Source organism: Pseudorca crassidens, chromosome 20 (genome assembly GCF_039906515.1).
Source record: "Pseudorca crassidens isolate mPseCra1 chromosome 20, mPseCra1.hap1, whole genome shotgun sequence".
NCBI classification, from domain to species: domain Eukaryota; kingdom Metazoa; phylum Chordata; class Mammalia; order Artiodactyla; family Delphinidae; genus Pseudorca; species Pseudorca crassidens.
This window is the reverse complement of record NC_090315.1, coordinates 61,739,977-61,956,807: the sequence shown is the minus strand read 5'-3', so window position 1 is coordinate 61,956,807 and position 216,831 is coordinate 61,739,977. Positions and strand designations below refer to the sequence as shown.

At 63.5% G+C, this 216,831-nt stretch overlaps 10 protein-coding genes and 1 long non-coding RNA gene across 32 annotated transcripts; 8 read left to right on the top strand and 3 right to left on the bottom strand.

Moving 5' to 3' along the window:
• The first annotated feature begins 14,034 nt into the window (after positions 1 to 14,034).
• Positions 14,035 to 74,852, top strand: CBFA2T3 (CBFA2/RUNX1 partner transcriptional co-repressor 3). Of its 3 annotated transcripts, XM_067718786.1 has the most exons (12): positions 14,035 to 14,224; positions 47,698 to 47,844; positions 50,804 to 50,881; positions 54,946 to 55,187; positions 55,306 to 55,395; positions 59,611 to 59,792; positions 60,437 to 60,660; positions 63,390 to 63,475; positions 64,049 to 64,247; positions 64,673 to 64,741; positions 65,037 to 65,227; positions 66,456 to 72,240. In XM_067718786.1, the coding sequence occupies exons 2-12, from the start codon at positions 47,724 to 47,726 to the stop codon at positions 66,753 to 66,755; spliced, it is 1,782 nt and encodes a 593-aa protein (XP_067574887.1). In that variant the 5' UTR covers positions 14,035 to 14,224; positions 47,698 to 47,723; the 3' UTR covers positions 66,756 to 72,240. The 3 variants fall into 3 exon arrangements, with proteins under 3 accessions (XP_067574887.1, XP_067574886.1, XP_067574885.1); XM_067718785.1 differs by lacking the exons at positions 14,035 to 14,224; positions 47,698 to 47,844; positions 50,804 to 50,881; positions 66,456 to 72,240 and adding exons at positions 74,139 to 74,251; positions 74,714 to 74,852 and having other exon boundaries at positions 51,796 to 55,187; XM_067718784.1 differs by lacking the exons at positions 14,035 to 14,224; positions 47,698 to 47,844; positions 50,804 to 50,881 and having other exon boundaries at positions 51,796 to 55,187.
• Positions 74,245 to 77,584, top strand: PABPN1L (PABPN1 like, cytoplasmic). Its single transcript, XM_067718791.1, has 6 exons — positions 74,245 to 74,917; positions 75,333 to 75,471; positions 75,792 to 75,844; positions 76,345 to 76,451; positions 76,548 to 76,635; positions 77,127 to 77,584. The coding sequence occupies exons 1-6, from the start codon at positions 74,669 to 74,671 to the stop codon at positions 77,436 to 77,438; spliced, it is 948 nt and encodes a 315-aa protein (XP_067574892.1). The 5' UTR covers positions 74,245 to 74,668; the 3' UTR covers positions 77,439 to 77,584.
• Positions 77,585 to 81,815: 4,231 nt separating this feature from the next.
• On the bottom strand, positions 81,816 to 86,331 carry TRAPPC2L (trafficking protein particle complex subunit 2L). Of its 6 annotated transcripts, none has more exons than XM_067718795.1 (5): positions 86,188 to 86,331; positions 84,253 to 84,479; positions 83,073 to 83,238; positions 82,856 to 82,935; positions 81,816 to 82,023 (listed from the first exon to the last, which is right to left on the bottom strand). In XM_067718795.1, exons 1-5 carry the CDS (start codon positions 86,218 to 86,220, stop codon positions 81,978 to 81,980), a joined length of 552 nt encoding a protein of 183 aa, XP_067574896.1. In that variant the 5' UTR covers positions 86,221 to 86,331; the 3' UTR covers positions 81,816 to 81,977. The 6 variants fall into 6 exon arrangements, with proteins under 6 accessions (XP_067574896.1, XP_067574900.1, XP_067574898.1 ...); XM_067718799.1 differs by having other exon boundaries at positions 83,073 to 83,160; positions 84,307 to 84,479; XM_067718797.1 differs by having other exon boundaries at positions 84,253 to 84,456; positions 86,188 to 86,286.
• Positions 86,332 to 86,382: 51 nt separating this feature from the next.
• On the top strand, positions 86,383 to 107,708 carry GALNS (galactosamine (N-acetyl)-6-sulfatase). Of its 3 annotated transcripts, XM_067718788.1 has the most exons (15): positions 86,383 to 86,599; positions 92,142 to 92,177; positions 92,358 to 92,481; positions 93,207 to 93,281; positions 93,782 to 93,884; positions 96,327 to 96,470; positions 97,237 to 97,303; positions 97,384 to 97,511; positions 97,760 to 97,899; positions 99,446 to 99,549; positions 99,831 to 99,967; positions 100,549 to 100,651; positions 103,606 to 103,727; positions 104,302 to 104,419; positions 106,781 to 107,708. In XM_067718788.1, the coding sequence occupies exons 1-15, from the start codon at positions 86,483 to 86,485 to the stop codon at positions 106,865 to 106,867; spliced, it is 1,605 nt and encodes a 534-aa protein (XP_067574889.1). In that variant the 5' UTR covers positions 86,383 to 86,482; the 3' UTR covers positions 106,868 to 107,708. The 3 variants fall into 3 exon arrangements, with proteins under 3 accessions (XP_067574889.1, XP_067574888.1, XP_067574890.1); XM_067718787.1 differs by lacking the exons at positions 92,142 to 92,177; positions 106,781 to 107,708 and adding an exon at positions 106,338 to 106,773; XM_067718789.1 differs by lacking the exon at positions 92,142 to 92,177 and having other exon boundaries at positions 86,384 to 86,599.
• Positions 86,626 to 92,123, top strand: LOC137214699 (uncharacterized). The gene is made up of 4 exons (XR_010939005.1): positions 86,626 to 87,010; positions 89,407 to 90,992; positions 91,339 to 91,451; positions 91,984 to 92,123. It is a non-coding gene; the product is annotated as an uncharacterized lncRNA (long non-coding RNA).
• Positions 107,709 to 108,252: 544 nt separating the features above from the next.
• APRT (adenine phosphoribosyltransferase) lies at positions 108,253 to 110,766 on the top strand. Of its 3 annotated transcripts, none has more exons than XR_010939004.1 (5): positions 108,254 to 108,610; positions 108,738 to 108,844; positions 109,862 to 110,140; positions 110,249 to 110,327; positions 110,439 to 110,498. XR_010939004.1 is itself a non-coding variant. In XM_067718793.1 (5 exons), the coding sequence occupies exons 1-5, from the start codon at positions 108,375 to 108,377 to the stop codon at positions 110,579 to 110,581; spliced, it is 699 nt and encodes a 232-aa protein (XP_067574894.1). In that variant the 5' UTR covers positions 108,258 to 108,374; the 3' UTR covers positions 110,582 to 110,766. The 3 variants fall into 3 exon arrangements, 2 of the variants coding, with proteins under 2 accessions (XP_067574893.1, XP_067574894.1); XM_067718793.1 differs by having other exon boundaries at positions 108,258 to 108,610; positions 109,862 to 109,995; positions 110,439 to 110,766; XM_067718792.1 differs by lacking the exon at positions 110,249 to 110,327 and having other exon boundaries at positions 108,253 to 108,610; positions 110,439 to 110,766.
• A 170-nt stretch (positions 110,767 to 110,936) lies between these two features.
• Positions 110,937 to 115,519, bottom strand: CDT1 (chromatin licensing and DNA replication factor 1). Its single transcript, XM_067718790.1, has 10 exons — positions 115,194 to 115,519; positions 114,643 to 114,774; positions 114,415 to 114,566; positions 113,707 to 113,904; positions 113,464 to 113,609; positions 113,207 to 113,307; positions 112,609 to 112,797; positions 112,183 to 112,323; positions 111,905 to 112,106; positions 110,937 to 111,543 (listed from the first exon to the last, which is right to left on the bottom strand). The coding sequence occupies exons 1-10, from the start codon at positions 115,422 to 115,424 to the stop codon at positions 111,380 to 111,382; spliced, it is 1,656 nt and encodes a 551-aa protein (XP_067574891.1). The 5' UTR covers positions 115,425 to 115,519; the 3' UTR covers positions 110,937 to 111,379.
• A 15,228-nt stretch (positions 115,520 to 130,747) lies between these two features.
• Positions 130,748 to 184,978, top strand: PIEZO1 (piezo type mechanosensitive ion channel component 1 (Er blood group)). 4 transcript variants are annotated; one of them, XM_067718646.1, is made up of 51 exons: positions 130,750 to 131,143; positions 156,526 to 156,621; positions 161,154 to 161,276; positions 162,181 to 162,223; positions 162,334 to 162,472; positions 165,175 to 165,343; positions 165,490 to 165,703; positions 165,793 to 165,964; positions 166,048 to 166,161; positions 166,241 to 166,325; positions 167,018 to 167,118; positions 167,465 to 167,725; positions 168,353 to 168,464; positions 168,575 to 168,753; positions 168,956 to 169,104; positions 169,175 to 169,357; positions 169,727 to 169,839; positions 169,941 to 170,095; positions 170,208 to 170,384; positions 170,859 to 170,984; positions 171,062 to 171,262; positions 171,712 to 171,916; positions 174,727 to 174,831; positions 175,434 to 175,587; positions 175,806 to 176,049; positions 176,118 to 176,214; positions 176,306 to 176,477; positions 176,870 to 176,959; positions 177,036 to 177,130; positions 177,375 to 177,443; positions 178,036 to 178,136; positions 178,438 to 178,519; positions 178,590 to 178,646; positions 178,735 to 178,907; positions 179,018 to 179,103; positions 179,291 to 179,482; positions 179,571 to 179,829; positions 179,899 to 180,087; positions 180,371 to 180,632; positions 180,860 to 180,983; positions 181,062 to 181,209; positions 181,290 to 181,504; positions 181,611 to 181,769; positions 181,850 to 181,997; positions 183,266 to 183,454; positions 183,557 to 183,649; positions 183,727 to 183,899; positions 183,976 to 184,098; positions 184,173 to 184,252; positions 184,345 to 184,534; positions 184,616 to 184,978. In XM_067718646.1, exons 1-51 carry the CDS (start codon positions 131,080 to 131,082, stop codon positions 184,863 to 184,865), a joined length of 7,500 nt encoding a protein of 2,499 aa, XP_067574747.1. In that variant the 5' UTR covers positions 130,750 to 131,079; the 3' UTR covers positions 184,866 to 184,978. The 4 variants fall into 4 exon arrangements, with proteins under 4 accessions (XP_067574748.1, XP_067574744.1, XP_067574746.1 ...); XM_067718643.1 differs by having other exon boundaries at positions 130,749 to 131,143; positions 183,266 to 183,649; XM_067718647.1 differs by lacking the exon at positions 184,616 to 184,978 and having other exon boundaries at positions 130,748 to 131,143; positions 183,266 to 183,649; positions 183,976 to 184,096; positions 184,345 to 184,484.
• CTU2 (cytosolic thiouridylase subunit 2) lies at positions 182,278 to 206,209 on the bottom strand. Of its 6 annotated transcripts, none has more exons than XM_067718653.1 (15): positions 206,036 to 206,209; positions 192,095 to 192,169; positions 188,814 to 188,892; positions 188,611 to 188,670; positions 187,798 to 187,858; positions 187,298 to 187,407; positions 186,916 to 187,172; positions 186,648 to 186,783; positions 186,328 to 186,459; positions 185,969 to 186,060; positions 185,783 to 185,886; positions 185,553 to 185,685; positions 185,373 to 185,445; positions 185,216 to 185,274; positions 182,278 to 185,133 (listed from the first exon to the last, which is right to left on the bottom strand). In XM_067718653.1, exons 4-15 carry the CDS (start codon positions 188,629 to 188,631, stop codon positions 184,986 to 184,988), a joined length of 1,326 nt encoding a protein of 441 aa, XP_067574754.1. In that variant the 5' UTR covers positions 188,632 to 188,670; positions 188,814 to 188,892; positions 192,095 to 192,169; positions 206,036 to 206,209; the 3' UTR covers positions 182,278 to 184,985. The 6 variants fall into 6 exon arrangements, with proteins under 6 accessions (XP_067574754.1, XP_067574749.1, XP_067574750.1 ...); XM_067718648.1 differs by lacking the exon at positions 206,036 to 206,209 and adding an exon at positions 192,815 to 192,927; XM_067718649.1 differs by lacking the exon at positions 206,036 to 206,209 and adding an exon at positions 192,815 to 192,927 and having other exon boundaries at positions 186,738 to 186,783.
• Positions 193,107 to 201,105, top strand: RNF166 (ring finger protein 166). Of its 2 annotated transcripts, none has more exons than XM_067717835.1 (6): positions 193,107 to 193,336; positions 197,239 to 197,395; positions 198,531 to 198,643; positions 199,046 to 199,160; positions 199,252 to 199,359; positions 199,723 to 201,105. In XM_067717835.1, the coding sequence occupies exons 1-6, from the start codon at positions 193,182 to 193,184 to the stop codon at positions 200,050 to 200,052; spliced, it is 978 nt and encodes a 325-aa protein (XP_067573936.1). In that variant the 5' UTR covers positions 193,107 to 193,181; the 3' UTR covers positions 200,053 to 201,105. The 2 variants fall into 2 exon arrangements, with proteins under 2 accessions (XP_067573936.1, XP_067573937.1); XM_067717836.1 differs by having other exon boundaries at positions 193,112 to 193,336; positions 200,126 to 201,105.
• Positions 206,210 to 208,164: 1,955 nt separating the features above from the next.
• Positions 208,165 to 216,545, top strand: SNAI3 (snail family transcriptional repressor 3). Of its 2 annotated transcripts, XM_067718655.1 has the most exons (3): positions 208,165 to 208,360; positions 211,212 to 211,811; positions 213,625 to 216,545. In XM_067718655.1, the coding sequence occupies exons 1-3, from the start codon at positions 208,285 to 208,287 to the stop codon at positions 213,801 to 213,803; spliced, it is 855 nt and encodes a 284-aa protein (XP_067574756.1). In that variant the 5' UTR covers positions 208,165 to 208,284; the 3' UTR covers positions 213,804 to 216,545. The 2 variants fall into 2 exon arrangements, with proteins under 2 accessions (XP_067574756.1, XP_067574755.1); XM_067718654.1 differs by lacking the exon at positions 208,165 to 208,360 and having other exon boundaries at positions 210,201 to 211,811.
• The last annotated feature ends 286 nt before the right edge of the window (positions 216,546 to 216,831 follow it).

The following is a 216,831-nucleotide window of genomic DNA, read 5'->3' as shown; positions in this document are numbered from 1 at the left end:
TGAAATTGAAATTTAAGCGAGCATCTGTATTTTTGTTTCCTAAGTCTGGCAACCCCATCCATGAAGGATTCGAACCCTGTCTCCAAAAGGATTGTGTTCACCTGCGAATAGCAGGAAACCTAACAGCAGTAGGACAGCGTTTGTGTGTCTTTGTCCTCGTAACGGAAACGCAGAGGCAGGCCGTGGAGGCTGGTCAGCCGTCCGGGACACAGGCTGGTTTACTCTTTCTATCCTACCTCCTCTTACTTGTGGCTTCCTAGCTGCAAAGTGGCTGTGGCACTTCCAGGCATCACATCTGCCTCCCGAGCAGGAAGAAAGAGGAAAAGAGAAGGTGCAGAGGACAAAAACTGGACCAGCCCCTTCTTATAAAGAGAGCAAGGCTTCTGTAGAAGCCCCCGTCGGCAGACTTCTGGTTACGCCCAGGATGGGGGGTCCGGTCCCCACCTCTGAAGCTCCTTCCCAAACCAGGACTTTCTGGCTTCTAATTTCACAACTTCTCTGCTGTTTTCAAAAGACCTCAGCACCCAAGGTCCATCCACCCGGCCACGGCCCCATGGGGCCATTTCACAAGTGACCATCCCCGCTGAACTTGGAGGGGGAGGGGGAGACCGCACTGTCCAAAACCCGGGCTGGGAAATCACTGCTCTCCTGCCTTGTCTGCAGGGCCTCCTGAGCTCAGGCGGTGTGAGCTGGGACGGGGACCCGAAGGGTCTGCTCTCATGTCTGCAGGCATCTATCCCTCCGAGGGGCCAACGAGCTCATCTTCGCAGGAAATTGACTGGTCTTTTTATTTTATTTTAATTTTTTTAAGTCTTTATTGAATTTACAATATTGCTTCTGTTTTATGTTTTTTGGTTTTTTGGCCATAAAACATGTGGGATCCTAGCTCCCTGACCAGGGATCAAACCTGTACCCCCTGCAGTGGAAGGCGAAGTCTTAACCATTGAACCACCAGGGAAGTCCCTTGACTGGTCTTTTTAAACAAAGATCCAGCCTTTCCCCACCAGGGTCCTGGACGCCAGCGTTTCCCTCTCCCCATTTTCTCTCCATCACTTTTCCAAGCAGCTGGGAGGAAAGAGGAGACTCCGAACATCCCTAGGACCCTTCTCCCCTAGTCCCCTCTCCTGCTCTCAGTTTCCCTCCGTCTTGCTCCCCGTCCTGGCCTCTGCCGGTCACAGCCTCGTGTCCACCGACTTCCAGAGCATCTCTCCTGCGCCTGAGCTAGACAGGGGCAGCATGTCCATGCTCCTCCTGCCTCTGTCCTCACCTTCCCTTCGAGACCTCCGGGCCCCTGGAGCTGGGGGCTGCCGTGCCATGACGACCCCCCCCAGGGGACTGCCCCAGCCCACGAGCCTCCCCTCAGGCCCCTCTGCACAAACCCACGTCAACTGCCAGGGTGGCTCTGAGCCCGCTGCCCCGAAGGGGAGGCGGCCGTACCCCTCAGAGCCCGTCAGTGGTCACAGCACCTGCTGTGTGCCCTTGACGCCCTGCACAGAGCCTCTCCCCACCCCCTTTATCAATGGGGAAGGGTGGACCCCCCTCGTGCTCTGGTCCTCCAGGGCCTGCTGGAACTCAGACGCCGGGAGGACCTCGTGTCCCCAGCCCTGGGTGCTGCCGGGAGCAGCTCTCAGCTCACAAATGAGCACCTGGCGGGGCCGGGGGTGGTGGGGCTCAGAGAGGAGCCCAGTGGGCCCGGGGGTCTGCAGGGCCCCTCCAAGGGCAGCAGCGGGCGGTGGGACCCCCCGCACTGGGCTCTCCGCCTGCCCCAGGCCTTGGTCTCTGATCTGGGGACGGAACTTCTCCCTCTCCTCGCGCGGGCTCCTTCCACCAAAGTGCGTGATGCCTAAGGGCACTGGAAACATGAGCGGCTCCACGTCAGAATCCTTTCTTTGCCGCCTCCGCCGCCTCACCCTGACGTCCCCCAAATAAAACTTCTCCTTTCCCTCCGCGAGCAGATCAGTTCCCCATTCGCCGTGACCACACCTCCCTCAACTTCTGCCCGGAGTTTCAGGTTCTGAGTTATTTTAGGTCTTCCTCCTACGTGCCTGCCTCTCCGGACAGCCCGGCCGCACTGACCTGCCTTCCCCGAGCCTCCAGACCCACGGCGGCCTGGCCGAGGGGGCTCGGCCCCCGCCCTCCGCCCTCCGCCGGCCCCTTGTCCCTAGGAGCCGGGGCGGTGCGTGCTGTTCAGAAGGTGCCTCAGTTCTGGGTCTGCTTTGATTTTAAAACAGCTTTCTTGAGAGACCTCACAGAGCATACAATTCACTCATGTAACATGTCCAATTTCAGTGGTTTTTAGTCTGTTCACAGAGCTGTGCAACCGTCATCACTGCCTAATTTTAGAACACGTTCATCTCTCCTAAAAGAAACCCTGTGCCCCTTAGCAGTCCCACCCCACCCTGCCCTGGTCTCTTCCTGTCTCCTGGACCTGCCAGCTCCGGCTGGTTCACATAAGTGGGATCGTGTGAAACGCAGCCTTTGTGTCTGGCCTCTTACTCAGCGTGATGTTTTCAAGGCGCATCCACGTTGTGGCACGAATTAAGACCTCATTTCTCTTTCTGGCGAATCATATTGCATCGTTTGGACTGTGAGGCAGCCTGGGGGAAACCCAGCCCCACCACCTACACGCTGTGGGTCTCAGCGAGTGACTGCCCCTCCCTGGGCCTCGGCCTGGATGAGGACAGCCGCCTGGGCCTGGCGTGAGGCTTCCATAGGGGACCTGGGTGCAGTGCCCTGCGCGGGTGGGAGGTGACTGTCACCTTCTCCATCGTCCTCCCCACCGCAAGCGTCCGTGTTCCTCGCACAGCACCGCGTTCAGATCCTGCCCATGTCCTCAGCACCCTCCCTGTCACCCTACCGTGTCCAGACACGAGGGTGTGGGTGGGAGGGCGGCCGTTTCTGGCGCTCTGCCAACCCTGAACAGGGGTGTCAAGATCGGGCTGTGGGTGGCGCGTCTGGGAAGGACTGGGGGGCACCGGTCAGCGCCCCGCATGCTTGCTCGGGCGGCTCATCAGCCCCCAGTTGGCGTGGCCCCGCACAGAAGTGCGGCTGCAGTGGTACATCCTCTGGCGTGGGTTTGTCTTCTGTGCAAGCCGGGGTTGCATCTCTTACACAAGAGGAGGGGGCGGGGCTGACTTTGGGGGACCAGGCGTGGCCACCTTTGTCTTACGGCTGCCCAGGCAGGGCAGGGAGGAGGGGACGAGGCACCAGGGCAGACCTGGCTCTTTCTCCGTCCAGCCTCAGAGCTGCTCCTGGACCAGCCCCGAGCGGCCACACCCCTGCTGGGCGGGCACCCTGCCCCCGAACAAGCCGGGCCTCTTGGCAGGAAAAGGTCCCTGGGGGTCACGTCCCACTTTGGACCCCCGCAGTCCCAGAACTGAGAAGGGCCCCCTCCCTGAGGCTCCGTCCATTTCCCTGTCTGTGAACTTATTGGGCGGCCTGGTGAGCTCCGAGGCCTGTTCACCTGTATGTCCCGCCTCCCAGCCTCCCCTCCCAGGCAGCGAGGGCTTTCTCTGTGCCCTCTGTTGAGGGTCATGGGCTGAGGATGCGGAGGGTGCCCCCGGCCACACTGTGGACACATTGAGGGACAGGGAGGACAAAAGGGAATCCAGGGAGCCTGGTGGGGGGACCCTAGGACCCACCTTCCCCGCCTGCTGCCTCATCCTCTTTTAGTGCCCCCGGGCGCGGGGTGGGAGTGGGAAGGACGGTGTTCGAGGAATATTTGAGGCACAAACGAGGAGCAGGTGGGGTTTTCTTTGTGGGTGAGGATGGCCCTCCATCAGCCACTCCTTCTCAAGCAGACACAGTAAAGCAGTCCTGCAGAGCCTGTGTGTGGGTCCTGGACACTTGTACCCCAGGACAGGTGGGGGCAGGAAGCCATGGCCACGCGTCAAGGGGTCCCCTACCTCCTGGGACACGTGAGCAGCTGTGATGGGGCCATGATGCGGGTGCAGGAGGGCATCTCCCCCAGATTCGGGGAGGGCAGTACGGGAAGGCCTCTTGACAGGTTCCTGAGGTGGAGAGGGCTTAGGGCAGGAGTTTCCAGGTAGGAGGAGTGGCATGAACCTGAGGGGCAGACTTTTTCTCAGGCGGGAGTGACAGCACCAGATCTGTCTTGCCGGGTGCTCTGCAGGTCCCCTGCAGAAGGCCTGGGGGTGGCCCTGCTCCAGGGATAATAAACGGCCCGTCAGAGTGGGAGATGCATGTGGGCTTGGGATGGTCCATCTGGGCCTGCCCTGGTTGTGGCGCCGCAGCAGGCAGGCTGTTCTCATCATTCTCACGCACAGAGCTCGGCTGCCCACAGCTGCTCCAGGCCGAGTTCCCCATGTGCACGGTGGAGTTGCCGGTGCATGTAGTCAGGGTACTGTGCTTGCAGGTGATAGAAACCCTGCCCTGGAGCTCAGGAAGGACCCTGATGTGTTGGTTCAAGTAACAGGCTCCAGGAAGGATAGGGTGGGACTGGCTTCAGGGACCCTGGTCCAGCCAGCACATGCTCAGGGCAGGCCCTCTCCACCTCTCAGAGCAGACGGCCCCAAGCAGCTCTGGGGGCGCCTCCTGAGCAGAGCAAAAAGAAAGCTCCCCTTCTCTGGTCCAGTTCAAAAAATTCCAGGGAAGGATTGTGATTGGTCCAGCCGGGTCACATGCCCTCCTCGTGGCCCAATCAGTGCTGCCCCCAGGCTTCCGAGCCGGATGCCGCCCTGGTGCCAGGGAGCAGCCTGTGACTGGAGCCGGGACTGAGAAGCCACAGGCCTGGCACCAGAGCAGCTACCCTGATCGTGCACTGCAAGTGCACTTTAAAAACTAACTGCTATCTTCCCTTACTTAAGAAAGCAAAAATAAAATGATAAATCCAAACATGCAGATAAGAGAAAGGAAGGTGAAGATAAAATAAAATGAGGATAATGAAACCTCTCAGAGAGTTGCATGAAGCTTAAATGAGGTCATGCAGCCACTCAACAAATACTCCTTGAGAGTGTAGGCCACCTGAGGCCCTGGGGACTCGGTGGTGAACAGACAGACATGCCCTGCCCCGGGGGGGGGAGACTAGGGAACAGGTAAACCACAGGTAAACACGCTGTATGTGCAATGACGGAAAGACAGGCGCCTCGTGAGCTCACAGGAGGGCCGGAGTGTTCCCTATGGAGGGTGGGCCTGGGTACAGGCGCTGAGAGGGGGCAGCAGGTGGGCTGTGACACCAGCGGCGCCCCAGCGCAGGGCGGATGCCCCACTACAGTGACCGCCACTATCGTTTTATTATCACCAGAACCTAGGAAATGGATCTAGTGCTCAGGGGAAGTTTTGCAGGAAAACCCTGAAAGTGTAGGCAATTATTACGTGCGCACATCCTTTGCCCATTTTTACTCTGTATGTCTGTATTCTCTACTCCTTTGTGGCAATTTTCGCATATGGCGCTACAGTCCTTTGTTACACCCCCTGCTCCCACCTCCACACCCCCGTTCTCTACTCTCCACCTGCCAACAGAGCATGAGGTACCCCACGGTCCCTTCCTTAGGTATTTAGTGTTCACCCAGCTACGTCTTTGGGGTCGGCTTTGTACCACTTCTGACGTTCACTGTTGCACTGTGTTGTTTAAGAAGGAAACATGTAAGGATGTAAGAAGCATCCTCTGGTAGATGAACCTGAGCCTAGGAATTGCTGGGTCTGTTTGCAGCTCTCGGCAACTACTGCTGAAATGCCCCACGGGGAAACGTCACTCGGCCTGTGTACCAGCACCCTCACCCACACTGGACATCTTCGCTTTTAAGTGTGGCCATTTCTCCAGGTGGGGAGCATATGTGGCTTTTTAGCCCACGGTCCTGTGATCACCAGTGAGGGTCCGTGTTTCCCACAGCCTTGGAGTCTAGGGCACTTACGTGAGTGAAAGTCTGTGGAAACCTTCCTTTCCTGACTTCACCGAGAATCCCTCAGAGAACTGGGTGCAGGGAGCAAACTGCTGCTGTGACCATGTCCGGTCCCCACGGGCACTGTGCCTCCACTGCCGCAGCTCTGCCACCCCGGGCCCTGAGCCACATCTGAGTCTTCCTGGGCCTCCCAGCAGCGCCCAGCCCTCGAGAGCCGCCGCCTTGGTTCCTCCCTGCAATCTGGAAGGCAGATGGGCCGCCCTTCCGCGGCCTCCTTTCCTGTGACCATCACCCAAGGCGTGGACAGGCTGGTAGATGGGTGGGCCAGGAGGTGGCAGGGTGTGACCGGCCAGATTGCAGGGCGGAAGCGAGCAGCGTAGGGCTGGCAGCGCCGTGCAGCGAAGAGGCGCCCGGGCTGGGGTGCTGGGAGAACCTCTGGGACCCCCGGCGCCACCACCCTCTGTGGGTTCTTGGTCTCTCTGGGCCTGGGTTTCCTCATCTGCAGGAAGGTGGATCATTACCTGCCCCGGGGTTGTTCCGGGGTTTGGATGAGAGCGTGTCTGAAGCACCTAGCACCGCCCCTGCGCAGGTGGGACGCCAGGTGGCTGCTCCCCCGCCACAGGAGAGCTCCTCTGAGAACACCTGGCCGGGGCTGCATTTGGCCCAGCCTGGAACTGGGATTTTAGCTGCCTGGCCTTGCACACAGGATATTTAACGGCTTTGCCCAGAGAACTTGACTTCACAATTCTCACAACGTGACCGTCATCCCGATTCCTGACAAAGCTTCGGTGCGGGTAAAAACAAATGACCTGGAGTCAAGGCTTGGGAGCCCCCAGAGGCATGTCCCAGGACTCCAGGATTCTGAGGAGCCCTGGGCCAGGTGGAGGGAGCCCCACGGAGGGATAGGGAGTCCAGCCTGGCGGCGTCTGTCCAGGCTCTGCCTAGCTGGCCGCTGTCCTGGCGCTCCGCCCAGATCTTCAGTCCCTACTCGGGCCGCGCCCACACCCCGCCCACTCCCAGCCCCGCCCATATTCTTAATCCCCACCCACGCCCCTAGTCCCCTCCCACTCCCATGCCGCGCCCACATGCCGTTGCCCCCACTTCCGGGCGCACCTGCTGGCTTGCGACCGCCAGCCCCCCGCTACTCTCACCTGTGTTCCCCCGGCACCACCGCCACCGCAGGGGAGGACACAGGCGGGGAGCGAGGGTCCCTGGAGCAGCCCCACCGGAAGGGACAGGAGCTGCTGCATGAATCCGTGTCCTCCCGCCTCTCCAGCCCTGGGTGGACGGTGGCTTTTGCTGGTTCCCTCCCTCCGGGTCTCACTTCCACTCCACTGCCCCGCCTTCTGGCCTTGACCGAACTCTGGGAGGACCAGATAAGACAGTGCCGGCCACTTGTTCACATCCTGCCCCAGAACAAAGCATTTCCCAGAGGCTGTTTCCCATTCCCAGAATCCAGGTAGGAAGTTCAGCCTGCCCACCTGCCGGGCTGACTCCACCTGAAGGGCTGGCCTGAGCACCAGGGGGAGCCTGCCTGTGAGTGACCTGAGTCATGATTTGGGGTCCTGTTTCCCACAAAGCGGCCTTACCCTCCCCAGAGTCACGTGGAGGAAAGGGCAGAGTGATGACTGTGTAATGCAGGCTCCTGGGCCTCCCAGCCCTTCTAATCCCATCTCAGGGGAAGGAGCCAGGCAGTGCCCGGCTGTGGAGCCCGACCCCAAAGGAGAAATCAGTAATGGCAATCCCGTCTTTATTTAAAGTTTTGATACTTTGCTCGTATGGATTTCTGTCATTTATTCTAATATTTTAAAATATTGGGTTAAAATGGGATTTATCTTGTATACTGAGGGTTTCTGTACCTCAGTACTTGCCAGGTCCCCATCCCAGGAGCCTTCGTTTTCACAATCGCTCCAGGTGATTCTGATGTATATTAAATTTGAGCTCCTCTGCATCAAGAGTGATAATTAATAACCTGCAGCCGCCCTCAGACGGCTGAGATCAAGAGCCTCTGGAAAGGAAGGCATATAGTTAGAATGCTTCGGGTTGCAAGAAACAGACTCAGCTGAAACCAGCTCGAACAATAGGAAATGTACTATTGAACCAGCAGTTCCATAAGCATGGTGGGTTTCATGGTGGGTTTCAGGAAGCATGGTGGGATTCAGCAGCTCAACAATGCTCTGAGGGGCCCCCATCCTTTCCGTCCATCTCCCCCCGCCCCGCCCCGCATCAGCGTCATCCTCAGGGTGCTGGCCATGGGGTAGCAACAGGAGCAAGGACACAGGAGCTTCCTCTAGGCACGTGGGAGCCAGAAAATTCTCCAGAACCCCCTCTCTGCACATCCCACTGGCTGGAGTGGGATCACATGCCCACTTCTGAGCCAAGAACGAGCCACTTTCTGAACCTGCAGATGGACTGTGGCTGGCTGGGCAGGGTCCAGGGCTGAGCGGTACCCTGGAGCAGCTCTCGCGGGGATGTTTAGAATGGAGACCTACACCAAGTGGTGGCTGAGCCGGTGAGGAGGAAGAGGGGCGAGTGAGGGGTGGGTGGGGGGCCAGCGGCCCAGGAAGGCAGGCTTCCCCGTAGACACACCAAGAAGGTATTTCAGAGCTGGTTGACAGGGCCCCTTGGTGACAGGCAGAGCTGCCTTTGTGAGGACAAAGGAAGGCACTTCTGCCCCCAATGCAGCCGCACCTGCCTTCCCTGCCTGCCCTCTGGGGCAGTGTACTCCCTGCACAATCTTACTCTGCAGCCCTGAAGCCAGGTGGACAGGGTGACCTCACGGACCTCCCGCTCAGCCCTGCTAGAGTGTCTCTGCCTGGGGCTCTGGGTGGGCCTCCCCTTCTGCAGGAGGAGCCATCCCTGGATCGGGGTGGGAGGACCAGTCTTGTGTGAGGGGCCGGGGGGGAACAAAGAGATGCCCCCAGGGCTGGGGGGGCTTCACACTGGAGCCCAGGACTCTCTCTGCTCAGGCTTCTTTCCCTGCCTTCGTGGTTGACTCAAAGCCCCAGACTCTGATGCCCACAGGTGGCTGATGGCCAGGGCAGGATGCCGCCCACCTGGGCCCGGGTGCAGCCCCTTCTCCCAGCTTCCTCTGCGTAGTCATCCCTCTCTCACTTACCACAAAAAGGCCGGTGTCTCCCTGCTGGGCCCCCCACGATGCCTCCTCTCCGCCTCCCCACTTGCAGCAAACACAGTTTCTTGCAGTTCAGGCCATTTCCAGTCTTTGCCACAAAACTGAAGGAGGCCTATGGACTTGGCAACTGACAGTCCTTAAAAATCGCTCTTGTGACTGGTCACCCCGGGGTTCGGGGCACAAAACTGATGGAAGGAGGCCACGGTGGTACCACTAGGGCACATCAGCCTCTGATCCTGATCTATTTACTTGTGTGATTGGGGTTTCTCACAGTTTCACATTAAAAACCCACGACAGGAATGGGATTAATGTGGAACTTTGTCTTTTCCTGGCAATAAGTAATATGGATGGAAGGATACACAAACTACTCCACAAAATCTGTCCATCCCTCTTTTTAGGAGAGATATTTCTAATAAAAATTTACCTTTTATGTTTAATAATTCTCAGCATGTGTAATAAATTTGCACGGTTTGTATCAGCTGCATATTACCAGTAATTATAATGATAACCCAATCCAGATGGCAAACTGGAACACGCGAGAATGTTTAAAATCTTGTCATTCCAACGTTTTTACATAGTTCTGTGTGATAGCGGAATCTAAATTCCGCTATCTATTGGGTGGAATGGAAATATACGGTGAGGGGGGAAGGAGCTGTGTGAAAATTCAGGTGTCAGAGAGGAGGCTTTATAGACATATATTTTTTTAAAGATTTATTTTTCGCTGTGTTGGGTCTTAGTTGCAGCACGCGGGATCTTTGTTGAGGCACGTGGGCTCTTTCGCTGCAGTGCGTGGGCTTCTCCGCGTGGGCTCTAGTCGAGGCACGCGAGCTCAGTAGTTGTGGTGTGCGGGCTCAGTTGCTCCACGGCATGTGGGATCTTCCCTGACCACGGATCGAACCCGCGCCCCCTGCATTGGAAGGCAGATTCTTTACCACTAGACCCCCAGGGAAGTCCCTATATATTTTAGATAACAGTTCTTTATCAGGTATGTGTCTTGCAAACATCTTCTCCCATTCTGTGGCTTGTCTTTTCATTCTCTTAATAGTGTCTTTCACAGAGCAGAAGTTTTTAAATTTTAATGAAGTCCACTTATCCAATATTTCTTTCAAGGATCAGGCTTTTGGTGTTGTACCTAAAAGCTCATTGTGTCAGCTAGGGAGCTGGTGAAAATTCAGATGTTAAGAGTTCGTGCGCGTATTTTTAAGTGGACAGTGATGCCTACCGAAACGCTATCACTTCTAGCCCATCAGCCACCCTTTTATTTCGAAATATTCATATTTAACACTATGTCAGATTTTATAGTCTCGGAAGCTAATTTAAACTTCTGCTGAAGATTTTTACATATAACAGATACGTGTTTGAGGAAGTCCACCATCACTCAGAATTATTGTTTTTTAATATTTATTTAGGCTGTGCCAGCTCTTAGTTGCAGCACGCAGACTCTTAGTTGCGATATGCATACAGGATCTAGTTCCCTAACCAGAGATCGAACCCAGGCCCCCTGCATTGGGAGTGCGGGGTCTTACCCACTGGACAGGGAAGTCCCTCAGCATTATTTTTAAAGACAAGTGGTCTGCAGTGGCTGGTGGTCTGCACGCCCAGGCCAAGTTGGCCTGGTGGGACTCCAGCTCCGCCAAAGACCCAGGGGTTGTTCCTGGGCCATCTCCAGAGTGAGAAACCAGCCCACGGGAGGCAAAAGGGAGCCCAAAGTGTAGCGGCAGCGTGGGCATTCAGCCTCCACCCGTGTGGGTCTGTGTGGCCATGCAGCCAGTCGGAGCCTCAGTCCCTCCACCCGTAAAATGGGGGTTCCAGTAGCCTCTGCCTGGCAGATAGGTGAGAACTAAGTGGGAAAATGCAGAGCTTGTGCTCAGCTCAGTGCCTGCCCCCAGCAAGCCCTCCTCAATGTGGCAGCTCCTGCAGTGACTCACCATGACTGTGATGTGGCCAGACTGGCCTGGCTGTCCGTCTGACCCAGTCACCACAGGCCTCAGTCCTCCCAGGTGGGGACACGGGAGTCTTTGGACTGGCTCGGGACCTGAGCGTGGTCTCTAATGATTGCAGTTTTATTCTTGGTATCTGGGGATCTGTCACGTCTCCAGTGGTGTTCAGCACCCTGTTTAAATCAGTGACAATGCAACTGATAATTTTTAAATATTTATCTATCTATCTATTTATTTGGCTGCACTGGGTCTTAGCTGTGGCATGCGTGCAGGATCCAGTTCCCCGACCAGGGATCGAACCCTGGTCCCCTGCATTGGGAGCGCGGAGTCTTACCCACTGGACCACCAGGGAAGCTCCTGCAATTGCTAATTTAACACAAAGAACTGACAACGATGTGCTGTTTGTAGGGGTCAAGGTGCAGCAGAGCCCAGGCTGGACTCAGCTTCTGCTAATGCTCTGTGAGAATCTGGTGCCTGTCCGTCAGTCCACCTGTCCGTCGGCCTGGCCGAAAGCCCCTGAGGCTGGCTTCAGGCTGTCTGTTCGATGCTCAATGCTCCACCTGGCCCACTGGTGGCATGTTAACATATCTGAAACCTAGAGGCATCTTAGGCTTACAACGGCGAGAGTGTTCTCTTTTCTTAGTGGCGCTTAAAATGATGGTGCGTCTTAAAATGATGGTGCGTCTTAAAATGTGTGGCGCCTCAGAGCCCATGAAGTAAGGGAGCCGGTGTGAATAAACGCCGATGTATGAAGTCTGGTCATGAAGTAAGGGAGCCGGTGAATAAACGCCGATGTATGAAGTCTGGTCATGAAGTAAGGGAGCCGGTGAATAAACGCCGATGTATGAAGTCTGGTCATGAAGTAAGGGAGCCGGTGTGAATAAACGCCGATGTATGAAGTCTGGTCATGAAGTAAGGGAGCCGGTGTGAATAAACGCCGATGTATGAAGTCTGGTCATGAAGTAAGGGAGCCGGTGTGAATAAACGCCGATGTATGAAGTCTGGTCATGAAGTAAGGGAGCCGGTGTGAATAAACGCCGATGTATGAAGTCTGGTCATGAAGTAAGGGAGCCGGTGTGAATAAACGCCGATGTATGAAGTCTGGAACACTTGCTTTTAAATCCACGTTCTTCTGTGACACGGGTTCAGGACCCTTTGCTCTTGCCCCAGGACAGGAGGGGTCCACACCTGATCACATTCTGAAAGCCAGGGGATGGGAGATGTCAGACATTTGTGTTCCAAGTAATCCTTCACCACACCCCTCATTTCCACAAGGACAGAGGCCCAGGAGGTCAAGGGACTGGTGAGGGCCACATGGCTAGTTGGTGACCCAGCTGACAGACCCCGGAGCAGTGCCTCTGGGGGTGGCAACCAGGATGGGACGGTGGTGCCCCGCCCCGAGGCTTGCACTGTGTTCCCACCAGCTTCCTCTGCCTAGCTCGCCCCGGTGGGCAGGGCTCAGTCAAGAAGAAGGATATTTTTTGGCACATTGCTGTATTTTTGTACTTGGGAATTGGGGACCTTGGAACTTCGCATGCAGATTTATGCCAAATGAGATGCAAACCAGGGCTGTAGTGTTCTGAAGTTCTGGCCCCTCTGTCTCCTAAGACCGCGACCTTGGGACCCCAGCTTGTCTCTAAGAAACAGTCTGTGTCTGTTGGAGGAAGAAGAAAGGGAAAAGGCACCAATTTTGCTAAAATGTACTAACCGGGCAAATGCACCAGATATGCCGCAAAGCACTTTAGGGAAAGAGGCAAAGTGGGCGCGGGTAGGGAGGTAGGGCGAGGGCTGCAGGCAAGGAGAAGCGGGGCGCACAGAGGCCAGGGCAGCGGCTTGGGCGTTCCTGCAGGGTGACATTAAACGAATGGGACCTAGATAAATGCAGAGCACACGCAAACGCCCCAGGCCAGAAGCTGTGAGCGGGAATCCTGCGCCCCCCGCACTCCGCTCCGTAACTCGGTCAGCGTGGGGCAGAGGCCACCAGGGCGCGCGGTGCGGGGCGCGGCGGGAGGGCGCCCCCTGCCGGCTGAGCGCGGAGGCGGCCCTGGCCCGGCCCGGCCCACGCGGCAGGCGGCGGGCGGCGGGCGGCAGGCGGCGGGCGGCGGGCGGCGGGCGGCGGGCGGGGGGGCGCGGCGGCCGGAGGAGGGACGCCTGCCGCTCGCCTCCCGCCGGGACGCCAGACGCTGCGGCTGTAAAACTGCGAGGCGGGCGCCCGCCGACTGCTCCGAGGTGGGTGTGCGCGGCGGCGCGCTCAGCTCCAGGCCCCCACCCGCCCGCCCAGGGCGCGGCCTGCGGAGGCGGAGGCGGCGGCGGGGGTGGGCGCGGGCGAGGGGCCCGCCGAGCGCGCCACTCGAGCTCCCTGCACGGCACCCTCACGGCTATCCCCACGTTAGCCCGCGCTCCCGGCCCACGGCACCCACACTGCCACCCCCGCGGCACCCCCACCACGACATCCCGCGCTCCCACACTCCCCGCGCTCCTCGCTTCGCGGCACCCTGCGCTCCCCTCACGGACATCCCTCCCTACTGAGCGGCGCGCGTCTCTCTCTCCACAGCAGCCGCTCTCCCACCCCGGCACCCCGCGCACCCGCATTCCGCCCGCGCAGCCCCCACACTCGCACCCGCGCTCCCGGCCGCCGGCTGCGCCCTAGAGCTTGCGGCCCCCAAGGCTGGCCCGCGCCCTCGGCCGAGTTCTCAGGACGCGCCCCGGGGTCCGCGGCTGCCCGAGTGGCTGGGACGACGGGGGCGGCCCTCGGCGTTGGGCGGCGGCGGGCGGAGCCACTCTCCCGCGCCGACCCCGCACGGAGCCCGGCGCCCCGGGGCGGAGCTGAGCGCGATGGGCGCCGAGCGGGAGGCAGGTGGCGCAGCGGCGGCGGCGGCGACGAGGGGCAGGAGGCGGAGGCGGGGCGCGCGGGGCGGGGGCCGCGGGGCCCCGTGAGACGCTCGGGCGAGCGCGCGGCAGCCGGAGCCGGCGCCCGCGAGCCAAAGGCGCGGCGGCTGGACCGGGCGCGGGCCGCGGAGGCCGGAGACCGCCCGGGGTGGCGTGCGCGCTTTGTTCCCGCGCGGGCGGCCGGCGGGCGGAGTGAGCGGCCCGGAACGCGACTGGGCATGGGCCGGGCAGCCGCCCTGCGCGCCCCGGCCCCGTCTCGCGCCTGAGCGCGGCCGGCGCGAGAAGACAGCGCGCGGTTTGCCCCCAAGTTACGGAGGCAGGGACCGAGTTCGAAAGAAAAGCCGCTTCAGGAGCCGGGTCGCGAGAGTGCAATCGCCTCCCGTCCGCCGGACCCCCGGACCGTAAGTGTCCCGTCCGTCCGCGCGCTGCCGCGCTGTCACCCGACTCCGCCCGCGGCTGCTGTCCTAGGGTCTCCCTTCAGCCAGGCAGAGTGCGTGGGCCTCCCGAGGCCCCCCTCCCCACTTTGCAAAGTTGGAGCCCACAGCGGGGTGGGGCCAGCCCAGTCAGCGCCCGCCCACTGACCACCCCCAAGGTGAGCGGGAGCTTGACCTGCTGGGGGTGTGGTCAGACCTAAGGTGGGACCTGCGTGCGGAAGGTGGGGAGTCCTGTGGCTTCCCCTGTGGTGCCCGCGCTTCCCGACAAAGAGGCCTCGGGCCATGTGACAGGGGACTGGTTGGGGGGCACAGAGGGTGACCCTAGGACAGATGGAGGTGCCTGTGGCCAGGCTGGGGAGGGCCAGAGCTCCTTCTAGCCCCTCCCCCTCTTGTTTTGGTTCCTGGATATGCCTCCCAGCGCAGGAGCCGTTAAACATTTTTAGGCGTGAAGTCCTGGGGGTTGGGTCCTGCCCCACTCCCCGTGGCTGGGGAGAAGGTCTTGAACAGCAGCCGCTGGATCCTGACAGCTCCGGGGCCTCGGGCGCAGCCCCGTGGCAGCGATTCTGCTCACACGCTTTGGGAACCGTCCATCTGCATGTTGGGCAGGCTGGGAGCCAGGCTGTGGGAACGGCGGGGAGGGAGGTGTGAGCCGACGTGGAGGGACAGATGGCTGGAAATTCAGCCCTAGACGGGCTTACGTGGAGCAGAAGGCGGCGGGGCTGGTGGCAAGCCACACTCTGAGGCACCGGGCTCTGAACACACAGCCCCAGGCTGTTCCGCCTTCCGGCCCCTGGGAACTGCGTGTGTGCTCAGACCCCTGTGGGAGTGGAGACCCCTGCCAGTCCCCGCCCCCAGAATAACTGTATTCCCCACGATTTGGGCTGAGGCTGGCCGATCTCTGGCCTGTTACAGAGACCAGGGAGAAACGTATTTCCTTTGAGAATAGAGATCTTGTGCTCCTGTGGGAGATGATCTGAGCAACCATCAGGCCCTGACTTTGACCAGCGGCCAGGACACCAAATCATTATGTCTAACTGGGCGTGTGTTTCCTCCCCTGGACCCAGAAACAGGAGGTTCCCAGGGCGGCTGCCTTCAGAGGACAGGGGCTGGCCGGGGACAGAGGGAGGGCAGCTATTCTGTGTCCCTCGTCGCTCTCCCAAGTTGCTGCAAGTTTTGAGAAACTTCTTGAGGTTGGGCCCCTGGGGCGGTTAGCTCTTGCCTGCCCTGGATGCCAGGAAGCCCCCCGCATCTTTTCAGGGGCAGGGGCAGGGCACACTCATAGAGGGCTGGCACTGTGATGGGCACTGGGGTCTCGCTGTGTCACCCCACCTCCCACCTTCTGTCCTCTGCATGGGGGTCCCAGGGAGGCAGGGGGTTCTGTTCTCTGTTCTGTGCAGCTGACAGCCGGGTCCCTAAAGAGCCCGGCTGCGTGGGGCTCTGTTGCCGGGCCACCCTCATACGATGCGAGGGAAGAGGAGGGTAGGGGCGCTGAGCAGAGGAACAGATGTGGCGCCTGGGGCTCCCGAGAGCTAGGCGGACGCTGGGTGGGAGGGGATATCACATTAGGACCAATTTTCTGTCGGAATCCGGCTCTCTCTGGAGTTGCCTTGATCTGTGTGTGATGGGGGGGAAGGGACGTGGTACCCGGTTGCTCACAAGCCCACCCAGGGTCCCCGGGCTGGCGAGCTGGAGGATGTGGGGCGGACATCTTCCTCCAGGACCCTCTGGGGCTGCTCTGGGCCACCCACCAGCCCTTCCTCTGTCACCAGGTGATCCGCATAATGAGTTACCACCTCCAGGAAATCTCTCTGATTTGGGTCCCCATATTTTCATTTCTGCGTAACTGGAAGAAATTAATTTTCCTTCCTACGTAAGGATCTGGAGACGCCGGCAGGCTGGGTCACTAATCCACAAGGTCCAAGCCCACGAGGCTGCTGTAGGGGGCGGCTTTGCGCACCGGTCTCCCGGCAGCAGGGGAGGGTGGTGTCGGGAGGCATCTCCCTGCCACCTGGAAGTGCCCTGGAGCTCTCGGCGCCCTCCCCCTTCCAGCCACTTGTCTGCCTCCTGCAGGACCTGCAGGGTGGTGGTTGAATTCAGTTCTTCTGAATTCCCTTGCCAGTCAGTGTGTGCATGTGTGTGCACACGTGTGTGCTCAGAATCCGGAACGTGGGCGAGGTGAAGGGCTAGCACACAGTAGGTGCTTAATGAGCGGTGCTCTGGGGGGGCGGGAACTGGCGTTTCCGTGGCCCAGCTCTCACTGCGTGTGGTCTGTCCTGCCGCCAGCACGAGTCAGCCTGGGGACCAGGCATGCGTTGCCCAGCCAGGCTCAGCGCTCACACTCACCGCCTGAGTCTGCGGGACAGCCTGCGGGGCGGTGGGACTTTCCCCGTTTCACAGACGCCGCCCGGGGAGGTGTGGGCTGTCGATTCCATGAGGGGAGCCTGGGTGCCCCACCCCCACCCAGACAGCAGCCACCTTGGCCTCCCTGTGTCTGTAGCCCTGGTCCCCGGCCCGCCTGTCAGGGTTCCTTCCACACCTGGGGAGGCTGGTGGTGACTGCTGGGTGCTAAGGGGGGGTTAACGCCCCAGATGTCGGAACCCTCACCTGGACACAGTCTCAGGCTCGTGGGGCACAGTTGTAACTGACATCCAGGGCACCACCTGGGGCTTGGGGCCACCTGGGATCAGGGCCGGGGAAGGTAAGCACCTCTGCCGTGTCTGGGTCACAGAGGCCCAAGGCCAGCCCCCTCCCCCGTGCCACCACCCTGGACAGGGGAGGGGTGGTCATTGTCACTCGAGGCCCTCTGGAAGCCACTGGACATTGTCTGTTAGAACGCTCGCATCGCTGTTGGGCAGCTGGTGTCACCTCCCAGACCCGGGTGGGGCGGCCTGAACTCTGTAACTTGTAAACGTGGGAATGTGGCCACTGTTGCATTTCCTGGACCAAACTGGCTCTGGAAGGTGCCTGTCACCCATCGCTGCATTGCTGGACAGGTAGTCGTCCAGGCAGGGGGTAGAGTGAGCGTAACGCAGCACCAACAGCAGCTCACACCCCGATGGCAGGCTGTTTCCTCTCATGTGACCTCAGGACAACCCTGAAGTGGGCACCCTTGCTGTCCCATTCTCCAGACGGGGACACTGAGGCCGGGAGAGGTCCACCAGAGGGTGGACAGGCCCCTTGAGCTTTCCGCCAAGTTCCGGAGGGCCAGTGTGGGGCCTGCAGGCATGCTTCCTTAGAGCCCCCCACAGATTCCCATGTCCCCCCACCTGGAGCCTCTGCGTCCGTCTGCGTCCGAGGGAGGGGCAGGAGGAGGCTGGTAGCTCGCGATTGGTGGGTGTCCGTCTGGGGTGTGGCCTTTGAGGGCCCAGGCTCGCGGGGAGGGGGGAGCTCAGAGGGGTGGGTTGGTAGAGGCTCCTTTTTTGCACGAGGTCACAGCTCCTAGAGGCGTGGGTCTCCGGGTCCAGGCCAGGCTGCGCGGGCACCACGCTGCGTATTCTGAGGGTCAGGCTCCAGGACGGTTGGACACACCTCCACATCCTTTCTGGGCCTCATGCCCTCAGACTTCTGGGCACGAAAGGAGCGGGCGTGCTTCTGCTGCCACGGTTCTGAGGCCGGAACCCTGCTCCGTGGGGGCCCAGCTGAGGCAGTGCGGAGGGCGGGGCCCCTACGCCAAGCACACAGATGCCAGCGCGGGCTTGGCATCTGTAAACAGGCTCCCGGGCAGGACGTCACCCTCGTAACCTCCGTGGAAAGAGCCAGGCAGAGGCCTGGCGCTGGGGATGGAAACTCAGGATAAGGAAAGTGAGGAACAGTGGGTTCCCGGTTCCCGCGTCTGAGTTCACGGCATACCCGGGGCACTCGGTGCGTGGCTGAGCGGAGCCTCTGACGGACGCACCGTGTGCAGCGGTTTTCTGCGGCAATAAAACAAGTCAGGACTTCGGCTCTTTGTACCCCGGCGACTGCACCGGCAGCCACGTGTCGGTGGGAAGGAAAGCAGAGATGCTTTTGGCCGCAACGAGGAAAGCTTCTCTTGGGGCCAGGGTGCCCGCAGTCCCACTCGGCTGACCACCCGCGCGCTCTTGGCGTCCGGTGTCCATCCTGCTTACTGTCCACACCCGCTTCCAGCCTCCCCGAGCCTGGGTGCTTGGACCTCCCACTGCCCCTGAGGCCAGAGCGTGGTGGACGTGGCAGGAGGAGGTTTGGGAGGACGTCCGGCACTGGGCGCCTTCTGTTTACTTGGGCAGAGAAAAGTCCACAGTGGGGGCAGGGCAGGAGCCGCAGCTTCCGGGGCAGGTCCGGAGGTCTCCTTGTGTACCTGACAGCCGTGGGCCACGTGCGGGACCCACGGGGAAGTACTCACCCTGTGGTCCCGACCCGGGAGCACCCGAGAAAGCCAGGGTGAAGCCACTGCAGGAAAGGAAAGCCCTCCAGCTGCTGTGGCCCCCCTTACAGGCAGGCGGGGGACGTGTTGAGAGGCAGGAGGATCGTTAGGACCAGAGGAGGCCACAGCCCCCCCCAGCTTGTTCACCCAGGCTGTGTGGAGGGGAAGGGGCACCACCCTGGCCTCTCTGAGCCCCACTGCTGAGATTTGAATCCCAATTCCCCTCCTGGTCACTGTGTGACCGGCAGCACATCGCTCACCCTCTCTGAGTCTATTTCAATGCAAAATGCTGTCGCACTGGCTCCTCCCTCTTTGGGTTGCAATGAGGGGTGAAAGGTCGGGTGTATCTGGCTGATTGGTGGCTCTAGACCTGGCTGTCACAGCCCCTCTCTGGGGGCCACTCAGTGCCAGTGCTGCCACAGCTCTGCAGTCACGCCCTGTTTCTCTGATTCCCAGCCTGCGCCTGCGTCCTCCTGCCCAAACTGGGGTGATCCAGCGCAGCTCAGGCCCCCACACCTGCTGACCCGCCTCCCCACGCTGGGGACGCAGCTAGCTCAGAGCCAGGGTCCGGGGCTGTGTGCCCTGCACCCCCATGCTCTGCTCCCCTCCCAGTTCACAGAGGGAAACTGGGGCTGGCATCATCACATCCAGTAGCGTCATCACATCCCACCTCGGTGGCAGAGGTGGGATTCCAGCTCAGGAGCCCAGGTCATCTGAGTCCAGAGCCTCTGTGTTTCCGCCACACCTGGTTCCCCCAACAGCTAGTGCAACTTCTCCCTGGGCCTTGGGCTTCCCGAGCCCACCCAGCCCAGCCTGGACTCGTGAGCGCAGTAAACACAGGAGCCCTTTCCTCCGACCTCCCTGCCCCTGAGAAGTCAGAGTGGGGCACCGGCCACCCCTGCCCCGGGCAGAGCACAGACGGCAGCATTCCGTGTCTGAGCTGGCTGTGCACAGGGCGGAGGGAAGGGCAGGTGTTTGTGTGCTGACACTTTCACACCAGGCTGTGCTGGCAGCGCGGATGTGGACGGCGGGGGTGGCTATGGTCCTGGCAGAGAGGTCCTTCTGCTGTCGTAGAGGACATCTGGGCAGGAGAGTACAGGGTACGCGGTCCTATCCACTCCCTTGACGAGCAGCCGTGTCGCCCCACCAGGTGCCTGTCCACAGGCAGGGGCCAGGACGCCGCCGCCTTGCTGTGACCCCGTCTGCCACGCGCCTTGGAGTACAGACTGGACAGCACTACAGGCGTTGCTTTTACCTGGGGCAGATCCCGCTTGTGAAGGCTCAGGGTCGGGGGTCTGGCTGAGACCCTCTCCACGTGGCCCGCCAGCCGTTGATCTTGTCGCCTCACGAGCTCTTTGCGTAGCTGACTCGCCGGGGTCCGATCGTGTGTGGACGGAGCCCTGGGACGGCCTCTCTACATGCCGGCGTCTCTGGACTATTCAGGGACCTCACGGAAGTTTGGAGTTTGCTCGGTTTGTGATCCGAGTAGCTGTTAGGGGGTGGGACATGCCATGTGCCCTCTGGGACACCCGAAGCCGTGTCCCACAGGAGATGCTCTGAATGACGGCTTCTCCCGGGACGCGTCGGCCCCCACGGCCTGGTGAGCCCAGCCTGCGCCCAGCACCCACAAGCAGAGCAGACTGTGTCAGTTAGGATTGTGGCCGCAATGAGAAAAGGGGAAAAGGAAAAGGAAACCCACATAATTTTAATGATATCTGTTATTTAACCCAATATATCCAAAATATTGTCATTTCAACAGGCAATTGTTCTTTTTCAATTATTGAGATCTTTTTTAAAAAAGACTTTGAGGGACTTCCCTGGTGGTGCAGTGGATAAAAATCTGCCTGCCTGTGCAGGGGACATGGGTTCTATCCCTGGTCCGGGAAGATCCGACATGCCATGGAGCAACTAAGCCCGTGCGCCACAACTACTGAGCCTGCGCTCTAGAGCCCGCGAGCCACGACTACTGAAGCCCACGTGCCACAACTACTGAAGCCCACGCGCCACAACTACTGAAGCCCACGTGCCAAGAGCCTGTGCTCCACAACAAGAGAAGCCACCACAATGAGAAGCCCGCACACCGCAACGAAGAGTGCCCCTGCTCGCCACAAGTAGAGAAAGCCCGCACACAGCAACGAAGACCTGACATAGCCAAAGATAAATAAGATTTTTTAAAAAAGCAAAAAGAGTTTGCGATTCCACGTGTGTTTTACACTACTCTGAGTTCTGAGCAACCACGTTGGCTGGCTGGTGGCCGCCATGTCGGACAGAGCAGTGTGCGGGCACAGGGAATTCTCAAGTGGCCACAGCAGTGAGGGCTGCTGTGATGCGATGGTGCTGGGGGTACAGGTGTGTGGCGTTGTGAGGCATGTGTCGGGGACGACCCTGCGGAGGTGACAGACCACACGGAGGCCAGGGGGCCGGGGCCAGGCGGGGGACTGTGGGGCGTGATGGACCCGGAGGGGACTCTGGTCTTTATCCCTGGAGGCTCAGAGGCCCAGGAAAGCCCCTTGAGCTGGGCTGGGTGGGGTGGGGTGCGGGGCTGGTCAGGTTTGCATTTTGAGAAGATGGTCCTGGGGGACAGATGTGGGCAGACACGGGCACCGAAGAGGGTGGGGCTCATCCAGGAGAACCGTGCTCCCTCTGCGCGTCGAGCCCGAGCCCCCAGCACGGGCTGCAGAGGCCCCTTCTGTCCCACAGTCAGCATGTGGGTAGGACGGTCTGAAGCCAGGGCACTTATGCCTGAAAAGGTGTGCTTCCCAGCTCACTGCCCTTCCGTCTACTTGGTGAGGAGGGGCCGGGCTGCAGAGAGGTCCCTGGTGGAGGGGGAGCCGCTCGCTCCGGGGCCCATGGTGGACCTCACCCTGCTTTGGGAGCCCTGTGTGTGAGTGGGCATGTGGGGGGTGCACACGGGGCACGTAAGTGTGTGTGCAAGGCTGTGAAAACCAGGCAGAAGAAGGATGTGTGACCTCCCTCGACTGTCCCGAGGGCAGCAGCCCCGGGGGCACTCATAGGGGAGCTGTGCAGCCAGCCTAGACTGTCCCAGGACACCTGTCACCACCACCTGCATGGACTGTCCCAGGACACCTGTCACCACACATGGACAAGGACTGTCCCAGGACGCCTGTCACTACCATCTACAAGGACCGTCCCAGGACACCTGTCACCACCATCTACAAGGACTGTCCCAGGACACCTGTAACCACCACCTGCATGGACCGTCACAGGACGCCTGTCACCACCATCTACAAGGACCGTCCTAGAATGCCTGTCACTACCATCTATAAGGACTGTCCCAGGACGCCTGTCACTACCATCTACAAGGACTGTCCCAGGACGCCTGTCACTACCATCTACAAGGACTGTCCCAGGACGCCTGTCACTACCATCTACAAGGACCGTCCCAGGACGCCTGTCACTACCATCTATAAGGACTGTCCCAGGACGCCTGTCACTACCATCTACAAGGACTGTCCCAGGACGCCTGTCACCATTCTCAAGGACTGTCACAGGACGCCTGTCACCATTTTCAAGGACTGTCACAGGACACCTGTCACCACCATCTACATGGACTGTCCCAGAATGCCTGTCACTACCATCTACAAGGACTGTCCCAGGACGCCTGTCACTACCATCTACAAGGACTGTCCCAGGACGCCTGTCACTACCATCTACAAGGACTGTCCCAGGACGCCTGTCACCATCTATATGGACCGTCCCAGAATGCCTGTCACTACCATCTACAAGGACTGTCCTAGGACGCCTGTCACCACCATCTACAAGGACTGTCCCAGGACGCCTGTCACTACCATCTACAAGGACTGTCCCAGGACGCCTGTCACTACCATCTACAAGGACTGTCCCAGGACGCCTGTCACTACCATCTACAAGGACTGTCCCAGGACGCCTGTCACTACCATCTACAAGGACTGTCCCAGGACGCCTGTCACTACCATCTACATGGACTGTCCCAGGACGCCTGTCACTACCATCTACAAGGACTGTCCCAGGACGCCTGTCACTACCATCTACAAGGACTGTCCTAGGACGCCTGTCACCACCATCTACAAGGACCGTCCCAGGACGCCTGTCACTTCACGTGTGCCTGGCTTTGTTGTGGGAGAGCCTCGTTCAGGGTGTCAGGCACCCAGCTGGAACCCCGGCCACAGGCTTGCCCTTGGCTGGAACAGGTTATATGGTTTCTTGGGGCCTCGGTTTCCTCTCTGTTCATGCGAAACCTTTTCAGAATCTCTGCAGTCGTGATCCTTAAATCCCTGCTTAGGGACCAGCACAGTTCCTGGCCCGGGGGGGTCGGTGGAGTTGTCGGGGCTTGTACGGCCCTGGGGGCTTCGGGGTGGAGGGGAGGACGGATCAGGGTGGCCACGCGGTCCTGGGCTTGACCTGTGCCGACGCCCCGCATTCCAAAGGCTTTTATCTGATTCTCAAAGCGGCTGAGCTTCCTTCAGTTGCCACCCGAACCCCTTTCCGGCTGCGAATCCTCACATCACAGGGGCCTTTGGTACGGTTAGGCCTCCTGGTTCATGAGGTTATTTAGGCGGACTGTCCTCAGGGTCTCTGCTGACTCCCGAAGGCCATGCCTCCGGATGCGGGGCGTGTGTTGGAAGGTCGTGGGTCACTAGCCAGCGGGGCCAGGCCTCACCATCTTCCTTCCTGGGACCACCAGCCCCAGGGGAGCCGGGGTTGGGGTCAGCAAGGTAGCCACCCTCCTGCCCACTTGTAGGGCTGGGACCCCCAGGTCACCAAGAGCCTTGCGCCTGGGAAGAGGGCCATGACCCTCCCAGTTTGCGCTGCTGTGGGCCAGCCCTGGCCGCCAAGCGGGGAGGGCAGCGTGTCCCCATCACACCTGGACTCCCCAGTCCTGGGCTATTAGCAACACAGACGGGCCACGGGAGGAGGACAAGGTCGCGTCCTGCCTGCCTCCGTCTCCCCACTGGGTTTCTTTTTTATTGTAAAACACACAACATGACCTTTGCCACCGTAACCACTTTTGAGTGTGCGGTTCGGTGGCATTTAACACATTCACGATGTTGTACAACCAGCACCACCGTGAAATTCCCAAACGTTCTCATCACCCCAAAAAGAGGAGACCCGTACCCACCAGTATTCACTCCCCCCGCCCCCGCCGCGCCCCAGCCCCTGGCAACCACTGCTCTGCGTTCCGTCGCCGTGGACCTGCCCGTTCTGGGCGTTTCAGATACACGACCGCCTCCGGCCACTCAGCGAGGTTCGTCCGTGTTGTCACACGTGTCATGCTTCATTCCTTTGTAACAACTGAGATTGGACTGCGCGGATCTGCGCGTCTTGTGTGTGTCCATCACCAGCTGATGGACAGCTGGGCTGCTTCCGCCTTCGGCGAGTGTGACTGATGCGCTGTGAACCTTCGTGTACACGTTTTTGGGTGCGTGTGTGTTTTCAGCTCTCTTGGGCTCACTCCTGGGACAGGAACTGCTGTGCCGAGTGGTCACTCGGTGTAACTCACTGACTTCCAGGTTTCGAGGGATGAATTCACAAGAAGAGCCTCCCACCCTGGTCGCCCGGCTTCCCAGAGTCGCCTTCCACAGGTGACATGCCCTGACCCGGGGGCGGGGCGGAGTGGTGATGCCTGGCTGTCGGGGACGCCCCGCCAGGAGCCTGGAGGGTGGTTGGGCGGCAGGACTTGTCTGCCCGCAAGCTGTCCTTGTATTTGGTTCCGCAAACAGTTACCGCGTCTCCTTGGCACCTGCGTCCGGCGTGCGTGGCACGAGCAAGATTCTGCACCTGGTCTCCGGCTTCACCCTTGCCCTCCCCCCACACACAGGCAGGCAGTTTGGGGCCTCCACGTGGCAGCCGGAGAGGCCCCCGGAAAGCTAGTCAGATGTGGCTCCTCCGGGGACAGAGCCAGATCGCCCGCATTGCTGCGGTGGCTTCAGGGCCACACAGCCCCGCCCCGCCTGCCTTGCCGTCTCCCCGGCATACCGGGGCCTGGCGGGGCCCTCTGCCTGCGTGCTCCCCCCCCCACACGTGGCTGCCAGTGCCCCCCTCCGCCCCGCCCGTCCTCTCTGCCGTGAGCGCCCACGGCCGCCCCTCCCCCTCCCCGCTGGGCCTCTTCTTTGCCCGGCGCCACACCTCCCTCCTGGAAGGTCAGCTCTGTGAGGGCAGGCCTTCTGTCTGTCTGTTCGCCGCTGCCCCAGAGCCCAGGCGGGAGCCTGACACCCAGGAGGCCCAGGGGATCAGGAACGTGTGTCATCTGTGAGCGCCCCCATCTCACGCGCGGCGATGCCAGGGTCGCGGCTGCGGGGATGCCCTCGCCGGGTGCTGGGAGAGGGCTGTTTGAACAGCAGGGCCCGCCTGCCTGCAAGCTGTCGCTGTATTTGGTTCCACAAACAGTTATCTCATCTGCTCGCCAGCCCTGGAGTCGGGCCGTGAGTCCTGCCTGCGTGGGGGCCACGGGGAGAGGCGGCCAGGGTCATGCCGTCCGCCTCAACCTTACCCCGCGGCGTCTCGAGGGCTCACTCCAGGGGCAGCTGAGAGGCAGGAGAGGGCGGCCCCAGAAACAACTCGCTGGGACGGGCGAGCTCGTGGAGAAGTCATCCAGCCCCGCCTGCCGTGGCCAGAACACCCCTCGTTCCATAGCATAGAACCACCAGGTGCCGGCTCTCAGATTCCTGGGTCGGGAGTTTGGACGGGGCCCGGCGGGGACGCCCAGTCTCCACCTCGTGATGTCCTCAGACTCTCCCTCTGGCCACCCAGGATGGGGGACTCCTCGTGGGTAAAGAGCCTGTGTGGCGTGGGGAGGAGGCCCCCTCCTGCAGGAAGAATTACGGAGGGTTTCAGGGTGGGGGGTCAGGACAGGCCCCTGGGGGTTGGGACCCTGCAGAACCTGGGCCTGGGGCAGAGGAGGGGAGGGCGGTGGAGATCGCTCCGGGTCACCTCTGCTTCAGTCTCCCCAGCCAGGACGGCCCCGTCCCGGGAACCACTGAGAGATTAGGCATTTTCCTTCCCAGCTGCCAGGGAGCCCGGGCCTCTGGGGCCACTGCAAAGCCAGGAGCAGCCTGGCACCTCGTGGTATGCCTGTCCGCCATCAGCTGACACAGCTTGTCCCCCTGGGCACCCCGGCTCCCACCCCACGTGGGGCGGTCCCTGGAGAAGGACAGATGGACTCTCCCCTCCCAGAGGCGCCGGCCCCTCCCCTCGCCTGTCTGGACACAGGGCAGAATCTGAATACCCAGGGCCTGGCCAGGGTGCATGAGATGAGGATTTTTCATTTCTCTCCAAACTGGAAGACAGCGGAGCTCTCGAACTGCAGCAGAGCTTCAGTCCCTCACTCCTCCTCTGAGCCCCCTGCATGCTGGGGGTGGGTGGGCCTGGCCAAAGCCACCGTGCCCCCAGCTTCAGGGGGGCTGGGGGTTTGCGTTCTGACTCCAGGCGGTGCTTCCCCGCCCCCCACCTCCGCTCACATCTGCTCATCAGGGCTCCCCCTCCAGCGTGACCCCGCTTTCCAGCCGTTGCTTCCTTCCTGGACGAAGCCCGGGAGGCTGGCCCCAGGGTGGGGGTCGCTGCTGCCCGGCACAGCGCACGCCCAGCGGCTGTGGGACGCCGGCACAGAGCTGGGTGACGTGGAGCTGAGACGAGCCGTCGATTAGAACGCAGTCGGTTCGGCGGTGCTTGCTCGTTCCTTCGACAGGTAGCGCCTGAGGGCCTGTCGTGCGTCGGTGCTGTTCCAGGATCGAGCGGACGGACCGCTGCCCTTGCGGGGCTGCTACTCTGTTTGGGGAGAGACGGACAATAAACGAAGGGGTCGAGGAACATTTTCTCTACCAGGGCCCGCGGGGAGGGCCTGTGGCTGGGGGGAGGTTGCTGTCCTTGCCAGGTCCAGCTTCTCTGATGAGGTGACATTGAGCTGAAGCCTGGAAGGGAGGGAGCCAGGAGGCCACCAGGGCACAGCCCCTCTGGCCTAGGGAACAGCCTGTGTGAAGTCCCTGGGGCACGAGTGTGCCTGGCACATTTGAGGACCAGCGAGGTGGGCTTGTGGCTGGAGAGACACGAGGGAGGAGTGCCGAGAAGGGCGGAGCACGGCCCGGGAACCGCCGGTGGGCACTGAGGACTTTGGCTGGTGGAGGTGCTGGCATCCACACTGAGGCGTGGGGACTTCCCTGGTGGGGGAGTCTAGCGGCCGAGACTCTGTGCCTCCTCAGCAGGGCGCGTGGATTCGACCCCTGGTCAGGGAACTAAGATCCCACGTGCCGCGTGGCCCGGCGAAAAGTAGAGCAAAAACGATACTAAGGCATGCAAAAGCCACGAGCTCCCCGTGCGCCCGGCTTTGCGCTGAAGCACTCGCAGGGCTGATCCGACGGGAGCCCTGGCATCGCCTGGGGTCTGCCTGCCCCCCACCCTCATGACCGCACGGCGGCGGCCAGTTTGTCCCTGAGGGAGATCCCCGCGTGGAGCTGCGCCTTCCCAGGCTCGCGGGCCTTCTGGGTCAGGCTGTGGCCCCACGACTGGCGGCTTCGGCTCGCCCTGTCCTCCTGCTCAAGCTGAGGCAGGTGCTTCTTCTCCATCCGCCCCGAGGCCTGCCGAGAGGGAGGAGGGGGAAGCTCACTTGTGCCCTGAACCCTGCGCTGCTGGGAGAGGGTCGGAAGATGGGCATTCAGAGACCAGGAGGGCCCGCGGGCGTCCTCACGGCGTTGCAGCTGAGTTGTGGAGCCGGAATAGGCCGGAACTGAGCCCGGGCTGCCCCTCGGGTCTGTCCCCGGAAGCTTGCTGTGCTGGACGATTGTGGGTCTGAAGCACGCTGAGCTCAGAGCATCTGCCCTGCTGGGCTGTCCCCGGATCACAGGAAGGGCAAGCGGGCGAGTCCCACACGCCCGCACGGAGCGCCGTCTGCACAGAGGCCGCCCTGCAGGCCGCGGGGGGCGGTCGGGGTGAGGCCTACGGACACAGGTGTTCCCTCCAAGGCGCCAGGGCCTCCTTAGCAGCTCTCTTTTAAAAAGAAGTCACATGGAAACGGTCACACTACCGGGGCGGGAGGGTGTCCCGTGACTGGGAGCGCCCCGCGGCCTTGGCCGCAATCGGGGCCCCCCACTTCTCAGCCTCGGGAAGCCCACCCTGAGGGGAACCCGGGAGATGGGGGCGCAGCCCCAGATAAAGCGCCGCCCGATTCCACACGTGCCCGAGGCTCACGACAGGCCTGGCCTGGCCTCCCAGGGTCAGAGGGGAGACCCCGGGGCCAGTGGTGGCCTCGGCTTTCCCTGCTGTCAGGCGGGGGGATGGCCTCACAGCCCCTGCAGAGCGCTGCTCCTCCCTCCACAGAGAACCCCGGGCTGTTTTGACTCAGCAGGGCCCCACCCCCAGATCTCCTGGCGGTTCTGTGGAATGAGTCAGAACACCCAGAAGCTTCCGCCCAGGAGGGAGGTGTGGAGCAGGCTCCCTGCTCCCTCTCCCAGAGCAGCTGCCACCGCGGCTGCAGCAGCGCCGGCCCATCTGCCCGCCCGGTGCCGTCCAAGGCGGGGAGGCGGGGCTGGAAACAGATCCTCTGCCCTTTGTGGACACAGCCTGTTCTCCAGATCCGGGGACTGAGGGCCGGCGGGTGAGGCTGCCGCTCTGTGACCCCGGGCCGGCTCCTGCCCTCTCCGTGCCCCTCGGAAGCAGCACAGCGATTCCACCTCGGGGCTGATGTAGCATGTGGACACTCTGAACCTTGCACTTGACCAGTGAGCGCCCGCTGGCCGGCGGCATCTCATTTCTGCAGGACCGTCCCTCTGTTATAACTGCCCACCCACGGCCTGTGTCACCTCTGAGGGGGTGGCTTCTAGCCACACACAGAGGAGGTCACTGGGGTTTAAACCCCGGGGTGCGGCCCTCCCGCCGCAGACGTGGCCTCTGGGGTGCGGGGTCCCTGTTCTGACTCGGGTCATCACGAGCCCTTGCCTCAGACCCGGGGCGTGGGGGACCTGAGGGTCCCTGTGGTCCTTTCCCTGTGGCCACTGCCCATCTGAAGTCCTGACCAGCAAGTCTGGGTTCCTCCCCGCAAGCAGGCGGGCCCTCTGGAACACGTGAGGCTGCAGGCTGCCAGCAAGATATCTCTTGGCCTGAAGGACGGGCCTTGGGGACGGCTGTCCTTCCTGGCCGCTCCTCGGGGAGCCCCCCGGGCATGGAGATGTGCTCAGGGTGAGCTAGCACGGGGCTCCCCACGTCAGGCCCAGCTGCCCCAGCGCTCTGTGCAGAGCTGCCGTTAATGCATCTTATTGGCCAAAAAACCCCAGAGAAAGGCCCAGACCCGTGTGAGGTTGATGGCCGGCGGGTGTTGAAGGGACAGCACGCTGCAGAAGTTCTGAAGAGGCCCCCACCCGGCGAGGCTGAGGTGCAGGCGGGCCCGGGCCCGTGCTGGCCTTGGCCTCCAGCAGCTCAAGGAACTGCCCGGCCACGTGCAGGAGTTCAGCCTGGTGGCCTGCCTGGAAGGGGAGGCATTCAGGGAGGCTGGCAGGACAGCCCCAGAATCCTCGCGCCCGTGTCGCGAGGCAGGGTGAGGGTCCCCCACTTCCCGGGGAAGATGCTGAGGCCGAGCGAGCGAAGGGACCCACGCGTAGCTGCGGCCAGAAGGTGAGCGGCTGCCCGACTCAGCCCGAAGGCTGTGGCTCCCCCCAGCAGCCCGCTGCTGGTCTGGGAGAGGAGCGGGTTGGGTCCAGGCAGCTGTGTGCGCTCAGGCTGGGCACACGCGGAGCTGCGTCGTTGGGTGGAGCCCCACCCCTGCGCTCCCCAGCCGTGTGCCCAGCAGTTACTGAACCTCTGTGTGTGAGTTGCATCTGTAAAACGGGGCGGGGGGGTGGGGTGGGAGGGTAACACGTCTTATGTTTCGACCTTATCATTAAATAGCAGGAAAACCTCACGGGGCTGTTGGAAGGATTAAATGAGCTAATATATTGTTGGTTACTTAGCACTGGCTGCTCCCCTCCCCCTCTCCCAGGGTGGGACAGGATTCCAGGTGGGGCCTGTGAGCTGGGACCCGGTGTTAGAAGGGCTTGGCCCCTGGCCTCTGGCCTGTCCATTTGTGGACTGTTCACCGCCTCTCAGAGAAGGCCTGGTGCAGGCAGCCCCTGAGCAGGTGCCCACCGGCAGTTGGAGAGGCAGACTGTTCTAGAACACTGTGGGTGAAAGGTGGACTGCATCCTGGGTTCCTCTCCGTCCACTTGCTATGATGCCCGTGGCAGACATCACCACGCAGTCGGACACATCTTGCCCTTTTCCCTTTTCCTCAGCAGCAGCATTCTCGCTGAGCGGCTCTGGTGCCCACCTGCCTGAAGGGCCTGGAGTGTGAGTGGAAGCCCACTGACCGCTCTGGCTGGGTGGGCTCTGACCATTTCTGCTTCTGTAAGCCCTGGGAACCTGGGGGAGATGTGGGGAGAGTGTCTGTGGGAGGCTGGGATGTGCCCCCCACCCTGGAAGGAGAGACCCGGGTGTGGAAGGAGGGGGCACCCCAGGGGCCCATCAGACGTGAGGGTTGAGATCCCGCCAGCCCAGCCCCCAGGGACAGCGTCGGCTCCGGAGCTTGGCCTCTGTGATGTCCTCGGTGCTGTCAGTACACCCTGGAATCAGGGCTCCCCCGGGTTCAAATCCAGCCCCTCCGGAGGGGGGATGTGACCAGGTGACCCCTTGGAGGGGTTTCCGCCCTCCTGAGCCTCCCGAGTGGGAATGATGACATCGCCTGGGTAAGGCTCGCTCACAGAGCGTGTACTGGGCGCCTCCTGCCCTGGGCCGGGCTTCGGGGAAGCAGGCACAAGACGGTGAGAAATCACAAACCATGGTGAAGGCTGCGGAGGAGGGGCGCAGGCGAGGGGCGGGTGAGGGCACTCCTGAGGCGGCCAGGCCGGTGCTCAGGATGCAGCGATGCGATGCAGCGTCTGACCGAGCTGTCTTCCCCCCCACCCCGCCCCTCCCAGGCAGGCCTTATTGGACCAGGCACAGGCCTCCACTCCCTGGCTGCCTCCTTCCCCCAGCAAAATATGGCCGAGATGTGAGTGGGGCGCCCTTAAGGTCCCTCCTTGCTCTCCAGTGATGAGGGGGGTGGCTGGAGGAGATGAGGGGGGAGGGCAGAACGGGGTGTAGAAGGGGGCTCCACCCCATCCAGGGGCCCCTGGAGGAGGTGCCCACCCGGCAGCCCCAGATCAGGGAATCCCGGCTGGCACCGCGCCACCAGCTCCCTGCCATGCTCATCCTGTAGGAGCCAGACACAGCCCAGATCCTTGCCAGGCTGGGGGGAGGGCACGCACGCGGCTTCGCCGACTCTAGGCATCCTTTCTGCTGCCTGCGTGTAATTAACAGGCTAATTAAAAGCAGGATGAGTTAATTGGTATTCATTTATGTGGCAGATGTTTTTAATTGAGGCAGGAAACAATTTACCTGTTTACATAAACAATGGCAAAGGCAGGCTTGTAAAACACATTTTTTAAAATATTTTCCTCCCCTTCCTAAAAAAAATGGAAATCACTTGGTCTCTCCGGCGCCTCTGTGTGAGAGCGCAGGCCCCGCCCGGGAAGTTCGTGCCAAGAGGAAACATCTGTTTAAAAGGTTTGCTTCCAGAGGACTGTGTTTTCCTTAAATCCAGTGAAAGGAGGTTGTTCCCAGCTTGTGTGGACGCTGGCTCACGGGGTTGCCTCCCCAGAAGGCTTTAGTGTCCCCTTAGTGTCATCCCCAGGGCCCGCTGGGGGCTCTGGCCTCGAGGCTGGGTGGGCCAGGCTGGGGGGAGACCACCCAGCAGGGTGGGGGGCAGGGCTGGGAAGTGGCAGGGGACACCGTCCTGCCAGGCTGGGGGCTTCTCTGGGTGCGGAGGGGGAGGCTTCCTTTCCACCTGCCTTTGTGTGGTGTGGCGCGGCGTCCCTCCGTCTCGCGGCAGGGCTCAGGGGAGCACCTTCGAGAAAGCCAGGGTTCGGGGAGCACGTTCGAGAAAGCCAGGGTTCGGGGAGCACGTTCGAGAAAGCCAGGGCTCGGGGAGCACCTTCGAGAAAGCCAGGGCTCGGGGAGCACCTTCGAGAAAGCCAGGGCTCGGGGAGCACCTTCGAGAAAGCCAGGGCTCGGGGAGCACCTTCGAGAAAGCAAGGGCTCGGGGAGCACGTTCGAGAAAGCCAGGGCTCGGGGAGCACGTTTGAGAAAGCCAGGGCTCGGGGAGCACGTTCGAGAAAGCCAGGGTTCGGGGAGCACCTTCGAGAAAGCCAGGGCTCGGGGAGCACCTTCGAGAAAGCCAGGGCTCGGGGAGCACCTTCGAGAAAGCCAGGGCTCGGGGTGCCTGCTGTTGTAGGTTGGCACTAGTTTGGCACTTGCTGTATACCTGGCTGCTGCCTCTACTAGTTATTACTCTGCGTCTTATTTTTTTAATTTATTTTATTTATTTACTTCTGGCTGCGTTGGGTCTTCGTTGCTGCACACGGGCTTTTCTCTAGTTGCGGCGAGCAGGGGCCACTCCTCGCTGCGGTGCATGGGCTTCTCATTGCAGTGGCTTCTCTTGTGGAGCCCGGGCTCTAGGCTCACGGGCTCAGTAGTTGTGTCACACGGGCTTAGTTGCTCAGCGGCATGTGGGATCTTCTCGGACCAGGGCTCGAACCCGTATCCCCTGCATTGGCAGGCAGACTCTTCCCACCAGGGAAGCCCTCTGCGTCTCCTCTTAACCCTCGAGGGTGGGGCCCATCCTCCCCATTGCACAGGTGAGGAGACTGCAGCGGGAATGAGCATAGCCTCCGGGTCTCGTGTGCGCGCGCGCACACACACACACACACACACACACAGAGTTGTGTTTACATAGAAGTGTCTGGAAGGATCCTGGAGACCCGTCAGCGGTGGTTACTGTGGGTGGGGGCTGGGAGGGGTGGGAGCGGGTTATAGTCACGGGTTTCCTGTGTGACTATGACCCCCACCTGGGGCCAGCTGCCACGCTCACCACGGGCACATTGCTGACTCTCTGAAAGTAGGGAAATAGCGGGGTCCCGGGGACTGCGTGAGGTGACAGTGGGAGTGGCGTGAGACGCATGGCCCATGGCACGCAGCAAACGTGCAGGAAGCTGTCTGCACTGGAAACGGGTTGTGTGTGGCCCCTGAGGCTCCTGGCCCCCCTGCGGGGGAGGGTCTGGGCCGTGACTTTTGGGTGACATGTGATTGGAATTTCTGGAACGTTTCGACGGTTCCTGGGGAAGAAGATGGACTGTTTGGAATCCATCAGGGAGAAGGGTCCTGGGAAGATGGTGCCCGGGATGCAAAGAGGCTGGGGCCCGGTGCCTCCCTCCAAGAGGTGGTGTGAGGCCACTCTGCCCCCAGGCCTCTCCGGCGTGGCTGGCGTTAAATTGTAAAATTAACCACAGGTATCTGAGGAGGTGAGCAGTAGACAGAGCTGCTGGGGCCAGACATGCCTGTTGTGTCCTTAGGAGCGCCCAGCCTGCACCAGTGCTGTGTGACCTCGGGTGCAGACCTGGACCTCTCTGAGCATGTGGGAAGGGAGGCAGTGATGGCCTCCCCGGTGCTATGAGCTTTGACCACGATAGAATGCTGTAGCTGTAAGGCCCCCAGGGTACCTCGCCTCCTGTCTTTACCGAGTTCTCTGCCAGAGGAAGCGTGAGCTTTTCCAGTGGCCCCCAGCCTCCCCCATGAAGGCAGAGACGGGAGGGCCTGGGGCCCAGGGCTGCTGCCCCCGCAGCGGTGGGGTCTCTCGTGGGCCCGGCTTCGTCCCTGGGTGTGTGGGTCAGGGAGGGGCCTGGGCAGGGCCTTCCACGTCCAGGAAGCGAGAGGGCACAGAAGGGGGGTTGGTTGTCTCTGGGTGGGGCGAGAGACCACAGGCCTGCCCGCACCCCAGTCCCGGTCCACAGGGGCTCCCGCAGCAGGCACGGGGGCAGCGCCATGTTGGGCTGCCCCTCACCGCAGAGCAACCAAACCAGCTCTCGGGTCATCCTTACGAAAGTGGGGCGTGAGAGCTGGAGACACCCCGGCCCTCGGAGCAAAGCCAGCCCGGACCACCTCCTCAGCCCCCACCTCTGCGGGCGGTGACGTCTAAACCTGCTTCAGCGGGTGCAGGTCACCACGTGGGATCCCTCAGGCCTCGCGGGCAGCATCCTGGGGCCACACCCCCTCGCCGCATCGGTGGCTCCCGTCACGGGTGACCGGGGTCCTCGCGGGCCACGTGTGCCGAGGGCGGCGTTCTGTGTCTCGGGGCTGGCGGGAGGATCATGTGGCCCTCCGGAGAGACGCCCTCGATGGGCCGTGCGTGCAGGGTAAACCGCCGGTCTCTAATTATTATTTAGCATTCACAGGCGCAGCCTGATTATTTTATATTTTGGCAACATTCCTCTGGGGCCTTCAAGGTGATATGCAGCCAGTCTGCACGTTTTTTAAGCAACGAAAATGCCTTGGGGATCGGGTAAGCCTTCGGGGGCGCCTCGTTGCCAGCAGGGGAATATCCCGACCGCGTGGCCTAGGTTTCCAGACCCTCCGGCCTCCCCGCCCTGCTCTCCACCTTCGTGCACAGACGGAGCTCGTTACTAGATTGTTCCTGGAGTTCCGACCGCACTGCTTTGCCAAGCTGCGCCCTCCACCAGGAAGCCCTCCCAGCTTCAGCTGTGCACACCGCACAGGGGCAATGCACCTCTTCTTCAAGGCTTCCCTGCCTCTCCCAGTGACGCACCCTGTCCGGGTGTGCCTGCGCGGATGCAGGGCTTCCCGCTTCACCCAAGCCTGAGCACCGACCATCCTCAGAGGGTGTTGTGGCCAGAGTTGCTTGCGTTTTGTGAGTTCCTTTTTTAAAATAAGGGATCTGGACTAAGGCTTCTGTTTATTCGCTCAGTGGCACTTTGTCATTGTCTGTCTGTTGCTCACGTTACTGTCACTTTCGTTCAGAGCTGGCGGGGGGCACAACGCTGGTGGGCGGCAGGCAGTTTAAAAATAAATCAGGAGGTGGTTTAAAAGCGGGGCTGGTCCAGGAGGGAGGCAGAGAGGAGGGGGCCTTGCTGCCTTTGCCCAGGGGCAGCTTTTGTTTCCTTCTAGAGGTTCTCCGTGTACATATCAGATCCTCTTTTGTTCCCCGGTGTCCTGCAGTCTTCCTTGGGGTCACAGCCCCTCCCCCCAGGAAACGCACACACGTGCACACTCTGCGCGGCGGCCTCTACCAGGTGCTGCCGCAGCCCTTGGGGGACACGTCTTTTGTTCAGGCCTCAGTGTAGATGTCCTGGGCTCCAGGAGGACTTCCCCCACCAGGCGAGGCAGCTCCTGGGGTGGCGGGTTCCCCCACCCCATCACATCCCCGCCAGGTGTGTGTGTGTGAGCAAAGCAGGGTGTTGGGCTGTACAGGCGCACAGCTAGTCCTCACGGGGACGCGGCCCGAGTGTGCAGTTGGGGAAACCAAGGCTCAGAGGAGGAGGCCCAGCCAGGGCCACCCCAGTGACGAGGCCACGGCTGGAGGCCGGCCTGCCCGCCCCCAAAGCTGGGCCTTTCCCCCCTACCGCGCAACCTTGTGTGGTGGCCTGTGTGTCCATCGCCTCCACCACTGAGAGCTGCAGGAGGGGACTCTGTCCATCGTGCTTGGGTCACAGCGCCATCCCCCCGCCTTCTGCTCACCCACTCGTGTCTGTCCACGTGCCCACACCCCTCGTGCCTGCCCAGGCACCACCACGTTTATCATCCCAGCCTGTTCACACTAACTAGGTGTGCCAGCCTGCAGCTGAGCCACTCCCCCTTGGGGGCAGGTGTGCATGGGTGGACGGGAGGGGACTCCCAGAGTGCCAGGACCGGTGCTGGGAGAGGAGGGCACCCTTCCTCCCACTGCTCCCGGCAACACACACACACACACACACACACGCACACAGTCACACACACACGGCGGGCGGCCCAGATGGCGGGCGCCTCCCCCTCAGCTCTCAGGAGCTGCTCTTGGCCGCGCAGCCCGGACAGCTGGGCGAGGAATGTGCTTCCTCTGTGCGCCAGCCGCGGGGCGAGCCGGGGGACATCTGGATCACGTTTGCGGCCGGCGGAGAGCAGGGAGGGTTTCCATTCCAGCTGCTGTGAGCTCTCCACCCCGGCCGCCTCAGAACTCCGCTCAGCACCGGGGCACCGTGGACTTGGCTCTGTGACCATCCCAGGCTTGGTCCAAGAAGGAAGTCTCGCCCCCCTCCTTGTTTGGGGCATCTGCGCTTGGCGGCAGCTCTGGCCTCCTCGCTCCAGCCAAACCCCCAGACCCCTCTTGAAAACACAGACATGGACAGAATGGCTCTGACCAGCCTTCTACCAGGAACCACGGTCACCTTTTGCTTCTCATCCTTTTTCTGCACGTATGTTTATTTACAAGATGGAGTTTCACGTGTTTCCAGCTCTTTTGATTTTCCCTATTATTAGGTGGTATTCTGGGGCACCATTTTTGCTAGTAATCGGGTATTTGAAGTACAGCACACACACAGAAGAGTGTATGTGGGAGTGTTCACAGAGTGTGCAGATACCAGGCAACGTTCCCCGACCTGCCCCAGGCCCCGAGCCCTTCCCCGTCACTGCCTGTCGCAGGACTACCACCCTGACCCTAATGCCAGCTTCTGAACTTTGTGTAAGTGGAATCACGTGGCCCGTCCCCTTTGGGATCTGGGGTCATTTACTCAGCCTTACGTTGGTGACATTTGTCCATGTTGGTGCCTGGGTTACGTGTGTCCTTTTTCCTTGCTGCATAATATTCTGCCGTGTGGATCTGCCCCTTGACCTATCGATGGGCCTCTGTGACAGTGGCCAGTGAGTGTTCTTGTCCTTTGCTGCCGATGCCCGGCTGTTTGCACTTCCGTTGATTCCCCGCCTCAGAGCAAGCCGCTGTGCCTTGTGTGTGCAGTGCTCCAGGCTTGTGGGCACGGAAAAGCCGTTTCCTGAGTGAAGGTGCCCACCGTGTGACTTCAGGTTCCGTAGGCCCCCTGGCGGAGGATGTGTTTGACCTGTCATCTGGGCTCATCCCCCTCACAAGCAATGCTGTGGTGAGCTTCCTTGCAGGTCGCTGTCTGGGCCGGATGATGTCCTCAGACGTGGTCCGTTGGGTGGCCTGCTCACCTGAGCCCAGACGTCTCCACCAGAGCAGGGAGCAGAGGGGCAGGAACCCTGGTCCAGCTGGAACCTGCCCCTGTAACATCTGATCCTTGGGTCTCTAAGGGCCCTCCCAGCTCCAAAATGTTGTGGTTCTAAGTACCAGTGTGTACCTGGTAGTTATTGCTGGGTGACAAGCTGCCCAAAGCTTAGTGCCTTAAAACAGCCACCTTCATCTGCCTTATAGTCTTTGGGCGACTCATGTGTGAGGTCCTGGTCCTGGCTGGCCTGCTCCTGGCTCTGCTGAGTGTGGCCGGGCCCCTCATGCGCCTGGACCCCCAGCTGGGGCAGCTGGGCCAACCCTGCCCCATGTGAGCCTTCCCCTCCAGCAGGCTCCACAGGACAGCAAGTGGAGCTGACCGCCTGGTGTCCGGCTCAGAGCCGGCTGACATCACTTCTGCCGCATCCTAGTGGCCAGAGCGACTCCCAGGGCCAGCACGGATCCAAGGGCAGGGAAATCGACTCCATCTCTGGGTGGAAAGAGCTGCAGTCACATTGCAAGGGGTGTGAGTGGGCGGGGGGGCGTGAGAATTGAGGCCGTTTTGCAATCCGTCCACCCCCGCAGGTGGCGGGTGTCCTAGGCAGCCATGAGCAAGCTTTACTGCTGTGGGGCAGGCTCAGAACAGCTCCTCGGCGCCCCCCCCCCCACACACACACACAGGGGCACTACCTGCTGGGGCCGCTGGGCGGGGCAGGTCCCAAGCCAAGCTCCGCCCGGGCTCTCCGGCCACAGCCACCATGCTCTCCGACGTGAACACGAACGGTCTGGGCCGGGGGCCAAGGCAGCACTAGGGCAGGCGGGGCCGCTCTGGGTTTCTCACAGGTCAGCCGGCACACCTTTGTGGAGCATCTTACGGACCACCAGGCGTCGGTGCTGGTCTGGGGTTAGCAGTGCACGGAAAGACGAGGCCCGTGTCTTTGAGGCGAGGGGTGGTGAACACAGGGACCTGCACGGACCACCATTGCGGGTGCTGACAGGTGCTCCCCAGGAGATAAAGTGGGTGATGCAGCAGGGAGGGCAGGGGTGGGGGCTAGGAGGGCTCCTTTAAGGGGGGACATTGGGACCCAATCCTGAGTGAGGATGAGGAGACAGCCTCGTGTGGACGTGGGGGGCGTCCCAGCAGGTGCGGAGGCCCTGCGGCCGCACAGGAGCACCTGGGACGGGGTCTCCCAGCCTGGGGGCGTGCAGCCAGACCAAAGGGGAGATTGGACCGCTCCTGAGGCGACCCCTGGGCTGGAGCACAGTGGGGAGATTGTGTCTGGCCCAGTTTCACAGCATCTCGGTGGTAGAAGGGAAACTCCCGTCCAGGCAGACGGCTTCCTCTCCGCACCAGCGGGATTCATGAGCCCCTGCTGATGCGGGGGGCGGCCTGGCCACCGCAGCGCCCCCTCTGAGGCTGTGAGGGGCTGCCCTGAGTAGCAGGACATTCTCTTGTGGCCCCTCCACCCCACCCCCAGACAGAGGCTCACCGCCACCCCTCTGGGCAGGCTCCGAGGGTCCTCAGTGAGGGACTCTTCCTGCGACCAGCAGGGTCGTCAGCCAGAGGGCTGCACGTGTGGGATCTGCTGCCTTATGGCCGTGTGACCCCGGGCACGCGCCCTGTGCCTCGGTTTCCCCATCTGCAACTCGGGTCTTACACATCAGGGCTCTGTCAGGATGAGGGGGTCTTGGCACCCAGGCACATACGCAGCTCCCAGCAAAAGGGAGCCCGTTTAAAATGAGAGCTGTGCCCCGCCTGGTGCCCAGGCCCACGGGCCTCTGGGAGCCTCTGGCTGAGCATGTCCCGTCCCTCCGAGCCTCTACGGGGCGGCTCTGCTCTCATCCCCATCTCACAGGTGAGAAAACCGAGGCCTCAGGTAGAAAATCCACTGACACTCCAGCCGAGAGGCTGAGACGGGTGGAGGGAGGCCACCTGGAGCCTCCCCGACACAGGAGCCACAGTGGCCTTGCTCCTTACGCTTCCTTTTCTAAGACCACCCCCGACCTGAGAAGAGGGAGTCACGGGCCCATTTTACCGATGGGGGTATACCGAGGCTCAGAGCCATGCTGGGGTGGTTTTATGGATTCACAGTTAGTCGGGGATTCCCTGGTGGCGCAGTGGTTGAGAGTCCGCCTGCCAATGCAGGGGACACGGGTTCGTGCCCCGGTCCGGGAAGATCCCACATGCCGCAGAGCGGCTGGGCCCGTGAGCCATGGCCGCGGAGCCTGCGCATCCAGAGCCTGTGCTCCGCAACGGGAGAGGCCACAACAGTGAGAGGCCCGCGTACAGCAAAAAAAAAAAAAAAAAAAGCACAGTTAGTCGGTCACAGAGCAGGATGGGGGACCCAGATTTCCTGGCTCCCGGCCCAGTGTTGTTGCCATGGCAACGGGTGACCTTGTTGTCACCCACAGGCCCGGTGGTCACAGGGTCCCTGGAGGCAGGCCGGCCGGGGTGGCTAAGCGCTCTGCAGCGGGAAGGGCGGCGGCGGCGGCAGCAGCAATGCACAGAGGAACAGCCCTCCCGGTCAGACCCCAGGACCGGGAAGGGCCACGCGGGAGGATCCAAGGGACGTGGCTGGAGCGCCAGCGGGGGCGGGAGGGCCGCCCAGACCAAGGGAGGGAAGATACTAATCCTTGTGTATATTATTACTGGTTCGTCGCTCGGTGGAGACCTTGATTGAAACCAGATGTGGGAAGCGGCCCAAGTTCCAGCTCCTGGGACTCATTAGGGCTGCCCGCCCCCCAGAATTCGCGTTGCTTTGCAGAGCATTGGGGATCAAAGACAAGCCGTCCCCTGACCTTGGCCTTGGAGGGGGTGGGGAGGGGTCAGCCTCCTGGTCAAACCCGCCCATCTTGATGTGACGGGTCACCCCATGTCCTTGGAGCCCCCCGAGTCCCTCCGCCTCTGCCTGAGAGCCCCGTCCGGCGGGGTCACAGGCCCCTCTGAGACGCGGCTGCCTCCTGGGGTGCAGGCCTAGCTTTTCCCTTGTTTGTCCCACATGCGTCCACTGGGAGGCTCTGGGAGGGTCCCTGTGCCCCTCTTCCTGCTCCAGGACGTTAGCCCTCAGGCGGTTGCCCGGCTTGCTCGAGAGCCCCAGGGTCCAGGAGAGAAACCCCCCACCCACCCTCCGGGAAGCCTTGAGGGGAGGGGAGGGCATTCTGGGGGCAGGAGCTACCTAAGCAGAGGTGTCTGCCCCCGCTGTCCCGCCGCCCCCTCTGCGCGCTGGCAGTGGGTCTGTCCCGCCTTGCCCAGGCCCCACAGCAGCCAGTGTGCAGTGGTCAGTGAGCTCGAAGGAGTTGAATCTGTCCCCAGGGCGTGCTCGGGGCCAGCCTTCCGGAAGGACTCGCCTGCACCGCCAGCATCGCCTGCGTCTCTCACGGCTTCCAAGGTCCCGCCTGACGGTCATAAGGCCAGAAACCTGCCTGGGACCGCGTGAGCAGAACAACGTCCACCCCTCGTGTGGACGCAGTGGGACCCCGTGGGCGCCCGGCGCTCAGGAGGGCCGCTCGTGGGCCGAGGCACCTTGCTCTCACCTCCACGAGCTGTCACTGCTGGGGGACGGTGCCGTGCTCGACCACGCTGCACCGGGGTCCGAGGGCCCCCACGGTGTCCGTGTCTGACACACGGGCACGTCTTCGAGCGGGTGCTGCCCACGAGGGACGCCCTGAAGCCGTGGACTTCAGCGTGCGCTGCCTGACTTCCCCACAGACACACCCGCTTCTGTCTCCTCTGTGCTTGTGGGGGGTCGGGGGCTGTTGGTAGTTAGAGGGGGCTTTGGGGCTCATAGCGGTGGTGTGATAGGGGGTGTAAGAAGAAAGGAAGGGAAGGAGGGAGGGGAATCCTGGCCGGGACCCAGTGGTGCCAGAGCCAGGACTCTGCAGCCTCGCTGAGCTGTGGTCTTGCGTGAACCCCGACCTCCAGCCCCTCGATTTCCTCATCGCGTCAGCGGGCAGCGACATCCACCCGGACTAGGGCTCCGCCACGCGGAGGAGGAGCCTGAGAGAGCGTGGGCACTCGGGAGCCGTCGGGGCCTTGGAGGACACGGAGATGAGGCCGTGCGGGCCCCGAATGTCACACACAGAGTTTGGACCTGATGGGAAAGCACCTCGCTTACTGTGACTCTGGGCCCTGCTGTCCCCATCCATAAGCGGGGTGATAGCGGCGTCTTCCTCGAGGGCTGGTGTGGGATGAAGGGTCCCGGGAGCCCAGGCTGGGCCCCGATGGATGGGCTGCCCCGCCCTGGGCAGGATGTCTGTGGGGATGGGACACTGCAATCCTCCCAGGAGAGTCTGGCCTGAGCAGGACAGAGTGTGCCCGGAGGCGCCGGGGACGGGTGGCTGTGTGCCCTCGCTGGGGACACCTTGGGCTCTTCCCGGGACACCTGACACCAGCCAGCTGCTGCCCTGCCCGCAGGCCTTCCGAGGACGGAGGACGGGGCTCCAGAGGACACCTGACTGGGAAGGTTCCCCTCGTCTCTGGCCGAGGCTCTGGGCTGGGGGTTCAGGACTGGCGTCTGCCGAAAGGGAGCCTGTGGGGCTGGCGAGGCTGTGACCGTCCTGCTGTCCGTGGACCATCTCCCCATTCCCTTGGTCCTGAGTCCACAGCATTTGTGGAGCACCTCCTGTGCGCTTGGCCCTACTTTGGGCACTTGGTTTCGCTGAGAAAGATGGTCGCATTCAGGCAAAGGCGTGGAGGAGAGTGTGGGAGGTGAGGGCAGAGGGGACGGCCAGTCACAGAGCGTCCTGGGGCACTCTCAGGATGCCGGCTGAGGGGCAGGGGGCCACCTGGTAATGCTCTTAGGAAACGTGTCTCAGGGGCCAGCTCGCCCCTCTGCCTCCAAGAAAGTCCGGCGTCCGGTCCACCTCGGCAGGAGCTTCAGAACCTCGGCCGGCTGCCCGGCCCAGGGCGGAGGCCAGCACTTCAGAGCCGGGCCCAGTGGGGCTCCCTCCTCGTCCCCTACCTACAGCTGCGGAGGCTGAGGCCGGGCAGTGTGCCCAGGGGCCACCCGCTCGCAGGGGAGGGGCCGAGGCGCAGGGCTTCTCCTCAGGGTGCAGGCCTCCTGCCGAGCCTACCACGGGCCTGGGGAGCCCTGCCTGCCTGCGGGTCAGTGCCAGGGACCGGGTGTGGGTGCGCCACAGGTCACGTCCCGAGACCCCACAGAGAGAGTGGCCTCTGGGCCCTGAGCCTCGGTCTCCTCATCTGCCACCTCCCATGCCGGGGGACCCGTGTGGCCTGCTCAGCTCAGGCCCGGCTCGCAGTCCGGACTCTGTCACCGTAGCTGTGCTACCCGTCGGTACCGGCCCACCTTCCCACCTTCCCAGTTCCTGCGGCTTCTATGAGGGTCAAATGAGGTAACGGCAGAATCAGAGCACAAAAGATGAAAGCGGGGCCCACTGTTTCTGCGGTGCACGGATGGGGAATGGGCTGTGCCGGTGCTCATGGCCCCCCTCCCGTGGAGGGTTCTAGAACCCCAGGGCTGGGAGCGCTGGGCTGTGGCCGGTTCTCAGACGGGCAGGGCGGGCTGGGAACACAGGAGGCAAGGACAGTGATGGATGGGGTGGCTTGTTCCGCACACTCAACGTTCTTTCCCACCGGCTGCGCCCGGCTCAGAGAGCAGCTTCCTCTGTCAACAGATTAGTGACGTGTAGTGGGAACTGGAGCCGCGGTCTGGGAAAGACGCAGGGTCTCCCGGGGCCCTGGGGAGCGCCGCAGGGGTCTGGGAATGTTCTCGAGGGCTGGGAGTGCGGGGCAGTGGGTGGGGCTGCGACAGAGGCCAGGGGAGGAAGTCCAGCCCCGAGGGGGGCCGCTCGCGTCTCACCCTCCAGCTCACTGGGTGTCACCAGCGGGGACCACCCCCCGCCCTACAGGATCGGAATGGGGCGGTGGGGAGCGGGGGACGGACAGTTAGAAGATTGGACGGGGACCACCTCCAGCGGCAGCCCTCGGGGCAGGTGGTAAGACTCTGGGGCCGCCTCCAGCCCTTTCTCAGCTGTGTGAACAGAGCAGGTCGCCTAGCCCCTCTGTGCCTCGGTTTCCCCATCCATAGGATGGAGCAGAGCACCGTCTGCCTCCGAGGGCTGTGAGAGGGTCACGAGTCACTGGCTGGGCGCCTCGCCCCTGTCTGCCTACCTCTGAGCCAGGACCATGGGTGCGGGGTTTGGCACCCCTAGAGATGTCTCCCGCCCGGCAGCACAAGGGCCGCCGTTCTGGTCGAGGCGCTGTGGGGGACTCCAGGAGAGCTGGCGGGGAGCCCCGGTTGGGGATAAGCCCAGACGTGTCTTCAGATTCCGCCTCATCTTCTGCTTCATTTCTGTGTGGGATTCTGGGGCTGCCGTGGCTGCTGGCTTGGCCCCTGGCTGCTGACGGGGCTGGGGAAGTGACAGGGATGCTGTGGCCTGCCCGATTCTTCCTCCCTGGAGCTCTAACGTCTGGAAAGAGCCCGAGGAGTTGGGAAGGTGGTCCTTGTCCTCCCCTGCCCCAGAGTCAGGGCGCCCGGGGCATTACCCACTGACTCAGAGCAATGAACCTGCCCCGGCCTCAAACCCCAGGCAGCTGCCCTTTCCGTGTGCTGGTCGGCCCATGCAGGGAGCCCTGGGTTGGCTTCAGAACTTTCTAATCTCCCAAGTGATTGCAGGGCGCGGGGGCTTGAGGCTCTGATGGAGAGTCCCCAGGCTCGGTCCCTGCTGCCCTCAGGCTCTGAGACCCTGAGCAAGTCACTTGTCCTCCCCGAGCCTCAGTTTCCCCATCTATAAAATGGGCGCGATGGCAGGACCTGCCTCCTGGGGCTGCTATTGAGGTGCAGTGTGTACTCGAGCAGGGGTATGGAATTCTTAGTCAAAGTCGGTCCCTGGGGTCCTGAGGGGTAGGCAAGCTGAGGCATGAGGGGCATGTGCTAAGCCATCATGGGGGAAGCTGTTATTTATATATTAATCTCGTAAGAAACAAGGAACTTAAAACTTGACATACGTTCAGCTGCCTGGGCCCCATAACCAACTTGCTAGATCAGAGCTCCCTAAAAGGGGGCTTGTGTAGGAGGACCCCTGGTGTTGGGTGGAGGGTCTCAGGCTGAGGACCCCCAATGACCCTAGAATCAGGAGTGGGGGAAACGCAGACCCGGGGTGGGTGCAGGGGGACCGTTCGAGCCCGGGGTCCCATGGATGGGGTCAGTGCCTCTCATAGGCGGGGCACAGGATGCCACGGTACAGGGGCTCTGACAGCGCCTTCTGGGGGGGCCATGAGGATCCAATGAGATGCCGTGTGGACGTGCAGCACACGGGGCCTGGCTTCCCCCGGGGCTGAGGACCCCTGGGAGTGGACGCTGGGGGCAGAGGTACCTGAGAATGGGGGAGGGGGGAAGAGCTGCCCCACAAGGCCGGCCCAGGTTTTCTGGGTGGAGTCTGGAACTTGCCGGGACGTCCCCCCTGCCGCAGCCTTGGCGGGGGTGGGAGCTGCCCCCTCACCGGCCCCCAGCAGTCAGCACCCAACAGCGGGCCCCTCCCCAGGCCCCCGCGTCCTGGCCAGCTCCTGCTCGTGCTGGCTTGTGGGTGCAGGGTCCTGCCTACACGGCCCTACCCAGGCTGCCAGATGGGCAGGAAGGTTGTGCCCTAGCCCTCGGGGGTCCGAGCCTCGCAGTGGGTCTTAGGGGGTGAGGGAGCAGCCCTTGGCTGGCGCGGGCCCTTGAAAGGGGCTGGGCAGGAAGCCGGCTCCTGGGAGAGTGAGGCTGCCTGTCTGGCAGCTTGTTAGCCGTGTGCCCTGAGGCCACGCAGGCCAGAGGCGGGCAGGCTTGGCTCCAGCGCGGGCTGACCCGGACTCCCCACTCGGGGGTGCAGAGGCGGCGAGAGGACGGTAATAATAGCTACCGCCGCGGGTGGCGTGACCACGGCGGGCGCTCGGCCCCCCACCAAGAACGCTTCTCCTCCTCCTCTGACCCATGCTGCACCCCGGGGAGGCGGGGAGCCCGGCTCAGAGGCAGCCACTCGTCAGGAGGGTGGGACTCAGCTCCCTCGCACCCTGCTGTCCTCGCTCGGCGAGCCCCAAGGAAGGCAAGGGTGCAGGGTGAGCTGTGGGTGCGCCCACAGCCCCTCAGCAGCCCCCGTGTCGGCCCACCTTGGAGGCAGGGCAGCCAGGACCCCCCGACCTGCCCCCTCTGGCCCCTGAGCAGGGAGACCCCTCTAGGAGGGCTGCCGGTGGTGACCTCATTCTCGTGGCTGGCCTTCCAGAAACCCTGCGACAGGTGAGCCAGGAAACAAGGTCATCTCGGGGGTCACGTTCCAGGGGAGCTAGAGACCCTCATGTCTCACGTGGGGACCCCTCTCCTGAGGACATGAGGTCGGAGCTGGACCCCCAGGAGGGAAGGGGGAGTGGTCCGGGGGGGGTGTGAGGGCTTGGAGCTGGGGCTCTGGGTGTCGTGGGAGTGGGCCGGGGGGTAGGACCCTGGGAAGCCCCACGTGCAGGGGAGGAGGGTTTCAGGCAGGAGAGATGATGTCTACTGGATGCTGTGCAGAACCTTCACTGGCTCCCTACTGCCCACCAGCCCGGCCCAGCCAGCCTCCTGTCGATTCCCTGCACAGCTAGAGGCCCTGCACACTCCCTGCTGCCTTTGTGTTCTCTGTTCCTGGACCACAATTGCTGTCGCTCGCCGTCTCCACACCACCTCTGCTCTTCCCCGAGGGGCTCTGTCACCTTCTGCTTCATGGCTTGGGGTGCATGCCGAGGGCAGCCTCCAGAGCAGGGTCCCGGCGCACAAGTTGCTCCGTAAACCGTGACCGAATTTCACTGAGCGCTTTGCCCTCAGCCTTTACAGAGTCAGCTCAGAGAGGTGAGGTGACTGGCCCTAGGTCACACAGCCAGCCAGGAGGCAATAGAGCCAGACTCAAACAAGATTCAAGACCTGTGGGGTTTCTTGTGGGGTTTCCATGGTGCACAGCCCTTGGGGACCCAGGACCCAGGGCTGGAGGTGGGACCTGGGAGAGCCGCAGGGGTGCCCCCACCCAGCCAGCCCAGAACCTCCATCCACCTGGGTTTGCTGCCTCTCCTGCAAGGAGGAGAGTTCGCGTTGATGTCAACCAGGCCTTGGAACCCTGCAGACCAACCCAAACCATACGTGCTGTGTGCCCTTGGTGGATGGCTGCACCTCTCTGTGCCTGTAAAACAGGGCTGGCAGCAGCGTCCCCCTCACAGGGTTTCCTGGGAACAGGAGCCACGACTGTCATCTTCCAGGAGCGTGTGTGTGTCTCCTTTGTAAGTGGACAGCCTCGGGCCTGCTTTCCGGGCACCAGCAGGGCACTGCCCGCTCCGTCCACAGGCCCGGCAGGCATCAGTGGGGTGGGCGCAAGACTCCTTGCGATGTGGCACCCTCGTCATCGCGGGCACACTCGGTCCACCCTCCCTGATGGCCCCCTCCCGCCGGCTTCTCTCCATCCACTTCTCTGGTCTGCTCCACCCGTGATGCTCCAGTGAAGGCCCGACGTGGAAGGGCTTTGGAAGGTCCGACCAGGCCCTGCATCCCCGCCGTCCCAGTCTGGCACCCTAAGCGCCCTCCCTGGCCTGCTGGCGGGACTGCCTGCCCCAGGGTGGCCTGGTCAGATGAAGGGCTGGCCAGGATGGGGCTGCACCCCACAGAGGTGGCCTGGAGCCCACGGCGCTGGCCACGTTTTCCTTCTTTGGTTGTCACTGGAGACTGGCCGCCAGCCCCGTAGCCAGGCGTGGCGTTGACGGGCCCCCACAGCTGTGGCACACGTGTGCCAAGCCGTCAGCCTCCTGACAGACGGGCTGTTGGGGGGCAGGGCGCCCGGCGGGAGGGAGGCCAGCTGAGTGGACAGCAGGTGCTGCGAGGCCGGGTGGCTGCTGGTGAGCGGCTGCTTCCCCCTTCCGTGGGGCCCGGTGGGGAGGGGGCTTCTCTGCTCTCACCCCCTGGGCCCTGGAGTGCCGAGGGCATCTCCTCTCTGTAAGGAGGATGTGGGAGCGATGAGGGGAGGTCTGCACGGTCTGGGGCACAGGTAGCGGTAAATGCCGTTCATTAGCATCATCGCTGTTCACGGAGGTGGCTGCCCGGGTGCATGTGCGTCTCCACCTCTGCCCAGATCGTGCGGGACCCCGGGGAGGGGAGGATGGGCAGAGGCAGAGGGACAGAGCTGTAGTCCTGGTGGTGGCTGACAGGTGTCAAGCCTGGCCCCATCGGCCCCCGGCCCCCGGGAGACTCCGTCAGTGTCAGCAGGGCGAGCAGTGGCTGGGGCCACGTGGGCTGTGCCTGTTCGTTACAAGCGGGGACGCCCACCCACGATCCCAGCCGCTGCTCCCAGGTCTCTGCGGCCTGACCCTGAGCTAAGATGGAGGGGGGAGGCCCAGAGGCTCACCCCGCTCCCCCTGCAAAGAATACCTGGGCAGCTGCGGCCCCGGGGGCCTCCCCAGAAGCCTGTTACAAGTGCGGAGTCTCAGGCCCGCTCCGGACCTGCTGGGTTCAGGAATGGGGGTGGGGAGGCTGTCTGCACATGCCCTCCAGGAGGGGCTGATGCAAGCAGAGTCGGGGTACCGCAGGCTTGGGGGATGCCGCCCGACTCCCTGGTCTGCAGGAGAGACAATCCAGGCTCCCCCAGGGCCACTTCCACAGTGAGAACTCCAGCCCGGCTCTGGCTGGCCAGAGTTCTGAAAGCTACACCCTCCAGCCCACCTGAAATGGGCCGACCCAAGCCTGCTCTCCGGTCCTAGGTGGGTGGGATGGCAGCCACCTGTGAGCACACCTGGGGCTTATCTAGGGCAGGCTGGGGCCTGGGACGGGCTCTGTAGGCAGAGCCGGAAGCTACCTGGGGGCCATCTGGGAGTCGCCCACCTGGGCCCCCAGCAACATAGGCCCACGTCCAGCTGCTGGGGCCCTTAGCCGGGAACCAGGTGGGGCTGGGCGGCGCCGACCCCTGTGCCCCTCGGCCTGCTTCACCCGTGCTCTCTCTCTCTCTGTCTCTCTCTCCTTTCCCCCACCCCGTTGGCCGTGACGCCCACAGCGGACAGGAAGGAGAAGGCCTCCGCGATGCCTGGCTCCCCAGCCGAGGTGAAGACGCAGCCCCAGGCCACACCCCCCAGCATGCCACCCCCGCCGCCCGCCGCGTCCCAGGGGGCCACGCGACACCCCCCCTTCACACCCCACACAAGTGAGTAACCCCAGGGCCCGGTCCCGAGGGGCGCAGCGGGGAGAGGCACCTCCAGGGGTCCCTCGAGCCCGTTAAGGTCCGAGCTTCCATCCTGGACCTGTAAACGCCCCTGTTGGGCCTTTAAGAGGGAGGATGTCATCACGGGTCAGGGCCCAAGCTTTGAGGTTCTGGTCCCAGCTCTTCTGCTTCGTAGCTGTGAGGCTTTGGGCAAACTTCTTAACCTCTCTGGGCCCGGTGTTCCTCATCTGTAAAGCCGGGCTGGTCATAGCCCCTGCCTCAAGGAGCTGCTGTGAGGGTGAGTGAGTTAGAAGTTCTTAGCACGGTGGGCACACGGTGAGCATTCTGTCAAGGTTAGCTGCTATACTGGAGCTCAGAGAGGAATGAGGGATTCCCCATGGTCACACAGCAGGTCACTTGCATGTGGGTGAATCCTTTTTGGGCCCGCACGCCCTGGAGGGCCCATTGGAGGCAGCTGTGGCCTTGGAGGAGCTCTGCGGCCAGGCCTGAGCCGGGTGTGTGGGTGGGCCAGGAGCTGGGGTCAGGGGGGCCTCGGCTGCCAGCAACGTGGTGGTATCTCGCTGGCCCTGGGCCCTGGGTTGAGCATCTCGGCACACACAGAGGGTCTGGGTGGGCTTCGGAATCCACAGGCACCACCTGAGCCCCGGTCCTTTGAGTCAGAGCAGTTGAGAAGGAGACCCCCGGCTTGGGCTGCTGGGGGGACACTGTTCCCTGTCCCCTCGACCAAGGGCTCAGCAGTGTGTCCTAGGTGTTTCTGGCGGGCAGTCCACGTGCCTCCCCCACCCACATGTTCAGAAGCCAGAAAGCCCCACACCGGGGGACCCTTCCCCAGGCTTTGAAACCCTAATGAAGCCCGTCTCTGGGGCAGGAACCTCAAATGCCTTGGCCTGGTGGCCCCTGGCTCCCACCGGCTTCATCGGGCTCCACTCCACCCACCCGGGGTCCTGGGCTGTGCTCAGAGCCCAGGGTGGGCCCCAGGGCCCGGCCTGCTCCTTTTATATCTGGGCGTGAAGGGTACTGGTTCTGCCCTCCGAGGCCAGGCAGCGGCCCCCACCTGGAGAAGGAGGTCGGGCTGGGCCCCTTGTTGTAGGATGTTGGCTGTGAGCTGGTCTCTGTTGGGAGATGGGACACCACCACCTGCTCCCGGGAGCAGCCACCTGAAAGCAGGGCGACCCCTGCACAGTAGGAGCTTAATGACCAAGCACCCCTCCCCACACATCGCTTGGCACAGAATGTTCCAGCTTCTGCTCCCCCGGGGTCGGTCTGAGTGAGGGTCCCCACATGTGCCGGAGACTGGGGTGGGCCCTGCCCTCCGCCATCCTGGGTGCGCAGCCTGCACTGGCCGCACAGGAGTGGCCAGAGGTGGCCGTGCTTTGTCTCATTCACTCTTCTCGCCCGGGGACTGTCACCCCTCCCTCTTTTCCAGAAGAGTCAGTCCTCACCTCGGGCTGAGCCGCAGGCCGGTCTCCGTCCACGGACCGCTGCCTCCGCGTGCGGCCTCGTGGGTGGAGAGGGGAGGCTGCAGCCTGGCGACACTTCCCCCGCGTACGCTCAGCCCGGGCGGGAAAAGGAGTTCTTCCTGACGGGGCAACAGCAGCTCCCCCTGGGAAGATGACCTGCCCCGCAACTGTTGTCCGGGTTGCAAGCAGGAGAGACCAGCAGAGACCATCTGAGGTCGAGGGCTCCGACCTGGGGACCCCGACCCTCATGGGCGCGACTCCCTGGCCTGCTTTTCTTCCCGGTCCAGGAGCCCGTGTTCCAGACAGTGCTGGTCTGGGAACCAGATGTTCCAGGCTGTGGACTGGGCTGGGGTCAGCTGACACCACCGGCTCGCCTCCGTGAGGCCTGGGAACAGACGTGCGGGTGGCAGCCTGCGTGTGGCTCAGGGTCCGTCCCCTCTCGTTGGGGTCCCGGCTCCGTTCAGGGCATGCAGGTTATGAGAGACAAGAGCGTCTTTCTTTCCTAAGCTGACGCCTAGTGCTCTCTGGCTGCTGGGGGCTTTTGTCTTAAGTGTCAGGCTTCCTCCAAGGTGGCCTCAGATTCGTTCCCTAACCCACGAATTCCCTGAAAGCAGGGGGGTTAACCGCGTCTGTGCACCTGCTGGTGGGAGCCAGAGTAGACGGAGCCCCCGCGTTCTCTGCGGATTCCTGCCAAGAACCTCCCCAGATTCCCCAGGACCGGCCTGCGAGCCAAGCTGACCAGAGACTGACCTTGAGCCATGGCTTGAGGGCTGTGGTTCTCCTTGCCTGGTGACTGCCCTGGGCACGAATTCATTTTAGAGTTGAAGCTGTGGTGTGGCTCGGGACTGGGGCAGAGGGCTGAGAGAACTCTGGGGAGGGATGTAAGGAGCTACTCGGCAGCGGGGAGGACCCTTAAGGGGCTAGCGCTCCATCCTGCTCCCGTGACAGGGGCTCAGTCTCTGTTTACAGTGGTACAGCTTGTCTCCTTGTGGCTTTTGCCCACTAACTCCAGCTCAGACGAATCAAATCTCTCTTCCTCTTCGGTGCTTCTGCCCTTCGCGGCAGCTCAGACCTGGGCTTCGTCTCGGAACCACCATTGGTGTGTCTGTTGACCTCTAGCCCATCACCTGGGCTCCGGGTCCCTGAGGATGGTGCCGAGTGGGGTCACCAGGCGCTTTCCAGAAACGCAGCTGTTAAGAGCCAGGGTGTCCCACCCGTACCCAGGGAGGTGCCAGAACCCTTGTGGAGCCCCAGATGTTCCCGCCAGAAACGGCCCTAAGACATCCCCTGGTCCAGCCCATTTTTCAGAGAAGGAAGCCGAGGCCCAGAGAAGGTTGTGGACTGGCCCAAGGTGGTGACAGAGTCCCAATCCCCAAAACGCTGTCGAGAGGCAGGGGAGGGGCCGACTGTAGACACCCCCCAGGGCAGCGTCCGGTGCCGGCCTCCTTCCTCACAGCGTGCTTTTCTTATTTTGCTTACAGATCGAGAGGACGGACCTGCGATGTCTCTGCCCCACGGCCGTTTTCATGGCTGCTTAAAATGGTCTATGGTCTGTCTTTGTAAGTAAAATAACAAAAACCGCGGCCTCCCGGGAGGTCCTGACCCGGCGCCCACTGCTCTGCCTGCACCCTTGCATCCGCCGGGCTAGGCCTCTCTTAGGGGATGGAGCCCAAGAGACAGACCCAGGAGAGCAGAGCAGCCAGGACCCCCAAGTCACAGACTGAGTTCACACCCAGCCCTGCCGCTCGTACGCTCTGTGGCCTCAGGCAGGCGGATGGCCTCGCTCAGCTTCCTTTTCCCCAACTCAAAACAGGGCGAGTCAGGCAGGTCCCAGAGTTGCAAGAAGGTCAGATGTCAGTGGCCAGTCCACAGCCCATCTCAAGGGCAGACCCCAGCCTGGGGCAGACCCCACGCTTACCCTTCCAGGCACAGTGTCCACAGGCCGGGGCCACCACCTGTAGAAAGAAAGTTATGGCGCCCGCGCCAGGGGTGATCGCACGAAGCCCTGGGCCACGTCAGCACGAAGTCTGGCCCACGCGGGGTGCTCAGCAGATGTTGGTCACTCGTGGACGTTCCCGTCCAAGCGCCCAAGCTGCAGCTGATGCCCTTAGGCGAGGCTCTCATGGGGCGATGCTGGCAGTGTGTGTCAGCCAGCCAGCGCAGCGGGCTCGCCCATCTGGACCGGCCCGATGTAAGCCCAGGTGTGGCATCATCTAGGGCCTGGCGTGTGCACGGAGCTGCGGTGCTGTGATGCCTGTGAGCTTTGTGTGGACAGGAGGATGGCGATTCCCAGGACCAAGGCTGGGAGGGGGGCTGGCGGGAGGGGCTGTTTTTGGTGCCTCGTCCTAGCCCCCCCGGCCCAGCCCCGGGACTGGGGGAGCCGTGGGGTGCTGCGCTGTGCCCCCAAACCTCGGCCGGGACACGTGTGGTCTATCTTAGTAACACACCTGTTGCGGGAATGAAAGCACTTGTGGCCGAGGGTTATTTTCGGCGTCTCTTTAGCAAGCGGCTGAGACTGCCCGGCAGCCTGGGAGGGAGCGCAGCGAGCGAGGGCAGGCCGGCCGCCGGGAGGACCAGGCGCCGAGGGCGAGCGGGTAAGGGCGCCACGGGGAGGCCAGGCCAGGGGCTGGCGGGCGGGGTCCCAGGAGGCATGGATAGCCGCACGTCTGCGAAGCCCCTGAGGATCCAGACCCCGAGCGACGGCCCAGCTCTGCCGTGAGTGACCAGGAGCCCCCGCTGCGGTGAGGTCCCCATGCAGCAGGCCACCTCCTGGCCTGTCTGGGGTGACCGCCAGCGGCTGTCATCAGTCTCGACGAGGGTGTGGGGGGGGGGCATCAGCTCCACAATGACAGAGAAAATTAGCACAACAGCAGAGTCTTCTGGTCCAAGGGTGCTCTGGACACACCTCGGAGAGGGTGAGGGACAGGGCCCTTCGTGTTCTGTGTCTGGAGCTCCTTCCATCCCAGAGCGAGAGGAAGTCCCCAGAGTGACTGTCCTGTAGGATTACCCCTGAGCCGGCGTGTCACCTGTGGGTCCTGGAAGGAGCTTCTAAGGCCGTCCAGAGCAGGGGGGCAAACAGGTTTCAACCTGCACTGTGTCTCCAGGGAGAGAGAAGCGGCACCAAAGGCCGAGTGAAGGGCGCGGGCCCCGGAGCGGAGCGGGTCACCACGCCTGCAGCCCGCCCCCTCTCGGGACACAGAGGCAGCACGTCTGTTTTGGCGCCAACCCTGGCTTTCAACCAGTGCTTCCCAAACGTCTGTTACGTGGGGCCGGTTATCGATGAGCCATCACCCAACACGTAAAAGCAATCAGGTCAGGCGTTTCCGGCGCCTTCCGGTGGGAGAAGGATAACCTGGGTCCTGCGAGGGGGAGCATGCAGCAGACGGAACACCCCGTCCTCCGGGCCCAGAAGCCCCACCTCTGGTTTGGGCCGAGGGCCGTGTGCTGATGAGGAAATGGGGGCCAGGCCCGAATCTCACCCACACGGCATGTCTGGGCTGGTTCAGGACGCCCACTCCCAACCAGGGTGCTTATCTTGCGCCCACAAGGGCTGGGCTGCGTTACTCTGCCTCTGAGGGTCTGCGGAGTGCCGGGGCCCTCGGGGGACGGGAGGCGACCTTGAGCACCGTGGGTGCTGCTCAGGGACTGCGAGGCCCCTTGCCTGGGGCTTAGGTGGCTGTCCCTGGCCCGCAGCTCAGGGCGGGGGGGCCGGGGGGAGCGTTCGCAGGTGTCGCCGGCAGGCGGTCATGGAAGCTGAAGGTGCAGAGCCGCCCAGACAGTGGGCTCGGGGTTAACGGGGGGCGCCAGTTCCAGCTCCGAGGGGGAGGGCACAGGCCTAGGGCTGGAGGGGAGCTACCTCCCACAGGCCTGCAGGGGCGGGTGGAGCCGGCAACCGGGACCTGGAGAGCCAAGCCCTGGGATAGCCGAGGCACAGGGAGGAGAGACGGGCATGCGGTCACCTCACGTGCTCCCGCCCTTGCAGGCTGGGCGAGGCCAAGACGGCGGAGGTCACCCCCCAGAGCCAGGTCAGGATAGCTGGGTTGGCGTGGTCTGGAGGGGCAGGGCGACACACCCTCCGCCCGTGCTGCGGCTGTTCAGAAGGGCCGCTTCCCAGAGCCGAGCCCAGCAGCATCCCCAGCCCGGAGAAGGGGGCTGCTGCTCCCCCGTCTCCACACACACAGGCCCCGGCAGATGCTGGAGCCCTGGAGAAACCCGGCCCTGAGAAAACAGCAGCTCTGAGCTGTCCTGCGTCCCCAGATCCCTAGTCCAGCGAGGCGTGAGCGCGCGGCCTCTGCACAGACCCAGCCAGACAAGGCGGGAGGGCCAGGGCACGGGCCTTGGGGACCACAGCTGAGTGAGTGAGACGTGCGCCTGCACGTGTGCGTGTGCTAGTGTGCTGTGTGGGTGTGCACATGGGTGCGCCGTGGGGCTACATTGCATCGTGCCCGTGTGTGCACATGTGTGCATGTGGGGTATGCTTGTGGGCATGTGTGTGTGCGTGTGTGCATAGGTCTTTGTGGGCTGTGCACTGGGTCCGTGTGCACACACGTGTGTGCATGCGTGCAGTGCGTATAGGCCTGTGTGCGAGCACGCATGAGGTGTGTGCACGTGTGTGCACATTTATGTATCTGCGTGCGCGTGTATGCGAGCATGAGTGCACGTGTGTTTGGCATGTTGCGTGAGGTGCGTGCAGGGCTGCTGAGGGAGGGAAGGTGCGTGGAGTGCAGGGTGTGGGCGAGGGTGGGCTTCGGGACGGTCGTGTAGGGAGCACAGACGTGCGCAGGAGCGGGAGTTGGGTGTGCGAGCAGGAGTGTGAAGGCGCGGGTCCCGTGCAGCCTTCCCGTGTCCAGACCCCCTCCGCCATCACCGAGGGCCCTGGGAGCCCACGACCTCTGATCTCTGTGCAGGCCCTGGTGCAGGGGAGTGGGTGCAGGTGGTCAGGCTCTGCAGGGCTCCCCGGCCCTGGGGCAGACTCAGCTGAGGATCACGGTCCTGCCTCTGGTCCCCTTCACAGCATCCCAGTGTCTGTCACCACAGGCACCCACAGTGCTGCTCCAGGGCCCCCGCACAAGCTCAGCGCAAGCCACTCGGGTCACCTGCTCGTCCTGCGCACGCAGCTGGGGCCCGTGTGTGCACACGTCCACCCGTGCAGCAGCCCCAGACAGCAGCTGTGCGGTGTCCCCCCACCAGCATCCGACCCCGCTTGTCCCGGGGGTCCAGGCTCCCCTGCCCCACCTAGAGCCCCGTCAGCCTGGCACCTGCGTAGGCACTGGGGCGTGGCTTTGGGCTGTCGTGGTGGGGGGGTGGTCACTACCCTTTAGGGGGGATGAGGGACCTCCCCGTGGAAGAGGAGGGTGGGCCCGCAGATCCCGGTTGTGGGAAAGCCCCTCTACCTGTTCGCAGGAGATGCGTGTCTGCCAGGCAGCGTGCGGCCGTGGTGTCCCCGGGTGTGGAGGGCCTGACTGCGCGGCCCAGAGCAAAGCCGAGGGGCCGCTGAGCCCGGGCCACGCCTGGATCACGTCTGTGCTCCCACCCTGCCGGGGCCCCAGTTTGTGCGTCTGTAAAGGGTGTCCGTGGGGCCCGGCCGCCCTGCCGCGTCTTCAGCCCGCCTCTCCCCGCGCAGTGATGAACGGCAGCAGCCCCTCGCCCACGGCCGTCAGCGGCACCCCATCCACGCCCAGCGGCTTCAGCAATGGCCCAGCCACCTCGTGCACAGCCGCGCTGTCCACGCAGCAGCTGCCCCCGGCCTGCGGGGCGCGGCAGCTCAGCAAACTCAAGCGCTTCCTGGCCACCCTGCAGCAGTTCGGCAGTGACATCTCCCCGGAGATCGGGGAGCGCGTGCGCACGCTGGTGCTGGGGCTCGTGGTGAGTCGGGTGGGGACGTGGTGACCCCGGGCCGGGCCAGCCCTCAGTCTCTGCCCTCCTCTCCCCGGGCTGAAGCAAGGTGTTTTCTCCCCCTGCCCCGCCCCGCCCCACCCCCCAGAACTCCACGCTGACCATCGAGGAGTTCCATTCCAAGCTCCAGGAGGCCACCAACTTCCCGCTGCGGCCATTCGTCATCCCCTTCCTGAAGGTAGGGACAAACCCACTTGCCCTGCGCTGGGGCCCAGGAGCCCCGAGTCTTTTCTCTGCCGGCTCAGATCAGCCACTGTTCTCGAGACTCTGACTCCCCTGTCCCCCAGGGGGGATCAGAGCTGACCCGTCGTCACGGCCGACTCCTGCAAGCTCGCTGCCAGGCCAGAGTAGTCAGCCACCCGACCCTGTGCTCGGAGACCAAGCTCCCAGGCCCAATCCTGTTATATTGGTGACCAATACACTCAGCCGCTCGACAAGCTATATTTTGGGCACCTGCTCCATGCCAGCTGACGACGGCCATGGACTCTGGAGCTACAGGGAGGGTGCCTTCTGAGGATAGAGGAGGGCGAGGGAGGAGAGTGGGGGACAGAGCCAGGCAGCGGGGACAGCACGTGCAAAGGCCCTGAGGCAGGGGTGTGCCTGCTGGGTTTGAGGAGCAGCGAGGGTGTACCCGGAACGGAGCGAGGGGAGGGGGACAGTGGACAGACGGTGGTCATGTGGGTGAGCAGACAGATGGCTGAGCGGGTGTCAGTTGGAAGGCAGCCGTGTGGCTGTCACGGAGGGTAAACAGTGGACCAGGGCCTCTCGGTAGTTGGTGTTGGGTTGGCGGCAGCAACACCAGGGTGTGTGAGCAATGCAGGTTCCCGGGCCCCAGCCCAGACCCACTGAGTCAGAACCTGCATTTTAACAAGGTGCTGGGCAGCGTGTGTGCACAAGACGGGGACGAGCGCTAGACCCGTGTCTCCCCTGCCGCGCTCCTCAGGGCCTTCGCTCCCCTTGAGGGTCGCACATCTCCCAGAGCGGGTGGAGGTGAAGTGCTTCCCAAACGTATTTGACCACGGGTGCCCCTGCTGGCGCGCATCTCCTCAGGTCAGGTTCCACAGAGCTCGCTTGGGAGATGCCCGCCCTGGAGCGCCTGGTGGGCTCTCGTTTCCCGGGCCCAGGTGGTGCTCCCGGCCACCTGCACAGCTGCACCCTGGCGGGGCCTGCCTTTCAGAGGGTCGTGAAGACAGGCCATACCAGACGCGCCCAGATGCGAGCCCTGACCCTGCCGCTTAGCCCCCACTGTCCTGGGCCAAGCTAGTTCACCCCTCTGTGCCTCCGTTTCCGCAGCTGTGAAGTGGGAACCGTTCTCAGGCTATTGGGAAGGTTGTGGGGAGACACGCAGGTAAAGACTCTGGGATGCGCTCGACTACCACTGGGCGTCATCACCTGGGGATTTCAGGTGTTCTGCAGACGACGTGTCCTCTGCAGCTGCCCCTGCTGGGCCCCCAGCAGCCCTTGGGGTGCGGGGGGGTGGCCCAGGCACTGCCACTGTTCCCGGTTAACAGGTGGGGAAACTGAGGCCCTGAGGTCCCCGCTGGTGGAGGGGTGGAGCAGAGCCGGAGCCCCGACCCCTCCAGCTCCAAGCCTCCCAGCCTGCCCGGGGTGTGCCCCAGGCCCGCACCTCGTAGCAAGGGGACCCCACATCCGCTCCCTCCTCCCGCCTTCCCGCCCACACCCCTCTGAGCTCACTGTGAGCTGGGCTGAGGGTTTGCCCATCTGGCAGTCATTTGCAATTCATCAGCAGCCCTTCCCTGTTCCTCCCTGCTTTCAATGTACTGCTGACTCCACGCTCCCCATCGTGGGGGACGCAGTGCCTGCTTATCCTGTCAGATTAGACATTTACAGCACAGGTCCCACCTGCCCGTGTCCGCTGCCCTTGTTTATCAGAGGAGCAGGAGCAGGGAAAACACGCCGCATCCCCGCGCGCCCCGGCCAGGCCCGCTCGCCCTGGCATCCCCGCATCCTCCCAGGCACACCCCAGTGAGGCGCCAGGTGGGACGCGCCGGCCTGGCAGTGCCTGCCTCTGTGCCCCCTGCCCGCAGCACAGTCATGGGGCTGTCGGAGCTGTGGCGCCCCGATTGCTCTCCTGGTGATGGGGCAGCTGGGTGAGGGCCCTGGGCCGGCGGGCTGTCAGGGACAGAGTCCATTCGTCTGCCAGACGTGGGGCTCCTGGGCATGGCCAGTCCTGTTCCCAGGGCTTGTGGACAAGTCGTCGCGGCCCTGCCTGGGAAGTGCCCCGCCCCTGCCCCCCCCCCCCCACTCACCGTGGGACCCTGGCCTCTTGAGCACGCAGAGTGCCGCAGGGAGCCTGGGGGCGTGCCGGCCTGCTGGGCGGCCTCGGCTTCCCCACCTGTGACCTGGGAGCAGCGGGGGCACCGCCGTCCTGGGGATTGACAGCCTCCTGGGCCCAACCGTGGCGCACCCACGTGGTGGCCCTTGGCACCGTCTCCTATAGCAGAGGCAGGAGCAGTGGCCAGCCCGCCCGGCTCAAGCCCAGCTCTGCCCTTGGGCAACCGAAACTCCCACTTCCCAGTCCCCTCCCGGGTCCCTGGGGTGTGACAGCCCACCTCCTCAGGTGGGACTGGGAGAGTTAACTCATGAGAAGCTCGTGGGAGCCTCACACCCAGGATGGGAGGAGCCAGAGCTGCTTGCAGCTCCAGCTGCAGGTGAGGCAGAAGTCAGAGAAGTTAAGTGACTTGCCCACGGTCACACAGCACAGCCAGGGTGGGCAGACACAGGGCCTGCAGTGGAGTGTGGGGCAGTGGAGGAGATCCTTGGGAAAGCAGTGGAAACATCATAAACCCTCACCGAATGGGAGACACCTGCTCCAGTAACACTGACTGCGGGTGTTTATGCAAACGCTGATTTCCCTCCGGCCGGAGTTCCCGTCTGTGAAGGGGGCAGCATGGAACCTTCTTTCAGGTGGCAGAGCTGGGATTCACCAGCTCGGTCTGTCCAGCATCTCAGTGGCGAGGCCTCCGAGGCCCTGGAGACAGAATTGGGGCTGCTGCCCAGGAAGGAGAGGCGCACCGCCCCCCATAGTGTCTATGCATTTCTTCTGGGCCCTGGTCCCCATTCCCCCAGCCAAAGGCCCCAGGTCCCCTGCACCCTCTCCTGAGCCTGACGCTGTGCGGGGCTGAGTGGTGGGGCTTTCCGGAAGCTGGGAGATGCTGCCCCGCCCAGCCAGCCCTCCACCCGTGGCCCCGGCTCGCAGCTGGGTCCAGCCGGCCAGGAATCCAGATGTTTCCATGGCTCTAACACAACCAGCCAGGGCCCGTGCTGTCCCCCGCCCTGCTGCACCAGGAGAGGAGGGGCTGGCGAGGGGGAGGGAGGATGTTTGGCGTCCTCAGACCTCCCGGGACCTCCTTTCCCAGCTCACGCTCCTAACGTGTTCGACAGATGGCGGACTGGCCGCTGTTCAGCTATCCAAGTAGGAAAAGAACAGGCCTGGCAGCCGGCGCTGCCTGACAAAAACACATTGGCTGCTTGATCGCGTCCGGGTGGATGCGCTAGTGGGGGCTGGTGGTGCAGAGGCGGGAGAGGCTGCCGAAGTGGCTTTGAAACACCGTGAGAAACTTGGGGAACTGCCTTCGTTACAAATACTCAGAACTCTGGCCCTCCCAAGCGGCCTGCCGCTGCGCCCCCACCCAGCCTGGGGAGACCGCCGAGCCCCCGGGGCCCTGCCGTGCTCGCCGGGAGGCCTAGAGCAGAGCGGAGGCAGGAGGGCACGGCAGTTACGCACGGTGGTCACAGGCGGGATCTGCGTTCGAATCCCGTGCCCACCCCCACGTGCCATTCTGCTCCCTGTGCTGTGGTGTCCTTACCCACAAATGTGGAACCCAGTGGTCGTGTCCAACCCCGGGAGGTGACACGCGTGACGGTCCAGAGCGGCGTGGGTACACTGATACCTTCATTCAAGGCTGGGCTGGGAACCCACAGAAAGTGGGCAGGCAGGACCAGCCAGCGCACGTTGGGGTCTGCGGCAGGTGTGCTGGGGTCCTGCTCATCCACTGCGGTGACTGTGTGCAGGGCTGCCCCGTCCCCTCTGAGCCTCACTCTCCTTCTCCGTGCGGGCGGTCGTCTGGGGCCTGTTTCCTCAGGCGCAGGCAGCGGGTCCTGGTGAGGAGCCCGCCTCGATTTCTCCAGATGCCAATGCAGGAGGGAGCTTGGTGAAGGGGAGAAACCCCAAACCACTGGGTCTCCTGGGGGGCATGGTCCCGCCCTCATCCCCAGGCTGTAGCAGAGGAACTCGAGGCCCAGAGCGGTCGTGCAGCTTGCCCAGAGTCACACAGCAAGGCTGGCCGCTGGCGTCCCCGCCTCACCTCCAAGCACCTGGCGCCCTGACCTCAGTCAGCAGCCAGTCCAAGCCCCTCCCCGCCCCCCACAGGCTAACCTGCCCCTGCTGCAGCGGGAGCTCCTGCACTGCGCCCGCCTGGCAAAGCAGACCCCCGCCCAGTACCTGGCCCAGCACGAGCAGCTCCTGCTGGATGCCAGCGCCTCTTCCCCCACCGACTCCTCGGAGCTCCTACCGGAGGTCAACGAGAACGGCAAGAGGAGGACACCTGACAGGTACCTGGGGGGACGGTGGAGGGGCCGGCTCTCTCCCTACCTGACTCTCGAGAGCTGCGCTGGCGCCGAGGCTTAGCGGGCACCCCAGTTCCGGGGCTGAGAGAACGCAGGCTGATACCACGTTGCGTTCCGTGGCAGCCGCTGCCGGGTTGGTCAGGTTCAGCCTGAGGTGCGAGGCCGCCCTGTCTGGCTGTGGCGGGTTCTCCTGAGGACTCGGATGCCCCGGGAGGACAGGGGCGGAGGCAGGACAGACACTGCCTGGCCGGCATGCCCTGGCTATTTGTTCTGGACGTGCACCCCGAGTGTCCAGCAGCCCGAGGTGCCCAGGTGCCTGGGCTGGCCCGCACTGCTGGGTCATAGCCTGGGTACCTGTCCTGCTGATGGGGGAGGGTGTCTCCCCCACTCTCTCCAAGGAGGCCCAGGCTTCCTGACTACCTCACCCCAGGAGTCCCAGAGGAGGGGGAAGAGGGGCGCACCGGGCTGGGCCCCCAGCAGCTGGGTCTGATCTCTCCCATTGTTCACCTCGGTCTGTCTCCTCCTCGCTCGCTCGCTCGCGCTCTGCCCGCGCCCCGACCTTCCCGTCACCCCTCTGTCCACGGATCGTGGCCCCGTGACCACTGTCCCCTGCCTGCTCTTGGGACCAGGACCAAAGAGAACGGGTCAGACCGTGACCCTCTGCACCCGGACCACCTCAGCAAACGGCCGTGCACCCTGAGCCCCGCCCAGCGCTGCAGCCCCAGCAACGGGCTGCCCCAGCCCACGCCGCCTCCGCACTACCGCCTGGAGGACATGGCCGTGGCCCACCACTTCCGGGACTCCTACCGCCACCTCGACCCCCGGGAGCTGCGGGAGCGCCATCGGCAGCTGGGTGAGCGGCGCGCTGCGGGGGTGCACGCGTGCGCCGAGTGGAGGTGGGGGCGGGCGGAGCATCCGGGGCTGCCGTGTGCTCGTGAACGCTGGCGCTGCCCGGCCGCGTCTGTCTGGGGAGGATGGGCACTGAGGACGTGGGTGCAGAGGAGAGATTTGCGCCCCACCCCGCCTGGGCTGCGCCCAGAAGCCTGAGGGACAGCCATCTTTCCCGGGGGGCAGCTGGACGCCGCCACCTCAGGGCCAGGAGGGCCCCTCCCCATGGCAGGTGGGCGCCGTGGCTGCAGAGGTGCCTGTCCCGGGGACTCTGCAGGGCCAGGTATGGGATCTAGAGCCGCTCAGGATGCACTGGCAGCCGGGAGAGACCGGGCATGTGGGGGGTCCCCAAGTCGCAGGAGTTGCAACGCCCAGGCGCCCCGAGGGAAAGCAGGGCACCACTGAGCACACGCGGCGGGTCCTGCTACACCAAAACACCAAATCCGTAGAGGGTGGTCCGTGCAAGAACGAAGGAGATCAGGGGGGCTGGGCGCCGGGGCGACACGCCCCGGGGGCAGGTGTGCCCTTGGGCAGGTCACGTGCCCTGCAGGCCTGCTTCCTCCCTGCTGGCTGGGTTTAAGAGCAGCCCCGCTTTCAGGGGGTGAGAGTGTGTTAATACAGGGCCTAGCCCAGAGTGGGTGCTGAGACCCAGCTGTCACTGGGGGTGGTGTGGCCGGTCCCGGGGGTCCTCTTGTTGGCATTGTATGTTTCGCTGGGTTCTAGAAGGCAGCACCCTGATGTGTTCTGACACACCCGTGTGATGTGTTAGCGTGCCCACATCACAGATGGGGAGACTGAGGCCCAAGGGGGTAACGGACAGGCCCAGAGTCGTCTAGCTACCACGACTGACCTTCTGACCTTCCTCTGTGCTGGGTCAAAGGGATGAATAGGATTAGCCTCCACCCCAGGGACGCCCCCCCCCCAGCGGGAAACCTGGAAACAGCTGCCCCTGAGGCAGAGGCCCAGGGCGCCGATGGTGGGCCCAGAGGAAGGGTCAGCAGAGGCCTTGCCCCTGCCTCCTCCCCCCGGAAGCTTCCAGGGCCCGGGCCCAGGCCCGGGCAGCAGGTGACAGCGTCTGGCTCCCTGCAGCCGGGTCAGGCAGGTGCTAATTCCCACCCGCTTCTGCTAAAGCAAAAATAAACACCAGCTGTCAGGCAGATCTCAGCCACTATTTTGGTTGGGGCGTCGGTGCAGGCCCCAGCTCCGTGGGCAGCAGGGCAGGGCGGTGCACCGCGGGCCCCAGCTTCGTGGGCAGCAGGGCAGGGCGTCGGTGCAGGCCCCAGCTCCGTGGGCAGCAGGGCAGGGCGTCGGTGCAGGCCCCAGCTCTGTGGGCAGCAGGGCAGGGTGCTGTACCGCGGGCTGTGGCTACTACCTCCCACCTCTGCTGCAGTTTGGGTAGGCATTTCAGGTTTGGGGGGTAAAAAAGGCCTAAGTAGACCCCAGCCCAGGAAGCATGGGCCCTGCTGGGTCACAGTGGGATGAGCATATTCAGTATTTCAAAAAGTGTAGGAGGAGCTGCTGTGAGGAAGCCAGACGCTGCCCTGCTGGTGTGAATTTCTCAGCTCTCAGTTGTTTGTTTTGTTTCTGATTATGGGGTGTGGGCACCCCATTGTTTCAGTCTCTGGAGCTATACCAGCCAGCGGCTAAGGGCGCAGCCCCAGCTCCAGCCGACCTCGCTTTACTTTGGTCCACATGTCCCTGTAACCAGCCTCAGTTTCCTCATCTATAAAATGGAAATAACGGCAGGACCCCTCCCCCCACACACGGTTGGAGGTTGAGGCAGGGATGAACCCGTAAAGCCCTTAGCACAGAGCCCTGCTCCACACCCAGGGCCCTCCCCTCCATCTCGTCTCCCGGGAGTCTTATCACACCTCCGGGAGGCAGGCAGGGTGGGGGAAACTGAGGCCACAAGCAAGACAAAGGGCCCAGGTCCCATGGGGAATGAGTGTCAGGGCTCTGGCTTTTCCCGACCCCACTGTTTCCCAGGAGACCACACTTACACCTGCTCACCTGAGACCCAGCAGATAAGCCGGATCACCCCTCTTCCCAGGCTGGAGCTCGGCCCAGGGGACACAGAGGTGAACAGGCCACACTGGCCCTGCCCTGGGGACTGACACAGTCTGTTGGCAGGACTGAGGATAAGCAAAGTAGCACCTATAGTTACTACACAACCAGAGATACATGGGGCTTAAGGGAGCCTGAGAGCCCAAGGCTGCTGAGGAGGAAGGAGCCTGGGACCCGTGCTTTGAAGGACGCATAGGAGTCCGGGAAGCAGTAAAGTATGGGTGAAGCCAGGCAGCCACAGGAGGCCCTGAGCGGTGGGGAAGCCCCTTGACTGAGGTCTGAGGCCACTATGCCAGCAGCAGGGGGCAGAAAGAGTGAGAGTGGCTGGATTTGGAGGTGGGGGAGGGGTGGCCAAAGCGCGGGATGGGGACAGGGGTCTCTTCCTCCGAAGCATGAGTAGAGGCCAGGCCTGTTCTGAGCCCCCAGGGAAGTGGGCATACGGTCAGTGCCCTGGGCTCTCTTCCTCACCTCTCCACGGGAGGGCACAGCCCGTGGGCGGGGCCTGCGGCAGGGGCGTGCGTGGGGGCGGGGCCTGCGGCAGGGGCGTGAGCAGAGGCGGGGCTTGATGAGCGGGGGCGGGGCTTGGGAGCGGGAGCGGGGGCGGGGCCTGACCTTCGGCCTCCTCCGCAGCCGTGCACGGGTCCCGGCCTGAGGAAGTGATTGACCACAGGCTCACGGAGCGCGAGTGGTCAGAGGAGTGGAAGCACCTCAACAACGTGAGTGTCCAGGCCCGGGCCACGGGGCGTCGCAGCAACTCGCAGGCGCTCTGCCCAACCTGCGGGCGCTGCGGGGGCAGGGCTCGTGTGCGCCCCTTTGGCCCCGCGCCCGCCTGTCTAGGGTCGCCCGTGCGCTCCCGGTCGGCCCCTCAGCACCCTCCCTTCTAGGGCCCCGCGGACCGTCTCCCGGAGAAAGGCCCCCTGGCCGCGGGGGTGGGACCCCTTTAACACCGTTTTCAGGGTCATCCCTACCCCGCGTCCTTTTGGGGAGGGGAGCCCAAGAGAGCGGCGCTGGCCCGTCTGCTTCGCGGGGCAGGCCGCTCCTCGAGGGCTGCAGGGAGAGCCCCAGCCCTGGGTCGGGACAAGCCTCCGCGCCGGTGTGGTGCCCCGGGCGCCCCCCCAGCCCCGCCCAGCTGCTCGGTGTCTTTCCGGGCAGTGGAGGTGGGTTTTCAGGCCGCAGCCTTGAGCCCCCTTGGGAAGGCCTGGCGGGCGGGCTGGCCGGGCCCCGAGTGTGGGGCAGTGTCCCGGCTGTCCTCGTCATCGAGTGGCTCACCCGGCCCCGCGTGCCCGCAGCTCCTGACCTGCATCATGGACATGGCCGAGAAGACGCGGCGCTCGCTCACCGTGCTGCGCCGCTGCCAGGAGGCCGACCGCGAGGAGCTCAACCACTGGATCCGGCGCCACAGTGACGCCGCCCAGGACAGCAAGAAGGGCCCCGCGCCCGCCGCCCGGCCCCTCGGCAGCTCCGCGGGCGCTGAGGGCTCTCAGCTAGGTGTGCTCTGTGGGCGCGCGCGGGGCACCGGAGCCGGGGCCACCACTCGCCACGGCAGCGCCCTCACACGGCCCTGCAGTGAAATAGCACCCAACACCGTGTAACCTGGGAAAGAGGGGCTGCCTGACCCGCTGGGAGGCCCAGCTCTCGGCTCCGATAGGCCAGGGGCCCGGCGCTGGGAGGCCCCTGCATGATGGCCGTGGAGACGCAGAGGGGCCAGGCTCGGCCCAGCTCCCAGCCGAATCCAAAGCCCATCGGCTCCCGAGGGTCTCCCTTCCTGACATCACCCTGCTCCCCCCGCCCAGCAACTGATAACAGGGTTTCCACCATGGGTATCTTGGGGCCCCAAGATCACACACCCTGCCCCCATGGCCCAGTCGGGTGGGCCCCGTCCTGTGTGTGATGCCGGCCTTCCTGTGTTTCAGATGTCCACCGGGAGTCCGTGCCTCGGACCCTGTCCAGCTACGTGCCCGAGGAGATCTGGAGAAAGGCTGGTGAGTGGGGGTGGCCCGGGGCCCCAGACCCCCTCGCCCTCCCCGTCTGCATCTGCGTCTGAGTCTGCGTCTGCGTCTGCGTCTGCGTGGGGGTCCCTGCGGGCGCGCCGGGCCTGTTGATTCAGAATGTGGGCGTGGGCCCGGTCCCCGCCCTCCAGGGGACGGTCCTCTACACTACAGTAGAGGGCTGGCTTTGCAGGTTTCCCCCGCTATCATTCGTGCCCCCAGGGCTGTGGGCAGGGGAGACCCTTCTGGGCCGGTCCAGGTGCCGACCAGCCGGGGGCGTCCTTTGCAGAGGAAGCAGTGAACGAGGTGAAGCGGCAGGCGATGTCGGAGCTGCAGAAAGCCGTGCTGGACGCCGAGCGCAAGGCCCACGAGCTCATCAGCATGGAGCGAGCCAAGATGGAGCGGGCCCTGGCTGAGGCTCGGCGGCAGGCCTCCGAGGACGCCCTCACCGTGGTCAACCAGCAGGAGGACTCCAGCGAGGTAGGGCCGCCCGCCCTCCCTGCCCCCCACACACACCCAGTCCGGGGCCAGAACCCCACTCTACCGCCTCCCGGTCACGTGCTTCCCAGCCACGTGACCTTGGGCAGCCCCGGGGCCCCTTGACCCCACACGGCCTGGTGAGGCAGGTCCTGTGGGTGTCCCCATTGTACAGATGTGGACACTGAGGGCTCCAGAGGGTAGATGGCTTACCCCAGGTCACTCCCTAGGAGGTGGTGGGGCCGTTATTTGAACCCAGGCTGGCAGACACCAAGGTTCCCTCTAAGCTGTGAGAGCAGAGGCGAGCAGTGGGGCGTGAGAGTCACCGTGTTGGTACCTGCGCGTCCACTGCGTTCTCTCCTTGTCTGAGAAGCGCTTGGACGGCAGAGAGGCCAGGAGGAGGGGGAGGCTCTCCAGGGGTCCTGGGACTGTCCAAAGGCCCCTGGAGCCGTCTGTGCTGAGCTGGCCCCGAGGGGGCAAGGGGAGCAGGGACACAGAAGGACATCCTGTGGCGCTTCAGGCCGTGGACGTGCGCAGGGAGGACGGTGGGCGTCAGGGAAGCCCGCTAGCGGTACCGTCCGTCCGAGCAGTCCTTGAGGGAGTGAGCCGGCAGGAATCTGGGGAGCAGCAAGGGTGGGGCGGGGGGCATGCCTGCAGAGTGTGGCCAGCAGGAGGCTTTGGGGGCTAAATGGGCGCTTGGGCCTTTCTCCCAGGGTGGTTTAGCTTCCCCGTCCCACAGCCTGGGCTGCTGCCTCCGGCCTTTCGCTGGAATCCCTGCCCACCTTCTGCTCATGTGGGCAGCTGGGGTCGTCGCTTGTTACAGAAAAAAGGATCAGAGGCCCAGTGGTAGGGGAAGGACGGGACCTCAGCAGCTGTGGCTGCGCAGCCCACCTCTTTACTCTGCCAGGGCTGCCACGTTCTGGTATCGGGGCCCTGGCGAGGCCAGGAGGGCTTCCTGGAAGAGAGGGAGGGGGTTGTGGCCCACCGTGAACCTGTCTGGGGTGGGCTGGAGTTGTGGGAGCCCGTCCCCCCAAACGGCCCAGCTGAGGGGCCGAGTCTGCAGAGGGTCATCGCAAGCTGGGGCTTTTCTCTTGTTGCCCGGTGATGTCATGGCTGGGTCTGAGCAGGTGTGTTTGGAGTGTGTGCTTCCCTGGTCCGCAGCCAGGAAGGGTACTCTGGGGACCTGGGGGGCCGGCCCGGGCCACCTCTGACCGTGCCCCCTCACATTCAGAGCTGCTGGAACTGCGGGCGCAAGGCCAGCGAGACGTGCAGCGGCTGCAACGCGGCCCGCTACTGCGGCTCCTTCTGCCAGCACAAGGACTGGGAGAAGCATCATCACGTGTGCGGCCAGAGCCTGCAGGGCCCCTCGGCCGCAGCGGCCGAGCCAGTGCCCGGACAGCCCGACGCCACCCCAGGCCTGGGCCCCTGCCTGCCCCCGGCCGCCGCCAGCCCCAGCGAGGCGGGCTCCACGGGGCCCTCCCGCCCCGGCTCCCCCGGCCCGCCCGGCCCGCTGGACGCCGCGCCCCGCTGACCCGCCCGGACCCGGTGCCCATCGACCCACCCAGCCCCGCCCGGCCCGCTAGACGCGCGCCCAGACCTGGGAGCCAACCTTGGGAGTCACTGCTGCTACTGCTTCTCTCCAGAAGAAAACAGAACCAACAGGACTGCATCAATGCAACTTCTCAGCTACCTGACGATCACGCCTCAACCTCTCGCGCATCCCGAGAAACCACCCGACGAGCTTTAGGCAGCCGGACGGACGCCGGCCGGAGGTGACCGGCTTGTCCACACCCGCCTCTCCCTCTTTCTCTCTTTCCTCTCATTTTTCTCTCTTTATGACTTTCACACACTTTCTCTTCAATGAAAAAATCTAATTGTTTGGTGGCTTATATTTTCATTGAAGAATTTTGGGGGGCTGTTTGGCAAAAGAGCTCCTCAGAAATGGACAAAGAAAACTGGGGGGTTTGTTTTCCCCCTTCCTGATTCAAAAGGGAAAAAGAAAACTGTTCTTTTGTAGCCGGAGATCTGAGCCGCTGTGTCCCGGAAGCCACCCCCCAGGGTGTGTGGCCGGTGCAGCGAGGACGGTTAGAAAGATGTCAATTTCAGACTCAAGAAGTAATTTTTGCTTTCAGGGTTTTTTTTTTTCCCTTTAATGTCAAACTGTTTGGCTTTAAGTAGAAATCCAAAAAGTTTTTTTAAAAAAAGGTGAAGGAAGCATACCTGTAAACTACCTTGCCAGCTAGCCAGCCAAGGACGCCGGACACACCTCTGCTCCAAAGGAAATCCAAAAAGCAAACACGACAAGTCCAAATCCACAATTTTTTTGTCGCTGCCAAAGTATTTATTTCACTGTCTTACTCTACGCCTGGGCTTGTTCAGATGTCGGTCTTTTGCTTTGATTCTGTTCGGGGGGGGGTTCGGATGTTGGGGTTTGAAGTGTTTTGTCCGACAAGAAGCGACTTCTTTCTTTTCAACTCGACAGCAGCACCTCCGCCGGGGCCGGGTGGGGTGGGCAGCTCGGCCCTCGGCACCCACGCGTGCGTGCCCGTCTGCGTGTGCACCCGGGGCACGCCCAGCGTGCATCTGCACACGCGCAGGGAGGGTACCTCGTCTGTCCTCACTCCATCTGTGAATTTCCGTCACATTTCATTCTTTCCATTGGTGAAAAAGAAGTGCTCACGTGTCCTTCCCAGAGAGAACATAATTCTGAGACGAAACTGTGACAATCTTTTGGGTTGATTCTTGACTGCGTTTCAAAGCGCGAGGAGACAGCAACTGCGCCTTCAACTGTTGCTTCTCGTTGTCATCCTCTACCTCTGCTGCCCGCTCCGAGAAGCCTCCCGCCCACCTCGTCTTTCCGTCCCAGCCCCTGTGTCTCCTGCAGCTCCACACTGCTGCAGAAAAAGGAAAAAAACGACAAAGGAAAGCAATCCACCCTCCCCGCACCTTCTGGAGACTTGATCAGCTGTATATAACCCTGCATTTTTGTCTAGCTGTTCCTCAGGGGATGTTCTCTCAGAAATCCCCCCGCCAAGCCTAGCCCTGTCCCCCCACCACACTCAACTCCCCCAGCGATCTCAAGGAGGAAATAAAAGAATAAGGAAATTCTGATCTGTACCCAGTGGGAGAACAGACAGCAAACACGGTCTCCGATCTGTGTTTTCTTGCATGGCTGTAAGGAGTTCCCTGGACTGGAGTGCAATAGTGACCAGCTACTGAAACCGGGTGCCCAGGGGCCCCACCGAGAGGAAGAGGTCAATAGTCTGCGATAATGTGAATGTATATAGTCCTTGCAGAGGTCCAAATGATGATATTCATGATGATGATAATAAAGAAGAGATGTTTGCCAAATAAAAAAAAAATTAAGAGAAACCATGGAAGTATGTGAAGTTCAGGAACTAGGTTTTCAAAGAAAGCCGAACTGCGGTCCTACGGGGAGCAATGGGTTTGTTGATCGCTGTTACTTTTCAGAGTTGTAAGAATTCACCCTTTGAGTATTGCCAGGAAGGATTCCATCGGTACACAGACCAGGTCCCATCCGAACCCCACCTGGCAGGAGCCCTAACTCTGACCATCGAGCTAGACCTATCTCACCCTCCAGAAAGCTCCCGGGCCGCCTGGGGCTGCAGGGCCACCCGCCTCTCAGAGGCTCGCTTCTGTGGGTTTCAGAAGACCAGGGGCCAGGTGGGATTCGGCTCTCGTGAGGCAGCGGGCGCCCACCCGTCATGTTTCCAGTCTGCTTTCTCTCTCGCGAGACTTGAACCTGTCAGAAGGGCGGTTGTGCACGTGCTGTGACGTAGCCCCGCCTCTCCCCTCGGACTCCGTTCCCACGAGGTTGTGCCGGTGGAGGGTGGCGCCCTGGGCGTGCTGGGGTGTGGGTGTGGAGGTCTGAGGCCCTGATGTCAGGACTGCGGGGTGAGTCCTGGCTGGGAGGAGCCCCTCACCTGCAGCCCCGTGGGTGTGCTTTGCCGGCCTCTGTTCCTCTTCCCCTCGCAGGGTCCCCTTTGATTTCAGGCAGGCGCGCCAGGGCTGGCCAGCTGGTGCCATCGGGCCAGACCAGCCTGCAGGGCCGGACCACAGGCTGAGGGTCCGAGGTGGGGACGGCCCCTTCCACCCCAGCTGTTGGGAAGAGGTAACCTCAAGCCAGCTAGGAAAGGCCACCTTCTCTGTGTGACCCCCATACCCGTATCTCATATACCAAGACCTTCCTCTGGCCAGGGCTACAGAAGCCTGGCACGAGGGGCCGGCCAGAGGCCGACAGACGTAGCCCCGGCCAGCAGAGGGGGTCCGCAGGGTCAGAGGGTGGCAGCCAGGTGGGCGGGGCTGGCAGCGAGGAGGCTGAGGCCCAGAGGGGGCGGGAGGGGGTGTCCCTGGGGGCGACGTGTCAGCGGATGCCGGGTGTGGGCTGGGTCACACCAAGCAGGCGGCTCCTTCCGTCCAGGGCCCCTTCCGTGCTTCGGGAGCCGGCATGTCTGTTGGTCGCTGTGCTCAGGCCCTGTGTGGCCAAAGTGCTCACAGAGAAGGCAAACTGCCAATGAGGAGCTCTGGTCGGGGAGTGGGGGCGGCCGGGGCTGGAGCTGCTGGTGGTCTGTGTTCGCCCTGCCTTCCTTATGCAAAGAGGGCGTCTGGACAGAAGGGGGTCCAGCTCAGAGGCCGGCCTGCCCTGCTGCCTCCCGAGCTTGTGGGCCGTCGGTGTGCGCGTGAGGGTCTCTTCCCCAGGGGCCGAGATCGGACCCGCTGGTGAGCCCAAGCTCGGTGAGATGCGGCTGCTGGCAGACCCTCCCTCCCCCACAAGTCCAACCCAAACGGCAGCATCACCCTGTTCTGAGGCCAAGCGCCGCAGGAGGGCAGAGTGAGGCGGGCGGCGGCCGGAGCTCCCGGCCCACAGGGCCGAGTCAGGGAGATGCACAGGCTGGGACAGCAGATGCTGGCGCCGGGGTCCCCTCACCCCCGGTGGAAAGCGCCCTGACGTGTGACCCTTCGACCTTTCCCACCCCCGCCTCTCTTTCTCTTAGGACGTGTCATTGTCCCCAGGGGGTGGTGTCTGGGGGGTGTTCTCTTGACAAAGACCAGTGCCTACCACTCTCCCTGTGGACAGGCTGGCATACCCCAGACCCCGTCAGCATCACGAGGGTTCCCGTCCCCAGGACCAAAGGAAAGCCTTGGGTGCTACCAGGGAAGAGAGGAGAGCTGGAGAAAGCCTTGGGGCCAGGAGGGTAAGGGCCGTAGTGCAAGAGGAGCCTGCCTCCCGGGAAGGGGCCGCCCTGTGGGGCTGCTCATCAGGGCCCGAGAGGTTCAGTGGCGGAGGGACACAGGTGGGAGGGAGCGCTGCTTCCGGTTTCATCCCAATGACAGCGTGGAGAGGGATCGGGACAGGCCCTAACTTCCTCCTATTTGCCAGTTTCTCCAAATACATCCTCAAAATGACACCAAAGTCCAGTCCCTGGCGCCGCCCACCTTGCCTGCCCCAGCTCACTGCAGCGTGTCTGTCTGGCCATGATCCTGCCCGTCCCTTCAGCCTACCTACAATTACTTATTGATTCTTTTATCAGTTCACCCTTCTGACCAATCCTGTCATCTCTGGCCATTCATCCATACACCCATTCCATCCATTCATCCATCCAGTCACTCATCCATCCATCCACCCATCCATCTGTCCATCTATCCATCCATCCATCCATCCACCCACCCATCTGTCCATCTGCCCATCCATCTGTCCATCCACCCATCCATCCATTACTCTATCGCAGCTATCACTTGGTCCTCCGTTCATCCTTTCACCATCCACCTGTCTGCACACCACACATGTGTCTCCCATCTAATCCACACAACCACGCCTCAGTCCATCCCCAGCCAGAACCCAGTGTAGCGTCACCAACTCCCTCAGTGATCCAAAGCCGTGGGGGTGCTTCGGGTCCCCTGTGGCCTTGGCCACCCCCTCCCAGTGCCCCTCCCATTGGTCCAGGCCTGCTCCCGGGACAGATAAGGTTCTGCTGCAGACGTGGGCAGATTGGACCAATGTCCCAGCAACAGCTCTGGCCAGTCTGGGCCCGCCTAGCAAGTGTGGTGGCCGTGGGCCAGGAGAGGCGCTAGAGGTGGCCCGCACAGCTGCTCAGGGGCCCTGTGACCGGGACCACCAGTCGGGGAGCGCACATTCCCTGGCAAGTCCCAGACATTGCGGTTTGGCGCCACTCACTCCTCTCCTTGTCACCAGGGGTCACTGCCTGGAGGTGTCCCCAGGAAGGGAGGGGCAAGACAGAGCCCCGTGCTGGCCTCCCTAAGACGCCAGTACTCCTGGAGCCCCTGCTCCCGGGGGCTCATGCCCGGCTCTGCCTCACCCCTATGCCCGTCTTCCATCCAGGGGTCGTGGGGTGGGTGTCCCTGTGGCCCTAGAGGCGCAGCACACTCTCCCAGCCCCGGCTCTCCCTGGGCGCCTCAGCCCCACACCTGCCTGCGGGCTCCCGCGACCTACGGGGCTCTTCCTGCGCCCCCCGCAGGATCACCTCCTGCTGGCAGGAGAGGAGGAAGAAGAGGTTGCAGCGAGCCTGGACACGGTGCACAGGTGAGGCCCGGGGAGCCGGCTGTCTGGGCAGCCACCTGCACAGTCCCCGGCGTTCCAGAGAACTCTGGAATCTGCCTGCTTTCCGTTGCTTTTGCTTCAATTCAGCCAGACCCTGGAGTGCCTCCCCAGAGACCCCTTAGAGCAGTAACTCGACGTCGGGACTCAAGGGGAGCCTGGCTTTAAACGTTAGAATGAAGGACAAGGGGGGGCCTAGCCAGGCCAGCCTCCGTGGGCCGAGGGGCTCGGGCAGCCTCGTGGGCAATGGATTGACTGTCCACTTCCTCTTCATGTGATTTTATTTTTTAATTCCCCCAGAGGGGTTGGACCGAGAGTGCTGGGTCACGTTCCTCGGTGCCAGGCAGGGTCCTGGTGGCCGCCCTCCCGTGTCCCCCCATCTCTCTGTTCGCGGCCGCGTGGGTTCTGTGTCATGGAATAAAGCCGCCGTTCACCATCACGGGCTCCGCCTCTCCTTGGGTCCCTGGCGACTCCGCCTAAGCCCGTTTCACACACTGATTCACCAGATTTGTGTTGGGGGGCTTTCTCGGTGACAGGCAGGAGGGACAAGAGGGGGTGCACCACGCCACAGGGGTGGACAAACGTGTAGTGCAGGGTCGGGGCGTGAGCGGGACGTGGCGGATGACCTCTGCCTCCTGAGTTCCGGCCAAGTGGGGTGAACTCTTGAAGGTTGTGTCCTCGAGGTGGTCGGGACGACCTCGGACCCCAGATGACACGCTCGTGGCTTCAAGGGCTCGAGCCCCCCCTGCCTGTGGCCATGTGGGCACCTCCCACAAGACCCTGAGGAGCCAGGGTGTCCCAGACGTGGTGTCCCGGCTCACAGGGCAGGTCCCACCCCTAGTGGGTGTGCAGGGCTAGGGCTCTGGGCTCACGGGTGGCCCCTGGGAGGAAAGAGGTGTTATTAATACTCGGGCCCAGCCTGGAACATGGTGTATTTTGAAAGGCGTCACTGGAAAGGCCAGCATGGGGGCAAGCCTGTCCGCACGCCAGGCAACTGGCCGGCGCCCCAGCCGGGCCTGGTGTGTCAGCAGTCCCGGCACAGAGGGGATGACAGCGATTTTCCATTGCAGAGGTCTGAGCTCAGAGGGAGGCTGGCCGGGCCGGGCCCGAGTCCAGCCGGCCCTTGGCTTGGACGCAGCCTCCCTGGTGTCCCGCCTCCCACCTGGAGGTAGAGGGAAGGGCCTGGGCGAGGGGCCCTCCATGGGGTCTCGGCCCACAGGAGAGGGGGCCTGACTGCCCCGAACCATGGGAGAAAGACCCGCGGCAGCCGCACTTCTGTCCTCATCCAGCCAGCCTTGGGCTGGGGCCCTGTCCTCAGTGCTGCCCTTGAGGCACTCTGGCCATCCGGGAAGGACCTGGGGACGTGTAACTTACACAGGTCAGACAGAGGGTGAGGCCCGGGCACCGTGGCCACAAGAGGGAGATGGAGCAATCGGGAAGGCTTCCTGGAAGCAGCAGCACAGTGAGAATAGTGCCCCCTGGAGCCTCACACATGCAAGTGCATGAAGCCATGTGCAGCCGGGGGTGGGGGGTGGGGGGAAGGGGGTGTTGCAGGCAAGGAGGGCCGGGAGCTGGGAGGCCAGGCCTGCAGGCTTACAGCCAACTCAGGCCGGCTCCTTTCCCTGCAGGGCCCGGGGGGGTTCAGCCTCCACGGAGGTGAGAACAGAGCCGGGAGGAGAAAGGCAGCCACGGCGGCCCCCACTTCCCTCCAGGGCGCACGCCTCGTCCCCCCATCCACGGCCCCCAGGGTTCGTTCACAGGCTGCAACTCTCCCCTCCCCCAACTCCACATTCCCAGGGAAGAGACCCTACCAGCGATGGTCTGGAGGGTGGGATGTGGGCTGGGTGGGCACACGCGCCCAGAAGGGCCCCCCATAAACACGTCAGCAGGATGGAAAAGGCATGGCAGGAGCTCCCCCAAGACGACGCCAGGGGGAGAAGAGGCCAGAGCAGCTGCTAGGGAGGACAGACGGAGGATAGCAGGGCACCCAGGGACACAGGCCTGCAGCTGCCCTGGGGGAGAGAGAGGAATGGGGCGGGACTTGACAGACTGCCTTGAGGCCCCCAGTATCCAGGCCTGACCTGCACAGAATTCATCATCGTGCCCTGCGGCCCGGGCAGGGACCCGGCTTCGTTACATGGTTCCCACCTAAGAGCTGGCCCAGAATTGGGGTGGGGAGGGGAGGGACCGCAGGGAATCCAGGAGAGGTCAGGAGGAGGGATGTCACTCCTTCTGGCCCAGGACCCTGCCCTGGCCCGGCCCGAGAAGCCGCTGACCTCGTGGCACTCCCCTACCCCCCACCCCCAGACCTTTGTTCAAGCTGTTTCCTCCGCCCAGGCCACGCTCACCCGGCTCTGCCTGACCCAACCCTTGAAGGCCGGCTCAAATGCCACCTCCTCCAGGAAGTCTGCTCTGACCCCCTGTGCCCCACCCGTGCTCTGCACACTCAGGTAACTTGCTTCCCTCCCGCGTCATCCTAACCGTGGCCGGCCACTGGAGGCGTGACACAGTGAGGTGGGGGGACCTGCGACCCCTTAGCTTCCTGGCTCCTGCATCGTGGCGGGTGAGGCCGAGCTGTCGCCAGGAGGCCCTCCCGGCTGTGCCGCAGCTGCACCCTCTCCACCTGGAGTGTCCCAGAGGGGCCGGCCAGTGAGGAAGAAGGGCACCGGGGCGGGGGTCCAGCCTCTGACCCCTCAGGGCTCGGAAGCCAGGGTGGAGGCTTGGCGCAGCCGGGAGGCCTCTGAGGCCTCTAGTGGGAACACCTGGCCTGGGGGAGGGCTTAAAGCCCGGGAGGGTGCAGGCAGGTGCCGGCAGGCAGCGTGGAGGCGAGCGCACAGGCTCTGCCGGCCCCTCCTGCCCCATCCGCCATGTGGCCCTTCCTCAGCCGCGCTCTCTTCCCGCCCCCCACTGAGGCCTGGCTGAGGAGGGCTTCTTCAGACCCCGAGGCCCAGGGCTGGGGGGCCTGGAGCCAGGCCGAGAAGAGCCCTCTGGGCCCGGGGGCTGGAGACACGGAGGAGGAGGAGATGGGGGAAGCGGAAGAGCGCGAGGAAGACGCAGGCTTCTTGCTGTCTGTCCTGGAGAGGGGGGACCTGGCCGAGTGCCCGTTAGCTGACCAGGTAACAGCGGCGCCGAGCGCCTGGTGGAGGCCGGCCGGGATCTCGGGAACCTGGGGAACGCTGTGCATGGGGGCAGGGGGACGGACGGCTGCAGCTCTGACCCCAGGGGTGAGAGGGCCAAGAGGGCCACTGTCCCCACGCCTGGAAGAGGGTCTAGGGACGCCCACCTGTGCACGGGCTGGAAGGGGCAGTGTGGCCTCTCCGGCCTGAAGGGGACTTTGTGTGTTGGGGGTGGATTACAGGGGCTTCTCTCCAGGCCCGAGTCCGTGTGGTCTTCCCTTTTCCCCCCGCCCAGGGAGCCCCCAGCATGACCCTGAGAACAGGCAGGGTCAGGCCCCCTTCCCCTCTGCCCTCCCTTCAGCGGAGCCTGGGGGCTGTCCCGCCTCCGGGCTCAGCCTGGGCCGTGTGCTGGCAGGAGCTGGAAGCCATCAGACTGAAGCTGTGGGCCATGGAGCAGGCCCAGCGACCGGAGCCGCCCGGGGAGCAGGGCCCAGAGGGGGAAGAGGAAGACGCCAGGGCCCTGCTGGCCGGGAAGCTGCTGAGCCCCGAGACGGGTAGGAACCAGAGGGCCAGGCTGACCCCTTCCCTGGGCTGTGGCCCGCAAGTCCTCGGGCACGAGGGTAAATGCGGTTGAGCTGTGCGCTGCTGCAGGAAAAGTGTGGGCTCCCGGGGGAAGGCCAGGGTGTCCATGAGGTCCGGCCTGGCAGTGGTCCTTCTACATAGGCCCCAAGGGGTGCTCTTCCCCAAGAACCCGGGTGTCCCTCTTCCCCGAGGAGCGAGGACTGAGCCACCAGCCTGAGGCGCCTGCCCTTAGCAGCTGCCGGAGGCCCCTGCCAGGCCAAGCCTCCTGGTCCTGAAGCCCCTCTCTCCACAGACAGCCCCACGGAGGCGGTGGAGGCCGATCACAGATCCGTCTACGTGGGCAACGTGAGTGGGGGGAGGGGGGCGAGGTGGAGTCGGCCCAGCAGCACTGGCTCTGCAGCCGCCTCCTGGCTGTGAGGATTAAAGGAAGGGACAGTATGGGTAGCAAACTCAGAAGCCACATAGGCCTGGAAGCGAGAAGCAGGAGGGGGGGCTCTGATGAGGGGGCTGTCCCCATGAGGGAGCGTGGACCCTCTGTGGTCAGGCCTGATTTCCCACTGTGGGCTGGGATTTGGAATTTCCACGTGAAATCTCCCAGTGGGCAGATTATTGGCAACGAGTTCCACTTGAAAAAGCCACGCACCCTTTGCATAGGCCAGTAAACTTGGGGAGCATTCATCTGGATATCCAGTCCACTCCCCCGGCAGGGGGGCGCGCAGAGGTCTAGGCGACCACCCTCACCCTGGGGCCCAGTCACCCCCTCTCTACCAAGAAAACGTGCTGCAGGAGACCCTGGGAGGCGGGGGCCCCTGCAGAAGGCCCCCCACCAGGGTCCATGCCTGTAGGTGGACTACGGGGGCACAGCCCAGGAGCTGGAGGCCTATTTCAACCACTGCGGGGAGATCCAGCGGGTCACCATCCTGTGCGACAAGTTCTCCGGACACCCCAAGGGGTCGGTTGGGGCTTCGGGGAGGGGCCGGGCGCCCGGGGGGCGGGGACACCTCTGTGTGGGTGAGCGTGGCCCTCACCTGCCTCTGCCCTGCCCCAGCTATGCATACATAGAGTTTGCCACCGAGAGCTCGGCCCAGGCCGCTGTGGAGCTGGACAAGAGCGTCTTCCGAGGCCGGGTCATCAAGGTGCGTGTCCCCCACCAGTCACTGCGGGGGCGGGGGTGGGGGGTGGGGGGAGCGCTCTGCTCTGAGCTTGTCTACGTTAACCCATTAATCCCCGAGGGGACAGGCAAAGCAGGCAGCCGCACCAGCCTGACCCTTCTCCAGTGCCCGGTGTTTGGGCACATCCTCCGGCTGGTGTGGGGGCACCTCAGACCCCAGTGGGTTTGGCTGGGTGTACGCCCTGGGGAGGCTTCCTTCCTGACGCCCCCTGCAGGGGGAGATGTTGGCTTGACAGGGCCTGGGAACAGGTTAAGATCTGATGCCTCAGGCAGCCCCATGCCCTGGGGCCGCCAGGGCCTGGTGGGTGCTGGGGCCTGTGTTCACCTGCCTGTGAGCCTTCAGCAGGGAAACGCAGGAAGGCTTCCTGGAGGCAGCTTTAGCCCTGGTCTTGGCCCTGGGCTGGGGAGGAGGGTGTGAGAACAGAGGTCTCAGGCGGACTCGGCCTTTGGTTCCAGGTGCTGCCCAAAAGAACCAATTTACCAGGGATCAGCTCCACGGACCGCGGGGGCCTTCGGGGACACCCAGGCGCCAGGGGGGGACCCTTCCCCCACAGCAACTTCCAGGGCGGGGCCCGTTTCAGACCACGGGGGCGGAACCGGTGGGCCGGGCCCTGGGAGGGCGGGATCCTATTGGAGCGGGGCCCGGTGGGCGGGGCTCTGTTGGGCCTGGCTGGGTCCGGTGGGCGGAGCCCTGGAGGCCGCTCGCCCCCCGGCCTCTCTCCGGGCAGGGGGCGCGGAAGATACTCGCCGTGGTATTCACCGTATTGAAGGGAGGGCCCGATTTTGAGAGTGGGGCTGCCGCTGGGTCAGGAGTAGACAGCCGTGCTCCTCGTGCGACCATTTACTCCGCGCAGAATAACTATCCGTCCCCCTTCCCTCGGCGGGAGGACAGCCCAGACCCCACGGCCGAAGCCGCCGGTCGCGAAGCAGGGCACGGGGTGGACCTGGCACGCGGGCTAGTCGGGGCTTTGGGGGTCACCGGGCAAAGCTGCGGGCAGGTGAGGCCCAGGCAGCGTCGGGTCCGCTTCGGGGCGGCATACTCAGGACTGTGCCACTAACGCCTTTTACAGAAAAGTAGAAATGTGTGTCTTACTGGTAAAGCATAAATTATTAAACTTGAATATTTTTTAAAAGCACCTGGCAACAGACCGCCCCGCTTTGTTCGCCTCACCTGGACGCCGTTTCCTCGGTGCACACTGTGCAGAGAAGGCGGGGGATGGGCTGCGGCTGTGGATCCCAGACCCAGCTCTACCCCCTTCACTCCTGGCAGCCAAGCGTTAGCTTCGGGGTTTACAGCGTCACCGCCAGCCCCCGCGCCTCACCCGGGCCTGGTGGCCTCCGGGGCACACACTCCCCCGTGACGAGTGACACAGACGTCGCCTTGTGGGTCCTCACCTGTGAGGCCCCGCAGGAGGGTGCGCCCGGGCACCTGGCGCAAGCCTGGGCTTCTTCACACAGGGACGCAGAGGGGCTTCCATGACGGGCGCCCTGCCTGCGCTCCTCCCTGTGGCAGACGCCCCGCTCTCTCCCTCCCTGATGGTGCAGCGTGCTTTCTGCCCTCCGGCTGCGTTCGGATCGGGAAAGGAAGCTCTGGGGCCCAGCTGCAGACACGCGCGGTCCTGGCCTTAAATAACCACTAACAGATCTCAGCCTGGGCTTTTCTAAAGCAACCCTCTTTGCTGTGTACTATTTATTTATTTATTATTTATTTTTGCGGTACGCAGGCCTCTCACTGTTGTCGGCTCTCCCGTTGCGGAGCACAGGCTCCGGACACGCAGGCTCAGTGGCCATGGCTCACGGGCCCAGCCGCTCCGCGGCATGTGGGATCCTCCCGGACCGGGGCACGAACCCGTGTCCCCTGCATCGGCAGGCGTACTCTCAACCACTGCGCCACCAGGGAAGCCCACCTTGTACTTTTTTGATTATCAGGTCCTTAAGCTATCCACAGGTGGACGGTCCCCAGTCCCCAGTGTCCCCTCTCCAGCACCAGTGTTTTCTCGGGAGGGCGCGCCTGTGCTCTCCATCTGCGTGTCCATCTGGCCAGGTTCACACTCCGCTTGTGATCTGGGGTCAGCACTGGCCCTTGTGGTGGGGTGAACGAAATCCCCCCCAAAATATGTCCACATCCTAATCTCCAGTACCTGTGGATGTGATCTTATTTGGAAAAGGGGTTTTTGCACATGTGATTAAGCTAACGACCTGGAGATCTCCCTGGATCACCTGGGTGGCCCTAAACCCAGTGACACACACTGGGTACGAGACACACCGGCACACGGAGAACGTGACGTGGAGACAGAGGCAGAGGTTGCGGTGATGCGTCCGTAAGCCAAGGAACTCCAGCAGTCGCTGGCAGCCGTCAGAAGCTGGGGAGGCTGAAAAGACCCTCCCTCAGAGCCTGCAGAACGAACCGGCCCTGCCATCACCTTGATTTCTGACTCTGGCCTCCAGAAACGTGAGAGAATAGATTTCTGTTTTCATGTGCACACGTGCACGCGCGCGCGCGCACACACGCACCACCACTGGCCCCTGGAGAATGTGGGTAGGAGGGGCTGAGTGGCAGGGACCTTGCCAAGGCTGCTGGGTGGCTCAGGGCCGAGCCAGGCCTGGATCATGTGCAGGTGGGGGCTGCAGGAGAGGGACGCCTCCCAGACGTAGTTCCTGGAGCTGAACTTTATGAAGCACCAGCTCCTGCCGCGCCGTACCTTGTGCCAGTCTCCTCCTTGGCGAGGCTGTGCATTGGTCTTGATGCATTCATTGTGCATTTTGCTTTTGTGGAAGGACCTGCAGACAGGCTTCTATCCCAAGGAATTGGTCCCTTTTCAGATGTATCTTCTTAATCCCTTCTGCGTGGCCACTGTGAGGAGAGTGGGCCCTTGAGTCCCTCCTTTCCTGTGGATTTCAGGCCCAAGCAGCCCATGTGGGTGTCCAGGGCTCTGACCCACACTTTCTCAGCTATACCCAGAGAAAGCCAAGACACGCAGGATCCTCTTGGCTGTCTGGCCTGGGGAAGAAGGGAGAAGGAATGCTGATGGGGAGGCAGGACAGAACTTCAGCAGAAGCACCTGGAGCAGCAGCCAAGGGCTGAGCAGGGGCTGCATCTGACGGGGCTCAGCCCTGTGGGGAGGATGCGCGTGGGGATGGGCAGGCAGGTGGCCCTCAGTGAGGCGAGCCTCACAGTACAGAGATGCAAACAGTTAGGATGAAACTGCCATCTGACCGTTCTGCTGGCAAAGCAAAGGCCGGCAGGTTACGTCTAAGCCTTGATTTTCTCAGACCTAAAATGGGAACGCTACCTGACGATGCATGTGAAGAACCTCGAGTGTAAAACCATTATGGGTTGCTCTGGCTCCATCTGCAGAAAACCCAAACAGCAGTGGCTTCAACAAGACAGGGGTTTCATTTCCTCATTTAAAAAAATGTTGAACATAAGTAGTCCAGGGCTGGTATGTCAGCAAAGACCCAGCCTCCTTCTAGCTTTCTGCTCTCCATCCTCAGGGGATGAATGTTGCCTGCATGCTCTCAAGATAGCTGCCTGGGCTCCAGCCATCACATCTAAGTTCCAGGAAGGAGGAAGGGTAAAGATGAAGGTACTGCCAGCTGAATCCCCCTTTTAAGTGTCCTTCCTGCAAGTGCCTCCCAACGCCATCCACTTAAACGCCATAACCACCTACCCTTGTGCGGGCAGGAAGCGTACTTTGTCTAGCCAATTGTCCCCAGTAACACTAGGGTTCTGTTAGTACGCAAGCAAGGGAGAATGGATGTTGCCTTGGCAACCTGTAGTCCCTGCCTCAGCCATCACTCAGGCAGGAGAGGTTACTAAGTAAAAGCTCAACCAGAAAGTTGAGGATGGACGGTGGGGAGAAAGCCCGTGTGAGGGTGGCCTGCATCAGACCAACACCTGCTGGTCGCACTTCTCAGCCCTCTTCTAGGCCTTGCAATTCCACCTGTGGCAGGCGAGGCAGGGTGGGGGGAGCCCGGGACGTGTGTCTTTAACACACACTCTGAGCTGTTTTTTGTTTGTTTACTTCTGTGCTCAAAGGAAGGGAAGGAAACCCAAAGACGAGCAGAGTGCATCCCAATTCCAGCCCTGGGCCGACGACGCTCACAGCTCACAGCCTCCTAGTGGGAGGGTCTGAGCCACCCTCCTACCTTCCTCCTGGTCAGAGACCCTCTCCAGAGTGACTGAGGGGGCAGGAGGGGCTCGTGGTGTCTTCGGGTGCCTGATCAAGGAAGCCAGCCACACTGAGACCACACAGAGCAGACTGTGTAGGTGCCTCAGGCCCAGGAGGGCCTCTTCCACTTCAGAGACGCCGTCACCAAATGACAAAGTGCACTAGAACCTGGGTCACCTGATCCCAGAAGGGGCCGTGGCCTCAATCATGGTCAGTTAGAACTGTGATCAACCTTGACTGAGCAGGCTTCTGGGCAGCAGAAGGCGGAAATCTGATGACATCAGCCCCCCCTTCCACAGCCTGCCCAGGGGCCTGGGGTCAGCAGGGAAGGGGGCTGCTCTCCAACACCCACCTGGCCCCCGGGCCCTCAGGAACCTCAGGGCACTAACAGGCAGGAGGGGACTCTTGCACTTTGCTCATTCGATGCCCAGCAGCAGCTGATGAAGACGCTGTAGTTACACGGTCTCGGGAGGGTGGCCTTCCAGGGCCGGGCCAGACCAGAAGGAGGAAGGGCCCTCCCGCCGGGGGAAGGTATGCAGGCCGTCCCACGTGCCCCTCTAATCCGGCTCTGGGCACAGAAGGCCGACCCCTCCAGATTAGCCCACCTGCTGAGCCACTGGAGGGGGCGGCCGGCCCACGGGTCCTCTGCCCCTCCCTTCGCAGCCTCTTCTGGGCTCCAAGCTCTGAGAGCTCCTGCCACCTGGCTCCCCCTGCCCCTTCGTGCCTAGTGGGGACAACAGCTCCTGCTCTGTCTGGTCCCTGATCTGCTCTGTCCCTGGAAAGTCCACATAAACTCCTTCCTTTTGTTTTTTGGCCGTGCCGTACAGCATGCGGGATCTTAGTTCCCTGACCGGGGATTGAACCTGCGGCCCCTACAGTGGAAGCGCAGAGTCCTAACCACTGGACCGCCAGGTAAGTCCCTAAACTGTCTTTAGTTAAACCTTCTGCTGACGCAGAAGGAAAAAGCCAAACCTGATCTCACAAGACCTTTAGTCAACAGGCACCGTGCATGAGGCCCTGCCGCCAGCGGCACATCCATGACACCCAAGAGGAGACAAGTGGAAATAAAGATACATCTGAACAACACAGTTATGCACAGAACGATTCCTTCCAGCCACGGGCTGCAGAGCTCTCCTCAACAGACCTGTATCATCATGGATGTCACCATGCCATCAAAGGCCCTGCAAAGAGAAACAGACAATCAGAGAAGCAGACCCAGGCCCTCCATCCCTGGCTGGCAGAGATGTCAGTCTCTGAGGTCCAGGTGAGTAAAACTGGCTGAGGCCAGGACATGCATGCCGCCACATCAGGCGGTGAGAATCTGAGTGTCCCACCTCATTCCTGTGCGGTTTCCCACGGTGCTGCCCTTGCTGGGTCTCCAGGCGGGGGGGGAGAGGGGGGGCACCCAGGATGACCCAAGACACACTGTCACCACTGAGGGAAGGCACCATAGGAAGGGGTCATCTTCCCTGGCTGGGGTCACCTGCCGGCTACAAGGAACCCCTTGGGAACTGTGTCTGGGATGCAGGGAATTCCCAGAGCAGGTTTGGAGCACGTGCTCGTGAATGCTTCTTTGGGAAGCATCATTGTGACACCCAGATGTTAGGTCTGTGTTTACCTGAAGGCTATTTGGAAGACACCTGCAACCTAATGTCCTAATCGTCTAAGTTCAACGTCAAAGACAAAATCGGGCAGCGACAGGAGGACGTTTTCTCCCGGAGGCTCCTGTCCACATGCCTGGGCCCTCACTGGGATCTGGGGAGGCGCCCCAGGACCTGCTGGGCCGACCTGGGAGACCAGATGGGCAAGCTCTGCAGCCCCCGCGCCCCAACTCCCCTTCTCCTGATCTGGAGATCCAAGGAAGAGTTTGTTTGGAAAAACAGGGTTCTGCCTCTTCAGAATGGCTGCCTTAGACGGACAGTGCCCGTCGCTTATAAAGGCCTTCCCTCCCTGCCTCTCAGAATCGCTGCCTCTCAGCAAGGCGGGGGCTACCCGAGAAGGCGCCACGCCCACCTGGACTGAATGCGGTCCCCCGGGTTATAGAAGGGGTTGCACATCACGTCTGTGTAGGAGTTGTGCAGCTTCCGGAACATCTGGAACAAGAACCAACAACGTGTTTAATTCACACGTGCAAGTACACACAGCTGCTGCCACGCTCGGGCTTCTCAGCATTTCTGAACAAAGACGGAAAACCGAGCGGCCAGGCGCGCCCACCGGCCCCCACACTCACACTGCGAATCTCGTTGTCTCTGAGCGCCGTGTTGGAGGAATCCACCACCATGACAAACTTCACCTTGGAGTTGGTCACGTAGCCGTAACTGCACAGCTGGTTAGGGAACACGCTCTTAACACGGGGACTCTGTGACAGCCCCAACCACGGCATCACCGTGCAGAGCCTGTGAGAAGAAGGCCATCTGTGCATGTCCTCCGGCTGCTAAGCTGCTCTGCAGAAGCATGACACCTGCATCACAGCAAGTGCCCCAGGCTGGGCAACTCCCACAGTGCCAAGAGGACAAAGGACTGCAGCAGGTGTGACTGGACACTTCCTTAGACAGCTCTGGTGTTTACTGGAGAAGCAAAGGGCACGGAGCTAAGCCTATCATGACCCAAGCCCCGGGGCAACCTGCCCAAACCCTGGGGCACCTCGCCTTCTCTCTGCAACAGTTCCCAGCTGGAAAGGGTTAACTGCAAGACCAGAGGTTGCACAAATGAGGCGAATCCTGCCTAAGGTACCCATACCTCTAAAGGCCACTCCATCTTGCGGAACAGTGGCTCCGGGCAGTGACACTGGGCGAGCTCGTTACTGCTTGTGGGAATGTCTTTGAACTCCATAGGTTTCGAGCCATTTGTCCCAAGGACTGGTCAAGATCTTACAGTGACTGGTGGGGCCGGGCCTGGCAAAGAGATGAGTGGGGACTTCCCTGGTGGTCCAGTGGCTAAGACTCCACGCTCCCAATGCAGGGGGCTGGGGTTCGATCCCTGCTCAGGGAACTAGATCCCACATACTGCAACTAAGTCCACATGCCGCAACTAAAGATTCTGCACGCTGCAAGGAATATCCCACATCCTGCAAGTAAGACCCTCTGCGGCCTAAATAAATAAATACTAAAAAAAAAAAAAAAGATGCGTAAACAATGACCCCTTGCTCAGGAGGTGGTGGCCCCACTGAGACGGCATGAAGCCAGAGAGTCCCCAGTTCCTCCACAAACCCAAGGGACAGGTGGGGACTGTCACAAGGCAATTCAAGCCTGGCTGCTCCCACATTATCCTCCTAATTAAAGAAAGAAGGGTGTGAGGTCCTAAGTGTCCTCAAGCTGCTCTAATTCCCCACTGGCCAAAAGCCCGCATCTTTTTTCTTTTCAAGTGATGTTACGAGATGCTTTTCAAGGGGACCTAATGCTACAGCGCACCCTGCGACTGCAGGGAATCCCCAGACTCGAAGCCACTGCCAGGTGCGAGGATACACCTTGTAGTCCTCTGTGGGGTACAGCAGGCCCAGGTAGAGCTCCCTCTGGTCCACCAGGGCCTTCCCCATTGCTGAGATCTTCTCGTCCACCACGTCCAGGGACGTGTGCACCATGTAGTGAAACTTGAGCTCGTTCTCCGTGGGGACACTGCGGATGTAAAGAGGGTAATTCTGCAAGAAAAGGATGACGGCGGCTGAAGTGACAAGGATCCACCCCATGTGCGCTGGCCTGGAAAACAAGGCCACGGGGCACTCAGGAGGGCAGATCGGCCAAGTGCCAATTAGCCATGGAATACGCTCTCATTCCCCAAAACCCACTGCTTAATCCTCCAAACTGGGACTTCCCTGGTGCCGCAGTGCTTAAGAATCCACCTGCCAATGCAGGGGACACGGGTTCGAGCCCTGGTCCGGGAAGATCCCACATGCCACAGAGCAACTAAGCCCGTGCAACACAACTACTGAGCCTGCACTCTAGAGCCCGCGAGCCACAACTACTGAGCCCGTGTGCCACAACTGAAGCCCATGCGCCTAGAGCCCGTGCTCCCCAACAAGAGAAGCAACTCGCTCTCTGCAACTAGAGAAAGCCCGCGTGCAGCAAAAAAGACCCAAGGACGAAAACCCAACGCAGCCGAAAATAAATAATAAATAAATAAATAAATAAATAAATAAATTTTAAAAAATCCTTCAAATTGCCGTGGGCATTGCCTTCAGGGCACCCAATCTAACCTGAGGAGGTTTTCATACTGTCTGCAAAGGGGCATGGGTAGGATGGGCAGAAAAGAGAAGACGCCTCTGAAGTGGGTCTGAGCACAGCCTGTCACTCACGTTCTGAGCAGGGCCCCATCCTAGCACGTGCCCTCCTCCTGGCCCCGTCATACTGGCTGTTTCCCAACACTCCAGCTCCTGCAGTCTCAGAGGCACTGGCAGGCTCCCTCTAAACCCGTCAAGGGTTGTCTCAGACCTCCATCTCTGCAGGGCCATTTCCGAGCAGCCTAACCCTGGAGTTAACAGCGCCTTCCCAGGCTCCCACAGGCCTGGCACTGCACAGATATAGTGTACACAACGCTGTCCCTACCCTGATGGAGATGACAGATGAAGGAGACAGTCCACAAACCCACCAACAAATAACGCAGCAAGTGATAAGACGGAAGTCAGCGTAACAAGAGCTTCACGGGAAAACCGCCGCAGAAGCCTAGTCTTCAAAACGCCGGGGCGGACACCACGGCTCCGTGCAGTAGGAGCGCGTGGATGGCCACGCAGCCCAATCTCAGGATTCAGAAAGAGCTTTCTAGAGAAAGTGAAATCTTCGGTGGCCAGTGGAGGGGACGGGGTGGGGGAGAAGGAGGAAGGGGTTCCAGGTGCAGAGGCCCAGACGTGAGGGAGCAGAGCCTGCCGGGGGAGTCCGTCAGCTGGAGTGGAGCGTGTCTGTGGTACGGGGAGGGGATTATTCGGACATGATCCTACGGCAATGAGAAGCCACTGTTGAGGCTTCCAGGCAGAGGTGTGCAACGGTCTGACTTGTGGCTGCTGAGCGGAGAGGAACAGTCACTCGTCCGGGGGTCGACGGCCTGGCCGTTGGGAGCGCGCGGCCGAGCAGGATGGACAGAAGTGGACGCCTAGACTCGGTAGCAGGAAACCACAAAGCCCGCGGACGGGGGGCTGGGCGGAGCGGCGGCCCGCACGGAAGAGGAAGACCCGGCCCGTGACGCTTCGGCAGCGGCAGGTGCAGGTCTGGGCGGCGCCTCCGCCGGGCCCGCCCCTGGCCACCTACGCTCGGCAAAGCCCCCGGGCCCACCCTCCGGAGCCCTTGGGGCAGGGAAGGAGGGGAACCGGAGAGCTAGGCTGACGCTGCAGCGGGCCTGCCCGGCGGAGTACGCACCTCCTTGGCGATCACCGCTACGCAAACCGCCATCTTGGGAGCCCGACAGGCCGCATCACGTGACGACGACGACGGTAATGCGGCCGGCTAGGCCCCGCCCCACCCGCCTGTCACATCCCTGTCACTCAGCCGGTCTGACCCCGCCCCACCTCTCATTCTGTCGGTCAGGGCCCCGCTTCTCCTGTCACTCAGCCGGCATGGCCCCGCCCCATCGCCCAGCCGGAAGGGTCGCCCGCTTCGCCGGGCCGGGCCGTTCCCGCCGCTCCGGGGCTCGGTGGCGCTCGGCGTGGTTGCCATGGCGGCGGTTGCTGCGGCGACGAGGTGGCGGCTGCTTCTCGTGCTGAGCGCCGCGGGGCTGCGGGTCACAGGCGCCCCGCAGCCCCCCAACATCCTGCTCCTGCTCATGGACGACGTGAGTGCGGGTGTGGGCCGGGCTCCCGGGAGGACTGCGCTCGGGCGGGGTTGGGGGCGGCCGGCGGTGTGGGGGTCGCGCCTGGCCCTGCAGGCCGCAGCCTGGCTCGTGGGTGAGGGTGAAGTGAGGTGTAGTGTCCAGGCCGGGCCAGGAGAAGACCCTCCTGTCCTGTTCCCTCCCCCGCTCCTTCCGCTGCCCCTCAGGCGTGCTGCGATGCTGGCCGCGTGAGGACCACCTCCCCAGGACCCCTGCTCTCGCCTGCCGCCCCCCACTGCTGGGGGTGTGGGTGGCAGGGAAGCGGTGCAGAGCTGGCTAAGACCCCGGCCTGCCTGCCCGCCCTGGAAGTCGTCTTCCCCGCTGCCTTTGGCCTGCTGGACCTGCCCTGGGAACCGGAGGAATGTCCCCGGATGGGTGTGTGTGTAGCCCCAGGCCACCCTGGTCACAGCGGCGGCCAACCCTTCCCACAGAGCCGTGCTGTTCGCGCCTCCTTTGCGACTTGGTCCCTGTGCTCCTTCCCAAGGAAGCGGGACTGTATTTGGGGGGCACTTTTGGGGGAGTGAAATGGAGGCTCTGGAATCAGTCCCTGTGGGGCGTTGGGGTAAAGTGGGGACGCAGGCAAACCTGGGTTCAGGTGCCTGCTGCCCCTGAGCTGTGGGGAGACCGCGGCCCTTTGGGCCTCCCCTCCGCCCCGTCCTGAGGGCTGAGGCAGTGCAGAGGGTCCTGCATACGGCTCCTAAACCCTCGAACCCGGAGTGATACCAGTGTCTGTAGGGGGGGGGCCCTGGATGGCTTCAGGGTGTGGTCGCCAGGAAGGCCAAGGCGTGACTGGAAGGTTAGGGCTCCAGGTCGGTGTACACGTGGAAGGGCTCAGAGAGGGCAGGGAAGTCCCCCCGACACCTCACCCTGTTGTCCCTGAGTTGTATCCTTGATAGTAAACAGGTGATAGTAAACACAGCGCCACCCTGAGTTCTGTGAGCCGTTCTAGCAAATTATCCAACTTTGGGAGCAGTGGGGGTGGGTTGTGGGAGCCTTGACTTACAGGAGCCCCAGGATGTGGGCCTGGCATGTGAAGTGGGGGCAGTCTTGTGGGGCTGAGCCCTTGACCTGTGGGGTCAGATGCCAGGTCCAGGTAGGTAGTCAGACGGAGCTGAATTGTTGCACTCCCAGCCGGTGCCCAGAGGCCAGAGAAGTAGTTGCTGTGGTCACGCACCCACACACACTTGGTGTCAGAAGTGTTGTGAGTAAAAATAGCTCAAAGTTCCCCAAAAGATCAGCAGAGACACTCCCGGGAGCCTTTGGACCAAGGCCACGGGCCTCACGTGGCTGCTGGGCGGTCCTGGCTGGTCGGAATTGCGAGGTGCTGTGTGTAAAAAACACGCTCGGATTTCAAAGACCTAGTACAAGAAAAAGACATAAAATATATCTCATGTAACTTTTTTATTATGAAAATAATTCTTTATTACAAAAAGTTACCAACATTCAAATAAGCCGGAAAAGATCGCAGAAACCCGCCCATGGTGGCTCCGCCCAGAGGTGACGCAGACCGTGCTTCTCTCTACCCGTAGCTGTTCAGACACGAGGGCTTCCGCAGGGACCCGGAAGCTCCTCTCCTCCGGAGCCCGCCCCAATGGCTGGTACGGAAACTTTGCTCGTGACGAACACGTGGGTCTTGGAAATGCTCGCTGTGTCAGCGGGTCAGCCTTCTCAAAGCTGAGGTTCCTGGGCAGGAAGGCTGTTTAAGTACATGAATTACTGGGGCAAGCAAGGCTTTGCTGAGCACTTAGCCTCTCCCATTTCTGCCCCTCCCTTTCTCTCCAAGGTGACAGTTCATTAGTGAAGGTCGATGCTGCAGGCTGGTTGAGATGGTCGTTTTCTGGATTTATGGGGCTACAGAAAGTACAACCTGTGCCCACACCCACCTGTTTCTCTTTGCCCGTTACCGGGGCCGCTGGGCTCTGTCGGAGGCCCTGAGTGGTGGAGGGGGACCGGCACTGGGCACGTCTCACTCGAGGGGGGCTGACCCAGGGGCCCGTCTGCCTGGGTGCCCAGGGTGGGTCCAGGAAACAGGAACAGTGGGCCAGGAGGCCCCAGTGCCCTGACTCTCCTCTGCGGCTTCCTCCTGTGACTTTGGGGTTCTTTGGCAGCTGAAGCCCAGAGAAGTCGGGGAGACCTCTGTCCTGGTCAGCGCATGACAGGAAACACACTCAAAGCGACTTTAGCAGAAGTGGGGGCCGAGGCTCTCCCGACTAGACAGGCTTCAGGCCCCCCAGCTCTGCGTCCTCACCCAGGCGGTCATCAGGCCTGGCAGGAGGCGCAGGCCCTGGTAGGCATCAACTTGTGGAAGAATTTAGAAGAGGCTGAGAAGCTCCATTCTCTAAGGCTGATGGGTGATGGGGCCGGGGCGCAGGGACAGAGCTCCCTCCTGCCCGGCTGGGCCCGAGTGCCGTCTGTGTCTCAGTTCTTTACTTGTAAAACAGGACTAAGGAGGACGCCCTGGGGCTACTGGGAAGGGTAAGGCCAGGCTGCACAGAGGCCAGCCCCTGTGTGCCCACGGTGGGCCCATCCAGCCAGTGCCCCCGCCCTGACCCTCCAGGGCCTCGCACACGTGTCGATGTGGACACACGCACGGGTAATAATCCCTCGTAGCTGTGTGTGGCCCCTGCATTGCCCAGAAGTCTTTTTTTTTTTTTTTAATTTTTATTGGAGCGTAGTTGCTTTACAGTGTTGTGTTAGTTTCTACTGTACAGCAAAGTGAATCAGGTGTACGTATACATATATCCTCATTTTTGGATTTCTTTCCCGTTTAGGTCACCAGGGAGTACTGAGTCGAGTTCCCTGTGCTATGTTCTCATTAGTTACGCCCAGAAGTCTTGAAGTTCCCACCGAGTAATGGCAAGGCCGAGGCCAGGAGGAGGACCATAGGCCCGGGTTCCAGCTGCCTTGGGAGCGCGGGTGGGCGATCACGTGGGAGAGGGGAGACATCCTTCACACTCTGTGGGAGACCCTGCCCAGGGTGCCGTGGAGGACGGTCTCATGGAAGCCGTGATAGCCATGCAAGGTGGATGTTAACATCCCTATTTTTATAGCCAAGAAAGCCTACCGATAAGTGATAATAGAACTTGATTCAGCAGGAAGGAGCTAACACAGCAGGCCAGTGACTGCAGGCCTCAGAGAGGCTCACCTGTAAATAGGTGGGCCCTTGGCCGCCATCTGGGAACTTGGATTTGGGGAGTATCCCAGCATTCCCTGTGCCTAAACTGTTAATGCAGACGTGCTGAGGTGCCGAGCCCCACCTCCCTCCTGGGAGGCTGGGATTTGGGTGGTGCCAGTGGACCCAGCCCCTCTGCCTCTCTCTGCTCCTCCTACCTGGCCTGTGATTGAGGGTCGGCAGCCCGCCTGTGCCCCGTGGGGTGCGGGGAGAGGGGGCAGCAGGGAGAGGCCTGGAGCCTCAGCCTCGTGCCTTCCACTCCACTTCCTGCCCCTGTCGGCCACACTTCCCTCCAGGGGCAACTTTCATTCCAGCTCCTGTTGTGGTGAACGGAAAAGCCTTTTCAGTAATTTCAAGATAAACCATCTCCAAAGGGACTCTATGGCTGGAAGGGTCTTTGAGAACACACTGCACAGTCCAAGGGCAAAAGCCCCCAGGCAGCTCTGGGACCCGAGTGTCAGGATGGGCCGAAGGCCGGGAGACGAGGGGACGTGTCCCCCTCCTGGCTCTCCCTGACGGAGAGGGCGCCGTGTGAGCTCCTGCCCAGTGCAGGGGGCATGAATGATGACAGCCAGACCACACACCTACCTGTGACCATCCCGGGCAAACCTGCGTGCTCGGCCCCCACGTGTGACCCAGGGCTCCCCGACCTTCGTGCGCGCCGGCCCCGCTCTCCCCAGCGTCTCCGTGCAGACCTGCCGAGCCTGCTGTGGGCTGGCAGGCCGTGGCCCGTGAGTCTGGAGAGCTTTAAGGGGCCCCAGAGAGACAGGCACGGCCAGGCCTCTGCAGCACCAGGTGCCTGCGCTTTTCCAGCGGCACTCTACGGAGACGTAGTTTCCACCATGCACAGTTCACCAGTTAAAGGGCACAATTCCGCGGTTTCTAGCACCTTCACAGCGTCGTGCAGCTGTCACCACGGTCAGCTGTAGGTCATCTTCATAACCCCGGGAAGAAGCCCCGTCCCCGCCCTCCCCCGACTCCACCCCTCCAGGAGGAGCGGCTGGTGAAGGAGAGCCAGCTTGGTGGGGGCTGGCGCGTCTAGAGAATCCAGAGGGGAAGCAGGGCTGCGCCCGCCAGCAGCGCCGAGGGGAATCAGTTTGTCGGGGTCACTCCTGCCCCACGCCGCTGGCCGCAGAAGGATGCGTTGGGTCGTAGAGCGAAGTCACGTCCCGTTGCCCTTTTCAGGTATTTCTTTAGCGCTTTATGATGAAAGTTGTCGAACACCCGTGCGGCTGAAAGGGTGTCGCAGTGCACACCTGTCGCCCCGCCTGGACTCTGCCTGCTCTGTCTCGCATCTGTCCGTCCGTCCGTCCGTCCCCCGTGCTAACCCACCTCACCACCTGGCGCGTTTTATTTCGGCACAACGCACATAACAAGAATTCACCCTTTTAACATTTTAAAGCGTGCAGTTCGGTGGTGTTTAGCACGTGCGCCGGCTTGTGCAGCGCCCCCATCCGGTAGCTGAGAACATCCCACCCCCCGAAGAGAAACCCCTTTCCCACTGGCAGTCACTCTCCTCCCCCTCCCCCAGCCCCTGGCAACCACCCCCCTGCCTTGTCCCCGTGGACTTGCCTGTTCTGGACGTCTCACATCCATCGTACACCCTGCGGCCTTTTCTGACCGGCTTCTCAGCAGCCTGTTTTCGTGAGTGTCAGCACCTCGTTCCTCTTTACGGCCGAGTACTGGTCCGTAGTGTGTGTATCAGGTCCCTCGTGCCTAACAGGTGGCCACAGACTTGGTGCCTTGGAATAGGAATCTGTTTCCTCCAGTCCTGGAGGCCAGAGTCTGAAATCAAGGGGCTGCAGGGCCAGTCTCTCCGGAGGCTCCGAGGGAGGGTCCTCCCTCCCCTCCATCTCCCGGGGGCTCCTGTGCTCCTTGGCTTGTGGCTGCGACCCTCCAGTCTCTGCCTCCGTCGTGGAGGCCTGGCCTCTCCTCATGTGTCTGTCTTGTCTCTGTGTCCCATCTTCTCACACGGACCCAGTCACTGGATTTAGGGCTACCCTGGTCCAGTGTGGTCTCATCTTAGCTAATTACGTCCGTATTTCCAAGTATGGTTACGTTCTCCGGTCCTGAGTGGACGTAAACGGGAGGCTGCTGTTCACCCTGGTCCTGGATGGATGGACCACATCTGTCTACTGTTGATCAGTGATGGACACAGGCTGTCTCTTTTGAGCAGTCGGGAGTCCTGCTGCTGTGGACATTCGTGTGGCGCCTGGGTGCCGGCCAGCCCAGTTCTCGGGACAGCGAGCTCGGGAGGACCGCGGGCCTCGGGGCCTCACCGGGTTAGCTTCATGGGGCCTGGCCACCGTCTTTAAGTGTGAATTCACACCGCAGAGTAGGACGGCCTTCTCGTCTGTGCAGAAGGCAGAGGTGTGTGTCTTGGTGCCGGTGCCCCGTGAGCACGTGGGGCCGGTGTCGGGGCCGGGAGGAGGTGGGCGCTGGGCATCTGCACCGGGGAGCGCTGACCGCGCACCTGCCGCACTTGGGGTGCGCTGGGGGCCACGGCTCCGGCTACGTTCTCATCCCACCTGCACACGCTCTTTCCTGCAGATGGGGTGGGGCGACCTCGGGGTGTACGGAGAACCTTCCAGAGAGACCCCGAATTTGGACCGGATGGCTGCGGAAGGGATGCTTTTCCCGAACTTCTACACGGCCAACCCCCTGTGCTCCCCTTGTAAGCCACGGCCTGCTCAGGCCACCAGGGGGTGGGGCCGGGCGTAGGGCATGCTGGGCGGGGGGACACAAGGGGGGCGGGCACGGAGCGCGGAGACTGAGGCGCGGTGGGGAGGCGGGGAATGTGTAGGCCAGGAAGGGGCACGGGGTGCGGGCACGGAGCTCGGGGGTGGCAGCCCTGACTTGGGTGTCGGCTCCACCGGCATTTCCTGCAAGGGGCAGAGGGCTGGCAGGCGGGCTGCGGCCTCTTCTGTCGGATCCTGGTGCTTGGGAGCACCTGAGCTCCATGCTCTGGGGAGCGCGGGGCCACCAGGAGCCACCAGAGGCCGCCAAGTGCTCGGAGCCTCTGCGGGCGTTTGAGGCCCAAGCGGCCGCCTCGGTGCCGGCGGCTGTTCACTCGCGGAGCTGAGTGTCGCGGCTGGTCCGGGGGAGGTGCTCAGCCGGGGAAGGGATCGCCAGCTGGGGGGGTAGTGGCCTCGCAGCGGGGAGAACCTCTGATCTGGAGGACGAGAGGCGACCCCGCAAGGGGCGGCACCTGAGGAGGCCTGTGGGCTGTCCCGGGAGCTGGAGAGCGAGCGAGGGGGAGCTGCGTCCGGCCCCGCTGCTGGTCTTTGCGGAGCTGTGCTCCCACCCGGCTCTCAGGTGGCTGCCGGGGACTCGGGTACCACAGGGCTGGTCTCGGGCGGCACGCGTGACCCGTGTTTCTGTTGTGTCCCCTCCGCGTAGCCAGGGCGGCTCTGCTCACCGGACGCCTGCCCATCCGCAGTGGCTTCTACACCACCAACGGGCACGCGAGGAACGGTAGGCTGTGCCCTGGGGCAGAGGGAGGGGCGTCTGTCACCTGTCCTCTCTGGTGACCTGGCTTCTCCTGGGCGCACTTGTCGCCCAGGGTTGAGGCTTCTGTCTGGGTCGTAACTCATGTTAAAACAGAATGCAGAGCTTCCATCAGAAACAATGTGTTTTGGGCGAGTGGGGAGGACGGTGAGGGTGGGGCTGGCTCCCCCCCTGTCCCGGGGGCGGGGGCGGCCCGGCTCTAGGTGGGCTCCCCGACCAAGTGGGGCTTCAAGGGGCCCTTGGAGAAAGGTGTGGTCTCAGAGCCCGAGTTCTGGAGACGCCAGGGGCAGGCCCTCCCCTGACCCCTGACGTCCAGACCCCCTCGGGGGCACGTTTGCCTGTTCGCTCTGGTAATGGTGCTGGCTGTGATGAGCGCCGGAAGACCTGCAAAGTGCCCGGGCGGTGCTGCCCCGACCAGGGCTCTGCCGCTCGACCCTGCCGGGTCACACAGTGCATTGCTCCACCAGCCTACACGCCACAGGAGATAGTGGGCGGCATCCCGGACTCAGAGCTCCTGCTGCCGGAGCTGCTGAAGGAGGCCGGCTACACCAGCAAGATCGTGGGCAAGTGGTGAGTCCCACACCTGCCTGCTGGGCTCACCCAGCGGGTTCCTTACTCACGTTGCCCAGTGGGAGCCCCTCGGGTGGGAGTAGAGTCCTTGAATTCCAGGTCCGCTAAGATGTCCAAAGCATCCTTTTAAAAGCTGCTGTGGCCGTGCCCGTGGGACCTCCCGTGGTGAGGCTGGGGTGGTGGCTGCCACGGCAGCACCAAAGGAGCCATGTTATTGCACACGCGTGCTGTCACGATGACACGCCAGTGAGCAAAGCGGCTCTGTCTGGTGATGAAACCAAGAAGCAAGCAGGGGATGGGGACGGTCGTGTGGTGTGGAATCATCGGGATCAAGTGATCGTGAAAGATCACGTTGTCACACGCGTGTCGCGCTGTACTCCCCGGGGATGCCTGAGTACGCAGCCCTAGAGGTTGATATGAAGGTCGGATGTCCTCTCTTTCCTCTGCCGCGTGTTGGAGCCCTTGGAGACCAAGCCTGCTTCCTACAGGAAGCCTTCCCTGACTTCCATCCCTGATCGTCTCTGCTCGGCCGCTGCCGTGCTTTGGACCCTCTCGCCTTGACCCCTCTGGCACTCACCACCTCGAGGGCAAGCACCTCATCTGCGCCCCTTGGGGACCACTGCCCCACGCAGTTGATAGTCCTAGTGATGGGGGATCTGCAGAAACCGGGAGAGGAGTCCTCAGGGAACCCGAGGACCTGGAGGCTGCTTCCTCACCCCCGAGAGGGGCTGGCGGCTGTCCTGCTGGCCGAGCGGTCGAGCCTGGAGGCGGGGGGGGGCTGCACAGCAGAGCTGACGAGGGTGCAGGATGTGGGAGCCTGCAAGGCCCAGCAGTGCCGGGAAGGCCCGGGAGACGGCGGTAGGGCGGCTACGAGGCCCGCCGGGGCCGTGCCAGGGCTGCGCCCGCAGAAGGAGGAGCCCCTGCGATGACCGGCGCTCTCTGCCCAGCCTGGCGGCTCTGCCCCGGTCCAGGGGCCTCCCGTTCGTGGTCACTGACGGGGCAGCCAGAGCTGGAGCGGGAGCCTGTCCCCACGAGCTCCGGAGATGGGCGGACTCAGGAACAGGAAGGGACGCGGCAGGGCCTGGAGAAGCAGCTGCATGGACTCAGGGAGGTGGACGCAGAGCTGGTGGACCAGCCGGGGTCAGGGCGGCCATGGCCAATGGGATGACGGGCTCTGGGAGGCCCGGGGCAGGAGGCTCGGTCCCTCCTCTGCCAGGTGGGTGTGCTGGTCTCAGCAGGGTCCCATCAGAGCCGCAGGGGGTGTTGGTGGCCGTGGCCGTGACTGCCTGACAGCCAGCCTCGGGCCCCAGCACCACGGATCCGGATTTTGTCAGCCTAACCAAGGCCTGGGATGGATGGAGCCTGGACTCCCGCGAGAGGCTGCCCTGAGTCCCAGGGGCTCGACGTGCTGTCACTCAGCTCGCTGGCAGGCAGTACTGACCCCGCAGCTGCCCTGGGACCAGCACTTGGAATCGACAACTTCACACGAGCCGGACCTTCGTGGGTGTTTCTGTTTCGTGAAGGCCGTTTGGGCTGAAGGATGCAGGACGAGGAGTGTCACACCCAGCGGTGTCCAGCATGGAGGGGGCGTCATAGCTGCGGGCCCAGAGAGGAAGCACGGGGCACAGCTGGCTCTCCTTTGCGGAGACAGCGCTCGGGGCAGAACCCGTGCGGGTGCCCCCGGCACAGGGGCTCCAGGAGCCGGGCAGCCATCCGGCGGAGGCAGAGTGTTTCGGGACCAGCAGGGGGCACCGAGAGGTTCACTTACCGGCGCCCAGACTCCGCTGCCGGCCAGCTCAGTTCCGGCCGCACCCTGCCCAGCTGCCTCGGGCCGCACCCACCTGACTGAGTGAGCGAGCTGTGCGGCAAGCTCACGGTGACGTGGAGTCGGCCTGGCCTGGTGCAGCCCCCAGCGCTGCGCCGGCGATGCGAGCCGCGGGAGGCTTTCTGCAAACGCGACCCCAAGAAACCTGTCTGCTTCCCCGGGAGGAGGAGCCTCACCCCGAAACGCCTTCTCTAAGCTGCGCCTTCTCAAGAGAGACCCTCCCACTGGCGAGAGGACCCGACGTGACGCACCCACGGGGAAGGGGCTCCCGGGTGGGAGCAGGGGGCGGGTCCGAGCCCGGTAACAGCTGGGCCGTTGCCCTGCAGGCACCTTGCCGTGTTATCCTCTCGTCCCGTCCGGCTCCTGCCCAGGGCGCCGGGGCAGTGAGCCGTGCTCATGGGACCTGGTCACCGTCCCCATGTGCGCCCCTCGGTTGTTGCCTGAGTGGACCGTGCGGGCAGGGGGGCCAGGCCACGGGGCACCCGGGCTCAGCACACCCTGGGGCTGGCTGGAGCCTTGTCTCCTGAGCTGTTCTCTGAAAGCGAGGGTGTTTGCTTCCCGGAGCTCCGGGGCGCCCGTGCGGCGGTCCCTGAAGTGCCCCGGGTTCCTCTCTCTAGGCATCTGGGCCACAGGCCTCAGTTCCACCCCCTGAAGCACGGATTCGATGAGTGGTTTGGATCCCCCAACTGTCACTTTGGACCTTACGACAACAAGGCCAGGCCCAACATCCCTGTGTACCGGGACTGGGAGATGGTTGGCAGGTAACAGGCCCCGCCCACTGCTGCTGCCCACCCGCCAGCTCCTCGTCCTGCCCAGACCTCGTGCTGTGACCTCTGACTTACAAGAGCCCCGCGTCCGGGGGCTTCTGACTGTCTCAGGAAAGGTGCTGGGAGCCCCGGATGCTCCCCAGAGCGAGGCGCGTCACCCGGCTTCCGGGCTTTGGGCCCCGTGCCCTGAGGGGGCTACGCTCTGCACGGTCAGCCTCGCTCCGAGCCGCCGTCTGGGGGGCCGTCGGCTGCAGGACCGACCTGGTCTGGCCATTGGGTGGCTGCAGGCAGGCCTTGGTCTTTCCTGTCTGGCCTAACTTCCCTTTCTTCCTTTTTAAGTTATTTTTGTTCTGGTGGAAGCGCAGTACACGTCACTGGACCACAGAGCTGGGCCAGCATTGCTGAGGTGTAGCTCACCCAGCACCCCCATCCCAGACCGCCTCCGTCACCCTAGAGAGATGCCCACACCCGTTAGCCGTGCCCTCCGTGGCCGTGGACTGGCCGCTTCCTCTCGCACCGTCCTGCCTGTTCATTGGCGGGGCTCCCCTCCTTCTCCCAGATGGTGGGGTCACCGGGGCACCAGACTCCACCCCAGTGGGTCCCCGACGGGCCTGGGCGCTTCCAGGCTCCGGTTTTGTCCCTGATGTGAACGTTTCCGTCTCTCTTGTAAACGAGGCCCCTGACTTGGCCCCGGAAATCGGGGAGGGGGGGCTTTCCTGCCCTGAAGGCTGACTTCTGTCTGGATCTGTACTGTTTTCAGATTTTATGAGGAATTTCCAATTAACCTGAAGACCGGAGAAGCCAACCTCACCCAGATCTACCTGCAGGTGACGACCGCAGGGGCTGGCCCGGCTCTGGGGTGGGAGGTGGGCCTGGGGCGGGGAAGACGGTGTGTGTGTCTCCTCAGGAAGCGCTCGATTTCATTAAGAGGCAGCAGGCAGCTCGCCGCCCCTTCTTTCTACACTGGGCCGTCGACGCGACACACGCGCCTGTTTATGCCTCCAGGCCTTTCCTGGGCACCAGCCAGCGAGGGCGGTGAGTCCTTGGGCATGTAGACCTGGGCCCCGGGGCGGGGGGGCCAGCTGTGCTTGGTTGCCACCAGAGGCTGGGCCCTCGCTACCACTGTCAGCTGTGCACAGAGGGAAGCATCTGTGCCTCTGCCCCGATTCCGTCTGAAACTTGACTGGAACGCCCCCTCCTCGTCCCTCCCTGAGGTTCGGCTTCGGCCGCCCTCTGGTCCCGGAGGCCGCCGGCCCCTGCTGACCGCTCCCTCCTTCCCGCAGTTACGGGGACGCCGTCCGGGAGATTGACGACAGCGTCGGGAAGATCCTGCACCTCCTCCGGGACCTGAGCATCGCAGAGAACACCTTTGTTTTCTTCACATCCGACAACGGCGCTGCCCTCATTTCTGCGCCCAGACAAGGCAGGTGACTTGAGCAGAGGGGGCTCCACCCGGGGCCCCCCAGCAGCCCCCCACCGGGCCGAGTGTGAAGGGCTCAGCCTTGGGGAGGGAGGGACACCGGCAAGCGCCCCCCAGGTCCAATGCCCCTCTTCCCCACCGCCTGGCAGGTGCCTGGTCAGGAGGGAGAGCTCGGTGGGGCAGGCGGAGGCAGAGGCTGCGGCCCTCACCACGTCCTGCCTCTCTACTGGCCAGCCCTCAGCGTTTCCGTTCTGATCTCAGCTGTAACACGGTGGCCGTTGTGACTGGACACGTCTGCCCCTTTTTCTGTGTTTGGGGGCCTCCCTTCCCACGGGGGCGATGACCCTGCAGCAGCCAGGCCCAGGCTTGGCGCCCACCCCGCTCCTCGGAAGTGCCCCCCCAGGCCTCGTGGTGGGTGGTGTCGGGAGGGAAGGGAGCGAGCCCCCTCCCCTGCAGTGCCGGAGCCCCTGGCGCAGCGCGGGGGGCCTGCTCACTCCCCCAGACCCTCCGTCTGTGTCCCTGCCAGCCTGCAGTCCTCCTGAGGACCCTGGCTCTAGGCCTCTCAGGCCTGAGGCTTTTCCACCTTGCGGAGCTGGAGCGACTGGCGTTTCACAGTCCTATGAGGGTTTCACACCCCCGTGGTGATGTCTCTTTTTCCCTTTCTTCTTAAAAAGGCTGGGCCCCAGGAGGGCCCTGAGTCACTCAGACAGCTCTGGAAGGAAGGCTACAGACAGCTGGAAACCCCACAGGGCCGGGCCTGTCTGGGGAGGCACTGGGGGACCTTACAGCCACGTGTCCTGGGGGCAGAGGGGCCCAGGGATCTCCAGGGACAGGAACAGCGCAACTGGCTTCGGGCCGAGAAGGAGCTGCAGAGGCAGAACAAGACAATGAAAATCCATGTACCCACCCCCAGCTGGAGAGACAGGAACAGGAGAGAAGTAGGCCCTCATTGGCCTCTGGCCTGTGACCCTTGCTGTCCCTGTGCTGACCAGCAAGGCCCATGCTCAGGGGTCCCTCCCTCCATCATGGCAGCGAGCCGGGGACGTGCGATTCGCCAGGACCGGGCTGTCTGCTCTCGGCACCGCCCACAGCTGGGTTCAGGGACCACTTGCTCAGAGCAGGGCGTGTCAGAAACACGGGATCTGCACCCCCAAACCCCAGGCACACAGGAGCTGCTTGTGCACAGTGACATTTAGGGAACCTGGCACCTGCCAGGCCCGGGGTCGGGACTGCGTCTTAACGTTTCCACGTCTTTCACTAACATGTCCATGTGCTGTGTGTGTGTGCGTGGTCGCGGTCTGTGGGGGCGTGACCTTATGACCACAGCTCTAGGTCAGAGCCATCTCCAGGCGTTCCGACCTTGAACTTGAGGCCTGAACCCCAGGGCTGGTCCTTTGTCTCCACAACGGCCTCAGTGCCTCAGTAATGTCACCTCCAAAGGGCCAGGCGGGGAGCCAGGTGGACAGACGTGTCCCGAGGGCGAGTGCCCGGCACGGTGTGTATGGCCCTGGGGACTCAGGCACGTGGTCTGATGGGCGACTATCCCCAGGTGGCAGCAACGGCCCCTTTCTGTGCGGGAAGCAGACCACGTTTGAAGGTGGGATGAGGGAGCCTGCGATCGCCTGGTGGCCCGGGCACATCCCTGCCGGCCAGGTGAGTCAGAGCCGGCCTTGTGCCAGGCCTGCAGTCATCCTGGGGCGTGAAGCCTTGGTCCCCTCTCTGGCCTGCTCCCTGCGCTCGTTCTGCCACGCACACGTGTCATCGGGCAGGGAAAGCTGCTATTCTGCGTGTGTGGACATGCTGCGGGATGTGACCGTGCGCGTGTGTGTGTGCACGTGTGCGTCAGTGAGCACGCCTGGGGACCTGGCCCCTGGCCGCCATCTGGGCAGGGCAGGGCGGGCATCCTCAGCGCATCTGGGCCACGTCCATTGCAGGTGAGCCACCAGCTGGGCAGCATCATGGACCTCTTCACCACCAGCCTGTCCCTCGCAGGCCTGGAGCCACCCAGGGACAGGGCCATCGACGGCCTGGACCTCCTTCCCACCATGCTCCAGGGCCGCCTGACAGACAGGTAGGTTCCCGCCAGGCACTCGCCCCGCCCGGCGCCCCGCAGCTGGCGCTGGGGCCGAGCTGGCTGACAAAGCAGGTGTCCTCGCCCAGGGGGAGGTGAGACCCGGGGGTCTTGGCATGAAGCGCTTGGTGGGGTGGAGAGGCCTTGTTCCTCCCTGCGGCGTCCCTCACCCTCTGCCCGGCCCCAGCCTACACCCAGCTCCACGCCGGGACGCTGTCCAGAGGCAGTTGCTCCAGCTCAAGATCTGCTACTGTTTTGCTCAAACGAAATGAGTTTCCCAGGCTGCCGTGAAGGGGCGTGGACTCCGAAGGGTGTACAGTGTAACCAGAGCAGGCTGATGGCCAGGAGTGGACGGCTCACCGTCTCTCTTCTGTCTTGAAACCTGGCATGAGAGCTTGCTACCCCTGGCGGGGGTGGCAGGGGGTGCCAGCCGCCATGCTCGTCCCCACAGGCCTGCCTGCCGTGCCCGCGTGCTACCCCCTTCCTCCGCCGCCAGCCTCCCCAGCACCGAGGATGGGGGGCGGCCGGGGCCTCCACAGCCCGGGGACCCTTTCAATTGGCGCCGCCTGTCCCCCTGGCAGGCCGGTATTCTACTACCGTGGCAACGCGCTGATGGCGGCCACCCGTGGCCAGTACAAGGCCCACTTCTGGACCTGGACCAATTCCTGGGAGGAGTTCAGGCAGGTGAGGCGGCCCCGGCTCTGTGAATGCCTCATCCCTCACGCCCCACCTTGGGGAGGCCTCTGTGCCCCCAGCTCACGCGCTGACCTGCTGGCAGGGACTTGGGGGTGACGAGCTGTGGCCACCAGGACAGCACCCACCCTGGCCCGCGCCACCCAGGCTCCGGAGACGAGCCTCAGGGCCGCTCAGCCCCAAACCCGGGTCAGATGCCTCAGGGGCCCAGGCAGACCCGGCACCTCCCCCGCCTCCCCTCCCGTCCACCCACTGGCCCGGCCAGGTGCTTGGCGGTCCCCCGAGACGCTGTCGCCATGTTTGCTTCCCCGTGTCCACCCCCAGTCCTGACGGTGGAGTGCCCCTGCCAGGCCCGAAGCCCCACTCGGCCCTCCCAGCTCGTGGCCGCCCACCACCTCCTCTCCGCGCGCCTGGGCCGCCCCCGCTCGCCCTCCCCCAGCCAAGCCTGTGCCTCCCCACGTCCCGTCACTGCTGAGCTGTCCTGAGCACCCGGCACCCCGACGGGCAGGGCTGCGGCTGGCTCGCCCTGAAGATGCCAAGGGGCCGAGGGCCTAGGAGCGCCGCCTGAGGGCCCCTGGGGACAGCGCGGCGGCCCTTGCTCCTCCCGGGCCCTCCCCACCCCACCCCGGAGGGTCCCCGTTGCGTCCAGCTGCACGGGTTCGCTGGCATTCTGGAAGCCACCGCTCGCGCACCGTGGGCTGTTGGGCCTCTTGAGGGCAGGTGTGGTCAGCCCAGCCTCCACCCAAGCCGGAGCCCACAGGGGCTGGGGAGCCTCTTCGAGCCCCGCATGTCTGCAGGCAGCGGGCAGCCAGCTGCACGGCCTGTGCTGACTCGAGTGCGTTCACGGTGGGGCCGGAAAGCGTCAGGAGGCCCCCTCGGCGCGGCGGGGACACCTGAGCGCAGGGCTCCGCGGGAGGCGCTGCTTCCCTTTCCCAAGGGTTATCTGTGGGGCTTCTGGTTAACGCGCAAAACTGCCGTCTCTTCTCCAAGGCGCGCAGGCGTGCAGGCACTGGGGGGTGCCCCCTGCGGTGGGTCTGCACGGTCGCAGTTCCATTCAGATGCTGGGGGCGGGGGAGGGGGCCCCACACGCTGCTTTGATGGCCCCTCTCCCTGCAGGGACCAGTAAGGCGGAGGGGGTGTGTGCAGTCGGGAGGGGCCCCAGAAACCACGACAGCGGCCTTGTGGCCGTCGACAGCTCCCTGAGCTCTGTGGAGACTTGCCTTCCAGGCGATCAACACGTGAGGGGCAGCCTTGTCTGCAGGCTGGGGGCGTGGCTTAGCTGAGGAGGTCAGGGGTCCCCAGGTGCAGGGTTCGCCCGAGGGGACCTTGTTAACTTCCCCCTGTACCCTTGTCTGGGGCATCTCCCACCCCCTCGACCCCCCGACCCCCCAGTGCCTGTGGGCCCACCTGCCCGCGTCCTGACCAGGTACCAGAGGCGAAGGAGGAGTGAGCCTTCTCCCTGTGCCAGGTCTGGCGCCGCCATCACCCCCAAGCCCGTGGCCTCCCCTCAGGAGGCGTCTGAGGCCCGGGGGACCGAGGCAGGAGGGAGGGCCCGTGTGTCCATGGGACCTTCTGCATTTCTGGACTAAATCCACGAGCGTTGGCTCAAGGGCACGGCTCGCCCGCCCCCCTCCTCTTTCCCGTCCTCCCAACGCCAGTGCTGTGCTGGGGCAGGGCGCCCCGCGCCCCCTCTGCCTGGCTGGGCTGCGTGGGGCTCAGCTGCGCTGCCCCTGGGGCAGGTCCTCCCTCCCGAGAGCGGCTGTGAGAGGAAACTCCTGCACGAATTAGTGGCGTCTTAATCAAATAGCTGATGATTTGCTTCCAAATGGTAATTCGTGTTTTCTGTCTAGACTTGGATTCTTCTCCATTAACTGCTCGGCGTTTTTATGCTAAACGTGGTTGTTTCTCCCACCGTTAAATCCACTTTTGTTCTCCAGCTGGTCTGCTCCCAGAAGGTCAGAGGTCACTTACTTGGGACCCACCTGGGTGTCCGTTCTCCACAGCTTAGATTGCAGCCGCTGACTCAGGGGTCTACAGCTCAGGGCAGACGACTGGGACTTATCTCGCTCCTCACTTCCCTGCTCTACTGAGAAGCAGGGTATTCACTGCTCCACTGCCGGGCTGTCCAGGACAGACCCGCGGGTGCTGGGAGGGTTGCCGTCAGGCTGCACCGCTGCCCGCAGGAGAGGCAGGAGGCACGTCTCTGTCCCCGGCCCCGTTTTAAGGTTAACGGGCCCCGCCACGGCCCCGCTCCAGACCCTGTAAACAGTGTTCCATGATGCCTGGAGACCAGTGCCCAGCTGCTTATGGGGCCCTGAGGTCCCCAGTGCTTCTGGGGTGGCAACCCTTGGCCTCGCCCCACTCTGCCCAGATGGCAGCAGGCCTTTCCCTAAACCAAGTCAGGGAGCCCCGGGGGGGGCAGCCTTCAAGCCTGGGGGACACGCTGGCGCGGGAACCCCATCTCACGCACGCGTCAAAGGCTGAACCCCGAGGGCAGAGGCCTCCTGGAGGGCGCGGAGCGGGGCTGCACACCTGAGCCTTGGTGGAGAAGACGCTCCGTCTCCTGTTAAGGGTGGGGGCCGTGCGTCCGGGTCCCCTGTGTCTCCTCTGGCTTTCAGGCCTGCGGTCCCTCCTCAGCTGGCCAAGGAGTCTTGGAGGAGTGCCGACCGCTGCGCACCTCGTCTGCTACGAGGCAGATAGGGTGGACGTGAAAAGCTCTGCTCTAGAAATTAGATAGAAGATGGACTGAAATATTTTAGAGACTCACCACCCCCTCCCCCAGGAAAGTACTGAAGCCCTAGGGGACGGCGCACGGGGCCGATGGCACGCAGCCCGGGGCTGGGTGGCAAGCAGGCTCCGCCCCACAGCACGGCATCCGCGGTCTTGCTGTGCTCGCCCGCTGCGAGCCCCGCACACGTCACCTGCGCTCCGGCCTGTCGTTTCAGGGCGTGGATTTCTGCCCTGGGCAGAACGTGTCAGGGGTCACCACCCACTCGCAGGAGGAGCACACTAAGCTGCCGCTGGTCTTCCACCTGGGACGAGACCCCGGGGAGAGGTTCCCCCTCAGGTGAGCCGGGGGTTACGGGGCCCCAAGTCCCCTTGTGGGGCGAGTGCAGCCGACTGAGCAGGGCGCCGAGGGCCCGGGAGCCACACGGTCTCAGGGCGTTTGGGGCAGGACCAGCCTCTCCGAGAGAGATGAACGGGGGCCGGAGGATTAAAAGGGACCCTGAGAGAGGAGAGATCGGGCGCGGCCAAGCCTGTGCAGCTCAGGGCGCCTGCGATGCCGGGCGGTGCCCCGGGGGTTCCTGCAGGCAGCAGGCTGAAGGGTCACAGCTGCTGTCCTGGGCGTGACGTGGCTCTGCCTGAGCCCTCATTTGCTGGGTGGTTCCCAGGGTGCACGCCTCTCGGGGAGGGCGGGCGGGACAAGGTGGGGGCCCCAGCTGCTCTTCCCGCCTCTCAGAGAGGGCGGGCGGGACAAGGTGGGGGCCCCAGCTGCTCTTCCCAGGAGGCTGCTGGATGGTGACCCCGGGGTGGGGGGCTTGTTCCTCAGTCTCCCCCCCAACCCTGGCCTACCTGGGTGGGCTGCCCTACTTGCTCTGTCCCTCCCTCCACCTCGGTGACCTGGTGCCCCTCGCCTGCAGCATTGCCAGCACCGAGTACCTGGATGCCCTTCGCCAGATCACCCCGGTTGTCCGGCAGCACCAGGAGGCCTTGGTCCCCGGACAGCCCCAGCTCAATGTGTGCAACCGGGCGGTCATGGTAAGTGGTTCGTACGTGGGGGGCATCCCAGGACCATGTGAGTGCTGACTGGTCTGCTGCAGGCACGAACCCCACTTCCCTCCTGCTTCTCTGTCTCCGAACTCACAGGAGTGGCAAGGGGTCGCTTGGTACCTCTGCAGGTGCAGGACGAGCCAACCCCATGTGGGATGTGGGTGTTGAAAGGCTGGGCAGATGGCCTGGGGTGCAGCAAGCCCATGGGCCACCTCCGAGCACAGCCTCCTCCAACTCCATGGGGGCTCACCCACAAGTCTGTCCCATAACTGGGGAGTCTGTGTGGCTCCCTGTTCCACAAAGATGGGCAGTCTCCCGTCCCCGCGGCAGAAGCTCCGGCAGCACCCCAAAACCCGCAGAGCAAAGCCAGTAGCTTAGCCTGGCTTCCAGCCCGTGAGTGCCCCTGCCCCGCACACCCCATTCCCCAGACCCACCTGGCGGTTGTGAGGATGGCTAAGCCCCTTGAAGCTGCGGGCGCGGCCGGGCCTGCGGAGCCGCTGCCTCGAGCCAGGAGGTGACTGAGCGTTGCCGGGTGGCTGTGATGGGTGCGCGTCATGATGACGCACGGGTGTTGGGAGCATTCCCTAGCGGTGAGGTGTAGCAGGGGGCCGGTGGCCTTGGGGGCGGCCGAGGGTCGTTGGCCAGGGCCAGTGGGGCAGCCTGGTCGCTGTTGTCCACATCTGGGGCTCACAGGGGAAGACATTTGGGGCGGGGGCCAGCAGGGCCTCCCCCTTCCCTTGGAAGGACGCCAGGCTGGCATTCCGGCCTCTGGACTCAGCACTGGAGCAGAAGGGCCTCCCTGGCTCAGGACCACTGCGGCCCCTCGTGTCCGAGGAGCCCCTGGTGCCCCCTGCAAACCTGTCTTGTCCTCTGTGACACGGTGCTGTCCGCACGCCAGCACGCCATCTCCTGTCACGCCTGCCCTGTGGGCCGAGTCTGCAGGTAGCAGCCGTTGCCTGGTGGCTCAGAGACCAAAGGGGTCTTAGTGACGGTAGGGGAGATGGGGAGGGACTGACTTGGCCGGGGTGCTGCCGCCACCTGCTGGGCGCGGCAGGAATTGCCGAGGCTCGGCTGACCCCGTAACAGGAGAAAGCAGGGACCCCCGCCCCAAGTGAGCTGAGGACCCCGGAAGAGCGTGGCTTGGCCTCAGACTCTGAAGCGAGCACTGCCACCAGAGAGGTGCATGGACTTAACAGTGTGTGGACGCGTGTGGACGCGTGTGGGCGTGTGTGTGTGTGTGAGGACTCTGGGTAGCGACCCCTGCTCTTGGGACAAGAGCAGCCCGGGCAGCCCGCCTCCCTGAACCCCCAGGCTCACAGGTTGGGTGCAGAATCTGTTTTCTGCAGGCACCTGGCCCCTTCCTCTGCTCTGCCTCAGAGGTTGGGAGCTGCTTCCTCATCTAACCCTGGCCCTGCCGGGCGGCCACTTGATGCTGTTCAGGGCAGGGGAGGGCTTTACCTGCGGTTCTCACTGGCGCTGATGTTCTGATTCAGACTCAGGCCCTGGCAGGGGCGGTAGTAGGGGGAGTGCCCCCCACAGGGTGATTAGGGGGATGGGTACACCTCCTGGGTGAGGCGACACGACAGCGCCACAAAGGCTCCCTCTCAGGGGCATGAGTGTCCTGTTTTTTTTTTTTCTTGTCTTGTTTTTTAAAGGAACATTTATTTATTTATTTATTGGCTGTGTTGGGTCTTCGTTGCTGCGCGTGGGCTTTCTCTAGTTGCGGCGAGCAGGGGCCACTCTTTGTTGCAGTGCACGGGCTTCTCATTGCGGTGTCTTCTCTTGTTGCAGAGCACAGGCTCTAGGCGCGTGGGCTTCAGTAGTTGTGGCACACGGGCTCAGTTGCTCCGCGGCATGTGGGATCCTCCCAGACCCGGGCTTGAACCCATGTCCCCTGCATTGGCAGGCGGATTCCCAACAATTGCACCACCGGGGAAGCCCGAGTGTCCTGTTCTGCTGCCGGGAAATCATGGCCACACAAAGGACGTCAGCCCATGAAGGTGCAGCCAGGAGAGCCTGTGCTGAAGCAGGCCAGCTCTCCCTGGGGCACCAAGGCCTCCACCTGTAGAGCTTACCGGGAGGCCAAGGTTGTGTGGGCAGTTAGCGGACTGTCCCCTTCAGTGACAGGCAGGCCCTGTTAATACCAGGCTGCTGTGGGGCAGTGTCTCCTGTGCCGGCCTCAGGCCTTGAGTTGCCTCCGAGCCAGGTGGAGACAGGTGATTCCACACTGCAGCCACCCATTGCGGTGGGGCAGGTCACAGGCCTGGGCAGGGCAGGAGTCTGGAAAGTGCTGAGTCCACAAGTGCTTGGAATAACTGCATGTCCCCTTTCTGAACTCTCATTACCCAGAACTGGGCGCCCCCGGGCTGCGAGAAGTTAGGGAAGTGCCTGATGCCCCCGCAGTCTGTCCCAGAGAAGTGTTCCTGGCCCCACTAGCACCGGCTTGGGCTCAGGACAGGAGCCTCCGGGCTCCTGTGCTGCAAGAGCCCCCACTCCCTCTGCCCTGACTGCTGCCAGACGGACGGCACCTGTAGCCAGCAGCAGGACCTGCAAGACTACGCAGCCCGGCCCTGGAGTCAGCTCCCAGCCCACCGGGCCTGTCTGACGCTACAGCCGCACGCTCACATCAGCCCCTGAACCGGAGGCTGCCTGCCTCACGTCCTCCGCTCTGCTGCAGCTACCTCCCAGCTGCCTCTTCCAGGGCCTGAGCTCTGCCCAGGACCCAGGGGCCTGACTCGCCGTGGCTGCCCCTGCAGGCCCCTCAGGACTTCAGCCCTGGTGTCAAGGGCGGCCGTGCCAATCCTGTGTTGCCCCTTGGCGCTGTGCACAGGGGATACCCCAGCGCCCCTCCCCCGCGAACTCCCCCCACCATGGTCGAGGGGTGTGAACATGAAGGGGGAGGAGGCCAAGGGCCTCCCTGTCCCGGAGGAGCCTCGACAGCCGAGGCTTCCCCAGTCCAGCGCGGACAGCTGAAGCCACCAGCGTCCCTGGAGATCAGGACTCCCAACCCCAGCACACTGTGGGGCCCGCCTGTGCTTCAGCACTCCCGTCCTCGGGCCCAGGGTGGCAGCGCTTGAGGACGAGCCCATTCACCAGCGAAATCAGGAGCGCCTGAGCAGGACTGTGAACGGCCTCCAGGGACTTCCCCTTAAGGCTCGTGGGTCGTTTCCATTGTGTGGAGTTTCCACTCTGCAGACTGTCACACCAATTCTGTACTGTTGTAAGACTTGGGAAATTATGAAGAGAACAGGTTTAGAATAAAGTAACAGGCATTTTAGCCTTTTGTTTTTAAATGAAATTCTATTTGGGGGAATTTGTCCCCCCTGGGTACCACGGTGGGGGCTGGAGTGGGCCAGGCCAAGCATTCCATCACTCCCTCTGCTGCCCTCCCCCAGCAGGTCCCGGGGGAGCCAGGCAACAAACGCCTGGGCTTCCGCCTCTGGCTCGCCCCGCCCCCGGCCGTTGGTTCTCTGAACTGCTCCCTTCCGGGCCTCTGCACCGCACTCCTGCTCGGAGTCCCTCCTTGCTCCGGTCCTCAGGCACTGGCGCGCTCCTGGGGAAAGGGCCAGGCTGTGTGTGTGCGCCGTGCGCCCCGTGCGCGCGCTGGCCCCCTCGCACCGCGCTGCAAGAGCACGGCCGAGACCCGCCGGGGAGGGAAGAAGAGCGGGCGAGGCAGTGCGCGCCGCCCGAGGCCTGGGGTCCCGGCCACAGCTGCGCCGAAGACCTGCGGGCGCTCTCGGCTCGGCCGAACCGGGCGAGGATTTCCCCGACAGTCCGGCCGGGGCTGCGTAGACGCCGTACTCCATCAACCCTGACTCGCACCTGGGCCCCGCGCGAACGTCCTTGAGGCGGGGACGCTAGTGTTCGGGGCACAAGAAATAAGCACGTATGTTAAGACCGACCGCACTTCAGATTCGATGAAATACGGTACCTCCTACGGGAGATGGTGGGCCCCGCCCACCCGAACCCTGACCCTTTCCACGCTGGCGCGGAGCCGCCTAGGGCTCCCGGCCCCGCCCCCTGGGGGGCTCCTCCCCCACCCCGCGCAGGCGCGGAGCCTACTAACCGGCTCTTGCCCTCGAGACGCGCGGATGCTGAGATGGCGGATTCCGAGCTGCAGCTGGTGGCGCGGCGGATCCGCAGCTTCCCCGACTTCCCCGTCCCCGGCGTGCTGTTCAGGTACGGGCAGCCGGGCCACGTGGGGCGCGCGGGCGGAGGGACGGACCGGGCCGCGCGGCCCCGGATGTCGGGGCGCGGTGGGCTCTGCGTGGGCCCGAGAGTCACCAGGCTTGTCCTTGCGTGCCAGGGACATTTCACCCGTCCTGAAGGACCCCGACTCCTTCCGCGCCTCCATCAGCCTCCTGGCTAATCACCTGAAAAAGGCCCACGGCGGCAGGATCGACTACATCGCGGGCAAGTGGCGCGTCAGGGCTCCGCCGGGTCCCCGGACTCTCCCTGGTGCTGCTCGAGTCTGCCATGAGGGCGCAGCGTCGGGAGTCCTTTACCCCGGGCAGGGTGGCTTTGGGGGTCTTTTAGGGGACCCGCCGGACGCCCCAACGGTGCTTGGGTTGTAAGCACAGACCCGCTGCCCCATCCCGACTTTGCAGCCGTGAGAGGGGCGACAGGCCCCTCCAGCGGCCGGGGAACGCCTCCGATGGGTGGGTGCCGGCGGCGGGGCCGAGGGCAGGCGCGACAGGTGGGGTGTCTGACCAGAACCCACTGGGCCAAGCCTGCTTTCTTGTCTTACCGGCGGGTATTGAGCGCCTGCCGTGCGCCAGGTCCTGTACCCAGTGGTGGGTTTTAGGAAAACCCAGGAGATCGTGGAGGACCCTGGCGCAGGTCCTGTTTCCCCTTGAGAGCCCCCCCCATACTCCCTGGTTCTTGGATACCCTGAGGGGCCACAGCACTGCCCTGGAGGCTGGAGGGCTCCAACTGGTTGAGCCCTGCAGAGGATTCTTCCGTTCAGAAGCTCTTCCTCCCTAACCAGACTCGCACGTGGGGAAGAGGCCCTTGAGTTCCCCCACCACAGCTCAGTCCGCCCCCGGAGGTGGACTGCCTCTCCTGCTGGACTAGAAGCTCCTGGGGCAGACGCTGCACCGTCTGCTAAGGGCGTTTCAGGTACCACCAGCCACTGGTGAGCAGCTGAGCTTTGGAGAGAGGTCAGGTGACTTGCCCGAGCCCACACAGCTATTTACACCGCCGTGTACGGAGTGGCTCCTGACCTCTCTAGCACCTAGCAGTCCCTGTGTGGTAGGTGATCTGTCAACATTCCCAGAGTGGTTGGATGTCAGTGGTCTTTCATCTGGAGGCAGCAACGCTGTGTGTCCTGTGTCGTGATGGCTACTTGTCATGGTTCAGCCCTGACCCATGGGGACCCCAATGCTACTGTACCACGCGGCTGCCCCCCAACACCCCAGGTCTCGCCGACAGGCCTAGACTCCCGTGGCTTCCTGTTTGGTCCCTCCCTGGCCCAGGAGCTGGGCTTGGGCTGCGTTCTCATCCGGAAGCGAGGGAAGCTGCCAGGCCCCACTGTGTGTGCCTCATACGCACTGGAATACGGGAAGGTGAGAAGCCTGGGGGCTGCCTCTGTGGACCCTCCATTCCCAAAAGGAGAGTCGTGGACTCCAGTGGAGCTGCCGTGGTCGGTTGGAGTGGACATGGGAACTCAGACTGAGAAGCTGGGCCAGGCTGACAGAGCCAGGAGACAGGGTGGGTTGGAACTGGGGCCCAGGGGGTGGCCCCTTGTCAGTTCCCCAGCTCTGCACACTAAGGCCTTTTGGGGAAGCTGGTAGGTCACATGCCCGCTTGCTTCTGCAGGCTGAGCTGGAGATCCAGACGGATGCCCTGGAGCCAGGGCAGAAGGTGGTGGTGGTGGATGACCTGCTGGCCACTGGTGGTGAGGGCCTGGCCTCAGGGTCTGGGGGGGTGGGCAATGGGTCTCAGCACTCTAGCTTCCCAGGGCCTGTCTCCACACCACCCCTCCGTCCCTTCCTCCCTCCCTCCCCAGGAACCATGCGTGCAGCCTGTGAGCTGCTGGGCCAGCTGCAGGCCCAGGTGCTGGAGTGCGTGAGCCTGGTGGAGCTGACCTCTCTGAAGGGCAGGGAGAAGCTGGGGACTGTGCCCTTCTTCTCTCTCCTGCAGTACGAGTGACCCCGGCCCCAGCCCCCCACCAACTGGGAGAGAAGAGGATCGGCCGTTGGGGCAGGGCGGGGCGGGACTTGGGCGCGGGGCTGCTGCCTGGGGGGCCTGCGGGGGCTTCTGGAAGCCCCGAGGCCTGGAGCTGCAGGCTCATTGACAGTGGAATGAGAATGAGAATAAACAACTGACTTTCTAGAGCGAGTCTCCTCCCCAGCGTCAGTGTGGGAAGGTGCAGGGGCCCACCCGGCAGGCTGGGCGCTTTCTGACATTAGCGTTTGGTGGTTCTCGAGCCCTGTGAGCCGCCGTATGCACGCACAGGGGCAGCCCACCCTGGCTTCCTCTGCTGCTGTAACTCCACGCACGCGTGTGGATTTGAAACAACTTTATCTCACAGTTCTGGAGGCCAAGTACAAACACCAGGGAGTGGGGAGGCAGGGCTGGTTCCTTCTGTGGGCTCCAGGGGGAGCCTGTTCCCGGCTCTCGGCTCCGGGCACCCAATCTCAGATCCAGTATGTGCCTGCCTGCCTCTCACGAGGGCCCTGTGTGACACCCAGCCCACCCAGATACTCCAGGACCACCTTGGGATCCCACGTGGACACCTGGGAGGGTTAGCTGCCAGCCACACTACCCTCCCTGCACCCTGTGTACGAGGGGGGCCTCCACCACACTGGCCAGAAGCCCTCGAGCCCAGCAGCCACAGCCCTGACCCTCACGGGGACTCGGGACAGGGAAAGCAAAGTGCGTCGTGTTCCTAGTGTAAAACAGACACAGGTCCGGTGGCCCGGCGGTGTTGGCACCTGTCTGCCGGGCTCACAGCGCCTCCTCAGCACGGGCAAGGCGGGCCAGCTGTGCCGTGACACCTGCCAGGTCAGCGGCCTTGTCCAGCTTGACGTAGGTGTCAGTGCGGATGCGGTGGAGGCTGAGCCAGTTGGGCAGCAGCTCAGAGAGGAGCTGCACGTGCTTCTCCATCTCCCCTGCGGAGAGAGGGGGCACGTGAGGCTGGGGGTTGGGGCCCTATGAGGCCTCCCAGGACAAGATTGGGAAGGACTCCAGTAGTGACCTCACAGCCTTGCCAAGGAGCTGACCCTCCCGTGGAAACCCCACAATGGGAGGCGCCCCGCAGCTGAGGGACCAGAGACCTTGGAGGCAACAGGCAAGTCCTATGGGGCCTGGGGGCCGATGGAGGGACCGCAGGGGAAACAAGGCTGGGTTGGGTCGATAGGGTGGGAACAGCCCCTCAAGGCTGCAGGAGGCAAGGGGGCCAGACAACCTCAGGTGAGCCCAAGGGTACGGTGCCCACCCTCACCTGGGACCTGGGGAGGGCCCTGCACGTACCGGGGCTCATGGCTGCGCGGTAGCTGCCCACCATCCTGGCGCAGGCCACCTCCATGGTAAGCGCTGGCTTGCGCTCTGACACGAAGACGCTGCGCAGCACGCGGGCCAGCTCGGGCAGCCGCTCGAGCCGCTGCAGCCGCAGCTCCTGCTCCGGGCGCCGCGTCATCTGCGCCAGCTGCTTCTGCGCCTCCTTGGCCCGGACCTGCCGCGGGCATGGACAGTCAGGGGACGTCTGCCTCACCCCTCACCACCCCCCCGCGGGGACGCCGAACACTCACCCGCTCCAGCAGGGCCTGGGACACCCCCTTCAGAGCGGCAGGCGAGGCGGCCGGCGGGGTGGCTGGCGGTGCCGGGCTGGGGGGCTGGGGGCTGCTAGGCTGCGCCGTGCGCTGCGCCAGGTCACTCAGAGCCTTCTGCATCTGAAGCAGGTCAGAGGGGAGAGGTCAGGAGACGCCTCCCCCCAGTTCAGCCACAGGGGAGGCTCCTCACACCCCGCCTGTGTGGACCCCCCCAGGAGTCCTTTGTCTGGCCCAGGGTCACCCCGGCACATCGAGGGCCTGTGCTCACCGCCCCAGGGCAGAGCCTGCTGGTGGGCGGTGCTCCGCTTGTGGGGAGAGCAGGTCCAGCTACCCTGAGGCCCACGGCCAAGGGTGGAGCCTGTCAGGCACCAACATGGGGGTCAGGCCGCCCCGCACCAGCCTTACCCTGGGTGACATCAGGCTGTGGGCACGGGCCAGCACCTCCTGGGCGGAGGCCAGCTTCTCCACGGTGGGCGGCTGGGGCAGCTCGGCTGGCTCGACGTCAGGCACTTCGTCCACATTGAAGCGGGGGTGCCAGCGTGTCAGCTGGTCCTCGGGCACCTCCATGGGGGGGTTCAGGGAGGCCAGGAAGGCCTGTGTGAGAAGGGGGGGCACCAGCTGACCCTGGGCACATCTGCCTGTGGGTGTAGAGAGCTGTCCGGGTTCCTGTCCCAGCTGGGCAACCTCGGGCAAGTTACTTCACTTCTCTGAGCCCCAGGTGCTCAGCTGGGCTGAGGATACAGCATAGAGCACCCAGCAGCACACACTGGACTCTCCCCAAGCTTCCCGGGACCAGAGGCTACCAGCCTCGAGCTCCCTGCTTGTCTGCTCAGGGCCAGGGTCCCCGCCCAGCCCCGCGCCTGCCCACGTGTAGAAGACAGCCGTGGACAGTGGTTAAGAGAACTCTAGAATTCAGCCTCGGGAGGAGCCCATTTCCTGTGGCAGCAGATGGGGCCGCGACAGCAGGGACAACATGAGGACCTGAGCCGGGGGACCCGCTCACCCTGTGATGCTCCCGGACTCGGGCTACCAGCTTCTGGGTGAAGACCTGGCGCCGCTGCAACAGGTGCGACGCCGTGAGCCGGGGGGCCGCACTGCCAGCCTCTGTGGGGAGAGTCCAGGCCTGAGCCCCAGGGCCGAGCCTACCCAGTCACCCAGCCCACCCCACGGGTGTCAGACAAGGTTCAGTGCCTGAGGCCTTACACCCACGCTGAAACCGTGCAGCGTCCTGGGCAAGAACCCGAGGCCCAGCACACTCACGCTGGTCCAGCAGCGGCTCGATGGTGAGCTGGTAATCAGACCTCCTGACGCCATCCTTGAAGGTGGGGACGTGGTGCTCCTGGCGGAAGCGGTAGGAGCCAGGGTACACGGTTTTGATCTGGCCCACGTTGCGCTCCTCAAAGCGCCTACAGGACGAGGGTGTGGGGGGTCAGAGAGCTGGGGTCGGAGGGCGCACAGACTCCAAGGGCAGGACGAGGCCCTGACCCCCCAACCCCCGCTCACTTGTGCATCATGTCCTGGACGCCCTGCTTGACCTTGGTGAAGGTCACAGTCTCAGAACGGTTGTAGAGCATGCTCACGATGGTGTCCATGCTGCGGAACATCTCGGCCAGCACCTGGTACTTGTAGGGCAGCACAAGGCCCGGGGGCCCCGGCTGGGCCAGGGCGTGGAAGCGCTGGTAGGCAGGCATCTGCTCACCACTGCCAGGGAGGGAGCGGGGACGTGAGAGAAGCACCACACCCACCCCCTCCAAGCACCCAACGGCAGGCAAAGCGGTGGGGGAAGACCCCAGAGCCTGGGGTTCCACCCCCAGGGCTCACTGCGCACCAGTTTACAAAGCCCCTACGCACCCACTGTCTCCCAGTCAGGAGCACTACCAGGGCCAAAGACCAAAGCCTGGCCTCAAAGCCAGCTGTCCCCCAGGGCGGTCCCCGACCGTCGCCAGCCCTGGCTTCCTTGTAAGAGGCATATGATAACTACGTGACCTGCTAGGACAGACACGGCGCCAGGTCCCGGTAACCGCTGGCTGTCCAGGTGGTCTGCAATTCGCAGGAGCTGGCCCTCCCACAGACGGAGGCTGACACAATTGCACTGCACTGACCCCTTGGAGGACGCGGCCCTCCCCGACCCGAACCACCACAGCCCAGCCCCGCCAGGCCTCCCACCAGGCCACCCCTTCCTGGGTGCCTAGCCGCCCTCCCTAGACTCACCACAGCCCGGCTGGGTGCCCCTCGTCCTCCGGCGCGCTGGGTTCCCCGGCATTCTTCTGTGCACTTGCCTTCAGCTCCTGGACCCGTGCCCCCAGCTCCTGTGCCCGCTGCAGGCACGACGTGAGCTCAGAGAGAGTGACTTTGGAAGGGACCTGCGGACACAGAGTGCTGTCAGCCCGCCTGTCACCCCGGGCCAGTCCACCTCCCCTGCCCTCAGTCCAGCCTCACCTTGTCCTCGTCCTCCTGGGCTGCCAGGCAAGGTCGCTGGCTGGCCGAGAGGGGGGCCTTCTTTGTCTTCTTGCTTTGGGGAGAAGAGTGCTCTGGGGAGCCAGCGGCAGCTGGAGAACTAGGGCCAGAGACCTGGTGGGAAGGACCCCAGAGATGATGAAACCATAAGACTCCGGGGTGCACCATCTCGCAGAAGGCCTGACCCCTCGCCCACTCTTGCAGACGAACCTGGCGTTTACCAGTCCGCTGGGCTCTGGCCCTCCCCCAGCGTGTGTCAGATCAGGCACCCCCCCGCTCCCTGTCAGTGGAAGTCCTCTGGAAGGGAGGCCCCGCGAGATTACGGGACCCCGCCTGCCAGGTGCGCGTGAGCTGGCCCTAGCCCCTCCTCCCGCGGGGGGCCTGGGTTCCACCTGGGTCGGTGCCCTCCTCCAAGGCAGGTCTCTCCAGCAGCCCCGCCCCCGCCCCACCCGGGCCGGCTCACGGCTCCACCGGTTCCCTCCCATCTGTCTCCCTCCCAGGCCTCAGTTTCCTCCTCCCCTCCGCGCCCTCACCGCGTTGGCCGGCAGCCGCAGCCTCCTGCGCGCGGGCGGTGCAGGCTCGGCGCGCGTGGGCTCGGCGGGCGAGCGGGCGCGCTTGCGGCTGTTGCCGGGGCCGGGGGCCGGGGCGCGGGGCGCGGGCTTGGAGGGACTCGGGGTGCGCCAGGCCGGCTTGGTGCGCGTCGGCTTGGCCCGGAGCCCAGGACGGCGGCGCGCGAAGAAGTCGGTGAGGCGGCACTGCGCCATGGCGGGAGCGGCGGGAGCGGCGGGACCGGGGCTGCGGGACCGCGGCTGCAGGACCACGACTGCAGGACCACAGGCGGAAGTGGAGCCGCTTTTCCCGCTGATTTTCGCGCCGCGCCCTGGCCCCGCCCCGGCCGTAGGCGGAACCATCGGCGCCTTGGCCAAGGGGGTTGGCGCAATATGGACGGGCCCGGGCGCGTGCGCGCTGGCCCTCTCGGGCTGCGCCTACCGCGCATGCGCCGCGGCGGGGGGTCTCGGTTGTTTGGTGGTCCGTGTGCCGTTTCCCGAGTGCCGGATGGGTCTGCACCGGGCGGCACGGTGCCGGGTGGCCGTCGAGCCAGTGCTGTCCTGGCAAAGAGGAACATGCTACGCTGCTTCCACCTGAAATTTAAACTAATACGGTGCAATGAAGCTGGCGCCCAGCTGCGCGGACTAGGAGGGCGCTGCGCACGTGGCCGCGGGGGCGGGGGTCTCGGCGTGTCCTGGGCCTGGCCTGGCGCCCAGTGTGCGGCCCAGGACCCTGAGGCTGGTGGATGCGCCTCGAAAGAAGGTGTTCGGCAGTTTTGCGAACGGACCGAGACCACTGAATTGCACACTTCTTTAAGGGTGAAGGTTATGTTTCAATCAAGCTGTTATGTTGCTCTCAAATGGCCAAATTGGAAAGAAAGTTCTTAAAGCCTGAAGCTGGGTTATCTGGCAGGCTCAATGTCTGTGGAATTCCCATCACAGAAAAATGCAGTCAGCCCGGTTCTGAAGTCTGACCACAGGTCTGGGAGGAAACTAAATCACAAGGGTTGTCTGTGGGAGGGGGTGAGGGCTGAGACGGGAGTTTTACTTTGCCATCTTCTCCAAGTTTTCTGTGAGGAGCATGAATCGTGCCTTTACAAAAGTAAAATTTAAAGGAACAGAAACGTCAGTTGGGGTGGCGCTTGCAAAATGACAAGAGTGAGAAAGTTGGCGGCTGACGAGACGGTTTGGTAGAGAAGCATCGTTGCCCACATGTTATAAAGGGCACAGCAACTAGATCCATATTTTGTTAGCAGCCAGTAGCAAGTTATTAGTGGGCCGAGGCCAGCATTTTTAAGGCTACATTTTGTTACAGTTTTCTTTTGGTGTGTGTACTCTGAGCCACCAAGTAAAGCATGTTTTTTGTTTTTTGTTTTAAGTGTGTTTTTTAAAATTTATTCAAGTATAGTTGGTTTACAATGTTGTGTTAATGTCTGTGGTACAGCAAAGTGATTCAGTTATACATACACATGCGTATTCTTTTTTTATATGTTCTTTTCCATTATGGTTTATCTCAGGAGATTGGATATAGTTCCCTGTGCTATACAGTAGGCCCTTGCTGTTTCTCCATTCTATATATAATAGTTTGCATCTGCTAACTCCAAACTCCCAAGCCAACCCTCTCTGGCTCCCACTCCCCCTTGGCAACCACACGTTTGTTCTGTGTCTGTGAGTCTGTTTCTGTTTTGTAGATAAATTCATTTGTATCATTTTTGTTTTAGATTCTGCCAATCAGTGATATCATCCAATATTTGTCTTTCTCTTTATGACTTACTTCACTTAGTATGTCATCTCTAAGTCCATCCATGTTGCTGCAAATGGCATTATTTCACTTTTATGGCTAATATTCCACTGTCTGTATACACCACATTTTCTTTATCTGTTCATATGTTGATGGACATGTAGGTTGTTTCCATGTGTTGGCTGTTGCGAATAGCGCTGCTGTGAACATAGGGGTGCGTGTATCTTTATCTGTTCATATGTTGATGGACACGTAGGTTGTTTCCATGTGTTGGCTCTTGCGAATAGCGCTGCTGTGAACATAGGGGTGCGTGTATCTTTTCGAATTAAAGTCTGTCTGGATATAGGCCCAGGAGTGGGATTGCTGGGTCATATGGTAGCTCTCTTTTTAGTTTTATGAGGAACCTCCATACTGTTCTCCATAGTGGCTGCAACTCACTTACATTCCCACCAACAGTGCAGGAGCGTTCCCTTTTCTCCACACCCTCTCCAGGATTGGTTACTTGTAGACTTTTATTTATTTTTTTTAGCAGTTATTTAGTTGGCTACACCGGGTCTTCGTTGCGGCATGTAGGATGTTTTTTTTTTTTTTTTTAGTTGCAGCATGTGGGCTCTTAGTTGTGGCATGCAAACTCTTAGTTGCGGCAGGCGGGATCTAGTTCCCTGATCAGGGATTGAACCTGGGCCCCCTGCATTGGGAACGTGGAGTCTTAACCACTGGACCACCAGGGAAGCCCCCTGTATGTAGACTTTTTAACGATGGCTGTTCTCACCTCTGTGAGGTGATACGTCATTGTAGTTTTGATTTCCATAAAACGCATTTTTAATCAAAACGGTGGTTGGGGGTTGTAGGCAGGCATCAACCTGAGTCAAAGCGGAGCCTCCTGCGCGTTAAAGAGGGACAGCGTGTGGGAGGCTAGACCTGCCTGGGAGCCTATGCCGCAGGCATAGCCTCTTCTTGAGACCAGAGGCGATAAGGGGACCTTGTACGCCTCGGCTGGCTTGTAGCTGCTCATCGGGAGGGAGGGTGCAACAAGTTGGTTTCCCACTCTGTGTTTCACATTTTGAAAACAGAGAAACACCCGGTCTGGAGAGGTGGCAGCGCCAGGGCCTGACAGTAGTGACTGTGCGCTCGGCCCCCCACCCCCACCCCCGCCTGCCGTTTAGCCCAGCCCCTGCCCCCTGTAGATAAGCTGATGGACAGGAAGCGGCCGGAGGCCTCCCCGGTTTCCGCAACGCTGAGCTGGCGCCACCGGCGTTTCTCGTGTCTTGCCACCTGCCTACCCACCAGCCTCGAGCCACAGAGTGGGCGCTGGCTCATGCCCTCCCAGAGCTGTGTGGGGCCCCAGGCAGGCCCCAAGGTCCTGAGAAATCCAGGGAGACGCTTCGGGAGGGGACTCCCTTCCCGCCTGGCCACGACACGCTTTGTGATAGGCACACGCCGCCAGGCGTGTCCACAGCAAGGGGACTCCTGGGAAGGGAAAGCGTTGCACAGACTTACTCCCGCTGGGGGCAGCTCTGGGACTCTAGGATGAGCTGAGGCTGAGAAGGATGCCCACTGGAGTCTCAAGTCCAGAACATGAGTGTGAACCTTTGTCTGCGGGGGTGGGATGAGGGCTGGGAAGTGCCGGGGGTCTGGGGACTTAGCACGCTGACCCCTCACAGCCAGCCAGCAGGAAGGGGGCAGCCCCACAGCAGGGGCCTCAGGACCCGCCCCGCCGCTATGGCCACCGTCCATGCCCTGGCGCAGCGTCTGGCTGTGCCACTGTGGAGTATTTTTAATGTCACCTCTGGAGAGGAGGCCTTTTGGGGTGGTTTCAACCCTGGGGCCAGTTGCTTCTCAGAAAACTGCCCACCCACCTGCAGTGATGGAGTTCGGCAGCCGAGGCAGCACTGCGCGACGCCCCTCCCGATCACCGCCCCCTGGTCTGAGAGGCGCACAGCTGAGCCAATCAGAACCTCTTCTGGGACCTGGGCCTCGAGTTAGAATCCCCTTCTGTCTCCCCTGGTAGCAGCAAGTGAGATGGAGGAGGACAGCCACCTTCCACCATGTGTGTGGAGACAGAGCGAGCAAGGGACCCTGTGGCCCCAGAGACAGCCAGCCAGGCAGCCGCTAACTCAGATGTGGTTTCTTTTGTTTTATTTTTGCTGTGCCGGGTCTTAGTTGCGGCACACGGGATCTTTAGTTGCAGCATGCATGCGGGATCTAGTTCCCCGACCAGTGATCGAACCCGGGCCCCCTGCATTGGGAGCACGGAGTCTTACCCACTGGACCACCAGGGGTTGGTTTTTAATAGTTTCCAGTTTGGTCTCGTGAGGCCCACTTTTTTATGAGGTAGCCTTGATTCCTTCCTATACATTTGCCTCTTTTTCTTAAAGTGCCTCTGGGTGGGTTTCTGTTTCTTCCAACCCAAAGAGCCTTGATTAAAGCATGGTCACAAAGGTTGGTCCATTAGGCTGCATTAGTAAAAGTATAGAGAAGGGAGGTGAAAGCCCTTCTCTGACAGGGTTCCACCAGCCATGTCAGGTTGGCATATAGGCGTGGAACGCTAAGAGGATATCGCCTGGCTGAAATGCCTGAATGGGAGAGAGACCAGATGGCAGAGGGGCTAGACCCCTCGTCTGTGGGTGTTGACCCTGGAGAAACTTGGAGATCTGGGACTGCCTTCATTCATTTGATCAACCAGCGTTTACCGAGTGCCCCCCGGGAACCTGGCTGCTACGGACCCGCTACGCACCAGGTTGAGAACAAGACAGATGAGGCCCCTGCTCTCGAGCTCACATTCTAGTGGAGAGAGAGAGAAGCTAGTCATAAAGAGAGAGAGCGAATTTCAGATAAAGACTGAAAGCTGGCCATGGGGTTGAGGGCCGGGGGGGCCACTTCACACCTGAGGGTTCAGGGAGGCTTCTTGGAGGCAATGACATGTGAACTGAGACGTGCACGGCAAGAAGGAGCTGCCAGGGAAGAGATTCCAGAGCAGGAGGAACTGCGAGTGTAAAGGCCTCACAGCAGAGATCCCGCAGGGCATAGCCCCTCTCACGACAGGGCCCTGGAAGTCCTGCAGTGCCACTTCTGCCCCTCCTGGGGGACGAAGGGGTTGCAAAGGTCCACCCAGCCTCCAGGGGAGGAGATGTAGGCCCCACCTCTAGACGGAGCGAGGTCCAGGCCACATTGCAGGATGAGCTGCCCAGAGGTGAGGTAGCAAGCTTCTGGTGACGAAGGACCACCAGGAGAAGGGATCCAAGCGCTGAATATTAACAGCCAGAGTGTGTGCGCTTACCACGTGCCAGGTATAGTCCTGAGAGCTTTGCACGTCCCTCTGTATCTGACCCACACAGCCACCTAGGATGTAGACGGCTACAGATAACGCCCATTTCATGGATGAGAAGACTGAGGCCCGAGAGGCTGAGCCACTTGCTTCGGGCCACACAGCCTGCAAGGGGCTGAGCTGAAATTCAAACCTCGGCCCCTGCTGGCTGGCCCACGCATATGGGCTGAGCCAGAGCCTATCTGCCCACCCAGGTGGCCCCCATCCCTGACTGGGAGTGACCTGGTTCCATCCGTCCACCAGCCCCTTGAGAGGCCTGTGGGCTTCATCTCTGCCAGCAGGGCCTGTTCTGGGTCTGCATACAGTAGCATCACTAGTTGTGGGCTGACCTAAACTTTCGACCTGGAGGTTGATCGAGGGGACCGTCGCGGTCTCCCATGTGCTTTTCCTGCAGAATTCCTCATCCCCACATTGGGTCTCTCATCAGGCTGCAGCTGAACCTTACAGGCCTTGGCAATCTGGTGCTGTCACTCAACCCGTCACTGTGCCCTGGTGTCAGCCAGCATCCTCAATGCTCCTCGCCTTTCCAGTTACACCCCAACGTGAGGCCGGATTATCTTCACATGCTTTGACCAAAACAACTCGTCACAGCAGATTGGATGTGGAGCGGCTGTGAGAATCCAGCTGTCTCCTATTCAACCAGACATTAAAGTGACGCAAAAAGGTAAGGAATGCCACTCTTCTCACTAAAATTTTTTGTCTTGGAAACTACAATTAGTTTTCATTTATGAAATGTGGATGTATTATTGTTATTTTTAATGATTTAATACATAAATTTTTTAAAGCCTTAGTTCTGGGTTTTTTTTTGCGGTACGCGGGCCTCTCACTGTTGTGGCCTCTCCCGTCGCGGAGCACAGGCTCTGGACGCACAGGCTCAGCGGCCATGGCTCACGGGCCCAGCCGCTCCGCGGCATGTGGGATCTTCCTGGACCGGGGCACGAACCCGTGTCCCCTGCATCGGCAGGCAGACTCTCAACCACTGCGCCACCAGGGAAGCCCAAAGCCTTAGTTTTAATTTTTAATATGGCAAATACTGATAGATAAAAGCCCCTAGGGGTCCTCAGAAATTTTTAGGGGTGTACGGCTCGTGAGGCAGAGCTGGGGTCTGGATGGGTAAAGGCCAGGACCTGCAGTCAAACAGCGCAAGTGGAATCTGGTTGGGTGACTCCACACAGGTGGCTGCACCACCCCGAGCCTCAGGCTTCTCATCTGTAACAAGGGATGGTAATACTACTTGGCTCGTGCGGATTGAATGTGGGTAAAGTGCTTAGCACAGCCACTTAAAATAGATGGGGCTTGGGGATTCCTTGGAGGTCCAGCGGTTAGGACTCTGCGCTTTCACTGCTGGGGCCCAGGTTCGATCCCTGGTTGGGGAAGTAAGATCCCTCCAGCCGCGCAGCATGGCGCCCCCCAAAAAAGAAAAGTTAAAAATAAATAAAATAAGATATATGGGGCTTGCCGTCACCACCACCACCACCACCACCACCACCATCATCATCATCATTTTAGCCACGCTCCAAAAGATGAACAGAGTTGCAGTAGGTTCTGAGTTTGGACCACAGCCACGTCTGACCTTCCCTAACTTCCCTAGAATCCACCCCAGCCCCGGTGCTGCTCCTGCCCGTCTGCCACCTCAGTACATGCGTGGCATGAATGGCTGGTCCCCACGTGCTCTACCTTGGAGCCATTTGCACGGAACGACAATCACCCAGGGGTGTGTAGCGCCTTACCGTTTTTAAAGCAATTTCAGGAAACAAGAATAGCTGGCCTCTGCTGAGGTGCGCTGTGTGCAGGCCCTGGTCCCTGTGAGTGGAACGCCTTATCTGACCCCTCAAAGCAAACCTACAAGCGGTATCCCATTTCGGGGTGAAGGGGCCGAGACTCACGGGGCACAGAGCGGGTGCACCAGGGAGCTGTGTCTGCACCCACACCTCTTCCTTCCCCGGAGACCAGACTGGAGTCAGAGACTAGTGGTGGAATTCAGGCTTTCCGGGACTCCCCTGGGCCCTGCAGAGAATGCCTCACCTGCAGCCGTGGGGGGAGCTTTTAATGGTCTTGGCTTGTAATGCGAGGTCCGTGGCCAAGTATGGAGGCAGCCTTCACCTTCAGTGAAGGCATTTGGGTCTCAGCCAGGATCCATCCGCACTTGGTCCACCAGGCAAGCTTGGACTCCATCACTGGATGGAACAAAGAGGGAGGCTGCTGCCCCCAGGGTGAGTGACTCGGGAAGTCTCCTCTCCCCACCAAGCCTCGGTCTCTTCATCCTACCAGGGGGACCTCAAGGGAACGTGGTCTCAGCAGGCTGCTGGGAGAGTCCTGGAAAAGGGAACTGGGCCTGAAACTCCCACGTGGTTTCAGAGCAGGCGAGGGGAGTGCTCTGTGTCTTGCTGCACTGTGAGCGTCTAGAGCAGTGCTTGCCGGTAGAAATGCAGCCGGAGCCACAAGTGTAATTTAAACTTTTCTAGTAGCTACATTAAAAAAGTAAAAAGAATCATGTGACAGTAATTTTTAAAATATATCTTTACTTTGCCCGTTATTTCCAAGATGTTATTTCAACCAGTAGTCAATATAAACTTACTATTAACGAAGTATTTCCAGTTTTCTCACCATCATAATCATCACAAAGTACTGATCATTGATAGCAGTCATACTAAGTGTAGCATGTATCTTACACCGACAGCACGTCTCAGTTTGGAGCATGCTAAATTTTCATGGCGTACTCCATCTTTATTTCGAAATCATGAAATTGGAAAGGTGGACTCATGTGCCGAAGTTGTTCTAAGTAGACTTAAAAGTTTTCCGGTAACGGCAAAGGGTGTGAAAATTAACTAAAGGCGAATGCAAGTGCAGCCCAGCCCCCGGCGGCTCCCCATCGCCCAGGGCCAGGGCCCGTCTCAGCGCACCAGCTTGTGGAGCCCGGAGCAGGCAGGGTGGGTGTGGACGACCAGGCGGCCAGGCACATGGAAGAGACGGTGCGAGGACCCTGCAGCGCAGGAAGAAGCTCCTGGAGGCCGGAGGCGAGGGCCAACCCCGGGCCCAGCCCTCGAGTGGACGAGCACCCGCTGGGGCAGGTCCGCGGCTCAGCCTGGAGCTGCCAATCACGGAGGCGGAGACGTGTGGGGAGGCGGGGCGAGCCTAGCGTGGGCGTGGTCCGCGAGCGGCGGGGCCTTGTCCGTCACGTGGCTTCGCGGACCAAGGCGGTGGAGGAGGACTACGTAATGGGCGGGGCGAGCTCGCAGGGGGCGGGGCTGCCTCCAGGGGCCTGGCTGGGTGCCGACTCGCTGCGCGCCAGGGCGGGAAGTTTCCAGGCGCCACCGAGCTCAGACTTAACAGGCTGACAGACTGGCCCAGCCGCGGCGCCGGCCGCCGGGGTCATCTGGTCACTGCAGCCCCAGGGTCCTGCCACGTCCCGGCTTGCCTGCAGGGACCGCCCCCCTGTCCTGACTCCTGCTGCCCTCCCCACGCACCGTTTGCCCACTAGGGTGGCCCCACGTAGCAAGGCATCCTCCGTGGTCAGACGTCTTCCCAGGGAGAATGCCTAGACCTGCGTGAACACCCTGACCGTAGGGGCCGTGCCTGAGACCGAGGGACTTGTCCTGAGAAGGCCAAAACGCCCCCGCGTCCGCCCAGCGCGTTCCTTCCCGCCACCCGAGGGCGAGCATGGGCATCTGAGCTTCTGACACAGGTGGGCACCCTTCCTGCCGTGGCCCGTGGACTGCACTCGAGGGGCTGTAATGTCCCACCTTTAACACCTTGAAGGTCCCGCCACAAGCCACTCCGTCCAGGGTGAGCTGGGGAGTCCTGCATCTGAGAGCTCAAAGCCTGCCAGAGTGGAAGGTTAGTTGGTTCTAAGAGCTCGGGCTTGAAGTGGGGCGGCCGTCCGTCCATTCAGCAGTATTTACTGAGCTCCCACTATGCACCGGGCACCAAGCACGGAGCCCAGGGGACCGTGGGGAGCGGGCAGTGGGGAAACATACCTTAAACAAGTGTATAAATAGGCCCCTGGGAGAGCCTGACCCAACCGAGGTGGACTGGGTGGGAGTGACGCTCCCTAGGGGGCTGGCCATGCGGATGGGCCGGCAGGGAGCAGCTTGAGGGTGCCACGGTGGGGTCTGGGTGGGGCTGGGGGCCCTGGAGCTCGGGCAGTGAGGGCAATGTGTTGGCACGAGAGGGCGTACATGGCCTCAGAGGGCATTTTGGTCTCTGCTAAGGGCAGTGGAAGACTTCCGCCGGCAGTATTTTAGAAGACTGTCCTGGGTGGATTGGAGCCAGGGAGAGGCTGATGCAGTTGGCTGGGCAGAAGCCCATGGCTTTGGATTAGAGAGGTGGGTGGACTCAAGATTAGAGCAGATGCTGACTGTTGCATGCAGCTGCGTGTGTGGCTGTGGGCAGGTGACCGAACTGCCCAAGAGGGTGTCGTGCAGGTCTGCGGGGCCAGCCTGCAGGGTGCTGCCTCAGGGCAGAGCTCAGGAGCAGGAACTGATTGGTCACTAGCATGGGGCAGAGCCAGTGCATGCAAGGACTGGACGAGGAGGGCCCAGCCCAGGACTCTGGGAGCTGAAGGGAGGGGCAGACCGTGTGGCCAGGGCAGGAGTGACCAGCCCACGGAGGACTCAATACCCCTGAAAAAGTTTCAACTTCCTCCGAGGCTGGAGGGGAGGGAAGCGGTAGATCCGTGTTAACAGTACCTCAGTCGGTTGCCGTGCGGAGGACGGCGTGGGGCGAGAGGCCCAGAAGAGGCCGTGGCAGCCCTGCCGCTGACATCGGATGGCTGTAGGAAGGGAGGAGGGGGTGTGTGTGACCTGTCAGGGCCGCCAGCTGAACCGCTCACCTGGTGATGCTCTCCTGGTCCTCCCAGGCCTGGGTCGTAACGCGTGGTCGCTGAGGCTGCCCTGTGCCAGCCAGCCCCCTTCCGCTGCCCAGGACACCTGGGTTGTCTGTCCTGGGTTCCTTCGGGATGTTGCTGGGGCAGTGAGATCTCAGAATCACAGCCCCTTCCCAACAGCCAGGTGAAGAAGATGTAGAAATGGTGAGAAGTGCCGTCTTCTCCCCTTAGCGCCTTGCTCAGCGTAGCCTGAGTGGAGCCCTGCGGGGAAGGGATCCTTCGCAGGGAGAGGCCCAGGAGTTCTCGAAACCAGGGCCCGGTAGAGGGCGGGCAGGTCAGCCTGGACTGTCCCTGGGCGCAGCACCCCCTTCTCCGAGCTCAGTTTCTCCACGTGTTATAAACATTTTCGAGTTATTGATTTTCTTTAGAACCACTGGTGCACTACTGACCCCCGGCCCCCAGGTCCTAATCCATGAAGGGGTGACGGGCCGTCTCACTCGTGCCCCACGTTAACCTGCCTCCTCTGTCCCTTCACTCACCTCTTTGTGCAAGTTTGGTGCTGGACATTTTCCTGCCCCTCATAATCCTAAGCATTGTCTGACGGTGGAAGTGACCCCAGTTCACGGGGAGGGCCGTGCTTCAGACACTCCCCGACCCCGCCTCTGCCCCCTGCCGCCCCCTCCCCTCCTCCCGTTCCCACTGCTGCCGGCTCAGTCCCCCTCCCGTGCCCTCCCAGGCAGAGCCAGGGAGGCACTCGAGGCTGGCGTGGGCCAGGTGGCGGGGGGCTGGGCAGAGCCGTTGGTCTCAGCAAGGCATGTCACCTCTGTGACGCCCCTCACCCTACTTGCCTCGCTAGCCTGTCAGCCACAGGGGACGCTGGGTGTGGGGCCGGTTCGTCTCTGCAGCTGGGCAGTGTCTGCACCCGGGGCCGGGCCATCAGCCCCGACCCGATCATTTTGACCTGGTCCCTCCATCATCCCGTCCAGCTGGAGTCCGGTTTTGCTGCCAAGATGGGGGTAGGGAAACCACTGACAAACTTCTAGAAGTTGGCTTCACGTGGAAAACCCAGTTATTCATCGGGCCACCTTTCCCCGCAGTGTGGGTTTAGGGCCCGTGCCGTTCCTGGCGGCCTGTGAAGGGCTCGCAGCCTCAGGCCCCTGTAGGCACGTGTCTGCGTTGTAGGCGCCGATTTCCAGCCTCCCAACTCAGCCGGCCCGTGAGCCCGTGAGGGGGGCAGGTTCCGGACCGACTGGGAGCTGCAAGTGCAGAAGCAGGCGCCACTGCTGACTCTGGTCCAGTCACGTCCTGAGCAGGGACAGGGCCGAGGGCCGGGCCTTCGGGCAGCGAGGAAGCGGGGTCACTCGGCCGATTCCTGGTGGGCAGGTGGCTGGGAGGGGGCTCCGGTAGGACGGGTCCCTCAGAAGGAACCAGGCCTGAGAACCGCTGACAGGAGCCTGACTTGGGCGTGTTCTCCGCTGGATCGATTCCTGGTCCTGTTTCCGGGAAAGGGGGGCTGGGGAGACTCAGTGGGAATGTACTTGGGGAAATTAAAAAGTAATCCCCGATCTCATCAAGTCTCTGGCCAGGTGTCAGGAAAACAATATTCAAAAAACAGACAACGTGGGTGCCTCTGGGGAGGCCCCCGGAGGAGGACCAGCCATGGTGTGGGCTGCAGGGAAATCCGCTTAGCCTCACGCGAATCTCTCAAGTTAGTCGTTCACAGTGGTAAAAACCCATAATATAAAATTTATCATTTTAATCATTTTAAGTGCGCGATTCAGTGGCATTAAGTACATGCACGTTGTTGTGTAACCACCACCATTTGTAACCATTTCCTGAACTTTCTCATCATCCCAAAAAGAAAGTCCGTACCTGTTAAGTAATAACTCCCCATTCCCTTCTCCCCTCAGCCCCGGGAACCTCTAATCTAGCTTCCACTTTTATTAATCTGTCTATTCTAGATGTTTTATATAAGTGGGATCGGGCCATACTCGCCCATTTGTGTCTCGCTTCTTTTTGCTGAGCAGAATGTTCTCAGGGTTCATCCGGGTTGTAGCAGCGTCAGTACTTCCCTTTTCATGGGCAGATAACGTTTCATCGTGTGGAGGGACCACATTCGGTTTATCCACTCATCTGTTCATGGACACTTGGGTTCTTTCTTCTCGGAAATAAGTTGTAAGTATAGAGACAGGTAAGGATGACTGTGTTATCCTCGGGGAAAGTTAAACCTGAGTGACGACAGCCCGCTGATGACACTCTTCCCTCGGCCCTTCCTCTCTCCATGGGGGACCTGACCATGCCTGCTTTTCCAAGACTAAATTACTAGTTTTTAATTTAATTTCTTTTATATTGGAATATAGTTGATTTACAATGTTGTGTTAGTTTCAGGGGTACAGCTAAGTGATGCAGTTATACGGACATACAGCCACTCTTTTTCAGATTCTTTTCCCATATAGGTTATTACAGAGTATGGAGTAGAGTTCCCTGTGCTGTAACAGCAGGTCCTTGTTGACTGTCTATCATGTATATATGTGTGTATACGTTAACACCAAACTCCTAATTTATCCCCACCCGCACCCCGCATTTCCCCTTTGGTAACCATAAGTTTGTTTTCAAAGTCTGTGAGTGTGTTTCTGTTTTGTAAATAAGTTCACTTGTATCTTGTTTTTTTAGATTCCACATATAAGTGATATCATATGATATTTGTCTTTCTCTCTCTCTCTCTTTTTTTTTTTTTTTGGTCCGTAGCATGTGGCATGTGGGATCTTAGTTCCCCAGCCAGGGATCGAACCTGTGCCCCCTGCAGTGGAAGTGCGGATTCTTAACCACTGGACCAGCAGGGAAGTCCCTCTCTGTCTGACTTACTTCACTTAGTATGATCATCTCTAGGTCCATCCATGTTGCTGCAAATGGCATTATTTCATTCTTTTTATGAAAAGAATTCCATTGTATATATGTGCCACATCTTCTTTAGCCATTCATCTGTCGATGGACACTTAGGTTGCTTCCATGACCTGGCTATTGTGAATAACGCTGCAGTGGACATTGGGGTGCGTGTATCTTTTTGAATTACAGTTTGCTCCGGACTTATGCCCAGGAGTGGGACTGCTGGATCATATGGTAGCTCTATTTTTAGTTTTTTAAGGAACCTCCATACCGCTCTTTAGAGTAGTTACATTTCTATTTTAATCAACAAGTGTGGTAGGACCCCGAGCCATGGGGTTGTAGGGCAGAAATGGCTTTGGGCTTGGAATCAGGAAAGTTGGTCTTAAGGCCTGGCTTGTCCTTTGGCAAATGACGTCCCCCCCTCGGGCCCCCGTGTCCTCGTCTGCAAAGGATTAGAACCTGCATTACTGAACAGCCAGGACTTGCCCCCTACTCGGCAAGTCGGCAGGTAGGGAAGCTCTGCTGCTGAGAATCTGTCCCCACTGCGCTCCTGTAAAAAGTGTTTTGTGAATAGGTGATGCGTGTGTGCAGCCAAAAACCACAACACGAAAAGGCACTTCAGCAACCACTGTTCCCCTCCCATCCCACAGTGCAGCTCCACCCCTACCGGCCTGGCTGTGGCGCGTGTTCCTCCCAGAGACTCTGTGTCCACGACGGCCAGGCATGGGCCAACGCCTCTGCTTTTGCCGGTTGTAATAATGTGTCTTAGGGATTGTTCCATATTGATACACAGAGAGTTGCTTCACTCTCTAACTGCTTTGAAGCGCTCCACGGCAGGATGCGTGATGGTTTCTTCTAACAGCTCCTCAATTTGCCAGAACAGTTGGTTTCTTTCCTGTCTTTTCGCTGCTCACAATTCTTGGAAGCATACATTCTGCTCCTCTGCAGGGAAAGTCCTTTCTTTGTTCCGGAGCCGGACGGGAGGGTGGGAAGCACGGCGAGCCAGGTCCCCGAAGCTGCGGGGGTGCTGGGGGCCGCCTGCCCAGGGCTCTTGTCCCCTCATCCTCATTCGGAGTCCTCCTGCTTCCCCCTCAGACTTTGCTCTTGGGATAGAGTCTAAAACCTTGTATCCTAGGCCTTAGAAGGACTTAGCTTAAGGGAGTGGTTTTTAAGCTTTTTGTTGTTTTTGCATTTAAACCCTTTATGCAAACAAGGCCCGGTGTAGGTGGACATCAATGTCCCGAGAGGGGCCCCCTGCTGTCCCCTGGTCACCCTGAGGGCAGGCCAGGCAGAGGGCAGGGTGGGCGGAGTCCTAAGCCCAATGCTGTGTCTGTTCTGCCTGTTGTCTCTCCCTCTCCCTCTGCCCTCCTCTCTCCAGTCCACAGCCCGGTAAAGAATGACGAGGGTGGTGGGTAACCGAGGGGACCGATGGTAACCCCTCGAGGGTGTGCGTTACTTCACACCACTTTTACATGGTCTCTTAAATCTTCACAGCTTTGCAGCTGGCCCCCATCCCGTCTCACAGATGCCCCCCAAGGCTCAGAGAGGGGGCTGGCCTGTTGGGCAGAAGGCCGGCAGCCAGTAGAGCTGCCGTGGGCTGTCCCTCGGTCATCTCTCTGGACGCTGCTGCTGCTTGGGGACCCTGGCCACAATCCCCGCCAAGGGATGGCCTCAGGCGGTCAGGTTCGGGCCTGGGACTCTCAAGGAGCTCAACCCCCTGTCCCCAGCTTCCTTTGGTCTCTGACCTTGGGGAGGAACCCCGAGGCTACGAGTCTCAAGGGCTCTAGAGAAAGTCCAGGGTGAGTCATGACTCCAGGAAGGAGAGGCAGAGAGAAAACCAGTCAGCACTGAAACACCAGATTTCATGGAAGTCCCCATTTCTGGCTTTTGAAGAGTGGGAGGGTCTGGGCCTGTGTTGGAGCTGGGATGGTTGGCCAGCCGGAGCCGGGCACCACGTGCAGGCTCCGGGTCCCCACCGCACCCATCAGCTTCCTCAGGCCCTCACCCGGTCCTGGGTCCCGTCACCCTCGGTGGGCTCTGCCTTACACACCGAGCGGCTCTTTTTTTCTCCTTTCCCAGCCCAATTCAAGGGTGGAGAAGGCCAAACTGGGGTGGCCGGGTGAAGTGCCCAGCGCAGCCTGGGCTCAGACCCTGGCCTGGCCGCCCAAGGGCAGTTATCGCTTCTCAGCTATGGCAGAGGGATCAGGGCAGAGCTGGCGGTGGTGGCAGGCGCGGGTGGAAGCGGCCCCCAGCCCCCGTCGGACCTCAAGGGCTTCCCGCCCGACATCCAGCCCGGCCGCGGCCCTGGCCCTGCGGGCGGGGCCTCCGAGCCACCCCACGGTCCCCAGGGGGCGCTGCGGGTCTGCGTCCGTGGGAGCAAAGCCCCAGCTGCTCCTGCAGTGCGGGGCGCAGAAGCGGGTGGCGTGCTGCCGCGGAAGCCCGGCGATAGGGACCCTTTCTTGAGCCCTCCGGACCGGAACCGCCGGGGGAGAAGCGGCCCCCGCCCGCCCCCACGCGACTCCGAGCGGCAGCGCCAAGGCTGTTGAGGGTGGAGGTCTTCTCGGGGAGTACGCCGCACGGGGGTCTCCGGTCCCCGCTGGCCGGCCCCGGCCGGCAGGGCTGGTGGGGGTCGCGGGCGGCACGGAGCGGCGGAGGGGTTGCCGGGGCGTGCCGGGCCGTCGGGGAGGCGCGGGGGCGGGCACGCCGGGAGGGCGGGGGGCCGAGCTTATAAAGGCCCGCGGGCGGGCTGAGGGAGGAGGGAGCTGCCGAGCCGCGTCCTGCCGTGCTCGGATTCCGCGAGCTGCCGAGAGCCGTGCGCTGCGCTCCGCCGCGGGGCAGGGCTGACACCGGAGCGAGTGCGGGCCCCAGCCGTCGGCACCGGCGGGCCGCGGTGGGCCCCGGCCCTAGGAGGAGGACCAGGAGGGCGCGGAGGCGCTCGTGTCCCCACAGACCAGCCGGGGTCCTGGCCGCTGCGCGCGGCACGTGCAGCGACCCGCCCTGTGCGCCATGCGCCGGCCGCGGCTCCCCAGCGCCGCCCTTTAGTGCCGCGGCGGCCGAGCGACCCCGGGCCGGCTCCACGGGCCCCTCGGGCATGGAGCCGCACGTGCTCGGCGCCGTCCTCTACTGGCTGCTGCTGCCCTTCGTGCTCCTGGCCGGTGAGTTGGGGAGTGCGCTGCGGGCTCTGGTCTGGGACGGGGTCTGCGTCCCCGCTCCCGGTTTCCGGCCCGGCCGCCCAGCGAGGCTGGCGGGGCGAGGACCGTGCGCGGAGATTCCCCGGGACGCGCGCGGCCCTGGGCGCCCACATTCCAGAAGCATGAGAGCGCCGGGGGGGCCGGGGCCCCGTCCCAGCGCCAGGCTGGGAGGGCGGCGGCGGGGTGGCGGGCAGATGGCACCCGGGCGCCCACAGGGGCGGGCAACGAGCGACCCCCGGAGAGGGCGGCTCGTGCCCACGCCCTGGGCGCTGAGAGAAGGGGCACGAGGGTAGGGGAATGTTGGCCCCTATGGGAGGGGCTGGGGCGTCGGTGAGGGGGGCACGAATCTCTTTTTCTCTTTCGTGTTTAAAAAAAAGCTCAAATTTGCATCACGACTTCCTGACCAATCTGGGAGAAGGCGGGCTTCCTGCCTGGAGCTGTTTCATCTGGAGCCTCCGGAGGCTCTAGCGTCGCTGTGCCCTGGGCTCGGCCCCCCTCACTCTTCCCCTTCCCGTCCCCACCCCACAGCCGGACTAGGGCAGGCCCATGCTCTGGAAAACATAGTTGGGGTTCCTCCCTGCCGCCCTGGTGTCCTGGCTTAACTCCGCTGGGCTCTAGTGCTGCGAGAGGGGCGGGGCAGGCTGTGCCCTGGGCTGGGGGAGGGAATGCCCCGCAGAAGCCTGTGGTCTTGGTATCAGAGCTGAGGGCCCGCAACCTTGCTGCTTGCCGTGTCGTCGGCGCCCCTTCCCGGAAGCTCGTAGTTGTGGCTTTCGTTGCTCCATGGCCCTCCCCCTCTGCACCCCTCCTGGCCTCCCTGTGCCCGGGGCAGAGTGCCCGAGACTCATTTCACCCTTCACACGCCAGCCCTTGGCCCTCAGCTCCCTCCGCTGGGGCTGTCTCTACTGGGTGTGAGCTGGAAAGCGGTCTGATTAAATTAATTCGCGGAAACATGGAACGGTTTGCAGTGTGAGTCTGCCTGTTGGGTGAAAATTTGTCCGACCGTGGTGGGTGTTGTTGGTGTTTTTATGCTGAAAGCCTTTCCAGAGCCTCTGAAATCGCTCCAGGTGGAATTTGCCAACTTCTGTTATAGGGAGGAGCGGGCTCCAGTGGGCTAGGAATGTGGGACCCCGAGCAGCCTGCCCTCGGCTCCCAGACAGACTGTGTTTTGATTTGTAGCAGAGGAAGGTGGTGAGACTTGGGAAAATTTTCAGGACAGGAATCAATGAAAACCATTGAGGTCAGGGAGGAGGGTCTGAGTCAGCCTTGCACGGACCGGACAGCCCGGGATGTGCTCGGGGGAGTGTGGGGCCCGTCGGCCTTTCTCCTCGTGCCTCTGGAGGGTAGACGTTAACAGGCTAGCAGAACAGACCCAGCTGGACGTGTGGCTCAGAAGCTGGTAAGCTTCTCAGAGGGGCAGGTGGGCCTCGGACGGCCCCGCAGCACACCTGCAGCCTCCTTAGGCTGTGAAGCCAGGAGGGGAATTGGGTAGGCCTGCGCGGTGGGCGCTCGCTCCTGAAGGGCGCGCCTCCCCACGTGGTGCAGTCTCCTCGTTCAGGGTCAGCAGACTTTTTCTGTGATGGGCTGGATAGTAAATATTTTCACATCATGAGCTCTTCTGGTGTTTTTTCCAACCATTAAAAAATGTAAACACCACTCCTAGCTTGTGAGCTGTAGCAGAACAAGTGGCGGAGCCAGGCTCAGCCCCAGGGCCAGAGTTTGTTGACCCCGAGAATTAATCTGTGTTCTTCGGGCTGTTGCTTGTAACCCAAATGGGTGATATGGGCGGGGGGAGGGTAGGTCTCTCGGTCTGTGGACGCAGACGTGGCACTAGCTCAGGGTTCCCACCTGGGCTACATTGGAGTCACCTGAGAGCTTTTCACATCCTGATGAATAATTCTTTGTGCACGTGGGCCGGCTTTCCTGTGAATCTAAAACTGTCCCCCAAATGAAGTCTGTTCATTAAAACCCTGGTACCCTGGCCATGCCCCGCATGGATCCTGTGTCTGGGTGCGGGGCTCGGCCTTCCACATTTTTTCTTGAGCTTTGTGGGAGGGTGACGTAGAGCCGGCCAGGAGCCCTGCGCAGTGACACCTGAGAGGCTGGAGGCCGGCTCTCGGGTCGGGGCGTGGGCGGCCCCTGAGGGAGCTCGCTGTGTGCTGCCGCCTTCTGAGCGCCCCGCGGTCTGTGGCGAGCTTTGGTAGCGTTGGTCAGTGCTGCGGTGTTTCCCAGTGAGTGGTCGGTGCTGGACGAGGTCGTCGGAGGGGATTGGTCAGACCTGTGCCTGTGCTGGCTCAGGCAGCGGCCGCAGTGAGGGTTTGGGTCATCCTGGGGTGCCCCTTGCCTCCCCAAATCCCACCTCCACCTCGTCACAGCAGAGACTCCCCAGCCCCCCACCCTGCCTCCCTGGGAAGGGTGACGGCCTTCGACGTCTCACCTGTGGTCCCTGCAGCCCTGGGGGTCAGGACCCAGAGCTGGAAGTTTCTAGAGAGACAGAACACTTTGTGATTCCCATGGAACGGGCCCCGCCCCGTGACTCTTGACCTAATGGGCCTCCCAAAAGCAGCACCGTAGCCCAAAGGCAGGTGGGTAGAAGGCAGTAACTGTATCACTGATAGGGAAACACGGGCAGGGCGGCAACATGGCTTCCGCCTGCGGGATGGACGGGGCTCCCGGCCTCGTGGACACGCCTACTGCACGCCAGCGTCGTCACCTGCACCAGCCTGATTGTCACTGCCGTGTCACCGTTTAGAATGGGACACTTCCTCCTTTTCATCGTGTTTTCACCATCACCGTCTTAACACCCCTGTGAGGCGGGCAGGAAGGCAGTGCGAAGACGGAGGCCTGAGACAGCGGGGCCCTGTTAGAAACCCAGGCCTGAGACTTCCCTCCCAGCCCCCTGGTGGTGACACCCCGCGAGGCTCTCAGGCTGGCAGTGAGCCTGGGGCCGTCCCTTTCCGAGGCCCCCAGAGCTGAGGGTAGGTCTCGCGTTCATCTGCCGCCTTGTAGGGGAGACTCGGCCTCCTGCAGCCCCTCCGAGGACTGAATAAGTCGCAGGACTCAGATGCCTGGTTGACGGGACCCGAGGGCTCAGTGTGCGTGATCAGGGAAGGGGCTGGGGTCGGCCCAGGAGCCGAGGACGGGTCATCTGTGGTCATCTTGCAGGTGGCCATCCCACCAGCAGTCAGGCCAGCGGGAAGGGTCCTGCGGGGCAGTGTTGATGGGGGGGCGGGGGTGACAAGCATCTCAGATCCTGTCCCTGGGACTGCTTTCTGGGCGGTGTCTCTCCCTCCAACACTTTCGGTTCTCAAAGGTGGAGAGGGAAAGGGGCCCGTCTGCTCTGAGCCCAACTGCAGGGGACTGCCTTCTGTGGCAGGGCCCCTACAGGGCTCGAGGGTATCCCCTGCTCCCCCTCCGCCCCACCAGCACAGTCTTTAGGGCCCAGTGTGAGCTGCCTCCTACAGGAAGCCACTTTTTTTTTTTTTTTGCGGTACGCAGCCCTCTCACTGCTGTGGGCTCTCCCGTTGCGGCGGAGCACAGGCTCCGGACGCGCAGGCTCAGGGGCCATGGTTCACGGGCCCAGCCGCTCCGCGGCATGTGGGATCTTCCCGCACCGGGGCACGAACCCGTGTCCCCTGCATCGGCAGGTGGGCTCTCAACCACTGTGCCACCAGGGAAGCCCAGGAAGCCACCCTTGACCACCCTGGTCCTCAGGAATCCCCTTTTCCTTAGAATTCAGTGAAGTCTTGTCTTCTTTGTTTTCGAAATAGAGAGACTTGTTTTGTTTTTAGATTCTTTCGTTTGTAGACTCTTTGCTTTGGTTACCAAAGCAATTTCCTTCTCCCCCGTGATGCCGACTCCAGGAGTTACAGAAGTGGGTCAGAAGTCCGCTGTGTCTGCTGCGCAGCGGCTGGAGCCTGAGGCTGTCTTCGGGGGGGTCGATGCTCTGCACGTGAGCTCTGCCCCACTCCTGACCTTTGAACCCCTCTGAGTTAAGCCTGTTTTCTGGATGAGGAACCTGGGGCTTGGGGAACTAGAACGCAGGCGAGAAAGGATGAGTCTGGGGGTGAAATCTTCTCCTTCTCAGGGCAGGTGAGCCCCACGCCTGCTGGCGGGGTGGGAGAACCTGGGGTGGGAGGTCTTAGGGAGGAGAGGGCGAGGCTGGCCCTGCTGGAGGGGCTTGTGGGTGGCGCCAGCGTCTGTCCCGCTCTGAACCTGCCAGGCCCTCACCCCTCTGTCTGGGCCTCAGTTTCCTCGCCTGTAAACGAGACGATAAAAGCTTGAAGGCCGACCCCAGGTTTCTGATCGCTTGGTCCCTGGGTGGGGCAGGGCGGGACAGTCCTGGGGGGCCGAGTGGAAGAGCCGCCCACCACCAGGTCCTGAATGTGCAGAGATGCCCGCCGGCCACAGGCCGTTTCCAGGCGGGGAGGCGTGGCGTCCAGAGCCACCGTGCGTGACACCCGCCTGCTCAGATTCCTGTGCTCACGTGGGACGTTTCCCCAAGTTCATTCAAGCGTTCTCTCACCCAGGTCTCGTGGGACGGTGCTCCGGGCAGGCGCCTAGGTGCTGGTTCAGGGCCAGCGGCGGTGGGCGTGGGAGGGGCTGGGCCCATTCTCCTCTCTAATGGAGGCCGAGGTTTCCCTGGCTGTATGGCGAGGTGTGGGTCCCCCGCAGCTCCCGGCACCTTGGTTCTGTAAGTGCCTTTGCCGTGTCTATTCACGCTGTGCTGAGCCCAGATGGGAAAGAAACGCAGTGCAGCCTGTGACGTCATACAGAACAAGGTCCAGGCTGGGCAGGGCTGGGGAGAGGTGGGCACCCAGCGGGACTCGTCTGCTGGAGGGAGAGAAGTTGTCAGCCAGGCCGGGGAGGGGGGCAGGGTGGCAGATCGAAGGCTCCGGACCAGTGCAGCCCCCCAGGGTCGGACCGCCTGTGGAAGGAGGCGAACAGGTGGCCTGGTAGCTGGGGGGCTCCCATCCCCTAGTGGTGGCCAGTCGGAGGGTTGGGTTGGAGAGGGCAGGGCAGTGCCGAGTGGACAGTCGGGCCGGAGGGACCTGAGGCTTGACACCCCTCCCCCCGTCCCCATTGTGATTCTTTGATTTAGTGTTAATTACACAAGTAACGTATGAATACTTGTCCTGAAACAGTGACGTTTTGGGTCAGATGAGATTAAGTTCCTTCTTCAACCCTTTCTTCCTGTCCTGAGAAGGAAGGCCCTGGTCAGTGGCTGGGGCCCCGGCAGCGCCCCGCCCACCCCGACACGTGTGAGAGTGTTTCTTGGGGTGGCCCGGGGTCAGCAGCCTCTGCCCTGGAGAGGAGCCCGCGAGGCTGGGGCCTGGTGCCGCGGGCAGCCCTGCAGAAGCCGCCGACTGCGATGGGCATCGCCCGGCCCGGCCCAGCCGCCCGGTGCCGCCAGGGCACCCTCAGGCCGACGTGCGTGGCCCGCGCTTCCCTGCGCCGTCTCGGGCCTTTGCCGAGTGGGGCGGGTCAATTTTTCTGGTGTGTTTTAATAACATAATTATAGGGAGTATTTTTAGTTGCCTGTAACGGCCGACTGTTTACCAGGCTCCGACCTGCGCGCTGTTTTTCTCCGAGAGTATATATAGCCGGGCCTCTTCTCCTTCCCCGGGGCTCAGGCTAAAGAGGGAGCGTGGCCACCTCAGCTGCCTCCTGTGGTTTCCTTTGCCAGCGAACGGGCGGCTGAACCCGGCCCAGCGGCTTCCGCAGAGCGGGAGGGGTCTGGGGGCTGCTGTCCTTGAGAGCAGGTGGGGGGCCGGGGTGGGCGGGGCCTCTGTCCTGGGCTCTTAACCGCTGACTGCGTGGTGGGACGTGTCCCATGCAGGGAGCTGAGGCGGGAGGGACGCGCCTCTCAGGCCGCGTCCGGGCCCAGCTCCGACCCCGGCAGTGCCCAGGTGTGCTGCCCAGGCCCGTCCCCCAAGCGCTCCTCGCCTCCCCTGCCCTTCAGTGGCCTCCCGTGGATCCTCTGGGGAAAACAAGAGAACACAACTGCTGTGCGCACAGGTTCCTTGGGCCTGCAGAAGCAGCCAGTGGCCCGTGATTGTGGCCCGGACTGTGGCTGGGTCTGGATGGGCACAGCAGGAGCGGACACAGCCTGGCTCCCGGGCAGGGGCCTCACGGGCCTCAGGCCTGGGCCTTGGTCTCTCTCACCTCCTGGAACTGCCAGGGCCTGTGACCTGTGGCTGCCCCCAGTGACACCCCAGGATCCTGTCTGCCTCCCTCCCTCCCTCCCTCCCCCCTCCCTCCCTCCCTCCCTCCCCCCTCCCTCTCTCTCTCTCTCTCTCATTCACTTGATCTCTGATTACGGTTAAAACACCATTAGAAAAAACACGTCATCATAACAGCATTAACAAGAGCTTTTCAAAGGGAAACTCAGCCGTCCATGCCGCTACCCCCAGCTCAGCTGTTTGGTCCTCCCCTCCCGTGGGTGGCCAGGGATCGTAGGGACCACGGGGCACGCCCAGGAGCTCTGAGGGGCCACGGGTACCTGTCTCCCCTGCTGGGGGGGTGTCCCTCGGCTGCTTCACGGAGGGGCAGGTCACCCTCACCGCCGAGGCGCCGGTCCCCGTGTGCCCGTTTGGGTGGCCGGTGCCGAGTGTCCTGGCCGCCACGTGGGCACACAGCGCTGCGTCGTCTACCTCAGTGTCCCCCCGTCCCCCAGCCCCCTGCAGCCTCCACCCATGTCCACGAGCATCACCCCCCGGCCTGGACAGACGGGGGCCTCGGCACGCCCAGCCCCAGGCTTCCGGCTATGCGTCCAGATGCATCCCACGGGCAAGCGGCCTTCCCGGGACATCCGAGAGCTGCCCACTGTGCCCACGGGGCCCCCCTCAGGACGAGCCTCCACTCGCTTTCCGGCCTGCTGCCAGCAGCACATTCGCTCCTGAGCGGGGGGCGCTAGTGGCTTTTCCATGTCACGGATGAGCACCCCCGGGGGCAGAGTTCTCGCCCGTGACACTGCTGCCTCCCGGGAGCCCCGCCCCCACTCATGTCAGTGTCTGGGGTGACCCCCCCCCCCCCGCAGTTCCTGTGGCTGCGCCTCTTCCTCCACCAGCCTCCCGCTTCCATTTGGTCTCTCAGCTCCCCGAGCTTGTCCTTGCCCCAGAACCTGCCGGCTGTCCCCCTGCCACCGCCTCCTGTGGCTGCCCTCCTCCCTCGCAGACGCTCCGTCGCTCTGCCGCCTTCTACGCGTCACTCGCCCGGCAAACGTGTCTGGAGAACCTGCCTGTGCCAGGTCCTGCTGTAGGCTCTGGGGTCCCGACAGAGCCCCCAGGGGAGGACGGCACGGTCCACGCGTAGAGCTTTCCGCTGAGACGTCAGGCACTCAGAGTAAAGGGTTGGACCTTACGTGTTCTGTCTGCTGGGTTGACAGTCAGGCACATCTGTCCCCCTCCCCAAGCGAGATGGAGATGTTTCTGCCGCCCGTTCACCCCCTCGACCCTGACTTCCTTCCCCAGGTCAGTTTTGCCTGCACTGGGGGGGGGGGGTCCGTGCTCGAGGGACCACCAGGGTGTGTACTTCTGTGTCTGCTGCCTTCCGTGCCTTCCCGTCTCTGGGACGTGACGCTGTGTGTGTGCTGGTGGTTCCTTCTTTCTGGTGCTAAGGTCCCCTGGATGCACGGCCACATTTGCTTATCTGATCACCTGTTGCGCCTGGTGGGTAGGCACGAGGCTGCTAGCCGCGTGGCGTCTCCGCGGACACACACTTGAATCTCATTCACTTCTGGCCGTGGGGTTGCTGGGTCACGGGCATCGCATGTTCCCTGCAAGGAAGCTTCGATCTGTCCTCCTGGTTGTCGTTTAGGGGATGCTCCGGGGCGCTCCACCCTCGCCGCGCGCGGTGTTGGCCTCTGATTTTTGCTGGTTCGGGGCGTGCGGTGGCATCTCCCGCGACCCCAGTCTTTGTTACCCTGATGCCAATGATGTTAAGCGCCTTGGACATCTTCTGTGGCACACGTCTTTAGGACTCTTTCACCCGTTAAAAAAAACTGGACTGTTTGTCTTTTTATTTCTGCCTCTGGGGGTTCGCTGTGGACTCGAGATCGTAAGCTCTTTATCAAACCTGTTTGTACCGCACGTGGTTTTCGTTTTCCCTGCCTGTGGCTTACAATCCTAATTGTCTAATTTATGCTGTCCAGTTAAGAGCAGGTGTTTTTTTTTTTTTTTTTTTTTTTTTTTTTTTTTGCGGTACGCGGGCCTCTCACTGCTGTGGCCTCTCCCGTTGCGGAGCACAGGCTCCGGACGCGCAGGCTCAGCGGCCATGGCTCTCGGGCCCAGCCGCTCCGCAGCATGTGGGATCTTCCCGGACCGGGGCACGAACCCGCGTCCCCTGCATCGGCAGGCGGACTCCCAGCCACTGCGCCACCAGGGAAGCCCGAGCAGGTGTTTTTGATTCTAAGTCCTGTGAGCTCGGATGCTTCTGGCTGGGACGTCCTCTCCCGTGCCCCCGAGCTGGTGGCTGTGACCAGGTGCCTGGCTCATGGGGTCTCTGAGTGTTTCCTGCTGGGTGGGCTGCTCCGCTCGCTGGGCTGGGCCTTCCCACTTCCTCCCTGCCCTGCCCGTCCCATCCCATCCTGTCCCATCCCAGCCCTCCCCTTCCCTCCTCTGCTGCCTGCCCAGCCCTCTGCCCGCTCTCAGCTCTCCTCTGGGGCCTCTGTCCCACTGTCTGCAGGCTCTTGTCCTGGTGTCGCTCCTGCGGTGGGACCGTCACTCTGCCCTTCCACGTGGCCCCCCCTGGGCCACCTGTTGAATGAAGCGGGTTCCTTTCGGCCTCTGCAGAGACGGTCCCAGTCTGCAGACCCCCGTTGCTGTGGTTCCCAGGGACGCAGTGACCATCTCTGTGCTCACCTGCTTTCCCTTCTGACTGTGCCCCTCAGGATAAGCTCCCCGGAGTCAGACCCCGAGTCCCAGGACAGGACAGACTCGCTGTCGGACGCACACCTGGTGCTTTACCAAGTGCAGCCTCCCCCGAGTGGGCACAGCCAGGCCCTGGCGTGTAGCGTCCTGTGTGACGCTCCCGGGAGGCCTGTGCGGTCTCCCCGGCAGACGAGCCGCCTGCGGTCCTCGGGGCCTGTCCGCGTCCAGTCCGGCTCCCTCCTCTCTCCTGCGGCGGCTCAGCTTAGCACACGCTCCGTGCTCACACACTCAGCTCGACAGACACGCTTGGCCCGTGTCTCCGCTCCGTGCGGGAGGCACCCGCCTGGGTCCTCTCCACCCTTGCTGGCGGGGTGGTGCCTCTTTTGTCCCTCGGCCCTCGTTTCCTCGTCACTGTCGCTGCAGCTTGGCCACTGCCCGGTCCTGTGGGTGGGAAGTGGACAGAGGCAGAGGCTGTGACAAGCGGGCACTGCCCGAGGCCCCGCGGGTGCCGAGCCCTGCCTGTGACACCCCCTTCCCGCTGCAGGCACGTCCCACACCTTATCAGCAGGGGCACACCGTCCCAGCCAGGGAGCGATGGCCAGGCTGGGCCCTAATCTCTGGAGGTCAGGAGTGGGATGACGCAGGGACAGTGGCCTGAGGCTCCACGAGGGCCCAGGAATGGCACCGAGGGGCCCGTCGGGAGGGCAGCCTTGCCCTGTGACCCCAGGAGGATGGGATTAGCGTTGAAGCAGCGCTGGCACGTTGTCTGGCCTGGCAGCAGCTCCCCTCGGGGTCCTGGACGCTGGGGATGGCGGTGGGCTCTGGGTCCTAGGTCCCTGTGTCCCCCTCAGGAAGCTGGGTCCGCTGGGCGCCGGATGGCCAGGACCTCCTCTTCCCCTGGAGGCGGCCCCGTTGGGCCTTCCGCCGCTGCCCCATCTGACTCTAGCCCTCTTAGGATCTGGGGCCTCCAGGGGGGCCTTCCTTCCCGTCCTGTTCCCGGGTTGCTGGTGGCGCGGCCACACAGGCAGGGAGGGAGCCTGTGCTCCGCTCACCAGGCGGCTCCCCTACCACCTCACCCTCCACCCGTCCACCTGTCCACCTTTCTTCTTGGAGCGAGGCCCCTCGTTCCCCTCCCCGTCGCCTCCCTTGCCCCACAAACCCTGGGAGGGCTGTGCTGTGCCCCTGTCCGCCCCCCTCCTTGGGAGAGCGAGGGATGAAGGGCTGGAGGCCGAGAGTGGCTTGCAGGGGTGGGCAGGAGGGCACTCTCCTCTGAGGGCCCACGCGGAGTTGAGCCCAGCTGGGAGGAGACCCCTGGCCCTCAAGGGCCAGAGCGGGCACGAGGCAGATGGAGGGGTAACCCTCCAGAGGAGGCTGCAGGAAGCTTCTGGGCTCACCGGCTCCATCGCATTCCAGAGCCTGAGACACTTCCAGGCATCCCGGGGCGGGGCCCGCTTGTGTCTTCCGGAGGCATTGGAGGCCTGCAGGGGGCTGGGGGGCGCTGAGGACTTGGAGAGGAAGGGGCCACGAGGGCAGGGGTGGGAGCTGCCAAGGGTCACCCCGCTGAGCCGGAGGAGGCGGCTGGGCACTGGGCCCCCGGAGGGGAGAGGAGCTGGAGGCCCTCCTCCCGGCTCTCCTCGGCCTGTCTGCGGGTGGGCGGGGCCTCGTGGTGTGAGCGCGGCCTGTCTGCGGGTGGGCGGGGCCTCGTGGTGTGAGCGCCGCTGCCAGGGGCTCGGCTCCGCCGGTTATTTGTAACTTGAGGCCGGTTTCCTCGCTGCGCTGTGTCCTCTCTGGTGGCTCCCGCTGTGACTGGGCCACAGGAGCCCAGGTGGCTTTCCTAGTCTCCGGGCCATAGGGCACATCACGGCTTCCTCCCTTGCCACAGGGCAGGGGGTCCAGGGTTCCCGTCCCTTCTTCCCTGTTCTGAACACGGACCTAGGACAGCAGCTCCTGGAGACAGGAGATGCTGGACGCCAGGTAGTGGGGCGGTCACGCCAGCGGCCGTGCTCGGAATCCAGCCTCCTGCCAGGATGGTTCCGGGGCTTCGGGGTGTTTATAAATGGGAATTTGGACATCGTCACCCCCTGCGTCACGTCCCTGCATCCTCGTCCTGCTTGGTCCTGTTCTGTGCACGGGCAGAGAGTGGGGGGCCCACTGGGGCTGCCCTGGGACTTCAGGTGGTTTCTGCCCCGTCCTGAGCACTGTCCCTGGGCTGCTCCAAGGTGCTGCTGTGTCGGGATCCAGGCTCCAGGGTGTATGGCCTCTGTGTGCCCAGCACCTGCCAGGCTGTGAAAGCCTTCAGGACCTGTGGTTTGGGGCCACACGCTGGGCCGGCAGGTGTCCTTGGAGCAGAGCAGTGGGATGGGAAATCTCCCAGGCCAAGTCTCTGTCACGTTTCCTCTCCCGGCATCGAGCTGGGCCTCCTGGCTCTGCTGCTGGGCCTCCTGGGGAAAGTGACTCAGCCTCTCTCAGCCTTGGACTCTTCACCTTTAGAAGGGGGACACACGCTGTGCAGGGAGGCCGTCCGGAGCAGAGCTGGGGGTGCAGAGCCTGCTACTACGCCAGGCGCCCAGCACCCGCCCTTCCGTCCCCGGGGCCTCTCTGCACCCCAGTTGTCTTCATCTCTAGTTGTGAGATTAGCACCTGTCCTGCTTGGCCTCGTGGCCCTTGGGGTGACCCTCCAGGTGACATGGGTGGAAATACTTTGTAAAGTGGCCCTGAGTGCGAGGCGGCCGTGCTGCTGCTCCCACACCCCTGGGCGCATCTCGAGAAGCCTGGCCACCCAGCACGTTAATCAAGGCACCCTAAAGCCCTGGGACACGGTGGTGGCCTCACCGGGGGCGGGAATCTGGGGCAGAGATGTTCAGTGGCTTGGTAATGTCGAGAGCTGAGGGGGGCGCGGCAGGGTGAGGACACCTTGCTCAGGTGAGCGCAGTGATGGACCCTGCCAGGTCTGGCTGAGTCATGGCGGCCGGGCGCTCCCGCAGGACAGCAGCACCGCCTGGCCCACCCTGAGCGGTTGGTAGGAAGGGAGTGGTGGGGCAGATGCGCGGCCTGGGGCCCTGGGGCGCTGGCCGTTTCCTGGTGCTGCCCCGAGGAGTCCCGTGTGACTCGGCCTGGCCTCTGAGGCGGTGGCACAGAGAATCGCAGCCCAGAGAAGCCGAGCCAGTTCCAGGCCCCACGCTGGAAAGCACAGGAGCCAGCTGGGCCGTGACCCGTCCAGGGAGGGTGGGCGTGTGGGTGGCATCAGGGCACGGAGGGACAGGATGCTCTGGGCGTCAGGTTCCTGCTGGGGCTCCCACTGTGAGGGTGGAATCGTGTGTGTGGCGGTCAGGAGGGCCCCCAGCCAGGGGACGTGTCTGCAGGGGGGCATCCCTGGCCTCGGGAGCCCCTCCGGGTAGAGGGACACTCTGGCGGGGCACGGGGAGCCGGTGTCTGTGGGCCTGCTGGGCGCCGGGGGACCCTCACTGGTCTCCCAGCATCGGCTGCGGCAGCTGGACGAGGCGCGAGAACCCCGCGGCCTGTCCGTGTGTAGCGGGGACGCCTGGGGGCCTCCTCCCCGGAGGTGACCAGAGCCTGCACGTTCCCAGAGGCTCAGCCTTGACCCTTGGGAGCAGCGGTGGGAGGTGTGCTGAGGCCTGCTTCTGGGCCCAGGGCCCCTGGGCTGTGGGCAGGTGGCCTCAGGTGGGCGGCCACGGGCTCTCCCTGTCGCTGGAGAACGCTCAGCTGTGGAGTACCCTCGAGCCAGCCGCTGAGTGTAAGGGCCTGGTGTCCCTGCTGCACGCGGCGGGGGCAGTGGGGGGCAGAGGCCCCCGGAGGGCGTGGCCACAGGCTGCCGGGCCCAGGAACGCGTCCTCTCGGTTCGGGGCGTCCCTGGCACCTTGTGGCACCTTGTGACGAGGTGACAGCTGCCCCTGTGCTGATGGCCGAGGCCTTCTGGGAGCTGGGCCGACTGAGGCTGGGGGCGGTGGACGGGAGCCGGCCGGGAGGGAGGGCACCGGCTCCGCCTCGAGCCTCGTGGGGGCCTGTTTGTCGTGTCGCTCGGGACCCCCGCGATGTGTGCCGCTTGCTTTGCTGTCAGGAATCGGATTGGTTTTCCAGAAACGCCGGATGTGGTGGGTGAGAGGCAGTGTTCGCCGCCCCTCTTTTTCCAGGAACTGAACGTGTGGCTTCGGCCGGGCCTGCCCCATCCCCACCTGCCCGCGCTCTCTGCTCTTAAGTGGCTGCCCCTCCTCTCATCTGGGGAGCCGACCCCACCACCAGGGGCCAGTGGGGACGCTCGGCCACGTGGTCCGGGAGCCGGACGGGTGGAGGCCATACCTCGAGGGTCGCTCTGGGCCTGCGATGCTGGACTGAGCCTGGGTGATGGCGTGGCCTCGGCCCCTCCCCCGGCAGCACGGACCCTCAGGGGCTCGAGCCTCCATCTGGAGGGTCCATCGCCCTCAGGAGGTGGTAGAGAGCTAGGCCGGGGCTGAGGGGCAGGCCTGCTGTGCGCGGGGAGGGGTGTGAGCCTCGCGGCTGGTTTAGGGAAGAGCCCGGTGGTGCCGGAGCCGTGGGCACGGCCGGGGGTCCCGTTAGGGAGCGTGGGCTTGTTCCGCGGGTGGCAGCCGAGCTCCATCCCTGGAGGGCCGTTGCTTCCTGGCTGCAGGGGAGAGGCTGCCCCGAGGTTAAAGGCCCGGCCCCGTCTCTCGCTGGCTGAGTGGCCTTGGCGGGTGGCCTGCGGGGGCCTCCCTCCCCCGGCACAGTCCCTGCTCTGTGGGCCGACAGCTCCGAACGACCAGCCTGGGCAGGGCGGTTGTGTCTGTCCTGGCGCCCTGGCTGAGAGCTGATGGCGTTGCACTGGCGGGATCTGAGAGCGGCGAGCGGAGGCGGGCAGGGTGCCGGCAACGCCGATTCCCCCTGCCCCAGCCCCTTCTCGGCAGGCTTGGGGACCGCGCCTCGGGCAGTTCCAAAGCGGATTTAAGAGGGGAGAGAGCCCCAGACCTGCTCAGTCCTGTCAGGTGGGCTGCCGGGGGACTCTGGGTTCTGGTCTCTGGGGAGTCAGGAGGGACCGAGACGGGCTCACGGGAGCCCGGGCGAGGGTGGCATCTCTGTGGCGGACATGGGGCGAAGCCCAGGGCGCCTGAGGCTGCTTTTGTAACCTTTGTGGCCCAACAGACAACAGCTGCGGGCCTGGATGCCCCCTCGGAAATGGCCCCAGGTGGGATTCCAGAGCCCAGAAGTGGCTCTTTCCTGGAAGGATATCCTGAAATTCATGAGCGTTTTTTCTCAAGGAGGGGATGGTGAACAAAGGACAGTGCAGCTGAGTGGGTGAAGTTAAATCTGGTAAGACGTGCACTGGCAGGAGAAACGTGTTAGAGCTGAACCACGGTAACGGGAGGAGTAGAACTGCTTGCTAATGATTTCTGTGCTTCTCTGCATCTAAAAAATTCTGAAAAGGAAAGTGAATGTTCTGTGAGCGGGTCAGCAACCTTTCCTGCCAAGGGGAAACGGCGGCCCACTCCTGGCTTGATGCAGCCGGAGTTCAAGCCTGGGGTGCACCCTGCCACCGCCCCCCCACCCCCCCGCCGTCTTGCCCCTGGGAGTGGGTGCTCAGAGTGGCATGAGCTGCGTCCCTGCTCCGGGGGGGCTGGTGTCTGTTGGCGGGGGCAGGGGGCGCAGGCTGAGCCGCCCTGCCCAGGCTGGTTGTTATAGGAGCAGACAGTGTTGATTTTTCCCTAGGTTACCATGCACTTGCTGAGTTTCCAGAGCCCGTGTGGGGCCCCCGACACCCTTTCTGCCCCAGCCCTGCAGCCACCTGGGCCCAGACCTCAGAGGCGGGTGGGCCAGCCTGCGGTTCACAGTGCGGGAGCCTGAAAGCAGGTGGACCAGCCAGGGTTCTCCAGAGAAACAGCCAATAAGAGATGGACAGATGGATGGAATAAGAGATGGACAGATGGATGGGGTGTCTTCCATGGCCGCCTATGCACGGACGAGAGGGAGGGAGGGAGAGACAGAGGGAACAAGGAGATTCGTTTTAAGGAACTGGCTCGGGCAATTGTGAGACCAGTCTGAAATCTGCAAGGGGCCCAGCAGGCTGGCAGCTCGGGCAAGCCTTGATGTTGCAATCTGGAGTCCACATTGCCAGGGAGCTGGAGCATTCCTTCTTCCCTGGGGGCCTCAGACTTTGCTGTAAGGCTTTCCTCCGACTGGCCGCACCTCTGGGAGGGTGTCCACCGTCCTCCAGTGCCTGCTGGACGTGGAAGTCCCATGTAAGGCTGACTGAACAGACCGACGCGGGATGAAGCACCCGCTGGCCCGAAGGCCCCTCAGAGCAGCTCCTGGCCCACCTGCCCCTTGGGGAGAGCAGTGCTGTGTGTGCTGGCCGCACCTCCAAGCTCTCGGGCAGACCCCTGAGCTCAGTGCCCTCACCCGAGGGAAGAGAGCAGGCAGGTTCTCCCAGGGCAGGGCTGCCCCCGCTGCTCCCTGCCGTCGGCACCCGCTCCGGCCCACGTTCGTGGGGTGCCTTCTGGGGTCACTGCTGCGCTGGGGCGGGCGTCTGCTGGGGAGCAAGATGGTCGTGGGGCAGGGGCCCATGAATGTCCCCTTTCTCCCAGGGGGCCCTGACACTGTCTCCTGACACGCACGGGTGACCAGAGCCTCCTTCCTAAACGCCCAGGCAGGGACACCCTCCCCGCCCCAGCTCCCGTGTTCCTGGGGAGGGCAGGGATCTGAAGGGGCCTGCGGACCCGCCCCCGCCTGCCAGCCAGTGGTGGCCCGGTGGCATTCCTCCCCTCCCTAGGTGCTGGGAAGGGCCCTGGAGAGCGGGGCGGGCTGTGACCAGGCTCTGGGGCTCTTTGCGCCATCCAGACCAGACAGGCGGAGGGACTCGGGGTGCTGCGGGCCAGCTGAGTCACAGGGTGGGGCTCTGAGGCAGCACCCCACCCTCCAGTCCCGGGCCAGAGCTGGTGGCAGACTGGAGCGCCGGTCTGCCCGCGGCGGGCACCCGCGTTTGGAAGGGTGGCCCTGGCCTCGGTGGCTGCTGGAAGGTGACGCAGCCCGGGCTCTTCAGAAGCCCCGTGGCCTCGGGCCCGGCTACTGTGGGCCGGCCTTAAAGCGGACGCTGCCTCCAGGTGGAGGGGGGTGGGTGCAGGACGCGGGGGAATGCAGGTCCTTGTCCCCCCCCAGGGGAGGTCCGGGTGGCACTGTCGGGCTGGACGCCCAGCGTCGGGCCCGGCTGCGGCAGGGGTCCCACGCATCATCACCTTGCTGCTCCTTCTAAGCTGGGAGGACCGCGCAGCTGCGTCCTTCCAGGCCCAGGTAGCCTTCCGTCGGCAGGGCACGTTCGCCGAGGCCGCATCACAGCACGCGGGTCTGGGCAAGCCTGGGACCTGCGTCGTCGCCACATCCCCAGGGGACGCCGATGGGGTGGCCTGGGAACCCCGCTAGGAGGACCGCGGGTCTGTAGGAGGGGTTACGCCACGTCTTGTCGCACGGAGAGCTTTTGGGAAGACGTGTGGGCTGCTGGCTGGAGGGCCCTGGGAGGGTGCAGCCCGCGCGTACCTCCGAGCCGTGGAAGCAGCACCGGCCCCGCGCCTCCCGCGGCTTCGCGTCACCTTCCGAGTCCCCTCGCGATGCCCGAGGCTGCGGAGGCCCTGGACGGGGTCTGTGTGAGGGGTGCTGGTGGCCGAGGCTCCCCGAGGCCCAGGTGGGCAGTGTGGGTGGCGAGGCCCGAGTCCTGGGTCGGGAGGGCCCCCCTCCCCCTCCCCCTCCCCCTCCCCCTCATTTCCGGCGCTGCAGGCGGGGCGTCTCGAGGGGCCCCACTGTGTCGACTAGCATGGAGTTCGGGGTGGGCGTGGCCCCGGGTCACGAGCGTCCTTGTTTACGCAGCGCTGAACGCCCGGGCCGCTGTCCCGTCACCACGTGTGTTTCTGTCTGCGTCCCCCAGACGGGCAGCCTTGTTGCGGGGCACGCGGACACTCTGGTTGTCGGGGGCCACTCGTCTGTCCCCGGGGAGCTGGGGGACGGGGGTCGGGGAAAGAGCAGGTGGAACGCGGCTGCGTGGGACTGGTGTGCCGAGGAGCCAGTCAGCGCTCGGTCGCCGCGAGGGCAGCGGGGCTCTGGAGGGCCTGATGTCCGCACGGGCACCCCGGCTGGACCCTTTGTGCCTCAGTTTCCCTGTCTGACAGGTGGCCAGCAGGAGCCCCTCGCTGGCACAGAGCCCAGGGTCGGGCGTGACGGCGCTCACGGGGGTCCAGTGGGGTCTGCTCCTCACGTTCTGGGGGTGCGGCTCAGCTGGGAGCCCCTTTCCTGGAGGCTGGAGGGGGTCCTGCCTGTCCCTGAGATGTCTTGGAGGCAGGGGTCCGGGAGGGCGGGGGCCCTGCACAGGGCTGACCCACGTGGAGAGGCCAAGGGTGCCAGTTTCCCCCCGTGTGGCAGAAGGGCTCCCCGTGCTGGGCGCTGGCCTTGGGGACATGGGCCGCTGTCACCTGCTCACTGTGGCCCCCTGTCTCAGCCAGGCCCTGAGCTCTAGGTGGCCTGGGGAAAGGGCGTGTTGTCAAACCTCATCGGCCGGAGATGGGGAGGGGCGTGTCTGCACGCTGTCCCCTTACCTGTCAGCCTGCAGAGACTCTGAGTGAGGCCTCCTGGGGCTTCCCTGGTGGCGCAGTGGTTAAGAATCCGCCTGCCAACGCAGGGGACACGGGTTCCAACCCTGGTCTGGGAAGATCCCACGTGCCGCGGAGCAACTAAGCCCGTGCGCCACAACTACTGAGCCTGCGAGCCACAACTACGGAAGCCCGCGTGCCTAGAGCTTGTGCTCTGCAACAGGAGAAGCCACGGCAATGAGAAGCCCGCACACCGCAACAAAGACCCAGTGCAGCCAAAAATAAATAAATAAATTTAGGAAGAAGAGGGAGGCCTCCTCGTGTTCTGGGAGGCGGGGAGTGGGCGGCGGTCCCTGACCCTCTGGAATGCGGGCTCCACCCCTGGCCTGGAATCCAGCCTCTCCATTGTGGAGGCCTGATCCTCCAGGGGAGCGAGCAGAGGCCAAATACCGCAAATACCGGCAGCTCCAAACACAGGGCCCGGAGCGCTGTTTCCCGGGGAAGCCCTGTGGGCCCTGGCCTGGGGGAGCTGGCTGAGGGTCCTCAGGGGAGGCCGAGCCCTGGGGGATGGGGTCTGAGCAGCCTCGAGGGGAGAGGCACCGAAGGGCCTCCCCTGCGTCTCCCCAGCGGAGCAGGGGCTGCCGTGGGGCCTGTGGACGGCCCTTGAGGCCCACGCCTGACCCCCAGAGCGGCTTTCTCCGCAGCCCCCCACCCCGGCCTGGCCGCCCGGCCCGCCGGGCCTGGGCAGTGCTGGTTGAAAGCTCAGGCTCAAGTCTTCACGTCCCACCTGCTTCACCTGCCGGTCACCGCGGGGGCCATCCCCCACCCCCACCCCAGTCTGAACGGCCGCGGCGGTACCAGCCTGGCCCGTGTGGCACGTCTTGGGCAACGCTGGTGCTGTTGGGAGCCCCCCCCGAGATGTGGTTCAGCCCCTTCCCCTGTGTTTGGTCCACGGCGGCCACCAGGTCCCCTTGGCCCTGGGCAGTCGCCATGCTTCCCAGAGCCCGTGCTGCAGGGAGGGGACCAGCCGCCTGCGCCTGCTCTGCGCAGTCAGGGAGTCGTGCAGCCACGTTGCCCGGACACCGTACTCGCTAAACCTGAACGCGGCGGCAGGTAAACCCTCCGCCTGCACCTGGGCGCCCCAGGCTGCTGGTGGGGCTCCACGTAGGTGACACAGCGTCCCATGGCCGCCCCTGATCCCTCGCTCTGTCCTGTCCAGCCCCGTCCCCACGAGCCTGCATCCGTGTCTGTGGCCTCCGATCTCCTGTGGGAGGAAGGGGATTCCCGTGAAGGTCGCTGAGGTCCTTTGTAGGCCTGTCCTTCCCGTGGCACCCGGAGCCGGCTGCCCCTCCTGCCCTGCGGCGTGGTCCCACCCGAGACCGCCCGTGCAGGGAGCCCCGAATGGCTGCGTGCAGCCCTCAGCTGGCCGGGCGGGACGGGGTCTCGGGCAGGCACGTGCTGCACGGACCGTGAGGGGCAGGTGGCGGTCAACGGAGGGAGCGCAGCCGAAGGGCCTGCCGTCTCGGCCGCAGGCGGGTCTGGGCGGCGGGGCCCCTTAGCGCCCCTCCCCCAGCCTTCCGTGGGCTCTCCGAGGGGCCCTGAGATGCCAGCCCGCGCTGCCCGTGCTGGCCCCGGCCACAGCGCTTGTCCCGAGGGTAGGGGTGCGTGGGGTGGGCCGTCGGCTGACCTCCCCAGCCTTCCCCTTCCAGAAAGCTGGGTCTGATCTAGCCCTTGGTCTCCTCTGGGTCTGGGCCTGGAGGGCGGGGGTGTGGCAGGTGTGGCCACCGTGTGCTCTGGGTGCTGCCGTGGGAGCTGCGAGGCCCGGCTGCCTGTGCGGACGGCAGGGGACGGCTGGTGCCGCTGGGCGCTCCCGCTGCCACGTCTGTCCTTTTCCTCCATCGCCCGCCCGCCCGCCCCTGGCAGAAGCAAGCAGGGAAGTGTTTATGGGTTTCTCCTCGAAGCCAAATAAGGCAGAGTGAACAAGGTGGCTGGAGATGCGGCGGGCTGGGGTCGCGTGGGGGCAGCCAGGCTCACACGGGACCCCCGCCCTGGCAGCTGCCCTGGCCTGGCAGCCTTCCCCTGGGGTCTCTGAGCCTCCGGGTTGCGCCTGGCCCTGCCCAGAGGAGCTTCACCCAGCTGGTGGAGAGGCAGGCCCGAGGATGCCCGTTGGCGGGTCAGGGGAGCCCGGGCCTAGCCCTGCCGCTGCCCCGGGGCCTGGGGGCTCAGATGCCTCATGTCCTCCCAGCCTCCTGCCCGGTCTGTGGAAGGGCAGCCTGGTCCTGGTGGCCCGACCGCCCTGTGGTGTGTTCCCCCTGGTCTTCCCCTCTTGGTCAGTTCACCGTACACGACCCCAGTTACACGTGAGAACCTTCCCCCCCCCCCCCCAGTGAAGAAGGAAGCCTCCCAGGTAGGACCGAGCCCCTCCCACACAGGTAAACACTGGCTCTGCTTAGAGTGGCTCTTCCGCGCATTTTTGACATTCACACGTGTGTGTCTGTTCTCATTTAAGTTTGTTTTTTTTAATTTATTTATTTTACTTATTTATTTTTTGGCTGCATCGGGTCTTCATTGCTGCACACAGGCTTTCTCTAGTTGCGGCGAGCGGGGGCTACTCTTCGTTGTGGTGTGCGGGCTTCTCATTGCGGTGGCTTCTCTTGTTGCGGAGCACGGGCTCTAGACGCGTGGGCTTCAGTAGTTGCAGCACGCAGGCTTTACTAGTTGTGGCGCACGGGCTTTGTTGCTCTGCAGCATGTGGGGTCTTCCCAGACCAGGGCTAGAACCCGTGTCCCCTGCATTGGCAGGCGGAATCTTAACCACCGCGCCACCAGGGAAGTCCCTCATTTAAGTTTTACACAAGAGGCGTGGCAGTGGGCGTGGCCGGCCATGACTTGTGTCCTCCAACAGGGCCTTGGAGGTTGGTGAGTTCTCTCTGCTACCTGCCGGGCGCCGTTTCCATGGCAGCATTTCCCTGAGCGGGAGTGGTTATGACCCCTCCCACCCAACAGCTGGGGAAACTGAGGCCCAGAGGGGCCCACGTCTCCTGCAGGGCTGGGCCTCCAGCCGTTTCACAGGTGGGGAGACTGAGGCTGGGATGAGTTCCGTGGCCCCTGGCCCGGGCTCTTTGCCACTGAGCCGCCTCCTTCCAGAAGCTCTTCCCAAGCACTCAGCCCACGGCCCTCCTCCCCGTGACCCCGAGCCAGGGCCCAGCAAGAAGAGGAGGAAGGGGCCGGTGAGCTGCAGTAGCCCCTGGACTCTGGGCCCCACGCCCTGCCACCCTCCACCCCGTTTTTCCATGTACCATGGCCTTGGCCGCCCTGCAAGGGGCCTGGCTGTCCCCCAGCTTGGTGGGAGGGCGGGCAGCTCTGCCTGGGCCCTGGTTTCCCACAGCTGTCCCTGCAGACCTGCTAGTCCTGGACCAGTCCCCCCCCCCGCCCCCCGCTGCATCTGTCCCCCTCAGACTGTCCTGTAGGGCTGGTTCGGCAGCGCCTGGGGCTGACCCCACCCACCCACTTCTGCTCTCTGGGCCGCCTAGACCCACACCATTTCTGGGGGGCGTCAGCCCCCATCCCTCAGCTTCAGCTCCCTCGCTCAGTTTCCTCATCTGCAAAGTACAGGCGACAGTCGTGCCCCTCATGGGTGCTGGGCAGTCATGGCGGCCGTGGTGCGTCCCCCCCAGTCCTGGCCTCTCCCTAGGTCTCTCCCAGGCCCACTGTCCTTTCATCTCTGATGCTGACGCAGGCCTGGCATGACCTCTGAGCCTTCTCGTGCTGCCCCTGCAAGCCTCTGGGGTCCCCCGCCGACGCTGGCCTGTGGGTCCCACTGGCCGATGGCGTGGTGCTCAGGCTGGCCTCCTGTGTGTCCCGGGGCTTCCCCGCGTGGGGCTAGAACACCCCTCGGAGGGTCGAGGTGAGGGCCCCGAGGGTGCGTGAACAGCTGCCCATCCGTCCCACAGCCCTTCACGCTGGCACGCCTTCCCCCACTTCACAGGTGGGGAAACTGAGGCTCGGGGCGGGCGGCCTCCTCAAACTCCCTCGGGAGGACGGGCCTCGTGTCCTCTTCTCCCACCCGGCGTGCAGGCCAGCCTCGGGGTGACGTCACGGCACCGCGGGTGCACCTGGGGGCTTCGACGTCTGGCCGCCCCCCTCCCCACAGGCCCCCCATCTCCCTGCAGGCCGGGCCGTGGTGTCCAGCTCTGTGTGGAACGTCCCGGGTGTTTGTAACCTCCACGCCGGCCTCCCTGCCCTCCCTTCCTGGCTGGGCACCAACTGAGACCAGGGGTCACTTTCCCCATCTGCAGGACCAGGCTCTGATGTGCTGGGTGAGGGTCTCTGAAGGGTTAAACATGCAGGCAGGGGTGGGGGGAGCCTTTCCTGCCCAGCAGGCAGCCCTGCTGGCTTTCCCTCTGCCCTCACCCCATCCTATTGTTCCTGGCTCGGGAAAAGGCATATTTCCCCCATGAGGTCACCAGCCACGGGCCGCTCTGATGGGGAGGTGGGAGCTGCCTGGGCAGAGCAGGCCTGTCCCCCTCCTCAGGACGTCCCCACCGCCTCTCCACCTGAGCGTCCTCCTCCTCTGCGGGAGCCTGGGGCTGCCCCAAACCTCCTCTGGCCTTCCCTGAGTCTTAGCCGGCCCTCGAGGCCAAATGCAATGCCACCTCCTCCAGGCGGCCTGCTCAGATGCCCTGAGCCTCCTAGTCACGCAGAGTCACAGTGAGGCCAGGTCCCCGAGGGCTAGGTGTGGAGCCAGGAGTCTGGACCCAAGTCCTCACTCTCCCAGCACGGAAGCCCTTCTGCTGTGGAAACCTGATTCCCCCTCTGAACAGGGGAGAACTCGGCTCAGCTCCCCGTTTAGAGCCCTGTTTGCCTCTGCTCCCTGCTCCCGTGCTGGCCCCGGGCCACTGTTTGCTCTGCTGGCCTCTTACCCTGTCCCCAGGCCCTGATAACAGGCAGGGGAGGTGGGCTGGGCATGTGACCCCAGCCCCCTCTCTCATCCTGGCCCCGGGTGACCCGGCTGGGGGCCAGCGGGCCCAGCTGTCCTGGCTCACGTCCCCTGGGTCAGCGTCCGGTGCCAGCCGCGCTCCTGGCCACCCCGTGGCCTCTGTTTCCTCATCTGTGTTGGAGGCGCTCGCGTCCCAGGCCGCGCTCATCCTGTCTCTGCCCTCTGTGTCTAATGAGTGAATGACTGAGGGGCCGTTGTCGCCCCTCCAGGCAGGCCCTGTGCGGGCTCTGGCGCCCGGCGACCCTCCCAGGGTGGGGCAGGGCCTGGCAGCGCCCACCTGGGGCTGACGTGCTGTCCGTCGTCCGTGTCCCCTGTCCCCCCCACCCTGTCGTCCCACGCGCTCCCCCGCCCCCTCTGACGCTTCGTCTCTGATTTCCTGCTTTTGGCCGACGGAGCTTCTAGATTCTTTTCCTCCTGCTTGGGCTGGGGCTGGGGAGGGGCCGGAGGCACGGCTCCACTGGCTGCAGGCTGCGGGGCTCTGGCTGGCCCCTGCCCCTCCAGTTCTGGGCTCTGAGATCCTTCGCTGATTTCTGGGGCCGTTTGTTCTTTTATTTTGGTAAAATACACATAAGGTAAAATTTACCATCTTAACCATTTTATTTATTTATCATTATTAACTTAGGGGGCCACGCCACGCAGCATGCGGGGATCTTAGTTCCCCGACCAGATATCGAGCCTGTGGCCCCTGCAGTGGGAGCGCAGAGTCTTAACCACTGGACCGCCAGGGAAGTCCCTTAATCATTTTTTTTTTTTTTTTTTTTTTGCGGTACGCGGGCCTCTCACTGCTGTGGCCTCTCCCGTTGCGGAGCACAGGGTCCGGACGCGCAGGCTCAGCGGCCATGGCTCACGGGCCCAGCCGCTCCGCGGCATGTGGGATCTTCCCGGACCAGGGCACGAACCCGTGTCCCCTGCATCGGCAGGCGGACTCTTGACCACTGCGCCACCAGGGAAGCCCCTTTAACCATTTTTGAGTGTATGGTTCAGTGGCATTAAGTACATTCTCGGTATGGTGCAACCGTCACCACCACCTCTGGAACTTTGCATCCTCCAGGACTGAAACCCTCATCTGGGAAGCGCTAGTTCCGTCTCCGCGTCCTGGGTCAGCGTCAGTGTCAGAGCCAGGCCTCCGGGAGCTTCCCCAGGACCCGCACCGCGTGCGCCTCCCCGTCACGGGCTAGTGAACGCCGTGGCTGGTGCGGTGTGCTGTTCAGCTCTGGTGTCCCGGGCGGATCAGAACAGGGCAGAGAACTGCAGCATGTGCCCTCAGGAGAAAGCTACCTGGATGGCTGGGTGGGCGGCACCGCCTGGCTGGCACTGTGGAAGGAGAGGGGCAGAGCCCAGCAGGCTGCAAAGCGCAGCTCTGGGAAACAAAGGAACTCACAAGCCTTTGCCGTAGTCGCAGTTCCCTCCGGCCTCTTGGCCCAGATCAGGTCGATTTGTTTGTTTGTTTTTACGAAAACGTGTATTTGTGGAAAAGCTTTAGGTTTCGAGTTGAGCTGTTGGCTGTGGCAGGTGTACATGTGGAGGGGGGCGGCTTAGCTCTAGGGGTGCTCCGGGCAGTGGGGGGGGCGCGGCAGCAGCCAGAAAGGAAGGCGGCCTGACCAGAGCTCGGGACCGCGGCGCTGGCCGTGTGGCGCTCTGGGCTTCCTTATTGCTGGGGTGATGGGGGGCTTGAGGAGACGGTGGGAAGGGGCTGAACACCCCACCTGGCCCTGCCACCTGCTCCGGGGAGATTGTCTGCATAGCTGAGTCCGTGGCCGGGTTCAGGTCGGCTTGTTCTGGCCCAGGCTGTCCAGACGGCTGCGAAGTGGCGGTCGAGCCATTGCTGGCCTCACGGTCCACACCTGGGGGTCTGAGGGGTGGAGCGCGGAGGTGGGATATCGACCCCCTCTTGGAGACCTGATCGGGGTGGGCTTCTACCCCGTGCAGCTCTGCTCCATCACGATGACTGGGCCCTGAGGCTGGGCTGTCCGCGGGGGCCGGGGGTCGGATCCGTGGTGGACACTGGCGCCCACAGCCGACTGCTCTGTCCTGGCCTGGGTGGGCAGGGCTGGGTCCCCCGGCCCGCTTGCTGGCCGTGGTGATTGAGGAGCAGGGTGGCCAGAGGTGGCTTTAGCCTGGGGACCTCGTCAGGGCCGTGCACGCGATGCTGGTCCCCTCTGGGCAGCGAGCGGGGCTTTCCTGGCCCAGCCCCCTCTCGGGTCCCCGGGAAGGGCTGAGTGGCCCACTTGCTCAGTGACGAGACCCGAGTTGGGACACATGGCACCTCCCTGGCATCCCCAGACCCCCTCACTTCCTGGGAGCGGGTGAGGTCCCGGCACCCACTGCACTTCATCAGGATGGGGTCAGCAGCGGGAGACGCAGGGGGCGCCCTGGAGTCAGTGAGGGGAGAGGCTGCAGACACGTGCGTGACTCGTGCCCCGGACGACGTGCTGGGGGGCTCCGCCGTGGCCCGAGTGGGTGTACCCAGCTGTCTGGGAGGCAGAGGTGGGGGGAGGAGGCTAAGAGAGCTGGACCCCAAAATCAGCTGTGCTGTTGGTTGACTGAAAAAACATCTTACAAAGGAGAGAAAGCAAGTCGGGAGAATGTTGTGACCTCAGGGTTGGCCCCGTGACGGGGGGCTCCGCGGGGCGGGTGCCTGCGACACATGCAGACATGACGGCCACGCTTGTCAACAGACAGCAGAACCGTCGTTAAGTCAGGCGTGGTGCTCCCGGTAACAGTGACATGTCACGCGTTGAGCGAGGTCGCTCGCCCACGCAGGGAGGTGGCAGCCTCGCAGGGGTGACACGCACAGCACCCACGGCAGAGAGGCTCGGGGGGCGATGGTCGAGGGGCACGGGGCTGGTTGCCCCCGCCCCCCAGCAGCCGGGCTGACCGCGTCCTGTTTGCTCCGCAGCCTGCCTCTTCCGCATCAACGCGCTCTCGCTGGTCTACCTGCTGTTTCTGCTCCTGCTGCCCTGGTTCCCGGGCCCCTCCGGGCACAGCATCCCAGGTAAGGGCGGGCGGGGCTCTGCTGGGGGGGTGGGCGGTGACTCGGGTTCTCGGAGCTCTTTGTTCAGGGGCCTGGGGTTGGGGGAGCGTTGGGGCCCCGGCAGCACCGGGCAGGGATGGACTTTCTCTGCGGTTGAGGAGCCTCCAGGGAAGGATGGGTGGTCCTGAGTCTCATTTTTCATGGAGGACCCTTGGCTGGTTTCAGAATCTCTTTTCTGACCTCATGCCACAGGGGCCATGATGCAGGATGCCCCTGGGGCGTCTCCTGGCTGTGGGCTGGGCCGCCTTCCCACCGGGTCCCTCCCCCAATCCCCACCCTGTCCCAGCGCCGTCCTTGCGGCCCCTCTGCCCTGAGCGGCTGCGGCCAACCTTAGGTCCAGCTGCCACGCCGGCTCCCCAGCCCCGTCGTGGACTCAGGCTCCATCCACGTGCACTCGGCTTGCTGCGGGTGGGAAGGCCCATCAGGGCGCCTGGGCCCCCAGGACGGTGTGGACGGTGGTGCCCACGGCACGGGCTCGTCTGAGAGGAGCTGGAGCGGAGAGGATCCCTGCGTAGGAGGTTCCCTGCCCCCTGCGCAGCAGAGCACGGGCCCCTGTGAAGGGAGGTGCAGGCCTGCAGGCAGGTGGCACGGGAAGGGGGCACGGCTAAGGGGTCCCTTCGCGCTGGGGCTCCCACCATGTGCTCTCTGGGTGCTTCTGGACTTGCCGTCGTCCCGGCTTCTCGGTGAGGACAGGTGCCTGGGGACTGCTCTGTGCCCCGTGGGTAGGGAGGCCGTTAGGTTTTGGAGGGTGAAGAGAGGCACCCAGGGAGCAAGTTGGGTCACACAGCCAGGGTGTGACCCCCCGTGCCCGGCGGGCCGAGGGTTTGGCCGAGACCCTGGAGGGAGGCGTGCCCACGCACTGCCCCCGGGGGGTGCTGGCCACTCTGGGGCCTCGGGCGTGGCCTGTGGCTGCCGAGACCACCCCATACTGAGCGGCCACACAGCACGTCCCCACCCACAGTCCAGAGGTCGGAGTCTGGCCCGGACCTCATGAGGCGGAAGCCCAGGTGTTGCAGGGCTGGTCCCTCCTGGAGGCTCTGGGAGCACCTGCTTCCCAGCTTCTTGGCTCGGGGCCCCTCCCTCCATCGCCCAGGCTGGCGATGGCCTGTCAGTGACAGTCCCGCCCTGTCACTCTGACTCTGCCCTCCTGCCCCCTTTCCACAGTTAGGACCTCCCCTTCCAGGGGAGCCAGGGGCAGCTCCCTGCTGGAAGTCCAGCTGATTGGCACCGTTGGTTCCCCTCTGCTGTGTCAGGAAGCACTCCCAGGGCCCCCGGATTGGGCATGGATTTCCCCGAAGGAGTGTCATTCTGCCTTCTACAGGGTGGCAGGTCACCCCTCCCCGGCCTGTGGCATCTGGCAGTAACGCCCTCCTCAGCCTCTCTCCCCACTTGGGGCACTCGTACGGAGCCCTGATCTTGCAGTGTGGGTAGAATTCAGGGGAGGGGCCCCAGCACGGGTGCAGAGCAGGGAGCCACGGGGGACCCCAGGCCAGACCCCTCCCCAGCCATCTGGCCCAGCTGCCCCCCAACTCGCAGCTCCCTGGGGAGGGCTGCTGGGCAGAGTCTGGCATCCGGGCCTTCCTCTCCTCTCCGTGGACCCCGTTCCCGGGCTTTCGGTTCAGAGCTGCTTGTTCCGTCAATATTTCCTGCCCACTAGCAACTGGGAACACTTTCCTCTAATTGGCAGTGGTGGAAGCACAGGCTCCCGGCCAGGGCAGGAGTCCAGAGTGGGGAGGGGTCAGGGAGCAGAGGGAGAGGCGCTGGGAAGACTTGCCCGCCTGACCTCCATCCGCCTGACCTCCATCCGTCCATCTCTCCAGCCCCAGAGGCCCTTCGGGGACAGGGAGGGTGCCGGGTTTTTCCGGGCAGAAGAGAGGAAAGCGTGAGGCCTGCCCGTGCCTGTGCCGCAGCTGGGCCTCAGCGCCGGCAGCGGGTGGAAGGTCTGAGGCTGTGCAGGGTGCCCGTGGGCGCCGACTGATTCCTGGCCCCATCCCCGTGGGGGCGTCAGCCTGACCCCGGCTCCCTGTGCAGGGCGGAGAGGGGTCAGGGCCATCACTTTGCCGGGCACTGGGGCGGCGGCCGTGGGCCACGTGCCCCGCGCAGGGCAGGGCAGAGGTGCCGCAGAGCTGCAGGTGGACCCGAGGGGGTCAGCTCCTGGCGACCTGATTATGTTTAGGGACTCAGGGAGGCCCTGCCCCTGCCTTAGAACAAACCCAGCCCCGCGGCGGCTCGCAGGAGAGGGGGCGCCTGCCCCGGAGCCCCTCGGCTCTGCTTGAGCTCAGGTGCTGTTGGGACGTGGTGGGCCGCGTGGGCGGGCCCGGTTCACCTCGCAGAGCAGTCAGTGCACCGGGAGGCTCCCTGTCTTTGCCGAATGAGGGGATGAGAGGCTCCGCCATCCTCCCCAGACCTGCACCCTCCTGCCTGTGAGCAGACGGCGCCCCGGGGTCGGCAGAGCAGGTGGGCCTCCCGCTGCCCCCGCCCAGGGCCTCGTGCTCCAACTCTGGTCCCCCCCCCGTGGGAACCCTGTCTCTCCCTGCCCCACCTCTGCACCGTCCTCGGTGTGACAGAGCCTCGGACGACCGGAGGACGCCCCTTCCCTCAGCTCCGCTTACGCGTATCTCGTCAGGAGGGCGAGGTCTGCAAGCCGCTCTCCGTAGCACCAGAGCCGGGCCCAGGGTGGGCGCTGCACCCGCGGGGGCTGGGGCTGCCCCAGAACAGGGTCGTGGGAGCGGGGCCTTCGTGGCGGCAGGTAGTGCCGAGGGCGGAGATGCCCTGGAGCGTTTGCAGACTGAGCAGCCGCGTCAGGGAGGTTTGGGGCTCGACCCCGGTGCCCGCTCTGGGCAGACAGATGCCCTTGTACCTGCCACGAGCCTCCCTGTCTTCTGCTCCTGGAGCCGCAGCCTCCCGGCCCCACTTCCTGCTTCTCCAGATTCCTGCCTGAGCCTAAAGTCCCTGAGCGGAGCCCCGGCTCCTTCGGGAGGAGAGACTCCTGTGTGACCCCTGCCCTGCACGGTGCACGGCAGAGGTGGGGTTGCCTGCCCACGAAGGCAGGCCCCGTCCATCCGCGGCGCTCCTGTGCTGTGCAGGCCTCACGTGGCCGAACGGGTGACCCCAGGTCAAGGAGAGGCAGGCGGCACTTCCAGCGAGTGCAGTGTGTGGTCTGGCACCCTACGCACCCTTGACACACACGCACACATACGCACACGCGTGCGCGCCCGCCAACAATACTCGCTCTTTCTGGCACTCAGGGCCGAACCTCGGAGTCCACTGGTAGACTCTAGTGGTCACCTGCCACACGGTTTATCCCTCCTGGGCGATTCAGGAGCCCCACACTGGCTTGACCCCCCTCCCCTTCTGAAATCAGAGCTGCCCTTTGGCCTCACCCAACACTGCTGTCAGCCATCCCTCTATCCTCTCATTCTCCATCCAGCCCATCTTATAATCCATACATCCTCCCGTCCTCCCATCCACCCATGCATTCATGTGTCTGTCCTCCAGTCCATCCATCCTCTCCTCCCATCCATCCTCCCATCCATCTGTTCGACTTATCTGTCCTCCAATCCATCCATTCATCCATCCCTCCTTCCTTCCATCCATTCTTCCATCCATCCCCCATCCCATCATCCCCCATCCATCCATCTCTCCTCCCACCCATCTATCTCCCATCCATTCCCCCATCTATCCCGCGTCATACATCCTCTCATCCACCATTTATCCATCCTTTCTCCCATCTATCCATCCACCCTTCATCCTCCCATCCACCCATTTATCCTCCCATCCATTTGTTCCCCATCCGTCCCCTCATCCCTTCGTCCATCCATCCATTCGTTCCTCCTCCCATACATTAACTCATCGTGTGAAATCCCGGGGTACAGCCGCCTCTCGGAGCCCGAGGCTTTGCGTGGGCAGGAGAGCATCCCAGGTTCGACAGGCGGTGTGGCTGAGTGCTGGGTGGGGCCTTCCCTGGACGGTGCACGCTCTCAGCCCGCACTGGGCATGAGGCAGCACCCCACTGCCAGGGCCAGGCAGCAACACAGATGTTTCCGGGATACATGAGCAAAGCTGGAGGGAGCTTTTCCTTCCTGCACTGGCTCTGCCCCCACTGCTCCACGCCCCAGGACGGGGACAAGACCAAGCGCAGGCAGGATGGGTGTACTGTGTACTCTGCTGATTCTTTGCTGTGCGACTGTGGGCAAGTCACTTCACCTCTCTGTGTCCATTCCCGTCTGTAAATCGGGGTCGTGATAGTGCTGGACCACGGGGCTGGGTGAGCTGTCAGTGGGCTGGTGTAGGAGGGGGGTGCTGCATGAGCTCACTTCTCACGGCCCCTTAAGACCCTGGGTCCGTGCTGGGTGCGTGTCTCGGGCTGGTGCGCACAGCCTGGCTCGGCCGGTAGCCAGGGCTGAGTGGCCTTGAGCGGTCTGCTCCCTCCGCATCCCCCCGCTCCAGGCCTGGCTGCATGCCGGCCCCACCGCTCCCGTCTCTGCCTCCAGGTCACACCGGCCGCCTCCTGCGAGCCCTGCTGGGTTTCAGCCTCCTCTTCCTGGCAGCCCACCTCACCTTCCAGATATGCCTGCACACCGTGCCCCACCTGGACCAGCTTCTGGGGCCGAGCTGTGAGTCACGAAGGGCTGGGAAGGGGGTGCCTGGGGGCAGCAGGCCCGGGGGGGAGCCTGGGGAGGGTGGGGGAGCCTCAGCCTCCTCGGAAAGGTCAGCTCAGCCTCAGGGGCCGCCCTGCCTCACCCAGGCCCTGCCTAATGTGGGCCGCCTCTGAGCCCAGCCACGATTCACATCCGGCCCAAATGGCCCAGCTCTAAGTGCCCCGGTAATAGGTGGCCGTGAGGCTGGGCTGAGCCCCGGCCCCGTGCTGGTCCCAGAGCACTGTGTCCGGGCAGCCCCGGTCTTCGCAGGCCCCTCCGTCTCGCATCTTCCTCCTGAGCCCTTGGCCGAGGGGGCGGGCCCTGGTGTGCCGCCCGCCCACTGTCCTGCGTGCTTTCACCCCGAGGATGGAATCCCCAGCCGGCACCCAGCCCTCCCACCTCCACTGACACTAGCGCCCCAGTGTTCAGACGCCGGAACCCTGGGCTCCCATCCCCACTGCCCGGTGGGGTCTCCCACCTCCACGTCCTAGCGGCTCGTGGCGGGCAGGGTGTCCCACCCCGCTTCCCATTTTCATTCCGTGAAGATCGTGCCTCTCCTGCAGTTTAGAAACTGGAGAGAAGTCAGGTGCCTCGAGCGCCCTCTGGTCCTGGCGGCTCTTAGACCAGCCCTCCCCCCTCGGGCCCCCAAGGAGCGGCCGGCCTCGGCCGATGGGTCTGAGAGCCCGGCCCAGCCTCCCGGGCCACACAGCGCCCGGCTGGGCCATGAAACCCATTCTGCCAGGCGGAAGTACCCTACCGGCGGAGGCAGCGTTCTCAAGCACCCCCAGACACCAGGGGTTCCGTGGCCCTCCTGGCAACACAGAAGGGGTTTCTCAGCACCCGCCCGCCTGACCCGGTTCCCCCGTGCCTCTCTCTGCAGGCAGCACCTGGGACACCGTCTCCCGACACATTGGGGTCACCAGGTGAGTCCCCCAGCCTCCCTCGGGGATTTCCTGGGCCTCCAGCTCCCGGGGCGCCCCCTGCTGGCACCTGCCCCCCTGAGCCGACCACCCGCTTTCCCTACCCTCCACAGGCTGGACCTGAAGGACGTGCCGAACGCCATCCGCCTGGTGGCCCCCGACCTGGGTGTCCTGGCGGCCTCCTCCCTGTGCCTTGGCGTCTGTGGGCGCCGTACGCGGACGGCCCGGCGGAGCCAGCGCGCCCAGGAGCCGGTGAGGGATGGGGGTGCGCCTGTGTCCCAGCCACCTGAGGACTATTGTACTTCTCTTTGTTCCTCTCTCTCTATCTCTTTCTTTCTACAAACGTGGACGGTTTAGTTGTAAAAGTCCGTATGTGCCCATCATGGAGAGACATGGCCATGGAGGAGGTCCAGTGCACGTCCCTGTGGGGGGTTGCTAGCACTGCAGCGCGTGGTCCTAGCGCGTGCAGGGACCCCAGGCAGCGCCTGCGCCTTTCGAGCTGCCCCTGGAAGAGGGTCTTCGGGGCCGCAGGGCAGTAGGGAGTCAGCGCTCTTGGAGGATGACCTGCGCCAGCCGTCAGGGAGCACTTAGGGGCCGATGGGTGAAAGGATGGACCGACAGAGGGACAGACGATGTTTGAGCAGCCGTGCCCACAGTGGGGCCATCGGTGGGCCGTGTGTGTCAAGGCAGGGGCTGTGTCGGCTCAGAGACCTGAAGCAGGGCCCTCCGCCAGAGTCCTCGGGGTCCCCGTGGGCTCTACCCTCCGTGTCCTCTCCTGTCCCTGCACGAGGGCTGTGGTCTCGAGCCCAGTCTGGGCCCCTCACACTCGGCCTCAGCCTCTGTCGAGTAGGACCTGGTCTCCAGGGCTGGGCCGGGTCTGTGGCCATCCAGGGTCCCTGCCTGGGAGGCCCTGGGGGGCCCCAGGCTCACGCCTTCAGCCCCAGTGTCCGCTGGCCCAGCAGCTGATGCTTGCGGAAACGAGGGCCTCAGTCCCCAGGGAGAAGGGGACTTCCTACCGCAGGTTGAGACGGGGCTCAGCCTACAGCTGACCTGCCTGTCCCCCGAGTCCTGCAGGACAAGGCTGGCACCCGCATTTCAGAGGGGGAGACGGGGGCCTGGAGGTGGAGTGGCTTTTCCAGGCACTTGTGGGGGTCAAGTGGGGCTGGGACCGCCCTGCTGCCTGCCCTCGGGGTGGCTCCCTGACTTGGCCATCCCCCTCCATCTCCCCGGTGCATGGGCGCACCGGTGGGCGCAGGGGCCAGGGAGGCCTCTGGTTTCCTCGTTAGCAGAGCCGGGGCTTCCCAGAACAGCTTCACTTGTTTCCCACGCCTGGGGCGGGCGGGAGGGGCCAGCTCCCCAGCCCACGCTGCCCATCACCCCTCGGAGCACAGGGCTGTCCTGGCAGCCCCTGGGGGCTGACCTCCGGCCCCGGGGCGGCTGGTGTAGACAGACGTCAGAGCAAGGCCACGGGGGCCCATCACAGGCGCCCGGCGTTCAAGGCCAGAAGCAGCCCCAGCGCCCGTGTGGATGCTGCCACCGGCAGGGCCGCGGCACACGCGGCTGCACACGATCTGTGCACACGCGCCCGTCCTGACTTGGCACACGTGGGTCTGTGCCTGCCCTGAGGGGGTCATTGGGGCTGCGGTGGGAGGTGCGTCCCGGGGGGCCGGCCGAGGCGGGGCTGGAGCCGGGCCTGGGTGGGCTGGACCATGCGGGCGGCCCCCAGCAGCTGTCCTTCTGCCCAGCAGCTGCCTCTGTTCTTCCCACTCCTAGAAACGCTCATTTTCCACGGCAGCTTTCCCAGGGCCGGGGCCAGGCTGTGGGCAGGGTTGAGCTCGGGCCTGGCTGTAGTGCCTTCCAGCAGCTGTCCCCCTATCCCCCCGTCCTGGTGCATGATGGGGGGACCCTGGGTACTGCTCTGACCCCAGGGCTGGGGCCTGCCCCGTGCCCCACCCTCATTTGACAGGCAGGAAACAGACTGAGAGCGGTTAGGGGGCTCACCAAGGCTGCACAGGCAAGACCCCTAACCCCCGACTCAAAGCCGGTGTGTGAGTGACCGGGGCGCCGGGCCCCTGAGCCCGTGCTGTCAGCCTGGACACCAAGGGCCGCCTCCGCCCCGGGGCAGGGCATAGGCACGGCGCCCATGGTACAGCTGGCGTCTGACAAAGAGTCTGTGTTCTTTCTGCCTCCCCCTGGCCTCCCTGGTTCCAGGAAGCTGCTCTGTTCTGGGAAACCGTGAGGTGGGACCAGGGCAGCAGGCCCTGGTGGGTCTCTGCGCCCCGCAGGCCGTTGAGGCCGGGAAGGGCCGCCCAGGTGTGCGTCTCACTCCCCAGAAGCCCCACTGGGCAGCAGAGCAGGAGGCGGCGGCACCCTGGGCGCTGTCCTCCCTGGCCGTGTGATTTGGGGTCCGCTCCGAGCCTCCGTCGCTGTGCTGACGAGGAAGGTGCCGTGGGGCCGAGGCTAGGGTGTAGAGGCGCCCTGTGACTGTGGAGTGAGCTGCACACGTGGCTGTGCTGTGCCCTGCTTTCCTTTTCCCTAAAGATCCCCACGCGGGCCCTCTCAGGCCAAGGGCACCGGGGACAGATGCAGGAGCCTGTGGGCCTGCCCTGTCCTCGGGGTCCCCTGGTGGGGGTGGGGAGTGAAGAGGCCCTTGAGGGGCTTCAGAGCACCGTGAGGTCAGCCTGCGCGGGTCGGTCATCTGAGCGCCAAGCCTTGGCAGGAGCGTGTCTTGCTGCCGCAGTGGGCGCCCTCCAGGGCTGTGAACCCGAGTGACGCGGTGGGAAGACGGTGGGCGGAGTTGGGCCTGGAGGGCAGCACGCGGCCATGCTCAGGCTGGCGGCCCCGTGTCCTCGGAGGGCCCGCGGCGGGTGTGGGCCCTCCGAGGCCTCACATCCGTGAGGAGGGGTGGCTCCTCCCCACGCACCTGACTTGCGCCCGCCCTGTGACCTCGGCAGGACCATGATGATGGGGGCGTGGACACCGGCTCCCTGGTGGGGCTGCAGGAAGCCCCTGCACTGACCCACAAGCGGAGATCTTGGCTGGCCGCCCGGTTCCGGATCACAGCGCACTGGCTGCTGGTGGCCGCTGGGCGGACTCTGGCCGTAGTGCTCCTCGCGCTGGCAGGTACCCACTGGGCAGGGAGCTGGGACCCCACCGCTGGCGGTCACACCGGCAGGGGTCTCGGCAGCCAAGCTCCCCACTGAGCAGCGAGACGGCGGTCAGGCTGCCCAGGCCGGGCGTGACCCTGTGCGCCTCTGCCTGGCCTGCAGGCATCGCCCACCCGTCAGCCTTCTCCAGCGTCTACTTCCTGCTGTTCCTGACCGTCTGCACCTGGTGGGCCTGCCACTTTCCCATCAGCCCCCTGGGCTTCAGCGCACTCTGCGTCACGGTGGGCTGCTTTGGCGCCGGCCATCTCCTCTGCCTCTACTGCTACCAGACGCCCCTCGCCCAGTCCATGCTCCCGCCTGCCAGCATCTGGGCCAGGTGAGGGCTCGCCCACGGGGCCCCGGCCCTGCCCGCCTCGCACCCGTGAACTTCCTCGCCGCGGTCAGTAACGCACCTTCTGTGGGCAGGGTGTTTGGGCTCAAGGACTTCGTGCCCCCCCCCAACTGCTCCAGCCCCAACGCGCTGGTCCTCAACACCAGCCATGACTGGCCCGTGTACGTGAGCCCCGGCATCCTGCTGCTGCTCTGCTACACCGTGACCTCGCTCCTGAAGCTGCAAGCGCGCCGGCCCGCGGACCGGGTCAGTGCCCAGGCCAGCGCCCCGCGTCCCCGCACCCCTCAGGCCGGGGCGGGGGGCTGAGCTCTCCCCTCCGGCCTCCACAGGGGAAGGAGGCGGCCGGGGGCGACATGGAGCTGGAGGTGGAGCTGACCGAGGTGGAGCAGCGGCCCCAGGGCCAGGCCGGGGCTCCAGCCACCAGGGAGGAGGAGGCCACGCAGGTGAGGGGTCCGGACCGAGCGGCGGGGCTGGCGCCCCCACGCCTCCAGGCTCGGCTCACGGGCCCTGGCTTGTCTGCAGCACACGATGCCTGTGCCGCCGGACCCTGAGGACAACTGCATCGTGCACGACCTCACGGGCCACAGCCCTGTCCAGCAGCGGCCCCGTGAGTATGATGCGGCCACACGGGTGCTGCCCCCTGGTGGCCTCGCCCGGTCAGCCTGTCCAGCGGCCGCCCAGGGTGGGCGCCGTATCTGTGATGCTCATGGAACCCGAGACCCTGCGGGGGTCTCCAGGCTCCCACCCGCTCCCCACCTGCCTCCCAGTCCCCCGAGACCTTGACTGCTCTGCCTTGGGCTGCCTCTGCGGCCCTGGGAGCTGTGAAGACAGTGTCCCCAGGGCAGGGCTCTGGGGTGCTCTTTCCTTTTCCTTTTTGTTTTTGTGCTAAGCTTCAATTTCCATTTTACAAAGCAGAGGCTCAAGCCGCTGGCCTCGGGGGCTGGCATCTGGGGACGTGGGTGCTCACGGAGCTGGAAGGGAATCAGGGCAATCTCCTCCACCCCATCCCTTCAGAGTCTCGGAAGCCAAGGCCTGGAGAGGGGCGAGGACTGGCCAGGGTCCCACAGCACATCGGGAACAGGGTCGGACGGGAGCCCGGGCCCTTTGCCCGTGTGTTCCTCCCCCAATGCCCCGTGAGCCTGTGCCAGGTGTGGCCCCCCTCCACCTGGGCTGTGGCTCCAGCGTGCTGTCTGCATTTTCGGGCCACTCGGGTGTAGGCAAGGGGCTCGGGCCTATTGACGTTGGAGTTTCCCCAGCAGGGGTCTCGCCTCCCTGGTGACCCCTGCCCTCACCCCTTAGCGCGCCCCAGGCTGACTGGGCCTAAGGAGACGTCTCCGTTGCACGGCCTGGGCCACCTCATCATGGACCAGAGCTACGTATGTGCCCTCATCGCCATGATGGTAAGGGCGCTGGCCTGGGCCACCCCTCGGGCTGGGGCTTCCCGCGGGCCCCCTCGCCACAGATGGTGTCCTGGTGCCTTGTCACCAGAAGCGGTTGGGACTGTGACCTGCTAGGTCAGGAGCAGCCCCGGCCAGCCCCCAGCCGCGTGTGTGAGTGTGCGCATACGTGCGGTGGGGGTGTGGGTGTGCCTGGGCAGCTCTCCGGGCCAGCGGGGCAGGTTGGCCTTCCTGTCGGAGCACACACACCCCCGGCCCCGGGGGTCCACCACCTCATCAGCCTGGGGGAATGGGGTGTGGGTGCCGGGCGGGTGTCCTGCGCAGCCCCACCCACACCCTGGCCGTCCAGGTGTGGAGCATCACCTACCACAGCTGGCTGACCTTCGTGCTGCTGCTCTGGGCCTGTCTCATCTGGACCGTGCGTAGCCGCCACCAGATGGCCATGCTCTGCTCGCCTTTCATATTGCTCTACGGGCTGGCGCTCTGCAGCCTGCGCTACGTGTGGGCCATGGACCTGCGGCCCGAGCTGCCCACTGCCCTGGGCCCCGTCAGCCTGCGCCAGCTGGGACTGGAGCACACCCGCTACCCCTGCCTGGACCTGGGCGCCATGGTGAGCCTCTTCCCGCCCTCTGCGTGCCTGTGATGACGCCATGCTGCCTGTTCAGCTTCTAGTGCCGTGGGCGCTCTGGAGGCCGGAGTCCATGTCTGGTGGTCACCGGGGTCACCCAGCCGGCCCGGAGTAGTTGCTTGAAGAGCGTTTGTTGAGTGAATGAGTGATGATCTCGTGTTCCTGGGGGTGCCACCCCATCTGCCTGACATGGGCTCTGTGAGCGTCGCACGCAGCCCCTGGGTCTCAGCGGGCGTCTGTGTCTTTGCCATGCCCCCTTCTGGGACAGGCCATTGCACCTGGACGGCCGTGCTGCTGCCGGTCACGTGTTGGGGGCCCGTGAGTTAGTTATATCTCACTGTGCAAGCCCAGGAGCCTGCAAGTGTGCAAACACCTGTGACCCCGCGTTCACTTGCGGGTCTGTGTGCAGACGAGGTGGCGTGTGAGTGCAGGGGCTGCTGTGTGGGAGCGTGTGCATCTGTGCGTGAACTTGTGCGCGGGTACGAGAGGCTGAGCTTCTGCCTGCAGGGAGGCTGGCGCGCGGGGGCCGGGCAGGCCACCTTCCTGCTGCGGTCTCACCCCGGCTCCACCGGCCGGGCCCCACTCAGTGCCGCCGCCCCTGCCCCCCAGCTGCTGTGCACCCTCACCTTCTGGCTTCTGCTGCGCCAGTTTGTGAAGGAGAAGCTGCTGAAGAGGGCGCGGGACCCCGTGGCGCTGATGGAGGTCACTGTGGCCGCCGCAGGTGAGCGGGCCGGGCAGTGGGGGGAGGGGGGAAGGGGGGCGCGGCCCCTCCGCCACCCGCCCGGTCCTAAAGCTGCACCCCGCTCGCCCCCCCCTCCGCCTGGCCCGCAGAGCCCACCCAGACGCAGACGCTGCTGCGGAGCCTGGGGGAGCTGGTCAGGGGCGTGTACGCCAAGTACTGGGTCTACGTGTGCGGTGGCATGTTCATCGTGGTCAGCTTCGCCGGCCGCCTTGTCGTGTACAAGATCGTCTATATGCTGCTCTTCCTGCTCTGCCTCACCCTCTTCCAGGTACCGGGGGCGGGGCGCGGGCATGCAGGGGCGGAGTGGGGGGGCGGGGCATGGGCGGGGTGCGGGTGTGCAGGGGCGGAGTGGGGGCGGGGCATGGGCGGAGTGGGGACGGGGCGCGGGCGTGACATGGGGGCGGGGCATGGGCGGGGCGCGGGCGTGCAGGGCCGCGCGGGCTGACCTCACCGCGCCTGGCCGCCGGCAGGTCTACTACAGCCTGTGGCGGAAGCTGCTCAAGGCGTTCTGGTGGCTGGTGGTGGCCTACACCATGCTGGTGCTGGTGGCCGTCTACACCTTCCAGTTCCAGGACTTCCCCGCCTACTGGCGCAACCTGACCGGCCTCACGGATGAGCAGTGAGTGTTGGGCGCGGGGGGGGGGGGGCCGGCTGCCGCGCTGGTGGCACTGACAGCTCCTCCCGCGCAGGCTGGGGGACCTGGGCCTGGAGCAGTTCAGCGTGTCCGAGCTCTTCTCTAGCATCCTGGTCCCGGGCTTCTTCCTGCTCGCCTGTATCCTGCAGCTGCACTACTTCCACAGGCCCTTTATGCAGCTCACCGACCCCGAGCACCGCCCCCCGCCCAGCGCCCGCACCCTGCGCTGGGCTCACAGGTGCGCCCGTCCTCCCTCCTGGGGCCTGGGGGTCTGCAGAGTGTCCCCTGAGCCCGCACAGGGGAAGGCCGGTCTCGGGCAGGAATGGAGTCTGTATGGTTAGGGCGGGAGACCCGGAACAGGGTTGAGCCCTCGGTCGCTGCCTGTAGATGCCGGGGCCTCAGGTACTGGATGTTTTCTCCAACCCGCGGGGATCACGGCGTCAAGCCGGGCCCCACTCTCCCACCTAGTGGCTGCAGCACAGGGGTCCTAGCGCCGGGGTGGGATGGCAGGTGGGGCTTCTCTTGTCCCTGGGGAGGCGGGAATGGGAGGGGCTGCAGAGCACCCCAGGAATGTGGGAGGGAAGGACACTTCAGGGTCCTGTCCCAGGCAGGACACGGTGAGCGGGACCCCCCTGCTGCAGCAAGAGGAAGAGGAGGCGGTACCCAGAGACGAGGGGCTGGGCGTGGCCGGCCCCCACCAGGCCATACAGGTCCCGGAGGGTAAGCTCAAGGTGCCCGGAGCCCCGTCAGTACATGGGACGGGACGGCCCAGGCCACAGAGGCCCTGTCCCCCGCTCCTCACTGGCCCCCCAACCCCCCAGCCAGCAAGTGGGGCCTGGTGGCTGAGCGGCTCCTGGACCTGGCCGCCGGCTTCTCGGATGTCCTCACCCGCGCGCAACTGCTCACGCGGCGTCTGCTGGAGCTGCACGTCTTCAAGATGGTGGCCCTGTACACCGTGTGGGTGGCCCTGAATGAGGTGAGTGTGGGCACGCTCAGGCACTCTCGCTGAGCCGGTACCGGCACGTGGCTGCGGATCGTGGGCCCGTGGGGAGGGCGCAGCTCCGCCGCCACTGCCCGCCTGCCCACAGGTGTCGGTGCTGAACTTCCTGCTGGTCGTGCTGTGGGCCTTCGCCCTGCCCTACCCCCGCTTCCGGCCCATGGCCTCCTGCCTGGCCACCGTGTGGACCTGTATCATCATCGTGTGCAAGATGCTGTACCAGCTCAAGGTCGTCAGCCCCCACGAGTACGCCAGCAACTGCACCGAGGTACGGCCGCTGCTCCAGCTCGGGTGGAGGGACGGATGCGAGGGCCTGTCCCTGGGGCCTGGGCTTCCTGCGGAGGACCCACTCTCCAGGTCGAGACATCTGGGTTCAGAGATGTGTCCCGACCCGGCTGACTTCCTGACGGAAGTGCAGGTCCTGGTGTGAGGGGCACAGAGGCCTGATGTCCACTGGAGAGAAGTGCGGGGCTGCTCAGGGAAGCCCACCCACAGATTTCTCTTCACTCTCCCAGCCCCTGCTGGTGGCTTCCCTGTCCCCAAACACCATCCATGTTCCCTTCCCCACTGAGGTGGGTTGGAGGCTGACAGTGCCCCATGTCCCTGGTTGGGGACAGCTGTGCTCCGGCGCAGACCCATCGGAGCTGTGGCTGCAGCGGGGGTGTCGCGTGGGGCTGGCGGTCCCTGGGGTCAGCGTCCGGTTCCTGGTGGGCAGCAGGTGCTGACGCCGCCCCTCCCCCAGCCCTTTCCCAACAGCACGAACCTGCAGAAGACGGAGATCCACGAGTCCTTGCTGTACCGCGGACCCATCGACCCCGCCAACTGGTTCGGGGTGCGGAAGGGCTTCCCGAACCTGGGCTACATCCAAGTGAGTGCGGGGCAGGTGGGCCAGGTGGGGTGGTGGAGCCAGGGGCTGGGCGGGGCCTGACTGGCCACGCCCCCCAGAGCCACCTGCAGATCCTGCTGCTGCTGGTGTTCGAGGCCGTGGTGTACCGCTGCCAGGACTACCACCGCCGCCGGTGCCAGCTGGCCCCGCTGCCGGCCCAGGCCGTCTGCGCCGATGGTACCCGCCAGCAGCTGGACCGCGACCTGCCCAGCTGCCTCAAGTACTTCGTCAACTTCTTCTTCTACAAGTTCGGGCTGGAGGTGAGGCGGGCGTCGACCCTCGCCCCCTCCCTGGGCAGGCCTGAGCCACTGGGGGTCGTTGCCACCCCCTGTGGGGTCTTCTGCAATGGGCAGGCCCAGCGCGGGGGGAGGGGGGACCACCGAGGGTGTCAGGTCCTCCAGCTGAGTTGGCCTTGCTTGGAGAGGGGCCTGCGGAGTGAGGGCAGGGGGCTGGGGCCCCGGCTGGAGAGGGGCTCCGTCTCGACTCCGCCATGGTGCCCCTACCTTGGTTCCCCCCACCGTCGAGACGTGTCCAGCCTCTCCGTCCCTCCAGGAGGGTGGCCTGGGCCGTCGTGAGCCTGGGCCGTTGCCCCCCACCCTGGGCACAAGCACTACCGCCCGAGGCTGCCCAGAGGCAGAGCCAGGAGGGCTCCTCCCCCGGCTCACTGCGTCCCCATCCTGGTCACCTTGTCCCGCTGTGCCACCCCCAGATCTGCTTCCTGATGGCCGTGAACGTGATCGGACAGCGCATGAACTTCATGGTCATCCTGCATGGCTGCTGGCTGGTGGCCGTCCTCACCCGCCGGCGCCGTGAGGCCATCGCCCGCCTCTGGCCCAGCTACTGCCTCTTCCTGGCACTCTTCCTGCTCTACCAGTACCTGCTGTGCCTGGGCATCCCCCCTGCCCTGTGCATTGGTGAGCAGGGTGGCCTGCGGGCTGGGGTGGGCATGGGGTGAGTTGGGCGTGCGTGGCTGCACCCAACCTGGGCATCCCAGCCCCTGGAGTGGCCTCAGCCCCCTCCTCCCCGTGCATGGACTCTGTGGGCTGCAGTCGTGCTGGCTCCCTCGCTGGTCTCTCCTCATCCTCTGCTTTCTTTTTGCCCAACGTTCTATTTTGAAAACTTTCAAACAACCGGAGAGGTTGGGAGAATAGTCCAAGGAGCAGCTGTACGCTCTTCCCAGGCAAATGGGAGTCAGTCTGGGCTCCACGCTCAGTACAGCCACCCTGGACCCTCTGTGTTCAGGACGGTGGCCACGCACGGCCATCCACCCCCGGTCTGATACGCCATCCATACTCAGCGGCCTCGTCCTCAGGGCCACGTCCCTGGTAGCTGTTGGCTTCGACCAGGAGCTGACGGGAGTGCTTGGCCGTCCTCTTCTCCCATCGCCTTTGGTCAAGACTGTCCCAGCCTCTGTCTCTTGTGACCTTGCCAGTGTCAGGCCAGGGGCCTCACAGAAAGCCCCAAACTTGGTTCTGTGGGTTGTGCCCCAGAGCGTAGACACCGGGGAATGCTTGGGCAGGAACGGTCCATGACGGGGAGTCAAGTGGCCATCGGGGCGTTGGGGGCCCCCAGCCCACCCTGTCAGGGGACCAGCACTCTGCCCCGCGCGTCCACGTCTGCTGACTCTCCCGTTGGCAGGACTTCACAAAATGGACCTTTTTGATTTCTGTTATTCCTGGTACGTTTGTTACTTGGCTTCTCTGCGAGGAGCTTTGATTTCTCTCCCTTCCTGCTCTGTTTCCTGTTGTCTTGTCAGCGGGTGCAGGGTTCTGTCTGAACGCTTTGTAATCCATCCTGTGTTCCCGTTCACGTTCAGAGCGTCTCAGAGGTGCCCGTGGAGCCCTGCAGGCAGGCCCTTTGACGTCCCGTCAGTGTTTTTGGAAGTCAGGCCCCTGCCCTGGGAAAGGCCCCTTTTGGGTTACGGTCTCTGAGTTCTGGCTGAAGGGTAGCAGAAGCAGAGCAGAGTTCCTAAACGTTCTCCACCCAGTTTCCCCGACGTGAACGTCAGCCTCTGAAGCGACCCAGCACAGCACCCAAAGTTAAGAACCAAAATGGGGGCCAGGCCACCAACCATGGCCGGAGCCACTGTCCCCAGGGGCCCCCACCGCTCTCTGTCCTCGGCCGGCTCCTTGGCCTCCTTTGTCTTTCATCTCCTTGAGACTGGGGGGAGCAGGAAGCGGTCGTTTGTAGAACACCCCTCACCCCAGCATCGATGGGTGTTTCTTCCTTAGACCAGGTTAAGCACTTTTGGCAAGAAAACCACAGTGCGTCACGCTGGGGCTGGTGTGTCTCATCGCGGGTGACACCCCCTTTTCGCCAGTCTCGCCGCTGCTCGTCGCTGTCGCATGTTCACTTGCGGGGCAGGCTTAGGACCCGGCAGGAGTCTTGTCTCCCTGTAAACTCTCGCCCGCTGGTTTCAGCGCGCTCGGTGGATCCGCCCGCAGGGGCTGTTTGGTTTCTCACAGTGATTTTCTGTCTCCTGTGGTGATCGATTGGCATCATCTGTAAAGAAGAGCTGTGTCCCTTCTCCCTACTGATCTATCCGGTTGTTTACTTTATCTGTAGAGAGAGACTCTGGGCCTGTATCCCCAGGCTTCTGCTGCACTCCTGTCGCTGGTGCTGTGTCCACACTGTACCCGCATTGGCCCTGGGATATGTCCTCAGTCTTGGGTCCGCCGGGTGCTGCTGCCTCAGGAGCCGCCCCTGCCTGCCCCCATCCCAGGAAGTCGCCCCCCACCCCCCGCCCTGGCGCCTGGTTCCTTACCCTGGAGGGTGGAATTCAGAAACCAAGACCTGGGCCCCGGGCGTGCGTGTTGCCATGCGGTGTCACTGCTCCTCCTCCGTCTTGGTGGACAGCGTCTGTCTTTTGTCAAGACGCCGTTTGCAAAGTTACTTAGGGCAGCTCCTTTCTTCCTGGCCCCTCCCAGGAGGCGCGTTATACACGCGCTGTCCAATTAGATCACCTGTCAGTCTGCGCTCCGTCCTGGGCTCCCTCAACCACGTAGTAGAATTCACTGTGTGGTGCTGACCAGCACGTAGAGCTGTGTCCGTCCCCAGGTCCCTGCCTCCCTCCCATCCCCAGCGCCCACCCTGGTCTCCATCCCTATGGTTTGCCTTTGGATGGTGTAACCTAGGAGTCTGGTTTATCTCATGAGACGTAGTTAAGGTGCATTGGGCTGTGGCCTGGATGACGCTTTGCTCACTCACGTTCCTTGCTGGGCAGTTTTCCACGGGTTGGGTGCACCAGAGCTGGCTTGACCTTTCCCCCCTCGGATGGCACTGGGCCGTTTCCAGGTCTGGGATGTCGGGGATAAGCTCCTGCGGACGTTCGTCCGTTGGGTGGTGCACAGGTGTTTGTGTGGCCGTGGTTTTCAGTTCTCTGGGATGACCACCCAGGGTGGTCCCGCCCCTTCACCTCCACGCCAGCACTTGGCATCCACATGGTTTTATTTTAGCCGTTCTGACAGGTGCACAATGAAGCCTCATTCGGGTCCACGCCGACTGTGGCCCACACGTGAGGCTGTGCCCCGCCCACCACGTGAGGCCGTGCCCCGCCCACCTGCCCATGCACCCCTCCCCAGCCACTGGCGCCCACGTCCGTGAGAACTGGGCTCGCTGGTCCTGTGTGCTCTGGAGGCTCCGGGTGGGAGTGGGTGTCCAAGCGACTCCCGGGGACGCTGGGGACGGGTTGGGGTGGTGGGTGATGTGCACCCTCTTCCCACAGACTACCCGTGGCGCTGGAGCCGCGCTATCCCCATGAACTCTGCCCTGATCAGGTGGCTGTACCTGCCGGACTTCTTCAGTGCCCCCAACGCCACCAACCTCATCAGTGAGTCCCCTGGGGCCCCTCGTGCACACACGGCACTGCTGGCCATGCAGGAAGCTGTGCGGGTTCCCGCGGGATAGGGGGCAGGCAGGCGCTGACCCTCCTGTGCGGCCAGCGAGGGCTGAACCGTCCAGGCCTTGTGGCCAGTCCAGTCCTACAGTTCCCCGCAGGGGCGTGTTCCATGTGCCTGGTCCCACGGGTCCACCTCACATGTGCGCTTCCTGCCACACGGTGTGGGCGCAGGTGTGCACACAGGTATGGATGTGGGGGAGGACACGGGTGTGCAGACTGATGCCACGTGGTGTGCAGTCAGGCTCAAGTTGGCCTCACTTCCTGACAGTCGTGTGGTGCATGTAGACCCCCACGTGTACATATGCAGAACGTGCACACAGGCAATGTGTTCCCCGACATCCGTGTGCGCATCCACGCTGTGTGTAGATGCCGGTGTAAACACGCATGCATGCTTCCGCCCAGGGCCTGGGGGATGAGGGCAGTGCCGGGCAGGAAGTGCCCTGCACCCCGTCGTGGGCCAGGCCTCTGTGCAGCCAGCGCTCCCCGGGGCGCGGCGCAGCGCGGCGCGGCAGTGGCCTCCTGTGTGCCCACAGATGACGTCCTCCTGCTGCTCTGCGCCTCCCAGCAGTGGCAGGTGTTCTTGGCCGAGCGCACGGAGGAGTGGCAGCACGTGGCAGGCATTAACACTGATGACCTGGAGCCGCTGCAGGGGGAGCCCAACCCCGTGCCCAACTTCATCCACTGCAGGTGGGCGTCGCAGAGGCCGCACGGCTCCCGGGGCCGACAGACGTGCCTGGGCTCGAGCGGGACCGAGCCAGGACGCGCGCTGCCAGGGGTGTCTCTGCGGCCGGGACGAGTGGCGGATGCTGACCCTGCAGCAGAGGGGCCGCCCGGGAGTTCCCCTGGTCCTGGGCTGCGGCAGAGGCGGCGGTGACCAGGGCCCAGAGTGACGCTTTTCCCGGCAGGTCCTACCTCGACATGCTGAAGGTGGCCGTCTTCCGCTACCTCTTCTGGCTGGTGCTGGTGGTGGTGTTTGTCACGGGGGCCACACGCGTCAGCATCTTCGGGCTGGGCTACCTGCTGGCCTGCTTCTACCTGCTGCTGTTTGGCACCAGCCTGCAGCAGAAGGACACGCGCACCCGCCTCGTGCTATGGGACTGCCTCATTCTCTACAACGTCACCGTCATCGTCTCCAAGAACATGCTCTCGGTGAGCCCGGCCCCCAGCCCCCAGCCCCCGCCCAGGGGCGCCCAGGCTGACCCTCCTCCCGCCTTCAGCTCCTGTCCTGCGTCTTCGTGGAGCAGATGCAGAGCAGCTTCTGCTGGGTCATCCAGCTCTTCAGCCTTGTGTGCACGGTCAAAGGCTACTACAACCGTGAGTGGGCGAGGCAGGCGGCCGGGGCCCCAAGGCGCGTGGGGACGTACGCGGCTTCCAGGACCCTGACCTGGTTGGCGTCCATCCGCAGCTAAGGAGATGCTGGGCCGCGACCAGGACTGCCTGCTGCCTGTGGAGGCGGCGGGCGTCCTGTGGGACAGCGTCTGCTTCCTATTCCTGCTGCTGCAGCGCCGCGTCTTCCTCAGCTATTACTTCCTGCACGTCCGGGCCGAGCTCCGCGCCACTGCCCTGCAGGCCTCCAGGTGGGCCCCCCGCCGCACCCCGGGCCGTCCCTCCATGACGTGACCCGCCCCCTAGAGGGAGAACCAAGGAGACAGACCCGCTAGGACCTTCTCAGTACCCCGGTGGTGTGTGGCCTCGGCCCCGGCTCTGCCACCAGCTGGCGCTTTGGGCCGGTCGTGGCCACCGCGCTGGCCTGAGGGCGCATCCCTGCACTTTGGCTGATGGGCCAGCGGCTCTCCCACCCCCCCATCTTCTACCCCTGGAGGCTGCGGGAGGGTCTCTCTCACAGAAGCAGCATGCAACAAGGCGGTGTTGAGCTCTGTGGGCTGGGCCCCTGCTGCTGTGAGTGGGCAGGGCCTGGGACACCAGGCTGAGCCGGAGCTAATGCCCCACCCCCGTTGCTGCCCCACAGGGGCTTTGGCCTCTACAACGCTGCCAACCTCAAGACCATCGAGCTCCACCGCAGGGCGGAGGAGAAGTCGCTGGCCCAGCTGAAGAGACAGTAGGTGCCGTGTGGGTGGGGCCACGGGCTCTCTGGCCCCGCCCCACCCTGCGCTGAGCCACCTCCCGCCCTGCAGGATGGAGCGCATCCAGGCCAAGCAGGAGAAGCACAGGCACAGCCGGGCCAGGCGCGGCCACCCACAGGGCTCCCTGGACCCCAGCCAGGAGTCAGGTGAGTGTGTCCACGCCTGGTGGAGCCTGCCTGCATCTGTGCCGTGTGGCATCCCACGGGGCTTCCAGCCCAACCACCCTGTGCCGCTTGGTCACTCTCTGTCCCCACGGGCCACGTGGCCGGCCCGTGACTGTCCGTCCGCACTTGTGGTCTGTCCTGCGCCCCACACGGCACCACACGTGGCCTTCCCCTTCGCTGCCCTGGGGGCTCCCTGCTGACTCACGCTCGCCCCGCCCCTCCACAGGGCCCGGCAGTGCAAGGGGCTCCTTGCCACGGCCACAGTGGTGGCGATCCTGGCTGGACCACGCCACAGGTACTGCCCCCACCTGGCCTGCCCTGGCTGCCCTCTCAGAGCTGCTGTGCGCCAGGCAGGCCTCCCACACCCTGGCCGCCGTCTCCGCCGGGACGGAGGGGGCGCGCCCTGCGCTGACCTGGCCAGCACCCCCAGGAGCCCCGTGCGTGGGCTCTCAGGTTCCCTGCTGAGCCCTGCTGTCGTCGGGCCACGTCCCCGACAACACGCTCTGTTGTCTCCTTCCTGACACGCGGGCTCGGAAGGCTGGATCCCCGCTGCCGGTCGGCACTGCCCCTGCTTTTCTCGCCCTGCCCTCACGCGTTTCTCTCGCCCAGTCTGGTCCCGTGCCACTGCTCCCGCCCGTGCCCCGTACACGTGCCACAGTCCCCTGGCGTGCCGCTCACCGCCTCCTGCCCCCGTGGCCATCGCTGGGGGGAGGGTGGCATGCAGGCCTTAGTCCAGGGTCGTAGGCTGTTGAGGGAGTCCAGCATGGCTAGGCTGTTCCCAGACCCACCCCGAACCGAGGAGACAGACCTGAGGGTCCGGGGGAGGAGGAGGGAGGTGCGGAGCCCAGCCACGGGGGCGGCCGGCTCTCAGTGACCCCTGCCCGCAGTCATCCACTCCGGGGACTACTTCCTGTTCGAGTCGGACAGCGAGGAGGAGGAGGAGGTGCAGCCCGAGGACGCCCAGCAGTCAGCACAGAGCGCCTTCCAGGTGAGCATGCGGGCTGGCGGGGCCGCTGTGGCCTGCAGACGGGCTCAGCGTATGTTGGACACACATTCTCCTGTCCGTCTTCGGGCCCTTGGCTCTCAGCACGGGGCCTGGCGCTGACAAGCAGGACGTGCTGGGTGGGCGGCATGCACCGCCCAGTCCTCCCCCCACAGCTCCGTGGCCCGTTTCCTGCCCAGGCGCAGGGAGCTGACGGCCCCCAGCTGGGCCTCCTGGCCCCAGGCTCCTCGGCTAACGGGATCAGGTCAGGGGAGGCCACGTGCTAACCCGGGGCCCTGGCCTGCAGATGGCGTACCAGGCGTGGGTGACCAATGCCCAGACGGTGCTGCACCAGCAGCGGCAGGAGCAGGCAGGGCCGCTGCCCACGGGTGAGTCCAGCGGCTGGCGGGTTGCAGGGAGGTGGGGCTGCAAGGCGCTGACCAGCACCCCTGTGCCCAGGCGGTGACCCCAGCCAGGAGGCAGAGCTGGCAGAGGGCTTGGAGGATGAGGTAGCCGGTGAGTTGGCCCGAGGGCTAGGGGCTGGGGCGCTGCGGGGCTCCCACTAGCCGTCCCTCCAGCACCGCATGCCTCGCCCTCGCCGCAGGCCGCAGCCACGTGATGCAGCGAGTGCTGAGCACCGTGCAGTTCCTGTGGGTGCTGGGCCAGGCGCTCGTGGACGAGCTGACGCGCTGGCTGCACGACTTCACGCGGCACCACCGCGCCATGAGTGACGTGCTGCGTGCTGAGCGCTACCTGCTCACGCAGGAGCTGCTCCGGGTGAGTGGGCCGCCCCACCCCGCCCCCTGCACTCCACACCACGCCCACTGCGGGCACCCCCACGCCTTCTCGCCCACCGCGGCTGCCCTGAGCCCCTCGCTGCCCTGCAGGGCGGAGAGGTGCGCCGGGACGTGCTGGACCAGCTGTATGCCAGCGAAGCTGAGATGATCCGTGATGCACTGAGCACCCCGTCCAGGTAGGAGCGGGACCCACCCCGCCCGGCCTGTCTTTGGCCCAGAGTGAGGTCCAGCCCCGGCACCTGAGCTGCTGCACAGGGCCAGGCAGCCGGCTGGGCCCTCATCCACCAAGACCCCGAAGCCCTCCAGGGCCGCCCCAGAGCCTGAGGGGCACACAGGCCCCCTTGTGACCCGCCCGTCTTGCAGCGGGCTGGGGGCGGAGGAGCCACAGAGCAGCATGACCGAGGACATCAGCAGCCCTCTGAGCACCAGCTGTAACACCCAGAGCAGCGGCGAGGAGATGGTCACCGAGCCCAGGGCTTCCCTGCACGGCTCCCGGGAGCTTCCCACCAGCGGCCGCGCCAGAATGCGCACAGCCAGCGAGCTGCTCCTGGACAGGTGCGCGGGGAGGGGTGTACGGTGGGAGGACTGGTGGCCCCAGGCCCGCCTGGTGGCCCCAGAGGCTCTGAGCCTGGTCCCCCGGCAGGTGCCTGCACATCCCGGAGCTGGAGGAGGCCGAGCGATTCGCGGCGGGACAGGGCCGCGTGCTGCGGCTGCTGGAGGCCGTGTACCAGTGTGTGGCCGCCCATTCGGAGCTGCTCTGCTACTTCGTCATCATCCTCAACCACATGGTCACCGCCTCGGCCGCCTCCCTGATGCTGCCCGTGCTGGTCTTCCTGTGGGCCATGCTGTCCATCCCACGGCCCAGCAAGCGCTTCTGGATGACGGCCATCATCTTCACCGAGGTGGGCATCGCGGCTGGCAGTGGGGGTGGGGTCGGGGGCTGGCGCCCCGCTGACTCCTCTCGCCTGCAGGTCACGGTGGTCGCCAAGTACCTGTTCCAGTTCGGCTTCTTCCCCTGGAACAGCTACGCCGTGCTGCGGCGCTATGAAAACAAGCCCTACTTCCCGCCACGCATCCTGGGCCTGGAGAAGAGCGACAGCTACATCCAGTACGACCTGCCGCAGCTCATGGTGCTCTTCTTCCACCGCGCCCAGCTGCTGGTGAGCGCACGCGCCGCGCAGGGCTGCTGCCTCCCGTGCACACACACATGGGCACACAGCACACAGGGCCGCTGCCTCTCGCACACACACATATGCGGGCACACAGCACACACGGCTGCCGCCTCTCGCGCACACACACGTGCGGGCACACGCCCAGCCACCTTGCTCCGAGGCAGGCCGGATGCCGTGAGGCCCAGTGTGGGCCTGGCCACCTCGCCCGCGCCATGTGCTGCCCAGTGCTGCCACGCCGGCCTCCTCACCAGCCCTGCACATCCCTCCACAGTGCTATGGCCTCTGGGATCACGACGAGGACCCTGTCCCGAAGGAGCGTGACAGGGGTGGTGGGAAGGACAAGGCGGCTGAGGAGGAGCCGGCCCTGCTGGGACCCCAGGGGGAGCCAGGGGTGGCCAGGGCCCCCACTGAGGACGACATCCCAATGGAAGCAAAGGACAGGTCCCCAGAGCCCCGTGACGAGAGGCGCGTCAGCCTGCGTCTCAGGAAGAGAAGGAAGGAGAGCACAGGACCCAGAGGACGGGAAGCCACTGGTACGAGGGCCCGGCCACGTGCAGCCATCGCGGCCCACCTGGTGGAGCCACTGCCCAGCAGCGTCCCTGATGGCCACTGCTGGTGACCCTCAGTGGGGGGAGGGGGTCCCTGCACTCAGTCCGGTCTGTGGGGGGGGGCAATGCAGCCCCTGTGGGGTCTGAGCCGGGCCCAGCCCGTACCATGGGCTCCGTCAGCAGCGGCTGCTCCCCCCCCCCCCCCCCCCCAGCAAGCGAGGACGACAAGGAGGTGGGAGCAGAGGCGGCGGCTGCAGAGAGCGAGGAGAGGCAGAGCCGCCACTGCACAAGAGTGAGGGCCCTGGGGCTCCGGCTGCAGAGCTTCTGCCTGTCCCTGTGAGTGACCCGGCCCGGAGCGCCCAGGCCCGGGTGGGTGGGAGGAGTGGGGCCTGGACTCAGGCCACTCGCCTGCAGGGCCCGGAGCGTGTACTGGCCTGTAAGGCGCTTCTTCCACGACATTCTGCACACTAAGTACCGCGCGGCCACCGACGTCTACGCTCTCATGTTCCTGGCCGACGTCGTCGACTTCGTCATCATCATGTTCGGATTCTGGGCCTTTGGGGTGAGTTGGGTCTCAGGGCCCCCACGAGCATAGCCCCACATCTGCGGCCACGCCCCTGACCTCTGCTCTCCTGGCCACAGAAGCACTCGGCGGCCACAGCCATCACGTCCTCCCTGTCAGACGACCAGGTGCCGGAGGCCTTCTTGGTCATGCTGCTGATCCAGTTCGGCACCATGGTCGTCGACCGCGCCCTCTACCTGCGCAAGACCGTGCTGGGCAAGCTGGCCTTCCAGGTGGTCCTGGTGCTGGCCGTGCACCTGTGGATGTTCTTCATCCTGCCCGCCGTCACCGAGCGGTAGGTGCCGGGGCTCCCCGCTGTCACCGAGCGGTAGGTGCCGGGGCGGGGACCGTGGAGCTCCGGCCTCACAACAGGCACCTGCCCCGGCTCCTGTCCCATCCAGCATGTTCAGCCAGAACGCGGTGGCCCAGCTGTGGTACTTCGTCAAGTGCATCTACTTCGCCCTGTCCGCCTACCAGATCCGCTGCGGCTACCCCACCCGCATCCTCGGCAACTTCCTCACCAAGAAGTACAACCACCTGAACCTCTTCCTCTTCCAGGGGTGAGTGTGGCCGGCCTGGGCACCTGCGGCAGGGCTGCCCTCCCCACCGGCCCTCCTGACGGTGCCCCGGTGTCCGGCAGGTTCCGGCTGGTACCATTCCTGGTGGAGCTGCGGGCTGTGATGGACTGGGTATGGACGGACACCACGCTGTCCCTGTCCAACTGGATGTGCGTGGAGGACATCTATGCCAACATCTTCATCATCAAGTGTAGCCGAGAGATGGAAAAGGTGCCCGGGCCCTGGGGTGGGGGTAGCAGGGGACTCCCCACTGGGGTCCCTCCTGGGGTTCACAGCCCAGGAAACATGAGTCCCGAGAGCATCATCCTAAAAACTTCCTGGAGGCCAGAAGGGGCTTCTTCGAGGGGACAGTGAATGTGGCCGTGTTGGGGTGGCCAACCACAGACGGGCCTGAGCAGACGCCGAGCAGGAGAGGCCTGGCCTCTTGGGCCCTGGTCCACTAGCACGGGTCGTGGTGTGGGCACTAAAATGTTAATTGGGTTTTCGTGCCTTTTTTTTTTTTTTTTTAGCAGTTTTATTGATAAAATTCACACACCCCGTTTGGTGGTTTCTAGTCTATCAGACTGAGGCGACCGTCAGCACAGTCAATTTAAGATAGTGCCCATCATCCGGGGAGAAGCCCCACTCCCACTAGCAGTCAGTCCCCAGCCCCGGCCCCTGTTCGTCTTCTACACGGATGTGCCTGTGCCTGTGGTGCCGTTTACATGGAGTCACGGGACGCGTGGCCTTCCGCGACTGGACTTCACGCTTCTCTCAGCGTGACGTGGCCTAGGACACCTTTTGGGTGCCCTAAAAAACGCCCCCATGGCCATTCACGTCCAGAACTGTGGCCACAGGCCCCCTTTTCTCCCGGGTGCACACCCAGGAGTGGAACTGCCGCGTGGGTGTTGCCTGGCGGGGGCACCATCCTACCTGCCCACGTGTTACTGTGTGATCTCGCCGGTCCTGGTAGGGGTGAGGCGGTGTCTCACTGCGGTTCTGCTTGCATTTCCTGGTGACTGATAATGTCGAGCATCTTTTCCTGTGCTTGTCGGTCACTCGTGTGTCACCTTTGGGGAGACGTCCGCTCACATGTCTTGCCGGCTTTTTCTTGGGTGGTTTCTATTGCTGTGAGAGTTCTTTGTGTATTCCGAACACTAGATGCTTCTCAGAGAGGTTTGCCCCGAAGGCTTTTCCCGTTTTAGGTCTTAGGTTCCAGTTCACTTTTGCCGAGGGTTTAAGGGCCCAGCGTGACTCTTCAGCACGTGGGTGTCCAGCCGCCCCTCTGCAGAGTCGCAGAGGAAAGGTCTGTTTCTGGCTCTGGGCTCTACTCCCCGGTCCCCACTGTCTTCACTGCCACGGCTTCAGTTTCAGTGCTCAGTCAAGGCGGAGCCTGAGACCACGGCGCCTGCCGCCACAGAGCAGGGAGGCAGGCTGCTCGGCACGGCGCAGAGCCGCACTGGGTGACCTGTACTGCCCCACGCCCCCCCCACCCCCAGAAATACCCCCAGCCCAAGGGGCAGAAGAAGAAGAAGGTCGTCAAGTACGGCATGGGCGGCCTCATCATCCTGTTCCTCGTGGCCATCATCTGGTTCCCGCTGCTCTTCATGTCCCTCGTGCGGTCCGTGGTCGGCGTCGTCAACCAGCCCACTGACGTCACCGTCACCCTCAAGCTGGGTGGCTACGAGGTGAGCGGCCCCTGCCCGGGAGACGAGCTCGCCCTCCTGTGGCTGCTGGTGGCCTGGGGCGGGGGCTCCCGTAGCGCCACGTCACCGTGTCTCCACCGCCAGCCCCTGTTCACCATGAGCGCCCAGCAGCCGTCCATCGTGCCCTTCACGCACCAGGCCTACGAGGAGCTGTCCAAGCAGTTTGACCCCCACCCGGTGAGTGCCCCCAAACGCAAACGCCGGGATGGGAGGGGGCCTGGCTGCGCCCCGCTGAGGTGCCGCCCTCTGCGCAGCTGGCCATGCAGTTCATCAGCCAGTACAGCCCCGAGGACATCGTCACGGCGCAGATCGAGGGGAGCTCCGGGGCCCTTTGGCGCATCAGCCCACCAAGCCGGGCGCAGATGAAACGGGAACTGTACAACGGCACTGCCGACATCACTCTGCGCTTCACCTGGAACTTCCAGAGGTGCGTCCCGGGACAGGAGCGGCCGGGCTGGGGGGGGGGGGCACGCCCGTGGGGGTCACACCTCGTGCTGTCGTAGGGACCTGGCCAAGGGCGGCACGGTGGAGTACACCAACGAGAAGCACACCCTGGGCCTGGCCCCCAACAGCACCGCCCGGAGGCAGCTGGCCAGCCTGCTGGAGGGCACCTCAGACCAGTCCGTGTGAGTGGGGCCTGGGGGCCGGGAGGGCTGCACGAGGGCTGGGCGGGGCCTGACCTGCCGGCCTCCTCCCGCAGGGTCATCCCCCACCTCTTCCCCAAGTACATCCGTGCCCCCAACGGGCCTGAAGCCAACCCCGTGAAGCAGCTGCAGCCCAGTGAGTGGGGCGGGGGTGCCAGGGCGGGGGTGCCGGCCGTGGCCTCGGCCCCGGACGGGGCGGTGGCCTGACGCCTCCTGGTTCCGACCCAGACGAGGAGGCCGACTACCTGGGCGTGCGCATCCAGCTGCGCAGGGAGCGCGTGGGCTCGGGGGCGGCTGGCTTCCTCGAGTGGTGGGTCATCGAGCTGCAGGACTGCCAGGCTGACTGCAACCTGTTGCCCATGGTCATCTTCAGCGACAAGGTCAGCCCGCCCAGCCTGGGCTTCCTGGCCGGCTACGGGTGAGTGCGGCGGGGCCGGGGTGCGGGCTTGGGGTACGGGCCAGGCCGTAGCCCCGACGCTCGCTCACCGCCCACCTGCAGCATCATGGGGCTGTACGTGTCCATCGTGCTGGTCATCGGCAAGTTCGTGCGCGGCTTCTTCAGCGAGATCTCGCACTCCATCATGTTTGAGGAGCTGCCGTGCGTGGACCGCATCCTCAAGCTGTGCCAGGACATCTTCCTGGTGCGGGAGACTCGGGAGCTGAAGCTGGAGGAGGAGCTGTACGCCAAGCTCATCTTCCTGTACCGCTCGCCCGAGACGTTGATCGCGTGGACGCGCGACAAGGACTAGGAGCGCCCCGGCCCGGCGCAGGACTGCCGTCTCTTACCGCCCTCCCCGTGGGGCCCGGCAGCCCTGCCCACTCGTACTGTAGTTTTCTAATTAAAACCTTTTATTTATACAAACGGGTGATCACAGGCCATCCGCGCCTTCCTGCTCCGCCGAGGTCGCGCCCGGCCGTGCCCCGTCCTCGTGGGCCTGCTCCGCCGAGGTCGCGCCAGGCCGTGCCCCGTCCTCGGCCTCCAGCAGATGCTCCTGGATCTCCTGCTCAGCCTCGGCCCTGGGGAAGCCGCACGCTGGGAACCGAGACCCAGAAGGACCCCTCCTAGCCACCCCGCCCACCCCAGCAGAGCAGGCAGTACCTCTGGCTGCGGAGCTGGGCCTCGGCCAGTATGTAGGGTGGCAGGGGATCCAGGGAGGGCTGCAACAGAGAGCTGACGTTGGTGCCGGGGCTGCGCAAGCACAAACCCAGGCCAGTGCCCACCTGCTCCCTCACGCGGGGGAGAGGCTTCCACTCACCAAGTCCTTCATATTCACACGGCAGCCATAGCACAGCTGCTCCATCACACAGGCGCGGGGGTCGTCCTCCTCCCTGCGGGAGCAGAAAGCTCAATAAGGGCCCGAGGGCACCCCTCCCCTGTGCAGCCGCGAGGTGCCGACCATGGCGGGTGGGGCTGACAGGACAAGGCAGGGACTCACATCCTGCAGCAGTGCTGGGCCCTGCCCATCCCGCTGTGGCAGCAGGACACGGTGGGCGCCTCAGCCTCTGCGATGGGGGGCTGCGTCTGGGGGAGCTGCGAGGAGGTCTGAGCCCCAAAAGCTGTGGCACTGTCTGCAAGCAGAGAGAAGCTGAGGGGACCTCGGGGGCCACGGAACCCCCACGCCCACTCGCCGGTGCCTCTCCCCTGGCACCCTGTGCAGGGACACACCAGCAGTGTCGACGTCCAGCACACACATGCAGAGCAGGCAGCGGGGCCCGGGGGTGCCGGCGGCACAGCCGTCCCTGGGCGCCTTCACCAGCTTCTCGCTCGTCCTGGGGGTGGGGGACAGGGCACCGTCGGCTGGGGGGCTCCACTCCCTCCCAGGACCCCCTCCCGGTACCCACACACACCCACCTGTACACAGTGCTGACCGTGGAGGGGAACTGGGCCTGCAGCCTGAGAATGAAGGCCTCCATCAGCCGGTGGATGCTGGCCTTTTCCGGGGCCTGGGAGCAATGAGACAAGGGGGCTGGTCAGGACCCACTGAGAGCACGGAGCACGGGCTTCTCTACAACACCAGCCCGAGAGCCTGCGGTGCAGCCAGCCAGGGCCCCTGCTCTCGAGCGTCCCTGTCGTTAGACAAAGCATCGCCGACAAATGTCAGGCTGCCCCACTGTCCCTCCCCACGTGCATGACCCCCAGCTGGGCACCCTCCTCCCTCGAGAGCCCCCCCCTTCCCGGAGAGCATGACATGTGGCGCGGGCACCGCTGACCTTGGTGTCGACGGCCGGCGTGAAGACGGAGGGGACGGCAAACAGGCGGTTGTAGAAGGCGACCTCCTTCAGCGTGTGCTCGCGCATGGGCCGCACCACCACCACGTCGCCGTGTCGCTCGTCTGAGAAGCCCTGGGGGCGGGGGGCACAGCGTTCCCTGCCGCCCGCAGCTGACCGGCTCACAGCACCCCCTCCTTCCCTGCCAGCTGGGAGGGTCACGGGCTCCCCCCGCCTCGCGGGCAACCCGACTCAGGAGATGCCGCGTCAAGAGAAAGGGGCCAGGAGGGTGGGGACGGGGCCCTGGGCAGCTGCAGGCGCACCGTGTCCCAGGCGAGGAAGGCCCCTCTCCCCAGTGCCAGGCTGGTCATGAGCTTGACGGCCAAGCGGGTGCAGCTGTCCCCCGTCATCACCTTGGAGTAGCCGTGGGTCCGGGCCACATGCAGGATCAAGTGGGTCCTGCAGGGCAGGGCAGGGGGTCTCAGGAGCCCAGGTAGGGTAGGCCCAGAACTCCGGGGGGCAGGGGGGAGAGGGTCTCAGGACCTGGGTGGGAGGAACAGGGCTGGCACCCTGGGGTGGCAGGGAACTCACCGCAGCGTCTGCAGAAGCTCCTCCTTGGCCGTCAGCGTCTTCACTGAGTTGAAGAGTCTGGACAGAGCCTCAGTCTGGCCAGCTGTGGGCGGCCCAGCCCGGCCCTGGGGGTGCTGGGGGCAGGGCCGGCTCTGCTTCTCCTCCCCCAGGACATGGTGCTGCTGCAGGAAACTGTCCACGGCTGCCTTGTAGGCTCCCTCGGTCCCGACCAGCTCCCGAGCAGAGCAGCGCAGCACAGACGGCGGCAGGCTGAACACCTTGTGTGTATTTGGGGGGGGGAGTGCGTGAGGGCCAGCCCACCCCACGTGGGGAAACAGGCTGGCACCCCTCTTGGACACCCAGCAGTCACCCCGGGGCGCTCTAGCAGGGACAGCCTGCCCACCTCTTCCAAGGCGACAATGTGCCACGGGAAGCCGACGGTCTGCAGGACCAGCTTCGCCTCGGCCAGGGTTTTTGCTCGGTCCTCCGGGCTCCGGCCACAGGCTGCTCCCTCTGAGAACCGCAGGCAGAAAGGAGAGCAAGGTCAGGGCCAAGGCCATTGCACCCTGGAGGGCAGCAGTCTCTGGACGCTGACCTGTGTCCTTGCAGGTCGTTTTCAGAGTGGCTGGTGGGTTCTCTGTTTTGGTTGGGGAAAAAAGGGGGGCAGAGAAGGGCAAAGAACTCGCCCTTCTCACTCAGTGCCCTTGACCCCATGACAGACGCCAGGCAGATGCTCCCGCCCAAACCTGGACGGTCTGAGATTTAAGACAGCAGCGGTGCTGCCTGTCGAACACGGGCATCATCTCGAGAGAAACGCCCCCACCAGGGCTTTGTGTGGGCACAGCGCCAGCCGTCAGTGGGCCCAACCGAGCACCACGGCCCAGGAGAAGCAGCGACACGTACCATCGGCGAAGACAACCCCTGGCACGAAACGCAGTCTCTTGGCAGAATCTTGACTCAGGCCCTGGGGTGGACATAAAAGGGCCTCAGGTCCACAGCCAGGCGCTGGACAGAGCCGGGGCGGGCCGCTGCTCTCACAGCCTCCGGCCAGGGCTAGGGGACCAGGAGGCGAGCGCAGAAGGCCAAGCACAGAAGCACTGTGCCGAAGCCCTGGGCCGCCTCCTGTTAGCCCTGGTACAGACCGGCCCACAGCCCCTCACAGAGCCCAGGGAATCCGTGCGTGTCCCACGCGGGCCAAGGCCTCCGACGCCCAAGCTGAGCCTGCCGGGCGCCGCCCCCACGCCCCCTGCCAGTCTCCGCCCCGCGCCCCTCCGCCACCCGGCCGCGCCCCGGCTCCTCCGGGTCTCCCCTCAAACTTCTCAGGGAAGCCACCCTGCCCCCCGCCAGAACCAGGCCCTCTAGGCCCCCGAAACGCCTGCTCGTTTCACCGTCCTGACACACCACCAGGACTGCGGGGAGGGCCCTGGGCCCCGGGACACTCTGAGGGGCGCTCTGGCGTGGCACACACGGCTTCCCAGCAACGTGCTTCTAACGCAGTCCAGCAAAGGGATGGGGCGCTAAACCGGGAAATGGTTGGCACTCTGGACACCACTTCGGGGGCCTGTGCCTCTTGTGCACACGTGCCAGAGCCCTCGGGTGTCCTAGCTGGGGAGTGGGCCTTTCCCCCCAGCCCCAAGCAAGAGCCCCTCAGTGCCAGCCCCCCACCCTGGAGCTCGACCGGGCACAGCCTGGGTGCAGGACGGTGTGCAGGCGTACCTCAAGGACCTGCCAGAGCATGGAGCTGGACGAAGGCCCCCCGGACCACGCCAGGAGCACCTGGGGGAGAAGGAACATCACCGGAGGCACTGCGCCCCCAACATGCCCCAGCCCCGCCCACGGACGTCAGGCCACCCCCCAAGTGCAGGCGTGAGGGAGGCGGCCGGGACAGGCCACCTGCGGGGGGGGGGCGCCACACCCACCTTCTCCCCCGGGAAGACCAGCCGGTTCTTTCCAAGCACGGCTCTGAACTTGTGGACGTAAAAGACCTTGAAACAGTCCCTGCAACACAGAGCAGCAGCAGCTGCGGCAACACCGCCCAGGCCACCCGCCCGCCGTGAGGATGGGGAAGCTGTCCACCCCTGCCTCGTAGAAGGACAGCCTAACGCTCCGCCGGGTTACGTTCTCTTCTAGCAACTTCCACCCTTAAAAGCACTGTCTTGACGTCGAGGCTGCGCCCAAAGACTGGCAAGGGGAGCCAGGGGTGAGGGGTTCTCACCAACTGTGGCTGCCCCAGGATGGGCCTCACATCACACTGAAAGGCCCGCTTGGGTCACCCCCAATTCTCACCACTGTGAACTGCAGCTACTCAGGCAGGCCCAGCTGGCGGAAGGGATGGAAGGGCATGCACGGGGCAAGGCCACCCTGACCCTTCCCTAGGCAGAGTAGCTGACCCCTTCCAAGACCCCCGTGGGGAGGCACTGAGCAGGCTGTGGGGTCAGGGGACTAGCGTCCTAAAGCCCCACACTGGCCTCCAGAAACGCCCAGGAGGCTCCCACAAACGCGGAGAACCATAACTTCAACAGGGCCTGGGACTCTGCATTCTTGGCCAGCCTTCCAGCTGAGCCTGGGGCTCACCAGGTCAGAGGTTCTTAGCCTTGGCCGCACATGAGAATCACTCAGGCTGACCACGTCAGGATGTATCAGGTGAGACCCAGGCACCCACGTTTAAAAGCTCCCCAGGGCAGCTCCCTGGCGGTCCAGCAGTTAGGACTCGGCGCTCTCACTGCCGTGGCCCGGGGTCCACGCCCAGTTGGGGAACTAAGATCCCGCAAGCCGCAAGGGATGAGAAGAAGGGAAGGAAGCAAGGGAAGGGAAGGGAAGGGAGAAGAGGGAGGGAGGGAAAAAAGAAACAAAGAAACAAGGACTTCCCTGGTGGTCCAGTGGGTAAGACTCCACGCTCCCAGTGCCGGGGGCCTAGGTTCGATCCCTGGTCGGGGATCTAGATCCCACATGCCGCAACTAAGAATCCACATGTGGCAACTAAGAAGTCCACATGCCACAACCAGGAAGTCTGCATGCTGTAACAAAGATCCCGCATGCCGCAACTAAGACCCAGCACGGCCAAGATAAATTAACAAACGGTGAATATAAACAAAAGAAAGAAGTGTAAGAAAAAAAGGAAAAAAGAAGAAAAGAAAGAAAGGAAAGAGAGAGACGAAAAGACAGAAAGATGGGAAGGAAGGAAAGGAGAAACAGAAGACAGAGAAAAAAAGAGAGGGAGAAAGACGGAGAGACAGAAAAGAAGGAAGAAAAGGAAAAAAGGGAAGAAAGGGAAAGGAGGGAAAGGAAGGAAGAAAGAGAAAGAGAGAGAGAGAGAGCGAGAGAGAGCAAGCTCGCTCCCCAGCAGGCAGCCAAGGTGGACAACAGTGCCCAGCGCAGCAGGGAGCGGAGCGGCCCCAAGCCTGGGGCTCTGCCCCCACATCTATTTCCTTCTTCCTGTACGCACGTGCTGGTATCACAGCAGTCCCCCCAACCCCGAGCAGGCACCACTTACGAAATGCCGACCAAACACCCCGAGGCACCTCTGTGGATGGTAACTCAACTCGGTTTTAGCAGCAAATCACTGGGGCTCCGGGACCCCAGGAGACCAGCCATGGGAGTGACTCCTGGAAGGTCAGGGCCCGGGGAGGCTCCTCAAGCAGACACAGATGCTCACGGCGGCACCGAGGACCCTGCGGCTGCTGCACCCACGCCTCCCCAGCACCACTAGGCTCCTGAAGCCACATGCGCCCTGTGGGTCGGGCCAGGCCAGGGCTTCCGACACGCTGAGCCTCTCCGTCACTGAGGAAACTTGCTCAAAACCTAGCTTGCAGGACCTGCAACCTGGAAAATCAGCCTCCCGTCTCTTCCAGGGACTCGGCAAGCGGGGGAGGGGGAGCTCTGGGCCCAGCAGGAGTCGCTGCGGCCTGTCTTCTTATCTGTGAGTTCTCCAAACAGACTGGAGAGTTCACTGTTTCTAGATGCTCTTACGTGCTTAAAGCGGTGACTTCCTTGCCTAAAACGTACTTCCTGATGGCACACATCAAGTCTACTAGGCCCCCCCAAAGACGGGCAAGCATGCGAGAGTCCGGGGAAAACAACTTATTCCGTCCCTTTGGTTTCTCTTCCGGAAACTTTTAGAAAGCAGAGTCCAGTACTCTGGAAGACCAATTTAAAAATGTGAGCCCATCACTCATTCAACATGCGTTCCCTCGCTATACAAAGCATGCAATGTCACCAAAAATTCATAGGTATAAAACGGGAGACAGGCCCTGCCCTTGTGGAGCTATGAATCCAGTGAACGTGATCAGACACTGGAAGTTATGATTCAAGGGCGATGTGGCAGGGCCACAGAGAGCTTCAGATAAAACCGAATATGCTCAGGCCTCTCTGGGAATAAGCCCCTGCTGTCCAAAGGTTCTCCCAGAGCTGGGAGAAGACTACAGCCCGCCTTCCATCTCTCTCTCTCTCTCTCTCTCTCTCTCTCGCAAGTCAAACAGCATCATGAAGAACACCTGCCAGAGACCCCAGGATGCTCCAATCTGCCCCTATATGCGTTCCAGCTGCCCCAAAGAGCTCCTCCCGCACACCACGCTCCACGTTCACTCCCAACTCTCCCCGTAAGCTCCATCAATACCTTCCTGCCACCTGACCAACGGCTGGATGTTGGGAGAATGGCATTCACACAAGAAACCTGCACACACACAGACACGCCAGCAGGATGTTAGAAGCAGGAGTAAAGTGGTAAGATGCTTTCAAAAGCAAGAAACAAAGCCACAGGACTTCCGTGGTGGCACAGTGGTTAAGAATCCGCCTGCCAATGCAGGGGACACAGGTTCAAGCCCTGGTCCGGGAAGATCCCACATGCAGCGGAGCAGCTAAGCCCGTGTGCCACAACTACTGAGCCTGCGCTCTAGAGCCCGTGAGCCATAACTACTGAAGCCCACGTGCCACAACTACTGAAGCTCGTGCACCTAGAGCCTGTGCTCTGCAACAAGAGAAGCCACCGCAATGAGAAGCCTGCGCACCGCAATGAAGAGCAGCCCCCACTCACCGCAACTAGAGAAAGCCCGTGCGCAGCAACAAAGACCCAACACAACAAAAAATAAATAAAAAATAAAATAATTTTTTTTTTAAAAAAACAAAGCCACAGATATGGGGGCAGTACTGGTTACTGAGTGAAACCCCGTGTACCAGGTCGCCTGCCACCTCCATGCCTCACCTGCAGAAGGCATCTCCGGCTCGGATCACCACGACAGGCAGGCCTTCCTTGCACTTCACACACTTTTGCTCACGGCTTGAGACGTGGGCGGGGGGGGGAGGGGGGGAGAGAACAGGAACACAGGTTACAACCCTCTCCCGGGGGCTTCAGGGAGACCGTAGCCTGTTTCTCACCCCAAACTGTTGTACGAGGTCACTGGGGCCCGGGGCGGGGGGGGGGGGGAACCACACAAACCACGGCTTGTATCTTATCCAAACTACCACTGTGGGGAAAGACCAGGGCCCTGGGGAGATTTCAGTCTGTTAAAGCCAGCTCAGTGGGCTCAATCTCTCAGGGGCTGGCACAAGTACAGAGCCAACTCGCTCTCTGCGGCCCTGGAAGGGAGAAGTGGAGCCAGGGAGTAGAAGAGACAGGGAGGCCGACTTTCCTCGCCTCCCTGTAAGGACAGCTTGGTCAGGGGCGAAGCCGTCCTACTGGCTGCAAGAATTAGAGGTGCGAGAGCGCACAGTGTTTACCACGGGCTTGCCAGGCACTCTCCGGGTGCTGCGGAGTGAGGTCCACCCCCGACCTGAGGTTCCGGGGCTCCTGGGCCCCGCCCTCGGCGGTCTCCTGGCTTCCCGGGGCCCTGAGCGTAAAGCGCGGGCCGGCCCCTCGGGGCAGGGCTCGCCGTCTGCGGGAGCGCCGGAAAGAAAGCGGCGGGTGCGGCCGTCCAACTCTTACCAGGGCCGTGGCGGCGGCGGCCCCGCGGGCGCGGGCTCCCGATAGTCCTCGCCCACCTCGCACATGGCTGCTCCGTGTCACGGGGCGGGGGGGGCGGCGGGGGGGGCGGGGGGGGCGGCGGCGGCGGCGGCGGCGGCGGCGGCGGCGGCGGCGGCGGCGGCGGCGGCGGCGGCGCGGCCGTGACGCGCGGGCGAGGGGCGAGCGCTCCCTATGACGTCATCCAGGCGCCGGCGCGGCCGTGACGCGCAGGCCGGGGGCGGGCGCTCCCTATGACGCCAACTCGGAGCCGGCGCGGCCGTGACGCGCAGGCCGGGCCGGGCCGGGCCTGGCCGGGACAGGGGCGGCGGCGGCGGGCCGGGCCCCGGGGATGGCGATGTTCCGCAGCCTGGTGGCCTCGGCTCAGCAGCGGCAGCCGCCGGGCGGGCCCGCGGGCGGCGACAGCGGCCTGGAGGCGCAGTACAGCTGCCCCATCTGCCTAGAAGTCTACCATCGGCCCGTGGCCATCGGCAGCTGCGGACACACGTGAGTGCGCCGGCCTCCGGGAGGCCGCGGGGTCGGGCGCCGCCGCGGGGAGCGCTCTGCAGCCGCCTCGGCGCGCAAGGACTCGGGGGGCGCGGGTCTCCCCGCGCAGGGCCGTTTCTGCCCTCTGGGCGCGTCCATCCCCCTCAGCCCATCCTCCTGCCCGCCCGTCCGCCCACCCCGGGCTCTCGATCCGATCACCCCGTCGGCAGACAGGACCGACCTGCAGCCCTGCCCGATCTCTAACGGGCAGTGCCCGGGGCCGCTGACGGCATAGATGAGCCTCCCCGGGGACTCACAGGGCAGCGGGCACGACCTCTGCGCCGGTCGCCTTCCATCTGGTCCCGTGGAGACTGCGGTGGGCAGTTGTGAATAAATGCCTTGTGCCTTTTGCCGTCAACTCTGTTTTGGACCCGCTGTCTGCTTGTCTTGACTGCAGAAGAGTTCCCTAAAGTTTGGGCAGGGGCTTGTTTGGAGTCTGGTGCTGTTTTGTTCTGTTGGAGAACTTGGGTCACATCGATCACTGAGCAGCCAGGCAGGCTGGCCCTCGGGGGACCAGATGCCACACATCTTGCTAGGGTTTCCGGCTGTGCCAGGGCCGGGTTGTTTCAGGAACAGAAACCTGAGGATGTGGCTCTCCTCCCAGCCAAGTGCTGCACTCAAGGCTTCTGGGAGCTGCCAGCCTGTTTGGGAGGGGGCTGAGATCAGGGTGTCGGCTCTCCAACTCTCTGGAGTGGCTGAAAAATACAGCTCTTGAGTGAAATTAGCAGGGTGGGGAGAGGGGGCAGGAGGGCTTGGCTGCCAGCGGAGTTGCTGAGGAGGTGGGGCCGAGATTCACCCAGGCTTGGTCTTTGAACGTTTTGCAAACAAAGGCAGATGACCTGGAAGGTTCCTGATACGAAGGGGGAGTTGCAGCTGCTGGGTGTGTGTGCTGCTCATCTCACCCAGGGAGGTGGCAGGAACCGTGTCAGGAGCCAGCAAGCCTTCACACACACACACACACTGGCAGGCAGCACAGGGACCTACCTGCCCACACTGGGAGAGCACTGCTGATTTGTCCTGAAGGCGCTGCGCCTCACTCTTTCATGCTGTGTGTGGCGTTTCGGCAGGGGCAGCCCCTGCACAGCACTTCTCTTGTCAGCACACAGCAGTGGGTGTTGTCAAGTGTGTTCAGCTTCTTCCAGCCCATCCCTGGGAGAGCTGTAGCGATTGTCCCAGGCCCAACTTTAGAAAGCCTTTCCCGGGCTTCGGGTTGTATCAACACTCACCCAGCCCTGGGCTGCGGTGTTTCGGGCCTCTGGTCAGCACGAATCTGGTTTCTATTTTTCCAAATAAGTCTTTTCTTAAAAGGTGGTTTTCAGAATACAGAAATACACAAACTGCTGTGCAAGCATATTCTTCTATAAACCCCGCTTCCCCGTGCTCTTCTTGGCAGAATCTGTCCCCTCTTCTCCTGTTTCTGAGGCTGGTCCTGCAAGAGCCTCTTCTTCAGCTTCTGCCTTAAAAAGACTTTCTCCCTGGCTCTACCTGCTGGTGCAAACAAGCCTCCTGGCTGTTCCGTCTCTGCCTCTTACCTTCCATAAGTTCCTCTTCCGGTGTTTTGAAGGCATGTGTGCAAATGAACATGAAAGATTTGAAGACTCACATCTCTCCTTCTAAAAAGTTTGTCGGTGGTCTGGTTATCCACCCCTCGCCCCCACCCCCAGCTCCCTAACTGTAGCAGTCTCCTTTCACCAAATAGGTTTTCTGGAGGTGACAGCAGCCCTGCCAGGGGCCGGGACTCATGCTCCAGCACGAGACAGAAGGGGACAGGTCGTAGGGAGGGCTTTTGAGCAGGAGCCCAGAGGCAGGAGGTGCCTCTGTAGAGAGTGTGGAAGCGCTCCCGTGAAGTCCCCAGGGCCCCAGACAGAGCCAGTGATCTGCCATACTTAGGGGACGGCCTGGGCGGTGAGCCACATCTGGAACCAGAAGCTGCCCGGCTGTTTCTTTTTTCTTTTTATAAAGGAATTCAGCCTTGTATGGCTTCCTCTTTTTTTAAAAAAAAAAATTTATTTATTTTATTCATTTTTGGCTGCGTTGGGTCTTCATTGCTGCACGCGGGCTTTCTCTAGTTGTAGCGGGCAGGGGCTACTCTTCGTCGCGATGTGTGGGCTTCTCATTGCGGTGGCTTCTCTTCTTGCGGAGCATGGGCTCTAGACACGTGGGCTTCAGTAGTTATGGCACGCGGGCTCAGCAGTTGTGGCGCACAGCCGTAGTTGCTCTGCAGCATCTTCCCGGACCAGGGCTCGAACCCACATCCCCTGGATTGGCAGGTGATTCTTAACCACAGCGCCACCAGGGAAGCCCTGTACAGCTGTTTCTGACCCTCTGATGAGGCCTCCCTGAGGGCCAGTGTTTGGTTCTGCCGGGGCTGCCTCCAGCCTCTGTACCTCTGTCCTGAACGGAGCACGCCTTCGGGGTCCTCTGAGCGCCAGCATCCAGCTGCGCCGCGCTCCCTCTGGGCTGAGGGGTGTCCCGTCGTAAGGATCGGCCACCTCCTGTGTGTCCCTCGCCCGTCAGTGGACACTGGGCTTCTCCACAGCTCTCGTGACCGGTGCTGCCGTGAGCGCTCCTGTGCGGATTTTCCCCCGGCCTCCCCGTGGGGACCATGGAGCCGCCACTTTCTTCCAGTGACAGGGTGGCACGCGAGGCCTGCCCCGGCTGTGAGGCCAGTGAGAGGGACGGCCCTGGAGGACTTGCTGGAGCACTATGGGGTGGGCGCTGCTGATAGTGCCTGGTGGGCCCTCGACAGGTGCGGAAAGTGACAGGTGCGCAGGAACAGGGTGTCAGGAACCCTGCACTTTCTGATGGGCCTCAGGCCCAGCCTGGCCTTTCTTGTGTGCAAACAGTGACACCCACGGTGACGACCCAGTGGTGGCTGTTGGGAAGCCAGCGTGTAGGAGGACGGCCTCGGGATGACCTGCGGCTGCCTCTTCCTAAAATGAGGTGAAAGTCTGAGGCAAAAGAACAGGGACCCCTGAGCTCAGGTGAGCCGCAGGCCCAGCCTGCTAGACGCACGCAGAGCGGTGCACACCCCGACACCTCGTGGGTTTCTTGCAGGCCGCCAAGTTGCCGCCTTTCTCTTGGGGCCGAGCGCGTGCTCTTCTGGGCCGTGGAGCCTCCGCTCCACGGCTCCCGTCTGCTAAGCGGTCCCCTTGGTGCTTCCTGCAAAGGTGGACCGAGCTGGTCCTGCGGTCAGGCTCCTGGCCCTTCGTGCCCCCACTGAGAGTGTTCGAGCTGCTACCCCACTGCCCATCGGGCGGTGCACGTTCTTCTGCGGCACTGGGGTGTTTGTAAACACCAGCTGCTGGGGCCAAGCGCCAACGGGTGCCGGGACTTGTGCCTCACGACGTGGCGTCTCCACGGACACGGCCAAGGGCCGAGCCAGAGCCCTTCTTGCCGGGGAGAGGGCACTGTCCCAAGGCTGGTGACACCCCCTGGCCAGCTTTGGCCCTGCTCCATGCAGTGAGTCCTGCGGTTTCCTCTCACCACTGTTAGTGATTTCACTCCCCAGAGTTTCGTGGGTAGAGGGTCTCCAGGGTCCCCCAAGATGTCCTGGAGTCCCCTGAGGTGGCATCGTCACCGCTTGGCAGTGAGACGGACAGGTTGGGCCCTGGGCCTCCTGCAGCCAGAGCTCTTGCTGGGACCAGGGCTGCGGGGCCAGCATGGGACCTGCGGGGCGGGGGTCACAGCTGCAGCTCAGCCCTCATCGCAGAATCGGCAGGAGTGTCCCAGAAGCCCACAGCTGGGCAGCGACCTGGGTCATCTTCTGGACAGACGGTGCCCATTCAACCCGTAGGACCCTGGCCCAGAAGCTACTGCTGATGGAGGGGAGCGCAGCCCTCAGGCCCACGTCTGCCCTGCAGGTTCTGCGGGGAGTGCCTCCAGCCGTGTCTGCAGGTGCCATCCCCCCTGTGCCCACTGTGCCGCCTGCCCTTCGACCCCAAGAAAGTGGACAAGGCCGCCCACGTGGAGAAGCAGCTTTCGTCCTACAAGGCACCCTGCCGGGGCTGCAGTAAGAAGGTACCGCAGCCTGCCTGGCCCGGGGGGCTCCGATGGGCTCGCAGGGGAGCTGGGCAGGGGCCACGTCCCTTCCCCGTTGGGCAGCCCGCCGCTCCACTCACTTCCTGCGGGCTCTGCATGTGGCCTGGGCTCCGGGCTGTGGCTGGCGCAGGGACACAGGCTGAGCTGAGCCCACCCTGTCCCGGCACCCGCTGCCCGCTCAGGCGGGCACACCACTTCGTGGGGGACCCAGCCCGGGAACGGAGTTTGAACTTAGACTTTCAGATTTTGCCATCGCTCGGGTTAACGAGTTCTTCTGAGTTATCACAGTAGGCAGCAGCCCTGTTGCTTTGTCCTCAAGGTCGAAGGTCAGACTGTCCAGGGGCCACCGTGAGCCCGCTGTGAGGGGCTGCCGCGGCCTCCTGCAGGCGCACGTGCCCCTCCCTCCCGGCATGAGAGCGGAGCAGGCTGTCGGCCCTTGTGTGAGGCGGCCCCCACCCTTGGCCTCGTGCGGGCCCGGGTGGCAGGCTTGCTCAATGTCCCAGCCCTGGGCAGAGCCGGGGGCGGGCCGGCGTCAGGAGGGCCCCTCGAGGCGGAGCTGCCCCGCCTGCTCCCTCTCGCCTCCGCAGTTCTGGGAACTAGGTTCCTGTGTGCGCCACCGCCACCGGGAGGGCTGCCGGGCGTCCTCCCCGGGTCGTTCCGCCTGCTCTCTGCGCCGGCACCCCTCCCCTGCCCTGTGCTGAGCCGCTTCCCACCTTCGGCCAGGACGGCCACTCGGGCAGCCGAGAAGGTTGTATCTTGTTCCGTTTCCTACCTCTTGGTAAAGAATTTGCTGGACGTTCGACTGTCCAGAATTTTGCTTGCTGGCTCCCGTTACAAAGGGTATTTTTTCCCAAATAGACACCCTCCCTGTCCCCTCGTGGGCCTCCCTCGCCTGCAGCTCCCCAGGGACCAGAGGCCTACTGCCCCCCGCATGGCCCCATCGTGAAGCCGTGAGCGCCTGCTTCTGGGTGCGGATCTGCAGCCTTCGGGGTCCTGAGTCTGTGTCTCCCTCACTCGGCCTCTGGGCCCCACTTGCGCAGCGCTGCCGGGCCGCGGCATCGGGAGCCAGAGGCCCAGCCCTGCTGCCCGGCCCCTCCCCTCCTCTCCTCCCCAGGTGACACTGGCCAAGATGAGAGTGCACGTTGCCTCCTGCGTGAAGGTCCAGGAGCAGATGGCCAACTGTCCCAAGTTCGTCCCTGTGGTGCCCACGTCCCAGCCCATCCCCAGGTAGGCCGCCTCGCCGGGGCCCCCTCTGTGGGGCAGCTCCGGGCCTACCTCGCGGGGTGGACAGTGGGGCCCCACCCTGAGGAGGTGGGAGGGCTGCCGGCGGAGGGCCTTGCCCCCTGCGGGTAGGGGACCCCAGGAGGGCCCAAGCCAGGCCCCCACGGCTCACCTCCCAGCAGGGATGCACGGTCCCCAGACAGGCTGGGGCTGGACAGACACCTCCTCTCAGGGTGGGCAGCCATGTCGGGGAAGCAGGCGGCCCGGGGTTAGGTGGCGGGAGGTCGCGGTGGGATGTGCAGACGGGGGCAGAGCCCCGCGGCAGCTACGGCCCACAGGGCAGGGGAGGGCGAGCCGGCCGGGCTGTAGGAAGGTGGGCAGTGCCACTCACCCCCACCCCCGCCCCAGTGCCGTCCCCAACAGGTCCACCTTCGCCTGCCCTTACTGTGGTGCCCGCAACCTGGATCAGCAGGAGTTGGTGAAGCACTGCGTGGACAGCCACCGCAGCGACCCCAGCCGCGTGGTGAGCACGCCCGCCCGCCCGCACGCACGCACGCACGCATGCACGCCCGCCCGCCCGGGCCCTGTAGGCTCACCGGCCTGCTCTATCCCAGGTGTGTCCCATCTGCTCAGCCATGCCCTGGGGCGACCCGAGCTACAAGAGCGCCAACTTCCTGCAGCACCTGCTCCACCGGCACAAGTTCTCCTACGACACCTTCGTGGTGGGTGCCCTCCCCTCCCCTCCCCCTCCCCCTCCCCCAGTGCCGGTGCCGGGTAGGTCCACGTGGCCACTAGAGGCCCGGGGGCTCTGGGGCTGTGCAGACCAGGCCCACAGCGGCCCCCTGTCCTGCGGGTCCCTCACCGCTGGGCCAGCGAGCTCTCCTCACGCAGGGCCTCCTCTTGGGGAGGCGCCGTCGCAGGGCCACCATCTCCCCAGCTCTGCACCAGGGCCTCGGCACACAGACCCCTCCACGGGGGTCTGGCTGTTCCTCTCCCTCTCCCACCTGCGGTTCCCACCTGCAGACCCTCCTGCAGGCCCTTCCCTCCCGTGCACCCCCAGCCCTGCTATTCTCGTCCCCCGCCAGCCTCCAGCCTCCAGGCGCCAGACCCTGTGGAGTCGACCCCTCCGCTCCCTCCGCCTGTGCCTGGTCCCGATGGGTGGATGCCACGGGGATCCCTGGCTTCTCTGCTCATCTCAAGCCCCGTTCTTGAGTCTGAGGAGAAAGGACAGCTCCGATTCCGGGCGTCCAGCCCACGCAGTCCGCCCAGCCCTCAGTCACTGGGTGCGGTGGCCTCCGGGCAGCCAGACCATCCCCGCAGCGCAGTTGCCGCACAGCGCCTGGGACCCCGTGACCGTGCGGGGCCGAAGGGGGGCGGGGAGGCTGGACGCAGCAGAGCCGGTCCATTTGAGGTGACAGGACCAGGGCCAGGGGGGTCGCTCTGGGAGGCCCTGGCGTCCCTGGCCCAGCTCCACTCCCTGTCTTCCAGGACTACAGCATCGACGAGGAGGCCGCCTTCCAGGCCGCCCTGGCCCTGTCTCTCTCCGAGAACTGAAGGCGTGGCCACTGGCCCAGGCCTCCCACCTCAAGGGACACGCCCCGCCAGCTCCTGCGGCCCAGGCCTGCCTGGGAAGGCGCCTTGAGGGCCAGGTGGAGCCTCACTGCTGCAGGAGGAGAGGCCGCGTCCCTGTCGCGCTGAGCAGGTGGCCTCGGGGGGCCGGCCACTGGGATGGAGTGTGGCCACTGTGTCTCAAAGCCATGATGTCCTCCCTGCAGAGAGGACCCTTCAGGCCCTGCCGCGTCCACAGGCCCCCGCACTGAGCAGGGAAGCGCGGAGGGGGCCCCGGCCCAGCACCTGGCAACGCTTCCCCATCGCGTGCTCGGTACTGGCTTTTATGATTCCTAGAGGTTCCACACTTTTCTATATTATCCGGTGTGATGACCTTTTCACATTTTCTAGAGCACAGACAGAGCAGTTGCCCTTCATATTGCAATATCCGTGTCTGACTAGGAATAATAGTATTTTTATGGAACATTTACAGAATTATATTTTTTAAAAAAACAATAAAAAACGAACGGTTGTGGGATTGGTCGGGGAGGAGAGGAGAGACGGGGCAATCGCTGTGTGCAGGGACCGAGGTGGCCACGTCCCCAGGTCACCTCGCTGTTCCCCAGGGTCACTGGGATAATCACGGGAAGAAATCGCAACGCCCAGCCACTTGCAGCGGCGCTGTGTCTGCTCCTGGCCTCCCGCCTGGGTCTTGGCCTCGGCCCTGCTGTCCCTGGTCCAAAGCCGACCACCTCGCGCCCCCAGCAGGGCCGCCCCGGCAGTGGCAGAGCGCGGGGCCGGGGCAGTGACCAGAGCTCACAAGACGCTCATCGGCACCCTCGTTTGGCTCGTGGCATAAATTATTGCTGTCTTTAAAAAAAATTTAAATAAAATGTCTCAAAGCATCTCCAGCGACCTGGCTGGTGCGTCTCCTTCAGTGAATACTAAAGGCAGAGGGCTGGAGCGCGGCCACCGGACCGTCCTCCACTCGAGGTCCGCGGGCACGTGTCCGTCCCCAGGCAGCTCCGGCTCAGAGAGCAGCTGGCCTTGGAGCCCCGCAGAGGCCGTTTCCGCGTCTGGGGTGGGCTGGACTGCAGCCCCTGCTGGTCCTGCCCGCCCCCTGGACCCTGTTCCCCTCGACCTGTGCCCTCACTTGCCGGCCTGGCCACCTACCCTGCAACAAGCTCAGGCCAAGGTTTGCTGGGCTGCGACGCTCACCTCCTCGTCCTGGGACGGGGTCCACCTGAGGCCGGCAGGCTGGGCACCGTCCTGAGCTTCCCCGGCCGGGGTAGTCTGAATGGGGCTGGTGCTGGGGCCCAGAGGTGGCCATGGTGGCCTACAGGTGGCCTTTTGGATGCCATCGGGGTGAAGCCCCACTATCCCCACCCCGGTCCCCGTGCCGCAGCCGCTCTCCCCACTGCTGGCTCGAGGCGTGCCTCTGCCTCCCCGGGCAGCCTGCCTGGTGCCCCAGCGTGTGCCCTCAGCCCCCAGGCCGGCACCTGGCCCTCTGAAACATCCACCCAGGGACGGTGGTCTCGGGCCACCATCAGTGCCACGGGCCCCTGCTGTTCCCAGTCGCCACAGGCCTTTAAAAGCTGACGAGAATCACCTGCTGGGCTGTGCCCAGGTGGCAGGTCATCAGGGTAAGGCCAAGCCCCTGCCTCGCTCTCCGTGTCTGCCCCCCACGCAGTGTTCCAGACCCTTCCTCTATGGAGAAGCTGGATCTCGTGAGCTCGACCGTGGCAGGGCTGGGCAAGCAAAAGTCTCCACGAGAGAAGAGTTGTGACCTGGGGTGCGTTACCCCGCTTTAGAACCCTTCGTAGGAGCCACTGGCCCACCCTCCCCTCTGACCACTCTGACCCCACCGGCCGAGGATGCCACCTGCCAGCCTGTCCTTTCTGCCGCCTTCCAGAAGGAGGCCCGTGACACGGTCCCTGGGGGGCCACCTGGGCCCAGCCTCAGCCTCCCTCAGGGCTAATGGGAAAGGAAGGATGTGGCTGAAGTCCCCCTCCTGCAGGAGGATGGGGGAGCTGGGACCTCGGCCACCAGGGAGGTGCACCTCCTGCCCTGCCCTGCCGACCAGCCTGCCAGCACACGGCCCCCAACTGCAAACTCCAGGCCACATTCCCGGGCCTCACCGAGCGGGGAGAGGGATGAGGGCCCGTCAGCACCCAGGGGAGATTCAGGGTGGCCTCGGCCAGTCCCCTGGGGCCTGGAGCCAGTGGTGGCAGCGCTGGGACAGCCAGGCTCCAGATGCCAGGTGGAGATGCCGCCCCGTCTCCTTTCCCCCACCCCCAGCTCAGCACCTCACTGCCCCATGACCCTCCCCTGCACCCGGCTGCCCTCCCCTTGTCCAGGACATGTTGCTTCTTCCCCCAGCACTGCCAGCACATCCCATCTGGGACATGCAGCGGCTGTGGTTCTGGGCTGTCACTCGGGCCCATCGCCCATCCCCAGCTAACCCTCCAGTCCTCAGAGCGCAGCGGGTACCAGCTGTCTGTCCACCACCTGGACACCAGCCAAGCCTGTCCGCTGCCCGCCCACCGCCTGGGGGAGGACGGTGCTACTCTCACACGCCCGTCACGACCCTCGGCGCCCACAGAGTCCTGGGCGCAGTTTCAGGGTTGTCTCGGCAGGTCCTGACCTCACCGGTGCCCTGAAGGAGGTGACGCCCAGTGACTGTCCCCACGCCTCACCCTGTGGAGGCCTCAGCGCCCACCACGTCACCACATCACCGAGGGCTCCTGGCCACAGTGGGGCCCCAGGGGGGGCGGAGCCAGGAGCGTCTTAAAGTTGCTGGACACCAGCACAGGCTGGTGGCTAGTCCCTTCCCCCGCCCAAGGACGCCTGCCAAGCTCAGCCCCCCCCAGGCGCCCCCAGAGGCCACGGAGGCCAAGAGCCACAGGGCAGCATCCACACGTGGCCTTGACCTCATCCCTTCCACCCTGGGCCCAGGACGCACGGGGCCCTGGGCACGCGGACACGTGGCCGCTCGGTGACCCGGCGTCCTGGACGGATGCCAGGGCGGAGCAGTGGAGCGAGCCCCAACGCGGTGTGCGGCTGCGTGGGAGCTGGGTCGCGGCAGACGCCGCAGTGTCCGGCGAGGACACCTCAGGCTGAAGCCCGCGGGACGCCGCTCTGAGTCTGCATGAAAAGTGAGGTGGAGGTGGGAGGCCCGCACCCCAACCGACTCCAGGGCGTCCCTGACGGGAGGCTGCACACCCTCACCTCCCCAGTCACACAACGGCCTGGGGGGTCCGCACACACCCTGCCGCCTAGACGGCGCCGCCAGGTCCCTGGGAACCTGTGCCCTCGGCCATCAGGAAGGGGACAGGCAGCCAGCACTCCTGAAGGCAGGGTGCCCAGAGCATGAGCGCCTGCCCCAGGCCGCTCTCTTCACCAGCCTCAGGGCCCCCAAGGACTGGCCACAGGGGTCACCTCTGGGTCTTGCAGGAGCCGCGCCTCCGAGCTCTGGGCTCTGAGTAAAGAAGGGTGGACGGAGAGGCCAGGCGCGGCCATGCAGCCCCCAGCGGAGGGGCCTCCTGAAAGGCCCAGCCCCTCACGGGGGTTGCAGAGCAGCCCCGCCTTCAGGAAATACAAGTGTGCCCGGGGCCTGGCAGCCAACTGCGAACACGCGCGTCTACCCCATTTACCTCGTCCAGGGAGGCGTGGGGAGTCCACCTGCCGCAGAGGGCCAAGCCCACCCCTCACCCCTCGGGTGGGGCCTCGGGGTCCCTGTGACGCAGGGCCACCTCCTACTAGCTCGCTGCCCCCGTTCCACAGGGGAAGAACGAGGTTCTGAGCCCTTCGGACCAATGGAGGGCCCCAGGGCCGCACCTCGACAAGCCCCCAGGCAGCCACGGGGCCTGAGGCCTGCGGTCCAGCAGGGAGGGCGCACCCTCGGGACACAGCGGACGGGCGGGCGGCGGTCCCCCGGTGCTGACGCCCAGGCCGCGGCGCCTCCTTCTGGACTCTCACACACCGGGGCTCCCCACACCTACCTGCGAAACACGCTCCCAGGAAGGATCCTTGAACTCACTCACCACAAGGCAGCAGGGACCCACAGGCCCAAAGGCGCCACCACACAAGTGGGCCTGAGGCCACGTCCCCAGCGGCGCACAATCAACCCCTGGCAGCAAAGCTTCCGCGCCCAGCGTTCGTGGTCTGTGTCTGTGCTGCTCCCACCCCGCCGCCAGGGGCCGGGACCTGACCTGGAGGTGCCGGCGGGAGCTCCGGGGACATCAGGCCCCTTCCGGTCCCGGAGAAGAGCTGCACGGCCCGTGACCCTCCGGGCTCTCCAACAAGTTTCTGGGAACGAGGGCCCAGGGCCACATGCGGACGGGGAAGAAGCTCCGGGAGGACGCTGTGGAGTTCGGAGCTGGGAACCGAGCTGTGCAGCAACAGACCCTCCCCTCTAGGCGCCGGGCTCACCCGCTGAAGCCTGACCGCTGTGTCGCACGGACAGCTCCTGCGACCTCACACGCACACACAGACGCGTGCGCACACCCGTGTGCGTGTGCACACCAGGGCGCAGACCTGCACACACGCACATACCCGAGGCTGACACACATGCACACACGTATATCCCTCCTCAGCCCCCAGATCACCTTCCCGGGCTCAGCGTCTGGGACTCTACTGTGTGCCACAGCTGTGTGGGAAGGGTCAACGTCCCCTCCCTGAACCCCCATTTAAGAACCAAAATCACCTCTAACAACCAGGACCCAAGAGGGAACAGGCAGCTGTGAGCAGTTGTGAGTCCCCGTTCTGGGGGTGACCAAAGGCACACTGGCCAACAATCTGACCACGTGCTGGGAGCTGGAGTACTGGGTCCACGACCGTGGACAGCAACGGGGATGCTCCAACGCAGGATGTCCAGCCACACCCACCCTCCCACAGCAAACACACCACACACTGACAGCGGGGGCACTATCACCACAGCGGGGGCCCCTGAGTCCTGGGACGGCCGAGCGCCAGCTTCAAGGCCCAGCTCTGAGCGCTATTCCGAGTCCCAGAGCCAGGCCCACCACGGGGCCTTTGTACCTTCACCCACGTGTCTATACTCGAGAGACCCCCAGGGGGGAGCGTGCCTGGGCCGCACTGTACGGGGGCTCCTGACGCTTTTCCATCTGGTCCGGCAGGCACTGCTGAGCCTCTGCCACGGACCCAACCTTGTGCAGGTGCTGTGAGGGAAGGAAGGCGGTTCCCACCCGGCAGGCCCTAGGGCTGCATCTAACAGGGAAGGGGCGTCCTTGCTGGGCCATGAAACCCAATTAGTAAAGAAACCATGTATACACCGATGTGTATAAAATTGATGACTAATAAGAACCTGCAGTATAAAAACAAACAAACAAAACTACCAGACGCAAAAGGATACAGGCGCACACGTACACACTACGCGGACAGCCAAGCACCATCGCCACATAAAGCCCAGAAAAAGAGCACAAAAACACACCCACAAAAAGAAAGAGGGGCTTCCCTGGTGGCGCGGCGGTTACGAATCCGCCTGCCAATGCAGGGGATACGGGTCCGAGCCCTGGTCCGGGAAGATCCCACAAGCCGCGGAGCAACAAAGCCTGTGCGCCACAACTACTGAGACTGCGCTCTAGAGCCCGCGAGCCACAACTACTGAGCCCACGTGCCACAACTATGAAGCCCGTGTGCTAGAGCCCATGCTCCGCAACAAGAGAAACCACCGCAATGAGAAGTCCGCGCACTGCAACGAAGAGTAGCCCCCCCTCGTCACACCTAGAGAAAGCCCTGCGTGCAGCAACAAAGACCCAATGCAGCCAAAAAAAATTAATTAAAGAAAGAAAGAAAATATCAACATAAGAGAAATTGTAACAATCTTACCTGGGCTCCGCTTGTTCACTGTCTGATAGAGGCAGGCGGGCAGATGGCCACAAGCCGACGTCGCCAAGTGTCAAGGGGAGACCCTGGGGTTTCTGCAGGAAGCGTGGACTTTGGTCCCTGCAAGTCCTGCTCTGGTGGAGAGCCCGGTTCCAGGAGGCCGGCGGGGGGGAGCTGGTTTCCAACAGCGAGGCGCGGGGCTTAGCTGCAAGGCAAGGCGGTCGTATTGAGGACAGAGGGACGCAGAGCAGGTGGGGACAGCCCCCCGCCTCCCTGGGGCTGCACAGGTGAGAACAGGGCAGACACTCGGATTTTCCTCTGTGAGTGGTACCCTGGTCTGTCCCAGACACAACCCTGTGAGTCACAGCCCAACAGTGAGTCTGTATGACCACAGGAGGGCAGTTCTGAGCAGTTGACAAGGACCTCAAACTTCCCTTAGGGTCACTGGTTATGGCAGCCATCTTGGAAAGGAGCACCCCACCGCAGAGGTGCTCTAAGGCCCCCTGGGATCCCTGGGGCGTTTCCAGGATGAGATCAGCAGGTTCTCCACGGGAGTGCATGAGCGCCCCTCGAGAACACGAGTGTCCCTCTGGGGGTTAAGGAGGTCATCCTGGCCAGTGGCCACACCGTGGGTGGCTGGGCGAGGAAGGACAGCGTGGGTGCAGGGCTGGCCCAGGTATCTGCAAGTGTCACCTACGTCTGGGACGGGGAGAAGGAAGGGAAGGTACACATGGTAAGCTTGGGAGGCCACGGAACAGGTGAACAGCAGAAGGCAGCCACGTGCACGGCGACACGTTGCCAGGCCCGGCCTGCGGGAGAGACGCGCGCCTTCCCCCGCCTGCACACCACCTGTCTATCCTTCCGCGCGCCCTAACCGAGCAGCAGACGCCCCTTGTGAGGCTGCAAGTGCCTGCCCGGGTCCCAATCCCACAGCTTCGTAACTTCTCAGAGCCTGTTTTCTCTCCCGCGAAACTGAAGGCACGTAAGACCCTGTGTGACGCAGGCCTCCCTCCTCACGTCTCTCCGCGGTTCCTCTCAGACTCCCCACCACCTCCACCTTGTCTCCAGGCCCACAACTGGCAAAGAGCACCAGGCTGCACGTGGCACCTGGGCCTCTGAAGGCAGGCCTCCTGCACAGACATGGAAGCGCCTGGCGGCTCTCCGGAGCCTGGCAGTGTGTCCCCACCCCCCCACACAGAGACTGACCCCTGAACTCATGAAACGTCCACATCAAAAGGGACCAGAAAAGAAAAAAAAAAAAAAAGAATCGGTCTGTTTATTTGGGGCTTCCCTGGTGGCGCAGTGGTTGAGAGTCCGCCTGTCGATGCAGGGGACACGGGTTCGTGCCCCGGTCCGGGAAGATCCCACATGCCGCGGAGCAGCTGGGCCCGTGAGCCATGGCCGCTGAGCCTGCGCGTCCGGAGCCTGTGCTCCGCAACGGGAGACGCCACAGCAGTGAGAGGCCCGCGTACCGCAAAAAAAAAAAAAAAAAAAAAAAAAAGGTACCTGACACCCAGGCAAGGCTGGCTCTTGGAGGCACCGAGGACTCCAAAGGGTACTGAAGGAGGTGAGGCTGCCCGGGTCATAGCCCAGGCTGCAGCAGCGGGCACATGCGCCGCCCTCTGTGATTACACTTCCCACACCGCCTGTCTGAACCCCTGGTAATTCCGGAACGCCAAGCGGTGTCCTTTCTCCCACAAATGAGCTTTCTGGAGGCCTGGGGCCAACTCCGAAAGCACGGTCTCCTCCACCAGGCCGGCCGACCCCCTGGACGCCACTCTGGCCAGTCAGCCGGTTCAGGGCTGGTGCTCATCAAACCTACCGCTGCGGGTTTGCGCAGGAGGCGGGGCCGGTGTAACAGGCTAGAGCAGGGCTCTCCAAGGCTGGGCTCGGCGCAGGCTCCCACCCCAGGGTGGACTGAGCCCAACTCGGCTTCCGCCCAGCCCTGACCTCCGCCCTTCAGTCCACGTCGAGTGGGCGCGCCAGGCCCCGGGGGCGGCGTGACTCGCAGTGCGCGCCAGGGAAGTCCCGTGGGGTGGACACGCAGCCACGCGCTCCCTCCCCTACGGCCCGCGCACCTGTCCTGGGCGTGGCCCGATGCCCCGCCCCGAGGCCCCGCCTCGCCCCGGCCGCGGGGCGCGCTGGTTGGCCGAGGCGGCGCGCTGTGTTAATGACCTGACCCTCCCGGCACCTGTGGGCCGCGCTGCCCGCGGGCGCCGGCGTAGGCACAGTGCGACCCGCGGGAGGGCACCATGCCGCGCTCCTTCCTGGTGAAGACGCACTCCGGCCACAGGGTCCCTAACTACGGGCAGCTGGAGAGGCAGAGAGGTAGGGGCTGCGGGCTCCCCTGCCCTGCCCAGGGCTCGACTCCCGCGGGGCAGGAGGGGCGAGAACCCCGGGAACGGGAACACCTGTCCCAGGCGGGAGGAGGGGCCCGAGACCACGAGGCTGGAGGTAGACAGGTGGCCCGCGGGCGTCTTATCCGCTTCAGGGACCCCAGCCTCGCGTCGGGCAGATTGGGTGGGGATTTTCTCTCCACTTAGAGACGTTTCCAGGCCCCCAGTCACTCTGGGGCTCTCCCGCTATGGCCCGGCATGCCCATCCCAGCAAAGGGGACCCCAGGGCCATCTTCCTCCTGCAGGACGTTTGAGAGAGCCCCACGGATATTGCAGAGAGAGACGAAGTGAGCCCAGGCTGTTCTCCAAGAGCACCCCAGAACATCCTGGGTTGGGTGGTGAGCAGAGAGGCCAGACAGAGTGACCCAGGGGCCCTGTGGTGCCAGGGCCCAGCTCGCACAGCGTTCTGCTGTGCCCCCTCCAATGCCTCCTCACCCCTCCTGGGGTTTCCTTCCCTCCCGCCTCCCTCACCCCAGAGGAGGTTGCCCAGGGCAGGCTGGGCTAAGGGGCTGCAGTTCTTACCCAGGTGGGGAGACAGGTGCCCAGGAACCAGGACTGTGCACTCATTCCCACTCCCTGTCAGGGTCAGGGACACGCAGAGGTCCCGCGGCAAAGGCCTCTCTCGAGGGGTCAGAGGCGCCCCCAGCTCCACAGCTTCTTGGGGGGGGGACCCTCTGGGGGATGGCTCAGTGACTTAGAGGGGGACAGGGGAGCGACGCTACAGAGACCAGGGCACACAGTTGGTGCCCGTCCAGAGCCCTTTAGCCCTCTCAGGACTGGGAGCGGGGAGGGAGTCCAGGCTGGTGGGTCCCCGGGACTGGGCTGCCACCAGGGGGCACCTTCTAGGAACGGGATCATGAACTCCACATTTTGAAATCCAGTTCATGAGTCACCACCAGCAATTTTATAAAATAAAGAAGAACAGAAGCCATCAGAGCGCAGTGCTCGCGGTGAAGGAAACTTGTTTCAGATATACGTGTATGACAGAACATGTAATTCACACGGGTCGTGGCTTTGAACGTTTAAAAACTATTGTTTGGACTCCAGTCACACAGCGAACCCCTTTGAGCGTGCAAATCCTGGCAGCCGAGCAAGGTCCGGTGACTGTCAGGGAACAGCCTCAGGGCCCTCAGTGCTCCCCCGTCCTTGTAGCACCAGCTTCCTGAGGGCCAAATGGCCACGGCGATCCTCCTTCTGCCAGGCAGTTACCCCAAGATAGGCCAGAGATGCTGGATTTGGGGTCCCCCACTCGTCACTTTTAAATAAGTGCCTTTTTAGGCCTCCCCAGGGAACCCCTGAAGCCAGAAAGGAACTTAAGTCTCTTCTCCCAGGAATCTGAGCTGCAGAATGAATTAAAAAAATCTAGCTAACCCAGGGGCTATGGGGAAGCATTTCAAGCTATTAGCAGTAGCACCCGGCATATGGCTGCCTCTCCCCTGCCCTCCCACTGGAGTCGGCACTGGCCCCCTAGACAGGGTTAGGCTCTGAGGTGATGCCTGGGCTCAGGGTAGTGGCTCAGCCTCAAAGCCTTAAGGTGACTTTTTTCCCATACAAGGGCCCCTACTGGAGCTTCTGTGTGGAGTGGGGGGTCCTAGACTCTCCGGGCACCCCAGTGCTGTCTCCAGAAATTCCTTGGACTTCATCTCTTAGCTGGTCCAGCCTCCATTTCTGGGAGGACAGAAACCTGGCAAGCTGATTTTATAATTGGGAAGACTGGAGTGGAAAACGGTGAGGTCAGGAGAAAGTGGAGTGTGGGGGCTTCCCCATTCCCCTGCATCCTCATCAACACTTGTAATTGGCCTGTGTTTAATTCTAGCCATGCTAGTGGGTATGATGTGGTACCTCACTGTGGCTTTAATCTGCATCTCCCTCGTGGCTCATGACGTGGTGCAACTTTTCCTGTGCTTAAGGGCTGTGTGTACATCTTCTTTGGAGAAACGTCTGTTCAGAGTCTTGGCCATTTGAAAAGTGGACCGTTTGTCTTTTTATTGTTGAGTCGCAAGGGTTCTTTATATATTCTGACACCAATTCCTTATCAGATCCCTAATTTGCAAACATTTCCCCCATTCTGTGGGTTGTCCTTCTCAACCCAAAGCCTTGGTGTGGACATAGAAATGGGGCCAGAGACTTATCTCAACACATATGAAATAAGAGATGGGTTGAGGGCTGGAGATCGGGTCTCTGGGGAAATGCAGAACTTCACTCTTGCTAACATGTTTACTTTGGGGGCTTCTGCCGTCTGGGTCAGGCGTGAGGCGTGGTGGCCCACACGTATGGGAGCAACAGCCTGACGGCGGGCCGGGCCAGGAGGCAGTGGACACCACCACAAACAGTCCCTCCTGAGCTGGGAGCGTCTGCAGGAGGCTGTGCACACGCACGCCACGGCGGGCGAGGGGCGGTCGGGAGGTGGCCGGAGGCTGATGAGCTGTGAGTTAAAGCTGCGTGGGGTCCCAGGGTGCAGCTCCGAGCTGGCCCTGCGGCGGGTGGGGCTCAGAGAGGGCGGCTGGGGACCCTTCCTTGGCCCCTGAGGGCTCGTCTGGGACCCTGTGAGATGCTTCTCTTCCCTTGTTTGTAAGGAGGAACTGAGGTTCCTGCTTGGGCGCTGTGCTCTCAGGCTGCAGCCGCCACTTCCGCAGCCCACGCCTGGCTCGTCAGACCTTCTCTTCCTTCCCGCGGGGCTATGGATGGCCTAGTGGTGGGATTCGGCCAGGAACGCGGGTTGGCGAACTCGCAGCGCTGGGACTCAGGCTTCACCGTGCATTGTCTCCCCTTCCCGCTTCTAGAAACCAATGGCGCCTGTTCTGCCTGCGGGGGGCTGGTGGTACCCCTCGTCCTCCCAGACAAGGCGGCCCCGTCCACGCCTGGCGACCCTCCCCGGCCCTGGGACTTCACCTCCGTCGTCGCCCACGCCTCCCTGCCCCTCCCCACCTTCCTGTGTAACGAGGAAGCTCGGGGGGCCTCGGGGCCAGACCCCCTGGAAGTCAGCCTGGCGGACCCTCGGGCCGGCCGGGCCCTCGGCGCACCTCTCAGAGACAGCCTGAAGCACCTCGGCCTGCCCCCGCTGCTGGCTCTGCCCACGCGCTGGCCCCCGGTCCTGGGCGCAGATGGGGCCCAGGCTCCGGGCCACCTGCCGGGGGCCGAGCGGGCCCCCTGCACCCCAGTGGGCTTCCGCACGCCGGCCGCACTGGCCAGGCACCAGCAGCTGCAGTGCCACCTGCAGGCTCAACGCTGCTTCACCTGCAAGTTCTGCGACAAGGAGTACGGCAGCCTGGGCGCCCTCAAGATGCATATCCGCACACACACGCTGCCCTGCCTCTGCACCGTGTGCGGCAAGGCCTTCTCCAGGCCCTGGCTGCTGCAGGGCCACATCCGGACCCACACAGGTAGGCGCCAGGGCCCGTGAGGGATCTGGCTGGGGGGCGGGGGGGTCCGGGCCTCAAAGGAGGGGAGCGGTTGGGTTCATAAACGAGAGGATGGATGGGCACACAGGGCGTCTTTTTCCTGGTGTCCCGAGGCTGTGGCACAAAGAGCCACACCCCGGGGGGCTCAAAACATCAGAAATGCTCACAGTCTAGAGCCGGAAGTCTGGAATCAAGGTGCCGCGGGGCCGGGCTCCCTCCAGATCTGGAGAGGGGGACCCTTCCCACCTCTGCCAGCTCCTGGGGCCCCAGGTGTTCCTTGTGGCCATGTCATTCCAGTCTCTGCCTCTGTCCTCACACGGCCTCTCCCGTGTCTGTGTCCAGATTTCCCTCTCGTTATGAGGACACCAGTCACATTGGGTTCAGGGCCCGCGTGCTCCGGTACAACTTAAACTGAACTTGATCACATCTGCAAGGACTCTCTCCAAATCAGGTCACACTCACAGGCACCCAGGTTTAGGACACGGATGTATCTTTCTGGGGGGACACGATTCAACTCGTAACACCTGGCAAAGCGTGGGATGCACAGGGCTTCCGCGGGGCTGACTTCTCAAACAGTCCGTGGCCTTCCTCACTTCTGGAGCAGCGGGGGAGGAGGGTAGCCAGAAAGGCCTGGCTTGGGGGTGAGGACCCCAGGGCTCACACAGCCTGTCTGACGGGCTGCGGTTTACCCAGGAGCAATCCCGTCCCTGGGTGAGAGGGTGGTCACAGAGCACAGGCGATGCAGGAGAGAGGAGCAGCTGCGGACAGGAGACAGGGACAGGAGGGGGGATACTGGGCAGGGAGCTCGCGGTCTTTCATTCTGTAGATTACAAACTACGGCCCAGAAAGAGTGCAAGGGCCAACTCTGTCCAAGGGCAGCCAGGGGCTGAGCTGGACCCCACCCCAGGCCTTCCTCTTAAGTCTAGGACTTTGTCAAGCACGCGGTGAAAGGGAGACAGGAACAGGCCGGGCACTTCCAACAAACACTCTCTGGAACTGGACCCTCCCTCACCCTCAGTCACGGCTCTGTGACTCACACGATAGAAGGGTTTTGCAGGAGCCTTTTTCCAGGCTGGAAATCCACCTGGTTTTCCCCGACCGCTCGCTGAGGATGTCCCCTGAGCGCCCCATCACAGCGCACAGTCAGGCGGCCAGGACGCGATGCTCTGGGCCCCGCGGGACTACAGGCTGCTGCCTCCCAGGGCCCCTAGGGCTGCAGGACTCCCCACACAGGCAGAGCTGAACAGATGACTCTCACTGACGCTTTCTTTTACACTTGGTGGGTCAGCCTGGAGGGCAAAGCCCCAACAGAAGGACTTTGTCCAAATCCCTGGTCGCCCTGATTGGAGGTGGCCTGGAGGACACGGGAATCCTCACTGGTCCTGAGCTCCTGCCCTTGTATAGCCGCCTTCAAGGTTCCCACCATGGCTTTCGGGGGGCGGGTACAGCTGCCAGGAGGCCTGCAGTGCCGCTCCGTCCAGGGCTGGTGACAGAGAGCCCCAGGGGAGCTCCAGCAGAAGCCAAGAGCCATTTAGCCAAGATCTGTGTTTTAGCTGCTGCGGTCTCGCCCAGGTTATCAAGCACACGACCCCCTCAGCGGAGGGCAGGTGCTAAGGCCCCCGTCACTGACCCCGAGGGAGCGGGCGACACAGAGGAAGGCATCGGCCTCACTGTGAGGGCTCAGGAGCCTTGGGATGGGGGACGGCCTATGCGCTTGCAAGCCAGCGGCCACCCTCCGCAGGGCTGTCCTGGCCGCTGCAGCCGGTCGCTCACCTGTTGCCCTCCCCTCCCCCAGGTGAGAAGCCCTACACCTGCCCTCACTGCAGCAGGGCCTTCGCTGACCGCTCCAACCTGCGGGCCCACCTGCAGACGCACTCGGACACCAAGAAATACCAGTGCAAGCGCTGCGCCAAGACCTTCTCCCGCGTGGCGCTCCTGGCGCGGCACGAGGAGTCCGGCTGCTGCGCCCCCTGAGAGGCGGAGGGGCCGCGGAGCTGGGCGTCCTGGGAGGGCGCTGCCCTTCCCTGCCCACGTGAGGGACTTCTCTCCGGGGACGACTCTCGTCCGGTTGACAGCCTCGTCCACGCCGTTTCCAGCGAGCTCTGGTTCCGGTTCTGTTCCTCCCAGTGACAGCCGGTCGGGAGCCAGTCGTCAGCACGGAAGATCCCCACGTGAGGCTGACAGCGGGGCTGCCCTGGATGCCCTCCACTCCGGACCGGCAGTTTGACTTGGGCCGAGCACATCCGTGTGGGCCACCTGCGTGGGCAGAGCTACCTGGAGGCTCCCCTCCACCTGCCTTTGATGGCATCTGGGCCAAGCTGTCTCATGTCACACGTGCACAGGCGCACACACGCGACATGCACACACCCTCCCCTCCTCACTAGGCCGTCCTGAGGATGGGGCAGCGAGGGAGGCCCCGCGGCGGGTGGATCTGGGGCGATAAAGAGCCCGCACTCCTGCTGCAACATCCTCTGAGGCTATGAGGCTCACCCAGTCCCCTGGGTCCGCAGAGGAGGCCGAGCTCGGACAACCTCTGCTGAGGCAGCCGGGCTCCTGGATAACGGGACCCTGTGGCCAGACCGGGGCGGGGGGAGCTGAGGGGGAAGGGCCTCGAGCTGTGCGGTCCTTACCGGGTGGGAGCAGCAGGTGAGCAGGGCGCCTTCCCTTGGAAGGAAGGGAGCGGACGTGGGGACAGTACAGCGAGGACCAGCGGCGGGGTGAGGGTGCGAGAGGGGGACCGAGGCCGCGTGTCTGTGGCAGGCGTTCATGCCCCCCCCCGAAGTCTAATTTAGAGGGGAGTCCCCCCTGCACCTGCAGCATCTCTACTGAACACCACGGACGCGTCGTCACTGCAGCCACCTCCCCGAGGCACTAGGCCCCTCACCTAGCGCCCCGGCCTCCTTCCTGCACGCCCTCTCCTGAGGCTGCAGCACCCCCAGCCCAGCAAGCAGCCGACCTCTGACCCCACCCAAGACACATACCTCCCCAAACCGACTCAGACGCTGAGAGCCCACTTCCTTCTCACAGGTGACCTCCCCTCACCCCCAGGCCCCGGGCGCTCACACGCTGGGCTGGCCCTGCCTCTCAGCAGTGTCTGAGTCGTCTGCACCAGACCCCGGAGGGTGGCGTCTAGGAAGGAGGAAGGAGGCCTGAGTCTAACGGAGAAGGGCCGGATCCTCGGTGCAGGAGGGGACACCTGCTCCTCCCTGCAGCAGGGCTGGCCCCAGCCAAGGGACAGGGCTCGGCACCTTGGTCCTGCCCCCGGGATGGTGCCGCACGGCAAGCAGCACAGGCCCCGTCTCGGCCCTGAGCCACCAGACCTGCTGACCTCCTCCCCGTGTGACAGGATGCTGGGAGCGCTCACCAGGCCCACACAGCTGCCAGCTCTGCAGCCCCAACCCTGGGTCCCCACCCGCAGATCCCTCCTAATGCCGAAGTCGGGGGCTGAAGGTCCCTGGGTGGCTGGTTTGATAACGGCAATCAGAGGGGGCCTGGGGACATCCCAGAGGAAAACTGACCTTGACACTGGGCTTCCCTGGATCGAGGGCGACCCTGATGAAACTGAGCACGCAGGAGAGCCGCTGCTCTAGCCTAGAGCAGACTGATCTACCTGCCCACAGAACAGAGAACCTCTCCAAGGAAGCCACGCTTGCACTCCCAGTCCCACTGCCACCCCCCACAGGGATCAGCCTCCCCCGAGGGACACACGGCGGGACCGGGAGGCTTAGCTAACGTGTCAGTTCGCTGGGGCGGCCGTAACAAACCCACAGAGCGGGGGCCTCAGACCACAGAGACAGACTCCTCCACAGCCCCGGAGGCCAGAAGTCCGAGACCGAGGGGCCGGCCGGGCTGGTCCCTGCCGGGGCCGAGGGAGAATCTGCCCCAGGCCTCTCCCAGCTGCCGCATCTGCTGGCGCCTCTGATGTTCTGTGGCTCGCGGAAGCGTCACGCCCTTCTCTGCTTCCATCTTCACGTGTGCGTGTCTGTGTCCGTGTCCAAATTTCCCCTTTTTATAAGGGCACCAGTCGTACTGGGTGAGGACCCACCCTGATGATCCCGACAACATCCGCAAAGACCCTGTTTCCAGATGAGGCCGCATTCGGAGGTACTCGGAGGTTAGGACTTCAGTATGTGAATGGGGGGCACCGTTCACCCTGTAACAGCTGATGAGAGCACACAGTTTGCCTAGAGAAACCTGGCGGGTCCCAGTACTTGGACTTATGGAGAGGAGAGTGGAATGCCGTTCCCCCCAGGCCACAAAGGATCAAGGGGGCAGTGAGCCCACGACCGACTTACTAGAAACGCATCCTCCAAACGCACTGTGACCCACCCGGACGGCCCCTCTCGAGTGTGCAGGTGCCTGACCCCTCCTCTCCGCTACCCTGGTCAGGGGCCCACAGCGGGTGGGAACAGGCCTCTGCCCTCCAGGGACATCCCTCCACTGTCTCCCGAATGCCTGGGCCTCTGCTGAGCAGGGTGGGCAGCCCGGGGCTGGGGAGCCTCTCATCCCTGGCGAAGGCTAAGCTCCAACCGCACTCGTGTTTGTGCCCATCGCACTGGAGGGCTTTTTATTTTAATGGCATCCAGATGCCTGAAGGAAGCTATATTGTAAATTGTGTTCTATTTCTGAGCACCAATATCTAAATGAAGCGAGGCACCTGTTGGGGATGGAGGAAGGGAATTTCACAGGCCTAAATAAAGTCCATGTTTGCCCTTCTGTGCCGGCCCATGGAAAATGCTCTTATATTTATATCTGGGCTGGCGGAGGGCAGGGGTGGCAGAGGGTGGGTTGGCAGGCGGGATGAAGAGAGGCCCGGGCACCTGCCAGGGAGTCGACGTGGAGCGAGTGGGGGAGATGTTCCCCTCCGAGGAGGGCGGCTGCAGTCAGCATGCCTCGTCCCCGCCGTGGGGCCGTGTCCCCACCGGCCACTCAGGCCTCACAGCTTCCCACCCTCCGTTCCTCATTCCTCATGACTTTGCCTGGTCGGCAGCATTGACCCGGG

What these genes read in the sequence shown, in the direction of transcription:
- CBFA2T3 (XM_067718784.1), top strand. Translation starts at nt 54,729, where the DNA reads ATGCGTGTCTGCCAGGCAGCGTGCGGCCGTGGTGTCCCCGGGTGTGGA. An exon ending in TCGTCATCCCCTTCCTGAAG is followed by an intron (nt 55,396 to 59,610) that starts GTAGGGACAAAC and finishes CGCCCCCCACAG; the next exon opens with GCTAACCTGCCCCTGCTGCA. An exon ending in AGCAGGAGGACTCCAGCGAG is followed by an intron (nt 65,228 to 66,455) that starts GTAGGGCCGCCC and finishes CCTCACATTCAG; the next exon opens with AGCTGCTGGAACTGCGGGCG.
- PABPN1L (XM_067718791.1), top strand. Translation starts at nt 74,669, where the DNA reads ATGTGGCCCTTCCTCAGCCGCGCTCTCTTCCCGCCCCCCACTGAGGCC. An exon ending in TTCTCCGGACACCCCAAGGG is followed by an intron (nt 76,452 to 76,547) that starts GTCGGTTGGGGC and finishes GCCCTGCCCCAG; the next exon opens with CTATGCATACATAGAGTTTG. An exon ending in TCCGAGGCCGGGTCATCAAG is followed by an intron (nt 76,636 to 77,126) that starts GTGCGTGTCCCC and finishes CTTTGGTTCCAG; the next exon opens with GTGCTGCCCAAAAGAACCAA.
- TRAPPC2L (XM_067718794.1), bottom strand. Translation starts at nt 84,527, where the DNA reads ATGGGGTGGATCCTTGTCACTTCAGCCGCCGTCATCCTTTTCTTGCAG. An exon ending in GGATTCCCTGCAGTCGCAGG is followed by an intron (nt 83,239 to 84,252) that starts GTGCGCTGTAGC and finishes TTCTTCTCACAG; the next exon opens with GCTCTGCACGGTGATGCCGT. An exon ending in GAGACAACGAGATTCGCAGT is followed by an intron (nt 82,936 to 83,072) that starts GTGAGTGTGGGG and finishes TTCTTGTTCCAG; the next exon opens with ATGTTCCGGAAGCTGCACAA.
- GALNS (XM_067718787.1), top strand. Translation starts at nt 86,483, where the DNA reads ATGGCGGCGGTTGCTGCGGCGACGAGGTGGCGGCTGCTTCTCGTGCTG. An exon ending in CCTGGGAGGAGTTCAGGCAG is followed by an intron (nt 100,652 to 103,605) that starts GTGAGGCGGCCC and finishes CTGTCGTTTCAG; the next exon opens with GGCGTGGATTTCTGCCCTGG. An exon ending in TGTGCAACCGGGCGGTCATG is followed by an intron (nt 104,420 to 106,337) that starts GTAAGTGGTTCG and finishes CTGCATTGGCAG; the next exon opens with GCGGATTCCCAACAATTGCA.
- APRT (XM_067718792.1), top strand. Translation starts at nt 108,375, where the DNA reads ATGGTGGGCCCCGCCCACCCGAACCCTGACCCTTTCCACGCTGGCGCG. An exon ending in GTCCCCGGCGTGCTGTTCAG is followed by an intron (nt 108,611 to 108,737) that starts GTACGGGCAGCC and finishes CTTGCGTGCCAG; the next exon opens with GGACATTTCACCCGTCCTGA. An exon ending in TGACAGAGCCAGGAGACAGG is followed by an intron (nt 110,141 to 110,438) that starts GTGGGTTGGAAC and finishes CTCCCTCCCCAG; the next exon opens with GAACCATGCGTGCAGCCTGT.
- CDT1 (XM_067718790.1), bottom strand. Translation starts at nt 115,424, where the DNA reads ATGGCGCAGTGCCGCCTCACCGACTTCTTCGCGCGCCGCCGTCCTGGG. An exon ending in CCCAGGAGGACGAGGACAAG is followed by an intron (nt 114,567 to 114,642) that starts GTGAGGCTGGAC and finishes CTGTGTCCGCAG; the next exon opens with GTCCCTTCCAAAGTCACTCT. An exon ending in CCCAGGCCCTGCTGGAGCGG is followed by an intron (nt 112,107 to 112,182) that starts GTGAGTGTTCGG and finishes TGCCCGCGGCAG; the next exon opens with GTCCGGGCCAAGGAGGCGCA.
- PIEZO1 (XM_067718643.1), top strand. Translation starts at nt 131,080, where the DNA reads ATGGAGCCGCACGTGCTCGGCGCCGTCCTCTACTGGCTGCTGCTGCCC. An exon ending in TCACGCAGGAGCTGCTCCGG is followed by an intron (nt 178,908 to 179,017) that starts GTGAGTGGGCCG and finishes GCTGCCCTGCAG; the next exon opens with GGCGGAGAGGTGCGCCGGGA. An exon ending in GTAGCCGAGAGATGGAAAAG is followed by an intron (nt 181,998 to 183,265) that starts GTGCCCGGGCCC and finishes CCCCACCCCCAG; the next exon opens with AAATACCCCCAGCCCAAGGG.
- CTU2 (XM_067718648.1), bottom strand. Translation starts at nt 192,879, where the DNA reads ATGTGCGAGGTGGGCGAGGACTATCGGGAGCCCGCGCCCGCGGGGCCG. An exon ending in CCTTCCTCGCCTGGGACACG is followed by an intron (nt 186,460 to 186,647) that starts GTGCGCCTGCAG and finishes CCCCGCCCCCAG; the next exon opens with GGCTTCTCAGACGAGCGACA. An exon ending in CGCCGGCCGTCGACACCAAG is followed by an intron (nt 186,061 to 186,327) that starts GTCAGCGGTGCC and finishes CATTGCTCCCAG; the next exon opens with GCCCCGGAAAAGGCCAGCAT.
- RNF166 (XM_067717835.1), top strand. Translation starts at nt 193,182, where the DNA reads ATGGCGATGTTCCGCAGCCTGGTGGCCTCGGCTCAGCAGCGGCAGCCG. An exon ending in GCAGCGACCCCAGCCGCGTG is followed by an intron (nt 199,161 to 199,251) that starts GTGAGCACGCCC and finishes GCTCTATCCCAG; the next exon opens with GTGTGTCCCATCTGCTCAGC. An exon ending in TCTCCTACGACACCTTCGTG is followed by an intron (nt 199,360 to 199,722) that starts GTGGGTGCCCTC and finishes GTCCCCCGCCAG; the next exon opens with CCTCCAGCCTCCAGGCGCCA.
- SNAI3 (XM_067718654.1), top strand. Translation starts at nt 211,109, where the DNA reads ATGGATGGCCTAGTGGTGGGATTCGGCCAGGAACGCGGGTTGGCGAAC. An exon ending in CCACATCCGGACCCACACAG is followed by an intron (nt 211,812 to 213,624) that starts GTAGGCGCCAGG and finishes CCCCTCCCCCAG; the next exon opens with GTGAGAAGCCCTACACCTGC.